At 39.4% G+C, this 288,358-nt stretch overlaps 2 protein-coding genes across 2 annotated transcripts; both read right to left on the reverse strand.

The window, feature by feature from the left end:
* Window positions 1–29,804: 29,804 nt before the first annotated feature.
* On the reverse strand, window positions 29,805–151,159 carry LOC126473214 (uncharacterized). Its single transcript, XM_050100125.1, has 5 exons — window positions 151,088–151,159; window positions 122,406–122,553; window positions 98,115–98,391; window positions 78,055–78,213; window positions 29,805–30,969 (listed from the first exon to the last, which is right to left on the reverse strand). The coding sequence occupies exons 2-5, from the start codon at window positions 122,521–122,523 to the stop codon at window positions 30,843–30,845; spliced, it is 681 nt and encodes a 226-aa protein (XP_049956082.1). The 5' UTR covers window positions 122,524–122,553; window positions 151,088–151,159; the 3' UTR covers window positions 29,805–30,842.
* A 27,080-nt stretch (window positions 151,160–178,239) lies between these two features.
* Window positions 178,240–281,878, reverse strand: LOC126473215 (VPS35 endosomal protein-sorting factor-like). Its single transcript, XM_050100126.1, has 20 exons — window positions 281,688–281,878; window positions 255,135–255,231; window positions 249,276–249,452; window positions 247,056–247,209; window positions 246,759–246,961; window positions 238,799–238,929; window positions 235,292–235,468; window positions 235,028–235,202; window positions 231,579–231,748; window positions 229,259–229,359; window positions 228,958–229,139; window positions 228,668–228,811; window positions 215,595–215,761; window positions 205,438–205,600; window positions 205,141–205,333; window positions 190,267–190,406; window positions 184,044–184,209; window positions 179,661–179,794; window positions 178,634–178,765; window positions 178,240–178,532 (listed from the first exon to the last, which is right to left on the reverse strand). The coding sequence occupies exons 1-20, from the start codon at window positions 281,717–281,719 to the stop codon at window positions 178,440–178,442; spliced, it is 2,931 nt and encodes a 976-aa protein (XP_049956083.1). The 5' UTR covers window positions 281,720–281,878; the 3' UTR covers window positions 178,240–178,439.
* Between the last annotated feature and the right edge of the window lie 6,480 nt (window positions 281,879–288,358).

The following is a 288,358-nucleotide window of genomic DNA, read 5'->3' on the forward strand; positions in this document are numbered from 1 at the left end:
ATGGCCACATGACGGGAACTAACAGACTCTGAACATGGAATGATAGTTGGAGCTAGATGCATGGGACATTCCATTTCAGTTTCGTGAACCACAGTGTCAACAATGTGTCACTTAACTACTGAGAGTAGCGGCGTTTGCATAGAGTAGGCAGTGCAAATAGACAAGCAACTCTGCATGAAATAACCGCAGAAATCAGTGTGGGGTGTACAACAAATATATTCATCAGGACAGTGCAGCAAAATTGGGCATTAATGGGCTCGCCATTTTTTCTCGAAGTTCTAGGCTTTATTGTGAGCACCTTACAAAAAATGTATGTTTCAAAGTATTGGCCATCACTGGCCACTACTTTCTAACATCTTTCGGGCAGCATACGAATCCCGCGTGCACTATCTCTGACGCCGAGAGTCTACGCCAGGAATTGGAACATCTGGGAACTGTATTTTGAAAAAATGGGTACTCAGAGTAGCAGATTCAACGTGCTCTCCACCCAACCACTACAGCACAACCTGGATGAAATCACGAGGGAGGAGGTAGGCACTGCGTTTATTCCATATACAGACGCACTCTCGGAGAAAATCGCCCGCATTTTGAAGAAACACCGGGTCGGAACTGTGTTTTGTCCTCCAAATAAAACTCGTGCACTGGTGGGGAGCGCCAAAGATGGCCTCGGTTTGAGGAAGGCCGGCATGTACCAGATTCCGTGTCAATGTGGCAAGTCGTATATTGGCCAGACAATGTGTACCATTGAGGATCGATGCCGTGAACACCAGAGGCACACTCGACTGATGTATTCGAGCAAGTCGGCGGTCGCTGAACATTGTTTGTCGGAAAATCATGCTATGGAGTATGAACGCACGAGGATTCTGGTACAGACGTTGAGATACTGGGAGAGCGTTGTTAGAGAGGCCATCGAAATTTGCACCAATGAAGACCTCATAAACCGTGACTGTGTCCATAATCTTAGCAAGGCTTGGGAACCAGCGATTGGGTTAATCAAGAGTAAATCGAGCAAACGTATAGTTGTGACGACCGCGGCGGACAGAGCCATCACTCTGACGTCATCTCAGATACCGTCGCAATCTGTTCCACCACGCAACCGTGGCGCGGACGGCAGAAGGAGCGCGCCGCGGGCGGAGGGTATTTAAATTGGCCACCGCCGTGACCAAACCCAGTTCCCTCTGAGCAGCCATAGCGTACAGATCTCCGTGCCGGCACGTTCACAGGAGCTCAGTCCGTCCGTTCACCTGATGATGGCGACATGTATGACCGCCGAAATATTGTGCCCGTTGGACACTGTAGACCGGCAGTACACCCATGGATATTTTGATGGCAGTAGCAAAGTTGTAGACCTAATATATTTACAACAAGTGGTCGTAAGCAATGTGTGACATACAAATAAGTGTCCGTTGCTACATGCAATGTTCATTCAATTCATTCAAACAATTTATATGGATCACACGTCACTGCTATCGTAGCACTCTCTGCTAGGCCATGCTAATACTGGCTGAATACTGAACGGCCAAGGCTGGCAGAAGCAGCACTTATACTCTCCTCTTTTAGAGGCCGCTCATGTCGTGGTGTGGTCCTAATCAGCGCACCATTGGTGGATGTCGTTTCACCGCCTTCTCTTCTCTTGCGTTCTTCATCTTCGTTCCGGCACCTGTGGTTACGCCAGAACAGTTACCATGTCAGTTGGACCCTAGATGACTGGAAACCTGTGGCCTGGTCACAAGAGTCCCAATTTCCGGTGATGGTAGAGTTCAAGTGTGGTGCAGACCTTCTGAAGCCATGGAGCCAAGTTGTCAATAAGGCATTGTGCAAGCTGGTGGTTGCTCCATAATGGTGTGGCTGTTTCCAATTGAAATGATCATTGACTAGAAATGGTTGTGTTTGGCTACTTGGAGGCCATTTGCAGCCATTCATGGATGTCATGTTTCCAAACAATGATGGAATTGTCACCAGGCCACAAATGATTGTGATTGGTTTGAAGAACATTCTGGACAATTCAAGCGAATGATTTGGCCACCCACACTGCCCAACAGAAATCCACTGAACATTTATGGGACATAACCAAGAGGTCAGTTCGTGCAAAAAATCTTGCATCAGCAACATTTTTGCAATTATGGATGGTTATACAGGAAACATGGCTCAAAATTGCTGCAGGGACTTCCAATGACTTGAGTACATGCCATGACGAGCTGCTGCACTACTCCAGGCAAAAGGTCGGACACAATATTAAGAGGTATATGATGATTTTTATTACCTCAGTGTATGTGACTGATTAAAGAGGAAACTTGGAAAGATTGATAATGCTATCATAATACCAGACCAAAAAAAAATGGGTCAGTTTGAGCAGATACACAGTAACTGAGGAAGTCATGTTAAAAAAGCAACATTATTTTGGTTTCACATAAATCAAATCATTAAAAAATGGAGAAATCTCTGAGCATTCAACGCCTGAGTAGAACTGGGAGGAACCATTAGTATGAAATAAATTCTCAAAATCAGGATCTGTAGTCTGACCATTTGGCCTAAATTACCTGTGATGCCTCAAAGTCCAGTTTTCCTTTCCAGTACTGGTGAAATTAAGATGAACTCCATTCTTGGGTGCAAGTGAAAAATATGACAATATTCTGCCAATTTGCATGAGTGCCTTAAACAACTTGCAGGTATAGTATAACATCACTTTGATGATTGTGTGTGTTGGACAAGTATTTTTTGAACAGGTAAATGATGATCACCACCACATTTTTTTTAATTTTTGTACTCAATTAGATAATCTACTCTTTGGATGTATGTTTTATTTGTGCACATGTATCGTGAGATGGATGGATGCATTGTATCTGCAAGGGGAATGACGGTAAATGTCATACTGCATTCCTGGTGCCTGCTGGTCAAGAAGTTTATTCCATGTTGTCAGTTCCCGCCTTGGAGATGTGATGCATGCCATTGAAGAAGAGCAGCCATGACAATGCCTATGATGTAACAGGGACAAGAGGAAATTTGTTGTGCAGAAGACACTCAATTAAAATCTATTAGTGAGACAAAATGTTATTGGACTTTGTCCTTATCAATGTTTTTGTGATGTTCGAATTAATATAACAGCTTTGTAACACACAGTTCCTATAAACAAGAGTACAATGTACAATATGTTGCTAATGAGAAGCCTCACATTTATTTTGAGTGCTGGATGTTGGCCTTGTGCTCTTTAACTTCCAGCAGTATCTTGTCATTTAAATTTTGCCTAATGTGATTCACGAGCTGGAAAATGACTTGTTCTGTGGAGGAACCCTTTTGAAATATGAATCAAGACTGACTATGTGTCTTATTTTGGGGTAGGTGTTTTATTATAGTCTTGTGGACAGAATGTTTTCCAACACCTTCCAGAAGGAACTGAGCAGTGAGACTGGTCAGTAATTATTAACATCTGTCACACAGTGTACCTTGTAAAGGGATCTGGTTGTAACATGTTTTAGTGTGGAAATACACACTGTGATAGTGATGTATTGCATACGCAATTAAATACATTGGATATATGTAAAGAACTGGATTTTAGTGATAAACTTGAAATATTAACTCCTGAGACCTTTTGCTTTGAGGAAGTTAATTATATTCTTAATTTCTTTGATAGATCATGGAGAAATGATGATTTGGCTGCATGTATGTTGGCATTTCTTCGTACATACATTCTATTGCTTTATCCATTGAAACGTCCACACCAGTCTTCTGCGATAATTCCAGAAAGGATATTTACATTGACTAACTCACTTATATTGCTTTTAATAGGCTGTTTTCTTAAATAATAAATCCTCACAGTTCCTAACTGGTTTCCCAGTGTTTCTTCTTACTATCGCCAATATAGGTTTAAAGTTAGTATGTAAATTATTAATATCAGACATTATAAGGATCAAACGATGGAAAATCCAGGATAGACTGTAACAATATTATGAAATATGAACAAGGAAAGCATTTCTGAAGAAGAGAAATTTGTTAACATCGAGTATAGATTTAAGTTGGTTCAAATGGCTCTGAGCACTATAGGACTTAACATCTGAGGTCATCAATTGCCTAGAACTTACAACTACTTAACCCTAACTAACCTAAGGACACCACACACGTCCATGCCCGAGGCAGGATTCGAACCTGCGACCGTAGCGGACGCGCGGTTCCAGACTGAAGCACCTAGAACCGCTCAGCCGTACTGGCCGGCTATAGATTTAAGTGTTAGGAAGTCGTTTCTGAAAGTATTTGTATGGAGTGTAGCCATGTATGGAAGTGAAACATGGACAATAAATAGTTTGGACAAGAAGAGAATAGAAGCTTTCGAAATGTGGTGCTACAGAAGAATGCTGAAGATTAGATGGGTAGATCACATAACTATCGAGGAGGTATTGAATAGAATTGGGGAGAAGAGGAGTTTGTGGCACAACTTGACAAGAAGAAGGGACCGGTTGGTAGGACATGTTCTGAGGCATCAAGGGATTACAAATTTAGCATTGGAGGGCAGCAAGGAGGGTAAAAATTGTAGAGGGAGACCAAGAGATGAATACACTAAGCAGATCCAGAAGGATGTCATCATCATCAGTTATCTGCTATATTAGCAGGTCCTTTGCCTCTCCATTTTCTGCGATCCATTGCTTCCTTCTTAAGGCTGCTGTATGTTGTACCGTCCATCATGTCATCCAGTATCTGGAATCTCTTCCTTCCTCGCTTCCTTTTCCCTTCTACATAATCTTCTAAAACTGTTTTTATCAGTCCGTCATTCTTTCTTAATATATGCCCAATCCAATTTCTTTTTCTTCTCTTTATTACATCTAGTAACTGCCTTTTCTCTCCCACTCTTCTCAGTACCTCTTCATTTTTTACTCTGTCCATCCAACTTATTCCTTCCATCTTCCGCCATGTCCAGATCTCAAAAGCCTCCAGCCTTTCTCTGTCTTTTTTCCTCATAGTCCATGTTTCAGCACCATATAGAAGAACACTCCATACAAGACATTTTATGAGTCTCTTTCTGAGTTCCCTGTCCATACCGCTGCAGAAGATTCTCCTTTTCTTATAAAATGCCTCTTTTGCCATTGCTATCCTTGTTTTAATTTATGTGGTGCACTTCCAGTCGGTGTCTATCCTGCTTCCAAGATACTTAAAATTTTGCACCTGTTCTAGTGTTTCTCCATTCAGCACAATTTTTATTTCCTTATTTCCTCCTATTGCCAATACTTTTGTTTTATTTGTGTTAATTTTCATTCCATATTTTTTTCCGTTAGTTGCAATGGTGTCCACCAAATCCTGTAATTCTTTTTCCCCTGTGGCTAGAAGGACCATGTCATCAGCAAATCTCAAGCACCCTACTCTTCTTCCTCCAATTTCTACTCCTTTGTCATCTAATGAGCATTGGTCAATCATATTTTCCAAGTACAGGTTGAAAAGAGTAGGTGATAAACAGCATCCTTGTCTTACTCCTTTCCCTAGTCTGATCCAGTTTGTACTTTCTCCTCTCACTTTAATTGAAACTTTTTGATTAAGGTACAATGAGTTTATAAGTCTTCTGGTTTTCCAGTCCACTCTCTTTTCCCTCATAATAGTCGCCAGCTTGTCCCAAACCACATTGTCAAATGCCTTTTCTAAATCGATGAAGCACATATACAGGTCTCTTCCTTTTTCAATAAACCTTTCTCCCAAGATTCGTAGGAGCCCTATTGCATCTCTGGTGCCCGTATTCCGTCTAAAGCCAAACTGCTCCTCGCCGAGATTCTCCTCTATTACTTTTTCAAGTCTTTTATTAATTATTCTTAACATCACTTTGGCTGCATGTGAAATGAGGCTGATTGTCCTGTGCTCGCTGCATTTCTTGGTTCCTTGTTTTTTCGGCAATGGAATCATTACTGTTGTCAAAAAGTCCTCAGGCCATTCACCACTGTCATATATTTTATTACATAACCTAAATATTTCTCTTATTCCATTGTGGTTCAAGCATTTTAGTATTTCTCCCAGTATTGTATCTGTACCTACTGCTTTGCCATTTTTCATTGCAGCAATGGCAGACTTTACTTCTTCCATTATGATGGTTGGTCCTTTCTCTTCATCACTTACACTGTTGTGTGATTCAAGTTCCAGAGTTTCTGGTTTGCTATTTGTGTCATATAGCTCTTTTATATATTCTTCCCATCTCTGGAGGACATCGTCACGATCTTTATACACTACCTCTTCGTCTTTACTCAAAATTTCCATAGTAGCACTTCCTGCTCTGTTTTGTTCCCATGTCATAGTCTTTACTCTGTTGTATAGTAAGTCGTATCTTCCTTTCCTGTCCAGTTCTTCAATTTCATCACATTCCTCTTTTAGGCATTTTTTCCTAGCCTGCTCTGTTTCTCTTCGCAGTTCGTTATTTAACCTTCGGTATATCTTTCTTGCATCTTCAGTGTTCTTGTTTTTCAATTTTCTTCTCTCCTCCATCTTGGAAATCATTTCTTGTGTGACCCATGGTTTTTTTGACCTTTTCCCTTTTACATATCCTATATTTTGCTGTCCTGCTTTAATGATTCCTTCTTTCAGCATATTCCAGTACTCGTTGGCATTATCAGGTGCTTCTTTGTCTCGTAGACAAGAAGGATGTAGGTTGCAGTAAGTACTGGGAGATGAAGAAGCTTGCACAGGATAGAGTAGCATGGAGAGCTGCATCAAACCAGTCTCAGGACTGAAGACCACAACAACAACAACAACAATGAACAATATTATGAAATCTCCTTGTAGCGGAGATGTTGAGTCACCGATGGCACGACAAAAACCTTGTCACAATATAAGCTTTCAGCCAACAAGACCTTTGTTGAAAATAGATGACACAACACACACACACACACACACACACACACACACACACACACACACACACACACAGCTCACAGACACATGGCTGCAGTCTCCAGAGATAGTAGTCATGTGTCTGTGGGTTGCGTTTGTGCGTCTGTGTGTGTTTTCTGTTTTCGACAAAGGCCTTGTTGGCCAAAAGCTTACATAGTGACGGTCTTTTTGTTGTGTTTCCTGGAAAAGAAGCTATCAAAGACTGATAGAAAGATTTTTATAAATACATTACGTTTAGAATTGATATTGTACGCATACCTCCAGTCAGCTTCCCATAAGGATGCCCTGAAACTGTGTTTCTTATTATTTCATTAATTACTCTCTGTTTTTCATTACACCACTTCATTGCAATCACGTAGGTTATAAAGTATGGCTAGTTATGCGTAATGATCAAGATGCCATTCACTTTATATCGTTAAGTGTTCTGCAAAAATGTTGTCTATAAGTGTACTGTTTTCATGGATAAGTCTCTTGGGAAATTTAAGAACAGAACTCTGATTATATATATTAAGTTGCATTTTCATTTTTTTTCTTTTATTGACATTAAAATCTCCATAGCTTACCATTTGCTTTCTTTTGTCTGTTGGGTAGCACAATAATGACTTAAATTTTATGAGAAATAATTGAAAATTTCCCTGTGAGGCTCTATACATTGTATTAATTGTAAATTACTTTTCCAATAGCAGCAGCTCACAAGCACATTCTTCTAAGTGTGGAACTAAGCAAAAACTGTTGGTTTCAATAAGAGTTGAACTTGATGCTGTTTCAATGTACATGATGACTCCTCTTCTATCCACATTTTTCCACAGAAATAGCCTGTTAGTTTATAGTTCTCTATGTTTAACATATAGTTTTCTGTATTTACATGGTGCTCACATAAACATAACTCTCATACTTCAACACCCTTTCATCATTCTAAGTTATATAAACAGAGAAGTAGTTACTAAACTTTTCTTTAGCGCTCCAATATTCTGATGTAACACAGAACTTCTCCAACCCAAGAACACTGTAATTTATTGTTCAAACAGTACACACACACACACACACACACACATACGTGAAAGTCAACGTACAATGTAATTAGCAAAACATTAGTGGCCAGCAGAGCTTTGCCCTTCAACCTATATAGTCATTAGTTCCAACAGGGGGCACAGCCAGTATGCTGCACATGCAACTGCTGTCATATTAGCAGGCCTGGTGGCCTTTAGTGACCAAATAATGCACAAACATTGCGCGCAAAATATGGAGCGGTGAACATCCTAAATTAGTAGTTACAGCACTAGTCTTCCTTTGCGGAGAAGCGAGCACTGTGCTCACGTCCATTTCTTCTGTGGTCAACATACGTTGTTGAGTCATGTGATGCGCTGCCACTGGTGCCTAGGGTCAGAAGCAGGGTGAGCAAGGACGGATATGGCGCCCACCCCCCCTGTGAGAGGCCATATGGAAGGACAAGTGACGCCGGTGCAGCTTCCATTCCCACGTCCAAGTCCAGCCCTAGGGAAGGAGGTTGTGGCACAGGCGTGGAACAGGTAGCACCGGCTGTGATGGAGGTGGCTGCAACAGCATGGGAATGGGGTTCAGCCGTGGCCCCTGACAGCTGAAAGGGGTACTCACAGCAGAAGAGAGAGTTGTGAAAATGTTGGCAGAGAAGGCAAGGGCACTGGCTTCAATAGAGAAGACAACTGGGCGGATGAAGGACACAGGGATGGTGGAGGTGCACCCAGTGCACAGCTGTCTAAGTTGGTTGACGTATCGCCACCCCTCACCCCTTCAGCAGCCCTGTGGACAACGTAGAGGTGTCGACCATGGGTATTCTCGATTACTGTCATTTTCGCCGGCAGCCAAACCCACGAGCCCAAATAGCTGTGCCAGGCCAGAAGTGATGTGACACCAGTGCCAGTGGACGGCCGAAAAACATGTAGTACAATCTGGGGCTCACAGCTGTCCAGCTAATCTGCCAGACTCTTATTGCCAACAGATGTGAACCTATAAGAACTGAGTTGCCAGTAAGGCACTACTTCTAGTGACTGAAACGTATGTTTACTCTTGAGTATTAAATGTTTTCGAGTATAGATTTAAATGTCAGGAAGTCGTTTCTGAAAGTATTTGTGTGGAGTGTAGTCATGTATGGAAGTGAAACATGGACGATAAATAGTTTGGATGAGAAGAGAATAGAAGCTTTCGAAATGTGGTGCTACAGAAGAATGCTGAAGATTAGATGGGTAGATCACATAACTAATGAGGAAGTATTGAATAGAATTGGGGAGAAGAGGAGCTTGTGGCACAACTTGACTAGAAGGCGGCATCGGTTGATAGGACATGTTCTGAGGCATCGAGGGATCACCAATTTAGTATTGGAGGGCAGCGTGGAGGATAAAAATTGTAGAGGGAGACCAAGAGATGAAAACACTAAGCAGATTCAGAAGGATCTAGGCTGCAGAAGGTACTGGGAGATGAAGAATCTTGCACAGGATAGAGTAGCATGGAGAGCTGCATCAAACCAGTCTCAGGACTGAAGACCACAACAACATTAAATGTTTACACTTGTCACTTTCCTTTCCCTTATGATTGAGGTAGAAAGGAGGACCTGTGACATGGCAAACACCACTTTTTTTCTTCAAAAATCTTAAAAGTCCTGAGATATGGATTGGGGGGCCATTGTTTTTAACTAATGTATACAGAAGGCCTTCCTTTGCAAATTTTTTTGACAAACCTGAAAGTAGACAGACAAAGCATCAATTGCACCAAGCCAGTAGAAAGCCACAAAATCTACATGAATTCATTCCCAAGGTTGCTGTGAATCCAGTCATTGTGTCAAAGAAGAATGGGGAGCCACCTGATGGGTGGCACATTGTGGGCAGGCTGCAACAACTTGTGCTATTTCCCCATCAACACCTGACCAAAAAACATGTCTGCGTGCTAATGATTTTGCACAACACACCTCAGTGGTTTGCAGGTAGTAAACACACAACCTCGTGCTGAAGAGCAGACGGGCTTACAACAGGAGGGTGGTGTTCTCTGTAGCTAACAGCAGCACTCCATCCCAAACAGAAAGATGATTTTGTAGACCAAAACAATTTCTCATAGGATCAGACGCACGGACCAGACATTTGTCTTGCCAGTTGTGTCACACAAGAGAAACAAGTTTACTTAAAACAGGATCCACGGCTGCAATTTTTCTGCTAGTGATAGGAAAACCATTAACACCATTTTGAGCTTCCACGTTTAAGTTAAAGCAAAGTAGTTCCTCTTTATCAAACTCTGGATCGAGATCAAGCAGTAAACATGATAAGGCATCAGCATTTGAATGTTGCACCCTAGATCGAAAATTTATCTCATAATTTGATCATGACAGGAAAAGAGTCTGCCACTGTAAGCAATGTCAGCTTTGTCCTGCAAGGACACTGAAGGTTTAAAAAGAGGCACCAGTGGTGTGTGGTCTGTGATCAGGTGAAACTTAGAAAAAAACGGATTTTTTGAGAGCATCCACGATCACCAAAGCCTCTGGAATAAGGCTGTTGTGCTGAAGTTAAGGATATAGAGACATATACAACAAGGTGTTCAGATCCATCTGCGTATTTATCAACAAGGACAGCAACAAGGTCAAATTAAACTGATTCGCACCCATCACTAACACAAGGTGGAAGCCAGGCTGAAAAGTGACCAAACAAGGGTTCAACTGCAGCTTAGACTTCAGCAACTGGAATGTCCAGTCACAAGCTAGGGTCCAGTATGAATTTATGGTAGTACACAGGTTTTCCTAACAGTGCCTGTAATTCCTTGCCAGACATTGGGTGTGGCAATGCAGCAACAGCATCAATATGCTGGTACAATGGTTTAATGGCAGCCCGCAACACTTTAAAACCAAAATAAATAATGGATGGTTGAAAAAACTGTGTCTCATCCAAATTGCACTTTAACCCTGTAGACTGTAAAACAGAACACGAAGGTTCTGCAAATGTCCCTCTGTTGTGGCACCAGACACTACTATGTCATCTAAATAGTTGATGCAGCCTGGAACTGATGCAATCACACCAGCTATTTTTCAACACTTAAAAGAGTGTCTTATTAAGTTGCTCTTCTAAGTGTTGGAAAATAGCTGCAGTGATTGCCACACTAGAGGGCAAACTCGGGTAATGATATAGCCCAAATGGGTATTGATAACAAGAAGATGTATAGATTCCTCATCAGGCGGCATCTGTAAATATGTCTCTGCCAAGTCAGGTCAATCTTTGAAGAATAATGGCACTCCAGTAATTTTGCTAACAGCTCGTCAGGGCATGGTAAAGGATAGGTGTCAATGATTGACTGTGCATTAATAAATTTTTTAAAACTCATTGCAGAGACAGATTTTTTGGCTATCACCAGTGGTGTTGACCATTCACTGGAAGAAATAGGTCGAGTAACATCAAGGGACTGAAGATGATCTAATTCTGCATTTACTTGATCCCGTAAAGTTACCGGTACTGGGTGGACCCAGAAAAACTGGGGGTGGGTGAACTGTTTCATCATAATATGAGTGAGAAATTCTGTTGCACGACCCAGTTATGGAGAAAATAGAGAGAAAAATCGACTCAAAGAGCGTGATATGGAACTTGATCAGAAACCAAATACACTTCATCATCGCTAGAGAATCCAAACAGTATAAAAGCGTCCAAACCAAACAGATTTTCAGTTTAAGCAATGGGCACAGTTATGAATGTTAATGAACAAACCACAGCCTTGTAAGTCACAAGTAAAGAAAACTGTCCAAGAATGGGACTCTGTTGTTTGTTATAACTAGAGACCGGATTATATGCATTTGCATGCTGCATATGCATATTTGGCTCCTTTTCACCGGTTATTGCATATTTTAACTAAAAACTACCGGTACTGACAATGCATATTTCCGGCTTATGTTACAATATTTTCGCCGGCCGTGGTGGCCTGGCGGTTCTAGGCGCTACAATCTGGAACCGTGCCACCGCTACGGTCGCAGGGTCAAATCCTGCCTTGGGCATGGATGTGTGTGATGTCCTTAGGTTAGTTAGGTTTAAGTAGTTCTAAGTTCTAGGGGACTGATGACCTCAGAAGTTAAGTACCATAGTGCTCAGAGCCATTTGAACCATTTTTTACAATATTTTAATAGTTTGGACGGGCGGTTTCTATCTCAATCTAGTTTTGATATCTCACAGATTGACCGCGACCTAGAACTGCGTGCAATCGCTAACGGAGAGGCCACTGCCTAGCGAAATCATTACAGAAGAGGAACAGGAACAGGCAGACAGTCAATGCTCCTGCTCCCGCGCCCCCGTTTAATCCCCTCGCTGTCATACCGCACGCATAGGCAACAATTAAACTGAACTACACAAATTTTTAGTCGCACGTCCATTGTTTCAGTGTAGCTTTATATTTACGTGTACACGGCTGAGTGTTTTTACGACGTGTAGTGTGTAATGTGTTGTGCGTCATGCCGCCCAAATAAGAAACCTCGTTTTGTGGATAGCTGATAATCCTGGAACGTCTACATATGAAGAATTGTTTTATTGCCGAGTTTGCGAGAAAAACGTTTTGTGTAAAAAAAAAAAAAGCTTCAAATGGCCCAGCATGTCACAAGTCTTCATATCGCAGAAATCCAGAAGAAAGGGCCACAACAACTTCTGATAACAGGAAGTTGCACTAGCAGGAATTTGTCCAAAAGTAACCAAAAAAGTCGGTTTAACATTGACCTATGTGAAGTATCCTCAAAGCCTTCTTGCGCACGCAAATATTGCTTAAAACAAAGTATACCAGATGAATCAACATTGCATAAGAATTACATACTGACAATTTACGTAAATCATCTGAAGAAAATAGGCAAGGAACTCTAGGATAGCATAACCTGGATTTCAGTTGACGATAATACAGACACATGTGCCCGTTACATTGCAAATTTAACTGTTGGTACTTTAAAAGTAGAGCCGCCTCCTTCCTATTTAGTGGCCTGCAACGAACTTTAGAAACTAAATCATTCTATGATCGCCAGATATGTGAATGAGTGTATTAGAAAAGCATTTCCAGAATCTTCTGCAGATGAAAGGGTGTTTGTGTTTATTTCAGATGCTGATCCCTGAATGATCAAAGCAGCAAAAGCTCTCCGAGTATTTTATCCCAATTTGATTCATGTGATGTGCTTGTTCATCGCCTTGTTGAAGAAGAATGTGTGTGTGTGTTTCTGCTCCTTTCGCAATTTTGACTTGTCCTATATTCAATGTACTGTTTAAGTATGTAATGAATCAAATGGACCAATAAATAAATGAATAAATAAAAGTACGTTCCACGTTTGTGAATGTAAATAAACTGATTTCATCCACAAAGAAAATGTTTCTAAAGGCTCCTGCTCGCATCAAGACCTACAAAGAGAAACTACCAAATGTGCCTTTACATCCCAAATCTTTGGTAGCTCGTTGGGGTACGTGGGTCGAAGCTGTGTTGTTTTACATTGAACATTTCGAGGCATTAGAGTATTAGTAAACGACTTCGATAGTGCAGAGGCTTTGGCAGTTTGCCAGTGCAAGGAAGCTTTTAATGATGCCGATATTAAAAAAGAATTCCTGTAATTAGTACTAATTTTTCACACATATCTGCAAGTATTAAAAAGCTTCACAATAAAGGATGGCAGCCAAAAACAGTTGCAGGATAGAATTTTTTTATTAAAATTCTTGACCAAGGTTTCGGTACATATAAATATACCTTCATCAGAAGTACAACTTCCTGAACAGAAAGACACATTCATTAGAAAGGCCATATCAACGAAAGTGAGAAACAGAAGCTTAAATAACGGTGAAATTGCTAAAGTAATACAGGCACACAATCTTTAGTACTTACTAAAATTACATCATGCACTGGAGAATAATAAAACAATTATGCCAAAAGGCGTCGTCAGTAATTAAAATATCATCTCCATTTGTACAACATGTGTAATGGGCACAGGATCAAAGCGAACAGTTTAACAATGTTACTTCGCCTATGAACTATTGAGACACGAGTGTGAAGGCACTAAGGCAGATTGTTTCGCCGAGAGAGGGCACTTGCATGTACCAGACTCGCGCATATTACAATCCATAAATACATACATAAGCGCATCAAAAATTATTAAAGGTTGTGTTAATTCAAACTTTGTCTTAATAAATAAAGCGTATCACGCCAATTAAAGACATTTATGTAAACTAGAAATATAGAACCAAATTTACCTGTGTCCTAGTGTCAAACGGATAAAGCTTGCGCTTGGAACATCTAACGAGAGAGGGCACTAGTGTAATGCGCGAGAGTCTCGCGTAACGTAGGCAGTGAAATACATACTAGCGAAACAACCAAAATGTTATAATAAAATGAAACCATCTGTCATTATGAATAAAACATAGTAGTCATTTAACCACACATACACATTGAAATTCATAACTAACAAACATCACAATATGTAGATCCCAACAAGACAGGAAAAGCGCATTTCACCGGCATCAACAAGCAAGAAAATAACTCCTAGTCAGCCACACTATATTACATTAAAGCAATGAGGGGTTTGAAACTGTCTAAAAAATTTTTTTTTCGAAGCTGCACCTGTTCATTAAGAACAAAACCATCCTTTAGAGACAGATGCTTGAAAATCTCTAATTCTTCGAGCAAGTCTAGTTTGTCACCTTTATCAGCTTCATGAAGCAGCTCTACGTCGTCCAGTTCACTTTTTTAGACAGTTTCAAACCCCTCATTGCTTTAATGTAATATAGTCTGGCTGACTAGGAGTTATTTTCTTGCTTGTTGATGCCGGTGAAATGCGCTTTTCCTGTCTTGTTGGGATCTACATATTGTGATGTTTGTTAGTTATGAATTTCAATGTGTATGTGTGGTTAAATGACTACTATGTTTTATTCATAATGACAGATGGTTTCGTTTTATTATAACATTTTGGTTGTTTCGCTAGTATGTATTTCACTGCCTACGTTACGCGAGACTCTCGCGCATTACACTAGTGCCCTCTCTCGTTAGAGAGTCTGGTCAACAATTTCCAGGATGGCCGCAGTGGTATTTCTGCCCTGTCGGAATCCGAACTGACTATTGCTCAAAAGGTTGTGTGTCTCAAAATAGCTACTTAATTGAGTGTACATAAGTGACTCAAATACTTTAGAAAATATTGGCACAATTGAGATTGGGCGATAACTTTTAGGAAGATGTTTGTCACCCTTTTTAAACACTGGAATAACTTTGGAAATTTTGAGGGAGTCGGGAAACACTCCTGACTGTAAACATTTATTAAATATGAATGCCAATGGTTTAGCGATCGAGTCTACAGGTTTTTTTTTACTATGTAATTGGAGAGCCAGTAGCAGTCCATACTTTTAGAATTTGAAAATTTTGTGACTGTTCTTTTAATCTGAGCAGGTGTGATACTATACCAGTTAAAGACATGATCTACTGGTGGAAGGGCATTAAGTAAATCGCTTGCAGATGTATCTGTTTTTTCTATCTTACTTTCAATTTCTTTAATTGAGCTAATGAAGTAGTCATTTAGTTCCCTTGGAGTGAGCTGAGTTTCATGTGTGTGACGTGTGGGATTTTCTTGTGCTACAATCTGCCATGCTGCCTTGCACTTGTTTGTTGCACCTTCTATGTACCCTTCATAAGCAGCCTTTTTTGTCTGTATCAGCTTAAGTTTGTAGAATTTTTTACATTTTTGGTATGCTGCATAAAAGGTGCCCTCCTGCTCTGATCTTTGTTTACATGCATTTTTATATGCTGTGTATAGTACGAGCATGTTTTTTCTTATCTGGACCAGTTCGTCTGTGTACCATTCCAGCTTTTTATTTTTATATGTTCCAGAAGAGTTGGTTTTAATTAGTGGTGAGCATGAATACCATAATTCTGTATAATTTTTAAGGAAGTTTTCAAAGGTAGTTTCAACATCAGACTTCTCAGATGAACACTTATAGACAAAGTCCCAACTTGCATCCTCTAGTATACGAATAAATGACATAATGTATTCTTCTTTTTGTCTTCTTACCCATGTCATATTGTGCACACTAGTGGAATTTGGTTGCTTACTAAAGAGTTGGAGAAGCAATGGGTCGTGGTCTGCAAAGCACCCATTTGCAAGGCTAACAGTGTAGCTGCCACGGGGAAAATTCACAATAATATTGTCTATGCATGAATTTTTACGTGTTGGACACTGGATGGTACAGTACAGATTAAGGGACCTTAATAAATTAAGAAAAGTTCTTGAGGGCTCATTACTTGTGTTTACCATTTCTATATTAAGATCACCACATATGGCAATCTTTGTTTTATGCATTAGTATTTTTCTAACCAGTAGTTCAAATCTTTCAAAAAATGTATCAATGTTGCCATTGGGAGATCTGTATAGGCTTACAATTATTAGATTTTCATCAGTCATTTTTATACAACTAAATTCTGCATCTAACTCTGTACAGTAAGATGATACATCTATTTTTGTAAAGTTGAAATTATCTCTGATAAAGATCCCAGCCCCACCATTTCGCCTCTGCTTTCTGCACATTATGTCTGCAGTGACGTATCCTTGAGGTACAAACATATCTACCTCATTTGCAACTAACCAATGCTCACATACACATATTACATCAACATTCTTAATCTTACAGAAATGTTCCAATTCTAACATCTTATTTCTAATACAACAAATATTAACTTGAAGTAATGTCAGCATATTATCTCCCTTTTTGTTTATCTGGATACAGTTTGACTTTGAATCACAGTTTATATTTTTTACATTACCTACGAGTGGTGTGCTTGTCAGATTGTTGATCCCCATGTCTGTTATGGTGTGCTGTTGCTGATCTGGGGCCAACAAAAATCCTGACTTCTCGCAGGTGGTTGCCTCTTGTGAATTGGTCGTCTGCTGCTGGCTTCATTGTATACAAAATCCTGGTCCTTTAGCTGTTTCTTTCTTCTCTCTCCTCTCCCATATCTTGGCTGCAGGATCTCTGAAGGTGGTGCTTCTTCTTCAGCTGGTGGTGTCACAACTTCTTCTTCTGGAGGTGACAACACTGGTTCTTCTGCTGGTAATAACGCTGATTTTTCCTTTATAGGGCAAAGTGGTGACTCTTCCTTTTCTTCCTTCACTGGCAGTGTTATGGGTGGATGTATCTGTTCTTGTGGTTTGTCAATTTTTTCTAATATTTCTTTGCACAGAATTGTTTTACCAAAATTGTTTCTGTGCAACCCATGCTTTGTAAAATGATCTCTCTGAGAGCTTGTTGCATCAATAAATGTTACATTGGCGAAACTGCTACAGATCTTTCGAAATTTTCTATTTGTTCGAATAATTTCTTTATTTACGCATGAAGCTTCCATCAAGTCGTGTCTTTGTGGAATGCTTACAACATATACATCTGAATGTGTAATTTTCCCTAAGGTTTCACGTAGAGCCCTTGTTGCATTGACACTTTCGTTTCTATAAACGTCGTTACCTCCTCCAATAATGACACATTTCGAACCTTTTGTTACTGATGTTTCACAGTTTTTTAGCACTTCTCGTAGAGGAGCCCCAGGCTTGGTGGTTCCACTTACTTTTCGTTTATTTTGCATAGTGGCCATTTTACCTGCTAAGCCTCTTCCGTGGCTAGCTGAAAAAATGTAAACATCGCCCTTACTCTCACTTCGTGAACCATTTTGCAAAAATTTAGTGTTTTCTTCACTCTTCAGAGTATGCCCTAGAGACGTGTATTCATTTCTCTTATGTCCCTGGTTGTTCGTCTCTTCATACGTGTCTAGCAGCTCATATTTATTCCTTGTTTTTAGTTCGAAATGATTTCCACTTTGTTTCACACGCCTGTTTATTTTAGGCCTAAGAAAAGGCTCGTTTTCCACTTTTTGTTTTTGTTTGAGATCACTAATCACTGTTTCCAAATTATGTATATACTCTTTAGCGTACAATAAATCCTGTTCTAATGTGGAAACAACGTTTTCTTCTCGCACAGTATCTTGTTTTGATAAGCACATCGATCGCAAACAACAGCCAATTACACCACAGTCACATTTTGCGCTTACCGCGGCAGAACTCGAGATGCATTTTGAATGAATCCATTTTTGACTCGCTGAACATAGTCTGAAACCATTAAAAAGTCTTTCACTGCATAAGATGCACTTTATATCGGCAGTATACATGTTTTTCACGGAGCCACTTACTAAAACTTCTATACGAGCCGCCATCTTGGTCCCCTAGGGGCATGAAGGCAGCAGAGCATGAGGCTGTCACTGTTATGTCATGTACTGTTGTTGTGAAAGGCAACTACTACTCCTTGCGAACTGACTGAGGTATGGGAGGGGTGAAAGAAACTATTTCTGAAACTTTTGATCAGGCTTCTATCTACGTGCAGCCCTTGAAACATCAAATGACCGAGCTATGTTCAAACTTCCATAAGTAGAATTTTCACACCGTAGAGCTTGCTCTTGAAATTCCCTACAGCTTGCTCTTGAATGTCCCTATCAGGAGAAAAATGTACGATTGCATCACGAACTGTCTGATCTGCATAGAATTTCTTATGGACATTTGTCACAAAATTACAATACTAAGTCCATGTAGTTCTGCTGCCCATGCCCTACAGGACTGTTTTGGCCACTTTTGGCAGTGGTAAAACTCCACATTAGCAGCAATAATGTGAGTATGTTTACAGTGGTAGGTAGAAACTAACTGACACATTTAACCAAAAGAAAGACTTGAAGGTTTTTGTAAGGGAGCAAGCCGACACAGCAACGTATACATACAAGCTGAAATCCACAGCAGAAAAAGGACCTTACAAAAGTTTACGTCTATTGCACCAAAGCATCGTCGTGTGCAAGGATCGGCAGTGGATATGTCATTGGTGAAGCTGCAGATTATGCGAACGTAGTCATTAAATTGGAAATAATAACTGTTGCTCGAGAAAAGATTTAAGCACTGCTTCCATGGAAATTAAACTCAAAGGCCCAATGACTGAAGTGTAGCACATGGAGCCAAATGCCATCTTTGTTGCCCAAAAGTGTTCTGGCCCAAGAACACTGTAATTTATGCTTGAACAGTACGCACACGTAGGAGGCAAGACCCATTACAAATAGCTATGCATGAATGGCCACATTAGCCATGTGCCATGGTCTATACATTCATTAGTTCCAACAGGGTGCACAGCTGGAAGGCTGTGGATGCCCACTGGTGTCGTATTAGCAGGCCAGGCAGCCACTAGTGGTCGAGTTGGGTACAAACTTCACATAGAAATTACGAAGTGGTGCGCACATTGAATTTGTAGTTATGGCAGTAAACTTATTCAAACAAGTTGCTTTTTTGTCTTTATACATCATTTTTCTCGATATATTTTAAAGCAATCTATGCGAATAAGGTATTTAATGTTAAAAAGGCTTACCTTCCATACCCGTATTATGGGAATTCTACCATGTGTGATGGTGCTCCCTCCCCCTTTCTTACACTTTTAGCTATCAGTTTGGTAGTTCAGTTCTCTTTCCCTCTCCTTGTAAAGTGTGAACTGTTTGTTGTGTAAAGCATCAACTGGCACAGTATCGAAGTGAGCCCTACATGAAGCTATCAACCAGTTGATCAGTTCCTGTTTAACTCACCTGACAGCTTTGTTCATTAATATTACATCATGCTTTTCAAAGACTTCAACAAAGCTCACATTTGTGTGTGTGGTTGCTGCACAGTTTATCCAAGACACTTCCAATACTATATTCCACATTATTGGTCAGAATGTTGCTCCCTCATTGTTAAGCAATGCCTGTTCCTCTATAATCAGTGCCTCAATATCCTTTGTTGTTGTGGTCTTCAGTCCTGAGACTGGTTTGATGCAGCTCTCCATCCTACTCTATCCTGTGCAAGCTGCTTCATCTCCCAGTACATACTGCAGCCTACATCCTACTGAATCTGCTTAGTGTATTCATCTCTTGGTCTCCCTCTACGATTTTTACCCTCAATGCTGCCCTCCAATACTAAATTGGTGATCCCTTGATGCCTCAGAACATGTCCTACCAACCGATCCCTTCTTCTAGTCAAGTTGCGCCCCAAACTCCTCTTCTCCCCAATTCTATTCAATACCTTCTCATTAGTTATGTGATCTACCCATCTAACCTTCAGCATTCTTCTGTAGCACCACTCAATATCCTTAAAAATTATAATTGTGTCTTCCACTCAACTCTATTTCCTGATCCATTTGTCTTCCTCCTTCTTCTATTAATTTCCCATTATTCATCTCTCCATTGCTCATTGGGCAGCCCTCAGTTTTTCAACGATTTTCTCATCAAAAGTCTATGTCTCACTGCCAAAATTCAGAACTGGTAACACACACTAATTTTAAGCTTTTTTTGCAGAAACTCTGGAAGCTTCATTGAGTTACTGTTTTAATTTACCAAAAGCATTCCAGACTATTTTTACTGTTTTATCTATTTTTTTTTATCCAATCTTCAATACAAGTGCTTTAAACAGAAACTCATCGTCTGTTCCTGTGGCTTAATTGCTAATTTGTACTATTTTCTTACATTGGTCTGATACTATTTTAAGCTTATTGTAACCAATTTTCAACTGTGTTCAAATCTACTCTATTAGGTTCTTCCATTTGCTACTGAAATTTATTGGCACCAGTGCCAAACAGTACAGTATTGTCAGCATAACAAACAAGGTTCGCGTATGCCTCATTAACTTGCATACCTTCTGCATTTTTCTAGTTGAAGGATCCAAAATCTGACTCTAGGACTGCAGAGAATAACTTTGGTGCTACAGAACCTTCTTACCTAACTCCTGTTTCAATTCTAAGTTTCTTGCTATTCCTATGAAGTTTAATAAATCCCAAATTGGTAATTCGTGCTCACTGCTGTATTCTGCAATTTCATTTATGGTTTGCAAACTGTCCACTGTGCAGTATCCATTTCTAAAGAATGTTTGTTCCTTTGCTAGATTAAAATATGATGATTTTCTTTGTGGTTAGTGATAATTTTAGTAAATGTCTCCTATCCACATCCTTTCTTGTGAAGTAGAATAATTACAACAATGTTGGAGTTTTGGTGGACTGACTTCCTCCACAAACATTCTGTAAGTAATTTTCTAAATAGCTTTTCTATCACTTTGCACACAGATTTAATCATTGCTACTGAAGCTTAGTGTCAGCAATTTTGAGTTTCTTACTTGTATCATTGTACTAAATTTACCTATGTTTGATTTTCATTCATCTTGAAGTCTCCTTGTTACCCTTTTGTCATGCAACTGCTCTCGTGTAAGGATCCATTGCCTTGTTATTTGTAATTTTAGTTATAATAGTAATGTTATTGGAGGTCCTTTATGTTTTATATAGAAGCAACTGGTCTGTATTCCTTTACTAATGAGGTATACAGAGTTTGTTTGTCATTCCGCTATTTAACTACATTGGGAAGTTATTGGTTTGGTGACATGTGAATAGTGGGCCATGAAATACACATTTACATTTTATAAGTTGACCTTGCAATCTAAATTTCTTATTAGAAAGCCCAATTACAGTTTATGTGTAATGCAATTAATTTGTTGCATTATATTCCCTGTTCTCGTGATCCACTGCCACCAACTTTCTGCTCCCCAGTGACAACTCAACACCTGACTATAAAAGGAATCAAAAAATAACAGGTAATGGAGCTGTCTTTGGCCAAGTAGGAGTTTTAGTCCCACTTCCAAACAATTAGTTTTTGGGAGATTAAATTTCAATCACTTTATTACATATTCATTCTTTTGCGGGATACATTACATTGGTGACTCTGAGACTTGACTGTATATAATTTTTATGTAGGTGATAAGTTATGTAAATTTTATTAATGTAAAGCTGTTATATTTTTTTATTTTTTTTTCATTAACAATAAAAAACTATCAGGAACTGAATGTTTTAAACTGATAAAGTGCAAGAGTGTCCAAAGGAAATTAGAAGAAACTAATGTAAGCAGTCCAAAAATGTATATGGAAGAACTAGGATTTTTTTAAAAAAATATCTGACATCTGATGTATATGCTAAGTAGTAAAAGAAAAGGAACAGACCACTTTGTCTATTTCCCTTGCCTGCATGCAGAATGATTTTGCATATCATCTGTACTCCTTCAAGGCAAAATTTTGCTTAGTAGATTAAAATTTGAGATCCTATAGTAGTTACTTTTAACAACAGTTAGAATTTAATTTGTGTAAGGTGGCTGACTTCACATCACGAGCACGCGTAGTGGCACAGCCATGTTTTGCTGTTTCATCTCAGTGATGTTGTATTTCCTGAACATTCTTGTTTAGCAGTATTAATCATTTGTGTGCTAGTATTAAATTAGATCAAGGTGTATACGTGGACAATGAAAAAAAATTCCCGGATTATTCCCAGATTTCCTCATTAAAAATACGCTTTCTCCCGGATGAAAACACACTTTTTTGTTTTATTAAGTGACAGTATATTTTCCCTCAGAACTGGTAAAACATATCAATTCTTTGAATGGTTATATTTTTATATATTGGCGTAGAATTTCCCGGCACTTTAAAAAACGAAACTCAGGAAAAAAAAAACCTCTTGGAAAGAATTTTTTTTTTTTTTTTTTTTTGCAGCAATATGTACGCTGTATATTTTCATATCACGAAAGTATAAATTTGAATCCCACCAAACACCGCATCTTACTTTCCGAACCATGTAATCGAGATTGCGATATGCTTTTGTAAGTGAGTCGTTGCTCATGTCACGTGATCCCGCCAGCCGATGACGGATATTCAGAGCGTAGGACACGCGATGTAGTCCGCTAATAGCAACATCACTGTTAAGTAGTGCGGATACACAAATAGGAAAAGTTAATGTTTTAAATTAATATACATAGTGTTCCTACAAGAAAAGCAAAGCTTTTACGTACAACATTGGTCTCTAAGGTTAATAAGCTGCAACAGAAGCTAAGTTTTCACGTACAATGTTGATTTTTCTTGCCCGTGTTACACTTTAAGATACATCACACAAATGTGCTAGTAAAACTTTTAGCCGAGTCCAGTAACTTGTTCTCAAAGTTTTCCACAAATAAATTAGCTACTGCAGAGGAGCGAGAGCTTCCCGTAGCACTACATCAATTTGCTCATAATAACGACACGATTGTCTGATCTGGGCTCGAAATACTGCTAATGGCTCGTCATCAAACGCTCTGTGATTTAAGGAATTCATCGTACATTCTCAGACAAAGTACCACTCGCGAAAGAGGAAATTTGATTCGAAAGTAACGTTTTTCAAACCACCATTCGCAATATTTTCCCGCGACCTGTTAGAAATAGGTTCCTTTCAGCAGTCGTCAGAGAGCTCCAGATAACAGATGCCACCGTGCTTTGGCAGCTACGATGATGTAGGAAGCCCATATGTTCGTACGTGTAAAACATTAAAATATCTTACGTTATGTCATAAAAAAAAAAGAGGCCGAAATATGGTTGTCTAATACTGCGTAAGCTGTTAATACAAATACTACCCATGACTGGTGTGGTTTCTCGATCTGATTACGTTTATTTTGTCACTGTCTGCTAGATAAAACAAAATAGGTCTTCCTAACACTGCAGAAATTGCAACACACACAAAATAAACGAGACTGTTTTTGCACAAATGGTCATTTTTATAACACGGCAGAATATAATTCACAAAGACCAACATAAAATGCCTATTAGGCCTACTACAAGCAAATAGTTTAATATTAGAAAATAGTTTCACATTTCATTCATACGCCCCAGTTTCTTGAGCATGAGATCGAAAAGTAGTAGTACGAGATTTTTACTTAAATTTGGAATCGTCATATTCTTCCCTAATTGGTGTGATGTCCCCGTTTCTTCTCCTTCCTCGTTCTAACAAACAATCTTGTCATGACTAATTCTGGAACTATTCCTGCCTTTGTCAAAATTTAGTTGCCGGTTAACTTCACTAACCCTGCCAGAATCACCGTTTTAGTTATCCCTGATTATTCTCCAGTTAGGCGTTGTTATGTTCGTACAAACCACTTTCCGCACTACTTCCAGAATAGAAGTTAAGTGGCTGCTAGACGGGGATTGTACAACTGGCCCTTACTAGTGTAGTGATCTGGCTAAAAATTTTGACAACATTCTATTTTCTTGGATACACCGAGAAGATAATACGTAATCTTTCTTACCTGTTATTCCTGTTGGTCGTTTATTTCCACTCTGGTAGTCTGACTCTATGGATTTCGCTAGTAATTATAACAAAGCTGATCATTCCAAACCCAGTCAACCACATAATCAGACAGCGGTTGGCGTTCACTCGTTCGGCTTTACTCCGCTCCACTCGTATAACCCGGTCCCCTTTTGCTTGCAGGAAAGTTTATTTCTAGATGCGACAAGGATTCCCCTGACTGACATCACGTACACTAGGCACGCATTCAAAAATTAACTTATGATTCATTCAGAAATCAACTTACAGAGTGTGTTCAAAAACCAACAGGGATGCGTTTCAAAATCATGAGTAATTGGTAGACCAACGTGCGCTGGATGCTAGGCTCTTTGTGAAATATGATTTTTTTCTTCTCAAGAATATGAATTTGCCGCCCCCTCCTCCCCCCGCAATTGTCATTCGGGTCAAATACATCGGTTTGCCCCCGCCGCTCAACTGCGCATGCGCATGAGCCCGCTGCTATAACGAATCTAGTTAAACAGTTGTGACGTCACGCTCATCGGAGACATTTTGTTATGAAGCGTTGCATAGTCTTCCTAACGCCTTTGACACATTTTGCTGTTGGCAAATGTTTGTAGGAGCACTGTGTTTTGTTGTTGTATATGGCACATTTCCTTTGCAATTTATGTTTTATTTTCATATTTTTTTCTCATTCACGTTTTATTGTTGTAGTATTATTCTGCAGTAGCGGGGTAGAGTAATATCCTTTGTTAGAGTATCGATTCTTACCAGTCAAGATTACAAAAATTTAACTGAAACCTAAAATAACGAAAAATTCCCGGAATTCTAAAAAATACCCGAGTTTTTCCCGGTTTTCTCCCGGATGAAAAAATTCCCGGCTTGTTTAAATATGCCAAATAAATGTTCAGTGCAACTGTCGATGGTGATTGTCTGATGTGTCACTTGGTTCAGTCCTACCATCCCACAGCCTATTGTGCTGAACTTGTGTCATTGTGTAAAAGGCTGAATTACATGCTGTGCTGACACATCAGTTTGAATTACGACTGCAACCTTTACAGGTTGTACTGAAAGAAATTCTTGTTTGGACACAAGTAAAAATTTTACGTAAATATAAAGAAGAAGGTATAATTACTATATGCTAGATGGATCTGTGTTTAGCATGGGGGAATGTTTCCATGTTTGATTTATACAGTTTCATTCATTGGCCATTCCACAGTGATTTAAACTACTAAAGTTGGTGATGAAGAGTTTATTGAATCAAAATCACTTTTTTAGTTAATGTCCACAACATGCACAATGTGAGTGTTTCTAATGGGCAAATTTTATTGTTTTAAACTCATGACAATTTGGTAATGACAGTGTTCCAAACATTTGCATTGACAATCAGGACTGGCATCCTGCCTGGCAGGATGGTTGGAACATACATCTAAACTATGAATTCTTTAGTGTTAGTGTTCATGGAGTGTTTGAACAGCTGTCACACCCCACAATCAGGAAAACTTAATCGTACTGCACTACATGAGGAGCACATGATATACACCTGAGTTCATCACCAGGTACTTGCAAAATTAATCTTAGAGCATGCTTCAGCACATCAGTTTCTGTGGTGCCTGACAACACACCCTAACACAGTTCTAGTTTGACTATACGGTAAAAATCAGAAAATTGTCCAAAATGAAACTCAAAAGCACTTTTTTAGATAGAATTTAATGCTGATGAAAGCAAATTCACTGATGTTGATAACCAAGGGTCTGCAGCCTATCTAGTGAAAACAAAAACACAGGATGCTGAATACTGTCAAGGCTTAAGGATAAAGTTACTTAAGTAGTCAGATTGAAAATGTTGAAAATAAAGTAATAAGTAAAACTGTAATGTTGACTACTATTGATTCATTGCAACAAGCAGAATTACAAGAATTGATATTAAAGTAAGTATATATATTTGGGAACAAGCCTGGTTTTATCAACACATACCAATGACAGATGGAAGTTCGCACCCACAAAAGCTATTGTAATAACACATACACTGTCCCACGGACAAAGAGATTGGTGGTCACTAATCAGTTGAGGGAAACAAAGTATATTTAATATATTTAAACAAGACAAATAACAAATAAAACTATCAACACATTTTTAAAAATACCACACATCTTTAAAATTACCATTTAGATGAGAGCAAGTTACTTCAAAATTTAAACATACATAAACCATGGCACTTATGGCCTATTACACATTTAGTGAAATGAGTTAAAAATTATTTACTCAAAAACTATGATCAACCTAAAGAACAATTTACTAAAATTTAATGAGAAAATGTAGTCTATCGTTACTGCAGTGGTTGGTATTACCAAAGTAATTCAGAGTACAGGTAACAACAGATCAGATACCATGGCACACAACCACGTTATTTAAATGGTAGGCACCCTACAATGTAGGATATAAAATATAAAATTTCATGTGACCAAGCAACCTCGTGGGATTCAACAAACTACGTCCAGAAGTGGACGCCCGCTCACTCAGCTGTTTCCAATACAGGCTCGGCATGGACCCCCAAACGGGAGCAGCAATGGTCTCGAATAGGCACGAAAAATCCCAGAAGTAGTGGGTATCTACAACAGACTGACATCTGCCTTAAGTAACTAGAAACACAATAATTCATTACAGCACATCATCTGTAGAATTAGTCAACCTATTAATGAACATCAGCTAAGCAGTACAAATCTATTATCTTATGTGCATATGTGGTTGGGAAGGGAGTAAGACAGGGTTGTAGCCTCTCCCCGATGTTGTTCAATCTGTATATTGAGCAAGCAGTAAAGGAAACAAAAGAAAAATTCGGAGTAGGTATTAAAATTCATGGAGAAGAAATAAAAACTTTGAGGTTCGCCGATGACATTGTAATTCTGTCAGAGACAGCAAAGGACTTGGAAGAGCAGTTGAATGGAATGGACAGTGTCTTGAAAGGAGGATATAAGATGAACATCAACAAAAGCAAAACAAGGATAATGGAATGTAGTCTAATTAAGTCGGGTGATGCTGAGGGAATTAGATTAGGAAATGAGGCACTTAAAGTAGTAAAGGAGGTTTGCTATTTGGGGAGCAAAATAACTGATGATGGTCGAAGTAGAGACGATATAAAATGTAGGCTGGCAATGGCAAGGAAAGCGTTTTTGAAGAAGAGAAATTTGTTAACATCCAGTATTGATTTAACTGTCAGGAAGTCATTTCTGGAAGTATTCGTATGGAGTGTAGCCATGTATGGAAGTGAAACATGGACGATAAATAGTTTGGACAAGAAGAGAATAGAAGCTTTCGAAATGTGGTGCTACAGAAGAATGCTGAAGATTAGATGGGTAGATCACATAACTAATGAGGAAGTATTGAATAGGATTGGGGAGAAGAGAAGTTTGTGGCACAACTTGACCAGAAGAAGGGATCGGTTGGTGGGACATGTTCTGAGGCATCAAGGGATCACCAATTTAGTATTGGAGGGCAGCGTGGAGGGTAAAAATCGTAGAGGGAGACCAAGAGATGAATACACTAAGCAGATTCAGAAGGATGTAGGTTGCAGTAGGTACTGGGAGATGAAAAAGCTTGCACAGGATAGAGTAGCATGGAGAGCTGCATCAAACCAGTCTCAGGACTGAAGACCACAACAACAACAAATGTGCATAAGGCCAAAGGCCAATTATACATTAAGCCGTGAGTGAACTAGATACATGGCCAGCTGGCGGGAAAGGTGGCGGAAAATACACAACAGCACAATCAGGACACAACCCAGGAGCCCGCACCTGCTACCAAGACAAAAAGCAGAAGTCCTGATAAAACGATATCAAAATGCAAGTAACTAGCGTGTAGGTTAACGGTATATTGCGTCCCCCCACCCCCCCCCCCCACCCCCACCCCCCACCACCCGCTGCAAACACAAAGTGACTTCCAGCAATAGCTACACTTATATTTGTGATTAAATCAGAATTAATTACAATATCCACATACTCTCATTGAAGGAATTCTTGTACTTTCATTAATAGAATCAGTTTCAAACTATTTAAACACACAATAACAAATGGCCTCTCAGCAACTTTTAAGAATTTATGAAACTACTCATTTAGAGATAGACATGTGTCTTTTAGACACACTATCACTTCAGATAGAAATGTACCAGTAATGTTATTGCAATTCACGGCAAAATATATCCAGAGAAAATTTTGTCCATGTATATCTATAGCAATTGACCAGGTTAACTCCACCATGTGATATTAATACAACAACCAGGCAGCACTTAGACAAGGACCAGCCAAACTGTTTTCAGTGGCAGTTAACACTCACAGCAGCAATCTACAAACAGAATGTATCAGCACTCAAGGCCCTAGTAAATATTACTCATCACATCACATAAACCTCTCACTAGAATCTTGCGTACTAAGCAAGATAAAATTAACACATTTGAGGACAGACTCAGTAGGAGTAGAAATGGCCGCCCAAGAAAATGAAGTCAACAGCACTGAACCCAGTAGTCAATTCCAGCCACAATTTACAGCACAAGCAAGGCCCTTACCCTCTTGCTTGTTCAACAAAGCCAGCCACTGTAGATCCTGGTGCCAGGAGACATGCAGGAAGCGAAGTACACCAATGGCTTCCCAGTAACGTGACAACTCCCACGCTGGTGATATTTGCTATGGCGCCATCAACATGGTAAATGGCCCCTTTTAGATGTGCTCTTCCTGCTGCCTCGCACGGCGCCTGTACTGTCTGCCAGACTTCACTAACGAAGTCCCTGCTAAGCGTTCCAAAACAAAATCCTCGTTACTTGCTAGACCTTACCCCTCGCTCCCTCATCAGCCCGGTAGGTGGCAGCACCGTGCACTCTGTGCACACCACTGGAAAGATGATCCATACCAGCACCGGGAATATCGTTGATTGAGCCACATGGCTCACAAATGTACCACTTTTTCATGTAACCAGGTAATGCTGAACTCACTGAGGCAACCTTGTGATGCAAGGTGAGCTGAGTGGCTGCTTCCTACCTACTGACCTTTCTATCTAGAAGCTGATCACTAAGGTGGGTCCTACCACAACTGAAAATGTTGCGTGCAGCTTATCCTTGGATCCGTAACACCTCATCATTGCTCACCACAACATCCAGCTACTCTTTACAAACCAGCAGCTAATGAATTGTAACACCTATTGTTTGACAAATCAAAGCAACAATAACCTTCCTTTTATTGCCTTTTATTGTGACCACTTTGTGCATCAGAACCCAGTGACTTATGTTGTTTACAGAAATGACTGAACTGATAAATACTCATTGCAATAACAAAGCACATAAAATATTTGTAGTTAACAAAGACCCATCACAAGAAATTAAATTGCCTAAGTGTAATGTTAATTTACATCACTATTGTAAATGGCATATTACAGCAACTTGTCTTTCAGATTTTCAACTAAACACTCTTGTGCTCTATTGGAAGTCCAGCCATTCATACTGCACCATGACACCTAATTTTCTGTTACCAAGGTGTTTAGCAATACATAATTATTACCTTGTTTAACCAAATGTTATGGTAAGAGAATCACATCTTCCACATCAACTGTCGAAAAATAATTACATGAAAGAGAAAATTATTATGTGACAACTTCCAAACACTTGTTGATAAAGTAACTTGATACTTGATTAAATGTAACTTTGTAATTACTACTACTACTACTACTACTACTACTACTACTGCTGCTGCTGCTGCTATGTACCAACACTGTAATTAAAGAACAGCCCCTAGGTAATGCAGCTCAGTGACTTTTCCAAGATCTGAAACAGACATTGTCTTTGCCATTCAAGGGAGCAATATAGCAAATTACTGTATTCGTAATGTCAGTGATCTGATCGTTTTTCTAACAAAACTTGTCTCATTGTACTATAAGTATCTATGTTTAATTTTTTCTCATTTTCTGTTTTTAAAACAATGTAAGGAGTGAAGTCTTCTTGTTGTTACTCTTTCATAACACCACTGTCTTCATGTAAAGATACATTTCCTTGTTACCTGTAATTTTTAGTTGTAACAATAATGTTATTTAAGTTCATTCATGTTTTTATTTAGAGACAATTGGTTCGTATTCCTTTACTGACGATGTATGCAGAGTTTGTTTGTCTTTCAGCTGTTTAACTACATTTGAAAGCAACTGATTTAGTGACACATTGATAGCATGTCATCACATACACATTTGCATTTTATGTGAAACCTTGCAATCGAATTTTTTTTATTATGAAATCTGACAACTATTTTTGTGTGGTGCAAATAATTTTTTGGATTATTTAATGGAGGGAAGTGTAATGAGTAAAAATTGCAGAGTTGTGAAGAGGCTTGCAGAGAATAGACGAGTATGGAGAGCTGCATCTAATCAATCTTTGGACTGAAGACTACCGCACTCAATACTGGCTACGTAAATTTAACTTTAATGTACACTACAACTATTTAGGTTGTCTTGTAATCAAATGAAGAAGTATCAGACAACATGAAGTGGAAGATAAGAATAAAAATAATAATTTTATATGCATTTCAAAGTAATACTTTATTATTTTTAACAAATATAATTCCATATAAAATAAGTTTAAGTTCCCTTTTCTAGGCCTAGTACAATGTCCTCTCTCAGAAGATCACTCAACAGATTAAATGAACAAGAGGGCACAAGAAATAGAATGATATGTTCTTAATGATTACTTAGTTTCACCAAACAATGATTCTCACCTGAGGGTAAGTTATGCAGGTGATATTATATGCATTCAGGTATATTTTAGCTGTGGTTACACAGCATTTACAAACTGTAACATCACTGCCCTATCATATTTCACCAATATTCAGTACAGTGGATGACTAGTTCCAGACCTGTATGGAGTCATGGGATGGTGTACCTCTTCTGCTGTAGGATTCCACACATTTGTATCTGTAGATTCTTCCTCTGTGTCACGCAGTACATTGTACCTGCTATCAAGAATGCTACCATGAATACCAATTTAAAACAAATACAGAGTTATTCAAAATGATGTAGAAGTGGTTGTAAAGAAATTTTGTATTCAGGTAAGGTATTATATGATTATGTGTATGGTAACAGCAACTCAGTAAGCTTTTTCTCCTATTTTGTCAGTGATCTCCAATAACATGATATACAGATCAATGAAGAAGACATTTAGTGATGGAATTCTGCAAGAGCAAATCCATAACCACAGTGCATCAAAAACTAAGGACCACATTTTTTTTTTAACAAGGCTCCACCTACACACAATCCATTTATGAGTGGGTACAGAAGTTCAAGGAAATTGGGATATCTTTGCAAAGGCAAAAGGAATGGGTTGCCATCAACATCTCAATAACAAGTTGAAAGTTTAACAGATCAGGGAAACAATTTTTAGATATCCACAAAAATGGACAACTTGCCAGAGCCTCTGATCCTGGAGGCCTCTAAATTTGTCTTGGTATTTGAAGACCCCCCCCCCCCCCCCCCCCAATGCCAGATCATTTTTAACCAACTTCCAAACATGGTCAAAATATGTTCAATAAATAAGAGGCAGTTTGCAGTTAGAGGCCCCATAGAATGCAAAATACAAGCATGAGTGTCTGATTACCTGTTTATCGAGCTCTGTCAATTGTCAAGGGGTTTGTTCAGAGTTTTTAGAAATTTTGTAAACTGTTGCATGAAACTTAAACACTGTACTGTGATAACAAGTTATGTGCTACACACAATTATTCGACATGAAACGCCGTGGCTCTAGCGCTGGAGAATCTGGTACAAATTTATGATGAGTGTGATAAGGGGCAGGTGCTGCAAGAAATAAAAAGGTATTGTAGGCATATATGTGCAACCAATATGAATGTGGATATTGCTGCTAGATGCACACCCCAGAAATCATTCAGTTTATTATTAAATGGGACTAAGAGAATCATTACCATGTACACCAATTACAATCCAATACTTCTTGGTCATTTGTGTGAGTTTTTCTAAACTGAAACTAATAAACAATTATCTTCACTCTATGATGAATCAAGAATGACTAACCAATCTGTCCATTTTATCAAGTGGAAGAAAAGTTGCAAATGAAATAGATTTCAGATTACTGTGGATTTCAGTAAAGTAAAGGCACAAAAACATGTACTATAATAATATCAATAATAAGCACTATCTCATACTAAGGTTATGAAAGTAACTGATATTCTAATTGTACCAGCTTTCTTTATAGACATATAAAATAAAAGGCAGTTTTCCTGTTCTCCTCTTTATTATGTCTATACCTTTAAGTATGTATATTACAGTTATTAAACCACAGAGTACACTAATCATAAATAATTGATTTGCTTGTTAGCCATTACTTCTGTATTAATAATTTTTTTTTAAATGTACACTACAAATACATCTATTTCTAAGCCGAGTGGGGGCCTCATTTAATTTTGCCACTACGGGCCTCCAGCAGGCTTAGTCTGTCACTATACAAAATAACACCTTGTTTTCTGACTCAATAACACAATCGATTCATTCATTCATCATGTTCTGTAAAAGAAGAATCTTCAAGAACAGAGAACAAGCACAGAAATATGTGTTAATATGGAAAAGTAGCAGTAATAAATATGTACTTTGTATTAGCAATAAACTATCATGACATAACATCGTTACGAAACCTCTTGGCAGATAAAACTATGTGCCAAACCAAGACTCGAACTCAGGACCTTTGCCTTTTGTGGACAAGTGCTCTAGTTTGAGTCTTGGTCTGCCACACTGTTTTAATCTACCAGGAGGTTTCATATCAGTGCACACTATGCTGCACAGTGAACATTTCATTCTGATTACATTGTTAACTTGAATACAATTTTTTTTAATTCTGAGGTTATCAGGGAGAAAATACAAGAAGTGATATGTTATTTATAGTATGTACACGAATGAGACTGCAGTGATTGAAGGACATAACATGGAGGCAGCAGTTGAGCAGATTTGAGAAAGGGTTGTGACGTATCCCCTGTATTATTCAATATGAATGTAGAGCAAGTAGTAAAGGAAAACCAGAAAAAATTTAGAAAATGAATCAAAGTTCAGGGAGAAGAAATAAAAGCTTTAGTTATAGCTGATGACACCATAAATCTGTCAGAGATAGCAGAAGATTTGGAAGATCAATCAGAGATGAAATGGATAATTCTTGAAAAGAGATTATAAGATGAACATTAAAAACAAAAACAAGGATAATGGACTACACACAAATTAATTCAGGGAATGCTGAAAGAATTAGACTGGAAAATGAGATGCTGAAAGTACTGGACAAGTTTTGCTACTTGGAGAGCAAATAACTAGTGATAGCAGAAGCAACTTGGATATGAAATGTAACTGTAATTGTAATTTTATTAATCCTGTAGGTCATACATTGAGCACAGAGTGTCAAAAATGGAGATGAGATGATACATGGTTAAAATGATTATGGCAGTGTTCTTATAATGATACAAGTGTTCATATAATACATGTGTGATGCCAAGAAACAGGAAAGTGTATAGATGGATATTTTGTGAAAAATTCAGAACTGCACACTATATCTAAATAAGTTCACATTATTAAGGGAAAGAAACATATCAGCAAATAACATGGAAATTCAAGAGTATCATATCCATTACTAAAGTTAAACAGTAAAGGTGACACACTTCTGTATTAAGGTGTTCAGCTTTAGATACAAAGTACAGAACATGGACAGAGCAAATTTTTAGGTTTCAAGATATTCATCTATATTGATGCTAAGAAGAAAAGCTTTTCTTGAAAAGAAAATTATTTTTATGGCCAAATATAAATTTAAGCATTAGAAAGTCTTTTAGGTGATAAACAATTCAGACAAGAAGGAAATGAGAGCTTTTGAAACGTGGTAGTACAGAAGAAAGCGGAAGATTAGGTGGGTTGATTATAAGGGATAACTAATGAAGAGGTAGTGACTCAAATCATGGACAAAATAAATTTTTGGTACTACTTGAGTGGAAGAAAGGATGATTGATAGCATGCATTCTGAGGCATCAAAGAATGATTACTTTAATAATGAAGAAAAGCATGAGGGGAAACACTGTAGAAGGAAACAAAAGGCTTGATTACAGTAAGCAGATTTTAATGTATGCAAAGATGAAGAGACTTGCACAAGATAGAATAGCCTGGGTAAGTGCATCAAACCAGTATTCATGCTGAAGACAACAACATAGTGTTACACATTACTTCTACATAAATAGGCTGAATTTAACATAGCAAAATTGGCATTAACCCTCAAATGGGCGTGCCTATGTATAAAGTGTGCCAACCACAAATAGCATAGTCTTGTACTGTTCCATTGTTTGTTTACAATTGTGAGTCCATAGCCATTCTTTAATTATTGCATTAACTAACGAAGTGATAAATTGTTTTGTCATGCATCCAAATGAGAAGCAGTAACATAAAACAAACAGTGAGCTATGCAAAAAAATTTATGATCCATGCAAGAAAATGGCCCAGATTATGAGCCAGCAGCACAATTCCATAATGAGGTAGTTGTCTACAAAATAATTACTAATCAAATACATGGTTGGCTGGGATCTGAAGCAATTGTGGCATTTAATGTTTCAAGTGGGTCATTACTGTGCAGTAATACTTGTATGCACCAAAAGTGTGATCTAGTTTACTTTATTATTGTTTAATTAACCAATGCTTTAGCTTACAGAATGTTACATTATCATTGTTGAATTAAATTAAGTTAAACTGTGATTTTGATGAAACATGTTTACCTTGGTAACATAAAGGCAGCTATTCTTTACATGTGTACAAAGTGCACTGCACGCCCATTCGTGTTACAAAAAAATGGAGGTCCCACTTAAGAGTTAAGGAATTACTTTAAAAAAAAAAAAAAACCACGTGGTGATCCATCAACAACACTAAGAAGCTGCTACTTACCTTCCCAAGTTTAATATTTGCATGACCTCATTGATATTTAATAAGTGATTTTCAAGTGTTGGGAAATAACTCAATTGCTCTGTATTATTATGCCTTCTGGGTAATTTATTGCAATTATAGCATGGAAATAAGAACAGATGTAGTTCTTTACTTAAGGTGACGTATCAATTTTTGAAATGTTTCTAAGTGGGCATGAAGTTTTGTCATCATATGAATCAATATATTTGCAACATTAATCATTAGTTCTAAGGGCAAAGTAAAGGGAAACTGTAGAGTATACTGAACTGTCATAGTTTGAAATAATTAATGTGCATTACAAGAAATTGATTATGTTGTTTCAATTTACATTCAAATGCACATTTAAAACCACAGTAAGGGAAGACTGGGAAATCCGGGGTAGAATATGAATAATAGTCATCATGTAGAGAAAGTGCTGAGAGGTTAAAAGGCATAAAAACAAAGCTGATCACCGCAGCTCACCTCTTCCATACATAGACTCCCTCTGTCTTATGTTCACCCCTTGCAATCCCTTGCCTCTTCTGTGTTCATCACACCAACACCAGCTGAGACAACCACTTACCCTATCAGTTTCTAGTGCTGGAAGAATGAAGGTGTGGTTGGACGAGTGAGTGTGTTGTCACTGTAGAAAAATGAAAGTTTGAAAGCTGAGATATAAAATTCAACTTCTTTTTTTATGTGCCTATTGACTCTTCAGTGGTTCCTTCCCATAATGGATGCTTATCTTTATGCATTCTCTCACATGACAAATTGCTGAGATGATAGTTCCTATCTGGTGTCATTGTCAAAATGATGCTCTGCTTCCTCAGAAACCCCAAGGGCAGGGTCAAATTAAGCAAAAAACGGCCACTTGGGGCCCCAAGCTGAGAGGGGCACCAGAAATTCCCAAGTGCAAAATTTGTGTACAGGGTGTATCATGTACATGATAATGAAGAAAAGACATTCCAATAAACACTGTTCCATGTTTCTTTATGAGCTGCCACAGACTTCAGTATCAAAGACTGCCCTAGTTAGTTTAAATATATTTGAAATGTAAACTTTATAATTAAATCCTCATCTAACTGGGGTCAAATTTTACCCTTGGCAAGAAACTCAATGCTATTTCATCACATATTTGAAATGAAATTACACATTGTAAAATATAGGGCAACTTGTACATTACATGACATACGAACACTTTCTTACCTTTGCCATAACCAAATTAATTCAATGTAAAAATATACAGCATTTTGTTTATAATATTTAAACAAAACGTCAAAGCCAATATATTCAACACTGCACAAAATGCTGGTGCTGCAATCTGCACCCCAGCTGATTCGGAATAACACATGTGACAAGACACTTTGATGCTTAGATAATATTTTTTTGTATGAGAACCACTTTTCTTCCAACAACTTTGAGGACTCTTTCCTCAGAGAGTAAGTATGGCCTGTTGCTGTGGTGATATCAACTTCACACAGAATATGGGAGAAAGAAACATCACAAACATCAGTATCAGGCCAATAGCAGGACAGGGATGGTCCATGAGGATGCATGAACCTTACTGTAACATCTCCTTCTTCACAATTCACCCTCTCAACAATTCCCAAATACCAAGAAGAGTCATATGCACTTGCAACATAGCAGTTGGTCTGCACAGTGCATTCTGGCATTAGTGGCAGAAGTGCATCTGAGAAATCATGCACGATACTAAAATCCGTATCACAGCTCAGCCTTCTTGCTCCAATCTTTGTTGGTGATATTGGTACAATGTGACGCATAAACTGTGTTCCAGGAATTGTTTTTGCACTTGTGAGCTGCTGAGAAAGATAATGTCTGATATGTACCATTTCATCTTTTGAAACAAAGAACTGAAATGCCTTGCAGGTTCTCGTGACACAATTCAAATACCTGTGAAGCTGTAAGTATTTGATCTTTATAAACTCTTTAAAAACTTGTTTTTGTGACAAGTCTTAACAGTGCCACCAATATCATCACAGGGGGATTTGCCTTTGCTGGTGGCAAAAAACGATCAGCTGCACTTTATATTGAAGTCGTGTTCATGGTAGCAGATATTTCTGAAATTCTTAGAGTTTTTATATTGTGCAGCACAACCATCAGTGAAATATTCAACATACACAAGATGAATTTCTGGAAATTCACACTTTAAAAAATTCAATGCAGTCTCCTGAATCTGGTACACCAAAGCAACATCATGTTCTAGATCATCTGAAACAATACAAATACTTTTTGCATGCAACTGTTTGTCCTTTCTGTAATATACATGAACAGTGTGAAGAGTGCAGCTGCCATTGTTCTTATGGTACCCCTGTAATGCATCTTGAACAACAAAAGTGAGATTTTCACTGAAATCCATTAAAATTAACACTGAACCTTCATCAAGTGTTTCCTTCTTCATTTTCAGATAATCAGATTGTGTTTGAGAAATAAGAGTGTGGAGTAAGTTTTTCAATTTTCTTAATTAGTGTGTCACAGAATTCTGATAGAGAAGTGATTTGAACACTTAAAGTCATTCTATCAGTTGATACCCATTGACTGCACTGAATCATCTCATCAGGATCATAGTCTTCTATTTCATTTTCTAAGTGGGTTTGAAGCAATGAATTGGTGGGGCATTTTTCACACAGACAAAGCATACAGGCTTGATTATTTATATCACATGTTATTATTTTAATTAGATCTTGGTATGTGTCTTTCATAGAAATGGAATTTAGAAGCAATTTAACATTTTGGTGGTAAATTCACACACATACAATATGTGTTCCTGATGATCCTACAATTATATACTGTTTTGGTCGAAGAGAAGCAAATTTGGAGAATCCTACTTTGTCTTCAGGATATCTTTTTTTTATATGGAGAGAATACAGTTCAGTTAAATTACTTAAAATGAGATGCTTTTGTTCATAGGTATTTATTGTGACACCGCGCAGTTACGTGTGTCCTCTACATGCGGCGCTGTCTGCCAGCCAGCAGGAGCAACGCCACCTAAGTGCCCAGCCAGCCAGCGGCCGCTAGACTTGGTCTCAGTTATGATTTGACTGTTAAAGTGTACACATGTCTTACTCTGTTTACTTGATCTGTGACTTTCATGTATTGCGTTTTCCTTGAAATATATTTGTTCAACTTGAAGTTATTACAATTGGCGAGAAGGTAGTGATTTTTCTTTTCCATTGTTGACCCACATGTTTCCATGGCCACTTTAGAGCAACTATTGCGAGGTCTCATAGAACAGCAAACGCTTCTCACAAATGCGATTCATGATTTCGTCACGGCATCAAATGCGTCTCTCGTCATTGTCTCTACTTACTTTTCCTCCTTACGATGAGGTGGCGGAAGACTGGCCTGATTACGAAAAACGTCTTCGACAGCAGTTCTTGGCATTTCATGTCGCGGACGAACAAACATGTAAGTCTCTGTTCCTTTCATGGATTTCACCTCAAATGTATCGGTTGTTGTCGCAATTGGCTCCTTTGAAAGATCCTGCATCTTTGTCCTTTGCTGGAATGCCCTCACTTCTGTCCGTCTATTTTCAAAAGCAAATGCATGTGGTAGCCTCTTGTGTTGCCTTTTATCGTTGTCAAAAACAACTGAATCAATCCTATCGCGCTTGGGCTGCTGAACTTCACGGCCTCAGTAGAAAATGTCAATTTGTTACTGAAGTTCACAAAGAATCCTATGCCAATTCCATGGTACGAGATGCTATTATCCGATCGGCACCCGACAAAGAAGTTAGGCAACGTGCCCTTCAGTTGACAAATCCGACTCTAGATGAAGTACTATCCATTGCTCAGTCTTTTGAAATTTCTCACTCCGCTGGAGCGCAAATAGAGGCATGGGGCGACGTTGGGGAAATACAACCTCTGTGTGATGTTGACGAAGCGTGTGGCATGTTCCCGCCGGCCGACATGGCCGCAGTACACTCCCAAGCGCAGCCTCAGCCTAACCGAAAACAAACCTCTAAGAAACTGCAGCAAAACCCATGGCAACTTCCTTCATGTCCGCGGTGTTTTACGAAACATTCACGAGAAGATTGTCCACAACATTGGGCCACATGTCACAAATGTAAAAAAAAGGGTCATGTGTCATCCGTTTGCAAATCCAACCGCATACATGATGTTCATGAACATGACGCTGATTCTGATTCTGTGTTGTCTGTCAATCGTACTTCTTCCCTTTCAGGGAAGTTATTCCTCACTGTCCAAATACTTGGTTGACATGTTCGCATGCAGGTGGATACTGGTTCTGCTGCCACTATCATCAATTCTCAGACGTATCTTCAGTTGGGTTCTCCAATCCTGTCACCTGTCACTAGGCAATTATGGACTTGCAATAAACGGAAGATTTCTCTCTCGGGACAATTTGATGCTGAGGTATCTTACAAATCTGTCGTTTGCACTGTTCCCATATTTGTGGTCGACCATAGTAACACGGAGAATCTTTTTGGTTTCGATGCCTTTTGCGTTTTTGGGTTCTCCATAGATGACTCTGTCAACATCATTTCTGATGCTATTCCTTATGCTCAATTGGATTCCTTGTCGACGAGATTTTTGTCCCTTTTTTCTCCTGGGTTAGGCCGTGCAAGCGACTTTGAGCCTCATATCACGCTCAAACCCACTGCTCGGCCTAAGTTTTTTTCAGGCTCGGCCCATTCCTGTGGCCCTTCGTGATCGGGTCAAACGGGAGCTGGATCGTCTCACTGCTTCAGGGGTCTTGCTTCCTGTTACTTCCAGTGAGTGGTCCTCTCCTGTCGTCGTCGTCGTTGCTAAGCCAACTGGTGATATTTGCCTCTGTGGCAATTTCAAAGCCACTGTAAATGCTCAATGCCTTATCGACACTTACCCTATGCCTCGACCTGAAGTATTGTTCACTAAACTTGCTGGAGGCCAGTATTTCTCTAAACTTGATCTGTCAGAAGCTTATCATCAACTTCCTCTCGACGCTGCTTCCTGGCAGTTTCTGGTCCTTAAATTACCAGGACGACATTGTTGTCACTGGCTCCACCACTGACGAACATCTTCAAAATCTCTGCACACTTTTTCATGTTTTGCAGACTGCCGGTCTTAAGTTTAATCTTCAGAAATCAAAATTTTTTCAGGCATCTATCTCGTACTTGGGGTTTCAACTCTCTCGGGATGGTATTCGTCCACTTCAGCAAACTGTTGCTGCGATAGATGACCTTCCTCGCCCTACGTCTGTTGAGGAACTGCAGGCCTTCTTGGGGAAAATAGCGTACAATCACAAGTTTTTACCGTCTGCTGCTTCGGTGGCTCAGCCGTTGCATCGCCTGTTGCATAAAAATATGCCTTTTCACTGGTCCGTGTCATGTGATGCGGCTTTCCAGAAATTGAAGACTATGCTGAAACATGTCCTGTACCTGGCTACTTATCGACCTGGCCAACATCTTGTTCTTGCCACGGACGCCTCTCAATACAGGGTTGGTGCAGTCCTTGCGCACCGTTTTTCTGACTGTTCTGAACAACCCATTGCTTATGCCTCCAAAATGCTCACGGATGCCCAACGAAAGTATTCTCAAATTGGAAAAGAAGCTATGGCCATTATTTATGCTCTTCATAAGTTTGGTGTTTTTCTCTATGGATCCAAATTTCATCTTGTTACAGATCACAAACCACTTGTTTCCTTGTTTCATCCATCAACGTCACTTCCTGACAAGGCTGCAAACCGCCTACAGTGTTGGGCTCTCTACATGTCTCATTTCAATTATGAGATTCATTTTCGGCTGACGGCTCAACATGCGAATGCTGACGCACTGTCTCACCTTCCTGTGGGTCCTGATCTGGCATTCGATAGGGAAGAACTTTTGTGTTTCCACCTGGATGTTGCCGAGCAGCGGGTTGTGGACGGATTCCCCATCACTGGGGACCGGCTGGCAGCTGCTACGGGTTCTGACCCTACCCTCTCCCGGGTTTTACGCTGTATTCAGAAGGGTTGGCCAGATCGTCTGTCTGCTAAGACTTCTGATCTGTTGTAGAACTACTATGCTTTGCGTTACTGCCTCACGGCTAGGGATGGTGTTATCCTCCTTTCCACCGAAAATGCTTCACCACGTGTTGTGGTACCTGCGTCTTTGCATGCTTCGGTCTTGCGCCTCCTTCACCAAGGGCACTGGGGTGTCTCTCGCACAAAATCTCTGGCGTGCTGTCATGTGTACTGTCCCAGCATTGACTCTGAAATCGCACACATGGTCGCTGCCTGCGGCCCTTGTGCATCACAGGCCGCCGCCCCGAAGTCATCTTTGCCACCACGGCCTTCACCTGAGAAGTCCTGGGAGCGTATTCATGCTGACTTCGTGGGACCTTTTTTAGGTACTTACTGGCTTCTCGTTATTGATGCCTACTCTAACTTTCCTTTCATTGTCCGTTGCACGTCGCCTACCACCGCGGCAACCACAAATGCTCTAGTTCGCATTTTCTCTTTGGAAGGCCTTCCCTCTACTCATGTTACTGATAATGGTCCGCAATTTGCCTCTTCCGATTTTGCGGATTTTTGTGCCCGTCATGGTGTCATGCATGTCACAGCCCCTCCGTTCCATCCACAGTCAAGTGGTGAGGCTGAACGACTGGTCCGCACATTTAAGGCTCAGATAAGGAAACTCCTGACTTCTTCTGCTGATGATGCGCTTCTCCAATTTCTGGCTTCTTACCGTTTCACCCCTATGGGCGACCATAGCCCGGCTGAGCTCTTACATGGCTGACAGCCCCACACACTACTTCATCTTCTGCGGCCTTCCACCTCACAGCTGCGGGTGCCTTCGCTTGGCCGGTTCACCGCCGACGACCTTGTATGGGTACGGGGATATGGCAGGTGGCCAAAATGGAGTCCTGGCTGCATCTTACGACACTGTGGCCGACGCCTGAATGAAATCCAGATGGACACGTATGTTGCAGTGCGTCATTTGGACCAGCTTCGGCCTCATGTGCTAGCAACGCCTGTTCCGGATGCCGCTACACCACCTTCGGCTCTAACTGATGCTCGGGATACTAGAATCTCTCATTATTCACAACGCAGTCCTCTCACCATCATATCGGTGCCAGCACAAGAACTGACGCCACCAGGAGACGTGCCCATGCAGGAACCAGATGACCATCAACTCTACTCACCTCCTCCTCCTACGGACGCGGACACATTGCCCATGTCTCCTGTTATAACAACCAGACTTGCCGCAACGGGCAGATTGGTGCACAGAGCCCTAGCAGATTCGACCCCCACGTCTCCTGTCATCTCGACCAATTATCATTGGGGACACTTCCGTCCGTACAGGAAGCCTCCTCCTCGAGACTTTACGGCCAGTCAAACAACACCTCTGGATGTTAGCAATCTACAGGCCACCTCCATCAAGACCTGTGCAAAAAATTCAAAGGGGGGAAAAGTGCTGTGACTTGCCGATCTTTCAAAGTGCCGCCGCACATTTACGCATGTCCTCTACATGCTCCACATGCCAGCCAGCCAGCGGCCGCTAGACTTGGATTCAGTTATGACTTGACTGTTAAAGTGTACATATGTCTTACTCTGTTTACTTGATCTGTGACTTTCATGTATTGCATCTTCCTTGAAATATATTTGTTCAACTTGAAGTTATTACAGTATTTTTGCTGGTGCTCTCTTTGTCTTTTTTCCCAGGCATTATTCTTGTGTTTTCGTCATCCAAATAAAAACTCTTTAGTTTTTGCACTGTATCATGTGGCAATGTCTTTCCTCTTTTCTGCTCAGCCATCAATGAAATACCCTTTTCCATTAAAAGAGCTCTTGCTTGTTGTACCAAATATTCAGAAACCTGAAATCTGGAACTGACTTTCTGTCAAGACCAAGTTGGTGGCACAAGAGTAAGTAACTGATTTTTTTCACAATTATTTGCATATTCAATTTTCTGTTTGATTTTGTCCATGAGTTCATCATGATGTTTTGCCTTTTCTTCCATTTCTGTTAAATCACTGTAAGGGATAGTGCTTGCATCAGCAGCCAGCTCAACTTGATATGTATGTGAAATTTTTGTTTTCAGAGCCCCAGCTGCTGATTCCAATTTTCGTTTGGCTGCTGCATATTGACTATGCCGAGCAACTGAATGCAACTTTGCAGGAGATACTCCTGAGCTAGTATTGAGTATAGATTTTTCAGGAGTCTGCAACTTCACATTACTGTCTTTTATATAGTCTGGTGATGAGTTGTCACTTGCTTGTTTTTCATTAATAAGTTTGATACAGGTTGAGCACATTTTATCCCCAGGATTACCGCTAAAGCCTCTCATTTTGAAGGTCTTTGCCTTTTCTAAACAAATTTCATGCAATCCAGATGAAACAGATCATTTATGGCGCTTGAAGACATCACAGCAAATTTTACTATGTAGAGAGAATTTGTGCAGGTGTCTTTGTGTTTAACACACACACATGAAACCCTTAAAATCACAGTATGAATGACTGTTGCTTCGCCATAATAAAAGTTCTTGTTCTTCATTGGTCAGTTCATCCACACAAGTCAGGGCATTATCATATATATCTTGTAGATAGTGTCCAAGAAAACACTGCCTACTTGTACTTTCTATACTGCTTCAGTCATAAAATCAATATTTGTCGTAAATAATTCAAAATATGATTGGTGTAACCTAAAAAGTAATTAAATAATGAAAAATCATTCTATCCCATTGTTTCATTACAAAAGTATTTCACATTATTATTGTTTTGGAGTGAATAGTTAAAAACTGCAACAATTGAATTTTTAACCAATAATTGACTCTGGGTACAAATCAGTACAAGAGCTCAGAACCGCACGCTCGGTGAACACGACTCATAACAAAGGAACTGGATGAAGCAATACATGTAGTGGCAATAAAACTGTTCTGAGATATGATTTGTTCCTAGGGAAATCCAGTGAAGCCAACTTCAGCAATTTAGTGATGACAATGGTAGTCATGAATTAGCAACTTCAAATATTTCTGTTATAATAACATTGTTTTTCACACTCCCCATTATTTCTACAAACTGATTCTTTTTGTGTGACATAATGGAATATGTAAATTTTTCAAAGGTATCTACGAGGGGGCAATGCCTTAACAAAATTATAATGTCCATACATGGATTTTGCTTAAAAGAAATTATTTACATTTTTTCCTGAAATGTAGATGATGGATATTCACTACAAGAAGCATGACTATGAAAATATAAACCTTCCTCTTTAACTAAAAAAACATTCAAATAAACCTTCCACTGCAAAAACTGTGGGAACTATTGCATTTTTAAATTATGAAGGAGCTCGTCTATGAAAGCCTGAATTCCTTTTAATCATAAGTGAAAAAGTAATTGACCTGCAACATTTACATTTTGGAAATGTGAATATATCTAGATAAACTTCCACTACGCAAAATTTCAAGGATTTGCACGGCAATAGGTGTCATTTCCTAAAATTTCTGATGATTTGACATGGAATGACCCTAAAACAATACAACAGATCTTATTCTTTCTGCTTTCACTAATAGTTTTTGAAGACCTTGAGAACTACTTTAGATGGAAATTATCTCTTATTTTAACATTTGGCACTGGAATAAGATTAAAAAATTAATTTCTGTTACAGGATTTCTATGAAGAACTTGTTTTACATGAAAAAACAACTAATCTCCATTAACACAAAATGTAGAGTTAGTGTTAACAACTTATCAAGAGCTCAAGTAAAGGCCACAGTGTCTGAGGGGGAGGGAGATGGGGGCTGCCAAATGATATATCACTTTTGTGAAAGAATGTTCTTGTACCACCCCTGTGTAGGCGTAATTAATTTCTTCTCTATTAGAAACTTCAGTGTTTACCACAGCCACTACAAGACACTGTTTCACACAAATATTAAATTTTTGTATTTATGTTATCAAAAGTTCTGGCCAAATGTAAATAGTTACAGGACTGTTTTACAGTTCCACTGTATCAGTTACCTTTATCTTCCTCTTCTTATTTTTCCTTTCCCCATTCCTTCCAAAAAGTTGGTTAATGAGCGCTGCCTCCCTAGGTAGTGTCCTAACCATTTCTTTCTCCTTGTTATCCCTTATAATATTTATGAACTGTTATCATCTCTTTTTATTAATTTTTACTCTTGCTTTCTATCTTACCTTTTCTGACTTTCTCTGGTCTACCCCTCAAAGTTTTCTCATCTCCTTGCAAAGCTGCATTCCACACAAAACACTTTACCAGTCACTCTATTGGCTTTGTAAGATCCACATAACAGCTTTTCTTCCTGTTAAATACTTCCTTTGTCAATGGTCTTGACTAAATGTCATTTCCTCCTTGACAAAAGTTCGTAGGTACTCTTTCATGTATCATATTTTCACACTGAGTGTGACTGTGGTATAAAAGTGCCGATACAAGTGTGCATCTGCAAGTGTCATTTTATTTTAGCTTTTCTGTATCCTCTTCATGACTGTCATTGTTGCCATGAGCACCAGCATCATAATCACCATTGTTCTACCTGTGAATTTGTCTTATGCTACAAGGTGCCTTTTTCTATAAAACTGTGGGAGAATATTAACCTTTTTTCCATAATATAGTCTGATTCCATAAAATATTCTCAGGCATATTACTTATGACTCAGTTATTGCTTGCTGAAAGGAATCTAGATTAATGATCACTTTTGTGAACTTCTATTGAAGACAAAATCTAATCTGATTCCTACAAATAAAGAGTTTTTGATTGTAGAGTTCAATGCCTAAATTTGTGCCAACCTGATATATATCTAGCTCCTGTTCTACTGCTCTGAAAATTAAAAATTATAGCACAAAATGTTATAGCCGTGAGTGACCAGCAAGCAGTGCATGGCAGAGAGTGGAGAAGCAAATCCGCCAGGCAGGGGAACTGCTGGAGGTATCACTAACAATGAACAGACAGGACAGATGAATGAGTAGGGGATGACAGACACTGCGACTGACCAGGACACAACACGAGGTGAGCAAGCAAGAACTGAAGTGATAAACATGGTGAGACTACAACAACACGGGAACATTTCAAACAAGAATAGGTGTTGGGGGATGTGAGGTGCCATGAAGCAGTACGAGGCAGGAATTAGTTATGGGGGTCACGGTGAAGCCCCTTCTGTGTCTGTACCAATGTCACACGCCACCCATGGGTCGCGTCGACTCTGGCTGGAGTCCAAGCAGCCTTGCCCCAATATGAGCAGGCCCACACAGCGCTGCCCAGGGTGTAGTGCTCAGAGGGTCGGAAGCGGGCCTCAGAAGGTGACGGTTTCAGCAGATGGAGCAGGGTCCGTGGTTGCTGCCCATGGAGGAGTTCAGCCAGTCTATGGCCATCAATCGGCGTGTTGTGATAAGTGATCAGGAATAAGGTGAGGGCCAACGTGGTGCCAGAGGATTCGACTACTTTGGTCAGCTGTTGTTTAAACATACTGATGAGTCGTTCTGCTATGCCACTGGAGAACAAATGGGATGCAGATGTGTTTCATACCATTGGCCTCACAGAATGTGTGGAAGGAGGCTGTCATGAATTGGGGGCCATTATCAGAGATCAAGGCACAAAGCAGGTCTTCGATGGTGAGAACTTGAGCCAAGGCCGTGAGTGTGGCATCAGTCATGGTGGACGCCCTGCCCACCACATACAGGTATCTGGAGTGTGCGTCCACAATGAGTAACCACATCGATCCTGAGAACAGACCTGCAAAATTGAAATGAATTAGGTCCAGGGTTGGTGGGCCAGGGTGCAAATCATGGCTAATGGCGGGCCTGGTGACACGCACTCACCATGCATCCATGGACCAAGCGTTTGATGTCACCATCAATGCTGGGCCAATAAACATGCTGGCGAGCCAACACCTTCATAAGGAACAACCCCCAGTGTCTACAGTGTAGCAAGCATAGGATGTAGTGGTGCAAATTGGGCGGTATGATCACCCAATAGGCATCAGCCTCTGCGGCCAACAGAAGGGCACCCGCCACAACTGAGAGCCTGTGTAAGAGATGCTGCCAGTGGCTGAATTCAGTTTTCAACTGGCAAGTCAGATAGGTGGGACAACCATGAGTCACGTTGCGGAGAAAGAGACAACCTGTGCAGCCGTGACGGGAAATCCATCCAGTGTACCTTGGCAGGCCGTATCAATGTGAAAGCAGAGGACTTCCTGCTGGTCAAACTTGGGATCAGGGCACGAGGGGAGGCATGACAAGGTGTCTGTGTTGGAGTGTTGAGAGGTGAGCTTATATCGGATAACGTAAGTGTAATTGCATAAGAACAGTGCCCAATGCTGGAGACGTTGAGCAGTTCACTCTGGGAGGTGCATGTGGGGGCTGAATAGGGTAATCAAAGGCTTGTGATCAGTGAGGAGAGTGAACTTTGTCCCAAACAGGAAGATGTGAAACTTTGGAATGGCAAACACAATCACCAGAGCCTCTTTCTCAATCTGAGAATAGTTCCTCCGTGCTGGGGATAGTGTCTTGGACATATACGCAATGGGATGTTCTGAGACACCCTCATTCCTGTGAGTCAGGACTGCCCCAATACCATAGGATAAAGCATTGGCTGCCACAACCAAGGGGCGATCTAGAGAGAAGGGAGTCAGGCAACGATCGGACTTAAGTAGTTTTCAAGCAGACAAATGCTTGATCACAGGTGGGAGTCCAGGTGACAGACACCCCTTTGGGATGCAAGTGATTGAGGGGCTGTGCAACATCAGCAGCCGGGGGTAAAAATTTTAAGTGGTAGTTAACCTTGCTCAAAGAAACCTGGAGGTCAGATAAATCCTTGGGATGGTCATGACGCTGCGATCCGATGGACAAATGCCATCCTTCTGAGTCAGTGCCCCAGGTATTCAACTTCCGGTTGAAAGAAACTACACTTTTCCAGCCAACAGTGTAAGCCTGCGGCCTGCGGGGAGTTAAATAAGGTACTGAGGTTTTGCAAATGCTCATGGCATGTACGGCCGGTGACCAAGATGTCATCAAGATAATTGACACAAGCTGGGATGGGCTGTGTGAGCTGCTCCAGGTACCTCTGGAAAATGCCAGCGCCAAGGAAATACCAAATTGAAGGCTCTTGCATTTATATAATCTGAAAGGTGTGTAGATGACAACAATGTTATAGGATTCCTCATCTAAGGGTAATTGGTGGTAAGCCTTTGCCAGATCGATCTTAGAGAAGTACTTGCCAGGCACAAGTCTTCCTGCTGGGGAATGGGATAAGTGTCAACCAGGGACTGTGCATTGATTGCAACTCCGAAATCCCCACAGAGGGGAAAGAAGCCATTGGGTTTCCTGATCACCACTAATGCGGTCATCCAAGCACTCGCTTTCATGGGCTCGGACATTGGAATGGATCGAGCCTGGAAGAACTGTGGCTGAACATCTGGCCAGTGAGCAATGTGTGCCTGGAAGTCTGAAGAACACTGAAACAAAGAGGTATAGGCCGAGCACAGGTCATCGAGGTCCTGGAATGGGACGGCAGTGGAAATGACCTTAACTTTGTCAGAAATCAAAAAGCCAAAGAGTGTGAAAGCATTGAGTCCAAAAATGTGTGAAGCCGAGGGATGGTCAACCATCTGTAGGGTCAAGAGCCAGAAATGTGTTTACAGGTGACCAACACCAAGAACTTCTCACAGAGGATCATAGAACCATCATCATACACGACAAATCACCGAGAGGTAGATGACAGCTCCAGGGAACCCAGGCATGTCTACATTGCAAGATTGATCAAGGAGATGGTGGCCCCTGTATTGACCTGGAAACAAATGTCCACGTTAAAAATGCGGAGCGTGAGGATCAACTTTCGCTTCAATGGGGCATCCAGTGAGATGACTGATTGCAGCATGTGCACAGTTTCCTGATGCCCCGTGGGTGAGGGGCAGGAGTGGGTTGAATGGCTGCGACAGATATATCAGAGATGGCCATCTTTCTGACAGAGCATGCACGTTGTCCAGTGATGAGGACAGTCTGTGCAAGATTGGGCAGAAAAACACTGCGGGCAAGGCAGAAGTGAACCACGTGACCGCTGACGAGGGGTGATCGGCGGCACCAAAGCCATAGAGACATCAGACAAGGAGGAGGCTCAACGTTGTTGCACTCTGTTGCTGTACCACGCCGACACTGTGGGGGAGACACCCACAGGGAGGACTCTACTGCAGCCACCTGCGGCCTTGCCAAGAGATGCTCGTTCACCGCTTGTGCGATTCAAAGGAGTGAGCTATTCTCAGAATGTCTTCCAGCGAGGGGTTATCGACTTTCAACGCAGCCATGTGAACTTCTGGATCAGGCGCCAGTCGAGTGACAACATCACGAATCAAGGAGTCTGCATACGACACTGAGCAATGCTGATTGGTGCAACTGAAGTTGCATTTGCAGCTGGATCCTGCAAGTCCATGACCCAAGAACAGTATAATGACCAGGCTGTTTATGGTACTGATGGAACTCAAGCTGAGATGCCATGACATGGTATCACTGGGAATAGTAGTTAGTCAGCAGCACACATATCTTGTTAAAAGAGAGCCACAGGGTCTGTTAACAGTGATAACTTGCGAAGCAGAAGGAACATGTCTGGGGATACTCAGGACAAGAATAACAACCAATGTAGGGAGTCATCCGTAACCTGAAATACTGTGAAATGCTGTTTCAGATGATGCAAGTATGTTTTCCAGTCTTCCTTAGTGTTGTTAAAGGTCAGAAACCATGGCGGATGAGGGGAAGTGTCAGAAACCAGGACACCCAGGAGTTGGTGCAGCAGGGAATCCCGTGTCATGACTTTTTCCATCATAAACTGCAAGGATTGCTGTGAGACATCTAACTGGTGCAGCTGCTGCTTTTGCATGAGCTGCTGCTGTTGCTCCAGGAGAAAGACCAACTTAGCCTTCATGCTACCGAACCTTTTACCTTGTCACCAATGTTATAGCTGTGAGCGACCGTCGAGTGGTGCATGGCAGAAAATGGAGAAGCGAAGGCCATTGGAAGTATCGCTAACAATGAACAGACAGGACAGATGAACAAGTAGGGGATGACAGACACTATGACCGACCAGGACACAACACGAGGCAAGCAAGCAAGAACTGAGGAGATAAACATGGCAAGACAACAATAACGCAGGAACACTCCAAACAACATCAGTATGTATCTCAACACACACAACTGGAATACAGTAGAGCCGAGTTGCACACACGAACTATGGTGAGTACCAGACTGCTGGGGTAGCATGCATGGCCACCTAAATACATGACTGCAGGAAACTCAATTGGCCACGGACTTCACGTGGTATGGAGAGTGGCGCACTCGCATGGCAAGGCTCACAGCACAGGTGTGCACCAGGGCACAGAGACCCCTAGTGGGTCTGCAGGCCCATCCTCTCTAGTACGCATTCAACTTCTGTGTCTTCCAACACCAGACAAAGTGTGTTGATAATGGTTCACTTAGGCATGTCAGTTTAATCACAAAATTAGATTAAGTAACTAACCTTTCATTAAATGTAACCATTAAATCACATTTATTTCTTTCTTTAATAGGTGTGTGAATCATTTCTGTACAAGATTCGTAAAAAAATATTTACATTATGATATAGGCCAAAGTAATAATTACAGCTGGATTTAATTCATTTTACATTTTTATAAAGCAAAGGAACTGTGTTCAAAATTTTCATTGCAACAAGTGCCAGATTTTATAGTGGAGTTTTTATGTATTACGCATGAAAATAAAGAATGAAATCATCGATTTTAAATTGTATTGCTGTGATGAGAGAGGTTTACTTGAGAGAAAACATATTCTAGTATTTTTGGTTAATTAATATAAAATTTAGATTTATGTTTTGATGTACAACTCCATGGAACTCTGTGATACTTGAGACATCCGGTGAAGGCACAGCAGGCACCAGGAGTAAATGCTCCAATATGAGCAGCAGGCATTCCTTCAAGAGCAAAAACAATTTCTCATTATAATTCACAGTTTAAAGATCTGTCACCAGTCATATTCAGTAAACATTTTATGCATAGTTTGTTTCTTGTTACGCGTGGTTATACCAAGGTATGTTTAGGCTCATGAAAGTAACAATCCACCACACATTTCATCATTATTTGATGTCATTCACAATTTGGACAATCGTGGTAAATGTACAAGTGCATGGTTTCACAGTGATATGAATTAATGAAACCTTCAGCCAAATTCTCCTTGGGCATTGGGAATTAGTATTGGTCCACTGTGTAGTTGACAATCTCATACTTAATAGAACTTCACTTCTGAGTATGACATTAGTGGTGATCTTTTACTGAGATAAAGGCTCAACTTGCAACTATTCTACTCCTTAACTAAACATTCTTTTTTTCTGTTTTATACCCTTCATGTAATGTACACAATGTGAGTCACAAAATGGTTAAATTCTTATTCATGCAGTGCTTGACAAAAATTTATTATTCACAGGATAGTTTTCAGACTACCAGTACTGATGATAATTATTTATTTAGTTGATATGGGAACATTTTATCTAAGGGAATATTTACAATTTTTCTTCGTATAAACCATGTGTACTTCATAATTTGATCCCTCTAATAATTGATGGTTTCAAAAGATACATAGTTTACTTGAATACCCTCATTTTTCTCTTTCAAACATTTGTTTTAAGCAATGGAAAATCCTGGATGGAATAATGGCAGTATTATGGAAAGGATAGATTGCTACTCACTGTATAGTCGAGACACTGAGTCTCAGACAGACACAACAAAAAGACTGCTAAACAAGTAAGCTTTCAGCCAAAAGGTCTTCTCCTGAATTAAGACCACCACACACACACACACACACACACACACACACACACACACACACACACACACACACACACACACGCATTCATGCAAATTGATTCATACACATATGATCACTGTCTCTGGTTGCTGAGGCCAGATTCACTTTACTTTTTCCAAAAACTTGATATTTCAAAAGTTATTCACAATCAGATTTTCATATTCCAGAGTGCTCGAATCTTAAAATCCAATCCTATCAAAATTCTACTTATATTTTAACAATAACATTAAAATTGCCTATTTGCTTCTGTCTTGAGTTCTTCGGCCAACGTTCGTCTGATGATTTTACTGGTGTTTTGCAGCATGAGTGGCTGGCATTGTCAAAGCTTCACCCTGTTGTATCCACGGACCCAACCAACCAACCAACCAACTCGTGCATGTGTGCGCTGACCGTGACATCGCTGGCCACAGTTCCTGTCGCGGCCATCAGCATCTCAGGCCGTTACCACTGACAGAAGAGTTCGTGCCATGGCTGAGCTTGGGTCCGCAACACCCTCTGCCTTTTGCATATAAGGAGGAGCGCTGGCCCCGAGACAGACAGTCTATTGCCTATAGTCTATTGACTACAGTCTACGGTCTATTGTTGATTGCCTATTGCTAGGCTTTCGTGTAGTTTATAGCGGAGCCATTGCAGTGTGATATTTGCTATTGTATTCGACTAGGCTCAGTACACGGATTACTCTTGGATATTACTTGGACTTGTATTGTTGTTGCACATTTCGTCAGAAATAAAGATAAGTTATCTCTTCATTCTATCTGGCACAATTCTTGTCATTAATTATTTTTTGGCCAACAGACATAGCTACATCCTGGTCACTACCCACGCTTTATACAATTTGTGGTGGCTGCCCCTAAAGTACCGCCGAGGACCTTGGGTTTGGGAGCCATCACAAAACATCCTCCATTGCCAGTGGTGAACTGGAGCTGAGCTCGTAGCTGCTGATAATATGTACCTGGCACATCAAAGTCTAAGGGCTTCTCCGTGGTCATTTCTAGTGCGGTTCTCCTCTTGCTACCTGCGACAGTTGTTTGCTGCAGTACGGGAATTCAGGATCCGTTTAGGTCATTTGCTGCAGTATGGGAAGCCAGGATCCGTTTAGGTAGTTCGCTGCAGTATGGGAAGCCAGGATAGCCGGCCACACATGCTGGCAAAACGTCAGTAAAATCATCAACGAACGTCGGCCAAAGAACCTGAGACACGAAGCATATAGGCAGTTTGTCAACAAGTGGCTACGAAAGCCTTAACAGTTTTGTAATAACATTATAGTTTTGGGCCCTCATTTTCTCATTACAGAAATGAATAAATATCCTAAAATAACCTGTTTGTTAATTCTACAAATTATAAAATGTAACTTTCCCGAAAATTCTTGGTGGGCTCTGAAAATCCCAGTGTACAGAAAAAGTTCCACATCATAAAATTATAACATTCATTTTGCCATTTTCTGTAATGCAGCTTATAGTTAATTAAGGTAACTTAACTATCTATTTTATTCTCATATGTAATAGCTTGAGATTTTAATATTTTGTCATTTCTACCCTGCACACATCTTCATGTGGGTGTTCTGGACAAAGTCATAGTCAGTCTCTACCTAATCACCAACAAGTGCACATTCTACGTACAGTGTTAATCAGTTTTATCAAGTCAGTCAGCAATAGTCAAAATACATCCATCTATAGTTAGTTGAGACAGCCACTAAGTTTCCCCACTTATGAATTCTGTGAGACTGTTCATGGATAATGTATCTTATTAATCTGTGTTACTAAATGGATATGAATACATTACAAGAAAACTAATGACTGTGTGCTGTTAGTATCAATAAGTGTGAAGAGAATGAGAAAGTAAATTCAACAGTGTTGAGTACATTTATTTAATAACTTTTTTAATATTACATCTACACCTACATCTACATCCATACTCCGCAAGCTACCTGATGGTGTGTGGCGGAGGGTACCTTGACTACCTCTATCGGTTCTCCCTTCTATTCCTGTCTCATATTGTTCGTGGAAAGAAAGATTGTTGGTATGCCTCTGTGAGGGCTCTAATCTCTCTGATTTTATCCACATGGTCTCTTCGCGAGATATACGTAGGAGGGAGCAATATATGGCTTGACTACTCGGTGAAGGTATTTTCTCGAAACCTCAACAAAAGTCCGTACCGAGCTACTGAGCATCTCTCTTGCAGAGTCTTCCACTGGAGTTTATCTATCATCTCCGTAAAACTTCGGCGATTACTAAACGATCCCATAACAAAGCGCGCTGCTCTCCGTTGGATCTTCTCTATCTCTTCTATCAACCCTATCTGGTACAGATCCCACACCGGTGAACAGTTAAATAATCATAGGGAGAGGGTCTGTGAAGATGATTATCTATGAGACTTACAGGGCACAAAACAGATCAATAATGCTTCAAATTCAGAAGCACTGCTACATGACAGTAGCATACACTCAATTCAGTGAGAGTTGTCACATGAAATGATGGGACAAGTCAGGCAAGGGAGATGTGATAAACAAATGTTTACTAATTTAACAAAGGACTATCTATTGTGAAGCCATTGTACAACTGTTTCACGAGTCAATACTGAGATTGTTACGCAACATTTGTCAAACATGATATTTTTACCACGACATGTTTTGGGACTATGCTATCCCATTACCAGGTGCTTACAGCTTCTATGCCATTAGGTACTGTCAAAAGCAAAACCTAGCAGCAAATATTCATTGTCAAACATTAAATACATCTGAAAATATATCATGTTGATGTGCTGTACTCTCAGGGCACAGTGTGCACACTGTGTGCCCTGCTACGTATTATATATAGCAAGGGTCTCTCATAAAAATCGTTTGGTGTATTTTCTGTGTTGTTGCAGCAAATGTTTGCAGTTTTGTGCACACTGTGCCTTGAGAGTAAATACACCAACATGTAATGTTTTAGGAAGCATTTTATGCTCGACAATGCATATTTGCTACTGTTTTTTTTTTTTTTTTTTTTTTTTTTTTTTTTTTTTTTTTTTTTTTTTTTTTTTTTTTTTGACAGGGCCTAATGGCATTGAAGCTTTAAGCACTTAATCTTAAAAAAGGATACTGAGTCTGGTGTTTTATTTTTTATGTGGTGTTTTAAAGCACTATGCATAATAAAATACAGTAGATGTTAAAGTGTCAGGGCATGGACAATGAATCACCAGGCTGTTCTGTGAAAATGTCTTGAAAGTAGTACTGTACTGAGCTATGTTAGTACTGTAGCTATGTAACTTGCTTTCACTTAGTCTCTAGTGCAGTCAATAAAGATTGGTAAACATGAATTCTTCCTTGCTTGATTTCCCCATCTTGTTGCAAGGGTTCCCATACTGAGTGGAAAGAGGAGGCCATGGCCCTCAGTTAGCACTCACGGAAAGGAAAAAATGTAGTGTACTCAGATGTTCTTCTTTCGAGAAAAGATTTAAAATTTGGTATTAAGCAGGTTTTTAACACGATCAGAACTGGAACCTTTTATAGGTACTAGCAAGTTGCCATTCATCTTCCAAAATATTAAAAATACTCCATATCACACTCCTCCAGATTGTGGACCCTTCTCCTTCCTCCCCCTACAATCTACTGTACGGGCACCATTGATCTTGTGTGCTGCACACACTGAGATTACTGTCTGCTACCACCATGCAGCTGCACTATTAAATCACTGCTTATTCTTTATGTTTTGATGTCCCTGTTAACACATATCATTAACCCTAATACGAGGCCCTTAGAATAGCAGAGGCATATGCACTAAAGTATGCCTTTTTGTTTTTTTCTTGTGACATGTATGAAACTGTACAGGTAATTGTGAATGGATAACTTGCCTTGAAAATGAATAAACTTGCCATTTGACTACAACCTGATCAGCTGGGCTGCAGTTGAATTGCAATGAATTGCAAGAACAACACAGACATATGAGCCAGGTATCTGCTGGATTCAGTCTGTTGTGTGTAAAGAAAATTGTAACATGCAATCTGGTGGCTTATAGCTCTCACACTAAGGTTTATTGAGTGCATTTAGTGCTGTGTGTTGAAAGTAGTGCTGCGTAATGATGATACTATTCCACAAACCTTTAGTGCATTTAGTGTACTGGCGTACATTTATTAAACACAATGAGTGATACTGAACATGATTCTACATCTCATCATGTAAATCATCCTAGAAAATGCTGCATGCAACAACAGCGATGGAAAATGAATGTGGCCAAGAAGAAGAGAAATACAAGTAAAGAATATGTGAATTTTAAAACAAACAACTTTCTAAAGGCCAAGGTAGTGAGGCTTGCTTGTTGGTGTGGCTGTTCTGAGAAACTGGCTCAAAATAAAGTGCATGAAATATTTCAAACATTTTGGGACATAGGGGATGAGAACGTACAGAATAGTTATTTAAGTAAACCAATGACAAGTCTGGATGTAGAAAGATCACATTTAATAGACTTGTAGATTGTGCACAGTAGATTATAAAGTGATTCATGGAAATAACTGTTACAATATTTGTACAGTTGCTTTTCGCAGCATAGGTAGTTTGAGTGAAAAGTGACTGTGTTCTGTTCATGAGAAGGCTACAAGAACTGGAACCACAGATTTGGATAATTGTGGGCATCAGGAAGAGACGTGAAGAATATCTGATTCAGAAACAGACAAAGTGAAGGCACACTTGAATACATTACCCGTCTTATACAGCCATTACAACAGAGCTGAAAGTCCACACAGGAGATACTTAGCCTCTAATTTAAATATAATCAAAATGTATAAAGCTTACTATGACTGGACTGTTGAAAGTCGCGCTGAAGATCATTCAGTTTCTAGGTCATTTTACCATCATACCTTTAACAGAGTTTAATCATGGATCTACTCCTACTACATCTGACACCTGCAACTATTGTGACAAAACAAAGCAACACCTGGAGACAATGAGACAAGACACTGATTCTGAACAAATAACAGTAATGAAACAGGAAATGAGTTTGCATGAATGCAGAGTTATGATGGCACAAACACTGTTAAAACAAATGGCTGATAACAAGAATCCAACAGTTGCTGCTGTTGCCATAGACATCTGACACGTGCTTCCCACACCCAAAGTAAATTCCAGAAACCAATTTCACAAGAGGAAATTATGGACTTACAATTTTGGTATCCACAATATGAAGGACAGAACAGCTTCATTGTATCTTTGGGATGAAACTACAGGAAAACAATACTCTGCTGAAATTGTAAGTTGTGTCACACACTATATTGAAAGTAAAATATTGCCAAAAGTGAAGACATGTATTTTCAGAAATAATTGTAGTAGGCAGAATAAAAATGTGAACAGTCAGCTACCTGTATTGATAATATTCTAACAAATTTTATATTTGAAGTTGTTTATAAATTTTGCACAGATTTAGGAATCTCTAATCACTCTGCATTATTCACTGAACTACCAAAAATTAATAAAGAAATTCCATGTAACAAAAGCCATATGAAAAGGAACTTCAATGAAAAAATTCAATTTCATTTAGAAATAAGTTAAGAGAGGTTGAATGACCTTACAATGGCTGCATTTCAATACAGTAACTTTAACAATTTCTTAAATAGTTTTCCTGAAATATTTAATGAAACTTTTCCACTTAGAACCACATGTAACAAAAAGACTAATAAACCTAAATAGATAACTCAGGATAAAAAAATTTCTAGTGCCAGGAAGAGGAAACTCCATAATGAACAGAAATATGATAAAACAGATGTTTTACTGAGTATGTTTGTCATTATAAAGCTGTATTGAAAAAAGTTGTGAAGGCAGCCAAACAAATGGCAAACAGTAAGTTCATTGTACAACATAAAAGTAAAACAAAAGCAGAGTGGTCTGTTGTCAAATCAAGAGTTAGGTGTTAGAGTTAGTAGTAATGAAATATCTAGGATTAAAGTAGATGATAGCTTTATTGTAAACCCAGTTCAAATATCAGAGTGTTTAAATAAATTCTTCATAAATGTGCCAAAATCAGATGTTGATGAAGCAGAGTATCTGAGTCAAGTTAATCCCTTTGGATTCCACCAAGAAGCTCAGTATCTTACAGATTTTGAAAAAGTCACAATAAAGGATATGGAAAATATTATATTATCATTAAAAAATAAAAACTCTGCTGGGTGGCATGGGATACCCACTAAAGCGATTAAAACAGTGTGTGACATAATAGCACGTTCCCTAATTAAAATAGTCAGCCAATGGTTTGAACAGGGATGCTTTCCCGATGTTTTGAAGTATGCTTAAGTAAGACCTCTGTTCAAGAAAGGGTCATGGGAAGACGTGCAACACTATCACCCTATTTCTGTTCTTACCGTGTCAAAAGTGTTAGAGAAAGTAGCTGCAAACCAGCTCAAAAATTTTGCTGTAAAAGCTATTATTATAAGTAACTGATTTGGATTTCAACCAGGAAAAAATGGTATGGATGCAGTGAATGACTTTATTGAAATGATATGTAAATCACTGGATGAGAGGAGTAAAGTTGCAGGTATCTTCTGTGAATCATGACTTGCTTATCTGCAAATCAGACAAACATGAGATTAAGGACAATACTCTAAATTGGCTCACATCATACTTACACAACAGAAAACAATTCAGTGAGTTATTATTCTAAATGGAGTACAGCATCACAAGGTGTGCCTAAATGCTCCATTTTGGGACCAATCCTGTTCCTATTATGTGTAAACTTAAAATACAACATAACAATCACCTTATGAAAGATGTTGACGTAGTCAAATTCCTGGGACTAAATATGGACAAGAAATTAAGCTGAAATACACATATTGACTTCCTACCAAGTAAACTACGCAGTTTTGCATTTGCAATGCAAATACTAGCAAATTCTACTGACCTGAATACACAAAAAATTTGTTATTAGATATTGTATAATTTCCTGGGGAAGTTCAAATAGTGTATCTCCATTACTGAAACTGCAAAAGAAAATTGTCAGATACTTGTGTACTGCAGAACAAATAGAGTCATATTGCCCATTATTTCAGAAACTGCAAATCCTAACTGTTTCCTCCATACACTTTTATGAAATAATAATCTTCTTACACAGGAGACAAAAATTTTTTGAGAAGAATCATTTTAACCACACTTATGAGATGAGAAATAAAATTAATTTTATACTACCGACACACCAGTTGAAATTATATGCACAGACTCCACAGTATGTGGGGATGACAATATATAACAAGTTAATGGGCAAAAACATATTTAATATGTAGCCAGAAATTTTAAAAATGAGGCTACAGCAGATTCTGTGGGACAAATGCTACTATTCAATAGAAAAATTCATAGAGGATGAAATGATAATTTGAGCAAGGGGTATTTAAATGTTAGATTTTATTGTATGTATATATAACAAAATTATATTATTATTATTATTATTATTATTGTTATTATGCTGGTTGTTAATGTCAGCTGTCCTGTGTTTATGGTGAAATTTTACCACAATGTTGACATGTCTCCTGTACCTGAATCAAATGATTTAGATTACATATGTTATGAGACAAATACACCACAATTCATAATTCATGGTTCTGATCTGTCTCAGATACATCCACAAATACCATTTCTCAACACTGGAACACATCTTCATGGTTCCCAGCCACTCTAATTTTCCTTGTGATCATGTTTGGGGATTATAGAATTGTAACTCAGGAGAAGTGAAGTGTTTACTGGGATTCAGTATGACCAACAAATAAGAATTTGCAAAAGGAAGAACCCTTTTGATGTCATAATGGTAACAAGAGGGCAGTTTAAAGATGTAGGAATTTTGCAAAAGCACATAGTGAAGTGGTAAGTTCTGGGCGCCAAATTTTCAGAGGTAAGAGTTTTTGTTTTCTCCATCAACTATAAAATGGGATTTGGCATTAAACCTACACACAATGGAGAACCTTATCAAGAACATCTGCAAAAAGGATGTGTGAAGAGCTACAATCATCACAAAAAGGATGTGTGAAGAGCTACAATCATCATTTTAATGAAACTTCCTGGCAAATTAAAACTGTGTCTCCTGCGAACATTTGCGGGAGAGCTTCTGTGAAGTTTGGAAGGTAGGAGATAAGGTACTGGCAGGATTAAAACTGTGAGGATGGGGCGTGAGTCATGCTTGGGTAGCTCAGTTGGTAGAGCACTTGCCCACGAAAGGCAAAGGTCCCGAGTTCGAATCTCGGTCTGGCACACAGTTTTAATCTGCCAGGAAGTTTCATATCAGCGCACACTCCGCTTTAGAGTGAAAATTTCATTCTATCATTTCAATCTTTCAACAGTCAGTCTACCAAATAAGCACATTAAACCTGCAGTTATTTCACCAGAAAAACTGGCAAAACTTTGCTCACTACTTCTGACTCATATCAAGCATACATCACAAGTATGTTCACTAATTAAAAAAACATGTATCACACACCAGAGGGAGAAGAAGAGGCAGCAGTGGATGATGATACTTTACATTACTGGCATTCTCATTCTCATAGTTCCTCACAGCACAATCCAACCTGCACCCATGTTAAGTCATCTTCTGTGCACTACACTTTACACATTATGGTTACATATTTCTTTATATTCATTAGTTTATTCATTGTGTTTTATTGTGTGTTTCTTATTTTTTGTATTAGTGATTAATATTAGATCAATTCTTGCAAAATGTTAATGTTACAGGAAAACAGTTTCAGCTGTCACACTATAAAATAAATAAAATAAATAAATAAAAAATATAAATATGTTGTTATTTTAAATATGTTAATTATTCTATCTGTATGATGGTGATTGTGATTGCAATTGTGTTCGCTTATCTGGAACGTGGACGTTTGATTATTCGTTATCAGACGCTTGACAATGGCTTTTTCGTAAAGGCAATGTTACTCGTAGTTGACCGTGAAATAAAACTGAATAATCGGACTTCGTAATTAAATCGTTTCCAAAGACTGCTGCGGTAGGTGCGGACTCATAATCTAAATCTCAATATTACAATAATTTGCCAGCCATGCCAATACGTCGTACAGAGGTGATTGTCTACTAAACATAAAAAAGTTACACAGTTAGTTAAATCAGATATATTCAATGAATAGGCCTACAGTTCATAATCCTACTTACTTTTATAAATATAAATTCTTTACAGAATCGAGTGCCTAGTGTGGTTGCAACTCGCAGTATTCTTCTATAACATGAAATATGGCGGTGTGCCAGACAATAAAATATAATACGTGCTTCTCGCACCACTTCAACCAGAGCTCCCCCCTTCTTAATCAAACATAAGAGTAACGTAATTGTGCTTTTGTTTTATCAGCGACACAGCGCTGCAGTTGTGTGCCATAGGCTTTATTTATTTGTCACTGATTATTTATGTAATTAATATTTCGCGTTTCCGAGGAAACTCACGCTCGGCATGCAAATGTGCCTTTATATTGCCCCCTGAATTGCGAGGCGAAAGGACACACCTGCAGGCGAGCAATTCACCTAAAGGCACAAGAAAATCTAAGTTATCTACAACTATTTACATGACTTACATTACACATTATACACATTATATACAAAATTTTGAATGATGCAGGTGCGCCGTAAAAGTTCTAATGTTGGCAGATAGAGTGCGCGCATGCGCAGAAGCGTCTGTGTAACTGCGGCACTGCCGTTATATCGTACAGTTAGATCACGCGGCACAGTATTGCAGTTCATATTGTTCGTGTGCGCGCGTTTTTCAGTCGTTGCACAAAGAAAATATTCAACCAAGATTACATATGAAGACTACATTCTATGACAGGTAACTTAGTTTTAAATTTACAATATTTGTTATAACACAATACAACTTAGATTGTTGAATGTTCTTAGTTACATAGTATTGTTTTGAAATACTTCAAAGAAAAATGTCCGTATTTTTCAGGTGCGTTGACCTATACACATCGTGTCGTTATTACAGTTCATATTCATCCGCTGCACAATAATTTTTTTTTTACAGGTTAGTATCGTCGTGGTAAAGTTTTTTGATCACAGTAACATCGTTGTATAACAACGTGATTAATACATAAGCGTGTCCATTTCTCATTTCCATTATAGTCGTAGTGATGCAGTTCGTTGTGACTAAAAGCATTGCTTATTACAGATCAGACGTGACCCGTCGAGTAATTGGTCCACGTGCAGTTCGTTTTTTTTTACATTCCGTGGAAGCTTGGTTGCAGAACCTCGGACGGCACATAGCTGGCGTTGATCCTTGGACAGTCCAGGTAAGAGTGTCCGTCACATTTCGAGAACATTTCATTCCCTGAAGTTCCAACCAAAATTCTTCCACCCGTCGTGTTGTTTTCTGGACAGGCACTTTGTGTCCATTTAATCCAGTTAACATCTTGAAGTTGGGTACTGTAGTAATGTCACTAGACGATGCACGAATTATGCACTTCACATTTTCAGTTTTTTGCTGAATATAGCTCACCTAAATGTTCGAAGTTATTAATCAAGGAAATCGTTCATCGCGTTCACATAGATACGCTGCATAATGAATGGCATTAACAGTTTCTTTCACATAGGTTTCCGCGTAGTTGCAGAGTTAGTAATGTTCGTTAATGTCCGTGAACAGTGGTTCACTATGCAATGTCTTTTTGGCACTCGTTTTGTTCAAATTTTTACATAGTAACAGTTACACTATACATCAGTTAAAAAAATAAGTAATTATACATACACACGTCACATATTTTCTTAGCATAAACATAATATAGTTGCACATAAACATGTTTACATCATCATTACATTGCTATAGGTTATTACATTGTGTCACATTTGATTTCATGAATTGCAGATATTTACATCCTTTTTAGCGGTTTTGCTGGGATATTATCGATGTTTCTTGTGATGTCATCTGAAATTAAGATAGGTTAGACACAACATTCATTACATCAGTAGGCAAGACCAGGCGTTTTCACTACTCAATAAATATTCAAAATAGTAAGAGAGAGAAAATGTTCGATTCCTCACGTTTTGTGCGTGTGTGTAGAGTGTCTGTGTGGCCTTGACTACTGATAGATGCTTTTCGTGTTGAGAGATGTGTGTCTAATCTATTTCTCAAAGTAAAAGATCGCTTCACAGATGACGTCTGTCAGTTCGTCAGGTGTCACACCAAGTCAGTGGTACCTTCAGTAACAAATGTTCCGTGAAAAATTAATATGTCATCCACCGCTACATAATCATAAATTTTACTTTAATATTCCGTCTTTCAGGTGGAGGCGCGCGCTGAAAGAAGAGTTCTTCTGTCTTCAACTGCGTCACTGGAACCGCTGAAATGAAAATTTCTATACTACTTATTATCTGTGTTGTAACAACAGAGTTTTTCGAGTTGCTTAGCAATATTTTGATGGGTATGACTTTGACATTATTCAGCATGAAATGCTCTAAGATCTCGGTGTGCGTATAGCCCAATAATTTTGTTAGTTCTAGGATGTTGTAACAGATACGCACCAGGATGCGGTATGTTAACAATTATATAAGGTCCTTCATATAGCAGACGCCACTTAGCGTTGCGTCGTTTGAGTGCTACAGATTTATGATGAGTACGAAGTAGTACAAGCATTCCTACCTCGAATTTTTGTTTTCTTTTTATTATGTTTCTGTGATGTTTGTTTCGTATTTGTGCGTGATGTGTCAATGTAGTCAATACTTCTTTTATTTTCTGTTCAGGTGTGATTTCCTTGTCTGACAACTTAGGTAATGGTTCTATCCACTGATCGTTCTGTTTGCAATTGAACATGATCTCGTTAGGTGTGTAATTCGTATCGTAAATATTTAAGTTATTGTGTACGTCTTCGAAAAGACTTAGGTAGGACACCCAATTAGTATGTTTTGATGAAATATAGGTCCTCATGAATCGATTTAATTCTCGGAAAAGTCTCTCAGTCGCGTTACATTGTGGACTAAACCTTGAAATAAATATACTTTTAATGTTGTTGTCCTTCAAGAAATTTCTCCATTTGTACCCAGAGTAGTATGCTGCATTATCTGACAGAATTGCTTTAGGTTTTCCCACGTGCGTCAGGTAATCACTTGAGAATCTTCGTATTATAGCATTTGCAGTGGCGGATTTTAAAGCATAAAGTTTTACATGTTTAGAAAATATATCGTAAAAAGCTAAGATATATTTGACGCCTCCAGAGCTTGCTGGATGCGGTCCACTGATGTCAGTACACAGAATTTCCAGGGGTTTACTGGGTAAAATAGAATGTAAATCTGTTTTTGTGGATAAATTCTGAGGTTTTGATTTTTGACATATGACACATGTTTTTAGTTCCCTGTAAATTTTTCTTCTCATATTGCTAAAATAACAGTATGTACTGAGCTTTGCCAAACACTTTTTCGTCCCATAATGACCCCAAACTAAGTGTGTGTGCCAAATTAGATTACGTTCCGACTCTTTGGGAATGCATACACACCAGTTAGTAGCATTTGGATGTCGGCGGTAAAATAACACATCATTGTGTAACTTGTAATACTTAGTCAAAGGATGATTGTGTTTTTCTACCAGTAATGTTATTATCTTATACCAGTGAGGATCAGATTTTTGTAATTCAGCCATGTTTCTGCACATATCAATATAATATTGGTGATACTGCTTGTCTTGCATTAAGAGAATCCTGTAGTCATTTATATTTTCTAAGTCACTGTTGGTATCATTCATACCTTGTGGAAGTCTAGACAAAGTGTCTGCAATGGTGTTGTCCTTACCTCTTATGTACTTAATTTCAAAAGAGTAGTTCTGAAGTGTAACTGCCCATCGTGATAGTCTAGGATGTACAAGTTTACAAGTTAACAAAAATGTCAGGGCCTGGTGATCGGTGTAAATTATCGTATGTTTTCCAAATAAATAATAATTGAATTTCTTGAATGCCCATACTATGGAAAGTGTTTCTAACTCAGTAGTGGAGTATGTACGCTCACATTCAGTTAGAGTGCGACTCGCAAACCCAATAATTCTTATCTGTTCCTCCTCTTTATTCTTTACAACTTGAAATAAGCAACAGCCCAAGCCAGTACGTGAAGCGTCACAAGTCATACAAAAATCTAAATTGAAATCTGGATGGCTCAATATGTTAGCATTCACTAAAGCATGTTTAATTGTATTAAAGTCATTCTGGCACTGTTCCGACCAGATCCAAACTTGATTCTTTCTGAGTAGATTTAGCAGATGTTTACTGTTCAAAAGTGGTTGTGGCAAAAAACGTCTGAAAAATGAACATAGCCCAAGGAATGATTTTAACTGCTTTTTAGTTCGAGGGCTAGGAAAGTTTCTGATAGCATCTAATTTACTGGGATCAGGACGTATGCCCTGTGAATTAATGATATGTCCTAAATACTTTATCTCACTGCAACCAAATTTTGATTTTCTTAGGTTGGCTGTGACTCCAGCTTGTGCAAATTTTTCTAAAATTCTTTGAAGTGTGTCAAAGTGTTCATTCCAAGATTGTGTAGCTATCAGTATATCATCTACATAGTGTGTGACTGTCTCAACTAAATCGTCGCCAAGCACGGTATCCAGGGCTGTAATGAATACCCCAGAGCTGACATTCAGTCCGAAGGGTAGAACACAAAACTGATAGGTTCGCCCCCCCGAACATAAATGCAGTATATTTCCGAGAATCAGGAGTGATACCCACCTGCCAAAACGAATTAGCGAGATCTATGGTGGAAAAATATTTTGCATCTAGAAATTTCTGTAATTGCTCTTCTAAATTTTCAGGTTTTGTGTGAACCGGTAAAATTATTTCATTAATAGCTCGTGCGTCTAACACTAACCTAATGCTTCCATTTGATTTTTTGACAACAAGTAGAGGACTACAATAAGGTGAGGTGGATGGTTCAATGACCTTCCAGTCTAACATTTGTTTTAACTCTTGCCACACAGCAGGTCGTTGAGATAACGGTACGTTATATGTCTTATGGTAGAAGATCTTGTGAGGCTTAACTTCAATCTTGTACACATACGTGTTGATAACACCTAATCGTTTGGTAAAAACTTGTAAATATTTGGATAACACTTCCTGTAGTTTTATACGTTCATGTACACTGAGAGCTGTAGCTTCACTTATCTTATGATCAAGCAATGTTTTCAAGTCCATTATCTCTGTGTCAGATGAGTGTGTTTGCATGTCTTGAATGTCTTTGTCAAGTACTAACTGAACCTTGTACCCTGTACAGTGTTTGTCATGCTTTAGAGTTCTCCTGTCCAAATCAATAATAATTACACTGCCTTTATCATTTAAAATACATTTACCTTTGGAGAAGTCTATAATGCAGTCCTTCTCGCTCATAATATCTATTCCTAATATGCAATTTGTCACAAGGCTTTGTACAACCAGGAATGGCCATTGTACGGTTCCATTACCTATTTTAACGTTTACAAAAACTTGCTTCGTAACCCTACATGACTTATTACCTAGTGCAGTAGTTATTTTACAGTTTTGGGCAGGAAACTCAGGCACAGGTTCCAATTCACACATCTTTTTATAGAAATTAAAAGACAAAACGCTCACAGTTGCACCTGTATCTAGGATAATAGTAGTTGGAATCCCACCTACTACACCAGTAGTAGATGCTAAAACAATTTCATTTGTGTTTAAACGACATTGTGTACTGTCTTGTAAAAGTTCATCTGATATATTGTTATTGTGGTTGTATCTTATAAATAAAACAGGTAGTTTTTGTTTAGAATTACTCGGCATATCATTATTCTGTTGTTCAAGTGTGGTGTCAAATAACTGATTAACATTGAAGTCGCCCCCCAAGAATTCTTCAGCCACGACCTGGGGCAAAGTAGTGACTGTTTCTAGTTTGTTGGATTATCATTTGTACTAGGTACTGACACAGATTGAGGTTGTGCATCAGGTGTCATTTCTATTATATTCACATTCGGATATTGCCTATTATGATCTCCAAACTTTTGCGGTTGTTGTTGCTGTTGCGCATTATAACTTACCTGTCGGTCGTAAGGTATGCTCCAATTTTGACCTGGTGGCTGCTGTGGTAAAGCAGAGTTTGAATGAAAGTACTGATCGTTACGAGTCCAACCTTGATGCTGTCTTGGCTCGTAGTTATTATTATTTCTATTTCTGTTTGTGTTTTTGTTATTACCTTTGTATCCGTTGTTACCGTTGTAGTTATTACCGCGGTGCCTTTTGTATGGATTGCCGCATGAAATGTTATTACTGTTGTAACTATTGTTTGTATTGGAATACGCGTGTTGATTTTGATTTCCGTACTGAGACGGCATGTGAGATTGCTGTTTTTGTTGTACCGCGTATCCAACTGTGGGCGCGCCAGAATTGTGTTGGCAAGCCTGCATGTTTTGCATACCACTAGTGTAAACATTGTGGCTGCTGTTTTGCCGCGCGATGCGCTGATCTTCAAGTAACATGTCAACCGAATCTAAAGCTGTTAAAAAATAATCTGAATCGTCATCCGGGATATGTAGGAGTTTTTCTTTAATGTTGAAAGGCAATTTGGCCTTCAACGCTCGGAGTATATCATGCGTTGCGACTGGTTCGTCTAAAAAAATGTCCCATGTTCAAGTATTTTTCAAAATATCTGCGTACGTTACCATTTTTACTGTTAAAAGTTTCAGGTTCTAAAATTTGTCTTCTGAGTCGCTCCTGGACGGATTGCGACCAGAATTTGTTCAGAAAAGCACGCTCAAACTCACTGTACGTGGTACATACGTCAGCTTGACTGTATGCCCAGACAGCTGCATCGCCTTGGATGTAACCGACAATATATGAAATCTTTTTCCGGTCACTCCAAGTGCGTGGAAATGCGTTACTAAAAGATTTAAGAAAAATCACCGGATGAATGGTTCGTTTTTCTGGGATAAAAATCTGAAATTGCCTGTGTTTCATTAAGCTTTCATCTTCCTTCGCATTGTGATATGGATTTATTCCACTGTAATTACTGGTATGTTCAGCTGGCGAGTAATTACGATAATGTTGCTGTGGTTTACTATGATAATAGCTTGTGTTTGTGTTTCCACATCGTGGTATGTGTTGTAGTCGTGGTGTGTTTTGTTCTTGTGTATTTGTCGTGTGCGGAATGTGTGTATCATACTCGAATGTATATTGGTTTCTGAACTGTACATTTTGACTGATATTTTCGTTACATTCAGACTGTAGTTGATCGGTGAATTGTCTCATGGGTGCAGTGACGGATTGTACTGCGTCACTGATCAGCTGTTTGTTATTAGTAATGTATTGCGCTACGGAGTCGTGCACAATTGTTGGTAAATTTTCACGTAAGCATCTATCAAAATGTTTGTCTTTGTTCTCAACCCAATCATGAAATTCTTTATTAATATTTTGAAAATGAGCTGTGGCATCTGATTGTAAGATGTCAGTCAGGTGTTGTTCAACATTGTCAAATTTATTCTGTACGTCAGTAATTCGTTTTTCAAGGCTGTCATGTACTGAAGGATATGTTTGAATTTGTTCAGTAAGAACTTCACACGTGACATTAAGGTTTTTTACTTGTGTCTGTAAAAGTGCTACATCAGTTGTAGTCTTTTCTTGTCTCGTATTGAGCTGGGAAAATTTAGTACTGAGTTCGGTCATCTGTTTGGTCAGTGTGGCGTCTATAAGTTCCACACGTTTACACAAAGTGTCATTACCTATCTTGATTGCTATGAGATCAGATTTGATTTCGTTATTTTGTGTTTTTAACTGTTCATTTTGTGTCTCTAATTGTGCCTTTAAGGTTGCCATGTTTTCGGCGTTCTGTTTCCTTATGGTTGCCATATTTTCTGCGTTTTGTTTCATTAGCATTTGTAACATGTCGGCAATGTTTACCGTTTGCAAGGTCTTTGCCCCCGCCGCGTCATTAGACGTGACGTCATGCATTAACATGGGCTCTGATTGAGATTTTGAAATTTTTGTAGTGGACGGCCTATTGTCAAAATTTTCGTCAACACTTGCGTCAATGTTTGATGAATCATCACTACCGGTTGCTGTCGTAAAGTCATTTTCTAACACTTGTCTCACGTCCGAGTCGGATTGCGTCTGAATAGTACGTCCTTGCTGTTCCATTTTTGCGTATTGTTTTCTAGTTATTACCATGCCACACGTGATATATGTTTCAAGAAAATTTTTGACACTGATTTTAAAATAAAATGTAGTTGAGCATGAATCGCTCGTAGCAACAATGGCTGTCTGTTAATTTAAAAATATAAACTGAATTTGAGATTATTGGTAATGGCTGCTGGCCATGTTACATGATATCGTACAGAAGTCGGCCATATTGTACACTCGTGTATTGGTATTGTTGCATACGTTATTGTTTAGGGAAAAGTACTGAGAATGAAATTTATCACTGAAACTGTTATGCAGAAAAGAAACACTACAGAATTTACTGAAAAGCTAATACACTGAATTATACGTCTGGTCAAGCCTGCTAATGCAAAGATGCTGCGTCTTACCTTATTTTGCTGGAAGTTTCATTGCGTCTTCCCGCAAAATTTCAGAATTGGAAAATATCTTCAGATTTTGTTATCTCTCATACATTGACGTCCAGGTCCAGAAAGTTGATTTTTTACATGAAACAAAGAGAACAATGTAACAAATGACAAAATAACAAGTCCGACACGCAGTCGCCAATATAAAATAAATAAAATAAATAAATAAAAAATATAAATATGTTGTTATTTTAAATATGTTAATTATTCTATCTGTATGATGGTGATTGTGATTGCAATTGTGTTCGCTTATCTGGAACGTGGACGTTTGATTATTCGTTATCAGACGCTTGACAATGGCTTTTTCGTAAAGGCAATGTTACTCGTAGTTGACCGTGAAATAAAACTGAATAATCGGACTTCGTAATTAAATCGTTTCCAAAGACTGCTGCGGTAGGTGCGGACTCATAATTTAAATCTCAACATTACAATAATTTGCCAGCCATGCCAATACGTCGTACAGAGGTGATTGTCTACTAAACATAAAAAAGTTACACAGTTAGTTAAATCAGATATATTCAATGAATAAGCCTACAGTTCATAATCCTACTTACTTTTATAAATATAAATTCTTTACAGAATCGAGTGCCTGACTCATATCAAGCATACATCACAAGTATGTTCACTAATTAAAAAAACATGTATCACACACCAGAGGGAGAAGAAGAGGCAGCAGTGGATGATGATACTTTACATTACTGGCATTCTCATTCTCATAGTTCCTCACAGCACAACCCAACCTGCACCCATGTTAAGTCATCTTCTGTGCACTACACTTTACACATTATGGTTACATATTTCTTTATATTCATTAGTTTATTCATTGTGTTTTATTGTGTGTTTCTTATTTTTTGTATTAGTGATTAATATTAGATCAATTCTTGCAAAATGTTAATGTTACAGGAAAACAGTTTCAGCTGTCACACACATGAAGACATACCTTATGTGAATAACACTGCTGGTGAAATTGGCATTCAAAAACCTTGAATATCTTTCAGATAGCATTTTAAAATCATATTTTGTATGTTCACATCTGAACACTTCTTCATGTCTTTATTGATTATGTTAATAAAATCTTTAATTGTATTGTTCTCCAAAACTAGCTTTTGGCGCATTCACCTCTGCTATTCTAAGGGCCTCATATCACTCTGGACTGCTTTGGGACCACTCATTTTCTGTTAACTTTGGGTGCTACAGGAAACACATGATTGGCAGTATTTTCTTGGGGGTCACACTATCCAAACATTGAAAGAAATGAAATTGCAAATATTTGCTGAAACATCAGAGGAAATGTGCCTGACAACTGTTATGAGAGACAAACATTACATATCATAGCAGGTGCCTCTCATAAAAGTAATTTGGTGTATTTTCTCTGCTGTTACAGCAGATGGTTGCAATTAAGTTTTTACAATGTGTCAGCCAGTTCAGCCAAAGCAAACACTGTTCTTAATGTGTTACATGTAATGTCCAGCATCATTCCAAACACAAAAGTTTTTTAAACTGGAATTTTACATGCCCATCCTGTAGAAGAGCTAAATTGGTACAGTGTGATATTTAGTTCAATTAAGTTTAATTATATGTGTTAACATGGACAAAAAAAAGAATAAGCAGTACTCCATCAGCTACTGAGCAACACTGCTGTATAGCATTTGCAGACAGACAACATGATACAGGCCAGCAACAATATGCAGTACATTGGCCTGTAATAGATGAGCAAAGAGCTGTAAAAAATCTCAAAGCTCTGCCAATACAACAGATATTATCATGTGTTCCACAACTTCCTCTGAAATAGCATAACACAATGCACACACAAATGTGATACTAACAAATTTAAATCCTTTGAAACGTGTTGTGGAGATAAATAAATAGTGACCGGTAACAGTAAACTTGTTGTTTCATTTAATGTCAATAACAGTCACAGTAAAGCCTAACCTGAAATGTTCACATTTAAAGATATTGCCATGAATAAGAATATTGAAACTGAAACACTAGGCCATTGCAAAGAGTCTTCAAAATGGTACCATATTGTTTGCGTTAGCACTGTGTGTCTATGACTTGCCCTGGATTAGTCTGTACTGCAGTCAACAAGAAACACAGAAAATGAAAGACTGATAAAGATTTGTTCCCCATCTACCTGGTAAATTAAACTGTGAGCCAGACTGGATCTCCAACTTGGAAACATTGGCTTTGCAGGAAAGTGTTCTATTGATGGAGCTATCCAAGCATGTCTCACAACTTAACCCCACAGTTTTACTTCCTCCAATGTCTCATCTCCTAACGTCAAAACTTCACAGTAGATCTCCAACATATCTTGGAGGACTAGAACTCCTGGAAGAAAGGACATTGCAGGGACATAGCTTAGCCACAGCCCGAGACTTGTTTCCAGAATGAATTTTTACTTTGCAGCAAGTGTGCACTGATCAGAAACTTCCAGGCAAATTAAAATTGTATGCCAGATCAGGACTTAAAGCTGGGATCTTTGCCTTTGGCAGACACATGCTCTATGGACTGAGCTATCCAAGTGCCACTCATGGCCCAGCCCTCACACCTCTACTTCTGCCAGTAGCTCACCTCCTAGTTCTCAAATTTTACAGAAATTTGCCTGCATACCTTGGGGGACTTGCACTCCTGGAAGAAAGGAAATGGCTCAGCCACAGCATTCCAAGAGTGCAAGATATGCTGGAGAACACCTGCAAAGGTAGGAAATGAGTTTCGGCAGAGGTAAAGCTCTGAGCTCAGGTCGTCAGTCATGCTTGGATAGCTGAGTTGGTAAAGCACTTCCCCAAAAAAGGTAAAGGTCTGAGGTTTGAGTCCCAGTCCAGCACACAACTTTAATCTGCCAGGAAGTTTCAAATCAGTGCACACCCTGCTACAGGGTGAAAATTTGTTCTGAATATTTTCATGTCTTCCTTCCCAACCTGTCACATCTCATGTGCTGCCCCACACCATATGGAATGTCATCACACAGCAACACCACTCCGATGTTGCTGGGGCACTGTATATTATTTATATTTTGCTATTCCTGTTAAAACACATTATTAAGATGAATTGCACACTAGATTAATTTGGAACCGTTACATCAAATTGCACATGAAATTATAGGTTCAAAAACATTTAGCTTATAATGAGAAACCAACTGACATTTTTCACTGACAAAGGAATTCACATGAAACACATGATGAGCAAAGTTTTCTGGACTGGTTTCATCCACACACTGAAAGATCGGAGCTCCAAAATATCTGGCAAAACAGCAAAGAAGACATGCCTGACACCTTCTCAAGAGACCTAATATGCAGGCTGAGGCAGTTAAAACAGTCCAGTACGAATATATCCAGAATGAATAAATATATCAAGGAGTGGTTTTCACTAAGTTACAGGGCACAATGTAGCAAATATTGTGACACATAAAAGCAATTTTTATTATTTTATTAATTCCAGTATCCCACCTTTACAGAGTCATATACTTTGCATGACTGGAAAGAGTCTTCAAAGAGGACTTCAACAACATAACATGTGTGGGACTTGATCATGTAGTAACAAGATAACAGAGCAACAAACCTTTCCCACTATCAAGAGAGAAGGTTCCACGAATGTCTACCCCAGTGTATCAAATGTAAGTAAATGTTTAACTGAGTTAAGGTTTGTGTGTTTACCTGTGCACTTGAAACCCTTCAGTCTAAGCTCCAGTGATCAGGCAACATGCTTGTGAGGTTATTCAGACTTTCACAAAGTGAAACAACAGATGAAAACCTGAATATGGTATTCATTTATGATTAATGTTGGCAAACTGTTAGAGCAATGGAGTGTTTGTATGCTGAAAGGTATCATGATTTTGCCAAGTCCCCACGCTCTTTCTCAACACTATAAAAAAATTCCGGGAAATTGGGAAAGTAAAGAACAAAAAAATGTAAAAAATAAACCAGCAACTGATGAGAGTCATACAATTAATAAAAAATGTTCAAATGTCTGTGAAATCTTATGGGATGTAACTGCTAAGATCATCAGTCCCTAAGCTCACACACTACTTAACCTAAACTATCCTAAGGACAAACACACACACCCATGCACGAGGGAGGACTCGAACCTCCGCCAGGACCAGCTGCACAGTCCATGACTGCAGCACCTTAGACTGCTCAGCTAATCCCGCGTGGCTTCAATTAATATTGTAGCAGCAGTAACACACAATCTAGTTATCACTACAAGGCAGCTAGAATGTGTGGCTGGGATCAGCCAAAAGAATGTTCTGCAGATACTACATTTAAATGCATTTCATCCTTTCCACATTTTGCTCTATTAGCAGCTGCTTCATAATTGCTTTCAGTAATGGTTACAATTCTCTGAATGGGTCTATGAAAATTGCAAAGATGTAATATTTTTTTTATGGATAAAGAATTGATTTCACAAAAAAGCCATGCATAAATCAATCATCGCAATACACTCTACTGCTCAGTTTAAATTCCATGCGAACTGAGAGAAATAGACAAACAACAAGCTTAGTTTGTCAAAATTTGGTGTGGGTTTTTCAAGTATTGCACCATTAGATCCTGTGTTATCATAGGTCTCTAAATAGCCATGAATATCTACATTTCCGAATAGATATGTTGCCATAGTTATTGGAAGACATCTCACTGGACATAAAGCAATCTAAGTGATACCACAATAATTCTCTTGTATTTCACTCTCAAACAGCATGCAGAGGAAACAAACACCTATATTGTTCCATGCAAGCTCTGATTTCCCTTATTTTATTGTGGTGATCATTTCTCCCCATGTAGGTTGGCATTGATAACATATTTTTACATTCAGAGGAGAAAGTTCACTATCAAAATTTTGTGAGAAATGAGAAACGCTTTTTTTAAATGATGTCCACCCCAAATCCTGCATCATGTCCATCACACTCTCTCCCCTATTCTCAATAATACAATATGTGCTGTCCTTCTATTAACTTTCTCAATGTACTCTGTTGATCCCACACCAAGCAAAAGAGGACAGACAAGCATGGTGTAGGCAGTCTCTTTAGTAGATCTGTTGCTCCTTTTAAGTGTTCTGCCAATAAAATGCAGTCTTAATTTGCCTTCCCCGCAACATTTTCTATGTGTTCTTCCCAATTTAAGTTATTTGTAAATATAATTCCCATGTATTTAGTTGAATTTACAGCCTTTAGATTTTATTGATTTAGGGTGTAACCGAAGTTTAACTGATTCCTTTTAGCATACGTATGGATGACATCACACTTTTCATTATTTAGGGTCAATTGTAAATTTTTGCACCATACAGATATCTTTTCTAAACTACTTTGAAATTTGTTTTGATCTTCTGATGACTTTACTAGAGGATAGAGTATCATCTGCAAACAACATAAGACAGCTGTTCAGATTGTCTCCTATGTCATTAATATAGATAAGGAACAGCAAAGGGCCTATAACACTACCTTGGGGAATGCCAGAAATCACTTCCATTTTACTCGATGACTTTCCATCAGTTACTATGAACTGTGGCCTCTCTGACAGGAAATCACAAATCAAGTTGCATAACTGATATGATTTTCCATAAGCATGTAATTTTATTACAAGGTGCTTGTGAGGTATTGTGTTAAAAGCCTTCTGGAAATCTAGAAATACAGAACCAATTTGAAATCCTTCATCAATAGCACTCAGCACTCTGTGTGAGTAAAGAGCAAGTTGTGTTACACAAGATCGGTGTTTTCTAAATCCATGTCAAATATGTGTCAATAGGTTTTTCTCTTCAAGGTAATTCATAATGTTCAAACACAATATATGTTGCAAAATCCTGCTACATACCAACGTTAATGATATGGGCCTGTAATCTTGTGGATTACTGCTACTGCCTTTCTTGAATATTGGTGTGATGTATGCAGCTTTCCAGTTTATGTGTATGGATCCTTCACTGAGTGTGTGGGTGTGTATGATTGTTCAGTAAGGAGCTATTGCATCAGCATACTCTGAAGAGAACCTAATTGGCACACAGTCAGGGCTGGGAGACTTGCTTTTATTAAGTGATTTAACAGTTGCATACCAATGCTGTATATTGCAGTGGCCAACGCCAAAGGGAAGGGTCAGCGACTGACCCCACAACCATCACACATTCTCTATCTAGGATAAATCACATTACTTATGTATTTCCATAATTTTGACAGATTAGAAGATTAAAATGTTGTTTATTATTACTGGTAAAGGGTTTCTGGGACATTTTTAGTAAAAAATAAATGTTTTTTTTGCATTTATTTGTATTAATTTCACAATTACAAGGATTACTCAGATTCACATTCAGAACACTTTACAATATGAACTACTTCTTCTTCCTTGGTGTGTGCAGGGCAAATATACTTCCTGCAAGAAGTACAAGCCTTCATGTACTTATGGTCGTTGCTTCTGGCCCATAAGTAACAGCGTCCTTTCTTTGGCAGATTCTGCACAGCTGCATGTGTTACTTTCTGTCGCGGCTCCGTAACATTGTATCCTCTGCTCACAGCACCTTGATTTTGATTACACTCATACCCAAAAGTTGATAACACTGTAGTGTATTTTGAGTGTAGGCCTACAGCATTTTGAGTGTGTCTTTTCACGTTGAGGTCACAAAGTTCACGAGCAAGATCTTTCAGGTACTTCTTTCTTCCAGAACTCTTTGTCAGGTAATTCTTTGTCCATTCCTTGTGTGTATCTTGAAATACAACATATTAATTGTATGCTGCAATGTCAATCAAGTTGAAAAACACCGCCATTGACCATCGACACATTGCTCGACGGCAGCTGTACATTCTTACACACTTATCGAATGTATCCACTCCTGACTTTGTACAGTTGTAGAATAGGATGATGTCTGGCTTCTCTTCCATCACATTCATATCATGATGTTGGGTTGACAATACTGTAACAACCTTTCCTTTCTTAGGCATGTAACTGACTAAAGTGGCATCGTCACTAAAGGCAAATCGGATTGTTCCCGGTGTAGCTTTTTTAGAGAAACAGGACGGAGTTCTGTAGGAACATCGCGTTTGTCACTTTGAATAGTACCAACTGTAGATATTTTCTGTTTCAAAAGATCAGATGCGAGTGGAACGGTAGTGAACTTTCTGTCCAAGGTAACATTTCTTTCAGATTGTTTCAAGTTAGACATTTCAATCAATCTTCTAACTATTTCAGGGCCACTGTTATGGTTCTTCTCATTAGCGTGCTTTCCAGCATAGGGATCCACAGCGAAGCAGTATTTCGTATCTGAATCACATAACAGGTTCACCTCTATTCCATATTTTCCTCGTTTTGTTGGACTATATAGCCTGAATGGGCATCGCCCATGGGAGGTCACAAGTTCTTCATCCACAGTGACTGACTCACTAGGATTATAAAACTCAGGAAACTTACTAATTATCATGTTCCATATATCCCTGATAGGAGCAAATTTGTTGGTCTGTTTTCTAGCTGCTCGAGTTAGAGCATCATCAAAACACAAGTGCTTCAGTAAGAGCCTCAGTCTATGCTCTGAAAATGAAGCTCGGTACATTGGAAAGTTTTCTTTACTAAATATATCACATAAACTGTCCTTGTTCTGTCTATGCACTCCACAGTTCAATAGAATTCCAATTGCTGACACAATTTCTTCCCTTTCAAATGCTTTCGAATTTTTTATGAAAATATCTTCAGATGATTCCCTAAGATTTCCAAGCTTTTGATTGGTACACATCAAAATGTTATCCAGGATGATATCATCGAAGTACATGAGAAAAGCTTTACCTGGTGTATCAGGTTTTATCTCTGGCTTAGTTCCTTTTGGGGTTCTCATTACGTTAGCAACAGACCTCCTCCTTTGATTTACATAAGGGCTTCTCTTCCATAACATACTTGACGGGGCCACCATGTCTTTTTCAAGTTGATGAATTTGTGCTTTTGGTCTGGGTCGTCTTTTTGTTGGTTGAATATCTATAAAAATATGAAAACAGAACTGAACACTAGCAAACTAAGCACTCTACCGAGACACACCTCCTAATATACTCCAAAATATCTGCAAAAAGTAATAAAAATCAATACTTACCCTGTTCACTTTCATCCAACTCACTGCTGTCAGAAACTACTTGATCTGGAATTTCCATGACTGCATCTTCAGTTTCACTTCTTGAGCTTTCGGATAGTTCACCACTAAATTCATTGTCTGAACTCTCAAGCAAATTTCTAATTTCGTCACCTGTCAATTTCATCTTCTTGTACATTCTGTCAAATGCCACAAAGATATTACCTTCCACTCACCACACTGTTTACCGGTTGACTGCGAGTGGTGATTGTTGACCTGCTACACCTTCAGTTATAACAATCTCTATAACTCAACAATGAGTGTAAACCAAAAGCTGTTCTTATTGTCTATTGTAGCAATTATAATTACGATAAATGTCATGTGTTTATTAAATAAACTACTGAACACGACAGGAGTTTTAGCCTAAAAACTTCGTTGGGGTCAGTTACTGACCCCCCATTGGTATGCAACTGTTAAATTGCCTCACTACTCTGAGGATATCTACTTTTGATTATTAGCATGCTCTAGAAAATTTGCAACATTGTCTGCTGTAACTTAGGAAAAATAAGATCCAAATATGTTAACTCATTCTGGACGTATATGGGATGGTCTTTTTTAGCTGCCTCAGCCTATATACATCAGCCATTTTACATCTATTGCTAATAAAAAGGCCTCCTGTAGACTTTTCCATGCATTATGATCTCCAAATACATATACTGTAACAGGAAAATAGTCTGGAATTTTTTCTTAATATACTTTTTCTGTATTGCACAGAATGTAAACAATAAAAGCAGTGTCACCAGAAAAAATCTGATAGTTATAAGTTATGACTGACTTACTTCTGGGAGCTCGCATCACTGCAAACACGACAGTAGCGCCAGGTGGAAACAGCTAACAGCATCAAGGCAGTCACTGCTAGTGCAACCACAGCAGCACACAGAACTGTGTCTAGTGGCATCCACTGAACCTCATCACTCACTTCCTCTGACTGCTCTGTTCTTAAGAAAAGATAATGATAATATATGATCCACAGACAAATTTCAATAATTAGAAAAATCTTATTCTAAGATATATGTTCTACTGAATTATGTTGCAAATTACTAACATTTTATTGTGGATATGTTTGGCATCCCACCTGATCATTATATAAGGGATGACTAATAAGTATGGTCATGACTGGATGGGAATAATTTAAAACTAACACACGACCATTTTCAACAATATGGATGGATAGAAAGCTACTCAACACATAGACAAGGCACTGAGATGCAGACAGGCACAATTAAAAAGACTGATAAAATATTAATTACTGGCAGTCAAGCTCCAGTGCCCGGAGACAGTGGCCATACGTGTGTGAGTTATGCTTGAGTGAATGTGTGTGCGTTTTCTATTTGGAAGAAAGACCTTGTCTGAAAGATTAATACTTTGTCTGTCTTTTTGATAGTACGTGTCTGTGACTCAGTGCCTCCTTTATGTGGTGAGTAGCAATCTATTCTCTCAACATTCTTAAAAAATGGAAACTCCAGGTTGGAAAATCAACAATGTAGGAACAGATAGATTGCTGCTTACCATAAGGATGACATGTTAAGTTGCAGACAGGCAATTTAAAGATTCTGGCTCAGGCTGCTGGACTTGGCAATCATGGGTGTGTGTGTGTGCGTGTGAGGTGTGCTTGCTTGTGTGAATGAATGGTGTGTGTTTCTCTCTTTTCTTTCTGATGAAGGCTGTGGCCAAAAACATATGTGTAAGTTTCTTTTAATTGTGCCTGTCTGCAAACTAACATGTCATCTGTAAGGTAAGCAGCAATCCATATTTCCTACATTGTTAAACTCTCATATTGTTATTATTCCATCCAGAACTTTCCACTGTGTAATTTTATACAACCGGCTTTTTTTCTGACTCCAACATCCTGACAGCTGCTGAATTTCATCACTGGCGTGGTAGTGACACCCATAAAGATTAGCCTTAAATTATGGAAATTAGAGGATGTTTATTCTGGTCTGTAGAACAGAAGTAACACTGTAAGGAATTTCAGCTTTCTGAGAGCTTCCATGGTATGTGTGTGTGTGTGTGGGAGGGCATGTCATTTGAATTTCTCATTAACTGACTTTTCAAAAATCAAATTACTTCTGTACAACAAACCAAATTTGTTATTTTTAACCTTTCCCAGCATATGCATAACAAATTACATAATTTTATCAGCCAGTAATGGTGTATTAAACTTACTCTTTTCAATTTTGCTTCTTTCTGCTGATATTGTGTCAACTGATGTCTCTGACTGATTTTATAAAGGTACATCAAGTTTTGTCTGTAGTGAAATTATTGTACAAAGAAGCTCAGCTTATCATCTAATGACAAGACAGAAGTTGCTGACAAATTTTGAGTCTGAAAGGTTTTATTTCAGACCTAAACAGACAGGGAACTCAGTATCAAAGCAAAGTGACAATGTCGTCCTTACACTCTTGTGAAATTCTTAACCTATGAAAAAAAATTGTCATTGGGGATGTATCAATTTACATGAATCACTTCATAGATTAGTTTCCTTTGGAAGTTTCTGACAGCTGAAAAAGATCAATCTATTTGTACTTAAAATTGTAGTTATCCCTACAAATGTGTAGGTAAGCCAATTCAATGGCTGAAGGACTGTTGGAGCATACTTATTCCAACAAGACAATATTTATGAAAACATACGATCTTCAAATTAACTTTTGGTTTTTGAATAGTGTTAATCCTTTTTATTCATTGCCAAGCATTTTCAGTGTTGTCACTTTCACCTCTGTACTCAATACGACACATTGCTCACATCATCACCTTCATTACCAAAAATGCTTTCTTCATCAGTGGAACAATACTTTCTGCTGGTAAATAGTTACAGCATAGTGCTCATGTTATAATGAGCAACTTCTTCCACATGATTCCAGTTTTGCCACAATAAGAACAAAGTCAAGGCCAAAGGGGTATTGAGAAAAATTTGTGATTGTATTGATGATTCCTTGGTAGGCAGTATGCAGCATATTATCTTTGATGGAGGAGGCATGCCACAGGGAAATGTGTTGGTATCTTTGCTGGTCATGTTGTGTGTTAATGACCTCTAACTTCTGCAATGATGCACTCATCTGTAATGAAGTACTGCCTGTAAAATTTGCACAGATGTTCAGTGAGATCTTGATAGCATTTCAAAGTGGTGCAATGATTGGCAATTTTTAAACATAAAACTGTTCATTTAACAAAATGAAAATAATATAAAATTTTGTGGCTACAATATCAATAAGTCACAGTTGGCATCAATCAAGCCATACAAATGTTTGAGTGAACAATATATAGGAATGTAAAATTGAAGGATCACAAAGACTTAGTTAAGCAGGGTTTCAGTTTATCAGTGAGATACTGGGAAAATGAAATCAGTCTACAATGAAGATTGCTTACAACAAACCTCGCGCGACTGACTCTGGAATATGGCTCAGATGTGTGGGACCTATATCAAATAGGACTATCAGAATACTAAATGTATACAAAGAAGGGCAGCGTGAACTGCCACAAATTTGTTTGCCTGACAAGAGAGCAGGATGGAGATGCTAAAAATATGAACTGCTAGACACTCCAAGAACAGCTTCAAATGAGGGATCTAGGAATATACTACAACCCCTGACATATTGCTCCCATAGGAGTCAGAAAAAATGAGATTAGTAGTAGTAGTAGTAGTAGTAGTAGTAGTTGTTGTTGTTGTTGCTATTTTATTCATTCGTAGATCTCTTTTTATAAGGATATAGGATATGTCAAAGTATTTACAAGTTTATAATAGAGGGAAACATTCCACGTGGGAAAAATATATCTAAAAACACAGTGATGTGACTTACCGAACGAAAGTGCTGGCAGGTCGATAGACACACAAACAAACACAAACATTCACATGAAATTCAAGCTTTCGCAACAAACTGTTGCCTCATCAGGAAAGAGGGAAGGAGAGGGAAAGATGAAAGGATGTGGGTTTTAAGGGAGGCCCTTAAAACCCACATCCTTTCATCTTTCCCTCTCCTTCCCTCTTTCCTGATGAGGCAACAGTTTGTTGCGAAAGCTTGAATTTCATGTGAATGTTTGTGTTTGTTTGTGTGTCCATCGACCTGCCAGCACTTTCGTTCGGTAAGTCACATCATCTGTGTTTTTAGATATATTTACAAGTTTAGAGCAATTTAAAATAAGCTAATTCGTATACACATATATTTACAGACTTCTAGTTAGAGACAATCAGTAGATTTACTCCTGGTATACAATACTTTTTTTTACAATTAACTTATTAAATAATGTAATGCAACACCTTTCACTCATATCTCACTAAGTCATTGCACACACTATACACACATTGTCTCATAACACTTCAATAACTACACACACACACACACACACACACACACACACACACACACACACACTGGTGATCTCTGGGCCATTTTCTGTACCACAACTTCCCATTTGCTATCCTGAAAAACTGAGTCAGCATCCCTCCATAATGAATGACATGTTGAGCTCAGAAAGAGGAAGAGGTGTTAGTATTGTGCTATGCATAGCATGGGGGTAACTATTTCTAGAAAGGAAAATAGGAAGGAAGAAAACCATAAAGTGAAGGTGTTATGTGGAATGTTGGATGTTTTATAATCATTATTATTATTATTATTATTTATTTGTATAACTTTTTTATCAAACCCCTACTCTGTTTTATCCAAGTAATCCTTCAATGTATAAAATGTATTACATAACAGGTACTTTTTAGCTGCCTTTTAAATAAGTGTATTTTGCAATTTCTTTAATCTCTTTTGGTAATTTATTGTACAGTTTTATTCCTTGGTAGAAAATGTTGTTTTGAGTTTTATGTTTATTTTTTTCTTAGTAAATGTAAGTTGAGTTTATCTCTCGTTGCATGATCATGGACAGAGCTGTTTGTGCAGTAATTAACTACATTATTTTTGATGTGTACAACTGACTGGTAAATGTATTCACATGGAGCAGTTAAAATCCCCAGTGTTTTGAACAGATCTTTACAATGAGCTCGAGCAGTATTATTGATTATTACTCTTATGGCTCTTCTATGGAGTTTGAAAATTGTGTTCATATTTTGTGTGTTCGTTCCCACAAAAAGAATGCCATAGCTAAGAACTGAGTGTACATACGAATAATATGTTACTAAAAGACACTTCATGTCACACACTGATGATAGGATTCTAAGGGCATAACATGCTGGTGACATTCTGTTTACAAGTACCGTTGCGTATTCACACCACTTCAACTGAGAATCAATATTCATTCCTAGAAATTTTGCATTTGTTACACAGTCTATAGAGGTGCCATCTACATTTAATTTAACATTGTCATGTTTCCTCTTCTGCATCTACATCTACATCCATACTCCGGAAGCGGAGGATACCTTGAGTACTCCTATTGGTTCTCTCTTCTTTCCCGTCTCGTATTGTTTGTGGAAAGAAAGACTGTTGGTATGCCCCTGTGTGGGCTCTAATCTCTCTGATTTTATCCTCATGGTCTCTTCATGAGATATACGTAGGAGGGAGCAATATACAGCTTGACTCCTCGGTGAAGGTATGTTCTCGAAACTTCAACAAAAGCCCGTACCGAGCTACTGAGCATCTTTCTTGCAGAGTCTTCTACTGGAGTTTATCTATCATCTCCATAACGCTTTCGCAATTACTAAATGATCCTGTAATGAAGCGCGCTGCTTTCCATTGGATCTTCTCTATCTCTTCTATCAACCCTATCTGGTGCGGATCCCACACTGATGAGCAGTAATTAAGCAGTGGGTGAACAAGTGTACTGTAACCTACTTCCTTTGTTTTAGGACTGCATTTCCTTTGGATTCTTCCAATGAATCTCAGTCTGGCATTTGCTTTATCAATGATTAATTTTATATGATCATTCCATTTTAAATCACTCCTAATGTCTACTCCCAGATAATTTATGGAATTAACTGCTTCCATTTGCTGACCTGCTATATTGTAGCTAAATGATAAGGGATCTTTCTTTCTATGTATTTGCAGCACATTAAACTTGCCTACATTGAGATTCAATAGCCATTCCCTACACCATGTGTCAATTCATTGCAGATCCTCCTGCATTTCAGTACAATTTTCCATTGTTACAACCTCTTGATATACTACAGCATCATCTGCAAAAAGTCTCAGTGAACTTCTGATGTTATCCACAAGGTCATTCATATATATACTATGAATAGCAACAGTCCTATGACACTCCCCTGCAGCACACCTGAAATCACTCTTACTTCGGAGGACCTCTCCATTAAGGATGACATGCTGCATTCTGTTATCTAGGAACTCTTCAATACAATCACACAATTGGTCTGATAGTCCATATGCTCTTACTTTGTTCATTAAACGTCTGTGGGGAACTGTATCAAATTCCTTGCGGTAGTCAAGAAACATGGCATCTACCTGGGAGACTCTCTGAGTCTCATGGACTAATAGTGCGAGCTGGGTTTCACACAATCGTCTTTGTCTAAACCCGTCCTGATTCCTACAGAGTAGATTTCTAGTCTCCAGAAAAGTCATTATACTCGAACATGATATGTGTTCCAAAATTCTACAACTGATCGACATTAGAGATATAGGTCTATAGTTCTGCACATCTGTTCGGCGCCCCTTCTTGAAAACGGGGATGACCTGTGCCCTTTTCCAATCTTTTGGAATGCTACGCTCTTCTAGAGACCTATGGTACACCGCTGCAAGAAGGGGGGGGGGGGGGGGGCAAGTTCCTTCACGTACTCTGTGTAAAATTGAACTGGTATCCCATCAGGTCCAGCGACCTTTCCTCTTTTGAGCGATTTTAATTGTTTTTCTATCCCTCTGTCATCTATTTCGATATCTACCATTCTGTCATATGTACAACAATCTGGAGAAGGAGCTACAGTGCAGTCTTCCTCTGTGAAACAGCTTTGGAAAAAGACATTTAGTATTTCGGCCTTTAGTCTGTCATCCTCTGTTTCAGTACCATTTTGGTCACAGAGTGTCTGGACATTTTGTTTTGATCCACCTACTGCTTTGACATAAGACCAAAATTTCTTAGGATTTTCTGCCAAATCAGTACATAGAACTTTACTTTCGAATTCGTTGAACGCCTCTCACATAGCCCTGCTCACACTTCATTTCACTTCGTGTAAATTTTGTTTGTCTGCAAGCCTTTGGCTATGTTTATGTTTTTGCTGTGAAGTTCCCTTTGCTTCCATAGCAGTTTTCTAACTTGGTTGTTGTACCACAGTGTCTCTTTTCCATCTCTTATGATCTTGCTTGGCACATACTCATCTAATGCATATTGTATGATGGTTTTGAACTTTGTCCGCTGATCCTCAACGCAATCTGTACTTGAGATAAAACTTTTGTGTTGAGCCATCAAGTACTCTGAAATCTGCTTTTTGTCACTTTTGCTAAACAGAAAAATCTTCCTACCTTTTTTAATATTTCTATTTATGGCTGAAAGCACCAATGTTGTAACCGCTTTATGATCGCTGATTCCCTGTTCTGCGTTAACAGTTTCAATTAGTTCGGGTCTGTTTGTCACCAGAAGGTCTAATATGTTATTGCCATGAGTCGGTTCTCTGTTTAACTGCTCAAGGTAGTTTTCAGATAATGCACTTAAAAAAATTTCACTGGATTCTTTGTTCCTGCAACCCGTCATAAACATTTGAGTCTCCCAGTCTATATCTGGTAACTTAAAATCTCCACCCAAAATTATAACATGGTCGGGAAATCTACTCAAAATATTTTCCAAATTTTCTTCAGGTGTTCTGCCATAACAGCTGCTGAGCCAAGGGGCCTATAGAGACATCCAATTACCATGTTTGAGCCTGCTTTAACCGTGACCTTCATCCAAATTATTTCACCTTTCAGATCTCTGTCAATTTCATTCAATACTATTGCACTTTTTATCACTATAAACATGCCTCCCCCTTCACTGTCCAGCCTGTCTCTGTGGTATACATTCCAATCTGAGTTTAGAATTTCATTACTGTTAACATCTGGTTTCAGCCAACTTTCCATCCCTAGTACTATGTGGGCATTGTGACCGTTTATTAATGAGAGTAGTTCTGGAACCTTCCTATAGATGCTCCTGCAGTTAACTATTACCACATTAATATTGTCATACCCTGTTGCATTTTCCCTACTGCTGCCCTGTCGCATCTCAGGAGGTGTCTTGTCAGGCCTAGGGAGGGAATTCTCTAACCTAAAAACCCACATTTGCACTCCAAAGGTACTCCGCTACCCTTGTAGCCGCTTCCTACATGTAGTGCATGCCTGACCTATTCAGGGGGACCCTACATTTCTCCAGCGATAGCTGAGGTCGAGAAATTTGCACCCCAGATATCCGCAGAATCGTCTGAGCCTCTGGTTTAAGCCTTCCTCTCGGCTCCAAACCAGAGGACCGCAATCGGTTCTGGGAACGACACTACAAATAGTTAGCTCAGATTCCACCACGCGAGATTCCACTCCGCTAACTGCCTGTAGGAACTGAGGATGACCTCTGAACCCAGACGGCAGGAGTCACTGGTGCCAACATGAGCAACAACTTGCATTTGGGTGCACCCAGTGCTCTCTATCGCCGCCGGCAGGGTCTCCTCCACATCTTGGATGAGAGCCCCCCCGGCAAGCAGACAATTTCAAATTGGAATTCATGGCATTAGTTTTCTTTATGTTCAATGTCACTTTATTGCTTATTGAGCAATCATAAACTTCCTTGAGAGTTTCATTTACATTCTCGGCAAGGAGTTCTCTTGTTTTCTCAGTGACTGTAATATTGCTGTCATCAGCGAAGAGAATTTTTTCACCATGAGTAACACTACTGGGAAAGTCACTGATGTATATCAGAAACAGTATTGGTCCTAATATTCTACCTTGCAGAACGCCTATATTAATGTATTTTGATTCTGATAGGTGTTTTACTAAATGTTTAGATCTATTTGAAGTATGTTATCTCTACTCTTTGTACCCTATCTGTTAGGTATGATCAAAACCAGTCATTAGCTACCCCTCTTATTCCTAATGCCTCTCCCTGTTTCCTTTTTTATAACATCTCAGACTGCTTTGCTTTTATTCTTTGCATTATATATTATTCTGTCATTAAATGACTTTTTTATAGCAATCAGCACCTTCCTATAGACCTTTTTGTATCCATGACAGAAATTTAAGAATTCTGGATCATTGCAATTCTTTTTCATGGAACTGAGGTGTTTAAGTGTTTGGAATGACTTCTTAATACCTGCTGTTATCCATCTGTTTTTGTGAGATGTTGATACAGACATGCATACTTTTTGAAATGCCTTTTCAAAGTTCAATTTAAACGGTGTGGAGAATTTAGAGAATTTCATATTCACATTGGTTTCCTTATACACTTCATCCCAGCTCTATTTTTCTAGTTCTTCTGAAACATCTTTTATTTTGATTTCTGATAGATGTCGTTTGCAGGCTTGTAGTTTAGGGAATGATTCAATGCCTGATTTTACTGTTGTTATTTGACAGAGATGGTCTGATAGTCTGAGATCTTTTACAGCTACATCACACTTTTCCCTGTCCATATTTGTGGCCACATGGTCAATTACTGATGCAGGCATTGTAGTAACCCTTGTTGCACTATTGACCAATAGGGACATGCCAAAACTTCGAAGCATGTTTATGAAGGTGCTGCTGGATTCAATTATGATGTTAATGTCCCCATGCAGAATTATGTTGACCTTTGTACTTGAGACTTTATATAGAACTTCTGTTAATTTATTGAAAAAAGTGTCCACACTACCACTGGGAGATCTATACACACACAAAATGATTAATTTCTTGGTGATATCAAGCCCTGTTAATTTAATAGCTGATGTTTCAAAGTGTTTGTCTTCACTTACTGTACTAAGGTCATGTCTTGATTTTAACTGTGTTCCTTTTCTGATATAAATGCATGATCCTCCACCCCTTGAAGTAGTTCAACAGTAAGAGTTTGCCTTTTCATACAATTATAATACTTCATGTTGGTTTCTGTGTCTCCACACCAGTGCTCAATAATACAAACTACTGAGCAGTTCAAAGATTGGAGCTCCACTTCTAATAGTTGTATTTTATTTTAGGCAGGGGGAACCTGTTGTCTGGATTTATCCCAAAAAAAAAAAAAAAAAAAAAAGACGTACTTTTCCTACCTATGACGACAGGTATTTAACCATGTGTGGCCCGAGATCCATCCCCTATACTTTCATGAATCCGCTGTACCAATCTTCCCTTCCCAGTCCTGTTTAGGTGTAGGCCATGCCTAGTGAAATGCCATCTGTTGATAGCCCCGATGGGCACCAGAGAAACATGAGCAAAGTTGTCTATCCTCAGAGCCATCTTTAACCCCACATTGATTCACCTCACAGTTCCATCAATCAATCATGACATCTGAACAGCTCAACAAAGTGTACGTTGGTGCCATGAGTCAGAGAAGCTATCTTGTCCAGGTCACCAACTATGTCATATGCCCCATCTCTGTCCAAACTGTTTCCTGCCCCATCCACTATCACTAAATGGTCCTCTTTTGTAAAGTCCTTACATAAAGACACTAGGTCCTCTATCACATGACTTAGTTCTGCATTTGGCTTGAAGATACTGGTGGCCTGATACGCTGCCCCTAAACTTTCACCGAGCGAGGTGGCTCAGTGGTTAGCACACTGGACTCGCATTCTGGAGGACAACGGTTCAATCCTGCGTCCGGACACTCTGATTTAGGTTTTCCGTGATTTCCCTAAATCACTCCAGGCAAATGCCGGGATGGTTCCTTTGAAAGGGCATGGCTGACTTCCTTCCCTGTCCTTCCCTAATCCAATGAGACCGATGACCTCGCTGTTAGGTCTCTTCCCCCACACAACCCAACCCAACCTAAACTTTCCTGTAACTGCGGGCCTACACCTCACCCATGGCTACTACCCAGCAACAGCACTTTCTTCTTCCTAAGACTTTGTACATTCCTAAGCTTCTTGGCCTCAGTTGAAGTGTGCTGCACATTTCCTGCTCCTCGTTCTACCTAAGGCTCTTCTCCACTTAACTCTGGCAGGGTAGATACCTGTTTTTGGTGTTGATGATAAAACTGTCAGATTGCATTCTCTTTCTTCCTGTCCTCCTACCAGCTGCCAGTTCCCAACCACCCTCTTCCTCCCTGTCTCCCTTGATCCTTAAAGAGTTCCTTCCTTGCTTCCTCTAACTGTGCCTGAAGGGCACTCCTAACATTCTCCCCTCTGCATCCCCCCCCCCCCAGTGAAAATATTTCCTACAAGATTGGCAACAAATCCCTCTACTCACTACCATATAACAGCTCCCACATTTCTCACTCATAGTCAGCTTCGAAGGAATAATTAAGTTTAAAGAATGTTTTAAATTTGTCAAGGATGCGAGACTGGCAGTGTGTATACAAAAAATGACACAAAGGCCTTATGTGCGGTAGAAGATTGAAGTTGGTCATCTAACAATAAAAAATTAACAACTTCAATTTGACAATGACTGTGTTTACTAAATAAGTTACACTATTAATAGGTCACTGTTGAAAAATTTAAATTATAGCAATCATTCTTCCCATACTCCACACGTGAATGTACCAAGAAGAAGCCCTAATGTGTGGTATAATAGGAAGTACCATATTCCATGCATTTCACAATGGTTTCCAGAGCATAGATGAGAATGTAGAAAAAAAATCATTGTATAGTATTATTGCAATTGTTGATGTGTCCTCTAGGTCTTTCATGGGGGCATGTTTCAGTGAAATCTTCTTAGTTTACAAGAAGATTTGGGGGGAAAAAAAGAAATACTCGATCTTTCGATAGCTGCCTCCATCTTCCTCATCAAGAATTAAAATCTTATGGAAGGTTCCAGACACTGCTATGGCACATACACAAGTGGAACACCATGCCAGACCTGGCAGTCAGTGAGTTTACCTCCTGATGATGATGGCAGAGACAGCTATCAAAAGCTTGAATATTTTATTTAAAGTGTTGTTGTTGTTGTTGTTGTTGTTGTGGTCTTCAGTCCTGAGACTGGTTTGATGCAGCTCTCCATGCTACTCTATCCTGTGCAAGCCTCTTCATCTCCCAGTACCTACTGCAACCTACATCCTTCTGAATCTGCTTAGTGTATTCATCTCTTGGTCTCCCTCTACGATTTTTACCCTCCACGCTGCCCTCCAATACTAAATTGGTGATCCCTTGATGCCTCAGAACATGTCCTACCAACCGAACCCTTCTTCTGGTCAAGTTGTGCCACAAACTTCTCTTCTCCCCAATCCTATTCAATACTTCCTCATTAGTTATGTGGTCTACCCATCTAATCTTCAGCATTCTTCTGTAGCACCACATTTCGAAAGCTTCTATTCTCTTCTTGTCCAAACTATTTATCATCCATGTTTCACTTCCATACATGGCTACACTCCGTACAAATACTTTCAGAAACGACTTCCTGACACTTAAATCTATACTCGATGTTAACAAATTTCTCTTCTTCAGAAACGCTTTCCTTGCCATTGCCAGTCTACATTTTATATCCTCTCTACTTCGACCATCATCAGTTATTTTGCTCCCCAAATAGCAAAACTCCTTTACTACTTTAAGTGTCTCATTTCCTAATCTAATTCCCTCAGCATCACCCGACTTAATTCAACTACATTCCATTATCCTCGTTTTGCTTTTGTTGATGTTCATCTTATATCCTCCTTTCAAGACACTGTCCATTCCATTCAACTGCTCTTCCAAGTCCTTTGCTGTTTCTAACAGAATTACAATGTCATCGACGAACCTCAAAGTTTTTATTTCTTCTCCATGGATTTTAATACCTACTCCGAATTTTTCTTTTGTTTCCTTTACTGCTTGCTCAATATACAGATTGAATAACATCGGGGAGAGACTACAACCCTGTCTTACTCCCTTCCCAACCACAACTTCCCTTTCATGTCCCTCAACTCTTATAACCGCCATCTGGTTTCTGTACAAATTGTAAATAGCCTGCTGCTCCCTGTATTTTGCCCCTGCCACCTTTAGAGTTTGAAAGAGAGTATTCCAGTCAACATTGTCAAAAGCTTTCTCTAAGTCTACAAATGCCAGAAACGTAGGTTGGCTTTTCCTTAATCTTTCTTCTAAGATAAGTCGTAAGGTCAGTATTGCCTCACGTGTTCCAGTGTTTCTACGGAATCCAAACTGATCTTCCCCAAGGTCGGCTTCTACTAGTTTTTCCATTCGTCTGTAAAGAATTCATGTTAGTATTTTGCAGCTGTGGCTTATTAAAGTGATTGTTCAGTAATTTTCACATCTGTCAACACCTCATTCTTCTTGAAGTCGGAGGGTATTTCGCCTGTTTCATACATCTTGCTCACCAGATGGTAGAGTTTTGTCAGGACTGGCTCTCCCAAGGCCGTCAGTAGTTCCAACGGAATGTTGTCTACCCCCGGGGCTTTGTTTCGACTCATGTCTTTCAGAGCTCTGTCAAACTCTTCACGCAGTATCGTATCTCCCATTTCATCTTCATCTACATCCTCTTCCATTTCCATAATATTGTCCTAAAGTACATCGCCCTTGTATAGACGCTCTATATACTCCTTCCACCTTTCTGCTTTCCCTTCTTTGCTTAGAACTGGGTTTCCATCTGAGCTCTTGATATTCAAACAAGTCGTTCTCTTATCTCCAAAGGTCTCTTTAATTTTCCTGTAGGCATTATCTATCTTACCCCTAGTGAGATAAGTCTCTACATCCTTACATATGTCCGCTAGCCATCCCTGCTTAGCCATTTTGCACTTCCTGTTGATCTCATTTTTGAGACGTTTGTATTCCTTTTTGCCTGCTTCATTTACTGCATTTTTATATTTTCTCCTTTCATCAATTAAATTCAATATTTCTTCTGTTACCCAAGGATTTCTACTAGTCCTCGTCTTTTTACCTACTTTGTCCTCTGCTGCCTTCACTACTTCATCCCTCAAGGCTACCCATTCTTCTTCTACTGTATTTCTTTCCCCCATTCCTGTCAATTGTTCCCTTAGGCTCTCCCTGAAACTCTGTACAACCTCTGGTTCTTTCAGTTTAAAGTGACATAGCTATAAACTGAGAAGATTTTATTGATGCACTTACTGTATGCTGCTTGCAGATGCAACACATATTTGTCAACAGCTTAACTGTTTGGGTAGGGATGTTAAAACATCATATACTCACTCCTGAAACCATTCTAAAGTACTATCTTGTCACCCAATTAACTAATTCATTCCTTGTGTTCTGTATATTCCATGATGAAGGAGAACATTCAGAGATGAGTTGACATGTCAAGCTAACCATTAACAAATTGAATCATCTACTAGAAATGGTACTAATAATTGTTAAAATGGTATAAACAGTTTGTTGTTGCTCAAGCTAAGTTTATTATCACAAAATGAGCAGAAAAGCCATTATTGTGAAAAAAGCTTTAGTCTCCTACTGGTGGGTTAATTTCTCCATGACCATATTGACATTTATCACGGAACATTAGCTACCGGTGTTGTGGTAAAATAGAGGGCAGTTTATAATGAGTATTGTTGCCTGTCCTGTAGCTGCCAGAAATACTCAATTCTTGAATCTACATCGATGATTTGTGGGGTGACTGGTTAATAAAGTATGTTTTTAATTTTATTTTGAATTTATAATGTTCATAATCTCAGAGTGATCATAATAAAACCAAACTTTTTGTAGTTTGAAATTAGAGAACAGTCTCTTGACTTTAAAAATATAATGTTAATATGTGTAATATGTATATGTTAATGTGTTCTTCCTTTGCTTCACAATAGTATAATTTCAGAGCAGGTCCCTGTGCCACATACATACAGTGACAACTGAGAATTATAGTCCTCATTTAGTTAACCATTTAGAAAGGAGACATCTGCAACCAGTTCTTGTATAATTGATTGGGTAAAGTTTTCACAGAAGGTAGCATTCCAGTATCTCACTGTTCAGTGATAAAGTGCCAGACCTGGTAATTATTACACCATTGAAGAATTGCCCATCTGCCATAAATTCGTACCCATGTGAAGTGTTAATGAAGAAAATGCAAACGATGTCTTTAACATCACAGAGCTATGGCGGGAATTGTCTCAGCCTTAACTTCATGTTCAACTGAAATTAATCTTCCAGCCATTCATGGGTGTTGATCATTTTAATATGGAACCTGATATATGGCATGATGTGCTATTCCTTGCATAACAGAGGTGTCAGATACAAATCAGGTACCAGGAAAAATTCTATTATCAACCAGTTTCTACTTCAACATATAATAAAGTGAGATAAAATTTGCAGATATGAAAGTAACTCCAAAGTTTATCTTCAGTATGTATGACATCTGCTACTACTCATAATCCACAAAGTGAGTCACATGAACAGTTAATCATTGAAAATATCGAAAAATGGTTTTTGAAAAGTAGCAGTTTGTAAAGAGACAAAAACAGGGCTGTATGGGCAATGCTTATAAATTTCATCTACCAAAATGTTAAGAAATTACAGTTTAAATCAAACAATGCAAAATCCGGGATGGAATAATGACAACATGGGAACATTTCATGTCTCCTTTTCTTGGAGGACACTAGCTTCATATCATGTGAACCATAGCCATTCCTTCCAGACATGTATTCAGATGATTAATTTTGGAATCCAAGTGGTTCTTGTCAGAAACAGTTTTTGCTGTGTGTACCAATGTATTTACAAGGGGCTGGATGATGAAAACTCTGGGTCCTAAGATGTAAATCTGTGTGGTTCAACTTGTGGTGCACAGAGTGGCTGAGATGTCCATTTGATTTTAGCTGGACCAAAACATCTAAAAATGCCAGACTTCATTCTTTCTCTGTCTCGACAGTGAGCTGGATGTTTGAGTGCATATTTTTCACATGTTCAAGGAAGTGCTCAAGAGCTTTATTTCATCATTATGTTGATGACATGGTCATACGTCCAAGGAAGTGCTCAAGAGCTTTATTTTTATGTTGATGACATGTTTATGGTCTGGCCACATGGCACAGAAGCTCTTGAACATTTCCTTGAATGTTTGAACAGAATGCACCCAAATATCCAGTTCACTGTCAAGACAGAGAAAGAAGGAAGTCTGTCATAAGTCTGTCATTTTGAGATGTTTTGGTCCATCAAAAGTCAGATGGATGTGTCAGCCACTCAGTGCACCATAAGCTGATTCACACTGGTTTATATCTTAGTGCCCTGTGTTTCCATCATCAAGCCCAGAAGAGAGCAGTTTTAAACACATTGGTACACAGAGCAAAAACTGTTTTGTATGGGGACCACTTGAATTCCAAAATTAATCATCCGAAGGAATGGTTATGTTTCATGTGGTATGAAGTCAACATTTTCCAAGAAAAGGAAACTTGAAAATGTCAAACATTCACATGATGAGCTAACAATTGTATTCCTTCCTTTCTGTAGCATTACATACAGCAAAATACGCAGAGTCCTTGGAAGATGAGGTATAAGACCTATTTCCAACCTCCCAAGAAGATAAAAGCGGCATTGTGTCCTATTAAGGACAGTCTCGGCCTGAGAATCCCTGGGCTTTATGACATTCCTTGCGAGGGTACTGTCCTGGTCTCAGGATCTCTAGGATTATAATATCCATTGTGAGGGTGGAAGCAATTGCATTGATCAGTCCATCTGTACAATTTCTGACTGCTGTGCAGAACATCAACAGCATATTAGAAATTGTGAACTGGAGAAATCTGTAGTTGCTGAGCACAGCATTACAAACAGACACAAAATACTGTCTAACAAAACAAAGGTTTTGTACTGGGCTCCTACATACTGGTATTCTGTAATTACAGAGACTGTAGATGTAAGAATGTGCAAGAAGACCTTCAAACATGATAGCTGATATAATCTGAGTGGTGCATGGAAATGAGCACTTGAGGCAGACAAATTTGTCACAATGTTTGTGCTACAACAGGAGAGGTGGTGCCACCAGCACAGATATTGACAGTATCTATGACAGCATTATGTAATTACCAACCAATCAGAAACTGTCTATGGGCTGTTGTAAGGCCACTAAAAGAGCAGTTTTGACTACCAGTTGGTCTTGACAAAGATGATACGGGTAATCATCAAAAGTTCAATGTTCTACCGTGAACTGACACGGCAAGAAGTCTGAGAATGTTCTATACAACTGTACCATTATGAAAGACTTAAGTCTCAATCTTTAACATGATTTGGAAGATAGTGGGTTGCATCAAATAATATAACTTTGACACTGAAGCCTCTGTAAATGGTAATAATTAAAATAATTGAATAGTTTTGCAGCAATTTGCATATATCAAAAACAAGTGTTCAGAATCAATACTTTATGAAATTGTGTATAAAAAGAAAATGCATACTGCCATTTGTTAAAAACCTTGCTTTGATTCTTGAAGACTTTTAGGAACATTTGAGATTAACTGATTAGGTGAACTATCATGCATACAGGATGTCCCAGGAAGAATGGTTGAGATTCAGGGATATGGCAGGAATGATCATTCTTTACAAAAAAGTTTAGTAAACACGATCTCTAAAATGCATAGCTTAAGAGTTATGAGACTACTTCATCTTCAATACTGTGAAACAAGTCTCTTCTACTGCAAGCTCTTTGCTTTCCATATTTTGGGAGGTGGCAGTACTAAACAGCAGAAGTGGTGCGTTCACACACACACACACACACACACACACACACACACACACATTCACACTCACTCACACACATACACACACACACACACACACACACACACACACACACACACACATTCACACTCACACACACACACACACACACACACACACACACACACACACACACACACACACACACACACCTATACCCCTACATGGTGCTGGCTGGGGGGCAGGGAGAGGGGGGGGGGGGGCATGCACTGAAGGTAGCATGGGGACATGAATTGAGAGAGGGTGACAGGATAAAGGGAGGGAAAACTGTTTGGCGAATGGTGCAGGGACAGTGGGTTACCTGAGACTGAGGCCAGGATGATTACAGGAGCAGAGGATGTGTTGTAAGGATAACTCCCATCTGCATAGTTCAGAGAAGCTGGTAGTGGAGGGAAGGATCCAGATGGCCTAGATTGTGAAGCAGCCAATGCAGCTGAGCTAGTTGCACTCAGCTGCATGTTATGCCATCCAGTGGTCCACTTTGTTCTTGACAACAGTTTGGCAGTGGCCATTCATCCTGGTGGACAGCTTGTTGGTAGCCACATCAACATAAAAAGCTGTTCAGTGCTTGCAGCAGGACTGGTATATGACATAGTTGCTTTCACAGATGGTCTGGCTCCTGATGGCTTGGGACAAGTCTGTGACAGGACTGAAGTAGGAGGTGTTGGCTGGACAAATATGATCCTTCTGGGAAAGGGTTGGGAGTGGAAGTGGGAGTGGAAATGGGAAGGTCTAGGTTGTGTAGGTCGGATGGGTAATGGAACACAACTGGAGGAACAATGGGTAGGATCTTAAGTAGGATGTCTCACATTTCAGGAAAGGATGAGAGATAATCAAAGCCCTGGCAAAGGATGTGGTTCAGTTGTTCTAGACCAGGGTGATACTGAGTGACAAGCAGGGTGGTCCTGACTCCTAAGGGTGGTGGGAGGATTGGGGGTGTGTGAGGATACAGCATGGGAAATCTATTCATGGACTAGGTTTGGAGGAGTATTGCCTGCTTGCGAAGGCCTTCGAGAGGCCTGCAGCGTACCATACAAGGAGGTTTTCATCACTGCAGATATGTCATCCATGAGTGGCTAGGCTGCATGGGAGGGATTTTTTGGTAGGGAAGGGATGGCAGCTGTCAAAATGCAGGTACTGTTTCAATAGCTCCTTTAGAACATGGGCCATCTGGATCCTTCCCCCAACCACCAGCTTCTCTGAACTAAGTAAAGCAGCATTATCCTAACAACACATTCTCCGCTTCTGTATTTACCCTGGCCTCAGTCTCAGGTAACCTACCATCCCTGCTCTCTCTACCTGACAGTTTCCCCTTCTTCCATCCTATCAACCCCTCTCAATTCATGTCCCCACACCACTTTCAGCATGCACTGCCCCCCCACTGATCCCTACTATCATGCATTACATACCAAGCCTATATACCTGCCAGCTCTCTCTCTCCCCCACTCATAGTCAGCACACCAGCTACCTCCCTTTGAGCTGCTAACCCCTCAGCTCCAGTCCCTCCCCCTGCCTCTCACCTCCTTCTCTCTCTTTACCCACCCAACCCAACACTTTGCCCCACCACAACCAGTCCACCTGCTGAAATACAACATTTCTCCAGCCAGCTCCATGTATGGGCATAAGGCACAGTGTGTGTGTGTGCGTGTGTGTGTGTGTGTGTGTGTGTGTGTGTGTGTGTGTGTGTGTGTGTGTTTTACTTTAGTTCATCAAAGGATAAAGGATAAATCTGAAAGGCAGCAAGTTTTCTTTCTTTTATGTGTGTCTATTAGCATCTCAATACTTCTGCTTTTAGGTGAATGGCCTCCTTCAATCCAAACTTGTTTATATTCTACAAGAACTTTCCTTTAACATTTACAGTCACTCTTCTACTGAAGAAGTGTTCATAGCTCTTTTGGTATGCAATATAGTGCCCATGTTTATCAGACATTTTTTATTTTGTTTTGGTCCATACTACATCCTTGCAAAATATGGAAAGCAGAGAGCTTGCAGCAGAAAAGATTTGTTTCATACTATTGAAAATGAAGAAGTGCTCATAACTCTTAAGGTATACATTTTAAAGCTTATGTTTACTAGACTTTTTTCCTTTGAATGATTTGTTCCTGTCGTATCCCTGAACATTGACCATTCCTCCAGGGACATCCCATATAAATAAGGTGGTAGGTAACATTAGCTGTCAAGCTGCTTGCAGGCAGAGCAATTATCTACATGGAAATCATAGTGCCTGAAAATTGTTGCAAAATGCAGGAAGACATGCATGTTATCAATATATTTAGTGTTAAGCTGGCAGGTAATCCTCAATAGAATGAAATGTAATGTGACACATGTATTTAAGAGAAAGACCTGATATTGTTAGATTACAAGATCAGTGACCAACCACAGACAGCAGTCAGAAGAATTAAACAGCTGGTAGTATACCACTTGTGATTCACTGTGTAACAATAATACAAATCACTTCAAACTTGCAGAAAACTCACCTAAGTCATTATCTATTTATTTGTTTCATTCTTTGCACATTCATACACAATAAACATTGTATGGATGTTGCCTAAAAACTGTATTCCTGCAAGCCAGTGGTAGAGTACGAGTACATTGAAAAGCAGTATAAAGTTCAGGTCAGTTACACCGTACTTATATATGGAAAAATTATTGAAGTGGAAGTGCCATTCTAGCTCACAGCTCATAATTTTATCTGTATGAAAATCATAACCACCAAACTGCTTTTCATGGAACCTTTAGGTTCAGGTAGGACAAGCTGTCATAGTGGTACAACACTAGACGCTTTGAACATCCCTACAATACTGATCATACAAAGTGGCATCCTCAAGCACACACTATATTGCTTCCATTAATACCTATACCTCAAAGTAACAAGCATCTAGATTAAATACTCCTTAAATTTGCAGGTGATGTGAATGAACATGTGGTTCTTGCATAGTCATCTGACAACACACTTGAAATTTTACTTGTGAGGTAGTGTGTTTGCAATGCGACCTTGTCCTAGCTAAGTTTCAGCACTCAAATTTATGCACCTTTTACCTGACTTAACAACTTTCGACTTTGGTAGTGGTCACTTTATATTTGTAGTAACTTTACTAAATCTGATAATGGACACTATATGAAGCCTGAAGATACAAGGAAAAGAAGCATGTGTGATCAGAAACATCAAATGGAATTCATGAGTACCTTAAATGTCGGATCTTATTTGGTGATGCCTTGGCTGCTGCCATAGCCACAGTATCCCCATCACTGTTGAGAGCAGCAACATCATCTCCAAGATCCTGAGCGAGTGCATGGAAGACAGACTTGGAGAGCCATGAGGCAAGGTGTGGATGACCTAGCTGGCGTAGGCGGCGAGACAATGGCTCCATTCCAGAGCGGCCACGTGCCCCATGTCGTCCACTCCCAGAGTTCCAGCGCAGCAAGAGGTCTATGCAGTGGTCCGTCTGTGGAACCTGCCGCTCTGACAAAGCAGATGAAGTGATTCTCTGTCAAGTTCTGAATGTCAATGGGAATATATTTATTATGTTTACTTAGACTGAATGTAATCACTGTTATCTTCCTTTGGACTGCCTGTCATGGTACGAAGGGAGGTAGTGAAGTGCCAAGATACTGTACTCACATTCAAGAGGATGGAAAGTCAAATCCTCATCTTACCATCCAGATTTAGACTTTCTACATCTACATCTACATTTATACTCCACAAGCCACCCAACGGTGTGTGGCGGAGGGCACTTTACGTGCCACTGTCATTACCTACCTTTTCTGTTCCAGTCGCGTATCGTTCGCGGGAAGAACGACTGTCTGAAAGCCTCCGTGTGCGCTCGAATCTCTCTAATTTTACATTCGTGATCTCCTCGGGAGGTATAAGTAGGGGGAAGCAATACAATTGATACTTCATCCAGAAACGCAACCTCTCGAAACCTGGTGAGCAAGCTACACCGCGATGCAGAGCGCCTCTCTTGCAGAGTCCGCCACTTGAGTTTATTAAACATCTCCGTAACGCTATCACGGTTACCAAATAACCCTGTGACGAAACGTGCCGCTCTTCTTTGGATCTTCTCTATCTCCTCCGTCAGACCGATCTGGTACGGATCCCACACTGATAAGCAATACTCAAGTATAGGTCGAACGAGTGTTTTGTAAGCCACCTCCTTTGTTGATGGACTACATTTCTAAGGACTCTCCCAATGAATCTCAACCCGGTACCCGCCTTACCAACAATTAATTTTATATGATCATTCCACTTCAAATCGTTCCACACGCATACTCCCAGATATTTTACAGAAGTAACTGCTACCAGTGTTTGTTCCGCTATCATATAATCATACAATAAAGGATCCTTCTTTCTATGTATTCGCAATACATTACATTTGTCTATGTTAAGGGTCAGTTGCCACTCCCTGCATCAAGTGCCTATCCGCTGCAGATCTTCCTGCATTTCGCTACAATTTTCTAATGCTGCAACTTCTCTGTATACTACAGCATCATCCGCGAAAAGCCGCATGGAACTTCCGACACTATCTACTAGGTCATTTATATATATTGTGAAAAGCAATGGTCCCATAACACTCTCCTGTGGCACGCCAGAGGTTACTTTAATGTCTGTAGATGTCTCTCCATTGATAACAACATGCTGTGTTTTGTTTGCTAAATACTCTTCAATCTAGCCACACAGCTGGTCTGATATTCCGTAGGCTCTTACTTTGTTTATCAGGCGACAGTGCGGAACTGTATCGAACGCCTTCCAGAAGTCAAGGAAAATAGCATCTACCTGGTGGCCTGTATCTAATATTTTCTGGGTCTCATGAACTAATAAAGCGAGTTGGGTCTCACACGATCGCTGTTTCCGGAATCCATGTTGATTCCTACAGAGTTTCCAAAAACGACATGATACTCGAGCAAAAAACATGTTCTAAAATTCTACAACAGATCAACATCAGAGATATAGGTCTATAGTTTTGTGCATCTGCTCGACAACCCTTCTTGAATACTGGGACTACCTGTGCTCTTTTCCAACCATTTGGAACCTTCCAGTCCTCTAGAGACTTCCGGTACACAGCTGTTAGAAGGGGGGCAAGTTCTTTCACGTACTCTGTGTAGAATCGAATTGGTATCCCATCAGGTCCAGTGGACTTTCCTCTGTTGAGTGATTCCAGTGCTTGGACACTTATTTCGGTGTCAGCCATTTTTTCGTTCGTGCGAGGATTTAGAGAAGGAACTGCAGTGCGGTCTTCCTCTGTGAAACAGCTTTGGAAAAAGATGTTTAGTATTTCAGCTTTACGTGTGTCATCCTCTGTTTCAATGCCATCATCATCCTGGAGTGTCTGGATATGCTGTTTTGAGCCACTTACTGATTTAACGTAAGACCAGAACTTCCTAGGATTTTCTGTCAAGTCGGTACATAGAATTTTACTTTCGAATTCACTGAATGCTTCACGCATAGCCCTCCTTATGCTAACTTTGACATCGTTTAGCTTCTGTTTGGCTGAGAGATTTTGGCTGCGTTTAAATTTTGAGTGAAGCTCTCTTTGCTTTTGCAGTAGTTTCCTAACTTTGTTGTTGAACCACAGTGGGTTTTTCCCGTCCCTCACAGTTTTACTCGGCATGTACCTGTCTAAAACGTATTTTATGATTGCCTTGAACTTTTTCCATAAACACTCAACATTGTCAGTGTCGGAACAAAAATTTTCATTTTGATCTGTTAGGTAGTCTGAAATCTGCCTTCTATTACTCTTGCTAAACAGATAAACCTTCCTCCCTTTTTTTATATTCCTATTAACTTCCATATTCAGGGATGCTACAACGGCCTTATGATCACTGATTCCCTGTTCTGCACTTACAGAGTCGAAAAGTTCAGGTCTGTTTGTTAGGTCCAAGATGTTATCTCCACAAGTTGCTTCTCTGTTTAATTGCTCGAGGTAATTTTTGGATAGTGCACTCAGTATAATGTCACTCGATGCTCTGTCCCTACCACCCGTCCTAAACATCTGAGTGTCCCAGTCTATATCTGGCAAATTGAAATCTCCACCTAAGACTATAACATGCTGACAAAATTTATGTGAAATGTATTCCAAATTTTCTCTCAGTTGTTCTGCCACTAATGCTGCTGAGTCGGGAGGTCGGTAAAAGGAACCAATTATTAACATAGCTCAGTTGTTGAGTGTAACCTCCACCCATAATAATTCACAGGAACTATCCACTTCTACTTCACTACAGGATAAACTACTACTAACAGCGACAAACATGCCACCACCGGTTGCATGCAATCTATCATTTCTAAACACCGTCTGTGCCTTTGTAAAAATTTCGGCAGAATTTATCTCTGGCTGCAGCCAGCTTTCTGTACCTAGAACGATTTCAGCTTTGGTGCTTTCTATCAGCGATTGAAGTTCCGGTATTTTACCACTTTCTGTGGTCTTACTAAATTTATTAATGTAAATACTGCAGTAATTCTTTTTAAATGGACACAGACAATTTTCTTCCCTGTCCTTTCCCAACCTGAGCTTGTGTTACATCTCAAATGAGCTCATTAAGGCCTCAGAAGAAAAAAGGATGAGCTTACTGGTTATTGGCTACACTAAGTGAAAGCTGCTTTATAATTAGAACAGTTTACAAATTGTTAAATGAGAACATTTTGTTATATGTGTATATACATATGAAAATAAGTGGGATCACCTAAATTTTAAATTATATTAATATCCTGTTGTGTTTCCTAATATCTCATAAAACAGCATCAACCTATTCAATGAAAGCCTCTAAATGTGCCAATAGCAGTAAAAGAAGGAAACAAAGCATAGTTTACACGAGTTCCTAGTAGCTTTTCATTCACTCTTTTACAAAAAAGGAGAGGAGAGATGCACTGCAACTGTATGTAACAGGTTTGTGTGGTTCAGTATGGCACCAAGTCAGGTCCTGCAGTGGTTAGCACACTTTACTTGCCGTTGAGAAGATGACAGCTCACATCTGAGTCTAAGCATTCAGATTTAGATTTTCCATGATTTTCCTAAATTACTCCTGGAAAATTCTAGGATGGTTCTCTTGAAAGAGCGTGGCCAATTTCTTTACCCATCTTTGAAACAATCCTAGTTTGTGCTCCATCTCTTATGACTTGCTTGCAGTATGGATAAAATGAAATGACATTGTCACATCAGGCTATTAACAAACAAATCCACCAAAAATAAATGCTAAATATATCTATTTAAGAAAGCAGATAAAAATTTACTTGATGGCTTCCTATGAGACAGTCTCCATTTCTTCCAAACTAACAATGTAAGTGTAGAGCAGATGTGGCTTAAATTCAAAGAAATAGTATTGATGGAATTTGAGAGATTCATACCAAGTAAATTAATAAGAGATAGAAAATATCCCCCATGGTATACAAAACAGCTCAGGACACAGTTGTAGAAGCACTAGGGAAAACATGCCAGATTTAAAAGAATGCAATAGCCCCAAGACTGGATATGTATTATGGAAGCTCAAATTTTAGCTTGGATTTCAGTGCAAGATGCTTTGAATAGTTTCCACAATGAAACCCTGTCTTGAGATCTGACAGACAATCCAAAGATATTCTGGTAAAGTTTAAAGTACACCAGAGGCAACACAAAACAATACCTTTACTGTGTGATAGCAATAGTAATGTTACCTATGACAGTGCCATTAAATTGGAGTTACCAAGCACTATTTTCTGATATTCCTTTCCTTCGCCAAAGAAGATGCAGTATATATTCCAGAATTAAAACCAAGAACAAATGCCAAAAAGATTAACTTAGAAGGAGATTCCCTTGGCATAACAACACAACTTAAGTTACCCATTAAAGGCAAGTCTTCCAGTCCAGATTGTATGCCAATTAGGTTACTTTCAGAGTATGCTGATGTAATAGCTCCATAATATTTAACAATGGTCTACAACTGCATGCTTGAAAAAAGGACTGGAAATTTGCAAGATCACAGCAATATGTAAGATAGGAAATAGGAGTAATCTGCTGAATTACTCGTATAGACCCACATCAGTGACATCAGATTACAGTAAGATTTCTGAATGTATACTGTGCTCTTGAATATTATGAAACACATTGAGAAAAATGATCTTATCAAAAAGTCAGCATGGATTCAGAAGATATCATTTTTGTGAAACCCAAATGGTCTTTTATTCACCACAGTAATGAATGCTATCAACAGGGAATCTCAAGTTAATTTAATATCCCTAGATTTCCAGAAGTCTTTTGACTCCATTTGTGACATGTGGCTTCTAATCAAATTGCATGCCTACAAAGAATAATCTCAGTTGTGCAAAAGGCCATAGTTCATAGTAACTGATGGACAGTCATCAAGTGAAACAGAAGTGATACCTACATTCTCCAAGGAAGTGTTATAGGCCCTCTGCTGTTTCTAGTCTGTATAAATCTATGGTGTATTAATTTTTAACAGTAACTGATAACATGAGAAAAAACATTGTGAGCTGAACATTTGACACTAATTACAGATTTTAAACCCAGAGTCATCCAGTGCCCACATTGTCTTGTTAAAAATATGCACACTCAGTGCATATGTAAAGAAACACAGTGAGTGCAGTGCTGTAAACAAGAACTTGTGGCAGAAGTCTGGAAAAGCAGCACCACATCCCACTGACAATGCTGCAACAGCATAAAAACATTATGGCTCCAGCTGAACCTTTTTACAGAGTGTATGTAAAAGTTTTTTCTCCCATTGACAATCAACCATGCTCATTCACTAGTTTATATTACAAATGGGGAAACCTGTGCTCAGATCGGTTCTCCACCTCTTGAGCCAACATCACAAAAGCTACAGTCCAACAGCAAGGACTGCACACTTTTGCAGGGTAAATGCACAGTAGTGGCATTGTACATAAAAGTTAACCAGCCGACTACTTTCTTAGCTGTGCAATCATGGCAAGCACAAAACATGTTTTTGGGATGGATGCATTTTCTTCTTCTCGTTTTAAAACAATAGATGGCATCAACAGTGTCTCAACAGGTATACCATTCGATTATTACTATTCACTGTGCACTGAATACTCACATCTACTTTCACCAGGCTTAGAGCGTGCAAATGATTACGTAGCTCATATGAAGGTAAAGTCTTCTGTGCACCTCACTAGAGCTAGGGTCCGCCCCGGTAGCTGAGTGGTCAGCGCGACAGACTGTCAGTCCAAAAGGCCCGGGTTCGATTCCCGGCTGGGTCGGAGATTTTCTCTGCTCAGGGACTGGGTGTTGTGTTGTCCTAATCATCATCATCATTTCATCCCCATCAATGCGCAAGTTGCCGAAGTGGCATCAAATCGAAAGACTTGCACCAGGCAAACGGTCTACCCGACGGGAGGCCCTCGTCACACTAGAGCTAGACCAGTGCAGGTAGCATTGAGAGACGACATCAAATCTGAGTTAGGTTTTGTGATGCAAGAAGATGCCCTCACGTCCATCACATCCAGTCAGTGGGCAACACCATTGGAAGTGTTAGCAAAACCAAATGGCTCCCTGCATTTCTGTTAGGACTTTAAATCAGCTATAAAAGTACAATCAGAGATTGTCTGTCTCATTCCACAGCCAGAAGAGTTCATATCAAGACTATCAAGTGGACTGTATTACTCTAAAACTGATCTATCATAAGTTTATTTACAATTGCCACCAGATGAATAGTCCCACCAATTAATGGTCATCAACACTATTTGGACTGTACAGATACAACAGGCTGCCTTTCAGAAATGCTAGTGCAACCAGCAATTTTCCAACAATCTTTGGAGCAGATGATTCAAAATATTCTGAACAGTCAATTAGCTCAGCAGTATATTAGTAAGCAGTGCTACAGGAGAGCAACATCTTGCGAACTTATGTCTATTGTACCAGACACAAAAAATATGGAATAAAATGCAACCTACAATACTCCAAATTCTTTAAGCATCGTCTATGTATTTAAAGGACCTTCAGTCATTTCACTGACATACGAAATGAATTTCCTGTGTGAATCTGTGATTATTGTGAATATTTTTTAACTAAAACCATCAAAATCAGTTATTATAATTTCTTTATTTTTTATGATGTTTTGGTTACTGCCATCATCAAATATCAGAAGAGTAGAACTTAAAAAGAAGGTTCTGTGTCAGTACTAAAAACTACATCGAATCAGGCAGCAGCCAAAATGTAGTAATAAATAAATAATTTTAATAAGTGATCTAGATGGTTTCACCCACATAATCTTCAGTCATTTCTTGGAAAAATAAATTATTATCCAAAATTTATTGCCAGATCCCATAATAATCTATGCAACAATGGCACTAAACATGAATGGTCACAGCAGACTCAGGAGGCTTTTCACAAGTTAAAAGATTATCTAAAGTCTGCTTCTTGTCTGGCGACCTATGATCCATCCTGTCATGGACATGTCTCAACATGGGATTTGAGCCATTCTTTCTCACATAAGTGATGATAGCCATGAGCAACCCATTGCATATACATCTAAAACACTCACTTCCATCCAGACAAATTACTCACAAATTGATTAAGAAGCACTGGCTATCATATTGGACATCGAAATATTCTTTACATTTCTTTATGGCGCAAAATTTCATCTCATGATGGACCATAAACCATTAATATCGTTTCAGAAAAAAATGGCACAGTGTGTGCATTGTTGGACTCCCTTCCTCAGCAATTACAATTTTTCAATTCACTATTGGCTGACAGCACAACATGCTAATGCCAATGCTCTATCCAGATTACCTATGGGGTCAGATCTTACATGTAACTCTTAGAATACACTGTAATTCCACCTTACAAAACTAACTAAAAGAGTTTCCTGTCACTGCATCCACATTCACAAAGGATACAGCTGAGCACTTTAACAGAAAACAAGTTATGCGATACATCTGCCTAGGTTGGCCAGAAAGCCACTCTCCACAGTCCCTTCCAAATCTTTGCATATATTTTCCTCTAAACATCAGGATCCAGGTGGTACAACGAGAACTGATGCTGACATTGGATGATGACTGCCATGTACTCATCACATCATCAGCATGTCATAAACCTCCTCTATGCTGACCACTGAGTTATAACACACATGAAGGCACTCACAGGCGGCACAGCTACTGGCAAGGCCACTCCAGCAAGACCTATGTGTCACTCCAGTCAGCACCCCCACCACCCATATTTCAAGTTTCCTTACTTAATTCGAATGTCAGATATCACAGCAAAGAGACACAATAACTGCCTTGCAGAAAATACTCATCATTGGAGGTACCCCAGAAACAATCATTTCAGACATTGGTCTAATTTTCATCTTTATGTTTCAGGATTTCTGCTCTCAAAATGGCATAATACACATGACAGTGGTGCCATTACAATTGGTGAAGCTGAGCAATTCATCCACACCTTTAGTGTGTAGCCGCAGACAAGGCCAGGGTCCTGATACAGTTCAAGGTCTCCTACAGGACTTCACCAATACAGGCGTTCAGTCTGATGAAAATGCTGCATGGCCACTGATGCCAGATCATCTGGGGCCTACAATATGGATTGGCTGGACCCTGGACTATACGGATTGCTGTTTTGGTGTGTTCTGAAATTTATGACACTGGACTGGAATTGTGAACTATCAAGTGATTAGAATTTATCCACATTTTCTGTGTGATGAAGAGTGTTTATTCACTATGTAGCATCGTTACCTAGTCTTAAATGAAACATGTAAGTGTGGTGTCACCGCCAGACACCACACTTGCTAGGTGGTAGCTTAAATCAGCCGCGGTCCATTTAGTACATGTTGGACCCGCGTGTCGCCACTGTGTGATCGCAGACCTAGCGCCACCACAAGGCAGGTCTCGAGATACGGACGAGCACTCGCCCCAGTTGTATGGACGACATTGCTAGCGACAATACGGACGAAGCCTTCCTCCCATTTGCCGAGAGACAGTTAGAATAGCCTTCTGCTAAGTCCATGGCTACGACCTAGCAAGGCGCCATTAGCCTTACCTACTTTGAGAGTTATCGTATAAATGTCTCAAGAAGAACGATGTATACAACCAAGATTAAAAGTTAAGTATAAAGCAGCTACGTACTTTTCTTGCTACCATTCAATACTATCCTGTTCCAGAATTCACGCCAGTCGGCGTGTGTGTACGCGTGCCTTTCTTTCGGCTCCCTTCGCAGTGTGGCGTAACTAGCTTGTTACGTCACAACAGATTGGCGACGAGTGAAGTGTTCTTTCTGATTGCTTACATTTATTTGTGTCATGGCTTCGCCACAATCTCCAGATGTACTGTCCGAATTTTATCGCTTGCAGAATCAGCAGACACAGGCGTTATTGGATGCCCTTGGACAGCTCGTCCAGGGTCAACGTGCCATTCAAACCGATGTGGCAGCCGCCGCTTCACCGCTACCGCAGCCACAACTCGCAGTTGCACCGCCTTTTAGGCACTACAACCCGGCGCACGAGTCGTGGACTGAATGGTCCCGCCAGTTTGCCTTTCATCTAGCCGCCTACAGAATTCAAGGTAATGAGCGGCAGCCGTTTTTGCTTTCTTGTGTCGGTGTGTCCACCTACCGTGTGATAGTGAAATTGTTTCCCCAACGCGACGTAGCAACTCTGTCCTACGAAGAAATTTTGTCTGCTTTAGATGCCTATTTCAAAGAAACAGTTAATGTGGTTGCAAAACGGTATACGTTTTTTCGTACAAAACGTACGGCCGGTCAAACTAATAAGGAGTGGGTAGCAACATTGCAGGGACTTACTAGGGACTGTGCCTTTGAATGTGACTGTGGCCTTCCTTATTCAGATACAATGGTACGTGATGCAATTGCACAGAACGTTTCAGATGTTCGCATACGGGAGCAAATTTTGAAACTAGTTAATCCCTCCCTTCAACAAGTGATAGACATATTGGATAGGCAAGACACACTTGACTGTGCTCAGGAATCTTTTGAAACTTCGCCAGCAGTGTGTAACATTAACCGGCCCGCCGGGCGCACTCACGCTGCGCAGCCCGGTAAATTGCCCTCGCGCACGTCAACGCAGCTGCCGCCGCGCTCTAAGCCAGGTGTGCCGCGCCAGCACACAAATGCAGTGAAATCACGCCCGCGGTGTGCTACTAGACATTCGCGTGACAATTGCCCGTCACGCCAAGCTATTTGCTTTTTCTGCAATAGGAAAGGACATGTTCAAAGTGTTTGCCAGAAAAAGCTCAGATCAGACAATCACAATCATTCCAGGCCCTTTGCTTCACGCCGGAATCGAACCAAGGACACTCAGGCTCGTGGACCTTCGCCCATGGACATTCATGTAGTTAATTCCACTTCGTCCAGTGACACTTTCTCTAACATTGACTGTGTTCGTCCCACAAACAGTGTGCGTCAACGTCGCCGGAAATCACGCCAATTCGCAAGTGATGCTGTACATGTATCAGTTCAAATTGCACGAAACAGTCACTCTTGTCGTCGGCAGGACAATAAACTTTTTGTAGATTTGGACTTTAATGGCAAGGTCATACCATTCCAGCTCGATACCGGAGCTGCAGTTTCATTGCTCAATCACGACACGTACAAACAACTGGGCAAACCTCCGTTGCGTGCCGCAAATGTTCAGTTACATAGTTATTCAGGACAGAATATACCTGTGTTAGGACAGTGCAGCCTTCTTGCAACATACAAGGGACAAACAAAACTGGTGTCATTTTACGTTCTTCGTTCTTCTACTGCAGTGAACTTGTTTGGTTTAGATTTATTTCAATTGTTTAACATGTCTATAGTAAATCAGGTCCTATCAGTGAATCAGACTGTGCCTCCAGACAGTGTTTCTCGTCTGTGTGAAGATTTTGCAGACATTTTTGCACCGGGCTTAGGTTGCGCTAAAAACTATGAAGCACATTTGGAACTGAAAGTAAACGCGCAACCGAAATTTTTCAGAGCGCGCAATGTTCCCTACGCATTGCGTGATGCGGTCGCAAGAACATTACACGATCTAGAATCACAAGGTGTGAGTGAATGTGCGCAATGCCTTTTCGATTTCAACTCCGCTTCATCGCTTGCGCCGTACAGGTGTTCCGTTTCTCTGGACGACGGAATGCGAGAGCGCCTTTCGCCAGTTGAAATCGGCGTTGCTTTGTCATACTTGTCTTACGCCTTTCGATCCCCAGAAACCCCTTTTGTTGATGGTAGATGCATCGGATTTCGGGATCGGTGCTGTGCTTGCGCACAAAGTTGGCTCCCATGATCGCCCTATTGCGTTTGTGTCCAAATTGCTCTCGTCTGCGCAAAGAAATTATTCCCGGATAGAGAAAGAAGCTTTGGCTCTCGTGTTTGGTGTTACTAAGTTCCATGATTTCTTGTATGGTCATCACTTTACCATCATCACAGACCACAAACCTTTGACGTCGCTTTTCCATCCGAACAAGCCTGTACCTCCGCGTACAGCACAGAAATTCATTCGCTGGTCTATTTTCCTCTCGCAGTACCGCTACGATATCTTGTATCGGTCCACTGCTAAGCACGGAAACGCCGATGCGTTGTCCCGTTTGCCTGTTGCTGAGGATAAAGCATTCGATTCTTCCGAACTTGCTTGCATGTTCATTGATTCGGAAACCGATGAAGTGGTCGAATCGTTTCCGATTGATTTTCGTCATGTAGCTACAGCCACAGCTGCTGACCCTGTCCTTGCTACTGTTTTGCGTTTTGTTGCTACGCAATGGCCTTTGTCAAAGTCTCGGATTGCGGATCCGTTGGTTCGCCGATTTTTTGCTCACAAGGAGAGACTTTTTGTTCGACGTGGTGTTTTGTTGTTGCGTTCTGATAATGATCAGTCCAGAGTCGTGGTCCCACGTTCGTTACAGTCCTCTGTTTTACGGCTTCTTCACCAAGGACATTGGGGTATAGTGCGAACGAAACAACTTGCTCGTCAGCACTGTACTTGGTTCGGAATCGATGCTGCGATTACGAATATGTGTTCTTCTTGCATGGCGTGTGCCGAACAACAAGCCGCACCGCCGCGGAAAGTCTTTGCATGGCCAAAAGCCACTTCCCCTTGGCAACGCTTGCACATCGATTTTGCTGGTCCATTCTGGAATGCTCGATGGTTGGTTCTGGTCGATGCCTTCAGTAATTTTCCTTTTGTTGTCCGGATGTCTTCCACGACGTCCTCTGCCACCATCCAAGCATTGTCTGCTATCTTTTGCATTGAAGGTCTTCCGCAGACTCTTGTTTCCGACAATGGCCCACAATTCATGTCCGCAGAATTTCAGTCATTCTGCCAGGCCAATGGTATTCAACATCTGACATCCGCGCCGTTTTCGCCTCAGTCAAATGGTGCCGCTGAACGATTGGTCCGGACTTTCAAGTCACAGATGTTGAAGTTGAAAGAGTCGCATTCTCGGGAGGACGCACTGTTGCTCTTTTTGTCTTCGTATCGCTCTCAGCCCCGGGATGGTCGCTCACCGGCTGAGTTGCTCCACGGTCGTCCTCATCGAACCTTGATGTCTTTGCTGCATCCGCCGCATCAGGTTCCTGTGCAGCGGCAGACTCCTGCTTTTGCTCCAGGCGACGTTGTATTTTATCGCACCTATCGAGGTTCACGGCGTTGGCTCGCAGGGTGCATTCTTCGCTGCCTCGGCCGCGCGATGTATTTGGTTTTGGGGGCCTCTGGTGAGGTGCGTCGGCATCTCAATCAGCTGTGCCTCTGTCGTCGCACGGGTTCTGCTGCTCCCCGTCTGCTTTCAGCGACGGTGCCATCCGGTCAGCGCCCTGGGGACCCATCTACTGGCTCGCCTCATCCCCAGGTGTTACCGACGCTGCCTTCCATTTTGCCCCATGGCGACGCGACGCCGCAGCCGCCGCCGCCGCCGCCGCCGCCTGTTCTCCTGCCGGCGCCGCCCGCATTCGCCGCTTCGCTGCAGCCGCCAAGCGCCTCCCTGGGTCACGCGCCGCCGATCGCTTCCCGTGACCAGCCGTCCTCCGCCATGGAACTCTTGCCCGCTCTGGACCACATGGCGTCTTCGCGCATCGGGTACCCCGACGCAATGGAGGTCGACCCTTCGGCCCCTCCTGTCTCTTTACAGGCGCATACACCGCATGTTGACGTGCACCCTGGACTAGGTTTTCAGGCGTTTCCTAGCTCCCCTCAGACCGAATGGCCGGGTGCGGGTGGCACAGCCTCGCCTGTTGTTAGGCTCCCCACCTCATCGAATACGTCAACATGGGGTCCTCCCCACGGTGGGCGGAAGCCTTATCTCACGACCATTCGCCGATTTGCGGGGGAGGAATGTGGTGTCACCGCCAGACACCACACTTGCTAGGTGGTAGCTCAAATCGGCCGTGGTCCATTTAGTACATGTCGGACCCGCGTGTCACCACTGTGTGATCGCAGACCTAGCGCCACCACAAGGCAGGTCTCGAGATACGGACGAGCACTCGCCCCAGTTGTATGGACGACATTGCTAGCGACAATACGGACGAAGCCTTCCTCTCATTTGCCGAGAGACAGTTAGAATAGCCTTCTGCTAAGTCCATGGCTACGACCTAGCAAGGCGCCATTAGCCTTACCTACTTTGAGAGTTATCGTATAAATGTCTCAAGAAGAACGATGTATACAACCAAGATTAAAAGTTAAGTATAAAGCAGCTACGTACTTTTCTTGCTACCATTCAATACTATCCTGTTCCAGAATTCACGCCAGTCGGCGTGTGTGTACGCGTGCCTTTCTTTCGGCTCCCTTCGCAGTGTGGCGTAACTAGCTTGTTACGTCACAACAGTAAGAATTTATAACAAAGCTCTTTGGAATGTAGCGTTAGCTACTGCTAACCGGAAAGCACAGTGTGGAGACATTTAGGTTACAGCAATACACACTGGCAAAAATAAAAAAAATAGTATACCATGCTAGAGGTCTCCAATTCACTCAAGATTTATTATTGCAACAGTGCATGTGGGATACATGAAATGATTACATTTACAGACCAATAGCATAAGAGGTTCTGAAGTACCAGGTATCAGCTCATGCTGAAACACCCATATTAGTACATTGGCGGCAATGCGGGCACTGAATCTAGCATCAGGTCACTCATACAGATGGTGAATACTGTCCTGGGATACATTATGCCACACCCGCTTGACCCGTTCATGTAGTTATGTGAGATTCGTTGGTTGATGAGTCGCAAGAGTCACTTCCCACCTCATCATATTCCACACATGCTCGGAGACAAGTCTGGAGATCATTCTGGCCAGGGAAGTTGCTACACATCTTGCAGAGTGTGTTGAGTTTCACTGGGAATATGTGGGTGAGCATTATGTTGTTGGAATAAAACATCCCCTTTCAATTGCAAGAATGGCAAAAAAAAAAAAAGGGGTCTAACAAAATTCTGCCCACACCATGCACTGGTTAGCATCCTCTCCAGAGATACCAAAGGTGAATGAGAATTGTAGGTTATCTCGCACCAGACCATAATGCCTGGGATGGGGCCAGTGTGTCAAACATATGTACTCTACGAGACAGCACTCCCCAGTTCTATGTTGTACACACAAAAGATCATCACTTGCATGCTGGTAGAATCTGCTTTCATCGCTGAAGACCACAGCATACCAATCCATCTTCCAAGCGATCCTCTGATGGCATCAGTGGAGCGGTGCACATCAGTGCTGTGATGTGGGTGGAAGACAGGTTAGAGATGTGGATGCCCATAGTCCTGCTCTTATAACCGGTTCACAACAGGTCATTTTGACATGTCTGGGTTCACAAGCCCTCTTGTCTATGCTGTGGTAGCTGTACAATATGCCACTGATGCCCTTACAATATGATGATCCTGGTGGGTATCTGTGCTCTGTGGATGTCCAGATCCTTGTCTATGGGTATGAGAATGTTCATGTGTCTCCATGGCTTGGTTGCCTGCTTGATTCTCACATTTGTTGCCTGCTTGATTCACACGTTTGCACTATACTACGTCTTCTGGCTTTGAGCATTACCTATTAAAGAGTAAACACAGATGGCACTCTTGTAGCTATGCCACTTGCTATCTGTTGGTAGACAATGCTGAAACCATCATCAGTACACCTAATATCCCCCGGGTGTCATATGCCATCATTGGATTAAAATTGACATCATTCTTCCAGAAATACTATTTTTTTCTGGCAGTGTATATAGAAGAGGATTGCAAGATGGGTTAGCCACACTCATGCAAAAGCTGTACTGTACAGTGGTAATAGCCAGAGTGCACAAGATGGTGTCACTACACCAAGGCTGGAACCATGTTATAAGCTACATGACTGGTTGCATGGCAAAGGTGCAACAAATGCACTTTGGAATGGTATAAATATGCAACAAATGCACACTGGAATGGTATAAATAAGTGTGAATTTTGAGACAGATTCATTTTGAGCACCACAGACTATCACAATCCAGGGCTATGCCAGACGATGAGATGGCTAGGTGCTGCCAGCTGCACCCACGAGTTTCAGACTGGGTCAGGGAGCCACCTCCCACACTAAATTCATCCTGTGGGACTTGGTGCCACAGCACAGCAGACCTGCTGTCTGCACCTGCTGATGCCAGACTCCTGCTGGGAGGCAGGGGGTTGTGTCCCATGCATGGCAATCTTCCATTCTTCCCTCAGCATCAGGTTAAATGCGAACTGCACTTGGGACACCTGAGCATGGATTTTATCAACATATGGCAGATGCAGCAAGAAGAAGTAGTACACCACTAATGTTGGGGCTTCATCTTAGGCTACTGATGGACCGCCAGCTTGCTGCCTGGCCTGATGTCAGAATCACAGGGCATTGACGAGTGCACCATCCCGCTGAGCAGAGGTAAGCCATCCACTGACCATCGTTAGCCCACTGCACCATAGGGGGGCATGTCTGTCTCATATTGATGATGGAGAAATGTGGAATTGAAAATTAATACAAAGTATTTTTCTTGACCACCAGTCTATCACTGGGCCACACCGACCTGCTGCTCTGTCCTTTCCCCCCAAAGGGCCACAACAAAATGGTGCCAAAGGACTCAGCTCTTCCCCCATCCGTGGGCCAAAGCAGAGTGGTGTCAAAGGTTGCATCACCCTCAACAAGCTGATGGCAGCAGCAGGACCTTCAAGCCTATGGCTGAGTTGTTTGGTGACAGCAGTGGTGTAGCAATGCCTACAACTGCCATCCACAGATCAGCAGATAAAAAAGATGACTTGACCATTGCAGGGGTGCAGTTTCATTGACACATGGTGGGGTGAGTGCATCTCTTTGCAGGGGTGCAGTTTCATTGACACATGGTGGGGTGAGTGCATCTCTTTTTTCTCCAGAAGTATATAAGCAGTGAACAATGAGCAATGATTTGCAAGCTGAAGCTAAATTAGTCATTGTTTTGATGCATAGCAATAATTACAGGCAGCAACTCAGACAAAAGTAATTAAGTTTAGTAGGAAGTAATGAGATAGTGATATGGTTAAGTGTTCTTCGAATTTGATTTTATTTTGTGCGTAACAGGGAATATGTCTCTGTTTTTAAGCATGTAAGGTAATGAGAAGTGTTGGAATAGTGGTATGATTAAGTGGTTTTTTCCCTTTGATTATGACAGGTGAGGTACTGAGAATAGTAAGAGACTAAGGAGATGAGATGCTAGTGGATAATGCTGGGGTGTCTGAAAATAGAAAGCGATTCAGACTGAGCTGAAGAAAAAAGCTTTTTGCAAAACTCCAGAGTACAGAGAGAAGTTGTGGAGAGAGCACGATAACTGGTTGATAGAAAATAGGCCTTGGTAGGTTAGGAGTAGTTAATTATGGAGAAGATGGAAAGAAGGGATACAGAATAATCAGAGAGGATGAAGAAGGAGGAAGCTGAAAGTGAGAGGAGCAGGCCTGAGGATAGTTTACCTGTTCCTGCAGGACAGCCGACTACCGTTAGTTTGGTCAGACCTGTCAGTCCTGTAAAGAGCAGGGATATCATGGATGGATGGATGATCTTTTGAATGGAAAGATTATGATAATAGTTGATGGTAATATAATGCAAGATCCTGAGAATTTATCCAAGGTGCAGAGTAATGACATTGCTGAAGCGGAGAAGCGTGATGTAGAAGAAGCAGCTTCATTACCAAGTGGAACTGTATAGTTTGGGATAGCAGGAATTGGTGCGGGCAATACCAAAGTGATTTAAGTTTGGAGATAGCTTCACAGGTGATTTAAATGCAATAGTATCTACTCCAGTGGGAGATAGTAGGTGTTATGTTGAGGCACGACAGCCCTAGGCCAGATGCACAGGGAAGTGTGTATGTGCCTGTGATTTTTATAATGTGCAGAGTGAAATTGTAGATGCTGCTGCTGTTTTAGATATTACAGGGAATGCACATGAAGATGTTGGTGGTTTTGTTGCAGATGTTGTGGCAGATATAGTACAGTCATATACATTTCCTCAGAAACAGGGTGAATGGAGGAAAACAAAGAGGAGACGAGTTCAGAGAGCAGATAGTCAAGTCAACAGCACTGAATCTGTTGAAGAGTGTACACTAGACATTCACGAGGTACCACAAGTGCAAGTACTGTGTCATAGCCTTGTTTCAGGTCAAGCAGCTGATGCGCACAGTGAGCTGTTTACAGTGCAGCTGCAATCTGAAATGAAATGTTCTGACTGAACATCATGCCAAAGATAACCTTCAGTGACAAAGCTGTTGCCAGAGTAGAGCTGTCATGAGGTGCATCTAACATATGGGGCAAACCACTTAAACCAAGTACAGATACACTGAACATAATTGACATAGTATAGTGCCACCAGGCACGAGGAAGTTTCTTTTTTGGGGGGGGGGGGGGGAGGGGGGGGGGAGGGGGGGGGGCAAGAGCACCAGAAAACCATGCATTTCAAGGAGAATTCAGTCTTTAATGAACGCTACAGAGAGAGGAATAAATGGGACTACTTTTTTAAGCAGTTTTCTAACTTTCTGTTTTGGTACAACTTTCGGAAGTTTGACCTTGCGACCAAAGTTTCCCTTAACCTTTCCCAGTAAATATACTCCCAAACTTATCCTCACAAGAAAACCACATAGTCAGTTCACATCAATGACCTATTAATAGACTGAATTCAGCAGCATTTGCCATTTGTTAAGTTTCATCTGTTCGTGACTTGGAAACAATTAAAGCTGCATACCTAGGATATTTCCATTCAGTTATGACATGTGGCATCATATTTTGGGATAACCAGTCACAAGCAAACAAATTCTTTATTGCACAGAAAAGAGTCATAGGAATTGTGGCTAGAGTGCACCTGAGACGCTCTTGCAGAAACTTATTCAAATGGCTCGGGATCCTCACCATGCCATTTCAGTACATCTTTTCACTAATGTGCTTTGTGAACAATAAGCACACAGTTTACAAAATAAACAGTGAATATCATGATCATGATACAAGAAGTAAACAGGAACTTCACAAAGATATACAAAAAATATGGTACAGAAAGGAGTACATTATTTAAGAATAAAAGTATACAATGAACATCCATTTCATGTTAAATCAGCCATTGGGGATATGACTAAATTCAAAAAACCAGCTGAAAATTTATCTTTTGAATAGTTCTTTCTATTCTTTGCAGGAATTTTTGACAATGTATAAGAATTAGTAAAATGTGTGTAATTTTAAGCATTCCTGTAAGAACTGACTATGTAGCACTGGCATATCAGTTGATGACAGAATGATTTTTATATGTATTAGAATGTAGGGCTTATAATTTGTTTGTGTAATCATTATTACTACTATAACCTATATGTTTTAGTACAGCCTCATGACCATTTAGATACACTATGTGATCAAAAGTATCTGGACACCCCCAAAAACATACATTTTTCATTTTAGGTGCATTGTGCTGCCACCCACTGCCACGTACTCCACATCAGCGACCTCAGTAGTCATTAGACATCGTGAGGGAGCAGAATGGGGCACTCCGTGGAACTCACGGACTTTGAACATGGGCAGGTGATTGGGTGTCACTTGTGTCATACATCTGTATGCGAGATTTCTACACTCGCAAACATTCCTAGGTTTCCGATGTGATAGTGAAGAGGAAACGTGAAGGGCACATACAGCACAAAAGTGTACAGACCAACCTTGTCTGTTGACTGACAGAGACTGCCGACAGATGAAGAGGGTCGTATTGTGTAATAGGCAGACATCTATACACACCATCACACAGGAATTCCAAACTGCATCAGGATCCACTGCAAGTACTATGACAGTTTGGCAGGAGGTGCGAAAACTTGGATTTCATGGTTGAGTGGCTGCTCATAAGCCACACAACCCTTCGGTAAATGCCAAGTGACGCTTCACTTGGTGTAAGGAGCATAAACGTTGGATGATTGAATAGTGTAAAAACATTGTGTGGAGTGATGAATCACAGTACACAGTGTGGTGATCTGATGGTAGGGTGTGGGTATGATGAATGCCTGTTGCAAGTCATCTGTCAGCGTGTGTAGTGCCAACAGTGAAATTCAGAGGCGGTGGTGTTATGGTGTGGTTGTCTTTTTCATGGAAGGGGCTTGCACCCCTATTCTTTTTGCATGGCATTGTCACAGCACAGGCCTACATTGATGTTTTAAGCACCTCCTTGCTTCCCACTGTTGAAGAGCAATTCAGGGATGGTGATTGCATCTTTCAACACAATTGAGCACCTATTCATTATGCACAGCCTGTGGCGGAGTGGTTACGCGATAATAACATCCCTGTAATGGACTAGCCTGCACAGAGTCCTGACCTGAATCCTATAGAACACCTCTGAGATGTTTTGGAACGCCGACTTTGTGCCAAGCCTCACTGATCGACATCTATACCTCTCCTCAGTGCAGCACTTCATGAAGAATGGGCTGCTATTCCCCAAGAAACCTTCCAGCACATGACTGAACGTATGCCTGTGAGAGTGGAAGCTGTCATCAAGGTTAAGGGTGGACCAGCACCATATTGAATTGCAACATTACCGATGGAGGGCGCCACAAACTTTTAAGTCATTTTCAGCCAGGTGTCCGGATACTTTTGATCACATAGTGTATGCTTATTACTGTAACAATCTGACACTTTCTACATCCTAGTGATACAATTGCACCAATGATCTATGAGACACACAAATAAATAAATAAATAAATAAATAAATAAATAAAAATAATGTGTAGTTAGCCTAGTATAAAATTGGGAGTGTGTCATTTATTTTGTGAAATGATGGTAGAAGTAATCACAGTGGCAACCCGTCCTGAGAAAGACCAAAGGGACTATGTCTTGCTTGTGGAGAGAGAAAGTGTAGCGTAACAACCTAGTCTTAAGTAAAATTTGTAAAAAACTTCTGTCAAGTGTTGCACTAGCTACTGCTGGCCGGTAAGCACAGTTTGGTGACTTGTAGGTCAGATCAATGTGTGTGCAAAAAGGTTGTAAGATCAATGTGCTGTGCTCTGCAAAACATGCACTGCACAGCAGTAATAGCTGTAGTGGGCAGGGAGGTGTCACCATACCAGGGCTAGAACCATGTTATGAGCTACGTGGGTGCTGAGCAATAGTGCAACAAATGCATCCTGGGGCAGTATAAATAACTGTGAATTTTGAGACAGATTCATCCTGAGCACCGCAGTACTACCACAATCCAGGGCTATGCCAGACAATGAGATGACTAGGTGTTGCCAGCTGCAGCCACAGGTTTTAGACTGGGTTGGGGAGCCACTTTCCACACTAGATCCACCCTGTGGGCCTTTGTACCACATCACAGCAGACCTGCTGTCTGCATCTGCCGAAACCAGGTTCCTGCTATGAGGTAACAGCTTGTGTTCCATGCATGGCAGTCTTCCCTCAGCATCACAGAAGATATGACCGGTGCCTCAAAGATGGGACATTGAAAGACCAGCTGTTACAGCCAGGAGACCACCAGATTCATTTTGATAGGACTCAGGTACTGGCAGCCACAAGTGGATCCTGTGAAACATTATACAAGGAGGCCATAGAAATTGGAAAACACCCCAGGGATTTTAATAGGAACAAGGAGGGCATGAAATCGAATGACATCTGGATTCCCATGCTGAAGAAGATATATATACCAGTTTCCACCATGGAGTGATAGCAACAGCAGACAAAGGCAGTGAACAATGGTAAATTGATTTCATGCATTCAAAACATGTGATGTCACACCACTGTGCAGAAGCACATGGAAGCAGAATTTTGCTGTAGTCACTAGCGAGACATTCAAAGAAGCTACAGTTTCGCTTGAAAATGCCCTCCACAGATGGGTATGAAACAGTGGGTTTTAAGATGAAATCCAATCAACCTTGGCATAACGGCCCATATACGCTTGAGACAAAACTGGACACAGTCGGAAGCACATAATTTACTGTTTATTTAAGTTCTACTTCCAGAACATTTTATTAACTGTCATGGAAAAATGTGTATTTGAAAATTAATGCAAAGTATTTTTCTCGATTACCAGTCTACCACTGGGACCCAGCAGGCCACCACTCAGCCCACTCCTCCCACAGGCATGAGGGAGGGGTGCCAGAGGTCACACCGCCTTGAATGGCTAGTATCAATCACTGGCCTTAAGTTGAGGAATCAGTTTCTGAAAATGTACATCTGGAGCATAGCATTGCACAGAAGTTAATCATAGACTGTGGGAAAACCAGAGAATACAAGAATCGAAGCATTTGAGATGTGGTGCTATAGAAGGATGCTTGAAAGTAGGTGGACTGATAAGATAAGAAATGAGGAATTTCTCCACACAATCGGTGAGGATGGATATGTGTGGGAAACTTTGACAAGACAAAGGAAGAGGATGATAGGACATGCATTAAGACACTGAGGAATAATTTCCACAGCACTAGGAAAAACTGTAGAGGTAAACAGTGTATGGGGGTGTGTGGGGGGAGGGGGAGTGATAGTGAATGGGAATATATCTAACAAGTAATTCAATACATTGGGTGCAAGCACTATTCGGAGATGAAGGTGTTGGCACAAGACATGAAGTTACGTAAGGCTGCATCAGGCTGATGATCCAAACAACATACCTCTGAGCTAAGCACAATAACACAAGTGTGCACTAGCAGCCTTAACTACAGACGAACACACTACACCACCCAAGCAAAAGCCCTCTGCTTTGCAACACACATACCTTTACAATTGCCTGTAGTTGCTTCTAGCTATACCAGACCAAGTAGCTAACTTTTTTGCCTGAGTAACTCAACTTATAGTCAGTTTGCGGTGACCTGTAGAGCATACTTGTAGATTTAAGACAAAAGTATCAACTGGTTGATTTCTGACACTGTTTCTATACACTATATTCCAGATAAAGAGGTAGCAGTGTCGTGTCTCGAAGAAGAACTTTTAGCTATGGGTAGGAGCATGTAGGTGAACTGTGGCTGAAGTTAAGAAGAATAGTTGACTAAGTGCTGGATAGTTATGTATTTAATAGAACAGTTTTTGATATGGGAGACCTCCATGGTATACAGCCTCTATAAAGAAACTTCTAAAAAGCACCAACTGTTACACAATAGGTGTAAAACAAAGTATAGGAGTATACACATAGAGAAATTACATGAAATGTTTTTGGATGTCAAACAGCCAATGCATGAAACATTCGATGACTACTGTAGCGGATTATAATCACAGGATCTCTCATAAAACACAAAGAAATTCTGGTCATACTTAGAGGCTTTCAGTGACACCAAAGTATGGATAATGCGGGAACTGAAATTGAGGGTAGCAAAGTAAAAGCAGAATCTTGTTTCACAAATGAAAAATCAGACATACTGCCACAGTTTAATTCTTTCACCACTGCAAATCTGAGCAATGGAGATATTAGTGTCAGTGACATTGAGAAACAGCTGAAATCACTAAAATTAGTCATTTATATAGGCTGAGTAGGAAATCCTGTCAGATTCTATACTGAATTTGTAGCTGAGCTGGCTCTTTCAACCATAATATACTGAAGACCCTGTGAACAATAGTTGGAAGAAAGATGGTTCAAATGGCTCTGAGCACTATGGGACTTAACTGCTGAGGTCATCAGTTCCCTAGAACTTAGAGCTAGTTAAACCTAACATACCTAAGGACAACACACACATCTATGCCTGAGGCAGGATTCAAACCTGCGACCGTAGCGGTCACGCGCTTCCAAACTGTAGCACCTAGAACCGCTCGGCCACTCTGGCCGGCTTGGAAGAAAGCAAAGATCACATGTGCCTACAAGAGGAGTAGCATCTTACCAGCCAATATATTTGACATTGATCTCTTGTTGAATCTCAAAACATATTCTGAGTTCATACAGAATGAGATATATCAAACCGAATCTCCTCTCTCTTCACCACCATGGATTCAAAAAACATCGGTAATGCAACACCCATCTTGTGCTTTTCTCATGACATCCAGAAAGCTATGCATCAAGGCAGTCAGGTAGATGCATATTTTTTGACTTTTGAAAAGCATTCCACCCACTGACAAAGGTACAATCATATGGATAACAATGAAATTTGTGATTGGCTTGAAGGTTTTTTGGTAGGGAAGATATGACATGTTTTGTTGGATGGAGACTCACTGACAGATGAAGAAGTAATGAGAGACATGTCCCAGGGAAATGAGTTGGGACCCAAGTGTTCATGTCATATTAATAACCTCTAAAACACTACTAATAGTGACATCAAACTTTTTGCAGATGAAGCAGTTATCTATAACAAATATACCGCATTGAAAAAGCAGCACAAATATTCAAGAACTCAAACTGGTGCAAAAATGTTCACAAACATAAAACTGTACAGTTCACAAAGCACAAAAACATAGTTTTGTACAGAGTATCAGTGAGTTGCAACTGGAATTTGTCACTTCATCCAAATACTTCAGTTAACAATCTGTAGGGATATGAAATTGAATGATCACATAGAATCAGTCATAAGCAAAGCAGGCTACAAAAATCAGTCATAAGTAAGACACTGGGAAAAATGCATAAAGGAGATTCATTCAAAACATTTGTATGATCCATCCCAGAATATTGCTCAATTATAAGGTAGACAGTTAAAGATATCCCTCTCCTCTCCACCCCCCCCCCCCCCCCCCTTCCTCCCAACTACCACTCCACCCTCCATTATCCCATGAGAGCCTACTTACAATGTTTCAAGGCAGAGTATTAAGTGAGAAGACTAGGAATATACTATACCCATTAATGTATCAATCCCATAGGGACCATAAATACAAGATTAAGCTTATTATAAGACACAAAAAGACTTTTAAGCCATCATTCTCTCTGTGCTACACATGCTAATGGAATCTGAAGAAATCCTAACAACTGGTACAATGGGAAATATACTCTGTCACACACATTACAATGGTTTGCAGAATACAGATGCAATATGCAAAACAGTCTCATGATTCAAGACTATTTCAGTTGGAAAGCAACAGTAAAATTTTCTGGGATCCTGCAAGAAGGATTATAAAGTACAAAGGAATGAGGGAGGAATAAGAGAACAGAATTACTGACTTAACTGAATTCACACAAAGCTTACCTGCAAGTTCCAGTTGTGACTTGGAAGGTAGGTCACGTGAAGGGGAGCGCAATGCTGCCATTAGGCGGCGACACTCCCGCTTGTTCAAGTGATCTGCCACATGCTGCAACTCTGCCATATTTAAGTCCACACTGCTTCTGCACACTGCCTGAAATTGGGGTAATCAGAACAAATATCTGTGCCAAGTAGTTGGAAGAAAATATAGTTTACATCAATTGAGAAAAAGGTCAACTGAAGTGATTCACAAAACTCCGTGACAGTCATCTGTTGTGGCATATTAGAATATATTCTGAGGTCAAATGCAATGAGGTATCTTGATGAGAAACATTGGTCCTATGAAACCAACTCAATTTTTTTCACGTGGCATCCTGAAGGCCACAGAACAAGGCAGAGAAGTAGATGCAGAATTTCTTCACTTCTGAAAAGCATTTGACTCATTACATCTACACACATTATCAAAAGTATGACTGTATGGGGCATCAAGTGAAATTTGTTATGTGATCATACAAATCTTGGTAGTGAGGATGCAGCATGTTATCTTGAAAGGAGTGTCATCAATAGATGTAGAAGTAACCTTGAGTGTGCCCCCAGGGAAGTGTGTTGGGACTCTTGCTGTTCATGTCATATATTAATGACCTGGCAGACAATATTAATAATAATCTCAGAACTTTTGCAGTGATGCTGTCATCTATAACAAAGTACTGTCTGAAAAAAGTTGCACAAATATTCAATAAGATCTTGGTAAGTGGCACAAAGACTGGCAACCTGCTTGAAATGCTATGAAATATTAAACTTTTCAATTCATAAAACGAAAAACCATAATATCCTATGACTACAACATCAATGAGTCACAACTGTATGCATACTTGGGTGTAATAATTTATAGGGATATGACATTGAATGATCACATAGGCTCAGTCATATGCACAGCAGATGGTAAACTTCTGTTTATTAATGGGATGATGGGAAAATGTCATCAATGCATAAACAAAACAGCTTACAGAACACTCATGTAACTTGTCTTAGAATACTACTCAAGTGTGTGGGACCCATACCAAACAGGCCTAACAGGAGATATTGAACAGATTTAAAGAAGGGCAGCATGAATGATCACATCAATGGAAAGCATCTGTCGTGGTGTCCTACTGCAGACTGCTCATGATGGTCCGAGCATACAGACTAGGTTTCCAGATACGTGACTGGCTCAAAGAATTTTTAAGCAACAGAACCCAGTACATTGTCCTTGATGTTGAGTGTTCACCAGAGACAAGGGTATCGCCAAGAGTGCCCCAGTGTGGTAGGACAGCTCTTATTCACTACATACGTAAATGATCTGACAGAGCATTTTAAATCTGTTTGCTGATGATGCTGTGGTGTATGAGAATGTGTCATTTTTGAGCGACTATAGGATTATGATGTTTGGTTTTGTTGGGCGCCTCAACTGTGCAGTCATCAGCGCCCATAAAAAGTCCCAATTTTTCACACACTACATTTTCTTTACTCAGTCCAATTTAGCTACTGTCATGAATGATGATGATGATGAAATGATGAGGACAACACAAATACCCAGTCCCCAGGCAGAGAAAATCCTCAACCCAGCCGGGAATTGAACCCGGGACCCCATGATCCAGAGGCAGCAACGTTAGCCACTATGATCCAGAGGCAGCAACGTTAGTCACTAGATTACGAGCTGTGGATGTGACTATAGGAGGATACAAAGTGATTTCAACAGAATTTCTAATTAGTGTGAATGAAAGCTTGCTATAAATGTAGAAAAATGTAGGTTAATGTGGATGAATAGGGAAAAAAAATCATGTAATATTCAAATACAGCATTAGCAGTGTACTGTTTCATTCTGTCACATTGATTAAATATCTAGGGGTAACAATGGAAAGCGATATGAAATGGAAGGAGCACATCAGGGAGGTAGTAGAAAAGGTGAGTGTTCAACTTCATTTTATTGGGAGAATTTTGGGAAACTGTAGTTCATCTGTAAAGGAAATGGTGTATGGAATGCCAGTGTGACCCATTCTTGAGTACCGTTCAAGTGTTTAGGATCCCCACCAGGTTGGATTAAAGGATGACACTGAAGCAATTCAGAGGCATGCTGCTAGACTTGTTACCAATAGGTTTGATCAACATGCAGGTATTATGGAAAAGCCCTGTGAACTCAAATACAAATCTCTGGAGGGAAGATGATGCTGTTTGACAAGGCACTATTGCAGAAATTAGAGAACCAGCATTTGCGACTGACTGCAGATCATTTCTACTGCTGCCAATGTACATTTTGCATAAGGACCATGAAGATAAGATGAGAGAAATTAGGCATTATAAGGAGGCTTATAGACAGTTTTTTTCCTTCACTCTATTTATGAATGGAACAGGAAAGGAAATGACTAGAAGGGTAAATGGTATGCTCTGCTGTGCAACGTATGGTGGCTTAGGTAACGTATGGTGGCTTAGGTAACGTATGTAGGCCTATGTAGATGTAGACATAGATATAGATGTAGCTTTGTTTGACCCACAGGAAAGTGTCCTGGAGATGCTGAAAAAAAAAATGAACTAGCTATCAGATAGATGCAAACAACCATGTGAAGTTTCTCACACAAAGAAACTAGAAAAATACTACAACCCCCTATGTATCACTCTTCTAAGAATCATGAAGGGAAAATCACACTAATTACAGTGGTGATTAAACAGTCATTCTTTCTGTACTCCATAAATGAAAATATTGGGAAGAAGCCCTAACAACTGGCACAGTGGGGCATACTCATAGCCATGCACATTGCTGTGGTTTGCAGAGTATAAATGTAGAGTGTAAGAGAGTTGACATCTAAACACCAAGTTATACTATATAGTTCTCAATACTTTGCAGTTCACATATCTATGATAAGAAGTGCAAAAGTAGTTTCACTTTTTAAATGCAGTGCTGGTGCTCTCCCACCTACTTTATTCATAAATTAGATACTCATAGTTATGAAGTAATAAAGGATTCATTTGATTGTTACATCAACCAAAGTGAGCCTTCACAAAAAAGAAAGATTTTGCTCTATTCCATAAAAAATGACAACTGTAATAATGGTATCAGAATATAATTTATTATCTGTTGACTTACTACAGAAAATTTCATAAACTTCATATGGCAGTCAAGTACAGCAAAAATCATTACTTTGCATTTCAGATATTCTGTGTATTACTTACAGAAAACAGCCACATGTCACTTTATTAAAAATAACAGATCATCCTCAGGTATAACACGGCATCAGTTAGGAACATGTGTCAAGTCATGAGAACTTGTATCTAGATTAATGCTCCAGACCAAATGCACCACAGCCATAGAATGCAGGAAAGCTCCCAACTCACACATCAGGTAGTATGTTAATGGACTGTTAGTGTCTTATGTGGCAGTGTAACAAATCTACAACAAGAAGATCATTTGTTGCATATATAGTTCGTGCAATAAACAATGAGTGTAATACTTTGCCGCCAGGCTTGTTTTTTCCAGAATGTGTCAGAAGCAATTCTGAGGCCATCATGGGAGCTACCTACAGTTGCTCAGAGAAAGTTTGTTAGAATATAGGTTGGAGCAAGGGAAATAATTAACTATTTCACCAAATGCTGCTTTTAAGAACTCACACACTATTAGTACCAATAAATATTTACATTTGTTGAAAACGAACATATAAAGTTTCAAAAATTACTAAACTGTTTTTCTGGACATTTAAGACATAGCTATGAAATGTTTCTTGTGTACTGTGTACACATCACTATATTCAACTGTACTTGACAGCAGTCCAAGGATGAGTTCTTGTTACATAGGACACAATATAGATGGATTTCATAATTAAGCGCGAGAACATAAGTGACAATGTAATGATATTTGATTAGGTACCTTTGGGTAGTAAGTCAGTCATATGCAGAATCCAGTAAGAACTCAAATTGTGTATTGGAATTTGTGCTTCCACTATTTCATCATTTTCTGTAGGTGCTATAAATGAATCTGGAATTTAAAAGTTTTCCATCTCTATAGGAAACATTCATGAAGTCATTACTTAAATATGGTACTGTGCTTTCTAGCACCCCTATTTCTTACTCCAAATGAAAGACATGGAAATTAGGCAAAATAGTCACCAACTAAACTGTTTTATCAGTTTCTTCCATTCATGTCTCACTGATGATGCATTCCCTAATGTTTCAACCCTCTAGATAGAAAAGTTTGTAATTACCATATTGTTACAATATCTAGATTGGCTGGTATGCATATCATTTTGTAAGTATGGTCTACTATAGTGAAACACTTTTGTGAATAGCTGTTTCATATTAGTTTTTGTGTAATTGTATAAGGTCTTTGCTACTAATACCAAAATTAGTACATCAAATTTCTTATAAGACTATGGTAAGATTGGCTTTGTTCACACCTCTGAAACTATGATACCTTTTTACTAAACATTACAGCTGCACCATCTTGCAGCATCACTTCTGCCACATAATCCGGATTTTAGAATGTCATAAAACAGATGGTGGTCTTTGTTCATAACTGATTACAAACATTGTGTCATGTTAAATGTTGTTTCCTAAATACTGAGAACACACAATTTGAATCAGTATAAATGATTTAGGTTCCACGCAATTGACTTTTCTTGGGCATGAAAGTCACTGCCAGCCTTCTCTGGGATTGTTTTGTAGAGACTTTTTCATTTTGATACATCAGCACTCTAATTGCTACAACTGTAAAATGTGCTGTTTTACTTCCTGGATATAAAAGTAGAAGGAATGTTTTCATAATTCTTGAAAAATGTATGCCCTATGAGACGGTTTTTTTTTTATTTATTTATTTATCCATCTTTAAGGATTTACATGCAATCGATGTCATCATGAGTGATGTACAATTTACATATTAATAAATATAACTATTGTGAGGTATCACACAAAGCTAAAGTATACATTTTAAAAGAGCATACATAATAAAGGAATACATTTGATACATAAAGATATCCCACATAACTAAAGTGTGTATTTTAAAGAAAGTGCATAATAAAAGAATACATTTCATACATAAGGATTTCTCCACATGTTTAACAGTTAAATGTGGAATTACAGAGACAAAGAAAAGCTTAGGAAGAGGTACAAACAGAGTTGCAAGTTGTTTCGTAAGTCAGGTCTATTTTTGAAGAGTTTTCAAAATATATTAAGAGAGACACAATTTGCCTGCACAGGTAATATGTTGAAAAGCCTTATTCCCATGTATTCATAACTGTCTTGTGTTTTCTTGAGTCAAGTTGTTGGTATGTCTATCTTAAATGTTTGACAAGTGATTATGAATGGACTTCCTAAGGTTGTAACTGTTAAAGTTTTCTTTTATGTACAAAAGGCAGCTGTACATAAAAAGTGAAGGGACTGCCATTATCTGTAATTCTTTGAAGTATGACCTACATGATATGTTATTTTTGGTATACCCAGAGATGCTCCTGATGGCTTTCTTCTGCCAAATAAAAATTTTCCTGGACCATGGAGAATTACCCAATAGAAGAATACCATAGCTAATATGGCAATGAAAGAACACATAATAGCAATTAATCAGCAGGCTTTCAGAAACACAGGTGCATAATTTTTTCAGTAGATATATAACTCGCGAAAGCTTTCGAGATATGTTGTCTATGCGACTCTGCCAGGTTAATTTCGTATCTAAGTATATGCTAAGAAGTTTGGTAGAAGTGTACTCAATATCAGCATTGGATAAGCTGAAGTATATATTTACAGTCTTTTCATAGTTAATAGCTAACTCATTGGGTTCAAACGACATATTGGATAATCTGAGAAAATCTTTACTTTGCTCCTTCAGTTTATTTATGTCCTTCCCTGAATTGATGAAAGATGTATCATCTGTGTAAAGCACAGATTTGCATGGCATATTGCTGGGCAGGTCATTTATAAATATTATAAACAGTAATGGCCCAAGCACTGATCCTTGGGGAACACCTCTAGTGACATTCAGTAACTGTGACTTTTGACCGTTGTAGCTTACAGTTTGCTTTCTGTTACTAAGATACGATTTAATGAGGGAGAGTTCCAGATCCCTAATGTCATAACACCATAGTTTCTCCAGCAGTTTTGTGTGGTTTACAGAATCAAATGCTTTGCTTAAGTCTACTAGTGTGGCTTCAGCAGATAATTTGGATTCAAAAGAAGGTTGCACAATAGAAACAGCATTAATTGTTGATAACTGGGCTCTAAAACCATATTGAGACTTAGTCAGTATATTGTTTTTTGACAAATGCATGTTAATTTGCTTTTGTATACAATATTCGATTATTTTTGAAAAAATAGGTATCAGAGAAATTGGACGATAATTATTAGTGCAGGATTTATCACCCTTTTTGTGTAATGGAATTACTACTGTCTTCTTTAGACATTCTGGAAAAATACCACTGTCAAATATACAGTTTATGAGTGTGCAGAGAGGGAATGATATCAAGTCGATAATTTTTTTAATCACAAAATTTGCGAGGCCATAAATATCTTCTGATCTGGAGTCACTTAACTTTACCACTGATTTAATTACATCACTTATTTCCACATGTCCCCAATTAAAGGTTGGCACAGTATCAGCAAATTTTTGTAAAAACTGGTTTATATAAGTAGATTGTGAATTTGATTTTGAACTCTTCTTATGAGGCGATGAGGGATTAGGGTTTGCTGCATTGATAAAAAAAGAGGTTAAACGCATCTGGGGTGACATCAGTTGTAACTTTTACACTATGACTACCTGTACCTAATTCTGCTTTAATGACCCTCCACACAGCCTTACACTTATTATTGGGGTTTTTGATGAAGTTATCATTCGCTCTACATTTTGCTAATCTGATTTGTGATCTATAGTGTCTCTTGAGGCTAACATAAGTTGCATTGTCAACACTACCATTTTTTACCTTATCATAGCATATCAAAACCATTAATCTTAGCTTCTGTAAATATGGTGTGAACCACCTATGTGGAGTAGTTCGACCATGCTTTCTTGCCATTGTTTTGTTTCATTTGGTAACCATTGGACAGGAGGTATTAAAAATTTCAGATAGAGTACTAACAAACCTGCTACAAGCCTCCTCAACAGTGTTGGAAGCATATATTATATTGGATTATATGCCTTAGGTGGGTATTATTTTTTTTTTTCATTTCTTCTCTCATTGATCCATTTTATTTAATGTGCTGGTGGAGATGTGAAAAGATATCACAGGATTCAGTGAACACAATCCACCTTCAACAGTGTGTGACCTTCCTACAATATCGCACTCCATTTAAAGTATAAGTCAATTGGAAAGTCAGCCAGAGTACTTGTCAACACCTTGTTTTTGCTCTGGAATGGACATTAATCAAAAATTAGAATTGCCTTCTTTGCCAGAGGACACTGCTATACTAGTCATTGGCTTTGACCAGTGGCATAGTGAACATGCAACAAACATTGCATACAGCATGGTGGCTGTAATATCTAATCAATGGAGCTATTTTCAGACATGAAAAATACAGAAAGTTTTGATAATGAGAATTTGTTATACCAGGAAAAAATACAATTACAGCTATTATGATCAATCACATACAGGTATTAATAAGAGGAATGCTTCTTCGAAAGAAAGTGAATCGAGTACCATAAACACAAGCTCTACAGTTGTAACAGACATCATGACGGGCAACATGAAAAGAAAGAGAGAGAGAGAGAGAGAGAGAGAGAGAGAGAGAGAGAGAGAGAGAGAGGGGGGGGGGGGGGGGGGAGGAGGGAGATACGTAAATAAATTGTCACTAACATCAGAAAATAAATTTACCAGTATAGCTCAAGTGGAGATTGAAATATGTAGCTTCGAATATATGTAAATACCTGGCAGGAAGAAACAGAATTGAGAATCATAAAAAAAGCTGTAGCAAAAACCAATATATCCAGTACAAACTAGAAAAAGGTTTTTTCTACTAGATAAATGGTAGCTAGTATTGAAAAATATACTTTACCTATGCAGCTCAAGAGGCAATTGCAATACACAGTTATGAATGAGTGTACTTCTCAGGAGTTAATTGAAACAATGGTGATGAGAAGCAATTTAATTATTTGTCCGAAAGAAACTGAACTGAGTATCATGAAAAGAGATCTGCAGCTGCAGTGGGAAAAATAGTAATTATGAAGAAAATTCTCTTTAGCTATATATCTCATGTAGGGACTGTGTTTCACAAGTTCAACTGGAACACCAACCTCGGAACACATTTCACAAAAATCACATAACCAATTCTCATATTCCCAGAAAACAGGATGGGTGGGGATAGGGTAACCTATCATAGCCAGTACAGTAGTTAACTAGAAGAAACTGAAATGCATATTAACAGGTCAGCTCAAAATCATCACACAGAAAGGGTAGTATCACAGATATAGGATTTTCAGCAGTGCTTATCAATAGTGTCACTAAAAACTAATCTAGACTAAATATGAAAATATCTTGTAATTGGGGTCAGTAAATGAAGCTCAATAATATGTCTGCTTGTACAGAGTTTTTTTAAAATATATAATAACAAAGAATTCAATGGTCAACAACAATAATTCACAAATACCTTCTTTTTAAATATCCAAAAACAGAAATTAACATAAACAAAAAGTAGTGTTCCCACCTTAAAACAACATTAACACCATACCACTAACATCCTCCGTCTGTGTCAATTATCAGTGTTACAAAAACTAGATTACAAGATTTAAATAAGTCCTAGAAAGACTCTAAATTTTTCTAATTTAATTTTACCTAATGACTTTGTCAGAACATCAGTTGCTTGTTCATTTTTGCTAATGTGATTTAACACAAGATTCTCAGCTGAAACTTTCTCTCTAACAAATTAAATTTCAACCTCCATATGCTTAAGTTTATGATGGAACTGTGGGTTTTTGCAAAGGCTTATTACTGGCATATTATCTTCATAAAGCAGGCCTACAACAGCTCGTTGACTGTCAGAAAAGCTGTTATTCAAATTAATATTATAGTAATATAATAGAGGGAAACATTCCACGTGGGAAAAATTATCTAAAAACAAAGATGATTTAACTTACCAAACGAAAGCGTTGGTATGTTGACAGACACACAAACAAACACAAACACACACACAAAATTCAAGCTTTCACAACCAACAGTTGATTCAACAGGAAAGAGAAGCAACTGTTGGTTGCAAATGCTTGAATTTTGTGTGTGTGTTTGTGTTTGTTTGTGTGTGTGTCTATCAAGATACCAATGCTTTTGTTTGGTAAGTTACATCATATTTGTTTTTATAATATTATAGTAAATTTTTCTAGAGATATATATGATGTCAGACTTGCCAGTGGAGCCCTAGCTGATCATGAACCGTTGATTTTAACATTCTGCTGTGATCAGATGCCTAAATCAGACACATGAATCGAAATCAAGTCTAATGTCACATGGATAAGAGGGCAGAAAGATGAATATATTAATTTATTTATTGACACATTATCTAATTGGACTTCGTATACAATGCACAACTTAGGAAGGGTGCTGGTGAAATGGTGTTTAACTACTTCCTGAAAATACTCACAGGCTCACCATTAAGCAAAAGTAGCCCTAAGCATAAACAGAAAAACAAACAGCTAAAATGGTATACAGATGAGCTAGCTCTCATTAGGAAGGAGATGCTCAGCCTGTACAGAATATTTAAAAATTCATGTAAACAAGGACCTGAGCTAGATAATATTTCTTATAGAGCTTATCTAAAATGTAAAAAAACCTACAAACACAAACTGTCCTTGGCCAAAAAACATGCATGTGAACATTACATTGAAAGTGCTCCCAACAAATGTAAAGCAGCAAGGGACATCATCAACCAATATAATTCACAAACTCACACACAAGATGCAATGCTGGTCCCAGAAGAAGTAAATAATTACTTCCTAACGTCAGTGACCCCCCCATGAACCATGGACCTTGCCGTTGGTGGGGAGGCTTGCGTGCCTCAGCGATACAGATATCCGTACCGTAGGTGCAACCACAACGGAGGGGTATCCGTTGAGAGGCCAGACAAACGTGTGGTTCCTGAAGAGGGGCAGCAGCCTTTTCAGTAGTTGCAAGGGCAACAGTCTGGATGATTGACTGATCTGGCCTTGTAACAATAACCAAAACGGCCTTGCTGTGCTGGTACTGCGAACGGCTGAAAGCAAGGGGAAACTACAGCCGTAATTTTTCCCGAGGGCATGCAGCTTTACTGTATGATCACATGATGATGGCGTCCTCTTGGGTAAAATATTCCGGAGGTACAATAGTCCCCCACTCGGATCTCCGGGCGGGGACTACTCAAGAGGATGTCGTTATCAGGAGAAAGAAAACTGGCGTTCTACGGATCGGAGCGTGGAATGTCAGATCCCTTAATCGGGCAGGTAGGTTAGAAAATTTAAAAAGGGAAATGGATAGGTTGAAGTTAGATATAGTGGGAATTAGTGAAGTTCGGTGGCAGGAGGAACAAGACTTCTGGTCAGGTGACTACAGGGTTATAAACACAAAATCAAATAGGGGTAATGCAGGAGTAGGTTTAATAATGAATAGGAAAATAGGAATGCGGGTAAGCTACTACAAACAGCATAGTGAACGCATTATTGTGGCCAAGATAGATACGAAGCCCACACCTACTACAGTAGTACAAGTTTTTATGCCAACTAGCTCTGCAGATCACGAAGAAATTGAAGAAATGTATGATGAAATAAAAGAAATTATTCAGATTGTGAAGGGAGACGAAAATTTAATAGTCATGGGTGACTGGAATTCGAGTGTAGGAAAAGGGAGAGAAGGAAACATAGTAGGTGAATATGGATTGGGGGACAGAAATGAAAGAGGAAGCCGCCTGGTAGAATTTTGCACAGAGCACAACATAATCATAACTAACACTTGGTTTAAGAATCATGAAAGAAGGTTGTATACATGGAAGAACCCTGGAGATACTAAAAGGTATCAGATAGATTATATAATGGTAAGACAGAGATTTAGGAACCAGGTTTTAAATTGTAAGACATTTCCAGGGGCAGATGTGGACTCTGACCACAATCTATTGGTTATGACCTGTAGATTAAAACTGAAGAAACTGCAAAAAGGTGGGAATTCAAGGAGATGGGACCTGGATAAACTAAAAGAACCAGAGGTTGTACAGAGATTCAGGGAGAGCATAAGGGAACAATTGACAGGAATGGGGGAAATAAATACAGTAGAACAAGAATGGGTAGCTTTGAGGGATGAAGTAGTGAAGGCAGCAGAGGATCAAGTAGGTAAAAAGACGAGGGCTAGTAGAAATCCTTGGGTAACAGAAGAAATATTGAAATTAATTGATGAAAGGAGAAAATATAAAAATGCAGTAAGTGAAACAGGCAAAAAGGAATACAAACGTCTCAAAAATGAGATCGACAGGAAGTGCAAAATGGCTAAGCAGGGATGGCTAGAGGACAAATGTAAGGATGTAGAGGCTTATCTCACTAGGGGTAAGATAGATACCGCCTACAGGAAAATTAAAGAGACCTTTGGAGATAAGAGAACGACTTGTATGAATATCAAGAGCTCAGATGGAAACCCAGTTCTAAGCAAAGAAGGGAAAGCAGAAAGGTGGAAGGAGTATATAGACGGTCTATACAAGGGCGATGTACTTGAGGACAATATTATGGAAATGGAAGAGGATGTAGATGAAGATGAAATGGGAGATACGATACTGCGTGAAGAGTTTGACAGAGCACTGAAAGACCTGAGTCGAAACAAGGACCCCGGAGTAGACAATATGCCATTGGAAATATTGATGGCCGTGGGAGAGCCAGTCCTGACAAAACTCTACCATCTGGTGAGCAAGATGTATGAAACAGGCGAAATACCCTCAGACTTCAAGAAGAATATAATAATTCCAATCCCAAAGAAAGCAGGTGTTGACAGATGTGAAAATTACTGAACTATCAGCTTAATAAGTCACAGCTGCAAAATACTAACACGAATTCTTTACAGACGAATGGAAAAACTAGTAGAAGCCACCCTCGGGGAAGATCAGTTTGGATTCCGTAGAAACACTGGAACACGTGAGGCAATACTGACCTTACGACTTATCTTAGAAGAAAGATTAAGGAAAGGCAAACCTACGTGTCTAGCATTTGTAGACTTAGAGAAAGCTTTTGACAATGTTGACTGGAATACTCTCTTTCAAATTCTAAAGGTGGCAGGGGTAAAATACAGGGAGCGAAAGGCTATTTACAATTTGTACAGAAACCAGATGGCAGTTATAAGAGTCGAGGGACATGAAAGGGAAGCAGTGGTTGGGAAGGGAGTAAGACAGGGTTGTAGCCTCTCCCCGATGTTGTTCAATCTGTATATTGAGCAAGCAGTAAAGGAAACAAAAGAAAAATTCGGAGTAGGTATTAAAATTCATGGAGAAGAAATAAAAACTTTGAGGTTCGCCGATGACGTTGTAATTCTGTCAGAGACAGCAAAGGACTTGGAAGAGCAGTTGAATGGAATGGACAGTGTCTTGAAAGGAGGATATAAGATGAACATCAACAAAAGCAAAACAAGGATAATGGAATGTAGTCTAATTAAGTCGGGTGATGCTGAGGGAATTAGATTAGGAAATGAGGCACTTAAAGTAGTAAAGGAGTTTTGCTATTTGGGGAGCAAAATAACTGATGATGGTCGAAGTAGAGAGGATATAAAGTGTAGGCTGGCAATGGCAAGGAAAGCGTTTCTGAAGAAGAGAAATTTGTTAACATCCAGTATTGATTTAAGTGTCAGGAAGTCATTTCTGAAAGTATTCGTATGGAGTGTAGCCATGTATGGAAGTGAAACATGGACGATAAATAGTTTGGACAAGAAGAGAATAGAATCTTTCGAAATGTGGTGCTACAGAAGAATGCTGAAGATTAGATGGGTAGATCACATAACTAATGAGGAAGTATTGAATAGGATTGGGGAGAAGAGAAGTTTGTGGCACAACTTGACCAGAAGAAGGGATCGGTTGGTAGGACATGTTCTGAGGCATCAAGGGATCACCAATTTAGTATTGGAGGGCAGTGTGGAGGGTAAAAATCGTAGAGGGAGACCAAGAGATGACTACACTAAGCAGATTCAGAAGGATGTAGGTTGAAGTAGGTACTGGGAGATGAAAAAGCTTGCACAGGATAGAGTAGCATGGAGAGCTGCATCAAACCAGTCTCAGGACTGAAGACCACAACAACAACAACGTCAGTGAGTGAGCTGAAAAACAAAATCGAGCTAAATGGCACTTGTGCACTAGATCATCTTGGTGCTGTGCACCATAGGAGGTATACTTTTCACTGGAATGTTGTCACCCCAGAGGATATTGTAGAAGCTGTGGCAAGGTTCACCTATTCCAAAAGTATAGACTGTTGTTGGTTCTCTAACTATGTATTGAAAAAATTATACACTTTATCTGTCAACCTCTGTCTTCCATTTTTAATGTGTGTTTAGAACCTGGAGTTTTCACAGTTGCACTCAAAACCGCTAAAGTGATACCAGTCTTTAAAAAGGGAGATAAGCACCTGCCCCAAAACTATCGACCAGTTTCTATTGTCCCAATTTTCTCTAAAGTTTTTGAATATCTCATGTGCAGCCAACTAAATAACTATTTTGAAAACCATGATCTCATCTCCAACAGACAGCTTGCATATCAACATGGTAAAAATATCCTTACTGCTGTCACTGAAGTTGTTAACAAGGTGTTAACTGCATTCAAAAATAAGGATCTAGTATCAGTTGTACTTTGTGATCTTAGCAAAGCCTTCGACTGCTTACCATTTAACACCATATTTGCAAAACTAGAATTTTATGGCATACACAAACCATCTTTAGATGTAATTGAATCATACTTAAGTAACAGGAGACAGTTTGTATCAATAAAAAGTAGATGCTCCTCGCTGAAGTAAGTTCGGACTGGAGTGCCTCAGGGCTCGATCCTAGATCCTTTTCTATTCATCATTGCAATTAATCACTTACCTTACTATATAGGAGCAAATTCAATTGTTTGTTATGCAGATGACACAACACTGATCAATACACACCGACAACAGAACTGCATTAGGCAACAAAGGAAAAACTAGAACTAGTAATGAATTGGTTTTCTTCTAATGAACTCCTATGTAATCCTGATAAAACACAAGAACTAATTCTGGGTTTAACGACAGCTGTTGAAAGCAAATCAGTAAAATTGTTAGGATTCCACATTCATTCAAAATTAAACTGGGAGGAACATATTAGCCATATCTGCAAGAGACTAGCAAGAGTGTGTTATCTCATCTGGAGACTGACAGATGTAGTCACTGATGAGCATCTAAAGGTGGTATATTTTGGCCTGTTTCAATCACAAATTTCCTATGGCACATAGTTATGGTGACATTCTTGATTTGTTAGTGAAATTCTGAAAATTCAAAAAAAAGTAATCAGAATAATGATCAAAGTTAAGCCTAAGGAACACTGCCGCCCCCTCTTTATCAAGCACATGATATTAGCTGTTGTGAATCTACACAGGACTTCTTTATGTTAAAAGCAACTTAAATTAGTTCGAGACCAGAGAGAACATACATCCCCACAGCACCAGAGGCATCTGGACTTCGACATACAAAGACACAGACTCACGAAGACTGCAAACTCACACAAAATAATGAGTTTAAAACTCTTCAGTAAACTTCCAGCATCTGCTCGGTCACTGACCAGTAATATTTTCAAATGTAAGATTTATGACTGGTTACTCAAACACCCATTTTATAAGATAACAGAATAGTTTGAAATAAACATTGATATTGGTATATATATGTACCTTGACAAACAGTAATAGTTCCCTTAAATTTTCAACAATATTTATTCCGAAATAGTTCCTATCATACCTAAATCCATCATTTTAGAGTTATTACTTAATAACAACTTTAAATTGTCAATCTCACTGCAAGAAGTCAAAGCTATCAAGCAGATCATTGGTGTAAATTAGTATGTATATTTTATTGCTATTTTGTGTCTTTATATACTAGTAACACTCAAAGTAACTTCTTACAAATTCTAAGCCACTTATTACTGTGTGCACTTTAACACTTCAATTTTTGGGTGACCTTCAAACCTTCCAGAACCTTTTTAAGTTTACATACTTTATCATTCATTTTACTGCAACATCCAGAAGGTAATTTAACATAAAAGTATCCAACTCTCTCGCCAGAGAGAAAATCACTACAAACACGCTGTTGATAGATGGGAAAATTACTCTCATTACAAAAAAGGGGGAGTTTAACTGAAGATAATTATGCTATTACATTGTACTTTCTGAATAAGTCAATCTCACTTGGAAACCTGTAGCTACAAGATGAGCATCATAAGAAACAACATTACTTTTCTCATGTCTTTTTTGCCTAAAAACCCACATCATCCCAATAACATTACAATAATTTAGCTTAAATACATAAACCCATGCATTATTTTCTTCCAGGGCTTGCAGCACTCTTACTATTACATCTTTCCAATTTTCAGCATCACTACATCACTTCAGCATAGCTGCTGGGATCACCATTATTCACTGCTGTCAACAGGCTCACCTCATAATCTGGATGTCAAATATTTGTTATGAGTCTCTAATTGTGTGGCCTCTCATCCTCATCAGCTACATTTTTGTTTGCTTTCTACAAATAATCTTCTCTGCTATCTCTGTCTTCACTGATTTCTGGTTCTTTTCTAAGCTGACTTCTATTTCCTTCCACAACCTGTCATCATTTCTGCTTCTTTCTGCCCCGCTGATTCTGAAATTTTATCTGTGTTTGAGTTTTATAAGTTAACTTCCACCTTATTAAGACTTTCATTACAGTTGCTACAGACAACAATTACCCTATACAACTTGTATATGGGCAACCATGGAAAAAAGCCCAAAAAACAGAAGACAACATGCTTAGCTATGTTATCTTCATCACAACAAATAGTATCTTATTTTGTTACAGGGACACCAGTTTTCTTCTTTCATTCAGACATAGCTACCAGCAAGAAAACTACGTCTCAATGCACCTCAATTTTCTTTGTGAAAGACATTGTGGCCCCAATGAGATCGACACCAGCATCGATCTGAGTATCGTCTTTTAACTATACCAAGATTATCTTTGGGTGAAACCGCCATGTTAGTTCTTTGTAAGCCTTTGATGTGTTTAGGTGAATAAACGAACTACAGCAAAATGGGAGTGTTGTTTGGTGTAACCGACCCTAACTTCTCCCTCACTGGTGACCCCGAGTTGTAACGTCTTCTGTTTTTGCTGTTTTACTGTGTCCGCAACCTCCGCGTCGGTTATTTTCGCATGTATTACATCAACACAGCATTCGAACAATGACTTCAGCCCAGTGCCTAACGCCGGATTTTGTGATCGACATGCATCGTGTTGCAGGCGATGTACACCCGCCAGGACTGCAACACGATGCCTCTCACTCGACGATTACACCAGACGTTTTCGAGCCTGCAACAATAAGTGAGGTTAGGAGTGTGCATGACTCTGGCTATCAAACGCCTATGTTCCCACCATATGTGCCCTCCCTCATCGACTATGCAGTTACCTCTTACGGATGTCCGTGCAGTGCGGGACCAACGCCGATTTCTGCAAATGCTTCGTTGGGCAACCTACCACCGCCAGGACAACGATTTGCCACACCGCAATCCTTGCAGTATCACGTGGATACCTGCCATGTGGCCGGAACTGCTTCGTTCACAGGTGAACCTCCTCAGCATCTGACCATGCCTGCACCTGCTTCGGTTCAGCATCAGCACATGCCTTGCTACTTCGATACCTGCAACAGGAACAATAACTTGTTATCTGTGCCTGACCTCCACCTCTGTTCCACTGCTATGCCTCAGTGTTTTGTGCCACGACATTCACCTTATCCGCACAACGTTTTGAGTGGAGTGACTATGAACAGTGAACATTCACACATTCCGTCCCACGTTCGACCTAATTTCCCACACTGTGCTTCCAGACAACCCGCACCTCCGCAGCCCCCCTGCAACACAGGTGGCCCCGGCTCTGATCATACGTTGAGCTTTCCGTGGACTAACATGCGTTCTCAAACTTTGAACTTTTTCTTACCTGTCGCCCCCGCGCTGGCTCCAGTCGAGCTTCTGCTACCGTTCTCGGCACATCTCGGTGCTTCATCCGCGTCTGTCTTCCGCAATGCGTCAATCCAGACACACCTGCAATGTGTTGAGCTTCCAAAACCGCAATCGACACATTACGGTGTCTCACTCGCGTCGGTCTTCCACATCGCGATGGATCGCGCTCAACTACAACGTGTCACCTTCACGCAGCCACCCGAACAGCTGTTGTTGCCACATCCCCTGGAGGCACACTCTCCTGGAATACTACACCAACAACAGCTCGATTCAGGCAGTGCCCCGATGAACTCAACTCAACCTGTTCTTCCGAACATTCTACAACACTTACCGACGCTGCCACCGCTTGATCCCGACGGAGCAACAATCTGGTTCAAAATTGTGGACGAAGTGGTCCACCATTACAAACTCGACGAGTCAACCCAGTTTCTGTGCCTCATCACCCACCTGCACGACCAGGAGAACTTGATTGCTGACCTGGTCAACGCCCGCGACTCATCTATCCAGTACACTCTAGCCAAAGAGACAGTTCTATTTCGGTTTGCACGCTCAACTGAGGCAGAAATACGGCAAGTGCTCCACGTCGAGCAACTAGGCAATGACAAACCTTCCCAGCTCTGGAGACGGCTACGTGTCCTGGTTAACGCTGATCTATTCACTGACACAGCTCTCCTCGCCATCTAGTCAGATAAACTATCTCCTCGCATCCGCTTTGCTCTGGCTCAAAGGCCTCCTGAACCCATTGAGCAAAGAATGACAATTGCCGACAAGCTACACGATGCATCACTGTTCCATTTCACCAGCCACTGCCAACCTGACAAGTCTCAGGTTCAGGCTCATCGCCCTGTGGCCGGACACAGCTGGGGCTGTACTGTGCCAACTGTTCTGCTCGCCTCGGGACGCAGTAAACAAGCAACTGGGACGTCACCGGCTCTTCCCGCAGTCACGCCCCCTCCTGCAACTGAACCTACTGCAGCCACCGAACCTTGGCCACTGCCACTGGCAATGAACTTTCCACAGGAAATGCAACCGCACTTTCAAGGCGGCTCTTCGATGCCACGACTCTCTATGGACGGAGGCTCTTCCCCTTGTGCTACTCGGCATTCGTGCGCTCTATAAGGAAGACCTCAAAGGCACAATAGCCGAGTTCGTATATGGCCAGAACATTGTTATCCCTGGCAAACTTGTGAGCCCTTCCGCTTCTCCCCCTCAGTCTGACTTACCTTCCTTCGTGGACCGCATCAGACGCCACTTCACCAACCTTCATATCCCTCTGCCTGTCAGCTATTCCAGCCCTAAGGTTCACGTCCCGAAATCTCTGGACAATTGCAAATACGTCATGCTCCGAGATGACACTGTCCGTGCTCCCCTCCAACCTCCATATACCAGCCCATACCGAGTTCTCCGGCGCTCAGCCAACACCTATGACATCCAGATAAAAGATTCAGCTGTTACAGTCTCTCTCAGCAGACTTAAGCCTGCTCATGTCGAGCCCGCTTCTACCTCCCTTCAGGCCACGACCACTCCACTCACTGTCGTGGCTCACGACGCTCCGACCACTCCCTCCACGTCAGACTTACACACTTGGTCGAGTGACTTCCAGCTCCAATCGTCAAGCTCTTCTCTTCGAGTGATCACATGCTCCCCACGTCAAGCTTACCTACGATCACGCCCTCGCCGCCAGGCCCTTCAACCTCTCCCCCATCGCCTGCCTGCCTCACCCTGTCGAGGTTTCTCACGCCCCCCCCCCCCCCCCCCATCTTGAATGTCCCCCGGACATAATCCACGTCAATTCTATAATACTATGCGATAACACACTGTTCGTTGTGTGTTTCCCTTCATCCGGTGCTCATGACACAACCTCCGCCATTCCCTACCACCTGGTGAAATGTGTTCCCTTCTCGCCTGATGTCGACCTGGACATGCTTTGTGTGTTCGCTACGCCCACTGGAGACATTGTCATCGTCACTCCGTTCCACCCGCAAACCGCCGGCCTCCATGTCGCCGCACGACCAGCATGCCCAATATGATTCCCAGCGTGCTTCAACGACTTCCAGGTTCGGTGGCTGAACCTTCCTTCACGACATCTACCGACACAGCTGTCCAATGATGCTGTTGAGCTGACTGTGGTCTGGCTCCCGTGGACCACCCTCGCCGACGCCATAGTCACCCCCCCCCCCCCCGAGCCTCTCAAGAGTACTCCATACTGTGGGGGTGGGGGGGCTATGTGGTGCTGATGAGGTTGACACCAGCATCGATCTGAGTATCATCTTTGAACTAAGCTAAGATTATCTTTGGGCAAAACTGCCATGTTAGTCTTTGATGTGTTTAGGTGAATAAACGAACTACTGCAAAATGGGAGTGTTGCTTGGTGTAACCGACCCAAACTTCTCCCTCAACATAAATATTTTGTACCCCGTCATGTAATTATCACAATCCATAAGTAAAATTATGTGGGTCTAGTTTAAGTCTCATTTTCCTTAGGGTGCACAGTCAGACACACAAACCCGTAATATCTGCATGTCCTCTAAGGACAGTTCTCTGCCATAAAAGGCTTCAAACAGAGTTTTATCTCTGACAGGACTTGGACTAGTTTGATTTAGTACATAAATCACCATATTAACTGCTTTAGCCAAGAAATGTTCAGGAATTCCTGAAATCACTGAACAAGCAGCTTAAAACAAGGTGTGCATTTCTCTTTCAGCTCTTCCAATTTGTTGCAGTGTATACACAGTGCTACTTTGATGAGTTATGCCATTTTCACGCAGTAATGTATCTGAATCAGTATTCATAAGCTCCAGTCCATTATCACTCCCTAGAACTTTAATTTTTAGACCGGTTTCTCTCTCAACTTTTGCAGTAATGTTCTTGACCAAACCTTTAACCCCACCCTTTTGTTTCATAAAGAATACCTTTCGATAAACTGAGTAGTCATCCTTCAAAAGCAAAAATATCTCACTCCTTCAAGTGAATGCATCTCCATAGGTCCACAAACGTCTACATAAACTGATTCAAGTAGGGCATTAGCTCTTGACAGACAGGGAAAGGCATGCAATGTTATTTATCCACCAAACTGTCTTCCCAAATGACAAAGTTGTCAACGAAGTCCACTCATTTATGCAACAATAACTCTTTCAAATGCATAATGCTCTAACTGAATAGTTTTCTTATGCCAAATACTCATGTTTTCAATACAGTTAGAAAAATTTACTAGATCGAAGTTCATTAACTTGTATGCACTATCAAAATGAGCAATGAAAAGTCACTGGTGTCATTACTGCCAACCATAAAGTGCATTTTGTCTGCACATGTCATAATAATCATTGACAGTTCTGATTATGTTCCATTTAAGGGAAACAACCTACAATACATTTTATTAACATTTTTGGATAATGCATAAACTTCACTGTTACTGTTCAAGAATTCACATTGTTTCCTGTTTGACACTAAACACATACCTTTGTGCAACACAGTTCCTGCCAAAAACAGACTGAATTTCAGTTTAGGCACAAACAGCTCTCAACTAAGCACTGCTCTGCTATACTTAGCCCAGTTCCATGGATAGAGTTGCACTGTACCACACCCAATCACATCAAGAAGTTTACAATCACCCACAATAACTTTCACTGAGCTTCGCACACTGTCCAGTTTATTAAATAATTCTCTCTTATTGCACATACACTCATTAACACCTGTATCCATGAACCAATAATCTCCTAGATCAACTCCTTGATTAGTACACATAAAGGCATTTACATACTGAGCCTCTTTGCCTTCTTTGGACTTCAGCAGTATGCAGTATGACTTCCAATTACTTATTTTTTACAATAATTGCAACTTCTCATTTCTCTTCACTTTATTTTTACAGTCTTTTGCAAAGTGGCCCTATTCACCACAAACATAACAAGTAATTTTTTGCTGCCTGCTTAAACTGGCCAAAGCTACATCTGGCTGATCTGATTGATTGTTTCTCTCTTTCTCATTTAAGTGTTTGCTTCTTACAGGTAATGGAGTCCTATGCTGAACAGAAATGTCTATATCTTTCTGGCAATCATATCAACACCTTTGTTATTATCATTTCCTCTGAAAGTGAGTCACCCACTTGATTTCTTCTATTTTATACATAACTATAACCATTGACTCATCACCAAACCAGAGAGGGAAAAACTTTTTCTGAAGTAGGTAAATGCCCACTACAAACTCTTTCTCATACTTGGTCTCCAATTTACCCACATGCCAGCGGAATTCATACATGACAGTAGGCGAATGAGTGGCACTAACTCTGTCTGCATCTCAATAAGTACCTGTACCTGTGCTTTTGTGTCCTTTTCCAGGCATGATTTTTTCCTCAACTTCTTTCTCCATTAGCAGCTTAATAGCTAAGCCATTGAAAATATCTAAAAAGCCTTTATCTCTGAATATCACACAGCCCTATTGCCCCTCTGAACAACTTCAAACACTGATGCACAAACTTTCCCATCGCACCTCGCCAACAACATGTCAGTATAAAAGCCAACTTAGGAATTTTCCTTTGTGTGAAACCATGTACACAAGATTCATGCGCCAATTTGAAGTTCTAGATTTGCATATTTTACTGTTCCCATCACTTATGCTTAAACGTTCATTGATTGTATCAATACCTGTTTGTATTGTGATATATGGTGAAACCAGGAACATTCATGAGTGCCACAATAAACTCACACTGTCAATTATAGGCTTGAATTTAATTGTGCTCTTTTTAAATTTTTGAGAACAGTAGGCCTATTCTTGTTCAAAACACTCATTCTGTAATTTCATTGTACAGTTAAGTGAGAGTTTTTTCTGATCATTTTCAGACACTTACAAAACTATAATTTTACTGGTACAAGTGTTTTAGATACGTACTTTATTTCATAGCAAATCAGCATTTGTGGTTCACAGTTCTGCCAATGAAAACATCATCCATGAATTTTGTTCTATATCAACGCAAATAAATGTGCAGTTTTGAGAATTTTTGGAAGCTATCATTATCCTGTGCAAAACTTAATTTTTAGTAAATCAGCATTTGTGATTTAGTTACTCTAACAGATATTCTAACTAACATAATGTGTTACATCTAGTTTCCCCTAAACAGGAGTAGCCCTATATATATTATCTGAATGTATTGTAAATTAACTCCGTTTTTGAGTTTTCTGACAACTATAATTAACTTCTTAACATTTTACGAAACTATTATTTTTTACCACAGGTTTTCGTGTTGCTTTAATAGAAATCTTGTTTTGTGTATTTGCTTCAGTTCTCATATGGAATTGGCAACTTCTTAGCTCAACAGTTTAAAAGATAATCAATGGGCTTGATTTAAAGTTCACTGCCTTGTAATACATTGCACCAGTCAAAATGCAGCCCCACTCTGAATCCTGTTCTCAAACACGGGATGAGATGATCTACCTTCATAAGCAGTTGGAAATTGCCCTGAATACTGTCAAACAATCAGTGTGATGGAAGAGCTCCCAAAACACGTCTTTCTGTGATACCGGCATTAGAGGTACCTCAATACTATCTTCTCCTGTGAATCCTGCCCCTGTGCAGAAAGTATGGGATCTGTCATTACTTGTCCACTTGACTGACAGGGATGTGTCAATGGTAGATCTAGGTATCCTCTGCAGGTTGGATGGGGCCCAAGAAGGACTCAGAGTGTTTTATCAGTCCCCCTGACCAACAAGTTTGAGGTGCTGTCTTTCACTGAAACTGAGCCAATGGGATTCACTTCGCCTCTTCTGCGGAAACCTGTTTTATAAAGTGTCAAGAGGAGGAAAACACAAAAGTGTAGGGCTCTATTAATCATTGGTTGTTTGAACATACAACAAATGATGGTACCCATTGTGGTGTCACCGCCAGACACCACACTTGGTAGGGGGTAGCCTTTAAATCGTCCGCGATCCATTAGTATACATCGGACCCGCGTGTCGCCACTATCAGTGATTGCAGACTGAGCACCGCCACACGGCAGGTCTAGTCTAGAGAGACTCCCTAGCACTCGCCCCAGTTGTGCAGCTGACTTTGCTAGTGATGTTTCACTGACTACTTACGCTCTCATTTGCAGAGACGATAGTTTAGCATAGCCTTCAGCTACGTCATTTGCTACGACCTAGCAGGGTGCCATATTCAGTTACTATTCTGAACAGATAATATTGTTACTCATGTACCGTCAAGAGCAACGTTCATCATTAATGAATTAAAGTTAAGTATGAAACTAATTACATCCGCTTTCTGAATTCTAATTCCTTGTCATGTTCCAGACCTCACGTCAGTATAGTTCTTCCCTCCTCATGCCAGCCTGCATGAGCTAAAACGCGTGCAAATCAGCCTCCTCTAGTAACACGGTGTTGGCTCTTCTGCTAACACTACACCCATTAGGGAAATAGCAGCAAGGAACAGGACAGGACACCAGGTGCACTTGGTGTGTATGCCTGGGGCCTCATTCAATATGAGGGTGCAAGATGTTGGCACACATTGGAACAAATGATGCCTGTCATCTGGGCTCTGAGATCATACTTGGATCATTCCAGTGAGTGGCAGAGAAGGTTGAAGAGACCAGTCTTGCACATGGAGTTTCAACAAAGCTCACAATTTACAGCACTGTCCTCAGAAATGATCGTGGCCCTTTGGTTCTGAGTTGAGTGGAAGGACTGCACCACAGACTTTGAAGGTCTGTGACAAACTAGGCTGCAACTTACTGGGCTTGTACCACAGGGCCGAGAACTGCAGGCTCCCCCTAAATGGATCAGGTGTGTTCTACACATAAGAGGCTCCTACTTAGGTAGCTGACTGTGTGTGGGGTGCACACAAGGATTTTTTAGATTGACAATGATAGCTGTAGGAAACCCAGAAGTAACAGTGTAAGATCAAAAGAAATACCTTTCACAGGTAAGAGTATTAACATCATAATGGCAAACTGCCAAAGCATTTACAATAAAGTGCCAGAGTTTGAAGTGCTCATGAAAAGCAGTGAAGCTCACATAATATTATGTGCAGAAAGCTGGTTGAAACCTGAAACTGATAGCAGTGAGATTTTTGGGGAAAATTTAAGTGTATATCAAAATGATGGGCAATGTGAAATGGAGCCAGTGTGTTTGTCACAGTAGACAGGAAACTCAAATCCACTGAGATAGCAACTGAAGCTGCTTGTGAGATTGCTTGGGCAAGATTTCATATCAGAGTTGGGCTTAGATTGTAATTGGATCCTTCTATTGCCCACCAGACTCATTTCCTGATGTAACCAAAAACTTTAGAGAAAACCTCAGTTCACTGTAAGTTCCCCAATCATACTGAAATCATTGATAGAGACTTTAATCACCCAAGAATTAAATGGGAAAATTAAAGTTTTATTAGTGGCGGTCATGATAAGGAATGCGGTGAACCACTACTGAAAAGTGCCCAGAACAGATAATTAGGAACCTAACTCATGAAGGAAATTTATTGGATCTAATGGCAAGGAATAGATTTGACCTCTTTGAGGACGTCCACATCAAAACTGGTATTGGTGACCGTATGTTGTTGTGGCAACAATGATTACCGAAGTACAAAGGATAACTAAAGTAGCAGAATTACATGTATCTATCCAGTGCATGGTCAACTATTCTTTTAAACTTGAGCCATAGTTTCTCTACATGCTCCTGCTCTGTGCTGAAAGTTTCAAATTCCTCAGTGAGATATGACACTACTGACTTTTTATCTAACAGGAACATGAGAAACCCTTCATTCGCCAAAGATAATGTATGGGCTGCGATGTCAGCTCAAGAAATAATTAGCTCGTACTTTTCGAGGAGGAGGAGCAGTCATGCAATTAAAGTGGATTCCGAACATTATATGATGATGTTAAATGACTATTTGGTGGCTGAATTGCAGGACTTCCCTAGTTATAAGCAAAGAACATGGTTCCAGTAAGATGGAACCACAGCACACATGTCCAATGTATATGTGCTGTGTGTCCATGAAATTTTCTATGGCAAATTGGCAAAGAGGTGTGACGTAAATTGGCCTCCCATGCAGTCCAGATTTGAGGCCCTTGACGTTTTCTTATGGGGATATGTCAAATCTAAAGTATATGTCCGTAATACGACTTTCTTGGAGCAATTGAAAGAAAATATTCATAGTGAAGTGGCAGCCATCCTGGTGTCTACATGCCAAGCCATCACGCAAAATTTTGTCATCATTTAAGTGAGTACCGTAAGTATGCTGAATTGCATTTAAATGACATTATTTTTCAGAAGTAAAGTTCTAAACTATCTATTTCAATAATAAATAAAGATTTTGTTGATAGACTTCAACCTCTGTTTTATTTTGACACATCAAATATAAATTTTCTTTTGAGACACCCTGTTTATTCACTCTTGTTTGCTTTCATGGAAAAATTCAGGTTATGGGCCCATTCAGGTTATGGACCCAAACAAGCTGGTCCAGACACTGTACAGGTGTGGACAGCTGGGACAGTGGTAACATGACAGAGACAGTAAGGTTCACTGAGGTGCAGAGAAGGAAATGAATGCATGAACTGGGCCATCCACTGAGCCTACCAAGATGACCCCAAGCCGTGTCACGGATGGGGGTGAGGTGGAGTAAGGGAAATGGCTCAGCCACGTCACTACAACTGCAGTTTACCAAGCTGGAGGTGTGCAGGGAGTACAGACCACGAGGTGCTGCCATCAGCCCTTGGCTGAATGGGGTGTCAAAAGGAAAATAGATCTGTCACTGCAGAATGATGGGCTGCGGGTAGGGGTGAGGAAGGAGTAGCGCAGTACTACACCAGAATCATGTGATATTCAAACTGTTTGATATAATACTGAAAAAATACACAGAATGAAACTATATACAAAATTCTGGTGGATTCAGGCCTCTCTGGCCCTTACGAATGAGCCGCCACTGGAATATGTTCTAAGATTCTACATCAAATTAATGTCAAGGATATTGGATGGCAGTTTTGTAGATCACTTATACGCCCCTTCTAGTAGACGGGTGTGACCCATGCTGTTTTTTTCAAGAACTGGGCACAGTTTTATTGGTGTTGGGATCTATGCTAGATTATTTTTCAGAGTGCGGCTAATACAGCCACAAATTCAGTACAGAATCTGACAGGGATTCCATCGGGCCCTGGAGCTTGCCCTGGAGCTTTATTCAGTTTTAATGATTTCTTCTGTTTTTCAACACCACTGACTGTAATACTTATTTCATTCATCTTTCCAATGGTATGAGGATTAAATTGGGGCAGTTCTCCCAGGTTTTCCTTTGTTAAAGGAACGTTTAAAAATGGAGTTAAGTATTTCAGCTTTTGCTTTGCTACCCTCAATTTCAGTTCCTGTCTGATTTGCTAGGGACTAGACACTAACTTTGGTGCCACTAACAATCTTTACACACAAACAGAATTTCTTTGCTTTCTGCGAAAGATCATTTGACAATATTCTTCTACGGTAGTCACTGAAGGCTTCACGCATTGTTCTCTTGACAGTCAAATGTGTTTCATTCAAAACCTCTCTATCTATAGACCTATGCTTTGTTTTACACTTATTATGCAATAATCTCTGTTTCCTTAGAAGTTTCTTTACAGTGACTGAATGTTATAGAGGTTCTCTCCCAATACGAACTGTTCTACTGTGTACATACCTTTCCAGTGTATGGTAAACTATTTGTTTAAACTTGAGCCATATTTTCTCTGCATGTTCCTGCCTTTTGCTGAAAGTTTCAAGTTCCTCACTGAGATATGACACTACCGACATTTTATTTAGTTTACTGTGTGTGTGTGTGTGTGTGTGTGTGTGTGTGTGTGTGTGTGTGTGTGTGTGTGTGTATGCAAAAAAGGCTTTGAACTATACCCTTACAAAATACAATTGGTGCAAGAATTAAAGCCTCAGGATCACAGTATGGACTGCAGTTTGTTAATGATGTGACTTAGTGCCCTTCATTTAACAACCTCTTGTTTCCTGACGAGGTTCATTTTCACCTGCACAGTCACACCAAAAAGCAAAACTGCCGCTACTGGAGTAAAACAAATCTTAAACAGGAGCGGGATAAACCCCTCCTTCATTTGCCAAAGATACGGTATAGGCGCAAAGTCGGTTCGAGGAATAATTGGCTGGTACTTTTTCGAGGACGAGAGCCATACATATTTAAAGAAACTGCATGTTTATGACTGAGGGGTTAGGATGCTCACAAACACATCAATTTACACTCTCCATAGATTCACCCGTTCTTGATGACCTTGGTCTCCTGGATTTCAGTTCGATGAATGTTGAACTGGTCTCCTCACATGTTTTGATGCAATTTGAGATAAGTGGAACACTTGGAGCATCATTTACATTATGCAATCCACGATCACTGCAAAATTTTCTCCGTGCTACAGTTGCCGAAGCAGCATTTTTCTAAAGGTCTCCTACACAGAATGTGTGATCCGCTCTCGATAAGCAATCCAAATTGACTAAATTCCTAAAAGCTAACCAAGCGATGAACACCCCCCCCCTCCCACCTGATCGCCATCCATTGCATCGATTTGTTGCGCATGCGCAGAGAGCTCTACAAATATAAACTTTCTTTTGAAACACCCTGTATATCTATGATGCTGAATAAAATTAGAAATATTTGAAGGACCTGATCATGTTATTTGTAAATACATGGCTGATGTACAGCATATCACTGTCAGCGAATTTTGATGATAATTAAAAATGGTTTACCCAAGATTTCACTATCTCCCCTCTAACAAACTACAGACCTAAGTTTGATTTTATCAAGTAACCTTTGTGGCAGGCCATACATATATTTCACATTTTATTGATCATATTTTATTGACATTATCTTCCTTATAAGTACTTGAATAAAATCCTTGAACAGGTTCGCATACGACACTGCAGACAACAGAAACTATCTGATATGAGGGTTGGAACTTATATAGTTGCAAGTATTTATTTGCAAAAACAGACATAATGTCTGATGGGATACCTCAATCACTGGTTATACAATGTTATTTATAATCCGTCTTGATTGCAAAAATGTTTATTCACACGACCGGTTTCGGTTCCTCAAGAACCATCTTCAGATCTGAAGATGGTTCTAGATGAACCAAAACGATAATTATCATTTCAGATCTCAAGATGGTTCTAGAGGAACCGAAACCAGTCATGTGAATAAACATTTTTGCAATCAAGACGATTTATAGATAACATTGTAACTATTTATTCACAACCGATACAAAAGAGTTACATGTTTGCACATGTTACTGTCCTTAAAAGTAGTCATCAGCATTGTGTAGAACCCATTGCCAGTGATGTGAAGGTGTAGTACAGCGTTAGCGGAGCCTATTCTGTTGATGGTGCGAATGGAGTGGTCTAAAGTTATGGTGATTCTCGTGTACAACTGTGATGTGTTATCCCAACGCATTACATTCCTCCACAGCAGACTGTCAATGCACAGTATAACTGTTCGTTTCTGGAGCATCACCTGTGACCAGCTTTGCAAAAGGAGCGGTGACACTTTCTTCACAACCCATCCATAATTTTGTATGACAATGCGCGGGCACATACTATGCAAGCTGTGGCTGCTGTGTCCGGCCAATGGGACTGGGAAGTAGTGTACCATCCACCATACTCCCCGAACTTAAGTCCTTGTGACTTTGATTTGATTCCAAAGATGAAGGAACCACTTCGTGGCATTCGCTTCAGAACTGTTCCAGAGATTCGACAGGCAGTATCAGTTGTGAATAAAGTTCCAACCCTCGTCTATAATAGCTTCTGATATGCGAAACATTCACTAATGTAAATGTCTCCAGTTGCAAATAACCAGTGTTGATGCTAGCCTTTCTTCAGGTGTGTTGTCAGCCCCCAGTAGCTGAGTGGTCAGTGAGCAGAATGTCAATCCTAAGGGCCTGTGCTCGATTCCTGGCTGGGTCAGAGATTTTCTCCGCTCAGGGACTAGGTGTTGTATTGTCCTAATCATCATAATTTCATCCCCATCAATGAGCAAGTTGCCGAAGTGTCGTCAAATCAAAAGGCTTGTACTCGGTGAACCGTCTACCTGATGGGAGGGCCTAGTCACACTACATTTATTTCAGGTGTGTTGGATGTCGCTAATTATTGTTCTGCATTTAAATTGCGTTCTTAGTTGTAAAGAGGAGCCTGCAAAAAGCGTCAACCTGCTGTATGCAACGCCTTGGACAAGTTCTAAGACCGAGGGAGGTGGCCCAGTGGTTAGCACACTGGACTCTCAATCAGGACGACGATAGTTCAATCCTGCTTCTGGACATCTTGATTTAGGTTTTCTGTGATTTCCCTACATCGTTTCGGGCCAATGCCAGGATGGTTCCCTTGAAAGGGCATGGCCGACTTCCTTCCCTAACGCAATGAGACCAATGATCTTGCAGTTTGGTCTCCTCCCCCAAATCAACCCAACTATAAACTAAGGAAAGTTGGATATGTACCAAAATTGACAACTATCTCCACGTACTTCACCTTTACGTACATTTCTCGACACTTGAGCAGAACGAACCAATCTAAAAATCATTCGTTTTAATGCAGTGATCACTAAAACCAGGTTCCAGTATTTTCGTAATTCGCAAGTATAAATACGAAAACCCCCAAATATGGCATGTTAGTTTCGCAGATATTGGAATCATCATGTCGGCGTTTGATTATCTCGTGTTTTTCTACGTTCTCTGCAGTTCAAGTATTGAAGCTTGCACGAATGTACGTTCACTCCACCTTCCACAAACCAGTTATACCAACTTACGGGCATAGCCCCTAGAGACATCAGAAGGAGAACAGCTCCAGGAAGCCGAGAAACAAAAACAAGAAACAGATCCCAGGCATCCAATGTTTGGACACTACCCCCAACCTAAAATACTTAAATCAAGGAAGAGTTTTCTACAAACAACCGATCCAACCCCTTTACCGCCTAAGGTACGACAACAAGAACTGTGGCGAAACTCGGAACCAGCAAGACGAGGAAATCGTTCCACGGAAGGACCTACACCTAGCTTCGAACTCCCATACACGACCTGGAAAGCCTTGAATAGATTAAGAATGGGTGTATCACGATGCAAAGGTTACCTGAAGAAATGGGGCTATATCAGTACAGACGAGCTCTGCGATTGTGGAGAATTGCAAGACCCGCAACACCTACCAGTCTGCACGAAACTGGACGAACCTTGCACGATAACCTACTAACAGCAAATGACAAGGCCGTACAAGACGCAACGTACTGGGCTTCGCATGTGTGTAATGACTGTAATCCCAGGCAGAATCATACCAGCTCTTTTACATGAACATTGTCTTCAGTGTTTTTGTATTTTACTTTATTTAATTTTCACTTCTCTCACTACCATACGTATAGTATTGCTTTATTTTCTATTTATTGTAATCTTACAGATTTTGTTAAAGTGATGTCTTATATGCGATAAATAAATAAATACTCGCATTCGTTTTGATCGCTTCGGTGTAAAGGCTTTGTAACTTGCGTGTTGTGACAGTATACCTGTCCAAGGTGCTGGCCATTGAAGGTTTATCATAAACACATCACTCTTCGTGCAGTTTGTTATAATTAAATGTCAGTTAATGATACATCAACACTGAAAGCCTGCAGGAAATCCTAAGATGAATGAAAATTTTGTTGTGAGTTGCTTGCTTTCATCTACATCCATACTCCGCAAGCCACCTGACGGTGTGTGGCGGAGAGTACCTTGACCACCTCTATTGGTTCTCCCTTCTATTCCAGTCAGTGTTGCCAACATTAAAAAAACCCGAGTCGCTAGATTCAATATCAAAAGTCGCTAGAAAGTCGCTAAAACTGATTTTATTAGGGGTGTACTGAAAATTTCGTGCTGTGAATAGTGCAATAAGCCAGTGGGGGGGGGGGGGGGGTTATAAAATGTTAATAAAAATTGTCTCATACGTAACTGCTATATTGTCTTAATTAAATGACGCATCGCTTGCAACAACATACATATAAAATACACTAACGTTTAATTAAACATGTTATCATAATTGACGCATCACATAAATTGTTGTTTCAATCACAGTAGTCAAATATACTAGAAATATACACCTATATTTGTAACAAAAGAAAGCAAGAACTCAAATTAGGTTACAAAATATATACACACCGGTATGTGAGCTATTCATCGTCGTCACTCAGAAGATCGAATAACTCTTCTGTTTCATGCTCTGACAGAACTGTAGTTGATGTAGAGGGTTGAATGTCGCTCAAAAGATGATGTTGCCGTTCGACTGGTTTTGTCGCAAGAGAGTAACTTTTGTTCGTTCCAATAAGCTCCAATACGTCTGATGGTATGTCAAAAGATGCACAATCTTTATTTTGTTTCTTCAGCTGGTCTTGCTAGTTGTGAAATCAAAGAAAAAGGGTTCTCCCCTGTGGCATTTTTATACTGCAAAACCTCACTCCCAAATCGAACAGTTTTAGTAGTGTTATTCCACCTAATGAAGTTGATACTATGCCATTCTTGCAGCATACCGTCTATGAAATCGCCACTAAAACCCAATTCTTTGGCTACATCCACTAGAGCATTATTTTTATTCATTTTTTGTGTTTCTTAAACATTCAGCAGTGACATTTTTTTCAGGATCGTAATGCTACTTGGCAGTCTTTGTTGAATTTCTTTTATGAGTTTCAGACTAAACTGAAAGCATTTCTTCTTCAAATAAACTTTATTTTCTTCAAACTTGACTCAGACCATTTCTGTTCCAAAAATAAGGCCAAGGTTCGGTTTTGTGTACATACATTCGCTTGGAACTGGTGTTGTCAACAAATAAACAGTTGGAAAAACTATGTTTTGTCCGAGTGACTGCATGAGAAATGCAAGTGCATCTAGTAATTTAGTGGGGTCATTGTCTTCTCCTTCAAAAGTTTTTATTGCTATTTGTCCGTCTTTTAAAGTATGTTTAAAGTAAAACACGTAAAGATGATATGAGTCATCACAATACATCTTGTACAAAAGATCGGCAGTGTAACAATTATCTTGAACCATAGCAAGTGAAAAATGTAGCCTAAGTTCTTCCCACTGTCCAGAATTCTTCGTACTGTTGGTTCAATTGAAAGCCAACGTGTTGCACAGACTTTCAAAATGTTTAGTGGCTGTTTTCCACAATTTATTGTCTCATAAAACTCCCCGATGTTATTCAATCTGTATATTGAGCAAGCAGTAAAGGAAACAAAAGAAAAATTCGGAGTAGGTATTAAAATTCATGGAGAAGAAGTAAAAACTTTGAGGTTCGCCGATGACATTGTAATTCTGTCAGAGACAGCAAAGGACTTGGAAGAGCAGTTGAACGGAATGGATAGTGTCTTGAAAGGAGGATATAAGATGAACATCAACAAAAGCAAAACGAGGATAATGGAATGTAGTCAAATTAAATCGGGTGATGCTGAGGGGATTAGATTAGGTAATGAGACACTTAAAGTAGTAAAGGAGTTTTGCTATTTAGGGAGTAAAATAACTGATGATGGTCGATGTAGAGAGGATATAAAATGTAGACTGGCAATGGCAAGGAAATCATTTCTGAAGAAGAGAAATTTGTTAACATCGAGTATAGATTTAATTGTCAGGAAGTCGTTTCTGAAAGTATTTCTATGGAGTGTAGCCATGTATGGAAGTGAAACATGGACGATAACCAGTTTGGACAAGAAGAGAATAGAAGCTTTTGAAATGTGGTGCTACAGAAGAATGCTGAAGATAAGGTGGGTAGATCACGTAACTAATGAGGAGGTATTGAATAGGATTGGGGAGAAGAGAAGTTTGTGGCACAACTTGACTAGAAGAAGGGATCGGTTGGTAGGACATGTTTTGAGGCATCAAGGGATCACAAATTTAGCATTGGAGGGCAGTGTGGAGGGTAAAAATCGTAGAGGGAGACCAAGAGATCAATACACTAAGCAGATTCAGAAGGATGTAGGTTGCAGTAGGTACTGGGAGATGAAGAGGCTTGCACAGGATAGAGTAGCATGGAGAGCTGCATCAAACCAGTCTCAGGACTGAAGACCACAACAACAACAACAACAACAACAACAACAACAACAACAAACAAACCTTTTTATATTCCTCTTGTATTTTGGGCGAAATAGAGAACCAACTGTAGGTTTCCTGTACAAGAAACTCTATGTTTCTAGGTTTGGTATTCACTGAGGCTTGCGAAACTGCAAGCTGAAGAGAGTGACAAATGCAACTGATCAATACCAAATGCTTCAAACCATATTCTCTCTTGAGTCGTTCGAAAAGCCCATTGTTTATTTCAACCATTGCAGAAGCATTATCTGTGCCAATTCCTACCATATTAGCGATTGGAAGTTTGAGATCTTTCAAAGAATTCACAAGAACAGAAGCCAGATTTCTTGCATCTGCAGTTTCTACTATAGCGAGTTTGAGAAATGCTGATCTAATGGTTTGGTTGTTTACACTATAGTACCGCATAACTATACCTAGCATTTTAGATATTGATACATCTGTGGATTCATCTATTAGTACACTGTGTTTTTGGTTACCTGTATCTTCAACCAATGATTGTGTAAAATATGGAGCCAAAACTTCAGTTATAATGTTAGTGCACTTTGTACGATGTAATTGCATATTTTTAGCGCAGTATTCCTAAATGATCTACAGCTAAAATAGAAAAATCTTCAGCAATAAATAAAGGGTGACTTCCGCTCTGATTGCTATTCTAGCTGTAGTTTTCGGAACAATTTTCACAGGTAAGGTGGTTTGTGTGTTTTTTTTTAATCAATTTTTTGTTTCTGCTTAATAGTTTTCGAATGCTGTATAATATCACACAATTTAGCATAAAACTCTGTTGCACATACTTGACATCTTGCCGTGGATAAGTCTCCAACGACTGGTTTCAGCCACCCATTGAATTCAGGTTCTGCTTCCCACGGATCCCGATATTTTTGAGCGTATAGCTTCTACTGTGGTAATTGAATTATGTAAGCCACCACTACGTAAGTTTCACCAATTTATAATCACTGAAAATACATTAAAACTCAGGCGAACTAGAGGTCATGAAACAATCTACTCACTCGGTAACTCGATATCGGTCCTATTGTTCATTGTTTAAAACGTAATAATGTCTGAGATACCCCCACCGAATTGTTCTTGCGTTACCACTATGCATGTGGTAATAATTTGACTGCGAGTTAACATTTCGAAAAATTAGAGGTTGCTGGACAGAAATGTATTTTATTGTGCTTAATATTACGTATGTTTTTTGTCAATTCGAAAACTAAAAGGAGTTCAAAAGTTGAAGAATTATAGATCGATACGCTATCGACGATAACAGGCTAGTGGGTAATGAATAATGAAAATAATGAATTGTTCTATAGTCAAGGTTTTCTTACTCATTAGGCAATTCCCACATTCAGGTTTACTAAATGCTGAACAATACTACATGATCTGCTAAGAACTTAATTTAACTTAGTAAATCTATAACAAAGTCAGTGTAGTACCCATTCTATAATTAAAATCTTAGTTTTGTTAATGAAAATACTGGCCCAAAATAGTTTTGATTTGTACTTCAAAAGTCGTCAGTACTCCAAAAGTCGACAGACAAGTCGCTAAATAATTTTTGTCGCTAATACGAAGGCAAAAGTCGCCATTTCTAGCGACAAAGTCGCTAAATTGGCAACACTGATTGCAGTCATGCAATACGCTAGCACAACAAACAAGTGCCTTGCACGCTAGCCCCCGCCGTGCCGGCAACGAACGAAGATTACCGAATCTAGCCGAGCGCTCGTACACTCGGCTGCGTATGCGACTGCGAGACTCAAAATGGCGGGACTGGGATGGAATTACGTGTGTCTTGCAGTTATTTGATATGTTATTGTTTTGAAAGAGGCAAATTTAGACGGTGAAAAATATTCATTCATTGCCCATGTCAAACTAAATTAAAAAATCTGGTTGATACTGAGTTGTGATACGTGCATCCTGTTGAACAATGATTAAGAGGGTAACAACAATGGACGTCCCACTTTTTGTTTTTTATTATTAATTGTAATATTTTCTTTGTAAAAGGAAACACTGTTGTTCTTATCTAGGTGTAGGTTAGGTAGCTACCTGGTATTATGAATGTCGTGGCCATCATATCGATTTACACAGCTAGAACTGATTTTAACTACGTAAAAACTTCGCAGTTTCGTTATAGTCTGGCTAACGAAAGCTGAACCTGGCGTTTTTATGAACTCAGTTCAAATATCAACTTTTAACACGTTATTAGACTAGATGTTCTTGATACTTGATTTTATAAAATTTCGTCTTTGTCCATTTGTCTTTTTTCGTAATATCGGTTTCTATCTTTGAATATGGACTTCAACAAAGATTATTTTGATTTTGAAACGTATTAGAACGTATTTCGTGATTTCAGTTGTTATTTGATCCATTGGTGCTAACAAATATGCATGACACATAAATATAATCGATTTATTGGTTCTTACGAAAATCATGGAATACTAATTACATACATACACACATACAGGTCGAATGAATAAAATATTTCTTGCAGCTGGTTAAAAATAGTGATCAGTGAGGAAGTGAAAACTAATGAATAGATTAAGCAAGCTCTTGTGGGTCGGACTATATAACTGAAACATGATTTTTAGGCTTGTTTATTTTTGCAGCCTCAAAACAAAAAAGGAAAATAACTGGTAATGAGGATGATTCAGGTGGCAGTACATGTAGTGAGGTGAGTCTAGCGCCATTTACACGACATTGTTCTGGTCGTCCAAGAGACAGTAGTAAAAAAAAACATAACTCACCACTGAACCCACTAAAGGGATTAGAATCTAACCCGTGATTCTGGTAATATTATTGATGAGGTGGTTTCTGAATCTCAAGCGTCTGAATCTACATTCATTCTGGAAGATTGAGATAAGTGTCATGAAAATGATATCGGGCAGTGGGTTGGACGATCTTTTTTGACTACCAAAAAGCCAATGGAAATGCTAAAGCGTTGCTGGGTACATCCAGAAGGTTATTTTGCTGGTGATTCTTCGTATTTGAAACACAAATTTAGTAAAACTTGGTTAGAAATGGTACCAGCCTTGGCCTGCTTACTTAAAAAGACTGAAAGGTGGGTTTTGTTTGTGTTGTGTTTTATTCCCGCCAAAACTTATAATTTATGTGGTATGCAGGGGTCCCTAATTGTCTGAACATTCACTAAGTACCGTATAAAAAAAAAACTTTACTAAATGCCTTCTCTGAAAACTGCTTATAACAGATACTTAAGAGCCCCACTCATGATGGAAGTATACTGGACCTAATGGCAACAAATATATCTGACCTCTTTGACGATGTCCACATCGAAACTGGTATCAGTGACATGACACAGTTGTGGCAACAATGATTACGAACACAACTAAAACAAGCAGAAAGACATATATATTTCTGCAAACTAGATAAAAATCAGTAGCGTCAAATCTCTGTGAGGGTCTTGAGACTTCCAGCAAAGGGCAGGAGTGTGTCGAGGAACTCCGGCTCAAGTTTAAAAGAATGGTTGATCATGTTCTGGATATGCAGGGTGAGTCACTAACTATTGCCACCAAGAATTACTCCAAAAGTATGATAGTAGCTGAAAAGTTTGTTGGACAAAAGATGCATGGGACAACGGGGGCCATAATATGACGTTGGTTTTTTGTTGCTAGGTGGGGTCGCTTCAGAGATATGAAGGTCAACTTTGTTTTTCTATAGTTTGATACTGATAGTGGCTATCGAGACGAATCCAATTATGTGTAACAGTGAGGTCAACGAAGGTCAAAAAGGTGGCATGAACGCCCATTTACAGAAGGTGTTAGAAGTGATGATCATTGGTATCAATGCAGTGCTGCAATCTTCTTATATGGACTGAGTGGTATTCCTTATCACTTTGGCACTTATCAAAGCACATGCTCTGACAATTCTCTCCCGTATATCGTGCAAATAATAAATATTCGCTGGCTACGGCATATCCATTTAACACGCCATTGACATGTAAACACCATTAGACGGTTTCGCAATACAACACAAATAGAAACGGTAAGACTAGTATCGTCGAATCAAGCGAATGTGAATGATGTATTCCTTCGAAGAACAAGGCGATATGCTTCTCATTTACAGAGAGTGCCAACGAAATTCAGTGAGAGCCAGAGACGCTGAAAGATATCCTTGACGTACCCACACTACACGTCATACATTTTAATATGTGTATGATAAATTGAGAACAAGTGGATACGCATCGGAAACATAAGCGGCAGAGGAAAGTTACTAACGAGGAAACGGAAATTGGTACTCTTGCCACTGTGGTTCGAGATCCTTGTGTTAGTTCACGTCAAATCACAAGGGAATCTGGCATGAGCCATAAATATCATCCTTACCATATCAGTCCCCACCAAGAATTAACTGGCACAGATTGTATGCATAGCATTAAATTCTGCCGATGGACTAGACTTCAGATTCAGAGGGATGACACATTTATTAATTTAATTTTATTTACTGACGAGGTTAAATTCACGATCGATGGAAATGTTAATTTTCATAACATGCATTATTGGACAACTGAAAATCCATTCTGGCTGCGGCAAGTTGCACATCAAAAACCATGGCCAGTGAATGTATGGTGTAGGATTCTGTAGGACAGAATTATAGGCCCCTATTTCATCGAAGGAAATCTTAATAGTAGGAAGTACACCACATTCCTGCAAGAAAGATTAGGACTGTTATTGGAAGAAATACCTTTAGGAACAAGGAACAGAATGTGGTATCAACATGATGGGCGTTCAGCATATTTATCGCCGATGGCTAAAAATGAGTTGCAGAGACAATTCCCAAATCGTTGGATTGGACGTGTAGATGTGTTTGCCAGACTCGATGCCTATAGATCTTTTCTTGTGGGGATTCGTAAATATCATTGTTTATAAAGACGTTCCAACTATACCTGAAGATATGCGAGAAAGAATTGTCAGAGCAGTGCTTCGATAAGTTCCGATGTGATAAAGGATACCACTCAATCCATGATAAGAAGATTGCAGCACTTCATTGATTCTAATGGTCGTCACTTCGAACAACTTCTGTAAACGCACGTTCATGCCACCTGTTTGACCTTCAAAGAACTTACTATTACACATCATTGGATTCATCTCGATAGCTGTTATCAGAAAATAAGTACCAAACTATAGCATCCCATTAAAAAAAAACGAAGTTGACCTTCATATTTCTGAAGCGACCCCAACTAGCAACAAAAAACCAACATTATATTATGACCCCCATTGTCCCATGCAACTTTTGTCCAACAAATTTTTGAGCTACTATCATACATTCGGAGTTATTCTACGTGGCAACAGTTAGTGACTCACCCTGTATATATACCCGGTAGAACAGATCATAGTGGGAGGAAACCTCTGTGGTATTCAGTCACTGTAAAGAAACTTCTAAAGAAATGGAGATTACTGCATAATAGGTGTAAAACAAAGCGTAGGGCTATAAAGAGCAAAATGATGAATGAAATGCGTTTGGCTGTCAAGAGATGCGTGATGCCTTCGGTGACTACCATAGCAGAATATCATCAAGTGATCTTTCACAGAACACAAAGAAATTCTAATCGTATGTAAAAACTGTTAGTAGCACCAAAGTTAGTGTCCAGTCTCTAGAGAATGACACAGGAACTGAAATCGAGGGTAGCAATGCAAAAGCTCAAATGCTTAACTCCATTACCAAATGTTCCTTTAACAAAGGAATACCCAGGAGCACTGCGCCAATTTAATCCTCGTACCACTGAAAAAATGAATGAAGTAAGTATTATTGTCAGTGGTGTTGAAAAAGAAGTGCAATCATTAAAATTGGACAAAGCTCCACAGCCCGATGGAATCCCTGTCAGATTCTATGCTGAATTTGTGACTGAGTTAGCGCCTCTTCTAACTATAATCTATCGTAGATCCCTAGAACAAAAAACTGGTCCCAGTTCTTGGAAAAAAAAACAGGTCACAACCGTCAGAATGAAGGGTAGTAAAAATGATTCACAAAACTATCATTCCGTATTCTTTGACATCAACTTGTTGTAGAATCTTGGGACATATTGTAAGCTCAAATGTAAAGAGGTATCTTGAACAGAATGACCTCCTCCAAGCTGATCAGCATGGATTTTGAAAACATTGATAATGTGAAACCGAAAGCTTTGGATCAAGACAACCACGCAGATGCAGTATTTGATTTCCGAAAAGCGTTCGACTCTGTACCACATCTAAACTTGTCGTCAAAAGTACGATCTTATGGGATATCAATTGAAATTCGTGACTGCATTGAGGACTTTTTGGTAGGGAGGACGCAACATGTTATCTTGGATGGAGAATCAACATCGGATGTAGAAGTAACTTTAGGTGTGCTCCAGGGAAGCGTGCTGAGACCCTTGCTGTTGTATATTAATGACCTTGCAGACAATATTAATAGTGAAATCATGCTTTTTGCAGATGATGCAGTTATCTGTAATGAAGTACTATCTGAAAGAAGCTGCATAATTTTTTTCAGGTCTGGATAAGATTTAAATGTGGTGCAGATATTGGCAACTTGCTTTAAATGTTCAGAAATGTAAAATTTTGCATTTCACAAAACGGAAAACGTTGTACCCCCCCCCCCCCCCCCCCCAATGACCATAATATCAATGAGTCAGTAATGTTGGAATCGGCAAACTCATACGTACATCTGGGTGTAAGACTTTGTAGGGATATGAAATAGAATCATCACATAGGTTCAGTCGTGGGTAAAGCAAAATGGTTAAAATGGCTCTGAGCACCATGCGACTTAACTTCTGAGGTCATCAGTCGCCTAGAACTTAGAACTAATTAAAGATAACTAACCCAAGGACAGCACACACATCCATGCCCGAGGCAGGATTCGAACCTGCGACCGTAGTGGTCGCTCGATTCCAGACTGTAGTGCCTAGAACTGCACGGCCACTCCGGTTGGCTGGGTAAAGCAGGTGGCAGACTTCGGTTCATTGGTAGAATACTGAGGAAGTGCAATCAGTCTACAAAGGAGATACTGAAGGAACTGAAGTGGAAGACTTTTGAAAACAGGTGTAAAGTATCCGAAGAAAGTATGTTAATAAAGTTTCAAGAACCGACTTTAAATGATTACTCTAGGAATATCCTGCAACCTCCTACTTATCGCTCCCATGGGGAACGTGAAGACAAGATTAGAATAATTACTGCACGCACAGAAGCATTCGAACAATCATTCTTCCCATGCTCCAAACTTGAATGGAACAGGAAGAAACCCTAATAACTGGTACAGTGGGACGTACCATCTGCCATGCACGTCACAGTGGTTTGAAGACTATAGATGTATAAGATATACACAGTTATTGCAAAGCTTATGTAAATAGTCAATGCCACTGTGAGCCTTGTGCCCTTTTTTTTTTGGCGGGGGGGGGGGGGGGGAGGGATAATGCAAACACAAGCGTACAGGTTGCTATGCAAACAGACCACGCAAAAACAACTGAAGATAGCAGAAACACATTACAAGCTGTAGTCAATACAATTATTTCTTGCGGAAATGGTCATTTGCCAGTGAGTGGAAAAGAAAAAGATGACAGCATATTTCAAGATTTGAACTAAAAATTGATTATGGTGATGCAATTTTAAGGAGACACCTACAAAAAAAAAACGTTCAATTTTCGTCTCCAAAAATACAAAATGAAATTTTAAACATATTTGGAATACTAATCAGAGAAAAAATTGGTCGATAACGTCAAAACCATGAGTGTCTACAGCATTTTGTCTGATGAATCAGCTGATATACTAGGAAAGGAGCAACTACGATAGCTGATGAATTTAATGGATTGATTAATGTATTAAATATAAATGTTAAAAAGTGCGTGTGAGAGGGCTTCGACGGGTGCGCTACAATGGCGGGAAAAGATTGCGGTGTTCAAAAAATATTGAGAGAAACATAAAAAAAAATGTTCAAATGTGTGTGAAATCTTATGGGACTTAACTGCTAAGGTCATCAGTCCCTAAGCTTACACACTACTTAACCTAAATTATCCTAAGGACAAACACACACACCCACACCCAATGGAGGAATCGAACCTCCGCCGGGACCAGCCGCACAGCCCATGACTGCAGCGCCTTAGACCGTTTTTTTTATTTTTATTATTATTATATTTTTAATCTCATTTTGTACAGAGGGCAGGGAACTCCCCAGACCGAACACGCTGAGTTACCGTGCCGGCGGACCGCTCGGCTAATCCCGCGCGGCAAAAGCATATAAATAGAGCTTTTATTTTCACTACGTCTCTCACAAATTAAACCTTCTAGTCAGCGGTTCATGAGATCCGCAACTGCATTGAAACTGAAAACGATACAGTAAATTTTTTCAGTGAAACAGTTTCAAAAATATTCACTGAAAATACCACAGCTGTCTGAAACAGGGTGGTCTCATAAATACGAAAGTATTTCGGTGTTTAAGAAGCATATTGTCGCAATTGTGGAAGGTTAGGAAAAGCTTTCTCAGGATAAGAATTCTGGGACAAGAAAAGCAGCTTACCAGATGGACAAACCACATTCATATCGGCTTTATGTATTATAGACAAGTAATTCCAATCCCAAAGAAAGCAGGTGTTGACAGATGTGAAAATTACCGAACTATCAGTTTAATAAGTCACGGCTGCAAAATACTAATGCGAATTCTCTACAGACGAATGGAGAAACTAGTAGAAGCCGACCTCGGGGAAGATTAGTTTGGATTCCGTAGAAATATCGGAACACGTGAGGTAATACTGACCCTACGACTTATCTTAGAAGCTAGTAAAATATGTCGCAAAACGCTGGACTTTTAAGTGTGCAGAACACGCATAAACCATAACAACTACAGTTACAGAACACAGGCGTTCTGCCGAAGAAGGGAGTAAGGAATTATTATAATTAGCTTATGAAATAGCTACGGCCTTAAATTCAGAGGTGCGTTTTCCAAGGACAGCAAGCCGCCAACAATATAAGGCAAGTCATCCGGCTGGTTCGTTAAGCGAGTATTTCCGTCGCTCGCTATATGTGCTCTATTTCCACTCGTTATCAGCGTCATTAGAGCCGAGATTCAGCAAACACCAACCACCAGCATTTGCCCTCTCATAGTTATGCCCTGCGCAGATAATAAAAATTACAGCTCCGAGATTTAAAAGAATGTATGGTGGAAGAATCCAAATTTTATGAATTAGAAGGGATCACATCAGAAGCTGAACTGTGGCGCACTTTTTGGATAAATAAGCAGGAGGACTTCGAAACTTTTTAGAGAACAAAAGTTAATCTAGCAAGCCGATTTTTTTTTATCGAAAGGTGACAACAGCTCTAGTAATTTTACTGACAATGCCTCATTCCACAGCCCTCAGACTAGTAAAAACATGCCTGAGAGCAACACTGATCGAAGAGATGTTTAATGGTCTTTGAATGCTCAGTATACATAAAACAAAAACGTGTAAACAGTATGGGCGATTTTATCACAGGGTCATCATATACCGTTTTGCTGAAGATCCTCGGAAATTACTTTTAAAATACATGTGTAATAAAACAATTTAAATTAAATAAACGCATTTTTATGTTTGTTTGACTACTTATAAAGGTGTTCTCCTGCGGCTGTTTCCCCTACACACTACATCTAATGTTTCGTGCAGCATGTTGGACAAAACAAGCGCGGGGGACCTGGCTTAAGAAATTTTTTATTTGCCCCTCCCTCCATCCGGGTCAAAAGCTGCGTACGACCATGTGCTTCTTCCGTCATAATTTCCTCGAGTCCACTCTCACATGAGAGAAGCTAGTGTAGTGTCAGTTCGCGGCTTATATGGGTGGCTGCTAACGGTATCGACTTTCGTGCTCAACTCGAGAGGCACGTCACTCTGCGCAATATTCGAGTGATTCTAAGCAGGTTTATCTTCTCCCATTATAGTTCATTGTGACAGATGAAAGATAACAGCAACTTTCTTCGCCACAAGTTTTCCTCCTACATCATGTGTGTGCGTTATTTATCTTCTTCCAATTTCCCTACCTCATTGTGTGACAGAAACCACACTGATATAGTACTTCAGTATGAATACCTTCTATTCTACATCTCATAAAATTTCTGCCTTTCGATGCAGTTGTTTCCAGATTGACTACATTACACCTTACACTGCTGATGCATAGAATTTTTTACATCTCCCTTCCCCTCACTAATTTGTTTCCTGCTTTCATGACGCTTTACGCGACTTTTCTTGTCACCGGTACTTCCTCGCTTCCAAATGTTAGCGCCATGTTAAAAAAAAGTCCTCCCCAGTCTTTAAAGCCTCTTCAACATCAACGTCAACAAATAACATGTACAGGACGATGTCTCATACAACAACGATATTGTCTTCAGACAAACAAAATGAATAACGTCGTTATGTTAATAGCTGCTTTATACTGCGAACAAGCGTAGCCCACGGACGGTCCTTCAAAAAGTTTAGTCCTTTCATGAAATGGCGTTAAAATTTCACCATGATGTTAATGTTACTACTAACGACTGGACAGTTCAAATTTGCATTTTCACGCTTAGAAAAATATTCGCCAAATCTTTTACCCTGAACGGCACCCTTCGTTTTTTTCTTTCAGTAGTTCGTTACACTTGCTTCTTCGCATTGTTCGTCATATTGGACAAACAGTTACGTATCGGTTGCGACATTGGCAGTCGTTCACCAAATGAAATCAACATTGAACCAAATGCTATACTAGCAACGGTGCTGCTGGCTTGCACTTCCATGTTTTCAAATTACTTTTTCTTTATGCATACCGACGAAAATACGAGTGCCCATCAATGTATTAGGCGCGCTAGGCCCGGTACAACTGTCAATGCAGCCCTGTGCGTGCCTTATAATAGATGTCCACTGTAAACATTAGTTGAATTCATTTTAATATAGAGGTTGGTCAGTACAGTCATACGTTCGTACCTTGAAATCGAGTTCTCGGGAGACGGTTTTCTATAAAGGTGTCCTAGTGAAGATTCTGCACAGTCTTTATTTAGAATTATTTCTCTCATCTCATTGGGAACTGCCGTTTGACAGTACCCGTATGCCGTTTCTTCGTAAAATCTCTCAAAATCCAAGAGATCATTAATGTTAGATTTTCATTTCGCCAAACTTAGGCCTATTTACTCCTGTAGATTCTGAAATTTGATCGGACATCATTTTTCTTTCTTCATTCTCTGCAACATCACATTTAGCGTACTCACGCTTTGTTTCCAGATACTTCTTTTTATGTACCCTCAGCATCTTGATTTCCTGTCTCTAAATTTTTCACGTTGCAATTGTTGTTAGAAAGCTCTTTATTGTTCACTGTCAGCTACTCTAACGCGAGTGTTTGTTGATGATACGCGTGGAAATACAATTTTACTGTGAATTTCGTGGTCTAAAAGCATAGCACTTCCACTTTCGAAAGCGGATTATGTTAAGTGCTGGTGGTGACACATAGCTTGCAGTACGGTACCTTGCATATTCTGCAGGGAGGATTTCTCATTAATGATTCAAATAATGTTCTGTCATGATCACTCCCTGGTATGGTGGTAAAAGTAGCCTGAAAAATTAAACGACAATATGGTAAAAGTATCTATACTGTCAACGAAATGAATTTAAATTTTCCTACGAAATATGGAAGTTGCAACTTGTCGTGAAATCAATAAAAAGTGTGCTACATTGGGATTGTTAACAAAGAGAAAAATGTGCGAACTTGGTTGTACTTTTTCTGTGCTTAATAACAGCGTCTACACGGTTAATGTGTTTCCTGCTTCTTGTCTCTACGAAGCTCCAAACGTTTTCCTCTATTCCCCGCGAGCTAACATGTGTTATTGAAAGACTCTAGCGTCAACGAAAACAGCGAAATTTGGCATGTCAAGGATTCACTTTTCTTGTAACCAAATCTTGCACAGTACTACACTCCAGCGCATAGCCGGATTGTTCACACTGTACCGACACAATTTTCACATAAATGTCCACATAGCTTATTTTGTTATGTGCAATGATGGTCTTCTGCTAAACTGTATTTCCAGTAACTGCAAATTGTAAATATTAGTTGCAGTATACTCTCAAGTAAGCTCTAAGTACAGGTTGTTATATACTGTTTTACGTACCAGGAACATCGTCCACAATATCACCCCCGTTGACACTCCCGCGGATGACGTTCTAATCATTACTGTAAGCAATCCCAGAAATCTTCTACTTCAAGTATCTGCTTGTATTTGATCCTGAATTACGAATGTTGACATATCTGCGGCTTTGCCAATTCGTGATGTTATTCAGGAACTATATTTCGTATCTCTGGTTGGTCGATCGATATGCATATTGTGCTTTTGTATAAGTTACATTTGTTTTGTGTTCCGCTGCCGAACTACGAATATTAGTTTTTAATACAAGAATACTGAACTAAAAAAATGTTTTAGTGCAGGGTAAAGTTCATATCAATAAATATTTGTCTACGCTTTTCTTACAAAATAAATAAAAAAATATTAAAAGGATACATGACTCTCGCTGTCTTAAAGAACCCTAATGAGTTCTACATCACCTTAAAGTTTTATGTTATGCTACATTATGAACAATTTTAGGGTTTGTCACTTCGAAACTTTTAAAGCAAATCGTAGTTTTTCACATACAGTTTTCCTTACAGATGTCCGATCAGATTAAGCGAAGACGGGGGAAGAAAGTCGCTCTATTATGCCGTACCGACATCTTTTATTGCTTTCTTTGATGTAGTGTTGTTCTCAAGTTGGCTACGGGGCATATTCTCACTGTTGAGGTAATAAATTCCCATCACTGAATGAAACCACGGAACATAGTGTAGACTCTACATAGCGTACACTATTCCATAGTGTGAGATGTCTGCTGTGCACAAATTGCCATACGTGGCGATATGGGTCTCCGCCAAGGACACAGTGCGTAGGAGGCCTAAAAACATATCGGGTAAAAAGATAGAAAGGCGGTTTAAGAATTAACTGGCGAAAGTACATCAGTTCTCGGCCAACGAAGTCATTGGCTGTAGTTCATTTCCCTAGTGTGCACCAGCCTGTATGCGTACAAGTTGCTTTCCGGTCATCTTGCATTCATCAACCCACGCAGTTGTCACAGATTTTTCTTTTTCATTACATGCAATCGTTCCAACAGATCCATTGTGAGGAGATCCACCTCTTAGTGTCTTTTCGACCAAGCACAATCATACAGAAACGACTACAGCCCTAGATACATCTATCAGTAATCCCTCCAAACCCCGTTCGTTAAGGGGCTCCGGAAAGGCTCAAAATCATGAAAAGTTCAATTTTTACTTTTTTGCGTTTTCTGAATCTGCAGACTATTACCTTTTAATAGATATATAATTTATTCAACTCCGAAGACTACAACTATTTTTAAATTTTTTTAAAAATGTATTCTACATGGGCGTGACCCACTGTGGCGCTGTTAAACTGCTGTCAAATGGTGTTATTATTAACGTCCGTGTTCAGCAGGTACATTTTAGTGATGTGAGATAAAGTATGTGTTGTGGCTAACCTCTGATGGTTCAATATACATCGTTGGTGTGATTGTCGATTGTTTCATGTTTATTTACTCTTTCGTTATCTCGAAAATATTCGTAATTAATTCTGTTTCTTGAGTCTCTGTTTTGTTGAAGTATAATAATGAGTAAAAGTAAAGTTATTAGAAATCCTCTGAAGGCTTTTAAGAAAAGGAGAAATGTTGGAAAGCCAAAGGTATGTGTTATTACTGTAAACAATAAAGACGATAACCAAGTGAGTGAACCTAACCTCTCAAGTACACCTGCCCATAGCAGTCAAAGTGGGAAAGAAAATACTTCACAGAAGAAGCTTGGTTCAATGAGTGAAAACTATGAATGTTTTATGGGCGAATCGGATGTGAATGAAATATTTGATATGTCGGTTCTCAAAGGAATTTTTTCAAACTGTGTAAGATGTATTCATTGTAGTGAAGTTGGTCTGGAACTCTCCATAATGAAGCACGTAGGACTTGCTAGTGAAATACAACTGAAATGTGATAAGTGTTCATACATGACCACCTTTTGGAACAGTAAGGTGCAAGGTATTTAGAAATATGGGAATGAAGATAGGTTCTAACATGGTACGAGCGATGCTTGCTTTAGATAAGGAACGCCTTCGGGCTGCAGACGGGGCTGTAAAGAGTCTAGAAATACAAGCAAGAGTAAACAGGAGGAGGAACAAGAGGAAGCTGGAGGAGGAGTTTGCAGAGGATGAAGATAATCCATCCTATGGACCTGGAATGCACTAAAAAGTTAATCCAATCTTTGTCGCTCGATTCCCAAAACTTTTATTTTCTCATACTAATTACATGTTTTCTAAGGATCTTCGAAACATATTTGTTTCAAACTTTCAGTAAATGTTACACAGTACCTTCTGCATAATTTAACACAGCCTTTTTCCAAAAAAAACTGTATATTTTTGAATATATAAATAAAAAATTGCAAAAAATGTTGTGAATTTTCATTACAATTGAAAAAGAAATCATCTTTAATAACTGAACTAAAATTTTGTAAAATCCCTGTGTTAAGTTGTAGCCCATATTCCAATAAATAATCTGTAAAAAATTCAACTTCCTACCTCAAATACTTTGTGAGGAAAGATGTAATTTATAAGCGTTATTTTAACATTGCAAGTATAGGGCGTTCCGGAGCCCCTTAAAGAAAAGCTAGTTTTTGACACATCTCGAAGTTGATGACATCATACCTCATGAATGTATGCTCTACAATGATATAATTTTGCAGGTACATTAGGTGGTGAACGTGATTACCGTCTGTAAAATGTGTTGTGAATAGAGGTACAGGTAGTAGTAAAGAAGTAATAAATTAAAATGTCGTGCCTAATGGTGACATTCTACTGCATGAGGGGGGAGGGGGGCTGTAAGCCAGAAAAAAAATTAGAAAACGTTTGAAATTTTATGTGTGTGAAAAGTATGCTGAAAATGGCCAACTGCTCTCATTTTCAAATATTGGATGAATATAGCCTGGGTAATTTGCACACTGTGAGTTACGTTGGCTCAAGACATACAGTGTACACAGTTTCTGACTTGACTTATTGTATTAAACCTTTAATGTATGGGTGTACTTCTTAGTGAGTAGATTAAGACAGTATTTTCAATTTTTAAACATGTCCAATAGTCATATGAAATACAGAAAATCAAATTTTTGTTGCCCCTGGTAGCTTTTATATAGATGGCTGTTAGGCATTTAGTAATATGCACTGGTAACATGATTAATGTAGCAACAGAGTGCTTGGTTCACTGTGGTAACTGTAAGTTGGCCGATTTCAGAAGGGGGAGGGGGAAGTGGAAGAAGCAAGCCTGGCCCCAACATAGAACACCCTAGAGTGAGGATCTGTGCGGGGGGAGGGGGTTGGAGACAATGTCTCGCCCACGCAGTGCTGGCTCCGTTAACTGCTTCATGCTTCCGCAGAAGCGGAATTCAGACACAGAAGTGAAAAAATGTTAATGTTTGAGAAGTACACACAGAAGTAAAAAATCGCTTAAATGTTATTCGTAAATGAAACTAAAGTCATCTTATGTATTGACAGGTTTAATAAATATCCTAACAGCAGCAATTACATACACTTATTACAAGGAAAAGAAACTGTACAAAATACAATGAAGTACAACAAGTAATCTGCCCCACACAGTACACTCAGCTAACTAATGTTGACTACAGTCAAAAAGAAATGACTTCTGGCTGAAGCCTTCCCTCTTTTACTGACTTCTACCAACGGGGCATCAACCAACTTAAAGTAGCTGCCTTCTACACTGCTTTCTCATGTTCCACAATGAAATTCTTGTAGTAGGATTGCCACGGTCGACGAGCGAGTGCAAAAGCACTGAGGACATGCAAGATGCAACTATTATGGTGGTAGCACGTGAAAAAGCTGATGAAGATCACTGACGCAGCTTCCAGTTCGGATATTCTGAAGTAGTTCCCCACCTCCCCCCCAAAAGTATGGGATAAGAGATGCTTATCCAAACATCAAAATAGCTTTGGGGATATTTATGACAGTGCAAGTGACTTTAGAATCGTGTGAACACAGTTTTAGCAAATTAAGGAGATTACTCAACAACTTAAGTATAGGTGAAAGCAGTTAGTCAGATTTAACTATCTTTCAAACAGAATATGACACAGTTGCTAAACTTGACTACTTTGGTCCGGTGCAGATACAGGGTTCAGTTCTGTGTGGGAGGAGGGGTCAGTTTGTTACTGCCTGTCTCCTTTAGTCCCCTCTTGCTCCTAAAATAATATAACCTCCACTTTTAACATGCCAAAAATCTGTTTGATTTTAATAATAATAGTAATAATAATAATATTTATTCAACATCGAATAATCAAATACAATCCCTAGAAATAATACAGTTTCAGGACATCATACAGATTATTCTTCTGAATACGTCAGTTTATAAATTACAAACTAAAGATTTGTTTGTATTAATAAATTTTAAATTTTGGTGGATTTTACATTTGGTAGTATACAATCACGATATTACAAATATTGTTTTTATCAACATCATATTAGTTGTAGGGTACTTAAAACTATGAGCTTGACATACTTATTAAGCACTTTTCATACAGATATAATACTTGTCTAGGGAATAAAAAGAGTTTTCACTTAGAATTCTTTTTAGCTGATCTTTTAATTTGTTAGTAGGAAGGGTTGTGAGACTTTTTGGTAGGGCATTGGCTAGCTTCAGCCCAGCATGAAGTGCATTTTTTCATATAAAGCTGTTCTGTGGCTATTTACATGGTATCTGAACTTTTGCCTTGTATCATACTGGTGCAGGTCACAGTTGAAATTTGGATTTATTGTTTTCACAAGCAATATAACTTTCAATATGTATACACCTATAATGGTAAGCACACCTAATTTTGGGAACAGATTCCGACATGATTCTCAAGGTTTGGCACCACAAATAATTCTGATAACTTTTTTCTGTGGTATTAATAATGTACTTAGGTTGGCTTGTGTTGTTGCACCCTATATTTCTACAGCATAGTTTAAGTTTGATGAGAATAGGGCATGATAAGCAGTTTTTAGTACACACATGTCCTTACAATATTTGCTAATCGTATTTATAGCAAACACATTCTTCGACAGCTTATATGCTAAGGAATCAATATGCATGTCCCATTTGAAGCTGTCCTGGATTGTAATTCCCAAGAACTTTGTCCATTTTTCCTTTTTTACAATGTCATTTCCTATGGATAATTTTATTCATGTCAAATTCTATTTGTTTCCTTGTGTTAAATTCCACCATTGCAGTCTTTGAAGCACTTACATTTAGATGGCTTTCATTAAAATACTTGACTATTTCATTAGTTACACTGTTGCACTGTACCTCCAGACACTCATAGTCTTTGTGTTTGCACACTATTGATGTGTCATCTGCATACAATATTTTTGTACAGTTAGGAGAACAATACTGTATATCATTAACATAAATCAAGAAAAGAAGGGGTCCCAAGACAGAACATTGAGGCACTCCATATCTGATATCAGTAATTTTAGATTTGTAAGACCCATTGTTTGTTTTAAGCAAGACAAATTGTTTTCTATTGCTCATATACGATTTAATTAGCTCATAGCCAGTTCCTCTGATACCCAGGTTCCACAGCTTGTCAAGTAATATGGTGATGTTGACACAAAAGCTTTTTCTAGATCAAGGAACACTTCAGTTACATACTCCTTGTTCTCTATGGCCATTATTATTTTGTCTATTAATTGTGCTGCTGCTACTGATGTTGACTTGTTTTTCATAAAGCCATTCTGATTTTCAAATATTAAATTGTGTTGACTCAGGAATGTCATTAGTCTAGTATAAATAACTTTCTCAACTACCTTAGAAAATGCAGGTAAGATTAGGATGGGGCGGTAGTTTTCAATTTTAGATTTATCACCTTTCTTGTGAATCGCGGTTACTTGTGCAATTACCATAAATACATACAATCTTTTCCTGTAATAATAATAATAATAATAATAATAATAATTCATGATTGCAATACAGGATCAAACAAGGAACACCAGATATTACAGCAAGCATATTATTAAAGATCCCAATACCACAACAGATAAATGCAGACTTTGCAAACAACAAATAGAAACAGTAGATCACATCACAAGCGGATGTACAATACTAGCAAATACAGAATACCCCAGAAGACATGACAATGTAGCAAAAATAATACATCAACAGCTTGCCTTACAACATAAACTTATAGAACAACACGTTCCCACATACAAGTATGCACCAGAGAATGATGAATACAAATTATACTGGAACAGAACCATTATAACAGATAAAACACCACCACATAACAAACCTGACATCATACTCACCAATAAAAAGAAGAAATTAACACAACTAATCGAAATATTCATACCTAATACAACAAATATACAAAAGAAAACAGGAGAAAAAATTGAAAAATACATCCAACTGGCTGAGGAAGTCAAGGACATGTGGCATCAGGATAAAGTTGACATTATACCAATTATACTATCAACTACAGGAGTCATACCACACAATATCCACCAGTACATCAATGCAATACAGCTACATCCAAACTTATATATACAACTACAGAAATCTGTAATTATTGATACATGTTCAATTACCCGAAAGTTCCTAAATGCAATATAACATATACCGTACAGTTAAAAGGAAGTGACGCTTGACCAAGGTCCGCGTCACTTTCCATTTTTAACCAGACTTAACGTCTGAGAAAGTAAAGAAATAATAATAATAATTATTATTATTATTTGACATCAGTGAACAGTACACTGCTGTAACACAACATCCAAAAATTAGAATTCATAAGAATATAGGTGTCAGTTAGCATACATCTGAGAAATGATGAAGTACATGTTTCACACAATTAATTTAAGAACTAGAACAGTAAAAAGCTCTCACAACTTTAATAACATGATCATTTACACAATGTAATATTGAAAAGTGGTGATTTGACAAATACAGACAATGTCTCCAGTCAAAAGAATTAGAGATAAAGACACAGCTGAGCAGGACAACATGTATGAGAGAAATGTGAGGTGGGAGTGAGAATATAAGAAAACTGTGAACATAAAAAGCAGATTTAGGACGCAAGTTGATGTATTCAAATATTATTGTAAACAGCTGCTGAATGACATTGAGATTAAAGAGCATGTAGAAGTCGCAATATTTCAAATAACAACATACACAGCAGGAAGGTATAGGACAACTAAGAATGCAGTCTTGTAAGGAGGTAGGCCTAAAGAAGTAGAAAACTGAGAAAGTTGGTAATTGCTGGCACACAACAAAAGGATTTGAAATAAATTAACTGCTCAATACATGAAACTGAAAGGTTACATCTAAAAATAAGAAAAGAGAAAAAAATGAAGAAAAGTGACAGTAATATAATGACTGCACATCTTTAATCAGCAATAGGCCAACATCTTTTCTACTAAGATCGAGAAAAGGGGATCTTTCTGTTTGCTGTTGTGGCAGCCTTTGTTTTCACACACACACACACACACACACACACACACACACACACACACACACACACAAAATCTCCTTCCATTCCTTGCACAAACCTGCCGTACATATAAGAACTTCCGTTGGGCTCTGTGTCCTCCCACATGCTTTTGCCAAAGGACTCCAGGGTAGACCAACATACTGAAGAAAATTACAAAAAGGGGGTTGGTTTGTGGCTCCATATTTTGGGATTTTAACAATTGAGCCTCTCCTGCAACAACTCAAAAATGATGAAGACATAGATGATATGGTGGCATATGGTGATAACGATTTAGCAGTAGCATCTGAAAGTTCTATGGCCAAACTTGAGAAGACAGCAAATTGTATACTCTCTGAGATGCAGGCATGGTGTGCTATCAATAAACAGACTATCACTGACCATAACACAACATACGGACTACTGTAGGAAAATCTGTCATCTATTAGAAATCCCACAATAAGATTGGAGGGCATTTCAATTTGCTGTAGTGACACAACCGGATATCTGAGAGTGCTACTGGATGAAAAAAGTTTTATGGTGTGTCTAACAAAGGTCACACAAAGAGTACAACACATTGTGTGCAAATTAGTGCTTATGAGCACAGCTCATTACGAACTTCCATTGCTTGCTGTGAGAACCTACCATAGTGCAATTTTCTCGGCAATAGTAGGCTTTGCTTTAAATGTATGCGCACAGCAGCTCTGTTACCAATGTTACAGAAGCATCCTAACACAAGACAAGTCTTCTTTGGCTGACTGGTGCCTTCAGATGACGCCTGTTGAAGCACTGTTGGTTATAAAGGGAATTAAGCCTGTGTACATAACTATCCCATATACTGTGCAGTCAACAGGAATGGGTTGAAAGTGGGAAAACTGGAGAAGATCTTTTGTATGACTGGAAGTGGAGTGGGCACCAGGCTTGTGGAACTGGAAGATGCAGAAGTGGTAATGTGAATGGAACTCATTGTGAGGTGTAGAGTTCACGGAACACTTCCAAACGTGAAGGATAGACTACAACTGAAACACATCAACCCTGGTAAGAGACGGACTTTTTAACAGGGCATGGCCCATATCCCAATCACTTAAGAAGAATTCAAAATCGCAAACAAACATTTGTCATTGTGGTCATGAGGGAACCATAGATCACATTATGCTGCAGAGTCCGAACTGTAATTAGGATACAAATACAAATGCAATAACACCTAATACTAACATGGAAGAAATAGTGATAAAAACAGAAGTATGGAATGTAGTTGCCAGATTGTTAAACAAGAGATCTGCAATTAGAATGATTATATACCATCAAAATCCAGGAAGTTCAAGAGTAGACTTAAGTCATCGGAATTTAGGGGGCTGGTGTCTGAGGAATCATCATAGAAGGTAGAAGGTAACATAATGGTGCCAGATACTGTTAAAACAAAATCTGCCAGCAGGACTGAGCCATCTCCACAGGCTCCTGCAGCTCCAGGACCACATGTGCCAGTGGACGTTGTAATGGGTCATCCTCCTCTAGCGCTACTTTTCCTCAACAATATTTGTCAATACCAGTATTATTTTTCAAATTTTGGACAGGTCAATATTATCTCAACTGCTTTTCTGAAAACTTTCATATAATTTTATACACAGTATGTTATTTTTCAAGCTAAAATTCATGAAGGGGAATTACTTTATTTTGGGTGTTATGAACAATAACTAGTTCTGAATGTACAGTTAAAATAATTTTTTTTAGAAACATTTGAAATTACGAATTATTTGGCACACTTAAAATTTCTGTTATTAATGACACTATCTAGTACCGTTTATTATGTTTATTTCGGTATTCATTTATGAAATAATAATTGAAACTAATAGAAATTCATTTGTCAAGAAAAATTATACAGCTTTGTTAATGTGAAAAATCAAAAGAATGTATGATATACTTAAATGTGACAAAATATATTAATGTAACAACAAAAATTGTGCAACACCAATGTTCAAACCACACAGTATGTTATTTTTCAAGCTAAAATTCATGAAGGGGAATTACTTTATTTTGGGTGTTATGAACAATAACTAGTTCTGAATGTACAGTTAAAATAATTTTTTTTAGAAACATTTGAAATTACGAATTATTTGGCACACTTAAAATTTCTGTTATTAATTACACTATCTAGTACTGTTTATTATGTTTATTTCGGTATTCATTTATGAAATAATAATTGAAACTAATAGAAATTCATTTGTCAAGAAAAATTATACAGCTTTGTTAATGTGAAAAATCAAAAGAATGTATGATATACTTAAATGTGACAAAATATATTAATGTAACAACAAAAATTCTGCAACACCAATGTTCAAACCACGAGGACCTAAAATGTGAGAATTTCAGCTTCTAGAATCAGACCCCTGGACAAGAAGCACTGGAGCCAACTCTATGTGAAAAGATAAGTAAACTAGAAAGTTTATTGTAATCTTCATTCCTCTCAACTCTTCATAAAAGACTAATGTGGATAACAGCTGCAAGTAGGAAGGAGCAAGTAGATTACAACGTGAACTGCAGAAGCTTACTCTGTGTGTCACTCAGGGGAATTTCCCATTTCACAGCCGCTGGTATCCTCCAGGAAGCCAACCCAGTCTTCAAACTTGAAGAGACAACCAGTGATGTAGGCATTCCAGTAGAGCAGAACAGTCCCCAAAATCATACAGTGAAAATTTCCATTGCTTATGGAAAGACTCGATGCACATGCTAGAACAGCCATTAGGTTCGTAGAGTTCTAACTAGATGTGGAAGAGTTGCAGGTTTTTTAGTTATCTATCACATTATATTTTTACATGTTTATTTGTTTCCTAAATTCACTCTAGTAAAGGCTGTGCTATACATTTAGTGTATCGGGTGTAATTGGTTTCTTAAGGGAAAACAACCTACTATAGTTTTCTAGCAAACAGATCAATGTAGTGTAACAAAAATTAATTAATTCTGGACTTGTTCAGTGACAAAAGATGACCAGGTTGAAAATTAAGTGCATTTTTGACAGTTCGTGATACAGATATTAATTTTTCAGCAGTTCTGCTCTTCTGGCAATAGGTTGTCCATATGCATAATGGATGAATACATGTGTTACTTGTTTTCTTTTGATTAATACAGTGAGGCCAAACTCACATCAGTAAAGTGAGAAGAAAGGCAAAACAAGTTATCTTTTTTCCAGTTTTAATATCCAAACAAATAACAGTATTACAAATAATGATATTACATTCTGAGAAATACATTTATATTTAAATATACATTGATTCAGCAGCTTATACATTTATCACAGCAGTTCCATAACATGCAGTCTTTGTAAGCAAGAAGACAGGAGAAAAGTTTTTTAAGGGTTGCAGATCTTTTTACATTCTATACTTTCATAGGTAATTTTGTCATGAGCTCAGAATAGGCATTTCCTTCAGCTTGCTGTGACTTTCTTTTGATGTATTCTATGGTCCTGGCCTGAAAAGCAAATAAACACGGAAGTATTACAGGCAATGTTAAGAACACCTCTTTAAGTTTCTTGAATGCAGAAATTATATTTCACTGAGATAAGAACTTACTGCCAATTTAACATCTGCTTGACCATGCCTGTGAGCTAGATTCCAAAGGTTCAATGCCAATGCTGTGATGCTGGGCTCTGATAAATTTCCTCTAATAATAATTCTTGTGAATAAATCGAGAGCCAAGGAAGACTGGAACAGAAATTTAAGTATCTCTGCAAAGTGTCAACATTACCAGACAGATGTCAAACACATCTATTATACTATTCTTTTCTAAAGCAAGAAATAAAACATAATATACCACTAGAAAATGTGCTAACAATCTCGACAAACTGTCAGATTCTAGTATTGCTATATACTGGACGAAAGCTGTGACTACGAATCCAGACTATATTCATGCAGATCACATGCCACTGTATAGATATGTCATAACTTTGGCTTAACAACAAAAACAGCAACATAATGACATAAACATTTTCGCATTAAAGTGATTATTGGTTTCAAAAGTCACTTTGGGTAAATTAATATGCTTACTTTCAGTGAGGACATCATCAGCACTGCTTAGCATCTAGTTGCAAAAATCTGTAGCTATCTGAAGTTAAATTTTTGCTTCAAAATCAATAACAATTTGATGAGGGAATAAGGCAGTCACAAACTGTAACCAGTAAGTAACGTTATCCTCAATGTAAAGGTTTTTTGAATATTGCAGTGCTCTACTAGGCATGGATCAATTTGAAGTAGTATGCCCATGATTTCTTCATACCTATGGAGTGACAATTCCATTCAGTAAAACGGGAACACACTGTTTACCATGGACCATGAGCCAAAGTTCAACTTGGCATTTTTCGCAGCAAAAAATCATTGCATATGTGAAAAAAGTGAAATGGAAAAATATGCTTGAACCAAATACTTTTGGATTAATATTCTGCTTCTTACCCACTAAGCCATCAAGCCACACAGTATTAGAATATACAGCAATACCACAATTCACAATGCCAGTTATTGCAATAAACTTGTGTCAGAGAGCACTTTCATCATCAACATTTGAGATTATAGTTGTTTTATATGTTATTCCAAATATATTTACCTGTTTTTTGTACTGCTCATTGGCACCAAGAAATTTCAGGTGATTAAGAATTTCATCTATGAGAGCTGAGCAGGTCTTATTGATTTCTGCTATAAATTTTGGATCAGAGCCATACAGGGTGTCATTAGATACCACTGGAACAAATTTTTTACATTAGTGTGTATGTAACCTATCTGTGAAACACTGTAACTAAGCAAGGAGATATATAAATAAAAAGTAATTAGTATTATAGTTTTAAACAGATTTTTTCTTGGTCTTTTTCTTATCTATAGGGTACAGAATTATCAGCTGCATTTTTTATAATTAATAATATAGTTTATCTTTAATTTCATCAACTTTTTTGCAAATTCTGAAAATTTTAGTATACATCTCATATGAGAGATAAGTTGCATTTAAAGAGGTGCGTAAATGCTGCCCTTTCTGTTTGAACACTGATATACACAACAGACATTAGGAATTAATTTTTCTCTTTTCAAAACTGGAACATTATGAATGGATTTATACTTTTTGTATCACTGATTAGTCAAACCAAGCTCTATACATCGTGACTCTTTCGAGAAAAATGATGATGCCAAGTAGATATAAATTATTTATAAAAAATTAATTATCATGTTGTAGACTGCACACCATTACATAAAGTTTTGTGAAAGTGGTTAATATTTGATATTCCTCATTTGTCCCATTGTAAACAATACTGAAACTATTTAACACAATAAAATGGAGTACATGTTGTAGATGATTCAGAGACTGCACATACAAGAGCATCCTAACAGCAGATACTATCATTCTGACTGCATTACATAAATGTCACAAACAGGTAACAGTAGAGACAATGAGCAAAATGTGGCCACAATCTTCATCACATATAATCCATGGTCTTGTGGAGTAATAAGACTAAGAAAACATAAGGAGCAAATGAACAAGCTCATATTAAATACTATAAGCTATATCTTTTATATTCTAGAATTTCAGCTCATCTTATCAGACAATTTCAGTGATATGAGCATCCCATTCATTCATTTTCAAACAGTACTGCCCTGATTATTTTATTAGTCACTGGAATGAAAATATTAACACTGGAATAGAAGATGTTTCAATTAGGCTATTTCATGAATAATGCACCTACAGAAATTGCATGTGTGCTCCAAAATTTATGATTCCAGTTTCAGATATACTAGATCTAGAAAATACTTTCATGAGAAATGGGGTAGTGTAAGGTCAGGAGAATGGCGTGCAGTTTGAATGTTGCTTGAAAGGCAAGGTCAATGTGATGTGAGGAATATTTAGTTGAACCACACACTTGCACATCATACTGCAAACAGATAGCTCATAGGATTCAACCATCATAGACTGTGTTACAACAACTTGCTGCTCTCCGCCCTTCATGCATTATTGTGGCAGAATGGTTTCCTTCATTTACTGATGAAAAATTCAGTTTCATCTCATATAGCACATTTGGACGAGATTTTTGATTTTTATTGTATATATATATGCAGGTGTTTGACAACATTCTCCATCAATTTCTGCCAGGTGACTTGAATCACGACATACAGTGGACATGGATATGTGGCTCTGAAACTGACAGTAACTTCTCAATTCAGCGAAAATTTATTTTCTGCTTTCATCAAACATGGAACTGTTCTCAGTACCATTTCTAATAGTGCCATGTTCTCTTTTTTGACCATGAACACGAGTGTATTAAAAGAAAATTGTAGAAAACAGACAGTACTACCTGTTCCAGCACTTCACAGTGGAGGTTTATTTTTTAGTACACAACCCAATTTTATCACATACATTGAAAAAAGATGTTGCATGTTGTGTGATGATGTCCTTGATGCAGCATACCCTCAAAACAGCAGTTGTATTAGTTTGTGGTTTGCCTAGTTGGAACACAGTACCATGAAATTGGGCAAGAACTATAAGAGATAAATGACTGCACTAACTTGTAACATGGTAGAAGGATGTTGGAAATGTACATCATATCAAGAAGTTGGCCTCTAAGTGGGATGATGCTCAACAGTAAACTATACCACTTGAAATTTGTCAGGGTGTCTCTATATATGGATTTATTGCTTGTCCTTACTTTGGCAGAAGTACAATTAAACTGCTGGACAACACACCATACCAGTCCATGTCTATTCATATCTCACACACTGGCATACGATTTCAGGTGTCAGCATTATTAAGTGCTTATGTTGGGCAACTATGAATGCAGAATCCAGTACGTGTAATAGAACCCAGTACGTTGTCCTCGATGGTGAGTGTTCATTGGAGGTGAGGGTATCATCTGGAGTGCCCCAGGGAAGTGTGGTAGGTCTGCTGTTGTTTTCTATCTACATAAATGATCTTTTGGATAGGGTGGATAGCAATGTGCGACTGTTTGCTGATGATGCTGTGGTGTACGGGAAGGTGTCTTTGTTGCGTGACTGTAGGATACAAAATGACTTGGACAGGATTTGTGATTGGTGTAAAGAATGGCAGCTAACTCTAAATATATATAAATATAAATTAATGCAGATGAATAGGAAAAAGAACCCTGTAATGTTTGAATACTCCATTAGTAGTGTAGCGCTTGACGCAGTCATGTCGATTAAATATTTGGGGTAATGGCAGTTGTGGGGAAGGTGGATAGTTGTCTTCGGTTCATTGGTAGAATTTTGGGAAGATGTGGTTCATCTATGAAGGAGACCGCTTATAAAACACTAGTACGACCTATTCTTGAATACTGAGGTTGGAATGAGGGAGGACATCAGAGGCGGGCTACTAGATTTGTTACTGGTAGGTTTGGTCATCACGCGAGTGTTACGGAAATGCTTCAGGAACTCGGGTGGGAGTCTCTGGAGGAAAGGAGGCGTTCTTTTCATGAATTGCTACTGAGGAAATTTAGAGAACCAGCATTTGAGGCTGACTGCAGTAAAATTACACAGCTGCCAACTTATATTTCGCGGAAAGACCACAAAGATAAGACAAGAGAGATTAGGGCTCGTACAGAGGCATATAGGCAGTCATTTTTCCCTCGTTCTGTTTGGAAGTGGAACAGGGAGAGAAGATGCTAGTTGTGGTACGAGTTACCCTCCGCCACGCATCCTATGGTGAATTGTGGAGTATGTATGTAGATGTACTGTGAATTCATTTAACAACGGTGATGATGGAAACAGGATAGTTCACTGAAGAGTCTGTTTGTTCTCTTGTCATCTGGGAATAAGGATGCATATCATTTACTGCCTGCCACATAATCCTCTGGTTACCTCTGAGCATAATTTGTCTGTTTTTATCAGACCTTTCAATGTTACATATCTCCTTTCATCCACTGCTTTTAATATCATGCAAGGATTAAATTTTTGTGCCTCATTTGTTTTGTTATAGTTCACATGAAAAGCAGGAAAATCTTAACATGTAGATTTATGTACATGTGTATTTTTGTATGAATCTCAAGATCTGAAAAATAATGAATGCCTGAAAGCCTATGCATGTCATAACCATTATTTTTCACACGCTTATGTGCCACTACTTTGCCTGAAAAGTATGTATTGGTTTGTCTCTCAATCACTATTTGTATTCCATCTAAAACTTAGAACTACTATAAAAGATACTGCTTTTCTTTTTTATTTTGGATTTGTCCTAGATTTACATTTTTCATCAAAGAATTTGTAACATTTTTAATAGTTTCCTGAATTTATGATGTTCATATTAACTTTAACTTTGAACCTATGTTTTCTTCCCCTTTGTTACTTATTTTGATGGCACCATGATATTAACAGAATTCTTTCCCTTGGTCATGAATAACAGAATGACATTTGGCTCCTTCAGAATTTCTATTTTTTTCTCTTCATTTATGATGAGTGACATTTGTTCCTACTACTCAACACATACTGTTTGTTTTTGCATAGTGCTGTCAAATAGACAGTCATCTTACAGCACATACTTTCACAGCCATTATTTTCAATCATGCAGATTTTCACCAAGACTGTCATCTTCTGGATTTTTGTAACCAAGTCAATGTAGCCATTTTTCTTTCCATGATGGTTTGAGAACTTTCCCCTGTTATGTCCAGTAAGTATTGAGCCTAGAGTTGTTGCCTGCTATTTGGACACATTATCAAAATATTGTGGAAAGAAAAATGAAAGCATTAACTCAGCTGCAAACCCAGAAATTTTAAAATCATCAATTTCACTGAGGAAGTGTGGAGAAAAGTAGTTCTGTCTCTTGCTGTAATTTTGCTCTTGGACTGTGCGAGAAACAGATTTATCTTGTAATTTCTGTTGACAACTGAGCTCAATCCATTTTAAATAAATTATGTTAAATGGTGATAACTATAAATGTCACGGTTAACATGAAAAGTGTAACAGTGACAGAATCATAACAGTTAAAAAAAATAGTCACCTTTCTCAATGTGATATGGGTAACATTCTTGTGCTGCAGCTGACAGCATGTCCAGTACATGCAGGTAGACAGTACACCGTGCACTGCTGTTTGCTTCCCATGTATAATGCTGTAGAACATTCATCAGACCTCTCGCCAAATAAAGAACCCCTTGCTCTGGATTATCCTGCACAAAAATCATGGAAAAGTGCTATTTAATTTCTGCCATGGATTGCAATCCGCAGCAAAGTTGAAGGAAAGGACTGGTTGATCTTGAAACATAAAAATTGATATTTATAACCATAAATTATATACTTTTCATTCGTTTGTAAAAGTGTCTATTAGCTGTATAGTTTTAGAGCTCAGTATCAATATTCAGATATTTCAGATGACCCTCAAACTGAAACTACAACTGAAGAAATGAAACTTCCCTGCAGAGTTGAAATGATAAACCCACTATGATTTGGACTCAGACCTTTGACTTTTGTGGGCAACACTCTACCAACTGACGCACTCAAGGACTGCAAAATTGTCAGACTCAAAGTTTGGGGTATGTCGGAACACTCACTCTGATGCACAGCATATACTGTAAAGTTAAAATAGGGGGAAAAAAGAATTCGTGCAGAACTATTCTCATTATATCAAATTCACTTTTGTTTCAGTCCATTGTGAAGTGTATGAAGTGCATCACTGAAGAAATTAGAGCACAGTTTGGCTAATTTCAGAAATTAAAAGATATCATTTCACCCGCACAGTAACACAATAAAACTAGACTTCATTGTCATGATTCTCTTTTAGTATTGGAGCTCAATGTATTGCTATGAAATTTTTAAACTGTTTTATAATTATGCATGGACTAATGGCTATTGAATTTGCCAAACAGCACTCAAAAGTCATTCAATTCACAATTAATAAAATATTCCAGGCTATTACGCTGTGGTCAAAGAGATTTCACTTTAAAAACCGACATTTCATCCCCATCTGCGGAGGACATTTTCAAGGGGGACCACAGCTTTGTTGAATGTCCAGTTCCCCTGGCTCGCTATGACTACAGCAAAATTCCACTTCCATGAGCTCCCACACACTGGCATGATGTCACATGTTTTGATAAGCAAGCGAAATTGGCTGTTGTCGATTGTCACCACTCCATGGTGGAAGACTGGTACACATCATCTTCAGCACCAGAATCCAAATTTCATTCAATTTCACGCCCTCCTCCTGCCTATTGAAATTCCTGAGGTGTTTCACAATGTCTATGGCCACTCTGAATAGCCTTCTGTGGTATCCATTTGTGGCTGCTAGTATTTGAATTCTATCAGAATGAATGTGGTGGTCTCACGGCTGTAAAGCATGTTCCGCAACAGCTGACCTGTCAGTCTCCCCTCTTCTGCAATTGCCCTTGTGCTCTTTGAGTCATTTGTGACAGTTCTTTTTGTAGTACCCATGCACACCTCCTGAAAACTACCCGGAATCCTATAAATTCCAGATTTTTCCACCACTTGGCGAGCATCCTTGGCCGATTTTAGGTAATCCTGATTCTTCCGAGTGGGTGTGTAAATTACCACAATGTCACGCTTTTTTAAGATTCTTCCTATGCAGTCAGTCACTTCCTTAATGAATGGCAGGAAAGCTTTTGATTTCACTGGCGCTTGAGCATCGCAATGATTTCTCTTAATACTCTTTTCACCTCAGTGAACGAATAAACATTCTTGATCAATGCATTGGTGAGGTATTTTAATTCTGCATCATGCAGCTCTGGTTCATAGATTTTTCTTGCTCTATCCGCTGATATTTTTATGATGCCTTCCTTTTGTCATGGGTGGTAGTTAGAATCTCAGTGTAGGTAACGGTCTGCGTGCATGCCGTTTTGGTAAATTATGTGGACCAAGATACCATCTTCTTTCTTGAAATCTAGCACATAAAGACAATTTAATCTTCTGCCTGCCTCCTCCTCCCTGGTAAACTGAATCTTGAGAACAATCCAGTTCCTCCCTGCCATGCTGCCACAAAACTATCGTGTCAACCAAGTAACGGAACCAAATATTCGGTTTCTTATTTGCAGTTTCCATTGGCTGCTCCTTGAATTTTTCCACAAAGAAGTTCGCTATAACTGGGCTTAAGGGGCTTCCCACAGTGACACTATCCGTCTGTTTACAGGATATTTTATTAATTGTGACAATTTCAGCCATGAAAGTTTACATTTTACAGTCACTGAATTGTATGACTTTACAACAACAATCAAACAGTTTTGTATTGATTAAACAGAAAGAGAGTTTGCAACTATCAAATTGCTAATAAATCTGGAAATATATTTGATGGGTATTTTGATAAATACTTGCAACTAATTTGTGATGACATATCTTATTTTTGGTTTAGTGACAATTTACAACACATTCTACAAAAATAAAAATATGTATTTTGAGGTAGTGAGATAATGCTGTTGCTCAGTGTAGATAGTGAAAATAAGTTGGTCTTTTCCTAGCAATCTCTCCATAAATATGTTGTATATTTATGTTTCTGTGTGATGATAGGCATTGTGGCTCTTCATGCACCCTTGCTTATCGAGACTTCTTGGTCAAGCCAAGTCTGCTGCTCACTATGTTTTGGTGCACACAGCGTCAGCTGGTAGCTACTCTGTAAGTCAAATGTATTCATTGCAGGTGACTATTACCAGCCTGCTATAAAGTTTTTCAGCTTCTTCTCAACGTGTATCATCTGTTTACAAAAATTACATAAAAACTTGATTCACAAAGTGTTTATCTGGTCTTGCATCTGCTGACAAATTTTATGCTTGAAGTATACCTTTATTTTGGTTGCATTACATTTTCTCTCTTCCTCCTTTTTGTTACTAAAAACAAATAATTAATTTTTTAAGGGTACAAAGCATTCTGTGTCATATATAGGTTTTAACAATAATATCACACATTTCCTACTTTCCTATAAATATAAATATGTCTAGTGTAGAATTAATGAAAAATACCTGAGTACAAAAATTGCCTGAGGCATTAGCTGAGAAGGATGTAAGACAGGGTTGATGCCTAGTCTGCATGTTATGCAATCTATACACACAACAAGCAGTAAAGAAAACCAAGGAGATGGTTAACCTCTGAGGAGAAGAAATACACTACTGTTTGTGAAAATTGCACCACCAAGAAATAATGGTCTAAATCACTCCAAAATCAGAAGATGTGTACAACAGTGGAATTATAATAAGCGATTAAGACTTCAGTGAGGAGGCATGTACATAGGCCCAGCAGTGCTCCCTTTTGTGTATCCCAACAGCGTTTGGCCAAGCCAAGCTCAGTTGGTGCAGTCTGTGTCGTCATAACTGATAAAAAAGCCTCATCCACGGTATTGACTCGACTTTGGACTGCTGCAGTGGGTGTGGACATACCTGCATCGATGGCTTGACACATTCTGCTTAGGACTGTGCTGGCGGCACACATGACATTGCACTGACTTCCACTGTCCAGAAATCAACACCACCTCAGGCTTCTGTGGCCTTGTAAATGCACACTTCCTACATACTGAGGAGAATCTGAACAGCAACCATTCCATCATGAGATGTCTTAGAGGCCCAGGCACTGCTCCTCCTGCAGGCAGTTCCACATGCCCTATTTCAACAGGACAAAGCCTAGCCACAAGAGGTGAGGAATTTGTAAACCTTCTTTGAAGAATGACGTGTTCAGCTGACTCCCTGGCCTGCACACATGTCTGACAAGTCATCCATCAAATACATCTGGGATATGGTCGTTCAGCAACTTGTTGTTCTGGAGCTCTTGCAACAACTGTTGACACTTTATGGATGCTCCTACAAACCACATGGCAGTGTGTTTCCCAACACCATATCCATGAACACTGGTTCCCAGTTATGACGTCTGGAGGCTCTGAATGCTGCGTGTGAAAGCATACTGAATTCTGACTGTCAGAGTGCATATCCAGCTCTGTACTCCAAATTAGTGTATTGTCATGTTCCCAAATTGTGGAATAAATTTCATTCTAATCACATATCTTCTTCTTGGTGATGCAATTCTCTTGAACAGTAGAGTAAATACTGTTAGGTTTGCTGATGCCATTATAATTCTATCAAAGCTGGTAAAGGGCTTAAATAAAAACAAGCTGAATGGTATGGACAGTTTCTTGAAAAGATGTTATACACTGAAGTGCCAAAGAAACTGCTATAGGCATGCATATTCAAAAACAGAGATACGTAAACAGGCAGAATACTGCAAGTGTCTGGCGCAGTTGTTGGATCAGTTACTGCTGCTACAACGGCAGTGATGAAATTACAGTTTTTCCCATACAACCATTTTATGCGTGTACCATGAATTTCAGGAATACAGTAAAACTTCAAATCTCCGACATCACTGTGCCCGTAATAACATCCTGCAAGAACAGGACCAATGATGACTGAAGAGAATTGTTTAACGTGACAGAAGTGCAACCATTCCGCAAAAATGTGCAGATTTCAGTGACGAGCCATCAACAAGTGCAAGTGTTTGAACCATTCAATGAAACATCATTGATGTGTGCTTTTGGAGCCGAAGGCCCGCTCGTGTACCCTGGGTGACCGCATGACACAAAGCTTTACTCCTCACCTGGTCCAATCCACACCAACATTGGACTGTTAATTACTGGAAACATGTTGCCTGGTTGGACGAGTCTCGTTTCAAATTGTATCAAGCGGATGGAAAGTGCAGGTATGGAGACAGCCTCATGAGCCCATGGACACTGCATGTCAGCAGGGGACTGTTCAAGCTGGTGGAGGCTCCAAGTATCCTGTCTGATCGACTGCGTCCATTCATGTCCATTGTGCATTCCGACAGACTTAGGCAATTCCAGCAGGAGAATGCAAAACCCCACACATGCAGAATTGCTACAGAATGGCTCCAGGAACACTCTACTGAGTTTAAACCCTTTCGCTGGCGACCAAACTCCCAAGACATGAACATTATTGAGCATATCTGGGATGCCTTGCAATGAGCTGTTCAGAGATATCTCCACCCCCTTGTACTCTAATGTATTTATGGACAGTGCTGCATGATTCATGGTGTCAATTCCCTCCATGGTGTCAATTCAGACATAAGTCAAGTCCTGCCAAATTGTGTTGTGGCACTTCTGCATGCTCGCAGCAGCTCTACACTATATTAGGCAGATGCACCAGTTTCTTTGCCTCTTCAGTGTAAGGTGAATTGCTGCATAACATAATAACTTCAATGTAGTGTAGTCAAATTGCATCATGTGATGCTGACAGAATTACATCAGGAAATGAGATGCTGAATGTAATAGACAGGTTTTGTTATTTGGGCAGCGAAGTAACTGACCCTGGTATAAACAAACAGGAAACAAAATGCACTCTAGCAATAGCCAGAAAAGGTTTGCTTACTAAGAGAAATGTCAAATATAAATTTTAGTGTTTGAAAAGTTGCTCTGTACCTGTTTGTTTGGGGTTTAGTCTTATAAATAAATGAAACATAGATGATAAGTAGTACAAACATGAAGAGAACAGAATCTTTTGAAATGTTGTGCTACAGAAAAATGCTAAAGATTATACAGCTCTTGAAGAGGCAGTGAAATGAATTGGGGAGAAAAAAATAAATGGCACAATATGACAAAAAGAAAGGATACATTGACAAGACACATCCTGAAGTATCTATTTGCTAATGGAGGGAAGTATCATGATACCGACTGTGGCGGGGAGATTGAGGCTTGATTACAGTAATGAGGTTCAGGAGGATGTAAATTTCCATTGTTATGCAGAGATCAAGAGCATGATCTAGTGTGAAGAGGTGCATCATACCAGTCTTTGGACTGGCGAGACTGATAAAGATAACAATGACGATGATGACGACGAGGATGACCACCACCACAACAACAACAACCTGAGTTACTTCATTTGCAGTATTTTAACAATGATTTACAATATGTTTCTAAAATCAGTTTGCTTTCAGAGGAAAGTACACACACACGTGAAAGTTCATAATTACTATACATTTAGTTTCTATGCTGAGAAAAATCAATTTTTTTTATTCATTATCAATAATGTGTTTCACCACACTGGATACAAAAACAACTTCCTTTTTCTTAAACTAATAATGCACTTTTCCCATGGATAATTCTAACCAAACAACTTTAATCAGTTCATATGTTATATTTTTATCTGCATCAATATAAAATTATGATGTAAAATGTCTGACTTGAGAATTCTGATGTAGGTGTATCTATAAAAGCAACTGGTACTTACTGGCACTACCAATAATGTTGACAGAAAGTGGCATAAATAGGAAACAAGATATGCTTCTGAACTCTTCAGCTTTCCATCCACTTCCATTGTGGTTGGTAACTCAGGGATCAGACTTAATGCTGCCTTGAAACATGCATCAGCTGAAAATCAGGAAGTAAAATGAATGTAATAAATAACAAGTACTAATCTCATTGAAACACAATTTCTGTAATTTAAGCAGCATTGTTTTCGCCAGAATTGAGTGTAAGCCTGTCACCACACATTTATTATATGAAGACACCCGAAAGACCTTCCGTTATCATCACAAATGGATTATTACAGTAAGGAATCTGAGAGTTCTTGAAGTCAGTAAAATAAAGATAATAGCAAATAACAAATTACAATATTACTTTTCTATTACTATAAATTAATATAATTTGTTAAGTAGGATACAACAATTGTCTCTTCAAGGTAGGATAATCACTTTAGATCCTCTTCCTCCTCCAGTCACTCTCATTCACAAAGAGATCATAAATTTCAAACACATTTCTTAAATCTTTATGTTTCAGTGTGTTTCAATCTCGCTTGTAGTTTTCTTGGCCAACTTTGGGTCTGAGATTTAGATTCTTAGAGTAATTTTTGGCTTCCTCTAACAGGATATCAAATGCTTCTGCTGTCCTAAGATTCACAAGAGCTCTTTTAGAACATCTATGGAAGTCTACTGAACATGTCACTCTGGCTGCATTAAAATTTTATTCTGGAGAGACCTCACTAGCTCTTCACAGAGTCCAAACACTTCAATACAGCCTTTCACATAAAAAATAGTCTCCAACTTTTCAAGCCATGTTGCATAGCCTTGCAGGGCTGGCCATCTTTTGCCTCTAACTGAGCAGAGAAGATCTTCAGTTCTGGTACATTGTTTTTCATCTCATCGAGAAGTGGCATTAGGATGTTGTAAGGCATCCCAGCTGTGCTAAATAATGTTCATGTCTGGGGAGTTTGGTGGCCAGGAGAAGTGCTTAAACTCAGAAGATGTTCCTGGAGCAACACTGTAGCAATTCTGGACATGTTGGTTGTCACATTGTCCTGCTGGAATTGCTCAAGTCCATTGGAATGCACAATGGACATGAATGAGTGTAGGTGATCAGACAGGACAGGATGCTAACATATGTGTCACCTGTCAGAGTCGTATCTAGATGTATCAGGGGTCCAATATCACTCCAACTTGTGAGGTAACGGGTGAGTTGTGGCGCCCTGAAAATATTCTAAGTTTGGAGTTGGCATGGCCGCATGGGCTGCTCGGCAAGCCAGGGCTTGTCAGCAACTGTGTGATGCTGAACGTTAGCCGGACCGAGAGCAGTAGCCCCAGCGCATGGTCCAGGCTGATCGCGTGGCTGGGAATTCCATATTGAAGCTGCATCGAGGACTGCATTTTGTGTCAATGAAGGAGATTTGTATGCCGGGCTGACTTTGTGAAACCATAATGGCAAACATCTCACAGTTCATGTAGAAATTAATAATAACCAAAGGAGTCATGATACCTTAAAAAGAAACATGTATATTACCCTTATTTGTGTGGTGATTCTGATGGTGTAATTAGATTTTCAATATCTTTATTAGTTTAAAGTTTAGTATCAGACTGTAAATTATACAAGTAACACCCAGCAATGAATTTTCAAAATCTAAATGGTTCATCCGATTTTGTCGATCAATGTGTCTTTAGTTAGTTATTAGTGTAAATCTAAATTGGTATGAATTACAGGCATGTAACTTGAATAGTACATGAGTTATTGGAGGTAAAAGTGGCCAATTACTATTGATCGCATCTGATCACAAGTACTCCACAATTACACGAAAAAATGGTAGCAGCATGCTTACAAATATATTTATTCCTCTATGTCTTTTGTTTATATCCGATATATACTATTCATGAAGAAATTGGTCAAATATTTACTGTTTTTTAGAAAGCACAGAGACATTAGGCTACTGGCCTACTTTTGCTTATGTTTATTTGATTTGATGTGTTTATGTAATTAATAATGTGTGTTAAAGCATGTTTATGGTCCAGCTGTAGGAATATTTATTTAATTTCAAGTTATTTAAATGTAAATACAGTATTTTGTATGTGTTTCAAGATGTCTGAGAGTGTGCGTTGGCTTGGAGGCATGGCGGGAGCACTCTAGCCACTCACAGCGTTCGTTACTACGGTAGGTGACTACTGAAGTCAATAGAGAGACTGGACAGAAGTGGGGGAGGAGCATCGGGTTGCATGGGACAGGGGAGTGCTGGAAGAGAAGGCGCAGCTAATTATGTGAAGTAGGAATCTATTGTTTCCCTGTTACTCAACTTATATTTTATTTAAAATTTCTGGCCATCAACACCAATAAGTGTTGTGCAGACATAAACGGCATACTTAAAAGTATTTCCGCTATGATACTCATCATTTAAAGTCATTAAAATAGGACCCGCAAATTTTATTTAATTGAAATCTTTCATTTATTAACTTCTATGTTACTTTCAAAATTCGCATTTGCTGAGCGATAGGAACATTCGACCATTCGATTCATGTGTATATTCATATTGTATACTGCAGACTCAACATTACTTGGCATGTAATGTGGCAACTACGTATCCCACTCCCTACACAATGAAACCAGCCAAAACTTTCAATATTTCAACTCTGAGTCTGAGGGTAAGTAGTTGAGGGCCACATTTTTTTTTTGAAAGCCCACAACTGAAGGTTTCTCGTCCGGGATTTGTGTCCTACAAATTGGTAATTCCTTTTGCTCTCTGTTATTCAGTGTACTATGCGAAGTGTAAAAACTTTTACAAAACCAGTAGAGATTTCAGTAGTGTGAACCTCTCACCAAACGCAGTGTGAGATTTTTTTTTTCCACAAGTAGGTTTCTGAAAATAGTGAAATTACGCAGTAATTTTCACAACTAACACATGCTATCGATAGAGGTTCTAATCTATTACGTTAAAGGCAATTTGCGTGGGGGCTCAGAGACTAAATAAGTTGACTGCAGGGAACGGCAGCGGTTAGCACATTTAACGGACAGCGGTATCGGAGACAACTGGAACACGCGGTAACCGGCAGCAACTACAGCTACACCAGGCGACTTCTCTAGTGGCAGACGCAGTTCAACAGCAGTACGATGGAAGTGTCTTTGAGTACTCCAGGGCAGTCTTCAATGTCGACTTCCACTACTACTGATGGCATCACCATGGCAGAGGGAACCATCTCAGATCCGATAAGTGCCTGCACAAATAATGAGATAGTGTTTAACTCTGAAGTTCAAGCTCCATTTATAGATCTCGCGAATATAAAATAGTCGCCTAATATGTGTAGTTCTGAAAATGGAAGTGAGCCCATTAGTCCAAAAACAGAGTGCGGACGTGTAACTAGTGGGAATCCAGGAAGGGGAATGAATGTGGGGGAGATATGATGTCTCAGCTAATGCAAATGATCCACGGATTGGTAAATAATACGAATATAATGGCAAATAACATCAGTGCAATTTGAACAGATATGGGTACATTGCGAACAGATATGGGCACGTTGCAAACAGTTACGGATACAATTCGGCCTGATATAGGTACAATGCGACCTGAAATAGGCTCCGCTATAAAAGAGGAAGTTGAAAAAACTATTGGTAACCTTGAAAAAGCAATTGATAATAAATTAAAATGTGTCCAAGGGGATATAGGGAAAATTACAAATGAAGTTGTAATAGTAAAATCTAAAATCAAATCAGTGGAAAAAGATCTTGGGGAAAAAATGGATAAGATACAGACGGAACTTGGAGGCAAGGTAAGTGACTGTATAAAGGTGCAAGATGCTCATAAAAGCAATATAAGCTTAGCAATTAGTGACATTGCCAATCCTATAGGTGAGGGTGAGAAAGAAGTGGGCAAAATTAAAGATAAAATAGAGTCCAGTATCACTAGTGAAAATGTAGTTAAAAAACAAATAAAACAGATAAAAAGTGATTTAAATTCGTTAGCCTCCCAACAGGCCATGCCATTTATAAATATCCCTTGGGCAAATACCGTATCTGTGAAATGTTACATAGATGATGGAAGATATCACGCAGTAAATTTCTTGGCTGCATGTAGGGGTGCTTTTGTTCAAGGCATGTCGGACGAAGCGAAAATAAAATACGTTAAACGGCATTTGGAGGGAGACCCACAGTCTTGGGCAAATGTGAAATGTAGTTCATGCGAATCGTAGGAAGAGTTTGAAAAGGATTTTAACTGAAATCACCATGTTAAAAAGGTGATTACCTAAAAATTTGCAGTGGGATCTTGTCCACAGTCCATGTGATTTCATGGACAAATTTCTAGAATTTGTAGAAAAATTAGAGAGGACTTTGAAGTTCAAACCTGAGAGCAAACTGGTTGGTAGTTATCAAAATTGGAATCCAAATAATCACCACCACAATAATAATCTTGAGAGAAATCAAAGGAATTCTCAGGGAGATAGTAGCTAGAATGAGCAGAATGGTCGGAGAACGAACGGGAGTGATAACTTCTGTGAATGGAACCCAAGTAAAGAATGCAGATTTGATGAGGAAAATCGCGTAACAACCGGTCAGGAAACTTATATTCGCCACATCTCAGGTCCAGGGATGGCGACCTGAACAGGCGATGAAAATGACTGGAGATAATGGTAATGGTAGGAATGTTGATAGGTTTAGAGAAAGGCAACAAATATGTAATATGGAGTATGTTAAAGAGGAAAAAGGAATAAAAGCAGGCACGAATGGCGGAAGCATACATTTGTGAGAGATTTAAGTAAAAGTAATGGAAATAAATCTGTGGGGAGTGATGTAAGTTATGGATGTGTAATGAATAAGTGTGTGAATGGTGATGAATGGAAAGATTCAGTGGTTCAAAAAGAAGTTAAAGAGGAGATGAATTTTGTGAAAGCAAATTGTGTGGAGAGTTCTGAAGATTAGCAAACAGTAGCAATTGCAGTAAGGAAGGTGTTGTAGTAGCAATGTTACTAAAGGAGGCTTAGCATTGGTCTCACCAGCAGTTGAAATTAAAAATGTTTCGGCAGAGGTAGATGATTTCTGTTTACAGGAACAGAGTAATGGTAATTTATGTAATGATGTAAAAGCTACTGGTATTGATACTTTGGAGGAAGGAATCTACCTGTTTCTTGTCACGAATGAAGGTGAAACAAAACTTATTAATGAATGTATGGATCTAAAACGTTTGTCAGAGTATGAATATGAGAATGTATGTAAAGTAGGATCGGGGGTTAATCTGGATGAAAAGTGCATAGAAATGGCAGTGTGTGCTGATTTTTGTCTAATCACAGGGGAATGTAGCAAGTCTGGAAGTCCAAAAATTGTACGACAAAGTAGCAGCGATTTGTGTGAGGTAGCAGAGGAGGATAAAGTTGTGTACGATTCACGTAAAGTTAATTTGTTGACGGAGGACAGTAAGGTTTCTGATGTGAATTTATACAGTGATTTAAATGGTGCATCAGCAGATATGATTGCTGAGATGAATATTTATGGTGATGATGGCTTAGGCATCGATGTATTATATCAGGGAGATAAAGTGTTTAACGGTGAATTGATGTATAATTTTGTTGAAGCTGCAAGTGTCAATATTTTGGAGGGGAAAAACAGTAAAGTTGTGCACGCTGTGGGTAGTGAATCATCGAAATGTGTGGATAGACTAACAGAAAATTTAGAGAGGGCTGAAGTAAATAGTGTGGATGGGGATAGTTTGTGTAATGAAGTTCAAATGATTTGGTATATGAAGTAGTAGTGTGATTTTAGTGTGACTGGTTGGCGATGGTACAGTAGAACAGGGCTGGTTGGCGATGGTACAGTAGAACAGTACGGTCATTAGTTCCGCATATGTGGAAATGGAAGAAGTTTAAAATTGCTAGAGGTTTAGAAAAGGGAAGGAATGAATTTGGGGTGAAGGAAATATTTATTGAATTATTTTGGGATGAACATGAGATTGAGGGATGGATAGAACAGGATGTGTGTACACTAGAATTGGAAGAGAACGGACGAGACATAGAAAATGGTTTATTAAGGGAGAAATATTTAGAACGAAAGGAAATGGTAAATGTAAGCCAATTATTGAAATTAAAGTTGGAAAAGAAATGGTAGATACACTTCTAGATTCAGGTGGTAATGTGTCAGTGATATCAGTAAGTTTTATGAACATGATCAAAAATAGGAAACTAGTAATCTTCTCAGTCAAATATTTACTGCGTTTTAGAGAACACAGAGACATTAGGCTACTGGCCTACTTTTGCTTCTATTCCTTTGATATATGTTTATTTGGTTTGTTTATGTATTTAATAATGTGTGTTAAAGCATGTTTATGGTCCAGCTGTAGGAATATTTATTTAATTTCAAGTTATTTAAATGTAAATACAGTATTTCGTATGTGTTCCAAGATGTTTGAGAGTGTGCATTGGCTTGGAGACATGGCAGGAGCGCTCTAGCCAGTCACAGCGTTCATTACTACGGTAGGCGACTACGGAAGTCAATGGAGAGACTGGATGGAAGTGGGGGAGGACCATCGGGTCGCATGGGACAGGGGAGTGCTGGAAAGGGAAGGCACGACGGATGGTCACAGGAAATACTTGGAGAGTGTCGAGAAGTTTGCGCGTGGTCGCAGGAGATAGAAATATTTCGTAGTGCCAATTTGTGCACTTGTGAGGTTTCCGTGGCTTCTGCAAGAAGATGTAGTATGCTTTTAGAAGTGAATATCTCACAAGCAATGTTGCTGTTCACAACTGATTACATGAAGCAGGAATCTATTGTTTCCCAGTTACTCAACTATATTTTATTTAATTGCTGGACCATCAACACCAACAAGTGTTTTGCAGAAATAAACGGCATTCTTAAAAGTACTTCTGCTACCGTATTCATTATTTAAAGTCATTAAAATAGGACCTGCAAATTTTATTTAATTGCAATCTTTCGTCTATAAATTTCTATGTTACATTCAAAATTTGCAATTGCCGAGGATAGGAACCTCTGACCATTCGATTCATGTGTATATTCATATTGTATACTGTAGACTCATCAGTACTTGGCATGTAATGTGGCAACTACGTATCCCACCCCATAGACAATGAAACCAGCAAAAACTTTTAATATTTCAACTCTGAGTCTGACGGTACATAGTTGAAGGCAACATCCCCCCCCCCCATCCCCCGCCCCTGAAAGCCTGCGAACGCACACACTCCACACCATTACAGTGCTTCCACCAGCTTGAACAGTTGAACAGTCCCCTACTGACATGCAGGGTCCATGTATTCATGACGTTGTCTCCATACCCATTCACGTCCATCCGCTTGATGCAATTTGAAACGAGACTAGTCTGACCAGGCAACATGTTTCCAGTTATTACCAGTCCAATGCTGGTGTTGATGGGCCCCGGCGAGGCGTGTCGTGCGGTCATCAAGGGTGCACGAGTGGGCTTTCAGCTCAGAAAGCCCATATCGGTGGTGTTTCATTGAATGGTATGGTGTATACAACCCGGGACTACTGGGAGATCCGGGAAAAACCTGAGATTTTTTCCTTCCGGAAGAAAACCGGAAGAAACCTGCGAATTTTTTAGAATTCCAGGAATTTTTTTTTTGTTTTAGTTTTCAGTTAAATTTGTGTAAGTTTGACTGGTATGAAACAATACTGTGATAAAGGATATTACTGTATCCTGTCACTGCAGAATAATACTGCAACAATAAAACATGAATGAGACAAAAAAAGAAACAAAAACTTGAAGTTGCAAAGGAAATGCGCCATATACAATAACAAAACACAATGCTCATACAAACATCTGCCAACAGCAAAATGTGTCAAAGGATTAGGAAGGATGAGCGTGAATCACAACTGTTTACATTAATGCGTTTGAGCAGTTGAGTCGCACATGTGTAGTACCTTCTCCCACTTCTGGCTACAGAAGTGTGGCTGTTACTGTATAAGCAGTAGCAGCGAGCAGCAAATTCATATTCTTGAGCAAAAAAACCTTGTTTTACAAAGCGCCTAGTATCCAGAGCACGTTGGTCTATCAATTACTCATAAGATTTTGAAACGCATCCCTGTTGGTTTTTGAACATATTCTAAGTTGATATCTGAATGAAACATAACTGAATTTTGAATGAGTGCATAGTGTACGTGATGTCTCTGCCAGGGGAATCCCAATTGCATCTAGAAATAAATTTTCTTGCATACAGAAGGGGACGGGGCTATATGAACTGAGCGGAATAAAGCCAAATGGGTGAATGCCAATCACTGCTTGTTTATGTGCTTAACTGGGTTTATGAATGACCAGCATTGTTATAACTGCCAGCGAAATCCATAGATTCAGATGACCAGAGTGGAAATAAATGACCAACAGGAATAACTGGTACGAAAGATTACATACTATCTTCTCGGTGTATCCAAGAAAATGAAATTTTGACAGAAAATTTTTGGCCAGACTGCTACACTAGTTACAGCAAGTTGTACAGTCCCCGGTAGCAGCTGCCTAAGTTCTATTCTGGGAGTAGTGCGGAAAACGTGTTGTACAAACATGTAATAATGCCTAACCTGAAAATAAACGTGGAATAACTAAACCATTGATTGTGGCAGGGTTAGTGATGTCTCTGCCAGGGGAATCCCAATTGCATCTAGAAATAAATTTTCTTGCATACAGAAGGGGACGGGGCTATATGAACTGAGCGGAATAAAGCCAAATGGGTGAATGCCAATCACTGCTTGTTTATGTGCTTAACTGGGTTTATGAATGACCAGCATTGTTATAACTGCCAGCGAAATCCATAGATTCAGATGACCAGAGTGGAAATAAATGACCAACAGGAATAACTGGTACTATCTTCTCGGTGTATCCAAGAAAATGAAATTTTGACAGAAAATTTTTGGCCAGACTGCTACACTAGTTACAGCAAGTTGTACAGTCCCCGGTAGCAGCTGCCTAAGTTCTATTCTGGGAGTAGTGCGGAAAACGTGTTGTACAAACATGTAATAATGCCTAACCTGAAAATAAACGTGGAATAACTAAACCATTGATTGTGGCAGGGTTAGTGAAGTTAACCGGAGAATAAGTTTTGACACTGGCAGGAATAGTTATAAAATTAGTAATGACAAGAATGCTTGTTAGAAAGAGGAAGGAGAAGAAAAGGGGAAAGCACACAAATTATGGAAGAATATGACGATTCCAAATTTATATAAAGATTTTGTACTACTACTTTTCGATCTCATGCTTGAGAAGCTGGAGCATATGAATGAAATGTAAAACTATATCCAAATCTAATGCTTTTTGCTTTTAGTATGCCTAGTAGGCATTTGATATTGGTATTTTGTGAATTATATTCCTCATGTTATAAAACTGACCATTTGTGCCAAAACAGTCTCGTTTATTTGGTGTGTGTTACAGTTGCTGCAATAACAGACAGATCTATTTCATTTTATCTAACAGACGGCGACAAAATACACATAATCAGATCAAGAAGCCAGATCAGTCTTAGATACTATTTGTATTAACAGCTTTTTCGGTATTAGATAACAACATTTCATTTTTCGTGTAACAAAAGTTTGACAAACTTTGAGGAGGTAATAGATTCTTTCCCAGAAAGGAAAGTATGCCATATGAAGCTGAAGTAAGGTTAGAGAGGAAAAATGCTAGGACTTAAGGATTGAAGAAATGTGTATTGTCTTGCTAGTCTCTTGTCTTTATTGCTTTTATGTATCCTATATTTAATTTTATGTCACACAAAAAAGCAAGTTATTAGCTAATAGGCAATAAAGAGTGCAAATTTTCTGAAGAATTCCTACAATTCTTACAATATACACATTTGACGTCCACAGAGCGAAATACAGTGACATGTGATATAGAAGAATGCTGCATGAAGAGGTGTGGCACTGCACTTTAGCTCCCATAAGACCAAATAACATTTCCTTGAACATTATATGTTTCATATATCAGACTCTTCAGAAAGATGTGTGCTACAAAATTAATATATTTTTGAAAAATCGATTTTTTTTAAAATTTTTTGTGTCCTACCTCAAACACTCGTGGAAAGGGGGGGGGGCGGGGTACCACTATCTAGTATTGCCGCGGTTCGGAAATATCATTGATCCAGGACTGATGCACAGAGCAGCCTGAATTGTAGTGGGGGGGAGGTGGACAATCTCCATGTGCCCTGTGTTAACATTTCGTGATTTTGCTGTTTCCTCTTCATTTATTGCTGTCACGTCAAATGAAAACAAAATGGATTTCTGTGGCCATGAGCTATCAAGTGAAGTAAAATACATTCACATAATTTTGGTAGGCTAAAATATGTTATTAGTTTCTGATTTTATTATATTTCCACTTTTCTGACAGTGAAGTATTAATCGCCTTGCAGAACAATGAAGTTATTTTTGTCGGTTTGCTAAAGAAATTTGGCTTTTATTAATTTTTTCCATTGATGCAGTCGAATTATGCATTTTAGTATGGTTCACGAAGTTCCGATGCTTTTGGAGTATCCTCTGATGTCTTGTTTCTTTCCTGACATAATGTGAGATCTTTTAATGTTTTACATGTACGAACATATGGGCTTCCTGCATCATTGTAACTCCACAACTGCTGAAACGAACCTATTTCTAACAGGTCGCAGGAAAATTTTGCGAATGGTTGTTTGTAAAGCGTTACTTTTAAAGTAAATTTCCTTTAACGAAAGATGAACTATGTATGAGAATGTACAATGAATTTCTTAAATCACAGAGCATTTGATTGTCATTTAAAAATCAACTCTTTGAGGATGACCATTTTGAAAAATTTTGAGTCCAGAAGATCAGACATTTATTGGAAAATTTGTAAATTTGTGGTAAGGTCTTATGGGACCAAACTGCTGAGGTCATCGGTCCCTAAGATTACGCACTACTTAATCCAGCTTAAACTAACTTATGCTATGGACAACACACACATCCACAACTGAGGCAGGACTCGAACGTCTCATGGGAGGAGCCGCGCGGACCATGACAAGGCGCCTGAGACCGTGCGGCTACCCCAGGTGGCCAGACATTTATGTCGTTAGTAAAAATTTTACTGGCACATTTGTGTGATGTATCTTAAAGTGTAACACACACAAAAAAGATCAACATTATATGTGAAAGCTTAGCTTCTCTTGCAGCTTATTAATCTTCGAGACCAATGTTATATGTGAAAGCTTTGTTTTTCTTGTAGCAAAACTATGTATATTAATTTAAACGATTAACTTTCCCTATTTGTGTCCAAGTGCTACTTAACAGTGATATTGCTATTGACTGACTACATCACGAAAATACGGAGTGTACATGTTGCTGCACATCAAAGATATTTCCAAAACATGTTTTATTATTTATATTGAGTTTTGTTTTTTAAGGGCCGGGAAATTCTACGCCGGTGTATAAAACCATAACCATTCAAAGGATTGATAAGTTTTACAGTCCTGAGGAAAAGTATACTGTCACTTAACACGGAAAAAGTATATTCTCATCTGGGAGAAAGTGTATTTTAAACCGGGAAATCTGGAAAAAATCCAGGATTTTTTTTTTCCTTGTCCACGTATACAGCCTTAATGGGTCGCATGCTGACAGTTGTTGATGGCCTGGCACTGAAATCTGCAGCAATTTGCAGAAGGGTTGCACTTCTGTCACGTTGAATGATTCTCTTCAGTTGTCATTGATCCCGTTTTTGCAGGATATTTTCTGACCACAGCGAAGTCAGGATTCCTAATATTCACGCTACACTCATGAAATGGTTGTAAAGCAAAATCCCCACTTCATCACTACCTTGGAGATACGGTGACTATAATACCACGTTCAAACTCACTTGTATCTTGATAACCTGTCATTGTAGCAGCAGTAACCAATCTAACAATTGTTGTCATATAGGCGTTGCCGACTCCAGTGCCATATTCTGCCTGTTTATTTACCTCTGTATTTGAATATGCAGGCCTATACCAGTTTCTTTGGCACTTCAGTGTATAATGCTCACCAGGTACTTGAACTTTACCATTTTCTTTAGTACTTAACCTCTAATACTTATATCTGTTGCTACTCTCATCTTATTCCTCAGTATCACCATCACTTCACATACTTTATAAGGTGTGATCAAAAAGTAATAGGAATTTTTGTTTTTCTTAAAGAATCTTTATTTATATTCACCAACATTAACTATGTTCCTTTCAAACTAATCACCTTCAGATATAATACTCTTGTACCAGAGCATTTTCCAATCTAGGAAGCACTCCTGGCATAACTTTTTGTTATGGTGTTCAGCTCCTTCAGTGATTCTGTTTTTACCTCATCACTGGTGGAAAAATGAGGTCTTTTCATGGTTCTCTTCAGACTAGGTAATAGAAAGAAGTTGCAGGGAGCCACGCCTGGCAAACCGGTGGCTGAGGCAACATAACAGTTTTGTTTTTGCCAAAAAATCACAAATGAGCATTGAGATGTGAGTGAGAGCATTATCGTGATGCAATTTCCACTTGCGGTTTTGCCACAATTCTGGTCATTTTCGTTACTGCTTCACTCAAATGATGCATAACTTCCAGGTAGCATTCATTATCGACCATATGACCATAAGGCAGGAACTCACGATGCGAAATCCAATTATAATTGAAGAAAACTGTGAGAAGAACCATCACATGTGATAGCACTTGTCAAAATGTTTTCAGTCTTAGCTCTTCAGGCAGTTTCCATTGGGACAATTGGGTCTTAGTTTTGAGGTCATGCCTGTATACTCATGTTTCATCACTTGCTATAATCTTCTTTGGAAGTTCTGGCTTGCTATCGACTTCATTTAGCAGTTCCTGAGTAATGTCTAAGCAATGTAATTTTTGGCTGAAATTCAACAATTTCAGAACAAACTTTGCTGCCACACATATCAGGCAAAAATAAATAAATAAATAAAAATGGTATGGGCCAAAGGATTTTCTGACATCATCAGAAACCTCTCTGATTGTGATTCAGCGATTTTCCAGAATCATTTCCTTTACTTCTTCCACACTGTTGCCAGTAATTGATGTTCTAGGGCGTCCAGGATGTCAGGGCTCTCTTTGAAATACTTATACCACTTGCAAACTTCTGTCTCATAGTAGATTTTCCAAAAGCCACAGTCAACATTTCGAATGTGGTGCTGCACTTTATTCTATTTTTCAAGCAAAATTTTATGCATATTCTTTTATCTACCTTTTTTTTTTCTCAAAAGTAAAAGTTTGCCGAGCACTTAAAAACGTGCATAACCTTTTCAACTGTAAACAACAAACTAAATATTCAAAACGGTTGAAAATGCAAACATACACCAGGAACAAGTGCACCAGCAAGATAAAAACTTAAAAATCAAAAGTATAAAGCCTACAAAGTTAAACAAATTCCCATTATTGTTTGATCACACTTCATATCTACATGCAGGACTGGGCTTCTAGTCATGGCACTAAAGGGTTATAAATACAAAATAAAATAGTATTAATGCAGCAGTAAATCTAATAATAAAGATGAAAGTAGGAATGTCAGTAAGCTACTATGAGCAGCAGAGTGAATGCATTACTGAAGTCAAGATAGACACAAAGCAAACACCCACCACAGTTGTGTATGTTTGATTATATGCCCACTAGCACTGCTGAAGATGGAAAGATTAAAACAGTATGTGATTAGATTAAAAAGTACTAAGGTAGTTAAGGGAGATGAAAGTTAATTGTGGAGAGGGACTGGGACTCAGTGGTAGGAAAAGGAAGAAAAGGGAAAATAGTACAGACTGAGGGAAAGGAATGAAAGGGGACACCATGTGGTAGAGGTTGTTGAGAGTTCCAATGAGGGCATTAGGGAATGATTGACTGAAACAGAGGAAAGGAATACTATGGAGATAAATGCGTAGCTTTGAGAGAAAAAATATGGAGATAAAACAGGAATAGAGAGACAAAGCTCCGTAGAAATCATTGGATAACACATGACACATTCAATTTAATTGATGAAAGGAAAAAAATATAAAAATGTAGCAAATGAAGCTCGCAAATGGAAATACAAAATGGACCACATCTTATATTGCTATTCAGTTTCCTACATTTTTATTCAAGTTAACCTATGTTTTTTGCTTTCAGTCTTATTTTTAACAGTCTTTACTTTTGACACAGTGTCTTGCATTATACGTCATCTCACTATATTCTCCGGTTGGAACACAGTATAATGCTATTTATATAGTACATTTATGACCCAATTCTAATTTTTAATGGTGCTGGAAATTGTTTTCTTGTACTTTATCTTTAAATATACACTTTCTGCTCTTGTTCTTGTATGTACTGACTATGTGCCTTTATGTCACTGCTGAAACCGTACATGTCCAATTCTTGTTTTAGAAATTTATTGACACATTGATTAAATTTTTTCATTTTTAGGTCTGAAGATGATTGCAAAGCTGAAACTGGTCACGATTGTTAATTAACTTATATGTGCCCTAGATGCACCATTTTTTTTAAATTCAACATGATGGGAATATCAAACATAAACTGAAGGCAGTGTGGCCTCAGTTGCCTGAGACTACAGTCATGTGTGTGTTAGCGGTGTGTGTGTGTGTGTGTGTGTGTGTGTGTGTGTGTGTGTGTGTGTGTGTGTATCTGTCATCTGTTTCTGATGAAGACCTTACTGGTCGAAAGCTTTATTTATGACAGTCTTTTTGTTGTGCCTATCTGCGACTCAGCATCTCCGCTATTCGGTGAGTGGCAACTTTCCTTTTCACATTATTGTCACATTCATATATTATAAGATTTATTGATTAAATGCATAAATATTCCAAAATCCAGATTTACTCATATGTTGAAGCAGACATGCAGGTCTCCAGGTGTGTGTAAATAAATTACATTATTCATATGAAGAATTAAAAACAAACCTTGACCTAAGCACTGATTAAGAAGTGCAACTTGACCGGAGAGTAGATAAAGTTCCAACCTCGAAAAAACTGAAGTTATTGATGGTATAGTGATATAGCAGTATGCAGCACATGCCCTTACAAATGCTGCCGTTTTTCTTGTATGGTGACCTTTTACAATTCGCCGTGTTTCCACTGATAGTCTGTTTACACACTAGAAGAAAAACTGAGGTCATTACAAAATGTTAATTTCTAAATACTTTTTTACAGCTAAATTGAAAACCTTAAAACTATATATTTATAAACACCATAAATTACCTGAACAAGTTGTGCATGAACCGAATCCAAATTAGTAAAAGCTGACCTGGCCTCGACATAAAAACTTAACTGCTGCTCAAAATCTCTTCCATAATCAACTTTCTTAACAAATCTTGATATTAAGTTTCCTATTTGCCTTTTCTCATCTTCCACTGTAAGTGCACTATTAAAAATGAAAAAGGAATACAAAATTAACTAGTGTTCATAAAATTCAGATAACAAGCACAGAAATGTGGAAAAAGTGTTAATTCTGCAAATATAGAAATATACAGCTTCTGAGCCACCAAACATCAAGACATGAAAGAAAAATGTCAATTGAATTTGGCAAAGTTGAACTACTGGAAGAAAATTGAGTACAAAGCAAGAAAAGTAGACCATGTGCAGTGCATTAATTGTAATATGCAGACTCCAGACTAAATGACACATCTGAGAAATTATTAGTGTCAGAAATAACTTATCTGACATGGTTATAAAAGTAATGCACACTTATATGCTTGGGGCAGTTCTGGCAGAATGTAAAGATGTAAGTATTTAGGAGTAAAGGGAACCACTCACATAATAGCAGAGGTGTTGAGTCACTGAGAGGCGAACACAAAAGAGAATGCTGTGAGTTGTGTCAGGTGGGATGGATACAGGGAGAAAGAGGCAGGAAGCAGGGTGAGGGTTTGGGGATGGGTAACTAGCAGCTCAGAGGGAGACAGCAAGTGTCCAAGATAGGAAAGTGAGAGGGAGGGGTGGCAGGTGTCCATGGGATGGATATATGACACATGTGTACTGGAGACGGTGAGGTCCAGTGGACGATAAAGATGAAATGGAGACTTGGATTGGGAGAAGATGACAGGACAGAGGAAGGTGGAACTTTTGGGAAGAGGCTGCAGGGGCATTGGGCTAGCAGAGGTTAGGCCACGAGGATCACAAAACTGAAGAAACTGCTTCAAGGATAACTTCCAAACTATGTACAGGGTGTATATGCAGACAAGGTGGGGGGAATCCTGGTTTCTTCCTGGATTTCTCACTTGAAAATATACTTTTTCCTGGATGAAAATACACTATATCTGTGGTGAAAGTATATTTTTTTTTCTGAGTTAAGTAACAATCTGATTTCCCTCGGAGCTGTAAAACTTAATCCTTTGAATGGTGAAGATTTTATACACTGGCATAGAACTTCCTGGCACTTTAGGAAACAAAACACAGAAAAAACAAAAATTTTTGGAAAGATCTTTTATACAAGGCAACATTTACACTGCATGTTTTCACGTTTTGAAAGTATAAACAGTAACAGGAATTCCACCAAATACAGCATGGTAGCTTTCAAAGCACTGAAATCGAGACTGTGACCTGCTTTTGTCCGCCCATCATAGCTAATGTCACGTGATCATACCAGCCAATGACAGCAGATATTTAGAGCATAGATCGGAGGACATAATCAGCTGTAATCAAGAACAACATTGTTAAGTAGCACAAAAACACAAATAAGAAAAGTTAATGGTTTAAATTAATACACATACAGTGTAGCTACAGGAAAAGCTAAGTTTTCACGTATAATATTGGTCATCCAAAATTTTTTGCTGTTCTCTCTGTCTCCCCTTAGGGTGTGATTAGGCAGGGTCCTATGAACACAGCTTAAATGGCAGCAGCTGAATACATGCATGATCATAAATTTCACTGCTTTACACTGAACATTTCATGAGTTACCTGGCTGAATACATGGTATGTTGAGCACTTTGACTTTTCTACAGAAAAACCAATTACATGTGCAGTTACTCAAGAACTCGCTTCACACTTTATTTTGAAGGATAATTCATAGTTTTTGCCATCGTTATTGCATAATTTGTAATGTAAGAAAGAACTAAAATAAATATGAAAAACTAACCTTGAAACTTGGTCTTTTATAGTGTGTGTTACACTTTAAGCTATATCAAACTCAAATAATATTAAATAACGGCATAAATGGCTGGTCTTCTGGGCCCAAAACTTTTCTAAGTGGCTGGCCCTCAGTATTAAGTTTTGAATGAGAGTCTAAAGCTCCATGATTTAAGAAATTTATTGCACTTTCTCATATGTAACATAATTAATCTTGCATTAAAAGGAAATTTACTTTGAAAGTAACGCTTCTCAAACCGCCATACACAATATTTTCTGGCGATCTATTACAAATGTAAACAGTTGTGACATCATGCTCATTCAAATGAGGCCTTTGAGAAAGATGCATTGAAAGCATTTTGTTCTTACAAAGTATTGCATAGTCTTTTACACATTTTGCTGTCAGCAGACACTTGTGTGTGCACTGTATTTTGTTGTTGTAAATGGCACATTTTCTTTGCAACTAAAGTTTTATTTTGGTGTTATTCTCTCATTTATATTTTACTGCTGCAGTATTATTCTGTAGTATTGGGCTAAAATAAAATAATTTTTAGAGTTATTTGTTCTTGCCAGTCAAAATTACAGAAATTTAACTGAAAACTAAAATAATGAAAAACTCCTGGAAGTCTAAAAAATTACCTTTTTTTCGAATTTCTCTCAGTTGGAACACTTCCTGGGTTTTTCCTGAATTTCCCAGTTGTCCCAAAAAGTTGGCACACTGGGTTGAGGAGCACCCGGTGAAGTGGATGGGAGAGAAGGTGTTGAGGTCATGGATGAATGAAGATAGCATGTCTTGGCCCTGAGTCCATATCATGAAGATATCATCAAACAACCAGAACCAAACAAGGGGTTTAGGGTTTACGAGCCTAGGAAGCTTTCCTCTAGATGGCCCATAAACAGATTGGTGTAGGAGGGTGCCAGGTGGGTGTCCACAGCTGTGTCACTGATTCGTTTGCATACCTTTCCTTCCACGGAGAAGTAGTCATGTGTGAGGATGTAGTTGATAAGGTGTATCAGGAATGAGGTGGTGGGTTTGGAACTGGAACTACACTGGCAGAGGTGGTGTTCGATAGTGGCAATGCCAATGGCATGAGGCATGTCGGTGTATAGTTGGGATCTGGTAAAGGGATGGGAATGGCCAGGAGTCAGTGATGGTAATAATTAGTATATTAGATGTGAGAGGGTAGGCTTCAGGTTACTGCTGCAGGTGTTGGCATATAAGAGCAGAAATTCTTTCACTGAGAGCACACAATAACCAGCTACAAGAGGTGTCCAGGAATGTTGGATTTGTGGATTTTGGGAAGCATGTAGAAGGTGGGTGTGTGGTGAGTTAGTGGGGCGAGGAAGGAGATGGACTCAATGGACGGGTCTAAGAATTTCAGTAAGGACTGAAGGTTATGTTGGACTTATGGGTTGACAACACTATGGGCAGAGCTTATACCTGGAGGAGTCAGACAGCTGGCGGAAGCCTTCTGTTAGGTAGCCACAGCAAATTCATCACGACAGAGAAGGTGACCAGGGGGTTGTGGTGTGGGAGGGAGGAGGGTCATTCTTGGATGATGATATGAACTGGGAGAGGTAAGGTGCAATGTTGGTATCAGGCTGGCTTTTGTTGGAGGGATTGGTAGCATGGAAGTGTTTCCACTATAAGAATAAGAAAAAGAAGGGTAGGTCTTTGATAATTCCAAATAGTTAAATTTGGGTGTGGGGCTGAAGGTAAGGCCTTTTGGTAGGATTAAAATTTCTGTAGCATTGAGGTTTCTGGTGGAAAGGTCAGTGTTCTGGATTTGTTTGAGTGCTGAATTTTGGTTAGCGTAGGGGAGTTTTGGAGGATGTGGCAAATAGAAAAGGTCAGATAGGCAGGTTGTGGGTGCCATGAGTGGTAGATGAGGGGGTTCACTGTGGGTAGTGTAAGTGTTGATGCTTAGTGCTGCTCCAAAGCTAAAGTAAGGTGTCAACAAGTTTGATAATTTATTGAGGTTGTGTCTGGTATGCTCTTCCAGAAGCAACAGTTTCAATTTTGAGACATTGTGTATGTACTGGGAATTGCATAATAACAATATCTTGCAGATGTAGTGGTGGTGATTCTGAGATGCAAGTGCCAAGGAAATGTGTCTCTGCAGTACCAGAAAAATGAGGAAGAGGGTCGGGTGGAACCTAAAACTATGGATGTCATAAAAGAAGGGGGGGGGGGGGGGGGGTGAGATCCAGAGAAGGGAATTTCTGTGGTTAGACTGTTGGAGGGGGTTCCACGGCTTAGGTAGCATTTAAGGAACAGAATGTAGGCCTGGGTTTTAGCTGCGAATAGGGATACTTTTGTAACATGATACAGATAGATGGAGCAGAGGTTCTTACTGGATGGGATGTTGCTAGGAAAGTTTGAAGTGACATGGGAAATGGACCATCAAAAGCATTATGTCATTGTAAAGGAAACTATGAATAACAAAGCATGGACTTGGGGAGTGAAAAAGCTGGAAGAAATTGTGCTGACGACAGTAGATTAGGTCAGTGATGTGAGGATTTTCAATCATCTGAAAGTTACCGAAACAAATGGAAAAAAATTAAAGATGTAAAATAGTGGCTGGAGCAATGTGTGAGTAGGGGTGGGTCAGCTTGGAGGTGAATTGTATTGGTTTCTTGCTAGGTTAGTGTTTCAACTGTGATCTGGCAGACGGCTGGATCCCCCCTTCTCTTGCTGTATCAGCCCAGACTGTAACAACTGCACCATATCCTTTGCCATGACTTTTATTATCTATCACCATGCCCATAAATGAGGGACATCCTACCCAAGGTCATTCCAAGACCTAATTCAATGTCTCCTAAAGTGGTATTCCACTGCCCACCCAAACTGCATAACATCTTGGCCCATCTCAAAGTCACCTTCACTCTCAACTCCAGTACACATGGGTCCTTCCCCTGTGGACAACACAGGTGCATGACCCGCCTGATCCACTCACCCAGCACATCCTATTCCACTCATCAAAAGCTTATCCTATCCCATGAGAGGCAGGGCACCTGTGGAGGCAGGTGTGTCATATACCACCTGTTCTGCAATCAGTGCACAGTATCTCATGTGGACATCACCCACAACCAGATGTACACCAGAATGAGTGGCCATCTCCAAACTTTGGCGAGGAACAAAGTCAATGCAATGTGCTTGAGTTCAATGGCTGCTTCACAGTCCTCTCTATACAAGCTTTTTTGAACTACACAGAAGGAAGTTATCTTTGTAACACTTCTTTCACACCCATAATCTCCCAGGCCTCAAAATACACTAACCTACTGTCCTGACAGCCTCTATCCAACAGATTCCCCTCCCTCTGTCCTATCAGCCCCTCCCAATCCGTGCCTCCATGTCATCTTCATTGTGCACCTCACTCACTGGCTTCGGTATCCATGTGTCACATGCTCAGCCTACGCATCTGCCACTCTTTCCTGCTGACGCATCTGCCACTCTTTCCTGCTGCATTCCTATCTTGCACACCTGTTGCCCCCCCTCCCCCCCTCTCCAAGCTACTACTTACACATACCAAACTACTACTCCTGTTTCTTGTCTCTTTCTCCTCCTACCCACCCTATCTGACACAACCCTCAACCCCCAGTCCACCTGCTGAATTGAGCTCCGGTATTGTGTGTCCAACAAGCACAATGTAACTGCATAGGTGTGTGTGTGTGTGTGTGTGTGTGTGTGTGTGTGTGTGTGTGTGTGAAATGTCAGTAACAGAAACTGTCACTAAACATTATCATCATATAAGCATAAAGCACTCTGTAAGAAATGCAGTAGTGCAAAGGTCAGTACATTCATCTGTGAGACCAATGTAAATTCATCACTGAATACTCAGTAGTACCAACAGGGATTTCATAGTACGCACTGGTACAGCACCACAAGTAGACACAAATCTGATTTAGTAGCTCATAGTTCCATTTTTGTTGTGATTCAATATGAAATAAACTGCCAACTCCGCATGTTAAAACTGCATCACTACAATAAAACTGAGATGTTGTGAAGACATCTTTAACAGATATATAATATATATCAATAAAATAAATTAAAATAATGATGAAATTAAAACAGAAATTATAATAAAACACACCTATACATAATATAAAAATGTGTGTGTGTGTGTGTGTGTGGGGGGGGACATAAACATTACTGTCACGCAACAATTGCTGTGGGGCTAAGAACCACCTGCCTATCAAAGGGAATGAAAAATAAGTGTAGCCTGTGACACATGAATTGCTAGATTTTATCCATCCAATATTTGTGAATGAGAGCACTTAGCAACTTGCAACACACTTTACACATGATTTCAAACTTTTATGAATCTTTTTCTTGCTGACAATCTCTACAGAATGATGAAAGGAGAAATGTTCATCACTTACTACTTTTCCATTGTTCTTAGAGTAAAAGTACTGCATGAAGCAAACATTATAATTTATTACTTCTTCACTGCTAACTATATTCTCAAAACATTTCACATAGTATGCACATATATCACTAAATGTAAGCACAAAATTATATCATTGTGTGATGTATAGTTCAAGAGGTACGACGTCATAAACAATGAGATGCCTGAAAAACTGTAACATCATGCGTGACATTTAAATTTATTACTTCCTTGGTACTAACTCTATTCACAATAAATTTCAAGGACAGACTCTACATGTGCTGTTGTATGTTCCCCAAAATTATATTATTGTATGACACATCATTCAGGAGATATGACATCATAATCAGTGAGATGTGTGAGCAACTGTCACAACATGGATGACACTTTGTTGCTACTGACTCCATTTGCAACACATTTTGCAGACAGTATCCACATACACTGCTGTCTACAAAATTATATTATTGTACGACACATAGTTCAAGAGATATGACATCATAAACTTTAAGTGCATAGCCAGATGCTGCTTTGTACAGATGTGAAGCACAGTTATAAATATATACCTGGGCAATGCCGGGTTTAGCTACTGGGAAATTGATAAAATAAGTTAAAGTATAGGTTTACTGGCAGAACAAAATTGCTCTTTTGATGCGACATAGCACACATTTTGTTAAAGAAAGGGTTACTGTAACTTCTGTGTCCCACTACACACACACACAAATTGCTTATGTGCACAAAAGTGAGTCCCACTATGTGGTGCTTGGAGTAAAGCTCAGACTGGTCGGAACACATTCCAAACAGTAAAAGCCATGGGATGGTGATGCTTGACTTTGACCACAAAGTTGCAAGACAATAAATTCCAGAAATGATGCAAAGTCCATTTTTATTCAGACTGAAATCCAAGTAACACACTACAACAATGGCATGTAGAGTGATGCTTCACATACAGTATGCAAATAGGTTTCCTGGCCATGGTGTGCATTTATTTTAATTAACCAAAAGACCGGAGGGTTTGCCCATCTATGTCACACCTCCTGGCAGCCTCTGCTGCTATGCGGCTCAATGTCCACACTTCACCCACTATGGAGGCAATTATTCAATTCTACATCCATTTCTCTACTGGCCTGAGTGATATTCTCATTGCTAATTAAAAGGAAAATGCTCTACATGCAGTCATGTAAAAATGGCAGATACTGTGTCACAGAGGCTGAAAGTGTCTAGTGCTAACATGTTATCTCTTTTACTGATGACAGCTTATTGTCTTGAACTACTAGGCATTTGTTTGTTCTCCCTGTCAAGGAGATAACAAGTTAATGGTATTCAGAAGACTGGAAAATAAGGCACATTGTGTTTTGTACATGTCTTACTCCTGACAACATATGTCACTGTTGACATCTTCAACTTTTTTTTATTTTTTAGTCCTGTCTTCCTCAGTTGCGTGTAATATTACAGTATATTGATAATTTTTACTTATGGACTGTCTGACAGCAACTGAATAAAACCCAATTTTAGTGCCATACACATTTCGCCTTTATTTTCTGCAAGGCATCATCAGTGGCCTGGAATATGTACATATGTTAGCGATTTAATTTACATTTTTGTCACTGTGCCTATAGGTTATAAACAGTTCTGGTGGTTGGTATTTCCTATTAAGTAGTAATGTTTCGAACTGTACTTACAGGTTGTGTGGACAATTTCTTACATATTACACTCCTGTTGCATTTTTGGTGTTGTTCTTCTTCTTATCAATGCCAATTTGCGGGTTTTTTCCCACATTCCACAGCACTATGAACTGAACGCTTGTTTCAATGCAATGTTTTGGTTTCTGTTGCCAACTGTCAAATGTTTTTGCCAAAGATCGAATGTTGTTGCCAAACTTTCGAGTGTAATTATTGAAGTATCTGTGATCTGTTCGTGTATGCGTTTGTGTGTGTTTGTGTTTGTGTGTGTGTGTGTGTGTGTGTGTGTGTGTGTGTGTGTGTGTGTGTGTGTGTGTGTGTGTGTGTGTGTATAACTTTTTTTTAATTATTATTACTATTATTATTATTATTATTATTTGGTGGGCTGTGTGTGTGTTTATGTTATCATTTCCTTTATTAAATGTAGTAGGGAGCCTGTGCTGATGTGTGTTTATTCATTTATCACATGTTTGTTTTCTGCTATGGCTTTCTGGATGTGGAAGTTTTCTTGCATTTGTGTAAGATGTTTGTCATGGTTGCTTATTCTCATTATTTTCATTTCTTGTTCCATGTTTGTAGGATGATGGTTATGGTGTTTTAAATGCTCTGCACATGTGGAATGGTTTGTTTCATACTTCCAACATCTGATATGTTCTTTGTATCTTGTTTCAAAATTCCTGCATGTCATGCCTATGTATACTGCATCACAACTTTGACATTCAAGTTTATATATTCCTGATTGTTGCAATTTGTCCCTCTTGGTATCTGGGTGGCTTAGGTGTGATTAGAGGGTTTGCCCAGGCTTATAAGCTATTTTGAAGCCCTGTCTCTTTATGACGCTTGCAACTCTGGGTGTTAGTTTATGTGTGTAGATCATGGTGTACCATCTGGCTCTTTTCTGTGTGGTGTTGTCATTGTGTGTGTTTGTTGAGTGTGTTTGTAAGTTTTCAGCTTGTGAGTTCTTTTGTATTCTGGAAATGTTGTGTTTGTTTTGTATTTGTGTTTTTATTTTTTGATTGAGCCTGTGTGCCACATGTGTGTTATACCCGTTGTTCATGGCTATTTGTATGATTGTACTCATTTCTTGTTCAGTTGCTGTCAGACGGTCCATGAGTAAAAATTATCAATATACCGTAATATGTCACTGTTACTTTGCATGAAACATAATATTATTATTTTAGACTGCATCTGAAGATAAAAATGGTGTTCTTGATGTTCATATGATTTTGTAACGATTAAGAGGCCAAATGTCAACCCAGAAGATCAAGAATTCACCATAGCAAACAAAGGCAGTCTGTCATTGTGTCTTCAGTATTGCACAGAGTTCAACATTAGACACAATAAATTAATTTTAAATGGCCCACCTGAAGAACGTATTTTGCAAGATGACAGCCTTGCCTTAACCGTTTTGCATAAGAACAGTAATCTTATATATCAATTTAAATAGCAGAATGTTGTACAAAATTATAGACTGAAATTCAAAACTTCACCATGTTTCAAACAACTCAGACCTTTCACAGAAGTTAAGTGTAACTTCCTCCAAATCCTTATTAAGACAATTACACTATACTCATTACATCTACTGTTAATTTGTATGAGGCTGCTGGCTAGCCTCAAAGCCTATAAAAATTCACAATTTTTGAGAAATACATGAAAAAAAAGGGTTACTTATAAGCAAGAAATGGTATTTAAGACACGATATTTATGGTTACAAATGAAATTTGCATTCTGAGGTGATTCTCACAGTATGGGGTGTGCTTGGTTCACTCTTAAATAGTTGCTTTAAAAATCAGCTGTCTTATCAAACAGCTTAAGACACACAACAGTTACCTGGAAAGAAGAAGCACATTTTGCAATATAAAAGATGAGAAGAACTGCTAGTATCTACCAGGTAACGCGAGATCACTGAACATTTCAGGAACTAAACAATTCCTGACATCATTCAGATACCTCATGAACACCTTATGCAGATAAATTTGCACTATCCCCTCCACATGCACACAAATCATAGCTGTTGGTAAACAACATTAAAAATGTCAATTCTGTACAGGTGTATAACTCAATAAATAATCCAGAAAAGGCATTCCTCACATTTAGCTATTGTCAATCTTGCAATTATTCATTGTTAAAGGTTTTAGAAGGAATAAATTGAACACTCATATTGTAATCTACTGAATGGATATATAAAATAAAAACTGGAAAGTGATGATTGACATAGGACACTTACTTCACAGAGTCATGCATAACACGGCAAACAAACATCAAAGCATTTGTTATAACTGGATCATTGGTAGACTCTTGATGATTTGTAGCAAATGAATCCATTATACTTTTGCATACAGCCACTTTCACACTCTCTTTTTGGAACATATCAAGCAATGGCAGGAACTTGTCCTAAATTGTTTATAAAGGTAAAACAGTGGCATGAAGGTCAGTGATCATAAAAGAGAAATGATGTAAATTATCTATGCATAAAAACAGTTCAAGTAATACACACTTAAATAATTCTCTCTATAAACTAACAATAAGCACTGAATTAAAGTCAACCTTGTTATGAAAATCATTTCAGCCATATTTTAAAAATTCCAATGTTACAGCTATTGTGACCGGAATCTGACAAGATCATGAATGACTAAAAGAACCTGCACAGGCTGGCCGACGGGCAATGCATTGTCACCAATGCATCAACAAGTGTGGACGGAAAACAACAATGAAAAGCAGACAATTGGAGACGGCACAAGAAAAAACAAGTCCAGTGAGTAATTCAAACAGAGTAACCACGACATAATGAAGTAGAAAAACAAGAACAATGGTGTATTATGGCTAGTGGTATAAGTGGAAGGTGAATACACCACTGTAGGCAGAGCTGCACTACAGCTAGCTTTATAGCATGAATGTTAGCACTAATTGGCTGGCAAGGTGGGCATGGTCCTGTAGCACAGTGAGGCCAGCACTGCACTGCCACAATACTAGTGCTCACAGATGAAGCACTGCTGTCTAGCAGCTGAAGCTGAGTTCCACACCTTCCAGCAGACTTCCACCTGGCTGGAATACCACAGCACTCTTCCCTGAATGGGTGTGTATGGCTGGAAGCATCCTGGATGATGCTTCATGAGGTGAACTGGTGGTGTGTTTGGAGTCCTGACACTTAAGATGGCTGGTAGGGGAAATTTGGAGTGCCCAGTAGCATGCTAGGGTGTGGCAATGTGGGTGATGTTGGCTGATATTGCAAACACTGTGTGGAGATCTCCACCTCCAAGCCCACATCATTTCACTGGCTTTCAGGTCAGCTGTCACCCTCTTTACCAATTACGTAGCCTCAAGGTTGGGGCATCTGGGTTGAAGTAGGACGTGCAGGGCAACAAGGGGTAGAAAAGTATCAAGAGATAGGAGGGGGGCGGACAGGTGGTTCTCAGTAGCAGCAATGGCAAAATGAGGGTTAATTACAGTAATAATCTTCAAAGTTAAGAGGTGAGATGGTGTGAGAGTGGATACTGTGTCATAGTGGGAGTTCCACTCTGCACAGCTAAGAGGAGCTGGCACAGAGACATTGGGGATACAAATGGGATGAGTAACACTTTTTTATTTTTTTATTTATTCTGTGAATTCACACTGTGTTAAGTCACTAAGATGTGGAGTGAGTCAGGTTTACAAGCATGCAGATAAAATGAAAGAGGTAACATGAACAGAATGTCAATAACAAAAAGTAAAATAAATTTCTGGATAAGTTTAAAAGTTGAAGTAAAATTAATAAAATACAGTTCAAGTAACATGACAATGACATAATTACAGAAAATATTTTTTTCTTTAAAAAAGAAAAGGACATTGACCATCTGAAACAAGTAAGATGAAATAAGGCTAACACATTTGAGCCACTACTAAAGGCAATAGTGTTGCAATGTATGGTGTGTTTAGTTTATGAATAGACATAGATTGGTGGTGACCTATTATACAGGTGGACAGCTGGTTATCTGTGTGACTCACAAAAAATGCTGGATGTTATTCCTTGCATAGGTCATATATCACATGGCTCTTTATGAGCATGTCCCCACCTATGATTGGGTAGGAAATGCTTATGATTTGACAGCAGTAGGATGTGGGTGGATGTACATAACAGATTTTGCAAATAAATCATTTACAGTGGAATGGCATATGGGGTGCTGGATTGATAGCAAATGAGGTTTATCACACATCTGAACAAACTCAAAGCCTTGCTGACAAAAGTTGAAAAAAGCAAAAATGAGTGCTAGAAGAGCAATGCAGGAAGTGTTCAGTTGTACTGTGGTTTGAGTATTTCAAGAAATATACCTGTAAACGAACAAAAAACTGATCACATATCTTTATTTTTTTGGGCTGATAATGAAAAGCAAATGCCAGACTGAAAGTGACTGGGAAAATCCTAAAAAATGCAGTTCATCTGGAAAAGAAGTAGTTTACAAAACTCTCATTTGAAAGATTCTTAAGAGGAAGAAAATAAGATTGTGGGTAGGATAGTCTGCATCTAAGGCTATGTAAAGAGGTTAGTCAAAGCTCTGGTGAATGATGTAATTGATTTTTTGAAGATGTGGGTGGTAAGTGGAGTACTGGTTCATGGGCTGATTCACACAGATGATATATTTGTTAGTGTCATGGAAAGAAATGGCTTGGGAAAGCTGGAAGTGCAAAGGCTGGAGGAGAGCGACTTTTATGGAGCTATTAGAGGTGGATATGGTAATACGTATTGAGGTTCTGGAGGAAAGTGCAGAGTTTCCTCTCGACTTTGGTCCATATTATGATTATGTCATACATCTATCTGAAACAGACAATGGGTGTAAGGTATTAAGTGGATGGGAAGGATTTATCTAAGTGGCCTATTAACAGTTTGGCTAAAATAAGTAAATAGGATGTTATGGGTTGGATGACACATGGATGATGGAAAAAGCTATGCTCATTGCAGCAAGACCTTGGGTTTGGGTGATGTTGGTGGGCTGGTGCTATGTCAACCAGTACACACATAATGAAGCAGCTGTGGAGGATGGGATCTTGCTGGGTGATCTGCACTACTCGATTGACCATTACTAGAAGTTTGTCTCCTGCATGCAATCAGCAGTGATCATCATTCTGAAAACAGAGAACTTTGGCTATGTTGAAGGCTGGGTCTGGGCAAGCATGACAGTGTGTCTGCATTAGAATGCTGCATTGTCAATCTATAATGAATTTCATAGTGATACACACTCAAAAACAAAGCCCAATGCTGGAGTCATGTAGTACTGTCAGGAAGCTGTGAATGAGAGACAAAAAGTGCCAAAAATGGCTTATGGTCAATGATGAGATGGAATTTGTTGCCATAGAGAAGAACATGGCACTTCTGTATTGCATACGTGATGGCCAAAGTTTCCATTTGTATCTGGGAATAATCACATCGCACAGCTGTCACATCTTGGAGGCATGTGGTAGGCTGTTTCGAGCTGTCAGTGTTTCTGTGAGCCAAAGCCAACCCAGCCTGCGTTGTGAGGCATCCGTTGCAGAGATGAGATGTTTACCTGGCATAAAGGTACCAAGGCATGGAGATGATTTAAGAGTGATTTAATGTGGATGATGCTATGTCTCAGTCCGACAACCAGACAAAAGTAACATCTTTTTTATGTAAGTTATTTAACAGATGAATGACATCTGCCGCATTAGGGAGAAATTTCAAATCCTAACTACTGTAGTTCCTTTAGGTTCTGTTGTTGAGACAGGTTGTCAATTGCTGCAATGTGGCACTTTGTAGGTTTCACGATGTCCTTCGTAAAATTATGGTCTGAATAGTCTGTTTCTCCCTGCAACTTATTCGGCTTCTGCAAATCACACTTAAGGCCTGCCTCCGGTAGTTTAGTAAACAGGAGCTGAAGATTAGCAAGATGTTACTTTCGAGAGGAATCCATGATAATAATTTCATCAAGATAGTTTGCACAACACAGAACACATTGCATTAACTGTTGTAAAAATCTCTGGAAGATGGCAGGAGTGTTTGCGATACCAAACAGAAATGATGATTTAACAGTATAACCTGAAAAGAGTGTTGATGACCATAATCTGTTTAGAAGCAGGAAACAGACAAAACTACAAGTAATCCTCTGCCAAATCAGTTTTCAAAAAGCATTCACTGCTTCATGAAGATTTCTTCAGGGCAAGGAATAGTATAGCAATCTACTATTGAATTGACATTAATGCTCGACTTAAAATTGCAGCACAAACGAAGTGCCCTTAGGTTGACAAATAACAACCAGAGGTGTTACACACTGGCTGGAATGAATGGGTTCAGTGATGGCTGAGCCATACAATCTGTCCAATTCATCCTTGACTGCCAGTCACAGATCAAAAGGAATAGGCCAAGCATGATAAAATTTTGGAACAGCCATCAGTATAAGGCTGATGAGAGCCTCATAGTCCCTTGCAGCACCCAGTCCAGTTGAAAAACGACTTGAATTCATGGCAGAGTTGTACAATGTCTAGAGCAGGATGAAGTCAGAAATAAAATGCATAGCATCCAGAATTTGAAAACTAAAAATCACAAATGTGTTGAGGCCATAAATGTTTTCCGATATTGTACTTTCAACAGCCAAAAGCTTGATCACACTCATGACATGCTGAGCATGAGTGGTTGGTTTGGTTTGGTTTGGTTGTTTGGGGAAGGAGACCAGACAGCGTGGTCATCGGTCTCATCGAATTAGGAAAGGATGGGGAAGGAAGTCGGCCGTGTCCTTTTAGAGGAACCATCCCGGGATTTGCCTGGAGTGATTTAGGGAAATCTACATCTACATCTACATTGATACTCCGCAAGCCACCCAACGGTGTGTGGTGGAGGGCACTTTACGTGCCACTGTCATTACCTCCCTTTCCTGTTCCAGTCGCGTATGATTCGCGGGAAGAACGACTGTCTGAAAGCCTCCGTGCGCGCTCTAATCTCTCTAATTTTACATTCGTGATCTCCTCGGGAGGTATAAGTAGGGGGAAGCAATATATTCGATACCTCATCCAGAAACGCACCCTCTCGAAACCTGGTGAGCAAGCTACACCGCGATGCAGAGCGCCTCTCTTGCAGAGTCTACCACTTGAGTTTATTAAACATCTCTGTAACGCTATCACGGTTACCAAATAACCCTGTGACGAAATGCGCCGCTCTTCTTTGGATCTTCTCTATCTCCTCCGTCAGACCGATCTGGTACGGATCCCACACTGATGAGCAATACTCAAGTATAGGTCGAACGAGTGTTTTGTAAGCCACCTCCTTTGTTGATGGACTACATTTTCTAAGCACTCTCCCAATGAATCTCAACCTGGTACCCGCCTTACCAACAATTAATTTTATATGATCATTCCACTTCAAATCGTTCCGCACGCATACTCCCAGATATTTTACAGAAGTAACTGCTACCAGTGTTTGTTCCGCTATCATATAATCATACAATAAAGGATCCTTCTTTCTATGTATTCGCAATACATTACATTTGTCTATGTTAAGGGTCAGTTGCCACTCCCTGCACCAAGTGCCTATCCGCTGCAGATCTTCCTGCATTTCGCTACAATTTTCTAATGCTGCAACTTCTCTGTATACTACAGCATCATCCGCGAAAAGCCGCATGGAACTTCCGACACTATATACTAGGTCATTTAAATATATTGTGAAAAGCAATGGTCCCATAACACTCCCCTGTGGCACGCCAGAGGTTACTTTAACGTCTGTAGACGTCTCTCCATTGATAACAACATGCTGTGTTCTGTTTGCTAAAAACTCTTCAATCCAGCCACACAGCTGGTCTGATATTCCGTAGGCTGTTACTTTGTTTATCAGGTGACAGTGCGGAACTGTATCGAATGACTTCCGGAAGTCAAGAAAAATAGCATCTACCTGGGAGCCTGTATCTAATATTTTCTGGGTCTCATGAACAAATAAAGCGAGTTGGGTCTCACACGATCGCTGTTTCCGGAATCCATGTTGATTCCTACATAGTAGATTCTGGGTTTCCAGAAATGACATGATACGTGAGCAAAAAACATGTTCTAAAATTCTACAAGAGATCGACGTCAGAGATATAGGTCTATAGTTTTGCGCATCTGCTCGACGACCCTTCTTGAAGACTGGGACTACCTGTGCTCTTTTCCAATCATTTGGAACCCTCCGTTCCTCTAGAGACTTGCGGTACACGGCTGTTAGAAGGGGGGAAAGTTCTTTCGCGTACTCTGTGTAGAATCGAATTGGTATCCCATCAGGTCCAGTGGACTTTCCTCTATTGAGTGATTCCAGTTGCTTTTCTATTCCTTGGACACTTATTTCGATGTCAGCCATTTTTTCGTTTGTGCGAGGATTTAGAGAAGGAACTGCAGTGCGGTCTTCCTCTGTGAAACAGCTTTGGAAAAAGGTGTTTAGTATTTCAGCTTTACGCGTGTCATCCTCTGTTTCAATGCCATCATCATCCCGTAGTGTCTGGATATGCTGTTTCGAGCCACTTACTGATTTAACGTAAGACCAGAACTTCCTAGGATTTTCTGTCAAGTCGATACATAGAATTTTACTTTCGAATTCAATGAACGCTTCACACATAGCCCTCCTTACGCTAACTTTGACATCGTTTAGCTTCTGTTTGTCTGAGAGGTTTTGGCTGCGTTTAAACTTGGAGTGGAGCTCTCTTTGCTTTCGCAGTAGTTTCCTAACTTTGTTGTTGTACCACGGTGGGTTTTTCCCGTCCCTCACAGTTTTACTCGGCACGTACCTGTCTAAAACGCATTTTACGATTGCCTTGAACTTTTTCCATAAACACTCAACATTGTCAGTGTCGGAACAGAAATTTTCGTTTTGATCTGTTAGGTAGTCTGAAATCTGCCTTCTATTACTCTTGCTAAACAGATAAACCTTCCTCCCTTTTTTTATATTCCTATTAACTTCCATATTCAGGGATGCTGCAACGGCCTTATGATCACTGATTCCCTGTTCTGCACATACAGAGTCGAAAAGTTCGGGTCTGTTTGTTATCAGTAGGTCCAAGATATTATCTCCACGAGTCGGTTCTCTGTTTAATTGCTCGAGGTAATTTTCGGATAGTGCACTCAGTATAATGTCACACGATGCTCTGTCCCTACCACCCGTCCTAAACATCTGAGTGTCCCAGTCTATATCTGGTAAATTGAAATCTCCACCAAAGACTATAACATGCTGAGAAAATTTATGTGAAATGTATTCCAAATTTTCTCTCAGTTGTTCTGCCACTAATGCTGCTGAGTCGGGAGGTCGGTAAAAGGAGCCAATTATTAACCTAGTTCGGTTGTTTAGTGTAACCTCCACCCATAATAATTCACAGGAACTATCCACTTCTACTTCACTACAGGATAAACTACTACTAACAGCGACGAACACTCCAGGATCACCAGAGCATGAGTGTTTCCTGCAAGATCTACATTACGCTCCAAATTCAGCAATAGCCTTTCTCTTTGCAGCGCAATATTGGGGCCCCTATCTCTTTCCCATCATTGCTTGTGTTGCTCTGCTCTTTCCTCTGCAAATCACTGTTTGGTCAGTTACAGCAATCGGCCCATCCCTGTCCACTCTGTAACTACTTCTTCCTCCATCATCAGCTGACGGTAAACTCCTCCTTATCACCTACTTGAACAACACCTGTGTTTTTGTTCCTATGGTCCTAAGGGCTTGTATCCTTGCTCTCCTGCACCATGGCCACTGGGGTCTGACCCACTTGCAAGTCTTCACATGGCATTGTGTTCACTGGACTGGCATTGAATTGGCAGTTGAGAAGGTCATCCTCGAGTGCCAGCAGTGTGCTCAGTAGCAGGTAGCACTGCCACAGCTTTTCACTCTATGATCTACACCAAGTCTCCCATGAGGCCATGTCCGCATCAACAACACAGACCCCTTCTGTAATTCTATGTGGTTGGTGGTGGTTGACACACTGTCAAATTGTCCCAATGTCATGTACCGGGTGATCAAAAAGTCAGTATAAATTTGAAAACTTAATAAACCACGGAATAATGTAGGTAGAGAGGTAGAAATTGACACACATGCTTGGAATGATTTTATTAGAAAAAAAGTTCACAAAATGTCCGACAGACGGCGCTGGACAGCAAAACGTCAGTGACAATGCATGACAATCGTGTATAAAAGGAGCTGTGATAAGAGAGAGAATCAGATGCACCAGCAGTCGCAGCATGTTGATATTACCTGAAAAGGCGCTTTTAGTGAAGCTGTATTATCAGAATGGGAATGTGCCAGTTCAGCGTTACAATCCTATCGCTATAGGAAGGGGATTCGAACGGGTAAAGGTCCATTGACAAATGCAGCTGTGGTGAGAATGATTTCGAAGTTCGAAGGGACAGGTTGTTTAGATGATAGACCCTGTAGTGGCCGACCAAGCACAAGACGTAATGCTGCTGAGACAGTTCAGGAAGAAATGGAGACTGTAGCAGGTTCGTCTATGCACGGGCGGGGAAGTCAGCGCTCATGCAGTCGCACATCGCACTGGCATTCCATACACTACTGTTTGGTTGGCACTGAGGCGTACCCTCTGATGCTATCCGTACAAAATCCATCAGCATCATGGCGGTTTAGCGAAGCGGTGGGCATTTGCGGTGTGGGCATTTGAAAAGATGGCGAAAGATGACAATTGGTTGAGTAATGTGTTGTGGACCGACGAAGCTCATTCCACGCTCCGAGGGCCTGTCAACACCCACAACTGCAGAATTTGGGCTACCGAAAATCCTAGAACTGTTGTGGAAACTCCATTGCACGACAAGAAAGTCACGGCATGGGTTGGATTTACCACATCTACCGTTATCAGGACTTCTTTATTCGGGGAAATGTATGATTCTGGTTTTGTAACTGCTACCATGACGGGTGAGAGATAGGCCGATATGTTACAGAATCGCATCATCCCCAGCCTGGCTGATAAACACCTGCTGGAATGTACGATATTTATGCAGGATGGCGCTCCACCACATATTGCTAGACGCGTGACAGATCTCTTGGGCACGTCGTTTGGTGATGATCGTGTGCTCAGCCGCCACTTTCCTCATGCTTGGCCTCTCAGGTCCCCAGACCTCAGTCCGTGCGATTATTGGCTTTGGGGTTACCTGAAGTCGCAAGTGTATCATGATCGACCAACATTTCTAGGGATGCTGAAAGACAACATCTGACACCAATGCCTCACCATAATTCCGGACATGCTTTACAGTGCTGTTCACAACATTATTCCTCGACTACAGCTATTGTTGAGGAATGATGGTGGACATATTGAGCATTTCCTGTAAAGAACATCATCTTTGCTTTGTCTTACTTTGTTATGCTAATTATTGCTATTCTGATCAGATGAAGCGCCATCTGTCGGACATTTTTTGAACTTTTGTATTCTTCTTTTTTTTTTTTTTTTTTTTTGTTCTAATAAAACCCCATGTCATTCCAAGCATATGTGTCAATTTGTACCTCTCTATCTACATTATTCCGTGATTTATTCAGTTTTCAAATTTATACTGACTTTTCAATCACCTGGTACATGTAGTCCACCATGACGGTCTGACTACAGGCTCTCAAGCAGGTTTTCGGGTCCGTGACTTTTGTGCCTGCAATGGTATTATACACCTCACATCCACAGCATATCCCCTGGAGTCAAATGGGGAGCTGGAGTGTATGATGTGCACTTTTAAGATGCAGTTAAAAAAGTGTTCGGTAAATTCATCTGCCGACTTGGGACTACTTCTGTTTCTCAGCATCCATAGGACCACCCTGCTGTTTGGCAAAAGCCTAGTGGAGGTTCCCCACAGTTGACAGCCCTGGGTGCCGATGGCCCAAGGTGCATTCACATTCTCTACAATACGCTTCGAGCAACCCAATCCGGTACGCACCTTCAGTCAGTGGCCTGTATGGGTGCTGAAGATGGTGTGAGTGATGCATGGTTGGCAAATGTTCACTGCAGATGCCAATGGGGTGTCACTCTCCCACCATCAGAACTAGCTGATCAGTGGTTGACCCACTGCAGCCAAAGATGATGCTGGCAGGGAGCTCTCCAGTAAAACCACAAACCACACATCTCCAGGATTCTGGCAACATGGGGGCACCACCACTGGGTGTGCTGTTGGGTGCCAGTGACGTCAAGATGCAGCTACCGGTGACACTGGGCCCTCAGCCAATGTCTGACAGTGGCTGTCTGGACACTGCCCTTCCACTGGAGTGTCTGGCAACCACTCCCCAGTTGTCACTGCCACGGTGTTGTGCTTTCCATGCTGTCACCACATGTGGGGGGGTTCCATGCATGACTCGACTTCATCCAGGCCACTTCCAGCCATACGCCCCACCAGGCCAGAGACACATGATGGCCCAGCCCAGCAATGTTTGGCAACATCTCTTTAGGTGCTGACAACCTGATGGAGGTTACTGTTGTTGATGAATGGCTGCCATCATATTAGTGCCACCACCATTGGGTCACTTGGGCACACCCCTTGGCCTGCTCAGCCATGCCAGCCTGTCTCCAGCAGCAGTCCCACCCAATTGGCCCTCCATCTTCTTCAGTCAATGCATATGGTGCCAACTCCCCAGAGGGGAAGGATGTAACCCACGTATTCCATCACCACAAAGGCAGAATTTGCATTCAGTCCAGTGGTGAGAGGTCGAAACAAGAGCACCAGCTTTGCTCGTTTTCAGTGTCATCACAGGCCGAGTAGTACCAGCGGCATGTTGTCAACATGGTCTCGATCTCTCTTGCTTCAGCTATGCTCCATGAAGGTCCTGCTTACCAATTACAACATTTCCATTGATTTTGTATGACAGATAATGCATGTTATCGATCTTGGTCTGGAGGTGGTAGCATAAAGTTCACCAGTCTTTGCGTCAGTGTCTCGGTTTAAATATCAAACCTCTCCGCAGTGTCTCTTGAAGTGAGGACATGTAACATTGTTGATGGTGATCCATCTGTCGGATGGGGACATTAACCTCTGAGCAGGTATGTCACTTTTTATAACACAAGCGGGCATGTGGTGTACTTTGTACATATATAAATAATTGCTGTCTTTATGTTACCAAGGTAAACATGTATGAGAAGAATCACAGTGTAATATTAGTTTAATTAAATGAAGATAAAATAATCTTACATTATTTGAGTTAAATCACTGTTTAATCAAACAATAATAAAATAACCTTCCCTTACATCTCTCTGATGAAGTGTACAAAAGTAACATAACTACAACAACACACGCAAAACAATAAATATCACAGTCGCATCAGATCACAGCCAACCATTTATTCGAGTTCTAATTATCTCATAGACAGTTGCCAAATTGTGCGATTGTGCCGCTAGCTCAGAATCTGGGTGATTTTTTTGCACAAATTGTACATTCTTTCTCGCCTAGCTGGCTGTTTATTTTATATTACTGCTTCTCACTTGGACGTATGTCAGCACAAGTTAGCTGTGAGTTAGCTGAAGCAATAATGATGGAATAGGTACAGTCTCACAATTGTAAAGCAACAATGGAACAATATAAGACAATATTGTTTGTGGTTGGCGCAATTTATACACCTGTTCAAAGGTTAAGCTTGGCAGCCCCTTGCTGCTATTTGCGAGGAGGAGGCTATGTGCTGGCACCAGGTTTCACCCCCACCCTTCTCTCATCATCATCATCATCATCATCATACAACACAAACAATCACACTACTCTTCACACACACACACACACACACACACACACACACACACACACACAATACACACCTGTTGTATTACAAAAGACTGTAATGGAGCATGACAATTGGTGTGTCAGGAAAGCCTAAAGAAAAACATGATTACAGGATAACATTACATGTATAGAGCACCATATCAATTTTTTCTTATCATAGCACCCTCATAAATAGTTCCTGCTCACAGATATGGATAGAGCATTATTTTACCTCTAGAATATTTTACTCAGAATGATGTCATCATCATAAAACCATATAGTAGAGTCGGATGTCCTTGAGAGATTAACAGCTGTAGTTTCCCCGTTATGCTGCAGTACCATCATAGCATGGCCACGTTAGCTAATGCTCCAGCTAGCTAGTCATCCATCCCGACTGTTACCCCTGGCAATACTGAAAAGTATGCTATCTCTCTTAAGGGACCATGTTATTTATATATCCACATCTATCCCTTTGATGTGGTTGCATTTACAGTAGGGCTATCTGTATCATTGTGGCAAGCAAGGCCCCACCCCACTGTGGCAAATTCCTTGGTTCACAGGGTGAGGAAGGTGGGCAGTTTGGACTGAGACTTTTACTAGGGTCATATTTTTTTAAAAGATAGATTGATAAAGCTCTTGAGGATTTTGAGAGCAGTGTGAGTTTTTATCTGGGGGTAGAGTAGTGTGTGTGGGGGGGGAGGGGGGGCAGGAAGTTTCTGGAGTGTGTTGGAGGCTAAGTAGACCGGCTATGTTAGGAAGCTACGAGAGGTTGGCAGGGAAGTGGGATGGGTTTGGATGTGAATGACAGATCCTTTGGTGAGTAGTGCTAATCACAGGCAGGAATAAGGAGATTGATAAAAGTAGTTTAGTTTCCTCAGATGGTCTTGAGAATATTACTTTAATTGTTGGAGTGCAAGGAGCACAATTCTGAGATGGCACGCAGGAAATTATGGTCACAGATAGTGTTAATGCAAAAGGAACAGAGGTGGTAAAGTAAGTTCTGTACTTATATAATACCAGAGTGGTAAGAGTAGGGGCTGCCCCCCCCCCCCCCCAAAAAATGTAATCCCTCTGTTTTATGATTGTTACCATAATAATTGTTTACTTTTTATATTGGCAATGAGCAACCTGTATCATCCTTCCCTGTATCTTGGAACTTCCCTACACCGTCCTTGTGCTGAACTTTCCAGTCGCTTCCCCTTGCCACTGTCCTTTACACTTACAAAACAGTATTGGTGTAGTGTGTGTGTGCGTGTGTGTGTGTAACATGGGGGGAATCCTTAAAGTTCTATTATTGCTATATTTATATATGTGTCTCCCAATAATCAGCTACAAGTGAGCAGTTGTCTTTTCCAATTTTCTTTCCATTCTGGAATTTCTATTATCATAAATACTGCTGTGTTATTTTTAATTACAATCTAACTGGATTGCCCTAAGCTTCTTGAACATATAATCTTAGTGAGCTGTAATTTATCTATATCTACACAAAAGAATATTATTATTTCTTAAACTATTTGGTATTAAATAATCCAACTTCTGTTGTCCTTATCTTCATTCAGTCCTTTCATTTAATATTTTATTGAGCTCTGTATAGTTGTTCAGAACAGAATATAAGTTATGCAAACATACCATTGTGAAGAGTGTCTCAAAATCTTGTGTATGTAGCAAGATTTTGTCCACAACTGATTGCAGCTGTGAGTAATGTTGTTCATATGCTCTGTCCGGTGTCATATGGCGTATGATGTCTCCAAGGAATGTGTTTACTTCCCTACACTGTCAAATAAATATGATACATAGTAAATAAAATGTAGGTAAGGGTCATTTGACAGCAACCTAAACAATTAAAGAAAACAATCTAGTAATGTTTTTCCTAAAAGTATGGCAAAACTTCCAAAAATATGTGCAATGTTAAAATATACCGAAAAATGTCTGACAGCAAACTGAACCCAGACTTCTGCACAGCTGATGTACTGGGTGGGATCTTCTAGTTTTGTAACAATACGCCACACATCATTCAATATTTGTAACCTATCCTCTGCTGGAGGATCTGCCAGAACAAGACAAAACCCAAGGGTTCGGAAGAGTATGTACTGTGGAAAACCTGCAATAAACATTTCACTTAAAAGGGATGTGATAATTCTTACTAGTAATGATTTATTATTATTCTGCAATAAGGCAAAGGATGAAAGTATTAAATTTATGTTAAATGATAGAATGTACCTTCCTCATTGCAGTTTGAAACCAGCTCGACAAACTCTGATGCTCTGCTGGCTATGTATGCAGGTTTAAAAGCAGCCATTACTGTATTTAACAAGAGGGCACTATGAAAAGAAAAACAAAGAAAAACCTTTTATTTGACGGCATTTGTATTGGAAACTCCTAATTCACCGACTAATAACAGGACACGAGCAACTGTAATTGCAAGTGATAATGTATTAGATAACTAACTTACATTTCTTCTTGAACCACTTATACATACCAAAATAAGAGTACACTATTATACACAAAATAACAGAAATATATATTAAGCTCAAGGAAATGTAAATTTCAATAACATAGTGTACAAGGCATTTTGGTAAAGCTATCATTTGAGGAATTTTTCATAGAAAGTTTGATTAATCCAGTAAATAAAGGGAGTACAAGTGATGGTATAAGAGTGGCAATGTGGAATGGAAGCAGTGGTTTGTAATATTGAAGATTTCATACAAGTATATTAGTCAAACATCTCACCATCATCATTTTTTGGAAAAAATAGTTTTTCTATGTGTCTTGATTTGAATTTTATGCCTTGTTTTATTTCCAGACTTTAAATTTTTCATTCAATTAATACTGGGGAATCAGCCTCTGATAGTATCTCTCAAAGCAAGAGATAATATATTAAGCAGAAAATTACGGCCTAAGACAAAAACAAAAAGTAATCAAGAAAATGGTCTCATTTTATTGCCATAAGAAAATCACTGATATAAGCAAAGCTTTATTACCAAGAACATAGTTTTCAAGTAAAAAAAAATTATGCCATAGACTGACCAAAAATGGAAGATAAACATAAGCTTGGAGAGAGGATAAAGAGACTACTACCACAGATGACTAATTCTTCCAGGACAGTGGTTAAGAAAACATCCCAGATATCTAGGTCGTACAGTAGTTAGAAGTACTGGAGAATACAGAAAGGAAGCATCAAATGCAAACAGTTCAGGAAAACAGCAGAAAAGATGGAATGTTTCCAACAGTATTGATAACAGCCAACTTTAAAAATATGTTTGCAGGTAGCAGATATTTGCACCCACATTTTAAATATAGGTTACATTAACTTACAAGAATAACTGAGGTATTATGTTGAGAAAGGAATACCTAGAAAATTTAATGAACTTGAGCATCTTCCCACATACTCTACTGAAAATTGTACAGTCTCTCAAAAATAAAAGTTTTCATGAAACCGATATATTTCCAAGAAAATAAAAAAAAACCTTGTAACTACAATTCATGCAATACAAGTCACAGATGCAGTGCATCGCTGAACCAGATAGCAGTTAATACAGTATTATAATAATATTCCTTGAGTCAAGTTGATTTCATGGCAGACCAGGAGACTAAATAATTGTGCAAAAGTCAGGCTGTAATTGGATACACGAGTTTCAGCATGATGGCTGCCGGAGGAGGAGAGACAGCAAGTACAAAAGAAACATATTCAGTAATCCTACACTGTTTATGTCAAATGGGAAAAAGAGAAAGGAGAAATGTTGTCAACAGGAAGGGAAAGGAGAATAGTAATGTTTTAGTACAGGAGCTCCAGGAAGTAGAGGAAATTAACAATAAGAAACAAACTAGAAAAGTTGGGCAGTGAAAATCCAAATTGTTCAATAGGGGAAAGCGAGTCAAAAAAAAAGAGGCACAAGAAAAAGAGTGAGGCAGTTAAAAAAATTAAGCACATTTTATCTAATAACCTGCCACTCCAGTGACATGGGGACAGTGATATTATTTGTTCAGTCCATGTCCATGGTTGTAAATAAATACTCTGTTTGTTATTAATTTCCATAATGTAATATCTCTGACTGGTCCCGCACTTTGATTTTGGAACACTGTTAGAGTGAGTGTTCCTTGCTTTCATTCACTGGAACTGAATTGGGCTCTCATTACTTGTAGTCATAACGTTCACTCTCCATTGTGTTTTCAATTATGAAGCTGCAGCAATGACCTGATTAGTTGTGTCACGTTATAACACATAAGTGGTGATCCAGAATGCTAAACCTTGTCTGTTATTAGTTCATTAAGATGAAAATTTGCTGAATTAAGCAGCATCAGCCAATGTGCTACAACACCAAGAAACAACCAGATCAATAGAGGACTGAACCCTAGGCCTTTGGATTTAACCATTCAGCCACCAAGATTCAGTATTTCCTTTATTTTGTGAATCTGTCAGTTCTGATTTAGTTATTTTTGTTCTGGAAACTGGTAAATAGACATTTCTTCTCGTTAAAATATTATTAATGCTCACACTTTTATTTTGATTGAAAGTGAAAAATTCATTTGAAATAATGACCTGTTACGCTTTTCTTTGCAGCGTGTAATGACTTCCACTAAGAGGCTCTCTGGTGCATTTGCAGCTACCCCCTGAAGAATCCAGTCAAGTGCAGGAGTGTACAGTGTAAGGTACGTTGACAGTTCGACCTTCTGCTGACTTAGATCTGCCTTGACTCCATCAGAAAATACCTGAAACAAAACAAGAAGAATAGTGTAAAGTCTGTGATGAGAACGTGGAGTGTGACAGACAGAGCACTATTCACCACCAACATGGTCAAGAAAAATGTATCATATTTATGCAGATCTAATGTGGATTTTTTTGTACCACACATAGTATTCAAAATCAGTGTGTGCTTAAGGTCTGAAGGCACATTATATTCAAGTACAAACTTCAATCTGTCATTCACCAACAACAGCATTGAAATTTAGGTATTGTACCTTACGTCACCATGCATAGATGTAATTATCAACTTTGTTACATTATTGTTGGCCTGTTACTACACAGTGTGTTGGCATTAGGTACTCACAAATTTTCCGATGGCCAAATAGGCAACACTGATGAGATATCAGTTTGGTTTGATATGCCATTTAATTACACAATTGATGAGAAAGGGACAAAAGAAACATCAGGATGTGAAAAACAGCATAATTGTAATGCGGGCAATCAGAGCAGATGGGCATATACTCCCCCTTTCTTAATCTTCATGCATAAAATAAGTCCCAAGACCCCTAAAAATGAAATGCTGTTCCCTGATGATGTCATTGTTCAAAATCAATAGAAGGGATGAAGGATTGACACTCAATGCTTGACTGTCTTCGAAACATATGGGAACTCCATTCTGGTGGGCTTTTCAAACTGCATTTCATGGTCATCTCAGTAATGACATAAAAAGAAGATCTACAGCCTTGCCAATGACCTTGTTATTATTCCTGAGGAATGACTTCTGTGTTACATTTCAAAGGTTGCATTCAGGAACAGCATGGAAAATGGTTCCTTGAACCAAAGTGTGAAATGACTCTGACGGGACAAATTAAGCATGCTGCTACACCCACATTATTGCACACTGGGTTTTGGCAGCTTGGAATGGCATTGAAGTACCAATGATTGTAAAACCATTCAAGAAATGCTTTATTTCAAATACCTTGACAGGCAGTGAAGATGATGTGCTCTGGAACAACACCAAGGATGATGGGGAAGGCAGACTCCTCTGAGGATTCCAATAATGATGGGATTAGTGAATAACAATGAGTAACATCTGTAAATTATGGTATGTTTGTTTGCATGCCAAATAGGTAGTCTAGTTAGGGGTTCTTTTTAAATAATGGCTGTATCACTTAAAAATTGTTGTTGTCGTTTTGATAGTTCGTGTATACATCCATTGTTGTGCAAAATAAACTTAGCCTACAAGTTACACACCAACAAACTCTTTCTTTATACTTTTAATTTTTAAAATTGGTATGTGTATTACATTTGATGGTGCATTAGATTTGTATAGTATAAATATGATACATATAATAATGAATAGGTTAGAATATTCTGCTGAGTAAGAATATTCTTCTGAGTATGAACACTGATGTAAGGTCTGGTATGATAAAAAATACACTAAGTAAACTACCAAATGTATACTATGGATAGAGATGAAAATAATCTTCTGAAAGTATTAAGGTAAATCCCACTTCTGAAGATGGTGATAAATATGTGCGATTCATCTATTCTTTCCCTGGAATATGTTGTCTTCTGCTTTACGTTCTTCACACAATCGTAAGAGGGCAGAGTATCCCTCACTAGCATGTGGAAATGCTGAAGTATGGGTTTATTACAATTGACAGGCAGCCTATTACCTGTTAATTCAGTACAATATTTGCTTTATTAATTGGTTCCTGATATCCTGTAACAATGGTGCTCATATCACCAGCTAATTGGCTGATGATAGTTTAAGAGGTGCAATTCAATATATTTTTTCCAGTACAAGCAATGTTTCTTGGAGACAAACTCCCATACATTGTGAAGCAACATTATGTAGTTTTTTTTATTTTACCTTGACCAAAAATGTGCTGAATTGAAGAACTTAAAATAAAAAAGGCTCTAAGTTCCACAATCATGAATTTGAGGAAAATGTGTTTTAAGTATACTAGGTAATTAATGGTCGCAACTGCACTATTAATGTGTTTGTTACACATCCACGAGAATCATATCATTTTTCGGGTCTATGGAATGAAAAATGAATCTAATCTAATCTGATCTTTATTTAAAGTTAAGCTTAGTATAGATCTACTTTCCAAAGAAAATTACAAACGTTGTATTGCAATTGTATGAAAAACTTACTGAAAGTGGAAATGTAATGAAAAACTCTAAGTGCTGTGCTTCAATAATCAGAAAAAAATAGTAAAATTTTATTCTGCTTTTGTAAAACTGTATGTGATCATTATTTTTCATGTACTGCACCACTTCAATCAAATCTTTCTTCTTTTCTTCACAGATGTGGCTTGTAACACCCAGGGCAGGAAGTTGCATTTTCATGATGTCCTGTACTATACACCTTTTCTCAAAATAGGGATACCTTCCCAAGCCTCAGTTTAATTTAAGATTCTCTTGGTCTTAACAACATGAGGCTTATGTTTCTCTAACCACAATCACTGTACTTTGTCTATTTTTAGATCTGCTGTGTTTATATTACAATCTGCTGCTTTCTTGAACTCAAAGAAGTCAGATACATTCATGTAAATTATGATAAATGACTTTATTTGCCTTGGTTGCTGTATCATGTCCTTTACATCTTCTAGAACAATACATCTGGTAAATCAATAATAAACTGTCTGTCCAGTTTGGTGTAGGTTAGTGGTCAGTAATGAGATTTACCTCCTGTGCTGGAGGAGCTTTCACAGGAATACATTTATTACTTGAACTTTTGTATTCATTCCCTTCATTTTTCAGCTTTTTCCTCATTGTTGTCACAGTATTTTCTCTTTTAATTTGCTGTTTCCTTTCACTCAAACTGTTATAAACATCTGCTACCACTACCATTTTATCTAATGCAGAGGAGTAATTCCTCGGAATGCAGAGCCTTACCTATGATAACAGCAGTGGCTGTTAAACTGCATGCCATCTGCTGATTGCATTTGCTACCACATTTTCACTCATGACAATTTGAGCCTTTTATACATTACTGGGCTTGTTATATACATCCCATTTCACAGAAAACTTAAAAATTCCTTATTACAGCACTTAGATCTTTTTAATTTCAGTTTTTCATATGGTGATTGCAGTGACCCACAGGGGCATATAGCATGTTAGGCATTACATTCCACCAGTTGTCGGAACAACAGAGATGTCAGTGATAATCACAATACTCATAGAAACTATCTGAATAAAGAACTTACTAAAATTCAAACATTATTTTTGAAATTTCACAAAATGGTCAAAGGAAGAAACTGTGAGGGTAACATACATTTTGACTGTGTACTTACCTGGTCATATGATGCCAAAAAGTCATAGAAATTCTCCTTTATGTATTCCCTGTCTGAAAATGGAGAGACAGCCATGCCTACTCGACACAAATAACATCTTGCATAAACAGCCACAAGTGGATCACCGATGCCTCTGATCATTCTCGTCAACCTCAAAAGTGCTTGGGAGAACTCACTGTATTGAACAATTATGCCATACAAGTATTTAATAACAATACTTTTTGGTATACAAGTAATCATAATTATAAAAGATTTGGGCAATACCTTGATGTTAGGAAGCTATATGACTTTAAAATAGCCATTTCAACGTAAAGCCGTGGTACTAGTTCTCTGATTGATGCAATTTTGTAGAACCAGTTCCTACACGTTTCCTTAGCAGATTCTGGTACCATGTCTGGAGTAAATTTTTCTGGAAGAGATGTTGGTGTTTTACTACCAGGTCTGAAACAAGCAAATAGTATTAGATGATTTACTAAGTAAGTGAAAAAAATTCAGAAGATCTAGTGATATACTCAGAAGAGTGAAAACAGAAAATCCAGAAAAAAAAAACAACAAATAATTTGTCTTCGGTAAAATGTATTTTATAGCTATTATTACAGTAATAACAATTAGAAAATTAAAAGCTGTAGAGATAAAGTCCAGATTTATTAGAAGAATGCATGTGTGGTGCATTGGTACCCTCTGCCAGAGAAGTTTTGGCTGCCCACCCTCCCCACCCACAAGTTATTTGTTTTTTACTTTCAATGTTTTTAGTTTTCATACATTTTTCTGTTACCTTACAGAATTAAATTTCATATTATCAAAATATAATTAAAAATTGACTTATTTAAAGGAATTATATGATGGATTTCATAGTTAAAACTTATGTTTCTCCTTATAGCAATATTTCTGTTGTTAAAGGGAAAACTATATGGGAGTGAGAAAAAGAACAAGCTTGACTTAAATGGTGTCACATTTTTGATAGGAAGCGGGTACTTAGGAGGTGAAGCCAATACCCATTTTAATCTTAGAACACAAGTGAAACAAATCAGGTAGATGTGTGTTATTCACAGAAAGAAAAGAAAAGTGATATGTGTATTTTGACATGAGACTACAAATATGACCCTTAACCTAGAAAGTTAGCATAACATCCATTAATCTTTTTGTTGAGACTTCTTTTCATCAACTGACAACCGCAGCAATATCACTTTGTACACAAATCCATGTAAAACACAACTATAAAGCAGTCACAACCAGTGACATTAACAATCACATTCCAACTGAACTCATATACAGACCAAACACTACGCTACCATCAGTCCTATTGGCATGCCTTCAATGCTTTCCAAGTACATGCAGTTTGTGTGTGTGTTTTTGAAGATCCTACTGAAAATACAAGTGCTGACAGTCATGAGCTACTGCTTCACGAAAGCTCTCATTTGTACATTATCATTATCTGTTCTCTAAGTAGAGGGTGTCTCGCAAAAGATACCCGGGAGGGGTCTACAGGTAGCACGGCATGGGCACTGCCCCCCACCACTACATCTGCCATTCGCCACCACACCTGACTCTTGGACACTAATCTGCTGGTAGTCGACTGCTGTGCGCTTCCCCTGAGTTAAGCATAAACAATGTTGCCATCTGATTAACTTAAGCTTACCTTTATTTACAATAGGTGCTCAAAATGAGATCCCTCTACGGTAAGAGCAGCCTGACATCTCCTGAACAAATTAGCAAATGCTCGACGAACTTCGGATGCCGAAATATGAGAAATGGCTAGCCGAACCCTGTCTTCCAACTCTCTGAGCATTTGGGGATTTGTTGCTTACAGCTTGTCTTTTAACATTCCCCAAAGGTAAAAATCACACAGATTTACATCTGGAGAATGAGGAGGCCAGTCAACCATTTTATCACCAAAAATCGTATTGCTGTCACAGAAGCATTGCCAATGTGTGGTCTCGCATTGTCATACGTGAAATAACTACACATCTTTTAGTTAGGTATTAGTTTTTGAAGGAAAAAAAAAAATGCAATCCATTGTTCACATACCTGTCAGAATGTATTGTTGAAAAAGATTGGACCTGTAATTTGTCTCGCAGTACTTGTACACCACACTCCTGTTTTCACATCATGCAGAGGTTGTTGATGTAATTCACGAGGATTTTCATAGCACCAACATCGACTGTTCTGACAATTTATGTACCCTGACAAATGCAGCCACACTTCATCACAAAAAAAGCATCTCTGGATCAACATCCCCACTGTGCACAGACTGTAACAGCCAGTTTGAATAATGACGTCAAGCAACAATATCTGAGTTCTTCAGTTGATGCACTACCATTATTTTGTATGGTTTCAATTTCAGTTTATGCACAGCTCTATGAGCAGATGCTCTTGACACACCAGGCTGAAATGTCAAACGATGCAGAGATTTTCTCAGACTTCTTTCCAAGGCCTCCCCTATCTCATCTAATTTATTAAACAATGGGAACTCGAGGTAGGAATATCAACAATGTAGGAACAGATAGATTGCTACTTACCATAAAAGACACTCACATGTAGCTTTTGGCCACAGCCTTCATCAGTAAAGTCACACACACACACACACACACACACACACACACACACACACACACAAAAAAACTGGCGCGCGTGCAGGGGCACGACTGTCGACTGCGGCCCAAGATGCTGGAGTTGGTGGTCATGTGTGCATAAGGTGTACTTGTTTTTATGTGTGTGTGTACGTGTGTGTGTGAATGTTGTTTGTGTGTCTCTCTTTGCTGACAAAGGCTGTGGCTGAAAGCTACATATCTTTTAACTGTGCCTGCCTACAATCTGATGTGTCACCTTTACAGTAAGTAGCAATCTGTCTTTTCCTACACTGTTCATCTAATTTATTTTCATTTACAACACTAGGTTCTCAAGACCTGCCACACTTGAGCAGCCTTTGATGGTGCCTTAGGTTCAGGTGCATAGGTCAACAGATGACTCTGCCACGAAGGTTTACCCCTGCCCACCTACGCAGCCACTGCCGCAGCATTCAGGCAAACAGCTGCTCAGAGTGTGGACCACAACACTGACACAGGCTGTGGGGGCAGTGTTACGCTACAAGGGACATTCATCGGGCTTCTACGAGACCTGTTACAGTAATTAAAGGCACCATGACACCTGTGGGGGGACCACCTGCACCCCTTCGTGGTAGATGTCTTTCCTGACAATGATGGCTCTTCCAAAAGGATAACTGTCTGTGCACACAGCCAGAATCATGCTACAGTGATTTCAAGAACATGATAGTGATCTCACACTGATGTCTTGGCCATCAAATTCACCTTACCTGAACCTTACAGAACACATCTGTGATGTTATTGGGTGTCACCTACATGCCTGCAAGTCCCTGGACTATAATTTTACAAGACCTGTGTGACCCACATGTAGACATCTGGCGCCACATACATCCAGAAACCTGCAAAGGACTTGTCGAATCTGTGGCATGCAGAACTAATGCAGTATTGTTTTCCAAAGGTGGAAGGAAGGAAGCAAAGGAGGTTAGGGAGTTTTATGTCCCATTGACAGTGAGGTCATTAAAGACAGTCCAAAGGTGGAAGAACACATTATTATGCAGGTTGTCATAAAGTTTTGATTCATCAGTGTATTTCTCACGAAATCACAATTTTTTTTTTCCCAGTCAATTAAGCGTCTGCTTTAAAGGATCTTTTAACTGTGTATTACATAATGGTGTAACTATGCAACATGGATAAATATAAGATCAAATTTTCAGAGCTCCATACTTACACATAATATTCTGCTTTGGTCCGCAGTCTTTCATATACTAATCTCCCAAATATATCTAAAATATCTGTTATTAGAACAAATTTACTTGGATAGAACTGAATAACAGATGTATCCACCAACAACTTTGAGCACTGCAAAGGAGAAAGACGGAATTAGCTATTTTTCCAGTTATGGTGATGCAACTAGTAGGAGGTAGTTACTTCACAAACTAACATGAGCCATTTAGCACTCATATACATACAGGGTGGTCAGAAACAGCCTGGAAAGCTTGTAAAGGTGTTGCAGGGTAGGTTGTGCAGAGAAACAATGGTTAAGAAAAAAATTTGATGCACTGCACCATTTCCAAGTTAATTAGTATTAAATCAGGTTGTTGCGCATACAGATTTTAGTGGCCCACCAAATACAATTAGTGTCAGTTGTTCTCATAGTGTATACGATAGTGCACGAGACTATTCAGCCTTTGGCTAGGGTTTGATACTTACTACCGTCCCATGTCCAACTTTTGTGTAGCTCTCTTGTTCGGTTTTAGGAAACCAAATGAAGAACACGTTTATTAACACCATCCCTGGCGGGCCACTTTAATCTGTGTGCACTATGGCCTGATTGACCAACTTCAATGCTGATTAACTCACTCCCCCATACACAAACACAGCAGTAGGGTAACCAGCAATTGGGTATTTACTCTTCATTCAATTTTACTGTTTTTCCTATTATCTACATGCATTAACTCACTTTTAGCTGCATATAAAGTTAGCTGCTATTCATAGTAGCAAATGTAAATGTTCTTTAAGCCTTTCTTGATATCATAAGACCTTATGATGACACTTTCCTGCAAACTACATTTTCAGTGCACAATACGGACGTACTACAAAAATGCTTTTTATCATAAGATATTGGGGTATCAACAAAGGCTTAAAGAAAATTCATATTTTCTAAAGTGAATAGCAACTCGTCTTAAATGCAGCTAAGGCAAGTTAATGGATACAAATAATAAAACAAATCAATAATGTTTAATAAGTAAATACCCAGTTGCTGGACCCAGCCACACGGAGTAGATTCCTATGGACAACGTTAATGTGAATGGAAGTAAACACATGGAATTAATTATAGGTAGACTGAATGGAAGCCTACATTTTTTTTGTAGAATCCTGTAAAAGTGAAGTACATTTTCAAAGTGGTCCATATAATGCAATCTGTATGGAGTATCTCTAAAATATTTGGAACTGTTTTCAAATCAGCTTTTAGGTAGTGATGAAAGGAGAGAGATGATGGTTTTGTTCATGTGAAAATGTTAGAAAGATGTTTAGAAATTTTTGAAAGCAAGGCAAAATAACTTATTAGTGAGACACTACAGATAAATTATTAAAAGTTGTACCTCAAAGACATGATCAAATTATTTTACAGCCCACTGTTTATTTTATTTTACGATGACAAGATAACAGAGGTTATTACGTTTACAGTCCTCCAGCACTCACGTCATCTTTGAACAGAACAAGAAAAGAGGATGACATATAATGGTATGATGTACTTCTGGCCAGACACTGCACAGTTGAATATGAGATTCAACATCATATGAGAAACAACTTTCAGTCACTTAAATTCATTATTTTTACAGCATATTACACGAGATACTTTTCCAATAAGAACAAGAACATTGTGATGTTCAATATTCGAAACAGTACATGGAAAAAAATATATAACAACACTGTATCTAACTATCTGTGCATTTCATCTTAATGTTTGAATTCCCTAGTTTTGAGTTGGTAAAACTACAAAAACTTGGGGCCCATTGTGTTTTGTGTGTGAATACTACCAACCTTAACTATCAAACAATGTAGCGCACAATTACATGACATATGTTTTCATTGGTTACTTCCAAGTGTGCCTTCCATCTTCGTAGTCACATGGTACAAAGTGCAAAACGTAAGTAGGTTGAGTGCACTGGGCAGGGCTTGCTTTAACAAAATCTTCCCAGGCTTCCATCCAGGTGGCTGCATTGAAATTCTGTGACATTTCAATATGTCCCCCTCTCATGATCTTCTGGTGAAGTGTTGAGATTTTGCGGTCAACCCATATGAGCAGTGGCTGTCTCTCCCCAACCATCCCCCCTGGAACAGAGTGTGGTGAGAAGCACAGACTGTAATTTGATTCTCAGTGCATTCAGTCTTGCCCAGAGCTGCAAAGTGTCAACTGCTGGGTGCGTTCTTGGCACACAGCTGTTAGTGCCGGGTTCCATTCCAAACTAATCTGGTACCTCTTGCCCCTGTTGATGAGTTTGTCATGCAGACTTACCTCAAGACAACTGATTCTTTGATGATGCTTCACCAAAAGCCACGAGCTCAGCACATTGCTTTTGTTTTCTCAAATTAAAATGTATATCCCTCATTGAGGAAGAGTTCTGCCACTGGAGATTTATCTTTATGCCCCACATGTAACCATGTAATATGTTCCATGCAGCACTGTGTTTACCAAATGTACTTGTGGCCACACTCACAAGGTACTACACCAGGTGTTTGGAAATTCCTGTTGCCAACTTCTAGCACTTATACTGGGGAGTGAGAACACAATATTTTGAATAGGAACCCACATCTGGAAACATACTGTTTTCGTTCTACAATTGTTTCAATTCATATGATTATTTTATCCACTTCCGATTGAGGAACTGAATTAGGCGTGACGCAGTACAATTGTTAGGTAAGAATTTGAAAGGAAACATAATGAAACCTCCCTTTATCACTCAGGCAGATTTGTTTGCTTAAACATTTAAACGTTGCGTGTTTACATTATTCCAAAACAAAAAAAGGACCCTGCATACTGTATGTAGAGAACAGTACTGATGCATTACAATAGTGGCTAAATGTGGCACCCACCATCGCTGTTATAGACACTGTATTTATGACACATGTTCTGGTATACACTCTCCATTTCATCTAGTGATTCTATAGCTTCTAGTGCAGTGGCCAGAACTCATGCCAGCAGATCTTCCTCAGTTTCTACAGGTGTCTTGTAATTTAACTTTGCATACAATCCCACAAGAAGTAGTCCTGTAGGAGTTAAATCTGGAAATTGCGGCTGGACCACATCAGCCTGTCCATCCTTCACCATATCGTCTGTTGAAATATCTCCAAACCGCAAGTGAGAAGTGAGGTGGTGCACTGTCATGCTGAAACCACATTTCCTGATGGACAATCAATAGCACAGCTTCCAAGAATGGGTTCAATTTGTTAATACCAAACTGGCGATGAAATTCCTGAACATGCATGGCACAAGGGTTTTCATCTTTCCTGTCTGTTTCACAAATTTAGAAAACAGTCCCTAGCGGATTTGCATCCATCTGTGACTAGAACTTGATGTGGAAACTGGGGTGTGTCAATGCAGCAGTGCAGGAACCACATGCAGCAGGCAATGCATTGTGGAAAATCAGTTTGACCTAAGCCTACACCTTTTTAAGTCGTACAGATGTAATTGTTGCTCATGCAGAACATTCCAGATGGCTAACACCCACCGCATGTGCAATTGTGCGTGTATTCATTGATGGGTTCCCTTCAACGCAATGTAGTACATATACTTCAAATTCGAGCATGCAGCATTGCCGTGGAGCACCATGGTCCTTCCTTCTCATGGTGAAGGTACCTGTTCCTCGGAGCCACAGCGTAACTTGAGCAAAAGTTTGTGCAATGGCATGCTATGTTGTGGAAAATGTTTTTGATATAACAGAGAACATGTACCAAACCGTGTTTAGTTTATTGGAGGTAAACAGGCATTGAATAGGTCCTACAGCAAGGTTCAAATGGCTCTGAGCACTATGGGACTCAACTGCTGAGGTCATTAGTCCCCTAGAACTTAGAACTAGTTAAACCTAACTAACCTAAGGACATCACAAACATCCATGCCCGAGGCAGGATTCGAACCTGCGACCGTAGCGGTCTTGCGGTTCCAGACTGCAGCGCCTTTAACCGCACGGCCACTTCGGCCGGCCCCTACAGCAAGGCAGATGTAAAGTGACATCAGGTAACCATCTGACATAGTACACATTATTCTGTCTACCCTATTGCATACCAGGACAAGCAACTCCAAGACTTTCTCTTTCCCTCAGCAGACGTGTACGCATTACTTATCTCAACTGAAAACATCACAGAACAGAAAGTATTATGTACTCACTCCCATCTATAAAGAATTTCTGAATACCCTGTATGTACTGGGTATTTGCAGTTGTAGTTTGTCCTTTACCAAGCCAAGCATATCTTCTTTTTTTTCTTGGGGTCAACAGGTGGCCCCAATCTTGTTTTTTTATGAGGAATCTCACAATTTTAGCAGGTGGTGGCCCAACATAGGGGATAAAAGTGAGTCTCTCTCCCTCTTTCTCTCACTCTTCTTGTTGTGTCATTTGTTTTCTCCAGTGCATATCTAATCTGTGCTTCACTGCACCCATTTTAGTGAAACACATTTCTAACAATAGAATAAAAACAGTCTTGATCACAATAAAATATTTATTTGGAATGTTTACCAGTTTTGGTCGGAATATAATCATCATGAATATCTTCAGACCATTTATACCATGACAGTAAATGAAGCAGGTATTGTGACTCCACAAACTTCAGCTGCTTAAAATATTTCAGCTACACCACTGTTTTCTCGATGAGAAACATTCACAAAAATCAGCTGGGAGGCTATCTTTGTCACTAATGACATGTGCCCTGTGTACTAGAGTCGTCAGGTATAGAATGAAGAAACGAAACTCATCTGTATCCCCTGTGTTAGGCCTACCCCCAGTGATAATTGTAAGTAATGTCAGAAAAAACATCAAGACCATCTTTTGACCACCACAAAAGTGAATGATATGCTTGATTAGGTACAGGACAAATTACAACAGCAAATACCCGGTGTATACAGCATACCTTGCGAATGTGGCTGCTGGTGCACTGGAAAAACACAGCGCTGCATCTCACAATGCTACATGGGAATCAGCAGTGGCAGAACATAGGCTCCACAAGGGATATACGTTCAAATTTGAGAAAACAAAAATGTTGTGCTGAGTTATTGGCTTTTGGGAGGGCATCACCAAAGAATCAATTGAGATAAGGCTGCATAACAATCTTGTCAACAGGGATGAGGGCTACCAGCTAAGTTTGGCATGGACTCCTGCACTAGCAGCTACACACCAAGAATGCAACCAGCAGTTGACATTTCATGACTCTGGGCCAGACTAAATGGACTGAGAGTCAAATGACACTCTGTGCCCTGCACATGGGGGAAGTGGTGGGGAGAGACAGCTACCACTCAGGAATATATGTAGGGCACCTGTACAATCTCGGCACTTTGCCAGAAGACGATGAGAGTGAAACTCATTGAAGCATCATGAAATTAAAACACAACCCCCTGAATGGGAGACCATGAAGATTCCATCAACAGAATACAATGGGAAAATCTACATTCACATATATGGCTTGCTTTCTTGACAACACTCCTCTGATTGGATCCTCTTTCATAAACAAGTAAGTTTAAGTGTGCACACTAAATTAATGTATTTATCTTGATATTTTAAGTTATAAATGTTTTCCTGTTTATGGTTACAAATCAAGATGACAACAATGGTGATAATGATCATTAGAGACTGCATACTAATTTAGTTTCAACACGTATAAAGGAAGGAGATGTCCACGGCTTTACCAAATGAATAAACTCAGATTCAGATGGAGTAATTTAGGAAAATCATTGTCCCATATATGAAATGTTATATCAGAAAGTTCTCACAGGATCAAAGCCATTCTGAAATTACAGAAATCTTGACTAAAGCATAACACATTACAGGAACTTGCAGAAATGGATTTAATGTTTGATGCAGCAGGGTGTTGAGACAGAAAGGTGAATGAATGTACAGAGAAAACTTTTGATGTAGGTATCTTCCTAATTTATCGCCACAGATGTAAATGCATGAGGGTTATTCAGTACACAGAGAACTGATTCTTGACAAAGAATAATCTGTACAGAAGAATTTGAAGAGATTTTATTGAGTCTTGTTCACATGGACTTTTTTCTTTTTCTTTTGGGATTTATGTAGTCATTTGTGTATAATACTGCAATAGAAACTGGAGGGGAACAGTTTTGCAGTGTCTCATTGTGCAACAGACAATAGAAAAAATTAGTGTATCATTGTAACGCTGTCATGGAGACTGGCACATCAGTTTGAATAGACATTACCAGCTTAAGCTGTTACTGGACAATTTGTTTATCTAAATAAAAAAATTAATTAGCCTATACATTTTCAACAATTTTATGATCCTCTATCATCTGCAAAATGTTAACCCTTAAGGCTTGGGACAGTCTTAGTCACGTAATAACTGTTACACTTCAGTACTGGTGCGTAAAATCATATTGTCATTAAATAAGTGGTAGCAAAGAAACAGCAGCTCAGTAGTGTAATGAGAAAGGCATTAGCTTTTTGCAGACCAGCAACCATTCTACCAATTACGTAAATTGTCCAGTTGGAGCCTTTTTAATCATACTCTAGAGAATGGTAAATGCACAATTTCAATCTTGTTCTTAAGATGCTCTGAAGAAGGAGAATGTTGCAGATCCATGGTTGCAATCATGTATGTTTTTACTCTTTTCCCTCTTGACGGCATCAACAAGTAGTCATAATGAATATGTCAATCTGCCTACACTCAACTAAACTGGTTACGAAGAATCAAACAGTTTATAGCTTTACACACTTTCCTTCCAAACTATAACTTTACATTTAATCATAACAAATAACAAGTCACCTTTAAATTAGCTTCTTGTTACTGTCAATAATGTTTTCTCATCAATGAAACTGGCCATGTATTTTGTGACCAACCTTACTCAACCTTTAAATTCAGTGAATGGTTTACATGCTATTTATTCTATATTCTTATAACTTCTGGACTGCATTATTACAATTTTTCCTTTGGGGTTTCATAAAGTCATTTGTGTATGAAACAGCAGCAGAAACTGGAGGGCAACAGGGGGCTGTGTCTCCTTGTGCAACAGACAACAGCAAAATTTAGTGCATCACTGTAACACAGTCATGGAAATTAGCAGTGATCAGTCTGAATAGACATTAACAGCTTAAGCTGTTACTGTATGGTGTTTCTTTATGTAAATAAAAAAATAATAGGTCTATATATTTTAAACTACTTTATGATCCTCTACCATCTGCATAATGTTAACCCTTCAGGCTTGGGGCAGTCCATGTATCTTAAGTGGCTGTCTTCATTGTTCCAGTCATATAATAACTGTTATGCTTCAACACTAGTGTGTAAGATCACATTTTTGTTAAATAAGTGGCATCAAAGAAATAGCAGCTCAATAGTGCAATGAGAGAGACATCAGCTTTTAGCAAGGCAGCAAACCTTCTGCCAATTACGTAAATTGTCCAGTTGTAGCCTTTTTAAGTGTACACTAGGGAATGGTAAATGCACAGCTCTAATTATTGTTATTAACATGCTCTGCAGTGGAAGAATGTTGCAGATCCATCTTTGGAGTGATATCTCTTTTTACTCTTTTAAAACAAGTAATCTTAATGAACATGTCACTCTGCCGAAACTGAACTGTACCATACAGAAGGAATGAAACACACATGTCCAAAAGAACAAACACCAAGAATTTATATAAAAGATTCCACACCACAACTTTGCATTCATGCAAAACATACTATTAGTCAGTTTCAAATTATCTTCTTATTCCTGTCAATAATGTTCTTCCATAAATGAATCTAGCCATGTGTTTTGTGACCAGCCTTACTCACTTTTTCAATTCTATATTGTTATAACTTCTGGTCTGTGACATTCAGAGGGATGGCATAATAATTTTCTGATATTGCTGTACTTATAACCTACTAATGCAGTTCAAAATTAAGTACATATTCTCTCAACTTCTGTGCAATAATCAGCAGTTTTACTATTTAGGCATCAGATAATCATAAGTTTCTCCCACCTACCTGAATTGCAATTTTGAGTGCCTTTACACGTTGGTCAGTGTGCCATGCCTGTACCAGTTCTTGATTGAGCTGCTCTATGCGATTAGTATACTCATGCTGAGACAGATCCAGCATTTGCCTAACAGATCCTTCTTCAAAGTCATCAAGCTGTTCAAGCCTGTTCTTAACCTTGTCCACAACAGAACTTTGTGCTTTTACAACAACTGCAAAATAAAATTAACTGCTGTCAAATTCACTGATTACAAATTAATTTTTGAGAGCTACATTAATAATATGTTTGACTAAGATTTACAATACCTTTCTCTCCACCAGATAAAAAGCTTGTCATAATTGACAGTTTTTCTGATGTAGTAAATTTACTCAAAATGGCTGATTTCCGAGAAGACCATGGCTCTATATTATCCTGAGGAGCATCCTTTGCCTTTTTCTGTCCTGATGGTTTAATTTCCCACTGAACATTAAATAATAATTTTACAATTATCTGAGGCGAATTCATTTCTTCTTACACATGAGAGAAACAATTTATAAAATATTACCTGCCTAAAAACAAGTAAATGTGTTTTCACGAATCAGGCTAAATTATATTATATTATGGAACTGAAAAAGAATCCCTAATTGCTAGTTGACAGAGTATGTAGAAGTGATAGAGATGGTAAGGGTACAAGCAAAAAAAAATAAAAATAAAAACATCTTCAATTTCTACCTTCTGTAAAATGATTCCTTTTATTCATGTTACTGTTGGTTCTACTCTGGCTGCATCAGTTTCAGCAACTGCTAATAAGTTATTCTTTCTCTTCTTACCTTCACTTCTGTATTTTAAAATATAATTATTTATTGCTGAATATTATTTTTTGTGAAATTGTAAATGTACCTGTATCAGTACCAGTACTTACTACTCAAATCAAGTGAGATGTTGAAGCTGACAAAAATAAAATAAAAAATAATAAAACTATATTATGCTGATGTCGGTTCACTTAGGCTTGACACCTTCTTTTAATTAAATCAACAATGTTAAAGACTTGTCTTCTTCCACTGGAATCTTTATTTTACACACAATATGAAAATCTCCCTGATACCAAACAAGCTTAGAACAATTACGGGTATCTCAATGACTTCAAATTTAATCTACCACAATTTGCGTATACCTACTATTTACAAACACTCTATTTCTTTCAGCAAGCACAGGATATAATAACATTTTATCATGTGCCTCCTGAATAACTTCGCTGATCCTTTTTTGTCTCCTAAAATCGAGAATGATTTATGGAAGCTCTTGAAATATTTGGTCCATTCACAAGGGAACATCACAAACTTGGCCTTAATTTTAAGGAGAAGAAGGCACACCTGCAAGAACAGCCCTTCCCTCTCTTTTGCTAATCAGAAGAATCTGAATCTGAAAGTTAGCATTTCTGACAGCTCTTCCGTGTACATATCACTGTGATGTCACATAGTAAGATCTTTTTTTAATATTTATTCATTAACAGAGTTTCTTATTTATCAACATTACACCATAAAAATTTGAAAAAGAGTTGGTCATTACCATCCCCTTAATAACAAAATGAGTTCAACCAAATTTTTTCATCAATTTTAATGTTCTGACACTTGCTCAAGAAGCATGTAATAGCAGACCATAGTTTTTAAAATGGTATGTGGAGCTCTGTGAACTGTGAATTAGTGCAATCAACTACTGGGGTTAACTGCTCCTTCATGTCCTGATATGCCTACAATCTCAGAATTTACTGAGAGGTCATCTATTTGATGATGGTAAATTTGCGAATAAGGTTCTTTTTGATGATTAAGTGGTTTATACTTACCTCCAGCATTGAAATAATGTTAATTATCTATTATTTAGAAAGGAAATAATGTAGCTTAGCATTTAATGTTTCATTGCCGAGATCATTAGATATGGAACAAGGATAGAAAAAATATCAGGTGTGGTGATGTCGAAGGCATTCAGCTGAAATTACAGGATTTAAATCTCTCTCTCTTCCACAATGTAACTAATGTTCTAACTACTGTATCACATTTTACAAATGGTTCAAATGGCTCTAAGCACTATGAGACTTAACATCTGAGGTCATCAGTCCCCTAGATTTCGAACTATTTAAACCTAACTAACCTAAGGACATCACACACATCCATGCCCGAGGCAGGATTTGAACCTGCGACTGTAGCAGCAGCGCGGTTCCAGACTGAAGCACCTAGAACCACTCAGCCACAGTGGCCGGCCCACATTTTACAGCCTTTTTACATTCAAAAACAGACCATCTTATGTGATGATAAGTCTCTTTATGAATTCATTGACATTGATTCCCACATCTTCAGGGGACAAAAACAAAAATTAAAATAGAAAAATGCATTACAAAATATATCCTTCTTAAACAGTTTAAATAGTGTCTGAAACTCTTAACTAATGAGTGATTCAGGTTGCCATTTAAGGTAGTATTATGTTACTTAGAAAAATTTAAATCAGTTATTGTACAATAGGTGAAGGGTTGTTGGACAGCCCTTACATACCATGTCTGCTGCCATTTTCGATAAGGGATCCATCTCTTGCTTAGCAAACTGGCTGAGGGGATCACTGCCATCCAAGGCAACTCCCAGAGGATCCTGTGTAGGCGTTGGTGTTGAAGATCCTGTGCTGCTTGCTGTGCTACCGCCCAGAGTCCGACGGGCTATACGACTCTCGGTCATCTAGACACAAACAAACAATAAATGTAACTGAAAGCTAAAAAAAAAAACAGTCAGTGATGTGTACATATTACACAAGTCATAATTACAGTTAAAATGTAATATGCACAAGACAGAAAAACAAGGAATCAGTCTAGAAGGAGCAATAACAACAAACATCTTTCCTTTCATTCACTCTCGTCCTTCAAAAGAATTGCATAAAAAACAGAAGTACTGTGGTGGGTGATGTTTTTATAATGGGATTTCCAATAATATCGTGTAAAAACGACTCTGACCATGCACCTTTGCATGAAAGTACAGAAATAAAATGCGTTATTTATACCCTCTCAATTCATAAAATGAAATGTAAAGGATTTCAGAATCTTAAAAAACTGTCTAAAATATGGACATCAGTGTATGAGGTCCCAATGGAATATTCATGGCAGGGATGAATGCCATTGTCATTTGTAGGTTACGTTTCTTTTTTGTGCATGAGAGGTCTATTTTTGATAATCATGACAGAGAAAATCAAAAACCACACAGTCAAAAACAATTACATGTAGCAGACAGATCCATAAGAAACTAGCAATTACTATCCAATAATCAAACTTGATTCTTCTTTCTGTTAGAGAGGGAGTGTTTCTCCCTCACCCTCCTCTAGCACCTGTACAGTACAACCCATGTAATGGACATATTTGACAGCAGAACACTATGTCACTGCTGTTCAAGAAACACTTAACTACAAAGTCTGCCCTTAAGTTCCTTAACTTTATGTGACATCATGAAGGCTGCAACTGCAAGCTGATATCAGCTTGATGGGTTATATTACTACACTCCTGGAAATTGAAATAAGAACACTGCGAATTCATTGTCCCAGGAAGGGGAAACTTTATTGACACATTCCTGGGGTCAGATACATCACATGATCACACTGACAGAACCACAGGCACATAGACACAGGCAACAGAGCATGCACAATGTCGGCACTAGTACAGTGTATATCCACCTTTCGCAGCAATGCAGGCTGCTATTCTCCCATGGAGACGATCGTAGAGATGCTGGATGTAGTCCTGTGGAACGGCTTGCCATGCCATTTCCACCTGGCGCCTCAGTTGGACCAGCGTTCGTGCTGGACGTGCAGACCGCGTGAGACGACGCTTCACCCAGTCCCAAACATGCTCAATGGGGGACAGATCCGGAGATCTTTCTGGCCAGGGTAGTTGACTTACACCTTCTAGAGCACGTTGGGTGGCACGGGATACATGCGGACGTGCATTGTCCTGTTGGAACAGCAAGTTCCCTTGCCGGTCTAGGAATGGTAGAACGATGGGTTCGATGACGGTTTGGATGTACCGTGCACTATTCAGTGTCCCCTCGACGATCACCAGTGGTGTACGGCCAGTGTAGGAGATCGCTCCCCACACCATGATGCCGGGTGTTGGCCCTGTGTGCCTCGGTCGTATGCAGTCCTGATTGTGGCGCTCACCTGCACGGCGCCAAACACGCATACGACCATCATTGGCACCAAGGCAGAAGCGACTCTCATCGCTGAAGACGACACGTCTCCATTCGTCCCTCCATTCACGCCTGTCGTGACACCACTGGAGGCGGGCTGCACGATGTTGGGGCGTGAGCGGAAGACGGCCTAACGGTGTGCGGGACCGCAGCCCAGCTTCATGGAGACGGTTGCGAATGGTCCTCGCCGATACCCCAGGAGCAACAGTGTCCCTAATTTGCTGGGAAGTGGCGGTGAGGTCCCCTACGGCACTACGTAGGATTCTACGGTCTTGGCGTGCATCCGTGCGTCACTGCGGTCCGGTCCCAGGTCGACGGGCACGTGCACCTTCCGCCGACCACTGGCGACAACATCGATGTACTGTGGAGACCTCACGCCCCACGTGTTGAGCAATTCGGCGGTACGTCCACCCGGCCTCCCGCATGCCCACTATACGCCCTCGCTCAAAGTCCGTCAACTGCACATACGGTTCACGTCCACGCTGTCGCGGCATGCTACCAGTGTTAAAGACTGCGATGGAGCTCCATATGCCACGGCAAACTGGCTGACACTGACGGCGGCGGTGCACAAATGCTGCGCAGCTAGCGCCGTTCGACGGCCAACACCACGGTTCCTGGTGTGTCCGCTGTACCGTGCGTGTGATCATTGCTTGTACAGCCCTCTCGCAGTGTCCGGAGCCAGTATGGTGGGTCTGACACACCGGTGTCAATGTGTTCATTTTTCCATTTCCAGGAGTGTATATAGTTACTTGAAAATGACCATACAGCTGAAACTATGCAGCAATGAATGCAAAACAAAGGGATATTTTAATCCAACCAATTACAGTCAGTGTGCCAGAATGTAACCATTCAGAGAAAAAGATTCTCGTCTAACATATGGTGGCCTCTATGAATTAAAACTTAAAAGCTGTTATCTATGTAATGTTCCAGACACTTTTTACTGACATCCTGTGCCAACATTACACATGGATTACATGCATTTACCACACAGATGGCAATGACATTTTAAGAAGATTTGAAAAGCATCTAATGTCTCTTAACAATCACACTGAAATGTAGATTAGACTAGATTCCATTTTCGTTCCATAGACACAAAAATGAGATGATTCTTGTGGGTATGGAACAAGTCAGAAAGTATAATATAAAAAACTAATAAAACATTGAAGAACGATAGCTGGACACACACAGACTTTGTACTCCCAGGATAAGGACAGGCATGTTATAATGCCAAACACTGACCCGTAAGTCAGGATTTTATAAAAATTCCTAAAGCACTACTTTATCATTCCACCCTACAGCACAAGATTCAATATGCAGCAAAGTTGTGGATTATGAACCAACATCAATGAGATGTCAGTGGAGAGACAAAAGCCACAGCCTTGACATTGAGCTCACTTGTAGTCCAAAGCAGCAGCTGATAATGAGGATTTTGCCTGGTGATTGTAAAGCCTTGGTGAAAGGAACTACATTTGAATGTCTCAGTGTCTGGACGTGATTACAAGATCAGTCCACAATAATGCTCAAGTATCTTTGCTCTTTCAACACAGACAGGAAGCTACGGCTGCATCTGAAAAAGTCTCTGAAATATCTTGCCCTTGGTTACAGAGAAGCAATGCTGCAATCTTTGTGTTATTTAGTATGAGTAGTTAAGAATCTCTGCCTGGAAATACACATATTCCAGGTTGGATTGCAACTCCCTGCCATTATTTATCACTTAGTATTGATGAGTTCTAGAAGATTATTGGGTTTTCTCCTTAAGTAAAAATTTGTATGATTAATGAAAATTGGATTATGTGTAAATAGAGATCCTTTTTCCACTATGTAGGCAGTTTTGCTCCATCTCCTTAAACTGTGTTTAAATTACAAATGGGATTTAATTATTAACTGTAAGCTTTCAATTATAAGCTTGTTCTCATATTCCATACATAACTCACGTGGCATCTGACAATATTGCCTTTCCAGTGAAAATACATATAACTTAAGCATAAACATCACCTGCTGCAGCAAAATGCTAAAACTCATCTCCATATATGAGGATGATTCAAATAGAAAGAGTAATTTGGGCAATGTACTGCACGAGCAAGTCTGAGCAGGATGGTGGCATGGAGATTTGAAGGTTGGTGTGTTAGGGAGAGGGCAACAGCTTCATCTGCTGCTAGTCTCTGTTTTGGTGTCACTACAGCCATGAGTGAGCAAGAAATTGCTTTGTCTGCTGTGCAACAGTTTATCATAAAGTTTTTAACCTGTGAAACTGGGGAGGGGATCAACCCCTTTGCTATTTTAACTTGTTTGAAGGCACATTTTGAGGATGCTACATTGTCCCAGAACCAATTGTTTACTTGGCCAGACAATTTACGAGTGGCTGAGAAAGGGTAGAAAATGAAGGCCATGCTTGATACACAAGGTCACGTTTTACATCTCAGCCATCCAAGAGCTTTCTGAATCTGGTCACTGGTGCACTGTTGGAGAAATTGCAGCAGAAGCGGGTACCAGCACTGAGAGTGTTCATACCATTCATACTGAACAGCTTGGCTTTAGAAAAATTAGTGATCAGTGGGTTCCGAAGTTCTTAATGGAACAGCCAAAACAGGTCAGGTTATTGATCTGTGAGGGGCTTCTGAATCAATTCCAGCAAAAAGGGGAGGATTTTTTGAAGTGTATTATCATGTGTGATGACACACGGGTCTATCATTACACTCCATAATCCAAAATGGCACGTAAGGAGTAGCAAAGAAAGGATGAAGCCTGTCCAGTGAATGCCAAAGCCACCTCTCAGCCAGGAAAGTTCTTGTGGGTGTGTTTTTTTGACTACAGAGGAATGTTCCTTAATGATTTTCTACCCAATTGATGTATGATGAATGCAGCTTACTACTGTCAGTTGTTAACATCAGCAAAAGACGCCTACCAAAACAAAAGATGAGAAATGTGCATTAGAGATGTCATACTTCTCCATGAAAATGCTAAGTCTCACACTGCGAATTTGAAATGGGGAAAAATCAATAAGGGAAAAAATTGAAGGATGTGCACTGGCTCAACCTTCCTCCTTTGAGTCCAGATCTGCCCCCAAGACCCCAACTATATTTTCTTTGCATCCATGAAAGAATCACTTTGGGAGCAAGAATACAAAAACAATGATGACATCAAGGATCATGTGTGGAACTGGTTGATGTGGCGCCCTCTAAACTTTTTATGAACAAGGAATGTTCAAGCTTCCAAATCGCTGGCAAAAGTGTGTAGCATGCAGGGGGCCATGTAGAGAAAAACTGAAGGTTTCAGTTGTGTAAATGATTAATAAATAAACATATAAAAAGAATTACCATTTCTATTTGAATAACTTCATAGAAATACTGTCTCATAGGATTTATAGTTAATAATGGCTGCATGTAATATCAGAAAATGAGAATAAAGTAAAAACTCTCACTTCTGAGTTTGATCTTTTCATTATCATCCTGGAAGAACGGTAGCCTACAGTAACATCCATATTCAATAAATTTCTATAAGAAAAGGCATCAACTTAATAACCAGCGACTTAAGGCACCCATCCACAGCCTGACTGGTCCACTGACCTGTCGGTCAATCTGCTTACCAACCTGTTCAGCTGTGTGTGGATATTGGCGACTGCTTGGCGGACTCTTCCTGCTGCATGGATGGATTGTGGGCTTGCAGGTAGCAGATGGGCAAACAGATAAAGGTCTGCCTGTCAAACAGTGTACCTGGACCATGGACTCGACCAAGAACCCACTGCTTACACACACACAGGGGAATGGGTGGGGGCAGTCCTGCTCAGTGGACAGGTTGACGGACTCATCTGCCTGTGTATGGGGGCTTTTACTTTGCAAATTAGTCAGAATACTGTTATATACTTCTAATTCATTGCAAGAGTAGATAGCTGTTTAGTCCCAACAACGATAAGTTAACTAATTTGTGTTGTTTGTTGCTTTTTGTTCCAGTACACAATGAATGTTAACTGTAGCAATTTCTATATTATAATCTACTTGAATAAAGATTCTCTAATGCATATGCTTTGCATCTACTGTTATCTGTCTGACATATTGCATGGCTTTGTACTGCAGCTTAGAAGATACAATACGATACTGAATAAAAGCTAGCAATTTGAACAGAAACAGACAAATGACTAGAAATAAAGAACATGCTTTCCACGAGTATAAAAATTACATTTGATCCACTCACAGTAACAACCAAAGGTTTGAGAGGGTGATCTGTCACTTCTTCCCAATTACTTTGCAGTTTTTGATATTCTGATGCATAGTCACGTGGTCGAGATGACCTGCAAGACAAGTAATGAACTATTTTAATTTTTATTCGATTTGGCATCTATGTCAATGACGCTAGGTCACATACCACCGTCTAAGGTATCCACAACTTATAAAAAGAAAAGAAAAATCAAAACAAGAACAAACACTGCACTGTGAAATTGTAGAATGGAAACAACAAGACCAAAAACAACAACAATAATAAAAAAATTACAGCATAAAAATTTACTGGTTTACCAAATCTTAATAATGAAAAACAAAGGGAGAAATGTCTTCCACAGAAAATAAGTATGAATGCACCACGTCATTCATCTGGAACAATCTACATCTACATATACACTCTGCAAGCCACAGTGCAATGCACAATGCACGGTGCTTTGTACCAATATTGTCAATATCATTTCTTATTCCATTAGCATACTGATCAAAGGGAAACTGTTTGTTTATATGCCTCCTTATGTACTCTTATCTCTTGCCATATCCTCTTGATCCCTATGCAAGACATACAACAACAACAACAACAACAACAACAACAACAGTGGTCACACATACCTTTTTTTATACAGGTTCTATAAATTTATTCAACAGGCTTTCATAAGAACTACATCAAACTTCCTGGCAGATTAAAACTGTGTGCTAGACTGAGACTCGAGCTCGGGACCTTCGCCTTTCGAGTGCAAGTGCTCTACCGTCTCAGCTACCCAAGCACAACTCATGACCCATCCTCACAGCTTCACTTCTGTGAAGTTTGGAAAGTAGGAGACGAGGTACTGGCAGAATTGAAGCAGTTACACAATCTTCATGCCTGACATGAATGTTAACGGAAGTCAGTCTGGTTACAGCCCTAGCTGGCCACTCATGTCACCTGCTCTGTCAGTGTGTGATTACTTTGTGTGGGTAGCCCTCAAGTTTAAGGTGTATTGCAACAACCCTCAAAGTCTTCATGAACTGCAGCTGAACATTTCAGATAAGACTGCAGCAATTTCAGCAGTCCAGCTTTGATCTGTCTTCAGCAACTTGCTTACTAAGGCCCAAAAGTGCCAAGAGATAAATGACAGCCACTTTCAACGTATGCTAATGTCAGGTTAGAACTATATATCCTTTCCTCTGCTGCATTTCTTTGTACCCTGGAACTCTGTTCTCTTGACCGCTATTATTTGCCCCACCCTATAAATGTATTACATTTTCCTTGAATCCTTCCAACAAATCTATGTATATCATTTGCCTCCCCTAATAGTGATTTTAACTCATAGTTGCAGTTCATATTGCTTCTTATTATTAGCCCTAAATACTTATGTGATGTGATGTGATGTGATGTGCTTAAGATGTTCATAATTAATCTTGTAATCAGATACTGTTGAGCCCCTTCTCTTTGTTACAGGCATTATCTTATGTTCATGTATATTTAAAGAGAGCTGCCACTCATTACGTTAAGTGGATATTTTTTACAAGTATTTCTGCATTTCTTATGACTGACCCTAACTGCCCAACAATAAAACTCACCTTTAGGCAACAGAATTGTTCATGAACAATGTTACAGTGCTGCTGATTCTATCTGACAAACTATTTATGTATGTTATGAACACTAACTGTCCCATTCATTTCCTTGGTGGACCACTGATTTACTTTTGTATCTTTAGTTCACTCGCTATGTAACCTAACATAGTACTTTCTGTTAGTCAAATATTTGTTGAGCCAATCAGATATCTGTGAGGATACCCCATAGTATTAGTGGATGATGTACAGTATAAGACACCTTTTATAAATCTAGTGTCCAGATGCATCTCCTGTCTGTAAAATGTTGCAAATGACAAAAGCAAGCTGTGGTTCAGATGAGCAGTTTTTCCTGAATCTGCAATGATTCTCTGTGAGAAGATCATACTCTTCCAGGAAAGTGATGACGTTTAAGTGTAGAATATGCTCTAGGATCTTGCAACAAATGGACATCAGTGATAGTGGTCTGTAATTCTGTGCATTGTATCTTACATACTTTTTCTACACAGGAATGACCTACACTCTTATCCAGTCATGCAGGCTATTCAATGGGAAAGGAATTGACAAATATGAGCTATGAAAGGGGCCAATTCTGAAGTGTATCCAATGTCAAATCTAAATAGAATTCCTTAGGATCTGGTGCTATCGAGTTTAGGCTCTGTTGGAATTTCTCTCTAACAGATGTGTATTTAAATCTTATGGTTGGTAAAAAGGTTCAGTTATTAATCTAAGTGAACCAACCACAGTTACTCTCACCAATATTAGTTTGCAGTGTGATTCATTTTGGACTTCACTAGACTTATTGTTTTTGCTTGTTGCTATACACACTTCTCCTCCTGGAGACATTAACCTACCGTCCAAAACAGGTTCTTGTGTGCCCAAAATTTTCCTTAATCTCTACTTCAGGTTTCAATTAACTATTAGCTCCTAATATGATGTGAGGACAACCACTTTCTGGGTGAAGTGTGAGCTTTGGAATTTTTCTGGCAGTTAAAAATATTTTAACAGTCTAACCCTCCAGATGTTTGATCCAGCTTGTTGGAATAATTGCTTTATATGACACTACATTTCTACTCGGAGGTCTTGGAGTTCTGTGTAATCGAAAAATCCCACAAATCCAACCTGAACATACTCCATGACTTGAGTGGCTGTTTCTGACATATCCAGCGTAACTTTACAAGTCTCCATTGTGTAGCGTAGGTTAAGAAATCCCCTCACAGAACTGACAAAGCTTCTTGTTTAGACTCTTAACCAGGCAGCACATCATAGAGCCCCAATCAGTCCTCAGAATGTCATTGACAACTGACTGCTGTGCAGAGATTTTGTGAGTGAGAGTAGCTGGCTCCAACATGTCTGCCAGTCTTCAGAAAGAACTGAGAATAGTCAGATGATGGCCAGCTGACAGTGGCACTAATAGTGAAATTGAAACACTACTATGTCAGAGCTCTGGCAAATACAAAAACAAGTATAGAAATTAAAAAGCACTACAAATATACAAAAACTATTTGCTGCTGCTACCACATGGAAACGCATGTGCATTTTGGGAAAACCATGAAAAACGCCAAATTAGTACGTGGGGAACAAGTATGTAAACCTGTATCCCCTTCACATGAAAAGTTTTTGTATTTTTCCATGCATTTTAGTGACTGCGATGAAGTCAATACGTGAAACTAAAAAATGAACACAATTTACAGCTGTGAAGCATGATAGATATAAAGTTCCAATGTTTGATCCCAAGTGGCCAAAGAACTTCTTTCATCTCAGGTGATGATTTGTGAGAAATATCACATTGCATCATGGTTCAGAGTCCACATTATACTAAGGTGGCCCTATAAATGGCCAGACCAGGAACATCAGTTGAAAGGTAGAGGAAGACAAGGGCAAATCACCTACAACAGGACAATGCTGTGTAAAGGGCTGAAGTGCTCAAACCAACCATCAGCTTGAGGACAACTTTACCTTAACTTTAAACAATAGAAACTCCTGGTCAGAATACCAACAAAATAGGGAAAAGTTAGATTGTCACTCATCATAAAGATGACTCGTTGAGTTGCAGACAGACACAAGGAAAAAACTGTTACACATTAGCTCTTGAAGAAAGCCTTCTTCAGAAAAGGAAACTTGCACACTTTCATTCGCACAAGCAAGCACACCTGACGCACGTATGACCGCCGTCTATGGCAGCTCAGACCAGAATGCAATTGTCGCCTTGAATGAAAGCAGCAATGTGGAGGGAGTGGGTAAGGGGAAGTGATAGCAGGGTATAGGTTGGGGGGGGGGGGGGGGGGGATAAGAATGCCATCTGACCGAGTGTGCAGGTACTAGATGGAGACATGACAAGACTGCCACCAGGCACAGCATTGGGAGTCTGTGGGGAAGGGGGATGGGAGCAGGGGAGGGGTATGGAACGGGTAGTGGAAAATAAGAACAACAGGGAAGGGCAAAGAGAGATGGGTGCATTGGCAGAGGCAGCACACAATGAGGGTGAGATGATGGCAATGGGGAGGAGGTGATAGGACAGAGAGGGCAGAAACTGTTGGATGGAGGATGTTGGGACAGTAGGTTACTGTAGTTTGAGGACAGAACAATTTCAGAAGAGGAGAATGTGTTATAAGGATAACTTTCACCTGTGCAGTTCAAAAAAGCTGATGATGGAAGAGAGGATACAGAAGGCTCATGTTATGAAGCAGCCACTGAAATTGAGTGTGTTATGCTCAGCTGCCTGTTGTACCACTGGGTGGTCAACTATGTTCTTGAAAACAGTCAGGCAAGGCCATTCAACTTGGTAGACGGTTGGTTGGTAGTCATACCAACATAAAAGCTTGTACAGTGTTTACCACAGAGTTCATACATGACATTCACATTATTGATTTGGAGCTTTGGTCATCTTGAGTCACCACATAATTTTATTTATTATTTTCTCTCTTCGCTAAAGAGTGTACTCCACCAGCTTCAAACTACTAAGTGGGTCCCTGAGTTATCTGCAGTGATGAACTGCTGTGTACTTTACAACCAGCCTTACCATGTGTGCAACAAGTAACTTGGGCTTTGCATGAACACACCATATGGTAGCTTGTACAGTAACTATACTGATGTATAAATAATTGTGAGCCATCACTTTTTATGGTTGAAACATACATTGTACTATAAATGTAAACCCTTACTTTGAAGTGAATAAAATTAGTCTTAATAAGCTAGCTGTCAATGGAAATGTGTTGAAATTAAGGGTTTAGGCAGGCTCTCTAACATTCCAGTGTTTAGCTTCAAGTTCTTCTGTACTTCTGTAACATTCTGAGGCTCCCACTAAGGCTGCAAAAGCTTAACATGTTATCCTGATATATTACATTACTTTAACTACAGTTGATTTGGATTACTGAAGTAGCCGGGTAACTACTGAGTTGCTTCTCTCTCCTCAGGCATTATGAGATGCCATTATGAAGAGTTTTAGATTTTAGGGTGCCAGCTAACCTCTCTAAGTCTTTGTACTTGTATAAGGAATTATATGTGCTAGATATTTATGAGGAATGTCACTTTTTCAGATGAAGTACCTCAGGCTACCAGAAATACGTCATATTGAACTGACTGCACGAAAAACACAACACCAAATACATGATGAGGAACCATTGTGTAATTTCCTATTTAATCAATGTGAAGGACTTAAAAAAATTTTTTGAGACAGGATATGTTATTGGCATTTCTTTGTGAGCAAACAATGAAGTGTTGATTGTTTATTCCATTAGCCTCAATTGTTTCCTGCACAACCTGGAAAACACATAATTGAATATGAGCGAATAATGTTTTCCTGCTCTTGTAGTGTTTGCTGTTGTACCTTGAATTTTTCCCCTTTCAATCATGTATGTCTGTAGGATCTTTCTGTGATTGTTATCAGCTTTCTGGAGTAAACATGCTGTTAAAAGCCCTGACCAAGTTGTGAAAGCTATTGCTTTGGTGGAAGATGGCCGCAGCATGCATTATGTTGGAGAAATGTTGAGGACTACACCTTCCATGATTTCCAGAACTGTATAAAGGTACAGGGAAACTGGAGGCTTTGCAAAGAGACCTGGAACAGGCCCAAGAAGAACAACATTGGATAGAGATGGCTGATTCTTACAATTTCAAATTTTCTGCAGCCATCACACCGCTGCTACTGAAGCACTAAATTGACTCCACAAGGTCTGAGGGGTCAATGTTGGTGAGAGAACCATCTGAAGAAGACTGGAAGAAGCCAATCTTCAGCTCAGAAGACCTGCTACAGGTCTGGAGCTCTCCAGAGAGAACTGCACAGTTCGACTACATTTCGCAAGGGAACATCTTGGCTGGACAGTACGATGGGCTCAAGTGTCGTTCACCCACAAGTCGCGATTTGGCCTCCGATCACCTGATGGAAGAGAAACAGTCTGGAGAAGGTGATAGGAAAGGTATTCCCCTTGCACAGTCTCATCTAGGGTGCTTTTTCTGAGTGGTTCTGTAATGGTGTGGACAGGAATCAATACAGCTGCAAGGATGGATCTGGTCTTTGTGGAGCATCGGAGCCATACTGTACACCAGTACGTGAAGGAAATCCTTCTGGAGCACATTGTGCATTTTGCTCCATTTATTGGTGATGATTTTACACTAATGCACGACAATGCACGCCTACATGCTGCAAGACTTGTGCAAGAGTTCGTGGATGAAACAGGGATTCATGCTATGGGTCGGCCTGCTTGAAGCCCTGATTTGAATCCTATTGAGCATGTTTAGGACCGGCCGGGGAGCAGAGCCCATCAGTACTATCTAGAGGCCCTACAGAACTTACAGAATGCCCTCTTGGAAGAATGGGATATGATTCATCAACAGGACATTACCACTTTAATTAGGAGCATGCCTGAAAGGTTGAATGCTATCAGTGAAGCAAGAAGTGGCAGTACACCTTTTGAAGATGTGAACAGAGGTTTCTGAGGTGTGTGAAGTAAAGTGTGAAGTGTATAACATCAAAACAGACATGCATGACCTTTATGAGCTTACTCAAAATTTCCTTGAAGTGTGCATCTCTGGCTAAATTTGTTAAATTTTTTTATAACCATCTTTCTTTTTTTTAATTGCTGAACACTTAGATGGGACTGAGCCACAATATTCCATCATAAGATAGTGGATTAGTATCATAAAAGTGTCCTAAATTTAAAATAAATTTCAGTTTTTGTAAGAAATTGAAGTGTTGCACTTTTTTTGTCAGTCAGTATATTAGTTTGCTAGCAACTGATAATATTCAACACATGACAACTTATGTTTTGAAATGCAAGACAGCAGGTGTGAGATGGAGCACTCTAGACGAGTATGCAACCCTTCAGCAGTGCTCACTGTGTGATTTTTGTGAATAGTCATATTTCCCACCTATGTCAGCTTGTTTGAAATTGGATGCTGAATTTTTCTGAAGAGTGGATAAATGGAGAGTTCTAAAAAGACAAATGTGGATCGGGGCACAGATATAAATTGAGAAGACCCAAGGGTAACAATATACACTACAGCAGCTGCTGTGGGTAGTTCACATAAATCACCTAATAATAATAATAATAATAATAATAATAATAATAATAATAATTTGTACATGATGGCACCATGCAAGCTGATTCCATGCAATGACTATGTCTGGAACCAGGACATCATATTTACCATATGAAGGATATTATATGCTATCCTGAAATGCAACAAGTTAGTTGGCTTGTATTCATTGTTTTGAGAGCAAGACTAAGTACACATCAATAGAATAGGAAAACACAGCACTATTTATGAAAAAAAAGTTTAAGGTAACACCATATGTCATCAAAGCGATGTTCACAGTTTTCTAGAGCCATGAAAGCATACTTTTTACTGTACTGCAGCCTCAAGGGAAAGTTACAAATGCCAACTCTTACTATAATATTATCATGAAATTTCAGAGCCATTCAACAGAGGCAATGAGTATTCCTCCCAAATATTTGATGCTCTTATAAGAGAACATACATCCTTATGCTGTCCGCAATACAACTAAGACACTGTGAAATTTCATACACGAAGTTATCAAACATTCAATGGCCAGCCGCAAACTTGATCCAGATGACTTCCAAATTAATTGGTAGTCTCAGTCTTTCCCAGTGACATGATTTTAAAAAGAGGAATACATTGCTCAGTAACATTAGAAGCCCTATGAATTTTATATTCCATGAATTCAAAGGTTCGTGAAATACAGCAAAAGACCCCAATATGCTGGGGATTATGCTGACAAATGGAGAAATTTTTTAAATTAGTATTCTTATTTGAGTTTTATATCCATCTGGAATTTCAGAATCAGTGTCCACTGTTCAGAAACTGTCACCTGCACCCAGATTCAAACCGCAAACTTTGCCTTTCACAGGCAAGGATTACAAAGTGAGCTATCCCGGCACAACTCATAATTCAAATTTACTCATGCAAATCTGTCCATAAGGCAATGACCACAAAAGACAAGGTTCCAAGTTCAAGACCTGTTTCTGCACACATATAATACTTGTTACTGATTCACCCTTCTCAAAAGAGTCTGCATACCTTTTGATTACAACAAATTTCTTCTGAAATTAGTCAGCATTTCACATACCCCACTGGAAATCTCTGATTAATATCACAGGCTCCATTTCAGCTCTACAAAAAATGGTAGTTATGTGAATGACGATTCCACAAATCTGAGTGTGACCAGTACAGCTGAGATATTGTAGGTGTATCAGATATTACATACTAATTAGGCTTCTCCCAAAAGATCATCTGAAACAGCAACTCACTGTGCTCCAATATATAGTTTAAATAATTTGTGATTGATAAACCCTTGGGTGCAAGGAGCCGCAGTGTAGCCTTCTAAGTGCAGCACATCTTAACCCCAATTAGCATGAATAAACTCCTTGTGAATGAAAATGGAAATAGATGGCTACCCTCCCTTAGTTCCATGTTGTATGATTCTTAAGAATTCTGGAAATCTCCAGTTTATTTAGTAGCAAGGAAAACAATTTACTGGAAATGAAACTCACATAACTCACTGGTTTTCTAAGACTTATAATAGTTTTAATAATTTAAGTTCTGGTTAGTTAAAACTTTTAAATAAGCTACGATTTGTTGTGAAAGTTGATGTGATTTGACGTGAAAGTTGAAACTTAATCCTCCATTCCCCTATTAACAAAACTTTAGCATCAATAGTTCTTTGTGGCATACAGTTGTCAGTGTAAAGGATGAGCAGGTATTCGGGAAATCACGAAGAAGTAACAAGACATTAGTGGTTTATCTCTGATGAACTTTACATCTTAATAACAATAACAATGCATGTAACTAATCAAAGTTTCTTGAGTGACACTATTCTTCTGCACATATTTGTCTGAGAAACTAAGAGGGACAGAAAGAGGAATGTAATAGCATAGAGTAAATGAATATTGCTACAAGCTGTGGTGCATGCAGTGTGGCGTACTGGTTACTGTTGCTAGCTGATGTGCTATTGGTCACCAGTTCAAATCTAATCATTGGCAATTATTTTTTGTTTGGAATTTATCATTTCTGGAAGGTTCTTGAAATATCTATGTTTTTCATGTTTTAATATTCCAGAATATTCAATGTTTGTATAAATAGCTGCACTTGGAGTCTAAGAGGTAAGTTCTGTTATGGCTGTACATTGATGTCAGTGATAAATGTGCTTTTAATACTAAACATTGAACTTCACTGACAACCCTGTATTCGGATTTGGACTTAATCACAATAAGACAAGACACTGTTTGGTAGAGATGCCTGTTCCTTCAAAACAACTACATCACTGTCGTTCCAATTAGTAACATAAGAAACATTGTGAACATCGACAGAAATCAAAATACCAGCAGTACACCATTCCTAAGACCTGGACATTCAGGAGATAGGTGGATTCCAAAACAGCATTAGGTCAGTTGCACATCAGGTATCCATCAGCATTTTCCAGAGACGGTGGTCAGGACCCAACAAAATAGCCGAAGGTATCTGACACAGTTACAAAATACAACAGATAGTATGACATGATGTGTTTGGCAAATGTGTAATTTTGCTTGGACAGGACAAAATGTTTTGGCTCTTTGTCACATTGTGAATTCTAACATGACAGAAGCCAACACAATCTCACACCTGATGAAAAGAGTTGCAGAAGACATAAATCAAGCTCTTCTGGTAAAGGATGTCATAACAATGAGGACTTTATAAAATAGTGCCAATGAATTGAGGAAATAAATGAGAGAAGAATAAGATGAAAGATGTATGACTGACTGCTGAATGTCGATCTTATGGCAGTTGTGGAAGATAACCATGAGCTCGCCTCTCTCGTACACAGCTGGTAAGGGAAGAGATGCAGCAGTGTATGGCAGCCAGAAATGTTGGACTGAGTACACAAGAGATAACAGCCTTGAATGTCAATTGGAATATAATGTTGAAGAAAAGATGTATCAGTCTTTAGCACTAATCACCGCCACCAGCCGATTGCATCAGGAAGAACAGACTTAGACAACTCGGACTTACGCCGGAGCCATCAAACAACAACACAACATCCAACCAATGCGGCTACAACTGACTCCTCCACCAACCACAATGCCCCGCAGAAGAAGAGACATTTACAGGACAGAGGACAATACACCACTGTGTTCACTGTTGATGCCCAGATCATGTTCTATGCAACAGCAGAGAAAGAAAGAAAGTTTTTGGCAACTGGTACACCACCAGACATTGACTATCACAACAGTTCTATTCATGTCAGCCAGCTGCAGTCAACAACAGTTGATAAATGGGATGAAGCCCATCACCATACACTGAATAAAATCACTCCTCAACATCCCATAGCAGTTCCCAGTTGTCCAACAGAGGTACCTGCCACTCGTCCAGCCACTAACTTCAGGAAACCAAGTGCGACAAATATCTACTGCTGTGAACCCCTCATAGGCACAAATTGTCCATGGATGACAGTCATAAAAATGTCAAGAAACATCATGGACATCAACGGCTGACATGTTTGGGTGCAAGTCGACTTGGAGGCTTCCTTTTCCCTATCTTATAATCATCGGCTAAAGAAAACTATATTCCTTGGTACAAAATCAATTAAAATCAGAGCTCCAGATTGACGAAGCTATTCCAACAAGCACACATAACAAAGGTTGCTCTGGACAGTTGTTTGCCACTGAAGATATTATTCCATCATTATCAATGAGATGAGTTCCAGTCAGCAATCAATATGTTCAGTTAAAATATGAAGATTTTGTCGATTGCAAGAAGTTACTTAGGCTCACAAAACAAATCTACACGCCAGCAATGATTGAAAACATTGTAGGTGGACACAGAGAGCTTTGAATCATTAATTGTTTCAAGAAGCATCTACTCATCCCTAAAGTTATGCGCACTGAGTAAGCCCAGAAAGTCCATGGAGGGTAGCTTGGTGTTGTTAACGAAGAATTAAATACAATGCAGTGGAGGAAGGTAGTATGAACTGCTAATAGGGTCTGGCCTGACCAAGGAATAATGTCACGAGTGACAGCTGTTCTGCATCCGTTTTAAGATGCTTTTAAATCAGGAGTGGATAAAAACAGACCAAGCATCCAAGTTAAAACACCATATCAACAATGGGGATCATCCACCAATTAGCCAGCACACATACAGGGTGTCACTGGCTGAATGATGAACAATCCAAAAGTAAATGGAGAAGATGCTGCAAGATGACAATCACTGAATGTTCAGAGAGTCCTTGGTCTTCCCCTGTGGTCCTTGGAAAGAAAAAAATAGCATATTGCATTTCTGCGTTGTCTATCAATGACTGAACAAAATCACAAAGAAAAAGTCTATCCATTGCCATGCACTGACTACACCTTAGACTGGTTGAAAGGAGCGAAGCATTTATCAACTACGGACATGCAGACGGGATACTGGCAAATTGAGGTTGGTGCGGCTGAGAAAAGACTGCCTTCATAGCTCCTGATGGTCTCTATGATTTCAAAGTTGAACTGAGTAACGCTCCAGCCACCATCAAACATATGATGGATAACTTGCTTTAACACCTTAAATGGACAATGTGTCTTTGGCATTTGCACAAAATTGTTATTTTTTTAAATACATCTGAAAAACAGCTAGCCACCTGACACTGGTACTGAAGGGTGTTCATTCTGTAGGCCTCTGCCTGAATCTGAAAAAGTGCATCTAGTCACCCAAGAAATAAAAATCTTGGCAGTCACCGATTTTCCAATTTTCCAACACAACTGTGATGTGCAAAGTACTCCCAGAGTGTGCTCGTACTACCGTTGACTCATAAAGGACTTCTTTAATGAGGCACTTCCATTGCAAGAACTACTGCACAGAGGCCCCAAATTTCCCTGAAACAAGCAGCATACAAGACCTTTCGTTGTCCTTAATGAGGCCCTAACATATTCTCCAGATCTAGCACTGTACAACAAGTATACCGAGAATGATCTTCACACTGATGCTAATGGCTTTGGAATAGAGTAGTAGTAGTACTAGTAGTACACGATCAACAAGGTGCCAAAAAGGTGATAGCTTATGCTTCCAGAGTGCTACTCTCCAAGTCCAAGATAAATTACTCCACAACAGAGAAAAGAGTGCCTTGCAGATGTTTGGGCCATCAAGTTCCAGCTGTTTTATTTGGCAAACCATTATTGTCATGACAGACCACCATTCTCCCTTCTGGTTGACTAGCCAGATGGATCCGTTGGGTTGACTGGCAAGATGGTCACGCAGGTTTCAGCAGCGCAATATCATAGAGGTATTCAAAAGTGGATAACAAACACAGAGATGCTGATGGCAGACAATCAACACGACAACATGACAGAATGACAAGTCCAGAGTGTAAATTAAATCGAGAACCTAGACGTAGCAATATGTGAAGCCTAGAATGATGCATATGAGGAACTATACATAAATGCTGTCAGAGCACCATTGAGGTATAGACCCCAGTGTGGCTCACTTAACAGCACAGCTGCTGGTAGGCTGGAGTGTGGTGTGTGGCCTGTGTCTAGTGCCGAGGGGGTGACAGCAGCACTCGCAAATACTAGGAGCACTGCCTAGTGGCTGCACGTTTTCAAACTCGTTGGAGTATGAACTGTCAGAAGGCAACTGTAGTTGGCACCTACGAAGGTTTTGCTACAAATAAATGTGTCCAGACTGCCGAACCTGGGCGTATTGCCCAGCATGTCAGACTTGGGGTTCTGAGAGCGTGCCAACAGGTGGTGGAGAGTACGTGGCTGTTGCCCATGGAGGTGCTCTGGTGGGCTGCGATCATGAACAGGAGTGGTCCTGTAGGTGCTCAGGAACATTGTGAGTGCCACTGCTGAGTGGTGGATCTGCCGACTGCTTTCAACATTTGTTATTTAAACATATGCATCATCTGCTCCCCTTCGCCATTGGAGGATGGGTGGAAAGGTGGGCTAAACAGGTGTTTAATGCCATTAGCAATGCAGAACTGTTCAAAGGCCATTACCATGGACTGGTGCACATTGATGTGAACAAGGGTATGAGAAAGTCCTTTGATAGTGAGGATCGGGGGTAAATGCATTAAGGGTGGTGGTTGTAGTGGTGGAAGCCATGTTAACCACATATGGGTAGTTGGAATAATCATCCATAACAATGAGTGACATAGAGATCACAAAAGGACCCACAAAGTCCAGATGAATGCGGTCCCAGGGGCGATGGGAAGTGGGCATGGGGGCAAAAGATCAAAGTGGAGCAGCCTGACATTGGGCACATGTAGAACAGCTACACATCATGGCATCAATATCTCTCTTCAGTCCTAGCCAGGGAGGCACATTGCCTGGCAAGAGCCTTCATCCATAACATACTCCAGTGCTCACAATGGCGGAGTTCCAAGATATGAGGGCATAAGGTATTCACGATGACAACATGGCAACATGCCGCAGGAGAACATCAGAGAGAACACACAAATGATGAGAAAGGGGAGCCCAGACCCTGAGTTCTGGATCAGCATATTTGGAAAAATAAGTGGGCCACCCATTTTGCACATAATGATGCAGCAATGTGAGCAGCAGTAGTGGGAATCCCATCCAAGGTGCATTGTCATTCGATGTCAGTGTGGAAACAGGATATCTCCTGTTCCTCAAATGCTTGGTCTGGTCCTGAAGGTAGAGGAGAGAGCGGATTGCATTTGCATGTTGCACAATAGGCTTATACTTGATTGTGTAATTCTAAGAAGTAAGGGGCCTTTGAGCTGTCCACTCTGGAAGCTGTGAATGTGCCCCAAAGAGCACTACCAAGAGTTTGCAGTCAATAAAGAGGTAATTTCTTTACGGCAAAGATTGTCTCCAAAGCCTCTTTCTCAAACTATGTCTTTGACATGCAGGTGATGAGTTGCTCAGTACCATCATCGTTATGATGCGCCAACCATGCATGAATGCCATGAGGGGAAGCATCAGCAGTCAAAGCTAGAGAATGTTATAGAGAAAAGGGCATCAGTCAGGGCACTGAGCGTAATACGTCCTTCAGCTGGCAGTCGACTGCTGGAACTGAGCACCCTTCTTCTGCAACTGGGTGAATAGGTGCATAATGTGTGCTGCTTGCAGGAGGAACTTAAAATAATAATTCACTTTACCCAAAAAAGCCTGCAGTTCCTATAGGTTTTGGCAATGTGGGAGAGAGTCAACAGCTGCATTGTTGTGGTCAACGGACTTAATCCCGTCTGTTGAGCAAGTGAGCAAGGTACTCTGCTTGCTCCTCAAAAACTCGTTTCTGTGGGTGCAGCACTTGAGCCTAGCATCGCACAATGTTGTGAAGAAGGTGCAAAGTTGTGCCAGTGGTCTTGGCATGTAGCACCCGTAACTGTTAAGTCATTGAGTTAATCGGTACAAGAAGGAATGGACATGCTCAACTGTTCCAGGTATCTCTGGAAGATTGCTGCAGCAGAAGAGATCCCCAAGAACATATGTCTACATTTGTACAAGTCGAAGGGTGCATTGATTACCATAATGTGTTGTGATTTCTCACCTAGTGGGATCTGTAAATAGCCATCAGAAAGGTCTATCTTAGAAAAATATTCACTGCTAACAAGCTTCCTGAGGAGATCCTCTAGACATGGCAGTGGGTAGGTTTCTATGTGTGCCCTGGCATTGAGTGTTGATCCAGAATCTCCACAGAGCCAGAAGGAGCAGTTTCATTTCTTTACTACCATGGGCATGGTCCAAGCAGTAGCTTTGAGAGCTGCAATTATGTCAGCTTCATGAAGCCAATCAATTTCGAGCTTAATCACCATCTGCAGGGAGACTGGAAGCTGATGTGCCCAAAAGAAACAGGGCACTGCATCTGGACATAGAGAAATATGCACCTCGAAATTGGTGAAGCACCCCAGGCAGGTTAGAACAGAGATGCAAAGGAGGTACAAAGGTCATCAAGTTCCTGGGAGGGGACCATGTCACCTGAACTTCATCCATGATGAAAAACCCAAACAGCAAGAAGGCATCCAGGTGGAAAATGTTGCTAGCTGAGTGCTTATTGACTAAGAACAGCATTATCGGCCACGCAACCTTGTATGCTGCTGTAGTCATGAACTGACATCTGAAGGGAATTGAACTGTTATCATACACAATCAACTTGCAGGAGGGCAGGGCCAATACTGGGTAACCCAGCTGAGCAAATGTTGGCAGTTTCACCAGGGAAACCGTAACTGCCCTAGGGAATAATGGCCTGGAGTTCATACACAGTTTCTTGATGCAAGTGGGGAGTGAGGTTTGACTGTCCCAATGCTTGACGGCAGGCAGTTCTGAGATGCCCATCCCTCCCATAATGAGTGCAGTGTGCCCAGCGATCTGGACTGTTCACATACTGGTGCATCGTGAAACACTCACTGGCTGCTCAGAGGTCATTGACACAAACAAAAGTGATGGATCACACCAACGCCATCGGAGAAAGGACTTACAAGAATTCCGACCCCTTGCCGGAGGGGACGAGCCATAAGACTTTCATTTGGTACCTGTGTGATCTTGATAAAGAGCATGATTTTCAAAATATCATCCAAGGAAGCATTGTCCAGGTTGAGGGCGCCATGCATGCTTCCAGATCAGGTTCCAATCAGACCACCCCATCTCAAATCAAGGAATCTGCATGAGGCTTTGCACGATGTGTTTGTGCATGTGAAATCACACGGTCGATTCAGTCCTTGCAAATCCATCACATACAAGCAATAACACTAACCAGGTTGGTTGTGTAACACAGGGCGCAATGTGACCACATGGAATCATCGTGCATAATAGTTCAACAGTAATGAACACATCTCCCCGAATGTGAGTACAACTGGATTTGAGAGGGGAGCCAACTTCTTTAGTAAGAAAAATGTCTCTGTGGCAGACCAAGAAAGAAAGAGTGACCATTAAAGTGCATCATCAGAAACTCTAAAAGTGGTGACGTGCTGCTTCAGCTGCTGCAAATATGTATCCTAATCTTCTTTGGTGGCATTAAACAGTGGGAACGAGAATGGGTGGGACTCTATCTGGGAAGCAATCACAGCCTGAACAGGTTATCAACTCTGCACCTGCAAGTGTTGTGACAAAACCTGAATTTCCTGACGTAACAGGTTGGTTTGCTGCTGCAGAGCAACTCTTGCTGTTACTGTTCCATGGGTTGCATGAGTTTCACGTCCATAAGACACTGTTAATCTTTTTCCTCGTTGCTGATTTATACAAACCAGAATATGACACAATTGGCAAGTGCTGGCTGATTGGCTGAGGGCATCGAATTGTAAGTTGCCAAATGTCACCAAGTACAACAATAACAGTGGACGAACAACAAGAAAATATGATGCAGTGACAGGTCCGAAGTATAAGCCAAATCGAGAACCTAAACGTAGCAATATGTAATGCCAAGCAATGCTGTGTACAAGGAATGATACATAAGTGTAGCCGGAACATGACTGAGATTTGGACCTCAATGCAGCTGACTTTATAGTGTGGCTGTATGTGCTGATAGGCCAAAGCATGGAGTGTGCCCCACACTTAGTGCTGAGGCGGCAACAGAAACTCTCGCAAATATTACAAATATTATGAGTGCCACCTAGTGGCTGTCGTCTAGGTCCAAGTGTTCAGCTTTCAAATTCGTCAGGCCGGTATATCAGAACACCAATTAGGAATTTTGCCTAAGTTATCTCGTACCCTCCAACAGCTACTCAATGATGACATCTTTCTGTACATCACAGCATAATCAGCAAACAGCCAGAGGCTGCTGTTCACCCTGTCCATCGGTTCATTTATATATAGAGAGAGAGAATAATAGTGGTCCCATCAAACTTCGCTCAAGTATTACACTTGATACCCTTTTCTCTAAAGGACACTCACCATCGAGGACAATGTACTGGATCCTATTACTTAATAAGTCTTTGAGCCATTCTCATATCTGGAAATTATTATGTGTACTCGTACCTTCACTAACAGTCTTTAGCGTGGCACCCTGTCAAACCCTTTTCTGAAATCTAGGAGTATGGAATCTGCCTGTTGCCTTTCAGCTATGGTTTGCAGGTTATCATGTGACAAAAGGGCAAGCTGAGTATTGCATGAGTGACACTTTCGAAAACTATGCTGGTTTATGGACAGGATCTTTTCTGTCTCAAGGAGCTTTATTATATTTGAAATGAGAATATGTTCAAGAATTCTTGAGCAAATCACTGTTAAGGAAATTGGTCTGTAATTCTGTGGGCCAGTTCTTGCATCGCTTCTTGTATACAGGGGTAATCTGCACTTTTTTTCCAGTCACTTGGGGCTTTGTGCTGGGCAAGAGTGCCAATAAAAGCAAGCTAATGAAGGGGCCAATGCCGTAGAGTGCTCATTGCACAACCAAACTGAGATTCCATTGAGATATGGTGGCTTGTTTTCAATTTTATCAGTTGCTTCTCTGCACCAGGTGTGACTACCACTATGTCCTCCATAAGGGAGTCTGAGCGATGGTCAAATGGCAGTATGTTTGTGCAATCCTCCTGCATGAATGATATCTTAAATACAAAATTTTAAACTTCAGCTTTCCTTTTGCTATCTTCTATTGCTACATCATAATGGTCAACGAGTGACTGGACAAAAGCCTTTGATAAGCTTAGCAATTTAATGTAGGACCACAATTGTCACAAGTTTCGGTTAGATCCTCCGCTAAGGTATGATAGCGGTAGTTGTTGCATGCTTCGCACATTGATCTTTTTACACCCACACAAATCTCTGCTAACTTTTGCCTATTGTTTTTGTGCATTCTCTTCTGAAAGAAATGTGCAACAGTCCATGTCACTGAAGTCTTTTATTATACCACAGTGGGTCTTTCCCCTCCTTAATCTACTTACTCAGCATACACTTCTCCAGAGTGCGATTTACAATCCATTTAACTTGACCCGTAATTCCTCTACTTTCAGTCATAATGGAACTAAATGATCTCTGTTTATTGTTTAAGTTGGATGCTACCAACTGCTTATCTGCTCTTTCTAGCAGATTGATTTATTAACTTTGATAACCACCATTGCTGTGATGACATCATGATCACTATTCCCTGCCACTATAGTGACACCATCGATAAGGTTTGTAGCAACAAGGTCTAAAATATTTCCACTGCATGCAGGCTGTCGAACTAGCTGTTCAAGAGAGATTTCAGAAGACGTGTCCAAAAGAACTTCACAAGATTGCCTGTCTGTACTCTCCACAAGGAATCTATAGATGTCCCAGTCTACACTCAGTAGGTTAAAGTTGCCTCCAACTAATACTGCATGACCTGGGTATTTCTGTGGTACAGAGCATAGATTTTCTCTGAAAGACTCTAAAACTATTATGGCAGAATCGGACAGTCAGTAGAAACATCCAACAATTAACTTGATTTTACCTATACATATTATACATGTCCAGGTAACTTCACAGCCACACTCAAAACTGACATCATAGGAGACAGTATTTTCATCAACTGCAATGAACACTCCCCATCTATGATGTCTGATCCGTCTTTCTGATATACGTTATACATTCAGACCCACTGAATACACTCTTCAGAAAATAAAAGAAAACCACTATGAAGGAATTACCTGGATGGGATGGAAGTTAGTAGATGTGACATACACATACAGACAAACAAATTATTACAATTTCAGAAACACTGCATTATTTATTCAAGAGAAAGAGCTTTGCAAATTTAGCAGGTCGATAATGTGTCAGTATGGAATCTCACTGACTAGAGTAGAATTGTCTACAGTGATGAGTCCTGCTTCAAATTGAGCCCCAATTACCAGCAAATATAAGTCTGGAGATGCCCAGGACAGGAGTGGATATCAACCCAATCGTCATCCACCAAATGGCCTGACAGTCATGAGTGATAGTCTGTGGTGCTATTTTGTTTCATAGCAGGACCCCTTCAGTTATCATACACAGCACAGTGGCATGTCAGTGATATCCTACACTCCATTTTGTTGTCTTTCATGGAAAGCCATCTTGAACTTACACTTCAGCAAGATAATGCCCACCTGCACATGGTGAGAGCTTCTACTGCTTGTCTTCGTACTGCCAAATCCCACCTGGGCCAGCAAGGTCGTCAGATTTCTCCCCAATTGACAAAGGTTGAATCATTATGGGCAGCGACCCCCAACCAGCTTGGGATATTGATGATCTAACATCCTCTATCAATCAATGGCAAGCCGAATTACTGCTTGCATAAGGGCCAGAGGTGGACCAAAGCATTATTGACCTGCTCAGTTTGTGAAGCTCTTTCTCTTGAATAAATCATCCAATTTTTCTGAAATTGTTGTATTCATCATCATTTGTTTGTACATGTGTACATTGCATATACTGATTTCTGTCCCATTCAGATAATTCCTTTGTGTTGTGTGTGTGTGTGTGTGTGTGTGTGTGTGTGTGTGTGTGTGTGTGTGTGTGTGTGTGACAGAGAGAGAGAGAGAGAGAGAGAGAGAGAGAGAGAGAGAGAATCAGCTCTCGATCACGAGAATAATCTGAGTGTGACGAATTTCCTGGAGGGCAATAAATTTGGGAACTTCTTTACAAGACATACTTTGGCAGAACACATCAGAATTGATGAAATCTCAATCATCACTGCATTAAATGACACTGCTGCTGAACAGAGGGATGATCCAGCTCTGCTGGAAAGACAGAAGCCTTGAAGGTGGACAAACCAACCGAAGGAGAATTCCAATTAATTAACAGAGCACTGTGTATGAGGAACTATGATCCAATGGGGCAGAAACGGTTATTTGTCATTCCAACTCAGCTATGGCCAGCAATCCTGAAGTTTTTCCAAGACACTCCAACATCTGTTCATAAAGACTAAAGAAACAGATACAGGTATCACTGGCTAAGTCTCTATGGATCTGTTAGACAGTATGTGAGCCACTGCAAAGTATTCCAACAACAAAACACAGCTGGAATTATCTTCGGAGCATTTTGCACCAAACTCGCCTGCAACAGTGCCATTCCACAAAACTGGAATCAACCTCTTGTGGAGGTTCTTGAAGTTCACGAATAGGAATAGATGGACAATAGTCTATCCTAATTACCTCACTTGCCATGCTGTCACCAATGCTGTGCTAACTGCTGAAGTTCCAGAAATTACAAGGTTACTTGCAGAAGATATCAGTTCAACACTTGGGCCATCCTGCTCCCTCAACGCTCTGATTGTTGGAAAGTTTTCCACAAGAGACTAGTAACAAAGGCAGTTTCACATTGTGACATCACCCATAGTATGACAACTGCTTACCATCCACAGTTGTAGGTTCTCGCTCAATGCTTTAATAAGACATTGGCTGATATGTTCTTGATGTACATTGATGTTGAGCGGAGATATCAAGATACAACACTGCCTGTCATGACATTTGCATACAAAACAGCGAAGCGAGATACAGGCTTAACACCTTTCCTTCTGCACCAAGGCTGCGAGGCCAGAACAACAATTGATACACTGTTATCGTTTCAACCGAATAAGACTCAGAGTGACTGTGTGAAAAACCTTATCACTAGGAATGAAGAAGCAAGGGAGTTGGCCGATGAATGAATGCTGTAACTTGAAACTTTTAGCACGGGGCAGAAGCATGTAGAGGAATGATAGCTGATAATGCAGTGAATAGATATGGACCCAGCACAAAAGTTCATAATGGGAGGGATCCTCTATGGTATACAGTCACGATAAAGAAACCTTTAAACAGCATAGGGCAATAGACAGAGAGATGCTGAATGAAATGCAATTGGCTGTCAAGAGAACAATGCGTGTAGCCTACAGTGACTACTGTAGAAGAATACAGTCAAATGATCTTTCACAAAACCCAAAGAAATTCTGGTTGTATTGACAGGCTGTTAGCGGCACCAAAGTTAGTTCCACTTCCTAGAGAATGAAACAGGATCTGAAACTGAGAGTAGCAAAGCAAAAGTGAAATGCTTAACTCTGTTTTCAAACATTCCTTTACAAGAAAAAAAACAACAACAGGAGAATTGCCCAGATTTAATCTTTATACTACTAAAAATTGAGTGAAACGAGTTCTGGTGTCAGTGGTAATGAGAAATACGTGAAATCTTTAAAACTGAACAAAGTTCCAGGGCCCGATGGAATCCCTACCAAATTCTGTACTGATTTTGCAGCTGAGTTTGCCCCTCTTCCAACTATAATCTACCTTAGATTCCTCAAACAAAAACCCATGCCAACTTCTTGGAAGAAAGCACATCACACTTGTCTACAAGAAGGGTAGTAGAAGTGATTCACAAAACTGCCATCCAATATCCTTGACATCAACTTGTTGTAGAATCTTATAACATATTTTGAGCTCAAATTTAATGAGGTATCTTGAACAGAATGGCCTCCTCAATGCCAACCAGCATGGACTTTGAAAACATCATGTGATATCCCACTCGCACTTTTATCACATAACATACTGAAAGTTTTAGACCAAGGTAATCAGGTAGATTCTGTAGTGCTTGATTTCCAAAAAGTAACTGACGCAGTACCACACCTATGCTTATTGTCAAAAGTATGATAATATGGGCTATCAAGTGAAATTTGTGACTGGCTTGAGGACTTTTTGGTAGGGAGGATGCAACATGTTATCTTGGCTGGAGAGTCATCATCAGATGTAGAAGTAACTTTGGGTGTGTCCCAGGGAAGTGTGCTGGGGCCCTTGTTACCTTGTTATTCATGTTGTATATTTACAACATTGCAGAAGATATTAATACTAAAATCAGGCTTTTGCAGATGATGCAGTTATGTATAATGAAGTAGTATCTGAAAGAATCTGGATTAATATTCAGTCAGATCTTGATAAGATTTCAAAGTAATGCACAGGCTGGCAACTTGCTTTAAATGTTCAGAAATGTAAAATTTTGCACTTCACAAAACGAAAAAACATAGTAGCCTGTAACTATAATATCAATGAGTCACTGCTGGAATCGGCCAAGTCGTATAAATACCTGGGTGTAACACTTTGCAGGGATCTGAAATGGAATGATCACATAGGTTCAGCCATAGGTAAAGCAGGTGGTAGACTTTGGTTTTTTGGTGGAGTATTGGGGATGTACAATAAATCTACAAAGGAGATTGTTTAGAAATCGTTCATGCGACCGGTTCTAGAATATTACTCAAGTGTGTGGGACTGTACCAGATAGGACTAACAGGGGATATTAAATGTATACAGAGAAGGGCAGCATGAATGGTCACAGGCTTGTTTAATCAGTATCAGAGATACTGAAGGAACTGAACTGGAAGACTTTTTAAGATAGGTGTAAACTATCCCAAAAAAGTCTACTGACAAAGTTTCAAAAACTGGCTTTAAATGATTCCTCATGGAACATACTACAACCTCCTACATATTACTCACATAGGGATTGTAAGGATAAGATCAAAAATAACCACTGCATGCACAGAGGCATTTGAACAATCAATCTTCCCGCACTTCATACGTGAATAGAACTGGAGGAAACCCTTATAACTTGTACAATGGGACGTAACCTCTGCCATGCACCTCACGGTGGTTTGAAGAGTTTAGATGTAGAACTTCAGGTGTGCCCCAGAGAAGCATGTTGCGACCCTTGCTGTTCGTGTTGTGTATCAATGATCTTGTGGACAATATTTATAGTAACCTCAGGCTTTTTGCAGATTATGCAGTTATCTTTAGTGAAGTCTAAGCCTGGCATCAGCTGCCACAGACTCTGGTCATGTGTGTGTGAGTTGCATTTGCATGAGTGTATGTTGTCTGTTTCCGACGAAGGCCTTGTTGGCTGAAAGCTCACTTTCCGACAGTCTTTTTGTTGTGCCTACCTGTGACTCAGCATCTCTGCTATATGGTGAGTAGCAGCTATCCTTTTCATAATACTGTTACATTCCATCCTGGATTCTCCATTGTTAATATGGAATTGTTCTACCAAAAAGTGATGGAAGAATCCATTTAAAAAAGGGACTGCAGTTATGTAATGTGCTAACTTCTGTCTTATAATGCTGTAATACATTGACTACATACATTTATGTAGCTCCAACACATGGCTCTTAGGTCTGCCAACATATCTCAAATTCCAGCAGCAGTAACCAACAGCCACCACATGATGATCTCGAACACCTGCTTCAAAGAAATATTGTGGGATTTACAAGTTTCGGTCTAGCAGTAGGCCCAAAAGCCATATACTGAACACATCTAATACGAAAGCTTGAAGAGTCACAGCCATGTTCCTGTTTCCGCAGAATAAAGCAGTACTTTTGCTCTTCATAACTGTTGTAAATGAAATATAACTTGCTCTGCTTCAACAGCTACCAACAACAGTAAAAACTGGAATCCTTCTGCTGTTAACGCAGTTCCAAGAGTACATATTAAAAACCTGTGTCACAGTACAACACATTAATTAGTGTGGTAGAAGTGTAACCCATATTTTATTTCCCACAAAAATGAAGTGGAATGATTGCATTCACGTCAAAAATAAGGTCACATCCTCCACTATATGGACATTCTCAATATATTTGTCAGATGCAGTTGGAATACTGTAGCACCACAATCGAAGGACAAAAAATTAAATGAGAAAATGGGTGCTCAACTGAAACAGGAAGAGGGAACACAAGGTCTGCAAGGTCAGCTTGAGTATGAGCACCAAGACGACCACTGGAACTGCAGGCTGTTTAATGCATTAAGATATTCTGCTGACGGAAGCAGTCTCAAATATTCTTCCATCTCTGTGTGTGACATGTACAGGTTTTTCTACATTTGTATCCTTTCTGCAACCAAATACTCTCTGGTAATTCTCCCGACAAACTGAAAACAGTAAATGTTGACAATATTCTATAAGCACTGGAGATAAAATTAATGAAGTTAGACCTTGAGAAAAATTGTACTCCAAGCTACTTGCCACTCTTCTGCTGTGCCATCTATTGATGTTAACTAATCTGTAGCTAAAATAAAACTTTGCTCTTGGCAACACAGCAGGTCAACAGGCTTGAAAGTGAAAAACCGTGTATCTATGTGGAGCATTACATTAGCCAACTATTTTTTCCTAGTCCCTTTTTATTCTCCTTCATATACTCTCCTTCATAGATTTGCAGGCATTTTCCTCAGTGTATTCACAGTGATATGCTAACAATTACAGTTCCAAAGTATTTTAAATCTTTTCCTTCCAGTCCATCCATAATATACCATCAGCCAACATTACTCTGATTAATGATATTAATTTGGCTACAGAGATGTCAAAATCATTAAATCTGTTTTGGTTTCTTGTAGAAGGTCAACTAGGATTTGAATCCAGCAACTCATAAAGGAAAAATCAACATGTCTAGCTAAAGATATTTCAGGTATTTTACCTCAAGTGAACACTAGGAGATGGAGTAAGCAATGATTATTTTTGAGTTATGTATTTTTGACTACCCTGATTTCATATTTCAAATAGCCTACTTTTATGAGGATATTCCCTTCACACTCTCAACATTTCAAAACAACAAACAAGGTTGTTTATAATCTGCAAGACTGTTCATATGGAACTCAGTTGTCTCTTTTCATCAGTCTCTGAGGACGCAAAGTTATTAATTTATACATCTATCGTTTGTTATTCTATATCAAAAACAATATTTGAATATGTTGAATAAACCGAAAATATGAAGGACAGGTTCTCAAGAACAGGAAATACTCACGACGTGGATCCATTCGAAATGTACACAATTACCATTCTTTGCTCATGAGATAGGCCTACTAAACTTTTCTCATTCAAAATGTTTCTACAGTGTAAATGAATATGTTAGCTTACAGAAATACTAGATCCCAATTTCTTGTTAAGTAGGCCAAAGTTTTAATGTGTTACCAGGTGTACCATGTATGATGTGCCTGTCATTGCACAAAAATGTTTCTCTTGTCCGTTTCCCGTTTTCTCTGTTTCAGAAGCAGAGCAATACACCTCTGCAAGAATAGTTGTGATGCATATAGTGTTCGTAGGTGTTCATGTGTTTATATTTTTCAGAAATGTTATATGATGTGATCATGTGTGTATATTTTTCAGAATAATAATATAAAAAAGTTTCATGTTCTTATTATATCATAATTATATTTCTTGTGCATTATGTAAGATCCTTGCAGATTATACACGTTTTCTTTTCAAATCGTATAGCACATAAAGTGGCTAAGCCAGTGGTAATGCACCAGACTCACATTCAGGAAGAGCAGGATTCATACTCCATTCACCAATCTTGACTTGGGTTTTCTATGGTTTCCTGAAGTTGCTAAGGTAAATGCTGAGATGGTTCCATTGATAAGGGCATGGCAGACATTGTGCTCTCTTCTTCTTCTTCTTCTTCTATTTCCTGGCCTTATAGGCTACTGTGTTTCCATGGGATTGGGATGTCAATCTGGATTTGGCTGTTAGTAGTAGTAGTGTGTGGCTGGATGCTCTTCCTGTCACCATCCATCATCCCATTGACGTACACACAATTTTTGGTGGCAGTAAGAGCATCTAATTTGCCATTCTCAAAACAGTTTTGAATATCAGTCATTATTAAAAGAAAAGTTGCCTAAAAATGTAAAAGTGTACAGGTAATGGGCATGATGTTTGGATTTAAAAGCAATGGATAGGCTTTGAAATTATATCAAAGTATTCAGCTGCTGATCATTGTCATTGTATATCACTGTACTATACTGCCTTGCATTAGAAGGAATTGTATTTATAAGATACTGAATCAATAACTGTGATACAAATGACTTATTAATTGTTCGAATATAAATTAACTAGAAAGGCTAATAAAATCTGGTATAATGCCCAGTTGATGAACAGATCGTTAAGACAGAGCATATGTACAGACTGGCCAAGGATGAGGTTGTAAACTGGCCAAGGGCTTTGGGCGAAAGCTTCAAATGAACCAAGGAAATCATGAAAAATCCATACGATGTTGATCAAACGGGAATTTGATCATCACAGCTCCAGAACGTTATATAGCCTAGTCCGGTGTTCTTACCACGGCGCCTCATCGCTATATTACTGCTAGAATAGTCAACTGTTGTTAATGGCTGACGACCGATAACTAATCAAAACATATCAACATTTTTCTTATTGTCTAACTTAAAATTTTCATTGCTTGTATTCGTGTAAAATTCTTGAGATACTCTGACAACCGCACAGCGCAATATTAGCAACAGAAAGATAATAAAAAACAAAGTTTTGATTGCTTTTTATTTCCCACCGATTACATCTTGCTCATGAACACTTATATAACTATTGTAAATGATTTCGTCATTAACCATCGATAAATAGTTGTAAGGTCAGTTGATATTTACTTTATGGTTGTCATCTTTTTTGTATGTCATTAGATGCGAGAGCGAGGACAAAATTTGCTATATATTTACCGGTACTTGTAGTACGAATGACACATGTCACCGCCGCTTTAAAAAACAGAACACACAAGTTTTTGACAACAGTTGCACTTTGTTATTTATATTATAAAGCGGTGGTGTTGTTGTGCCAATGTGGAAAATGAATCAGTCTTATCGGATGGAAAACTGTTATACACATAACCTCACCATTCACATGAAGACTGGCGAACAGCACTCATTTTGTTAGCGTGTAAGAATGTTGTGAAATCTATAACACTGCAATAATAAACACAAAACTCAATACAGAAACATTCTATAACAACACTGTTTCGCAAACGCAAATATTTGTTTACTTGCTTTGACAGTTGCTATTACAACATCTTTGATAGCGCAACAGAGACCGCAGTCATTCAGAGTTTCATCTATGAATTTCCGCGTCGCATGTTAAGACTCCTAACTCTGCATGCAGCAAACATTTCACGTTTGTAAGCAATGTCAGATTCCGAGATTTCTTCACTTCAGCCGAGTACTAACGTGTGATCTTCCTTTTTTGCCCTTGTTGTTCCTTTCACGGAGACTGTGGATAAACAAATCTATTAACCATCGTCTGATCACAGCTTCTTGAAAAAGGTAAGTCACTGATAAGATGATTCACTATAGCTTAACTTAAAGCAATAAGCGTGAAATTACGTTGAAATCAGTGTTCTGTTACTTTACAAGTGCAGTTTGTGACCTCACTATACGACAACAAATACAACCTCTGGGAGATGGTGACAAGGCTCGGCAGTCATCTCTGGGCTCAACAATGAGTTTTTACTGCTGCAAGTCTTCGAACGCGGCAGCAGGGTAGTCGTTATGTGGTGTCTTCAGATACGGACGGTTCCGAACTCCTTGTCGCAGAAAGCCAACTAATGTACTAAAGAGCGTTGGAAGAATATTGAATAGTAATTTGCATGTAGGAAATATAGTCCAAGATTTAAGTTTTATTGGAAGCTTGCGGTGTTGTTTTGTTACAGTGACTCAATAATATATGTAATGCCCGGTGAACGACTAGTGATGTCTCAATCCATTGCGCTTAATAAATTTCATCGATCAGATCATTAAATAATATTGGTGATGAAACAAAACAATGTCAACAAGAAGAAGAGTAATAATTAACAAAATGAGGCAAGTAGTTGAAAGGCTCCTGCTGCACCGCCTCACTCCACTCATAAAATACCTTTCTCCTCTTTTCATTTTTCCCTTTTTTCATCTGCTGAATTTCGGTAATTCACTTACTTCCACAATGTATAAGCAACACAGTTATATCTACACCTTATTACTCATTACAGTTCTAAGGGGCCTTCAAAGGTCTTTTGTGTAATATTAAAGTCCTTGTTGTGAGCTTGACTAACGGAATGCAAATGCTTTGTAGATCAAGGTAACTCAGGTAGTGTTAAGGGAAGGTTCTCATCGAGAGGCATGTGAAATAGGTGAAATTAATATTTTTTAAACAGAATTCTTATTTTTATGAAAATAGGGGTTTCTCCACTTTATTATACAACCATTCATATACGATTTTTTTCTAACAAATTAAAAATGGCATTTGCACCCCTTGTCAAAGTATGAGCCTTGTGCCCTATCCTATTTGAGTGAAGCATTGTATGGACTTGTGGCTATTTCTGAAACCCATAAAAATAGAAAATTCTTTAATTAGAATGAACCTGGGGAGTTATCATAATGGGGTTTTGAAAAATACCTCGAAAAAATGGCAGCTGTTTGTAGAACATGTCAATTTCTTGGAATGTTTTACTAAGTTCAAAGGCTTAAAAATAAATTTTAAATTCGAATAAAAAAGGTATCTCTAAGACTCCCTAAATTTAGTTACCTTTCATTAAAAAATAAGCATAGTATGTGTCGAGCCTCTAGAGCACTTCCCAAGCTGAAAAATTTGTTCCAAGAAAACTGCTTTGGAAATTTGGAGTAACAAAAATAAATTGTTTCAATGCTTATGATTAATTTGCCGTCCCAGGATCATAGACACATCCTTCCTCTTCCTCAAAAATGTACTGGTTCTGAATTTCGTGTTGTATTTCTTCAGTCCATGCTCTTTTAACAACCTGAGGTATTCCTTGCTCTGTGCCAGGCAAGCACTTCCTGTCAGATAGCTCCCCTAGATGATTGTGGGTGTGCACCATATATTACTCTTGGAGCACGATTTTGAGCAATGAAGACTTTCTTTCATAAAGATGAGTTACCCAAACCATAATTCCATACGATATTATTGAATGAAAATACGCAAAATATCTCAGTATACTAGTTTGCCACTCCCCTAGATATGCAATGATACTAAGTGCGAATGTGGCTGAATTAAATTGTTTCAGGAGCTCCAAAATGTGCTTTTTCCAGTTGTTGTTGTGGTCTTCAGTCCTGAGACTGGTTTGATGCAGCTCTCCATGCTACCCTATCCTGTGCAAGCTTCTTCATCTCCCAGTACTTACTGCAACCCACATCCTTTGAAGTTTCTATTCTAGTTATACGTTACACTTATCATTAGTGTAGTATCCCTAGATGCGCAGAATTGAATATGTTGTGTCTTTTTAAAATTCAGGATGAGATGATATGCAGAAAATCAATGATACTTCTAACAACATTGTCTATAACTTTTTCTGAGTTTGTATGTATGTTTGGATTGATTATAAGACTAGTGTCATATTCAAAAATAACCAGTTGTGCTTCTTGTATGTTAGATGAAAAATCGTTCACGTATATGAGGAACAATAGGGAACCTAAGATTGAGCCTTGAGGAACTCTATAAGTGATTTGGTTGGTTGGTTGGTTGGTTTGGGGAAGGAGACCAGACAGCGTGGTCATCGGTCTCATCGGATTAGGGAAGAATGGGGAAGGAAGTCGACCGTGCCCTTTCAGAGGAACCATCCCGGCATTTGCCTGGAGTGATTTAGGAAAATCACGGAAAACCTAAATCAGGATGGCCGGACCCGGGATTGAACCGTCGTCCTTCCGAATGCGAGTCCAGTGTCTAGCCACTGCGCCACCTCGCTCGGTATATAAGTGATTTCTCCCCAGTAGAATAATGCCCTAGACTCCACAGGCTGAATTACTAAGGACAACTTTCTGCATTATTTCGGTTAGATATGACATTATCCAAGGGATGGCTGTACCATCAATTCTACAAAACGTCAATTTATCTGAGTGAATATTGTGATCAAGGCAGACAAATGCATTAGAAAGGTTGCAGAAAATACCAATCAGCACTATTTTATTATTTAGTGCTTGTAAAAGTTCGTGAGTGAACATGTAAGTGGCTTTCTCAGTAGAACAACTCTTCTGAAATCCAAACTGTGATTTTCTGAGGATATTATTGTTGCTCAGGTGAGATACTATTCTCAGTTGCAACATGACTAAATCACATCCTGCAAGTTCCTTTGTTGTTTAATAAATTATAACAAATCTCGTTTGGTATGTTACCACTCTTTTTTTCTGCTCTGCTTGCCTTTGAAGAACGTATTTTAGATCAAACTTCCTTCAGATAATATGTCTTAATGTTTTGTCTTCTGTCAAATGTTAAATTACATAAAAATGTCTTTTTCTAGTTTCTTCCCTGCTATTGTATGAGTCATCCACTACTGTACCATAGAGTAATTTACATTTATTTATTAACTGTAATAAATTCTTATGAACAAATTCATCTAGTGCATGTGTGTGTGTGTGTGTGTGTGTGTGTGTGTGTGTGTGTGTGTGTGTGAGAGAGAGAGAGAGAGAGAGAGAGAAAGAGCCATATTCGAGAAATATCTTTTGATTTATTATTAAAAACATTCTTACTGTTTCATCTGTGAGTCCATCAGTATCAGTTATTTCATTTTATGTTTTCCTGTACCCCTGGAGTGATATAATCTTTCAGGTTATCACAGAGTGAATTTTTCCTTTTTCTGTATAGCAGGTATGTCTAAATATTATTATATTGTGTCTTCCTGTGCCTATGAAAAAGCTACCTTACATCATTTGTAGTATGCAGTTCAGCTTCTAATTATGGCTTCCTAAACTTGATTCTCGACAATTAATGCCACCTACGAGGGGCATTTGAAAAGTCCATGCAAAAATAAAAACTACTTACGTGTTTGGGTAAACCATTTTTACTTTTCGACATAGTCTCCTTTTAGACTTATACACTTCCTCCAATGCTGTTCTAATGTGTTAATCCCTTCCAAATAATAGGAATTGTCTAATTCTGCAAAATAGCTATTAGTTGCTGCAATCACCTCCTTGTCTGAATAAAATATTTAGCCCGATAGCCATTTCTTCAAATTAGGGAACAAATAGTAGTCTGAAGGAGCCACGTCTGGAGAATAGGGGGGATGTGAAACGACTTGGAATCTTATTTCCATTAATTTTGCGACCACAACTGCTGAGATATGTGCTCGTGCATTGTCGTGATGGAAAATGACTTTTTTGCGGTCCAATCGCTGCGTTTTTCTTGCAGCTCAGTATTCAAACGGTCCAGTAACGATGAATAATATTCAACTGTAATAGTTGTACCCTTTTCCAGATAGTCGATGAGGATTATCCTTAGTGAATCCCAAGAGTCCCAAAAGTCGCCCAAACCTTTCTGGCCAAAGGAATGGTCTTCGCCTTTTTTGGTGCAGATTCTCCCTTGGTAACCCATTGTTTAGATTGTTGTTTGGTCTCAAGAGTATAGTAATGTATCCATGTTTCATCCACAGTGACGAAACGATGCTTAAAGTCCTGCGGATTCTTCCTAAACAGCTGCAAACCATCTTTGCAACACTTCACACGATTCCGTTTTTGGTCAAGCGTGAGCAATCGCAGAACCCATCTTGTGGATAGCTTTCTCATGTCCAAATGTTTACGCAAAATATTATGTACCAGTTCATTCAAAATGGCCACAGCACTAGCAATCTCACGCAGCTTAACTCTTCCGTCATCCATCACCATATCATGGATTTTATCAATGATTTCTGGAGCTGTAACCTCCACAGGGCGTCCAGAACGTTCAGCATCACTTGCGCCCATATGGCTATTCCAAAAATTTTGAGACCACTTATAAACTGTTATAATCGAAGGTGCAGAGTCACCGTAATGTTTATCAAGCTTATCTGTAGTCTCCTGAGGTGTTTTGCCTTTCATAAAGTAATGTTTATTCACCACACAAAATTCTTTTTCGTCCATTTTTTGACAATCACTCGACTTCCTTGATTCACACGAATACCAAACACAAAGAAATAGACCAATATGGCTGAAACTTCGTGTGCGTTCTTTCCAAAGATGCTACTAACTAAACATGACCTCAATACATGCCAGTGCTGCCATCTCTGAGACTTTGCATGGACTTTTCAAACGCCCCTCATACATGGAGTAGTATTAGTTTATTCATTCAAAGACAGTATACATTATATGGATTTCGACAGAAAATACACAGAGTAAAAAAAACTATGAGGGTGTATAGTACTCTAGACAATACAAAGGAATATAGCACCCTATGCAGGATCTCATTCTAACCTGCATATACAACTCTGATTAATTACAAAAGTGTATGAAAAGTTATTTTACATGGAGTATATACTGCCTCTGCAGTATGCTATACCATTTTATTGAAACAAATTTCCTTAAGGTAAGATGTGGTAATTGAGGAAATTGGGTACATACAGGGTGTTTCAAAAATGACCGGTATATTTGAAACGGCAATACAAACTAAACGAGCAGCGATAGAAACACACCGTTTGTTGCAATATGCTTGGGACAACAGTACATTTTCAGGCAGACAAACTTTCGAAATTACAGTAGTTACAATTGTCAACAACAGATGGCGCTGCGGTCTGGAAAACTCTATAGTATGATATTTTCCACATATCCACCATGCATAGCAATAATATGGCGTAGTCTCTGAATGAAATTACCCGAAACCTTTGACAACGTGTCTGGCGGAATGGCTTCACATGCAGATGAGATGTACTGCTTCAGCTGTTCAATTGTTTCTGGATTCTGGCGGTACACCTGGTCTTTCAAGTGTCCCCACAGAAAGAAGTCACAGGGGTTCATGTCTGGCGAATAGGGAGGCCAATCCACGCCGCCTCCTGTATGTTTCGGATAGCCCAAAGCAATCACACGATCATCGAAATATTCATTCAGGAAATTAAAGACGTCGGCCGTGCGATGTGGCCGGGCACCATCTTGCATAAACCACGAGGTGTTCGCAGTGTCGTCTAAGGCAGTTTGTATCGCCACAAATTCACGAAGAATGTCCAGATAGCGTGATGCAGTAATCGTTTTGGATCTGAAAAATGGGCCAATGATTCCTTTGGAAGAAATGGCGGCCCAGACCAGTACTTTTTGAGGATGCAGGAACGATGGGACTGCAACATGGGGCTTTTCAGTTCCCAACATGCGCCAGTCCTGTTTATTGACGAAGCCGTCCAGGTAAAAATAAGCTTCGTCAGTAAACCAAATGCTGCCCACATGCATATCGCCGTCATCAATCCTGTGCACTATATCATTAGCGAATGTCTCGTGCAGCAATGGTAGCGGCGCTGAGGGGTTGCCGCATTTGAATTTTGTATGGATAGAGGTGTAAACTCTGGCGCATGAGACGATACGTGGACGTTGGCGTCATTTGGACCGCAGCTGCAACACGGCGAACGGAAACCCGAGGCCGCTGTTGGATCACCTGCTGCACTAGCTGCGCGTTGCCCTCTGTGGTTGCCGTACGCGGTCGCCCTACCTTTCCAGCACGTTCATCCGTCACGTTCCCAGTCCGTTGAAATTTTTCAAACAGATCCTTTATTGTATCGGTTTTCGGTCCTTTGGTTACATTAAACCTCTGTTGAAAACTTCGTCTTGTTGCAACAACACTGTGTTCTAGG

Source organism: Schistocerca serialis, chromosome 4 (genome assembly GCF_023864345.2).
Source record: "Schistocerca serialis cubense isolate TAMUIC-IGC-003099 chromosome 4, iqSchSeri2.2, whole genome shotgun sequence".
Taxonomy (NCBI): domain Eukaryota; kingdom Metazoa; phylum Arthropoda; class Insecta; order Orthoptera; family Acrididae; genus Schistocerca; species Schistocerca serialis.

Coding starts and splice junctions, on each gene's coding strand:
- LOC126473214 (XM_050100125.1), bottom strand. CDS start 122,523: ATGGCAGAGTTGCAGCATGTGGCAGATCACTTGAACAAGCGGGAGTGT. Junction 78,214..98,114: donor AATAAGATCCGACATTTAAG/GTACTCATGAAT, acceptor TCTTTTCTTAAG/AACAGAGCAGTCAGAGGAAG. Junction 30,970..78,054: donor AGTGATGCGAGCTCCCAGAA/GTAAGTCAGTCA, acceptor CATTCTTGATAG/CAGGTACAATGTACTGCGTG.
- LOC126473215 (XM_050100126.1), bottom strand. CDS start 281,719: ATGAGTGCTGTTCGCCAGTCTTCATGTGAATG. Junction 247,210..249,275: donor CGAAAATGGCAGCAGACATG/GTATGTAAGGGC, acceptor TTTAATGTTCAG/TGGGAAATTAAACCATCAGG. Junction 235,203..235,291: donor TATAGCTTCCTAACATCAAG/GTATTGCCCAAA, acceptor TGTTCAATACAG/TGAGTTCTCCCAAGCACTTT.